Source organism: Dipodomys spectabilis, unplaced genomic scaffold (genome assembly GCF_019054845.1).
Source record: "Dipodomys spectabilis isolate Male_0828 unplaced genomic scaffold, ASM1905484v1 ptg000054l, whole genome shotgun sequence".
In the NCBI taxonomy this organism is placed as follows: Eukaryota; Metazoa; Chordata; class Mammalia; order Rodentia; family Heteromyidae; genus Dipodomys; species Dipodomys spectabilis.
In genome coordinates, this window is record NW_024870731.1 from 30101271 (window position 1) to 30389628 (window position 288358).

The window sequence follows — 288358 nt, forward strand, 5'->3', positions numbered from 1 at the left end:
CATTCTTTTTTTTTTTTTTTCAGGTAAGGGGTAGGTTTATTTAGTAGACCTGCTGGGACCAGGAAAGGTGGGCACTCCACGCGGCTGACAAAAGACCTAGAGGACAGTCTTTAGCTTACAAATGTGTTTTGAGTTGGTAAGTTCCTTAGGTGATTGGTTCTTGATGTCCCTTGATTATGTCCCCATTTGATGTGTTTGGGCTTATGTTTAACATCTTTGTTAGATTTGACTGTTCACTGGTTTTGGATTTATGTTGATTGTATTCGCATCTGAATAGCTTTCTACTTTGTTAAGTTTGATTCCATGCACCATGCACCATATAAGCTACGTGTTGGTTGTGTTCAGGGTGGTAGGGCTTTGTGACAGAAGTCCTGCTGCTGCCCACTAGTGCTCCAATAAAGACTCCAAATTTGGCCTTTTAAGTGGTGGCTTCTCTGTTCTTGTGACTGGATCTACCACACAACAATAAATACAGTGGAACCAAGGCTGTAGGCTCAGTGATACATCATTAGTCTATCACTCAGAAGACTTGGGGTCTAATCTCCAGGATCACTTCCCAAAACAAACAAAAACCTTACTTCATTTATAAGACTTCATAAAAAATAACAGCAACAAGGGTTAGGAATTTAGCTCACTGGAAGAGCACTTGCCTGGCAAGTATAAGGCTCCAACTTCAGCCCTCAGCTCTGCAAAAAAGAAAATAAAGCTAAAAATCTCAATTTGCTCTAAAATGATATTTTTGCAATTTGTTTGAATGAAGATCCAAACATACTCCATGTATTTAAGTGATATGTTTTGCTTTTCACATTTTAAAATTGTGATGTAGTTCACATATCTGGCATGTGTCTTTTTATTTTTTTATTTTTTTTGTCGGTCGTGGGGCTTGAACTCTGGGCCTGGGCGTTGTCCCTCAGCTCTTCAGCTCAAGGCGAGCGCTCTACCACTTGAGCTACAGCGCCACTTCCGGTTTTCTGGTGGTTTATTGGAGATCGGAGTCTCACGGTCTCTCCTGCCCAGGCTGGCTTTGAACCACGATCCTCAGATCTCAGCCTCCTGAGTAGCTAGGATTACAGGTGTGAGCCACCAGCGCCCGGCATGGCATGTGTCTTTTTAAAATAAGTTTTTATTGAGATTAAGTGAGTACATAAATTTAACAGTATTGTGAGATAGTGATAAAGTCACAAACACATGTTAACCTTCACAAGGCAAACTGTTATTATCATGGTATATAATGTTTGTGAATTCTTTGAGCTTTGACAATACAACTATTTCTTCCACACTAGCTGATATGTACATTTCTTTCCTTTTGCTTAGTGTAAGCGGTTCCCTGATGTATGTTTTGAATCTTTGAAAACCGATAACCATTCTTCTTTGGTCTTTCTCCTTTATTTATTATTTTTGGAAGAGTTTCTCAAAGTTGTGTAGAATTCCTTTATTTTGGTGTGATTTTATCCTTTTTGTTCCTCTTACTCATGTTGGTGGCTAGACTAAAAATCTTGGTTACTTTTCATATTCACTTTTCATATCTCTTAGGTTTTTTTTTCCTTTCCTTTCGTATTTGTTATTATTGAGATTTGAACTGAAGGCTTCATTTTTGTGATGTAGGCATTCTGCCACTGAGCCATGCCTCCAGCTCTTTTTTTTGTCGGTCATGGGGCCTGAACTGTGGGCCTGGGCGCTGTCCCTCATCTCTTCAGCTCAAGGCTAGCACTGTACCACTTGAGCCACAGCACTACTTCTGGCTTTTTCTGCTTATGTGGTGCTGAGGAATCGAACCCAGGGCCTCATGCATGTGAGGCAAGCACTCTACCACTGAGCCACTTTCCCAGCCCCCTCCAGCTCTTTTTTTATACTTGTTATTTTTGAGATAGGGTTTTGTTCCCTGTTCTGTTCAGGCATATGCCTGGCTGTAAGTCTATTTTATGCTTCTTACTGTAGCTGATATAATAAGAGGGCACCGCCACCTCTAGCACCTTCTTTTTTTCAAAGTTTTTCTTTGCCAGTTGTGGGGCTTGAACTCTTGGCCTGGGTATGTCCCTGAGCTCTTCTGCTCAAGACTAGTGCTCCACCACTTGAGACACAGCATCACTTCCAATGTCCAGCACCTTCCATTGGGATGGAGTCTTGTGAACGTTATTGCCAGAGCTGTCCTAAAACCACAATCCTCTTGAGCTCAGCCTCCAAAATAGCTAGGATTACAGTATGAGCAATGACACCCAACTTCTTTCCCCCTTTTTGTTTAGTTTTAAAGACTTATCTCCGGCACATTTCCTCTAAGTATTCTTCATTACCACTCCTATCTTTACCAGTTGCTCTTTAGTTAGACACTTGCTGTTTACCTGCTTATTGTCTATAACCATTACCTTATATACAATTCCTATTTCTAAAATGATAGGAAGCTTGTCTTGAGGGTAGGGACCATGGTGTTAATGCTGCTGTCTACTCCATACCTAGTACACACTGTTCCTGGCACACATTAGATGTGTCATAAATAGTTACTAAGCTGGGTGGGTATGAGAGTACAGATCATATACCAGCTATGTGCTGCTGCTCAGCATGCTCCTTTGTGTGAGGCTGTCAGTGGATCACATAGCTTTACTTAATTCTGAGATTGGAGCCTTCCATGGACATGGATTACAATAATGTCTTACAGCTAGTGTATATGTATACTCAATGTGTGGTATCTTGGGGCCTTTGCTTAGCCATTTCTGCAGGAGCTTAAAAATGATTATAAAATTGGTTTATTTCAAATGAAATCCAAGAATAAGCATTTAAATTCTTATCCCCATGCTACCCAATACAGGCAAGAGGAATTCGGGACATTACATTAGGCACATTTTTACATTCGGAACATCTTACATCAGGAACAAGGATACACAACAAGAAAGAGTGCATCCAAGATGTTATTCAGAAAGAGAAAGGACCCTCATGTCTCTTTAGAATGGGCACAAAAAAGGAGGATAAGAGCAGCACTGGGTCAGGTACCATAGTCCTTGCAGAAAGTTTTATGAGACCCAAGAAGAGGTTCATAAGACAAATGTATGTAAAGTATTACATGATGTAGGTGGTACAAATGATAGTAATGAAAATCTATAGTCTTTTGTTCATTAGTTTCACTGTACAGAGCTATTCATTTATCATCTATTTCTGAAGCAGTACCTGTTTTTAACTCATTAATGAAGAGAAATTCCAGGGCACATCTATCAAGTGGTCAACTTTTTGTTATGTGGATTAATGATGTAGCAAGCTGTAGGAAATTATCCATTTAAAGGAGGGAAAGATTTTTATGATAATGAAACAAAGCTCTTTTGGTGACAGAAAGCTTAAAGCAAAATAGTTTCAGCAAAAAAGAAATTTTAATCTTGTTGTTCTTATATTTGGATCGTCTAAGAATATCTCAAGGCATGGAGACACTGCTATTGTATTTTCGAATTCTCAGCTTTGCTTGTCTCTGCTCCTCTATGTTAATCTTATTTCATTGTCTCCCATCTTAGATCAGCTTTCCTGATGCCATAGATAAGTCCAGGTTTTCTTCCTTCTAGCATCATGCTCCCCAAATCAGACATTCTTCCACAAGTACCTTAGCAGAAAAATCCCCAGGAAGGCTGCTAGCCATGTTAGGACCCTCTGTTCATTCCTGGGACCCTCTGGAAGAAGCTCAGGAAGAAGCTATAGATCTACTTCATTGAGTGGAAAATGGCACTGTGAGGATAACACTTGGAAGTGTCTCTGAAGAAAGAGCAGAGAAGAATGAAAGCAACACATAGATGGAAAATGTGAAAGCTCTGTGTGTGCGCCTCAAGTGAACCTCAGCTCAAAGCTCTGTACCCCAGAAATCTCTGTGGAAAACATATTTAGTTGGAGACAAGTTCAGGAGTCTTGGCTTTCCTGACAAACTTGTCTAAGTTGATCCCTTTGGTCTGGTTGGTTGCTGTTCAATATAATGACTGACACTGGATTCCATTTCAAGAGAGATTGGTTTTTACCATGAAGTCTGTGTAGCCTTTAAAAGGCCACTGGAACAAAATCATGTATAGCATTTTCTTCTCATCTGTGTTTATTATGAAGACAAGGTCCATTGGCTTCTCCAGCTTACACAGGCAGATTCTGAAGAGTTAAACCACAAAGATGGCTGACTTCTTCTTTCTCAGTATGGGTGCCAATGACATTTTGGACAAAGAAGCTTTTTTTTGTGCATGGTAATTAGTGTCTATGGCTCATCCTCCTTAAATGTCTGGAATAGCTACAAAGTTTTATGATAATCAATGTTTCTTTAGGCATACAAAGTCCCAAAGGTGGAGAATCTGGATGAAATCAAGAGTCTGGATCACACGGTCGGTCCTTTTGTGTTTTAGTTTTTCTCTTCTTCTGACAGAGGGTCACACTTCTTCATTTTCATGCTTCCATTATCAATAAATATTCCCTGCTTTCTTCAGGGGCCTTTTCTGCTATATGTCAGTAGTTATAATGAAGGACTGAAGGAAGGACTCGATTTTATTATATGATTTTTGTAATCGCTATGCTGACACAGTATGCCTCTTGCACTTTCCCCAAATCCAGGCTCTAAACACAAAACCAACAACCTATCTTATGTTGAACATGGACTGATGTGAAATTTTTAAAAAAAGCTTCATTTCCAGGTGGTGACTTAGTTTATTACTTCTGAGAGGATCAGTGAGCAAGTGAGCTGCTAATCTGCAAGGAATATGTTCAATATGGAATTAAGAACAACAGCAAAAGACCATTGAGCAGCTTTAAAAGAATAGATTCCAAACCACTTTCTCTTACATTTGACCTTGCACCACCTTCTAAAACAAGTTTCCCAATTTTTTTTCATAAATGGGGAAATCGAAGCTTCTAGGAATCACAGGACATGCCTAAGATTGCACAGAACTTCTTAGAAGAACGAAGGATTTCAAGTCTGAATTTTATACTCCCTGCTGTCTTCTGAGGCTTCGAGACACTGGCGTTCATTATTATTATTTTTTAAACGAAAAGAAAAACTTCCAACCGGAACTAATCAGAGGGCAGGACTGGCCGCACAAATGAGCTACCAGCGAGTCTTGAATTCCTTCACCTTCAGTGAGTGCTGGGAAGCCCAGACGTGGGTGGACACACTCGGGACGAGTTAGGACAATCTCATTTGAACTCCCAGCCAGCTGAGAAATTGAAAGCAGCCCGCCACGACCCTGTTTTGTAACCTCGTGCCTTTTTCAATTAACCGAACCTTTCCAGTGCTGCTGTGGATGAGGGGTGGCTAATTGGAGAGGTGGGGGCCACCCTCCGCGGCTGAACGGCACTGTCCAAAGCCCAGAGACCGTTCGTTCCAGAAAGAGAACGCACAAGCACAACTCCCCCACTCATCATGTTCGTTAGGAAGCGAAGTGCATTCCCCCCCACTCCCACCCCCCCGGTTCCACTTGGAGGACAGGCGGGTGAAGGCTCGCAGCAGCCCGGGCAGCGCGAGGGCTGAATGGGAAGTCCTTTTATCGGAAGGCAGGCTCCAGGGCTGAAACTTTCCCGTGCCAATGCCCTTTAGTATTTTATTTTTAAAACCGGGAGCTCGGCGTGCCCAGGAAGGAGTGACGGTAGGCCGGCAAGCTGAGTCCCTTCTGATTAATATTAAATATCAGGGTCTGTACCCTTGAGGCGAGTGGGAGAGGCGAGGGAGAGGAGCTGCTGACATTGACAATGAATCCAAACAGGAGTTGCACTAGCGGTGTCCACCACGTTGCCTCAGCCCCGCGCACGGACTTCTGGGAGTGGTAGTTTTCGAAGGCCCGTGGCTTCCCTCAGGCTCCCGGGTGTCCTCGGGTAGGATGAACTACAAATCCCAGTCGACACTGGGCCTCCGGCCCCTCCCGCCGGGGTGCGAGTGTAAACTCGCCGCGCCGGGGCGGGCTGCAGCCGCGCGGGTGAGCGGGGCTGAGCCGGGCACTGCGCGGGGCGCACGTCTTTTTTGGGGGGACGTGGGGGAGGAGGACTCAGACACCCAGCACCTTCCCTGTCGTCCCCTGGGCTCTCTTTCTCACTTTCCGGCGGTGGGAGGCGGGCGAGAAGGGAGCCATGCAGTCGGAGTCGGGGATCGTGCCGGATTTCGAAGTCGGGGAGGAGTTTCACGAAGAGCCCAAAACCTATTACGAACTCAAAAGTCAGCCTCTGAAGAGCAGGTGAGCGGTGACAGCCGGAGGGGGCGCGGCGGGGGGCCCGGGGGGGCCCGCAGAGCCCCCCTCCCGAGTTCTGGGACAAGGACCCCGTGCCCTTGCCTCGGGGCGCAGGCGGCCGGCCCCCCGCCCGGTGGGGGCCCGCGGGACGGAGCGCGCTTCGGGGGCGCCGGGGTGCGGGGGAGACCGTGGCCATGCCAGCTGCTGCGGGCGGGTGGGGGCTGGGGAGCGACCCGGGTCCAGGTGCGCGGGGTGGGGTGGGGGGGAGGACGCGGAGAAAGAGGAGAATCCTGACCGAACGCCTGGCCAGGCGGGCCGAGGGAGGGCAAGGTTTCTACTGAACCCCTTTTCCTGGAGACCCTCTCCTCACCCCCCGCAGGCTGAGCGCTCGGAGAAGGGGACCTGGGGTGGGTGGGTGGGTGGGGGTGGGGGGGTTGAGGAGCCTCTGAGCTCTCCAGGAGTCTCCTGCTTTGCAGCCCCTTTGGGAAGGACTCCAGGTGAAGGAAGTTTCCCCGCGCCCCGCCTCTCACCTGCTGGACCACACGTGGGAGCGCGGGAGGGGCGGGGGACACGGGGGGCGTGTCTCCTTGCCCGGGTGAAGCGCCCTGGACAGGAGTCCGATGCCTTCAATGCGGGGGTTGGCGGGGGAGGGGGCCTGGGGGGGGGGAAGCTTTGGACCAGAGAGGATTGTTGGGCATGCTCACTACTTGGCAGTGCCACGTGTTTAATTCACGAACATTTCCCAAACTTTAGGAGCGGAGTGAAGGCACCCTCCAACGTGGCGCCCCCCCTCACCCTTCTCAGCGGTGCCCACTTCCTTTGGGCCACGCTTCTTGGCTACCTCTGTTCCGGCTTGTCTGGGAGAATGGGGTGCATGCTTTCCTTTCTGGCCATCCACTGGCCACTCCGGGACCCCCCTAGAACTTCTCATTTTCTGTGTTTACCAAGCGGGAGATGGTGCGTGGAGACTGAGATAAACGAGGGTTTATTTCCATCTCCTCAAGTTGTGAGATAAGATAAGGCTGTGACTAGAAGTTGATCAGTGGAGTAACCTTCCTGCCCTGGCCTAGCTGTGACTTAGGGTCTGGGTAGGAGGGGGCCCACTGGCAGAAGGGAAGCTGGTCCAGAAACCAGGGGAAATGAAGGCAGACACTGGGGTCAGGAATAAGGCTGTGGAATTTTTGCTTCTGGAGAGAAAGAAGGTCTGATGAAAAGTGGATCTAGGTTTGTTTCCCTCTGCACCGAGGTAGGACTTTGAGCCCAAGTTGGGGATGAAAGTCTGGGGAAGAGCAGACCTTCCCTGGCTGTCATACAGACAGATAGAGGGAAAACTCAGGCAATTAGATGCATGAAGCCAGCTTTAGTTGGTGGTTTCTCCTCATAATAGCTATTCTGTGAGGGAGCATGGATTGTGTGTTGGGGGCTGGGGATTTTGAGTAATATTGTGTAAGGGGGTATTGTTGGTTATGCTCATTGGGGCTTTATGTGTATTCGGCTGAAGGGACCAGTGTTTTACTGAGCAGTCTCTGCTTTTGCTTCTATAAGCAAATGCTTACATGGCCAGAATGTGTATGTGTGTGTGTGTGTGTGTGTGGTCCTGAAAGAAATGAATTAACTGGACTGTTTGGAACATTTTTGATGGTAGCTGATACATAACATTAAATGAGTTTGAGGGAGTGAGGAAAATGCCATCTGGAAAAAGCCAGCTGAGTGCCACCACACTCAGGGTGAAGGATTTGGGCTTGTTCTTTTTACAGAGTCAGCAAAATTGACTTACAAGGGCACACATCCTCAGCAGCTTGCTAGTGAGCACGTGTAAGGAAAAAAAAATGTGGGTATGTGGGAAGAGATGGCTTCACACGTTGGTTCTTGAAGCAGGTGCAGGGGTAAAACCAGCATGGAGAAGGCAGGCTAAATTAAAAAAAAGTTGTAAATTTTGTATGTGGAGCAGACACATGCTCTTTGAAATAAACCAGTTAAATAAAATCTGTGAATAATAGATGGAGCTGGCAACATTTCCCTATACTGTTTCCCACAGTTGTCTAAGGTATTGTCATTGACATCTGTTGTGTGACAATCTGTTGGGCTACACGTTGCTCAGGGCCTTCTTGTTGCTTTTTATCTGAAGTCTTTGCTACAGCACTTCATTCCTTCTATGTCCTAGTTTTTAAAAAAAAGTTTTGTAATTCAAAGGTTAACATTGCTGCTACAGCAGCTGATAACTATCCATTGTATTCTCCTTGGAGTGGGCCGTTTCTTGCCAACTCCTCTTTCTGCTCTGAGCCAAGCCACTATCGGCCCTTACCTGAGTTACTGCAGTTGGCTCTTAGCTGGACTGCCTACTGTCCTCATCCAGTTTTACTAGATTTTTAATTTGGAAGCTGAAATGTTGCTGTGATTTTTTTTTTCAACCAGAAAGTGACTTGATTCTGTTACCCAGGAATCACTTGGCAACCTCTGGAGACACTTAAGATTATCACAATGGACAGGGATTATTATTGACCTCCATTCGGTAGATGCCAAGGATGCTGCCGTCCCTTCTACAGCACACAGGACAGCTCCCACAATAATGCATCACTTGGTAGGCAGCCTAGGTAGTCATACTACCTGTCAGCACTGACCTTTATCGTTGCTGCTGTCTGCCTGGGAGTCCCAGTGCTTCAGCCAGTATTAGTTTCCTCATGCTCCTGAAATTCCCCAGCCTCCTTCACTTCATGGATCTTTGTATAAAGCACTTGCAGCTTCTTAGACTGTCTTGCCTAGACAGCCTGTACCCCTAGCTGCCAGTATTCCTATGAATGTTGTTCCCATGATTCCTACCACACTAGTAGTGTGACTCTTCTCTAATCCGTGTGGTCACAGTTGCTATCCCTCTGCATTCTTGGTCTTACCCAGCTGTGCCTTTTCTGGTAACACCCATATTATAACCTAGTACCTATTAGACTAATCCATTTTATTGGTTGTGTGTGTCTCCACACCAGACTGTAAGCAGAAAGGGAAGAAGGATTCTGCTGCATTTCTTGTGAACTCTGGGATCCCATACCTAAGAACAGGTACTCAGCCTCTGTACCTTTAACATTTTGGTCCAGGTGATTCTCTGTTGTATAGGTGACTGTCTAGTGTATTGTAGGACGTTTAGTAGTAACCTTAGTCTCTTCTTTCGAGGGGCCCGTATTGCCTTTGTCATCTGTGACAACCCAAAATGTCTCCAGATATTGTCACATGCCATGAACTGGGCAGAATCATCCCCACTGGCCTAAAATTGCATCTGCAACAAGTAATTTTTGTTGGATTTTCATTTTCTTTTTTGCATTCAACATTGGGTTCTTTTTATAATAGGTGTCCACCAAGCTTTTTCCAAAGAGGGATTTATATGTGCTTCAGTGGGGTTCAGCTATTGAAGCATTTCCTAAGAAGAGGCACAGTTAAATTCTTAATCCTCCTTGACTTTAGAAATGAGAAGTTGCTGGATGTATATTGTGTGAACCTCATTTCATTCATATTAACTGATGAAGTTGTGTGTGCTAGAAAAGATTCTAATGAAGAATTAGTTGTGAATTGGTTGTATTTTCGTCCTCTAACAAGGTTTTTGAAACCTCTGTGTGTTCTCCTGAGAATGAGTTTTGAAAAGTGGGTGGAGGAGAATATCAGAGTGAGCCCCAAATTCAAACACTAGCATAGTCATGTCAGAGAAACAAATGTAGGTTTGTTCAGTGAGCTCCTAGGAGCAAGAGAACTCTGTAGGTCTTTTTGGATGGAAAAACAACATCTTAGAACATGGTAGCTCATGGTTCCTTTGTTTGGTTTCCTCTTCAAAATTCTATGGCCTTGTAGTTATCTTTTCCTTAGCAGAGTTCAGGACTGGCTTATTTGAATTCCATTTTCTTTTTATATTTTTATTACCCTTGTAGACAGCTCTTATTAAACTTCCTGTAAATCCGAAATAAGAATGCAAAAGTAAGTATTAAGTTAATCATGGAGAGACTGGATGCAACGTTGGCCAAAAATATTGATTCATACTAGCATGTGGTGAAACGAGAAAGACATGTCATACCCATGCACACACATACATGTGGTTACAAGGTCACTATTATTTCTTGGATTTGTGCTGTGATTTTCCTTTCTCTTTTTTAAAATATACTTTTTTATTGTAAAGATACAGTACAGAGGGATTACAGTTACCTGAGTAAGGTAATGAGTACTGTGATTTTCCTTTCTGCCTTCATATTAAAAATACCCTTTTTTGGGTGAAATGCTAATCTATTATTGGCAAAACAAATTATCAAGCTCTCTCTTTGTTTTTCTTTCTCTCATTTCTGGAAGTCTTCTTGACTTTCCCCTCCTCTGTTCTGTTCAATCTACAAGGAGTTATTAGCATCAAGAGTAAAGTCTTGTTTTGGAATCAGCTGTATGACCTTGGGTAGACAGGCTGACCTCTACATTTAGTGTTCTCATCTGGTAAATGGAGGCTGTCTTCCTGGGTGTCTTAAGAACATAAAGTTTAACACTGACTTTGAGAAATGATTAGGGTGGTACCTGGCATGTAGTAAGTGCTCAGAAAATGTTAGTAGATGTGGTTCTTGTTATTTTCTTTATTACTTAGCAGTGAACTCTTACATTCTGGAATGTGTTTATACTTGGTTGACTATGTCTAGGTTCTCGAAGGCAAGTGTTATGCAATAAATTTCTCTCAATATTAATAAATTCCTTCTTTGCTTGTAATGAAGTGTTCACGGAATTATTGTTATTTTTTACATTTCATAATTTTGACCCAATTTATAACAGTTTCTTCATGTTGAGTGTAACAGCACAAGCATACAAATTCTCCTATTTAGCATGTAATTTCGTGTCCTCATTCATGGCAAATTAATGCCAATCATGATACTGATATTTATTTAATATGAACTAGGTGCCAGCCACCATTTCTAAGTTCTTTTAGTTACAGAAATCTTTGTGAATAGAGTGTTAATAGGATAAAAGCAGTAATGGTATTAATCATTCTTTTAAAAATAGGTAACACTTATCTAGTGCTTTCTCCATGCTAGGCTTTATTCTGCATATTTTATTTGTATTAACTCAGTAAATTCTCTTGTTGGCTGTGGACATCTGTATTTTTTTAAATTTTTATTTATTTTTTTGGGTCCGGTCCTGGGGCCTGAACTCTGGGCCTGGGCGCTGTCCCTCAGCTCTTCAGCTCAAGGCTAGTGCTCTACCGCTTGAGCCACAGCGCCACTTCCGGCTTTTTTTCTTTTTGCTTATGTGGTGCTGAGGAATCGAACCCAGGGTCTTGAGCATGCAAGGCAAGCGCTCTACCACTGAGCCACCTTCCCAGCCCGACATCTATATTTTTATCTTTATTTTACAAAAAAGGAAACTGAGGCATACTAAGTACTACATGGGACCTGTTTAAACTGAGGTGGTTCATGCTCTTGTCACCTAGTCCATATGCCACATGAAAGGCAATTTACATGACTGTGCAAAATTCACTCTGCTCCTTGTCCAGAACCTTTTAGTAGGGTCAAGGGAAGAGCACATGGGTTCAGCTAGTCCTACAAGGCGGTGTTTTTGGGTAGGTGTTTATCAGTAATGGGAACTTAGTGGAAGAAGGAGAACTGGGGACCATTTTGGGGATGAATAGTGATACTTGTGTTGGGCTTTCAGGGTGAAGCAATACTCAAGCCTGTGCTTTTGTTTTTGGTTTTGTGTCTGTCTTCGAGCTTGAACTGAGGGTCTGGGCACTGTCTCTGAACTTTTTTTCTCAAGGCCAGTGCACTACTGCTTCAGCCACAGCTCCACTTCTGGCTTTTTGGTAGTTAACTGGAGTTAAGAGTCTCATGGCATTTCCTTGCCCTGGCGGGCTTTGGAACTGCAATCCTCAGATCTCAGCCTTCTGAGTAGCTTGGATTATAGGTGTGAGCTACTGGTGCTCTGCTCAAGCCTGTTCTTTATAGAGTAAATGCATATGCCTTGGAGGGCATCTAACCACAGAAGTGGTAGCAGAGAGATGGCCTACAGTGGGCAGGGGTGGAGGGAGTCATATTGAAGCATTGTGGTCATGGCTTTGCATTAGCTGCTTCATCTGTATTCATGGTTGTTGAGTCTCAACTTCTTTACCTGTGAAACAGTATCAGTTGAATTCATCCTTGTGGGGTTGGCACCTGTTTTAAAACTGGGGCAAACATGTGTAAATCTGCTTTCTATGGCACCTAGTACTTTTGGTAAGTGATACAGTTCTTTCCTGGTAGAATTTTACTGTGATCACAGTTCTTTTCTACTCTCCAACAAGAATTAAAGCATGTATAGAGTCATATATTTAAGGCAAATGACACAAGACTGAGGTGCCTGAACCTGGCAGATGTTCAGATCTTATTATGCAGATTCGTTTTGTGGGATGATGAGATGGAACTCTTGATTAGAGTGGGATTCTAAGTGTTGGTTTTGGGTGTTATTGGAGATTTCCTTTGCCTGAGTACTGCTATTTATAGAATTTCTTTAAGTGTGTGGATGTTTAATTCCCTTTGAGTTCTGCAGTGCAGTTTGTACAGGCTGATGTTTATATCTGCTCCAGTTGTGCAAGAAGTGGAAAATATCCTTTTTTTAGAACAGGTCACATGTGCTTACTGTCAGGAATAGGACCTCAGTGTAAAAAAATGTATCTTGGGACAAATCAAAGTTACTAAATTTCTCTCTCCAACTGCTTTGTTTCAGAACTGGCAGTATTAGGATAAATAATAGGAAAAAAAATCCTTGTGTACTTTTTTTTTTTTGTCATTTTTCAAGGACAACAAGCGATTTCATTTGTGTGTATGTGTGTGTGTTTGTGTATGTGTGTGTTTGTGAGCGGATGTTAAGTATAAAATGTGCTTTATTGCTAGATTTGTTTAGCCAGAGTAAATTATAAAAATATGTTTGACTGCACTCCCAAGTGTTCATTATTTGGAGAAAATAAGGCAAGACAGAGATATTAAGTGCAGTAATTCAAGTCTTTGATATTATAAAGATACATTTTCAGTTTATGACTGTGTGGAGTGTAGTCAACATTGCGCAATGAGAAGAAAGGTCTATCTCAGGGCACGAAGTCTGTCTCTCTGTGGAGAGATGAGGGCAAAAAGACCTGTAAGGCAGTCTGGGATCTCTGTTGAAATTTCCCCACTCTCTTTTGTTGCCAGGCATTCCAGAAGGCTAGGAAAGCCCATTTCCCCAGGTTGGTTTTGAAATTTTTATTAAAAAAGTTTTTTTTTTTTTTTTCAGTTGTGGAGCTGGAACTCAGGGGCTGGGTTTCCCTCAAGGCTAGACTCTACCACTTTGAGTCACGGTGCCACTTCCAGTTTTCTGGTGGTTCAATAGAGATGAGTCTCATAGACTTTCCTGCCTGGGCTGGCTTTGAACTTCAGTCCTTCAGATCTCAGCTCCTTGAGTAGCTACGATAACAGGCTACAGGCACTAGCGCCTGGCTAATTTTTTTAAAGTAGTTGTACAAAGGAGTTCTAATTCACCATTTCAGCTTATAAATGCAGTATATCATGTCATCCCTTCGGTCATTCTCCATCTTGCCCAATCCTACCCATCCCCTCAATTTACCTAGTTCCATTTCATATATGTACATTGAATATTATGACTGTATTTACCTACCTTTTCTTTCTCCACTTTCTACCTTGAATTCAACCCTTCCTCCTGTGACAATACAGGTTGGTCTTTTCTTTCTTATTTTTCCTTTTTGTACAAGTGGGGCTTGTACTCAGAGCTTGGGCACTGTCCCTGAGGTTTTCTGCTCAAGGCCAGAGCTCTCTCACTTGATCAACAGCTCTACTTCCAGCTTTTTTGGTAGTTAGTTGGAGGTAAGAGTCTCACAGACTTTCCTGCCCAGGCTAGCTTTGAACCATGATCCTCAGATCTCACCTCCTAGTAGCTAGAATTACAGATATGAGCCACCAGCACCCCTGCAACAGATTGTTTCTTAAACATGTTTTTTTTTTTAAATTTCTTTGCATCAACTTTCTCTCCTTTGGGGTATTTTTATGAGATATCCATCCTTAGATTCAGGATAGTGAGTCTCTTTTCTTCTACCAGTGCTTCTGGGGGCTTCTCATGTGCTGGGACACTGCATTCTGGGTTTTGTAGGTGGCGGCTCCCTGGTTTCTGTCCATTGGGGCTGGAAGGTGAATCTGTGTTGGTGGCGAGGGATGGTGGTACTTGGGAGAAGCTGGGGGTAAAGGTGAGAAAGAGGGGCTTCTACCTCGTGAGGACCCCGCTTGTCCTTTCCAAATGGCTTTGAAATCCCCTCTCCTCTCTCATTAAGCAGAAGCAACGTAACTGGGACGTCAAAAGGACCTGTAAGTATTTGTTTTTCTTAGTCCTTCTCTTCTTCTTTCCCTCCCTCCTTCCACCAGTTATTTATTAAGTACCTTGAGCATGTGGAGTTCTGAGCTGTCTGTGGGAAGGCCAATGTAAACCAGATAGGCAGGGTTTCTGCTAGCCTGGTGCTTCCATCTTGGAGGGAGGGACTTGCCAAGTTAATAATGAACCAAAGAATGGAAACTAAGCAGGAATTATAAGTAGAGCAGGACTGAGAAAGGAGCAGACTCTTAGACTGGATGATCAAGAAGGACTTCATACAGGAGGTGTTTTTGAGACAAGACCTGAATGGCTGATATAAAGGCACACGTTACCTCTGTGACTATGGACAACTTAACCAACATCTCTGAGCTTCAGTTTCTTTTGCAGTGAAATGGGGCAAATAACTCCCTTGCAAGGCTTCTGTGAAGACCAAAGGCAATAAAGCGGCTAGCGTTAGGTTGATGCTTAGGTGTTCATGAAGATTGTTCATAACGTGCAATGTGAATGAATAATGGAGCACATAACATAGACGTTAATCTACAAGTGTAGATTGGTTTTAAGTGGTTTCCTCATGTCGAAGTCGGGCACCCATGGCTCAGACCTGTAATCCTCACTATTCAGGAAACTGAGATCTGAGGATCCGAGTTTGAAGCCAGCCCAGGCAGGAAAGTCCATGAGTCTCTCACCTGTAATTAACCATTAAAAAGCCAGAAATGGAGCTGTAGCTGTAGTGGTAGAACACCAGCCTTGAGCAAAAAAGCTTAGGAACAGTGCCCAGTCCCTGAGTTTAAGCCCTGGCACTGGCAAAAAACAAAACAAAACTCCAAAACAGCCTGCTATTGAACAGGTCAGATATTTCATTTGTGTCTTTTTAAAACCAACACTGAACTAAAGGTGGAGACACATCTTGTTATTTTGTCATCCTTTTCTTTCCTCTAGAATTTTCTTGTTGACTCTTGTTCCCTTACTTTCCTTCCTGGTTCCTGGGCTACCTGAGCTCATGTCTGGTCAAATTTACCCTAGGATTTGTGTGTGTGTGTGTGTGTGTGTGTACGTGTACGTGTGTGTGTGTACATATGTGTGTGGCTGAATTATTTTGGGGAGAGGGGTAAAGGAAAGATCCAAGTAATGGAGGCTTCACCAACAAAGCCTAAGATTGATTTCACAAAATGTTCACACCAGCCACAAACTCCTGACTACTCCTAGTTGTGTGTCTCAGCCCTGGCTTATGCTTCCTGTCTAACTCCTGCAAGATGTCAGTGTTGATGGAGAAATGAAAAGAAGAAGCTCTCCTCCCACACACGTTTCTTCTCCCTCCCTCAAATCTGCCTTAACTTCCAAGGCAACCTCTTTGAAAGGATTTTTTTTTTTGTTTTTTTTTTTGAGCATCTGAGTTTCAATTGTGTTCTTGGATCCTTGTACCCATGGACTAGGAGGTTGAAAGGGGAAGATCCTGAATCGTTCAAGAGCAAATGTTTTAGATCCAAATGTACTGACTGGGTCTAGAGTGCACTGATAGAGTCCTGCTTTTTTGGAAGACATTGTGGCTTGTTGAGCAATTTCAGGACAGCCTATGTGGTTGTGACCTTTTTCACCCCTACCCCTTCTCCCAAATGGGATAAATTGCTGAATCATTTACTCCGCCTTCCCATCTGATCAAGAGTGGCATCCCAAAGTGCTCCACACACCATTGAATTTGTAGAATGTTTTCCTTCGACAAAGCTTAACTTGTCTCAATGGGAAGAAGCTATGAGACAGAAGATTTATTTAGTATAATGGCTGGGTTTATATATGAGATGATAGAATGAGGTGCTGTATGGACTTCAGCACATTTGCACCTGGAAGTATTAGGGATGACTTTTTTGTGAAGCCTGATTGGGTGAGACATGGCTCCATTGCTTCTCTTCCATCATCGATGTATGTCTTCCTCTTCCAAACTGGCAGAGACAGCACTCCCAAAAGGGAGTCACTGAACAGACACAAGATATGTCAGTAGCCTAATAGTCACCGTCTCTTTTTCAGATACACCATGGGTATGTGTGTGTATGTGTATACACATATATTTAGCACTTGCAGGCAGCAGGTGAGCAGTTTTATTGTTTCTCTCGTATTCTCAGTGTTCAGAGCAGTCCCATCTAAATATGGAATGTTGGCACCTTGACCAGTATAACCCTTTGCACCTAGCTTTTGGCTAACTATGAATTAACGACAAAGTACAATTGGCCAATTGGGGTCCTTTGAAAGGATGAGGATGACACCAATCATATGTTTTCTGAAAGTTCTACCTATTTCTTTTTAAAGGAAGAGATCCTAGAAGCTTAAATGCAGCCACTTCTACACGTGTAAGCTGCTGGCGTGATTCCTTGTGGCATTCTAAATACAAGTTTGCCGTCTGCGGTAAGGAAGGACACGTGCAGAATAATGGAAGAGGTTGGCCGCTGGCTCATAGTGTACTAGACACAGTGTAGACTTTTTGGAACCATACCTTGCATCATTGTAGCATAGTAATTTCCCCCTGGTCATTCCACTAATAATATTTTCATCTAGGTAAATGCTAGGTGAGTAAATGTTGAATGATGGGATCTTGGAATGCAGTTCTAATGACACTGATTACAGATGGGAGTTTCAAATCTCTGTTGATTCAGAAATAAATGAGAGAAAATGGAAACGAAAGGGTGTTTCTTCATTGTTATTTTTGATTTCTTTTTGTCTTGTTTGTTCATTTATCTGCCTTTAGAGGAAGAAGGGGGCACAGAAATGGAGGGACAAAGCGTGAACAATGCAACAATGATACTCACTAGACACTGTTGAAATGAACTATATAACTTCTGGTGGGAACAGGAGGGAAAAACTGGGGGAGAGCAAGGGAAGTGGTGACACTGTCCTAAAAGAAATGTATTCTTTACCTGACTTAGTAACTGTGACCCCTCTGTACATCACCTTTATAATAATAAAAAGCTTTTAAAAAGTAAGAAAAAGAAATAAGTGCGTTTGTTACTTTCTTGGTTGTAGTTTCAAAGTCACTGTAGTGCATAATTTAACAGGAGCTGAATGGCAAGGACAATTAATTGGATTTTTATTGGGGTGTCAGTGATACTAGATGTCATTCTCTTGGCTTTGGGTATCTCTCTCTCTCTCTCTCTCTCTCTTTCTCGTGTCCTCTTTCTCATTCTTGGATACGTTTAACTGATATCTTTCTAACTGGTTACAGGCAGTCCCCTTTCTTTTCCTTACACATTTCTATCAAGTGTTCACTTTTGTTATTACTACACCCCCCCATCTGAAAATTTTTTTTAGTGCATGTTCATTGTACAAAATGTTGATTTCATTGTGGCATTTTCTCTTATGCATTTAATATACTTCAATCATGTATATCCCCGATTATTGAAATATATCCCCTCCTCTTCTTTTTGATCTATTTTCTTTTCCAAATAGTCTTCAATCTACTTTCATACTTTAAGATTTTCCCGTATTAGAGAAAACATGTGATATTTGTTTTTCTGAATTTAGCTTATTTCTAGTTCTATCCATTTTCCTACACATGATGTGATCTTGTTCTCTTAATGACTGAATATTTATTTACCCATTTGTAGGTACCTAGGCTGATTATATGTCTTGGCTGTTATGAATAATGTTATATTAAATATGGCTATGCAGGTGTCTTTATTGTATGCTGATTTGATTACATCTGATATATGTCCAGGAGTTGGATAGCTGTGTCATGTACTAGTTGGACTTTTGCTTTTTTGAGGAATTTCCTTACCAAGTTTCAGTAATGACTGAATTATTCCTACCTCCATCCTCATCAGCATTTTCTTAAAAAAAAATGATAGCCATTCTAACTTGGGTGGGGTGGAATCTCAGTGTAGTTTTGATATTTGTGTTTCCCTGATAACTAAAGATGTATTTATTGATATTTTGTATTCTTTTGAGAAGTGTTCAGCTCATTTCCCCATTTATTGGTTGGGTCACTTGTGTTGATACTTAATTTTTGAGTTCTTTAATGTTCTGGCCATGAATCTGTTAGATGAGTAATTGACAAAGATTTCCTCCTGTTCTGGTAGCTATCTTAATTGTTCCCTTTGCTGTGTAGAAGCTTTCGAATTTGATGTTATTCCATGCAATTTTTGGGGGGAAAGAATTTCTTTCGAATGCTCAGTTCTATGGTTTGGTTTCATGGCTTGAGCAGTGGAGAGTTAGACACAAGCCTGACTAGATGTCCTTGACACAGGGATTGGCTTCAAGGAGCTGCATATTGCCTAGGCCAAGTGAACCCTAGGAGTTACTTCATGGCAAATACATCACTAGTGTAGATCTGATAACATGTTACTTTTTGTGGTATTGGGGATTGAACTCAGGGCCTTGTGCTTGCCAGGCAGATGCTCTACCATTTGAGCCATACCTCCAGCCCCATTTTACACTGATTTAGGGTCTTCCTTTATACCCAGCTCAGCCAAGTCTTTCATCTTCCTACTTCTGTTTCCAAGAATGAAGAGATTGTGCCACCATGCCAAGTCGTTGTATTTCCCCTGTAGTTGGGAAGACAGGTGTGTGTCTTGGTACCCAGCCATTGAGTGAAATGAATCTCCTGAACTTATTTGCCTGGCCTATCCTGGAATCATGATCATCCGATTATAGGCTAGAGCCACTGTGTCTGTCTTGATAAATTACCTTTCCCCCTCTTCCCCCCCCCCCTTTTTTTAAAGGGAAAATTTTATTTTTCTTAAACTATTAGGTAATTATCAAGGATCCATGATTATCTCTGGCCTGATAGTACAAGCGATACTCCATTGTTTAGTAAAAATGCTGAATGTATGTTGATGTAGTCCAGGAATGTGTCATTCCTATGTAGCAGTACAAGAATAATTCAATATGGAGGCACAGGAGTAATAGTAAAGCATTGTAGTGATCTCAACCTCACGAGCATCAGCTCCCCCTAGAGGTCTTCCGTGATACATCACTGCAGTTTGTGACTCAGTAGGTCTCAGTAAGATCTGACACTGCCTTTTTAACAAGATGCTGTTGGGTTTGTGGGCAGCCTCACCACAGGGCTATTGACACTTTGAAAACCACTGCATGAGATAGTAGTAGTAGGTGATTTTTGCCCAAAGAACTATTACAGGGATGTGGGATATAATTCATGCATTGGCTTGGGCTGTGCCCTATCAGGTGTTAGGATACTCAAATTAACCACACTTAAGCCAAAAAGGAATCTTTTGGTTAAATAACTAAGAAATCCAAGTGCCTTGAAGTTAATTTCCCTTTATTACCTGGAGGAGCCTTAGCTCCATGTCAGGGGGGAGGGCAGTTTAATCCAGACTGTGAAAGTGCGAAGCGAGGCAGACTGCAAGTCACTTGACTGAAGGATTTGGTTGAGAAATCGGGTGATGGTGGTTTTGGGGCATGTCCACATGACCAGATTGTTTTTCACAAAACTTCTGCTGAATAAAATTTGAAATACAACTGTCAGCCTGTTTTCCCATCTTTAATAAATTCCAGACAGTTTGTAGAGTGTGGGAGCTTCCAAAACAGAGGGGCGGAGTGACTGGGACCAGCCAGCATCCATTTCTTCCCACTTACGGCTGTCCTGACTTTGCCGTCCTTCCCTTTGTTCTAAATCTCAGTGAGTTTCTGGTGGTGAGGGAGAGACAGGGAAGGGAAGAGCAGGACCAAGGCCAAGGGTGTGTCAGACAAATAAAACCTATAGAAAATTTCCAGACTCCCTTTTTTATCAGAAATGCAATCTGCCCCGTTTACTTCACTTAGACTCAAGTATTTTGATTTTTTTTTTTTTTTTTTTTTTTGGTGTCTGCTGACCTTCCCCAGACAAAAAGCCCTGGTCTGTTTCTGTTGTCCACTGGTTAAGAATTCTAGCCAGCCAAAGAAGTCTTAAGCCTTAGGACTAAGACAGATTTGAACTTAATTTCCAGTTTGATCATCTGTTAGCTGTCATGTCTTTAGTCAAGTTATTCTAGTGCTCTCTCTTTTAACCAAGGGCAATGGATAATAATATGATCTGAGTTATTAGGGTCTCTATGTGAGTTAAAATAAATGTGGGCAGAGTGCTCAATCCAGAGCCTGGCTCTTCGCCCCTTAATTCTGGTTACCTTCTTTAGTTAGCATGGATTTGGAGTGACTTGGACGAATGTAGATTTGGAATGGAGGTTTAATTCTTGTCACCTTCATAAGGAGGAAATGATTCAACTACAATCAGCTGAGAAGGAAGGGGGTACAAAGAAGAGGAGGAGGCTTCAGTGTCTCTCAGTTGGATAATCTGCATGCACACCTTTGAGAGTTGAAGGAGGGCATGTAGTGGGGAATGGTGGCCAGCCTCAGAGGGTGGTGTTTAAGGATGGCACGAGTTATTTACATGCAAGGCGTTAGCTTTTGTTGCCAGCACCATCTTTATCAACGTGTTTCCTTTCATCATAATGACAGGGCATTGCTGGGTGGGGGATGCATAATAAGCTGCACTAATTGGGGTTGTGCAATGCTCGGGTAGTGTGGCAGCTCAGCGCCATTGGTGTCCTGGCATAGGTACCTGCAATTCCTAACTGTCCTGCTCTGGCTTTGTTTGTGCTGACTTCCTGCTTTTTCTTCACCTGTTTAACACAGCAGCCTCTATAGGCAGTCATCCTTATCAATGTAGACATCATGACCTGGGTGCTGTCCCTTTGCTTCATTTCTCAAGGCTAGTGCACTACCACTTCAGCCACAGTTCCACTTTGTAGCTTTTTGGTGGTTGATTGGGAAGAAGAGTCCCATGTTCTTTCCTCCCTGGCCTGGCATCAACCTAGGATCCTCAGATCTCAGCCTCTTTTGTATCTAGGATTACAGGTGTGAGTCACTGGTGCCCAACAACATTATATATTACTAACCTCAAGATATCTTTTACTTTCCACTCTTTGGGATTTTTCCTTGGTGATTGAGTGGTATAGTTGTTTAAGGAATTAACATTTAAGATACAAGCATTTCTCTGATATAACAACCTTCCCAGAAGATTTTTCTTTTCTGGTGGTACTGGAATTTGAACTCAGGGCCTCACTCTGAGTGCAGGTAGGCAGGTATTCTGTCCTTGAGCCATACTTCTAGCTCCTCTTGTCCTTGTTATTGTTGAGATAGGGTTTCACTCTTTGTTTGAGCTGGTTTGGACTGCTATCTTCTTTAGACTTCCTGTCAGAGCTGGGATGACAGGTGAATTCTAAACATCCTACTTTTTTTCTGTTCAGATGGGGACTCATGAACTTCTTTGCCAGGGAAGACTTGGCACTAAAGTCCTCCCAATTTAATCCTTTTACATAGCTGGGATGACCGAAGAATACCACTCTACAAAGCTATTGGCTGAGGCTGGCCTTGAGCCTTAATCCTCCAAATTTTTACCTTCTGAATAACTAGGATGATAGGTGTGAGCCACTGGTACCTGGCTTTAGCCTTTCCTCTCATTAGCTGTAGACTTTGTAAACAAGTGAATCTCAGTTCTCTCACTTGTAAAATAAAACTATTCAATAATAGAAGTTTCTTCTTGGAACCGTTGTGAGGATTCCTGAAGCTAACGTGCGCAGTTCCCATGGAACTCATCCTCCATACAGTGACTTAGACAAAGAGATGTAGTGAACTACAGTGCTCATTAATTCCTGCAACAGTGTTCTATCAAGTCATTGGATTGGCAATACTGAGCCACGGGTACTAGAGAAATGCAAGATAAGTTCCTAAGAGCCTCTGGGGGCAACATTTTGGCCAACTAACTAATGCATATAGCAGTGTTCTCTGATCATGTCTGAAGGATGCTTGGCTTCTCACCTGCATTTTCTCCTTAGAGCACACTGCCTTAGCATTGTGCTTTGGGCTATTTTGTCCTGTATTTACTTACTGTTGTAATTGTTATTTATTTGTTAATTCTTTTTGTGTGTGTGTGCTGGTACTGGGGCTTGAACTCAGGGCCAGGGTGCTATCCTTGAGCTTTTTTTGCTTAAGGCTGGTGCTCCACCACTTGAACCCCAGGTCCACTTCTAGCTTTGGTGCTGGAGATAAGAGTCTCACACTTTCCTGTCCTGGCTGGCTTTGAACCACGATCCTCAGATCTCAGCCTCCTGAGTACTAGGAGCCACTGATGTCCATCTGGGCTATTTTAATAATGGAGTCACCAACACAGAATATGAAAGTGCAAGAAACTTGACACTATACAGACCCTGAAAGGACACTTGTTTGCAGTTCTCTTTGAGCTCTGCAGAGAGAGGGGACCCTCACCCTGTTTGACCTCACTTGGCAATATGCACATTGAGCTACAGATTTCTCTCATTATGTGTTTGTCTGCAATTGACTTTGCAAATATTGAAAGTGTTGATGGGGTGTGTTATGTGGCACATATAAGTATTACCGAATAGCTGATTTTGAAAATGGGCTATCCATGAATGATGAGTTGACTGTATTAAAAATTGTTCTTCTCTGGCCTAAAAAGCTGGGAAGATAGTTTCAAACATTATGATGTTGTAGATTACATAGGATAGTACACTGATAAAGCTATTCCAAACCAGGTATCAGTGCTTCACTTCTGTAACCCTCGCTATTCAGGAGGCTGAGATCTGAGGATCGCAATTCAAAGCCAGTTTGGGTAGGCAAGTCTGTGAGTCTTTTTGCCAGTTAACTGTGAAAAACCTGGAAATGATGTTGTGGCTAAAGTGATAAGAGTCAGTGAAAAATCTCAGGGATAGTGCTCAGGCTCTGAATTCAAGTCCTAGTACCGGCAAAAAAACAAAACAAAACAACAAAACAAAACCCTCCAAACCAAACCCAAAAGGCTATTCCCAGAACCTGAGTTTCTATTTTTGTTGATTTTTTTTTTTCTGATACAAACAGCCCCTCACTGGGGCTTTACTGTTAAGTTCTGGTACTTTTTAGTTTGCTATCTGTTCTGTTGTTCTTTATTTAGGAAGGTAAAGTTTGAGATGGGAATTTGGCTGAAGAAATCAGAAAGCTGATGGGTGGCTTAGAAACGCTGGTGTAGACAGTTCTGAGGCCCAACTGGCCCACTCAGGGTCTAGTTTCAAAGTGATGATTTTTGACTTCCTCTTGTATTAGAAATTAGCCGAGTGCAGTTCTCAACAGAGTCATCATTGTAAACCTTAACTGAATCCTTTTGAGGAGTGTTTGGAATTCTTTTAGAAAGAAAAATTATGTGTAGTGGTTCTTTCAAATTCTAGAGCAGATCAGGACACACTCTTTAACAACAGCAAAAATGCCACAACCATCTTAACAATAGCAGCAGCACCTGGTGTTTGCATAGCCCTCATTATAGGTGTCCTTGTGTTGTAATTTGGCTTACCTTTTGTGTTTTGATGCAGTTTCCTTAAGTACTGTACAATGAATAGCTTTTTATTGGTGTGTGTTTATGTGTGTGTGTGTGTGTGTGTGTGTGTGTGTGTGTGTGTGTATGTGTGTGTCTGCATCTGCATCTTGTGAGACAAGGAGGAGATAATTGTTCTCCCCCTCCAAAAAATTTCCCTGTGTTAGAAATGTCAAGAAACTGAAATGGCAGGGACAGATAATTCAGATCTCACTGAATTTTGGACATATTAAAACACCTATTAACCTCCAGGTATGGTTTGAAACATTTAAAGTACTTTGTGCCAGGCTGTAGGTATGGCTTAAGGAGTAACATGCTTGCCTAACGATGGCCAGGTTCTGAGATGAAAAACTCTGGTACCTTTCCACGGCCCAGGCAGTGTAACCCGTACCCCAGGACCACCAAAGGAAAAAAACAATGCTTTGTGTAATATAATCCTGATGTGAGGTGGGTAAAGACCCCATGTTCTAGATGAAAAAAGCTGAGGCTTGCTTATCTATGTCCCTTGGCTATGTTAAATTACTCAAATAAAGGTGGCAACAAAATTTAAACCAGAGACTACCCAACTTCAAAGCTCACCCCCTCTGTATCGTGCCACGGTGATGCCAGGTACACTGGAACTCAGAGGCAGAGGCCGGACGGGAAGTGACTAGGAGTGACAGTTTATGTTGATTTTGGAGTAGACATAGGATTAGGTTTCTGATGAAGTAGAGACAAAGGACTCAGGGTGTGGTTGAACATTTGAATCCAAGATAAATAGATATATCTATTAAAGGTGCTCACTGCATGCCTGGCTACGTACTCCTTTGTTTTCAAAAGCTGGTACTGAAGAAGGAAGGGTGGCAGGTAGGCTGTGAAGGCTCCATGAAAGGTAGCAGAAGGTGGGCTGGTGGCTACCTAATCATTCCCAAGGGTGTGGTCTGTAAGCTTTAAGTTTTCCCTATTCCTTATTAAAGACCTTTGAAGGCTACTACCTGATTATATCAGTTATTAGCTAGTTATGCCTGCCTGTCCTGTGTTCTACTACCGCTGAACATGTAGCTCTCAACACCTCGCTGTTCTTCACCCCTCTGGTCCTCCTACCCCTCCTAGCCTGACTTGTTAATTGCTTTTCTTATGTGTCTTCCTAAAGTTGTAGCTAGTCTGTTCCATTTTGGACTGTTTATCTTTGCCATGCCAGAATTCTTGAAACATCATAATGTTGTGTAATGAGCATAACTTCTGCCTTGACATGTGGGTATTAAGCGTATTAGTCATTGCCAAGTATTGAGTTAAATATTTTCAATAAAAAGGATATAATGATCTAACAGAGAGGAAGAAGTTATAAAAATCCTAGTTGAACGACTTTAATGGTGAGCCATCTACTTAGTGGGTTCCATGAGTGATGAGTTAGATGAGCAGAATAAATATAAAAAAGCATTCTTACTCTTAATTAGTAGGAGAAAGAACCAACAATTAATAAGGAGGGGGCTATATTCTTGTACATAACAAGGAAAGCATAAAGGCTTCAAGTTTCCATTGCTTCTGCGCCTTGAGTCTTTATCTTTGGTGTATCTTTAACTCCCACAGGAAATGTTAAGGGTTCCCATGAGACGTTATTGATAGGGACTCCTGGGCTGCAGCTGAATCAAATTAAAAGCCCTTCACTTTGTGAGGATCCCTGCCCGGGAACCCTTTACAACATACCAGAGAGCTCAGGCTTTCCCCGAGCAAATGAAGTAGGTCTTTACCTATGGAGTTGGTTTTATGAAGAGTTTTGGGCAGCATTACTCATTATGAAGTTATGAGCCTGCTGCCCTGGTTTATCTCCATTGACATCTCTTCATGGCGGAAGGCTGAATCCTCATTTGTCCGAGTCTCTGGGCATCTAAAGATGGTAAGGTGGTACATTAGTTTTGCTCCTTGATGAGGAGGGTGTTGTGGGAACTGTTGTTTTTTTGGGGGGGGGGGGATTTTCTGGTTTTCTGAGATCATTGGCTTAGATGAGTGTTTGGGCAATCCGTGTGTTAGACTGATGTGCTTCTGTTTTACTTTCTGGGCTTAGAGGTTTAACTGAAGACACTGAGTGCGACTCCTGTTTTTATTTCATGATCAGTCTTTGGTTGTTTTAGTGAACAACTTCTGAGCTACATGTCTTTTCTTTCCTAGAGAGCTTCTGAAGAAGGAAATTGTTTCATTGTCTGAAGAAGGGACAAAAAACAGTAGCTATGACTGCTGTTGAATTTTCTCAACAGCTGATGTTGTCAAAGGAGGTTTGGCAAAAACTATATCATGTATGGGATTTTTTTTTCCTAGAAGGATACTTGTATATATTGATCAGGATTTTTATGATCTAATTAGCAAGTGATGACATTTTCAGGAGGATTTGTGGAGGGGAGATCTACTTTTCATCAGATTTTTTTGTATTCTTTCCGTGCTCGGATTATCGATGGCTTGTATTCCTAAGTAAGATGTTGAATTTATTTGCTGTCTTTATTCACGGAATCTGTAGATAAGGACATGGTTTTGAATGGGAGCCCAGTAACCTGTTGATGTTAAAGTCTCTTTTACCTTTTATGATTACCATCATTAGCACCTCCCTCCTTCCTGGCTGAATTCCCTGTCATTTTAAGTAGGCAGCAATTACTGGTTTGTTAAAGAAGCTGGCTCCTGCTGCCAAGGCTCCTATTAATCATCACTCTATCTCTAATTCAGCCTTCCTAGTGTTGAGAGAGAAGGTGTGTGAAGCGTGTGGCAGAGCAGCTGTGATGGCATCTCCGTAATAATCTCCTTTCAGAGCTGGCTGAAAATGTTCATTGGACTCAATGTTCAGCCAAAGGGCCAGGGTGGCCCTGGTGAGTGTTTTCAGCTCTCTTTCATAGGTTGTTGGGTCAGTCAAGCTTGGTGTGGTTTTCTTCTGCCTTTGATTCTGACCTGACTACCCACTAATGGTTGGCTTTGGTGCTGGGAATTCAGACTTCTTTAAAATCTGCCTCTGAACGGAAATGGGACATCTTGAAAGCATGTAAGTAGTTTTCTCAGGATTTGTTTTCTCTGCTTGTCTTGAGGAGATTCTGTGCTTGTGTTCCAGGAGGTAACAGGAATGATAACCAGTGTAGCTCAGGGTACAGGATCCTACATAGCACATATACAGTTTTAAAGGTTGTTTGTTAATCGTGACTGGGTATCAAATCTCTGACTGGTTGTTCCTAAGTGTTTTCAGAAGCCTTGGGTTCACTTGTGTTTCGGTGAACATTTTTCAGAAGTTTCACTGGATCATTTGAGTAGGGCTGTTTTCCCCTGTTTAATGTTGATTTTGGTTCAGTCTGTGCTTGAAGCTGTAGAAGTGATTCACTGAAAAGGGAATAAACTTTCCATGTTGTCCCATGCATTTTTCCAGTCTCCCCCCTCAAGTTTCTTTTCCCCCTCTCAGATGACTCTGCACTTGCAGTTCTGTCATCTTTGCTGGCTCAGATAGAAGTGCTGATGTCACTGAATTTGTTAAATTACAGCTGGTAGAGGTGAACAGAAATCGTAAAAGAATACCACTTCCTCATTTTGCCATTTTCTTGACTAATTATTACCCTTTCAAGGCCTGTAGGAGGATGGGGATTTGGATAAATTCTTGGTCTTGAAGTTCAAACAGCAAATTTTGTTTCCTTTCTGTTATTTTTTGAAGATAATTTAGTGCCAAGGACGCTGCTCTCATGTGCCCTTTAACAGCCCCACACAGATTTCATTCTCATGATTTTTGGCTTTCAACTGTCTTTTCTATCCTGGGGAAAGGGTTTTGAATACTTTCCTTAAGTAGGTTTCCTTACAATAGAGTATATTTACTCAACAGACTTGACTAGCTCTAGGCTGTTACTGGGATTAGGTGAAGGGTTCTAATTAATTTTTATTTTAGTATTTTTTTTCTTTTAGTAACATTCTCATCTATCTCTGTCTCTGTGTCTCTCTGTCTGTCTGTCTGTCTCTGTATCTGTCTCTGTCTCTCTCTCTGTCTCTCTCTCTCTGTCTCTCTCTCTCTTTCTCTCTCTGTCTTCTGCTAGTTCAGGGGCTTGAACTCAGGGCCTGTTTATTTTTTTGCTCAAGGCTGGTGCTTCACCATTTGAACCATAGCTTCACTTCTTGCTTTTTTGCTGGCTAATTGGAGATAAGAGACTCGATGGATTTTCCTGCTCAATCTGGCTTGAAATCTTCATTCTCAGATCTCAGTTTCCTAAGTAGCTAGGATTACAGGTATGAGCCACTGGTGCCTGACGGTTTTGATTGCTGGATATCTTCAAACATTGCTTTTTCTTTCTTTCCCCATTCTAGCATTTGGAGGCTGGGACCTCAAGCTTTTCTTTGGAGTTTGAATGATGGCTCCTACAGCCTTTTCCTGGGAATTCTCTGGGCTTTCGATGGAGTGTTGGAAGCCACCTGTATGTGTGCATACAGAATGGCCAAGCATGGCTCGGTGCTGTTGATTGAACTGCAGTCCTGTGGACACAGAAATAGAAAGGCTTCAGCATTTGCACTTTCCTCTGGTGGTGTTTTTGCTTATTTTGTGTATTTGTATTTAGAAAAAGCAGCCATATGCAAACTGCTGACTTACTATTTTCCCTGGAATGGAAACCATTTGGATTATTTCAATGAGTTCTAGCTAAGATGTGTTTGTTCACAGTATTAGTTTTGTTTTCTGGTATCCTGTTTGGAATAAGATCAGAATGATTTTTTTTTTTTATTTTATGGAAATAAGTACTACTTGGTGCCTTGGAATTTTGTAACCAACTTGAATTTAAAAATCATCTGTTTACTTCACAGAGTCAAAACAGAAAACTGTTGAGTGAAAATTATAGATACATAAATATTTTCCTCTTGGGGCCATTATTTCCTTTGAATTTTTATAAACTAAATTAGTTGAAGATTTTAGAGCAGTGCCTTTTTCTGGTTAATTTTCTTGCTAATTAATTTATTTTTGAGAGAAAAGATTAAACGGAAAAATCTCATCAGAATCAGATGTACTAAAATATTGGATATGAGGTGGTAACTGTTCCTATGCTATTTGTTGTCTTTCAGGGTGGACTTAATTTAGTTTAACTTTGAATTGTAAGGTTTGAATTAGGAATAATAATAGGATTTCATTATTTTAAGAACTAATAAGCTTCAATTTAAGTTCTTGAGGATGAATTATGCTTGTATAACATCTGGAAAGTTTGCACTGTAAGAGTGATCTGGATACACTTAGCTAATATTGTGAAGATAAGTTGTTTGAAATAGTAAACTGTTAGGAATAGTATAGCTATCTGAAAAACACTTCAAATATCTGTGGAGTTTTTAATTTAAAAGTTTTGATAGAGTAAAGAGAAGGAATAGTTAGGAATTGGATGGATTAGTATGAGATTTTCCTTAAAAAAGATTTTTGAAAATAATATCTAGGAAGGTATCTAGAAGTATCTAGAAAGATGTTAGCAGAACTACGGATTAGGCATTAAATAAGCTATAAATTTTACTATGATATTTCATCATTTTATCCTACCAAATAGCACCTTGCTGACCTATCAGTTCCTCAGTAAATCAATGTTTAGTGAATGAATGAGTGAATATATTTGGAGGCCTAGATGCAGGCTCCTCTGCGCACTCAGTGTGTGAGCCTGCACTAATGATATAGGAGTACTGTATCTTTACATGCAGGGTAAGGACTCGCTCGGGTATGGCTATGCCGGCTCCCATTGATTCACTGTTCAGTGCACCAGGCTTTCTTTGACTTTCCGGCCTTGAGCTCCCTTACCTAGTTCTTTGATTTTGGGCCCTTTGGTTTTCAGTACCTCAAGCCTCATTACAAGTCAGCCACATTTTGGGAAGTTTTCTTGTCAGTAGTGTTCACTTAGCCAAAATAACAATAACATGCACCGTTGGCCCTCCATTTGGTACTCTTTTTCAGGTAGTTAGCACATGTAGGTAGAACTTAGTGAATGGGTTCCAGCAGTGTTCCTCCTGGAGTCAACAAATGATGAACTCCACAATTTTTCAATAAGACTTGAATTCAGGGCCTGGGCACTGTCCCTGGGCTCTTTTACCCTAGTGCTCTACCACTTTGAGCCATCATGCCACTTCTGATTTTCTGGTGGATAATTGGAGATGAGAGTCTCTGGACATTCCTGCCTGGGCTGGCTTTGAACTGTGATCCTCGGATCTCAGCCTCCTTGAATAGCTAGGGTTACAGGTATGAGCTACCGGTGCCTGGCCAAGCTCCACACATTTTTGTCTTATTCATTGAAACCCACTTAGACCTCTAGCATGATTATTGAACATCCAAGGATGCCAGATACTATAAGACATATTCTAGTGGTCCATAAGACATGAGCTCTGGGGACAAGGAACAAGCAAATCTCCTAGAAGTAAACTTTGAGTTAACCAAAAGATTAGTGCCCAACAAATGAGAGGAAGACATTCCAGGTGGATGTCCAGCATGGGGTAGCACCCTTGGGGTTGGATGGAGCCCCAGGCAGCATGGCTGGCTTTATTCAAAGTAACAGCCCTCTGGCTGTCAAATGAAGGCTAGGTTGGAGGGTGGTTAGATCTAGTGTCTCAGAGACTGGTTAGGATGGTTTCAGCGGAAGCATCTCTGTGAGAAATGATGATACATATACACTGTGTAGCCCTGATGACAAGTTATGATTGCAAGGGGTTAAGAATCTTAGTCCCAGATTTCAAGGGCAAATGGATCAGAAATAAGGCTGTGCACGCTGCATACTGGTGATAGTTAAGTGATTGACTGTTCATTCATTCACTCATTCATTTCAGAGGTACCTCTTCTGCCCTGAGAAACAAGAATAGATGTGGTCTTTGCTCTAAGGAAACCTCTGCTTTAAGTGAAGACACAATCAGGCAAACAGATTGTTACGCTATTAAATATTTTTTTCTTTTTTTCTTTTGTAGTGCTGGTACGGAGCTTAAACTCAGGGCCTCATACTCTTACTTGGCTTTTTTGTTCAAGTCTAGCACTATACCACTTTAACCACACATTCACTTCTGGCTTTTTGCTAATTAGTTGGTGATAAGAGTCTCTCATTGGTCTGTTTGAGCTGACTCCAAACTGGGATTCTCAGATTTCAGCTTCCATAGGAGCTAAGATTACAAGTGGGAGTCACTAGTGCCAGGATTGCTAAAGTAAATGAGTAGAATTCTAAGGGTTCATGCTATTCACAGTCCTTTGATATACCACAGCTAATTTATAGTCTGATAGCATGTTCTGCTTCCCATAGTAAGTTTTGGAGAATAAAGTTAAGCAGATAAGCTCAAGGTCTAGTGAGGTCTTATATTTAACACACACACACACACACACACACACACACACAAATTGAAGATCCTGTTCTTCATTCTAGAGATGGATTAAACACACACACACACACACGCGCGCGCACACACACACACACACACACACACACACACACACACAAATTGAAGATCCTGTTCTTCATTCTAGAGATGGATTAAATACCCAGCATAAGACATATGGGGAGTACCATAGATAAGTCTGTTCCAAGGAACGTCCTGATAGTCTCACATTGTTTCTAGATTCTGGTGTTTTATATAGAATAATCTTGATCCAACAAAGAAAGTCTTGGTCCTTCCATGCATATTTGGATCTTGAAACTGGCTTAGTTGGTTGCTACAAATTAAGTTTTTAAGTCTGTGTTACAGGTTATTGCCAGAGTTAGGGATTCATGTTCAGCAGCAAGACTTTGCCTTGAGGCAGTAAGACTGACAGACATGAGATGAGTGGCATATTGCAAAGAGATGTTTTGGTACAAAACTGGCAGTAATAACCAGTTCTTCCCCTAAGTAGAAATCTTCCCCACATTCCTCATCTGGTGGAGAACCACCTGTTACAATACACAGTCAAGTTCAGCTGAATGGATCTGATGAAATTCCTAGAATAGCAAGTCATTCAAGCGCTGTACTTTGTAGAAGAAACATTCTAGCCCACGATACCAGCTGTGGTGACTGGTGTTGCTGGAGAGCTCAACCAATCCCAGCTTGTGTCATGGGGACACACAGCTGACTGGTGGGACTAAATTCTGGAGTCTGGCTGTCCTAGGTTTGAATCTGATTAGTAACTGTGTGAGTCTGGGTGAATTACTAAACCTCTCTCTTTCTTTACCTGCAGTATGAGGTAGTGGTTAAGCATGTAAGCTTTTTGTTCAAGCTGCCTGGTTTGTGTGTCTGCCATTGGGCAACGTGTTCCCTTTAGCTGCCTTATCTGTTCAATAATAATGATGATGATGAAGATGATGGTGATAACAGTCTCTACCTCATAAAGATGTGTTAAGAATTAAGTGAGATTATGTGCACAAAGGGCTTGACACAGTACCTCACACGTAGTTAGCACTGAGTACACCTTACTCAGCCCTTTTTCCTATCATTGTTGTACTGAACTTTCTAAAATGTTCTGTAATACTATTTGATTACTACTTTGTTTTTTTTTCCCTGAAAGTTAAAGGTTCATAAAATACACTTTCTACTATGTGTTTTCATCTTTTTTTTTAAAACTGAAGATTAATAAAAGAATTTGGGGTTAGGGATATGTGCCAGAGAAAAGACAGTGTTTCCAGTAAAAATTTAAATTCATAAGGTAGTAAGTATTATGATATACTTAAACTAAAAAACTCTTCATTCACTGACATTTAAATTTCTTTATGCATCCTATATTTTTATTTGTTAAATCTGTCAACTCCAGTTTAGGAGTAAAACTTACTCATTTACTTTTTCATTTTTTTAATTTAAATTTTAATATTTTTGGGCCTGATATAAGGGTTTGAGCACATGGCTTTGTACTCTGGCTTTGTCTTTAAAATTTTTTTTAAATGGATTTTTTGTTATTGTAAAGGTGATATACAGAGGGGTTACAGTTATGTTAAAAAGTACATTTCTTTTTGAACAATATTACCTCTATCCTCACTCTCTCCCAGTTTTTTCCCCCTGTCTCCACTGACAAGTTGTATAGTTCATTTTCAACATAATGGCTAATGAGTATCTCTGCTGCATTTGTTCACCCTTTGTCCCACCATTTCTGTGCCCCCCCTCCCCCAAAAAAGAAAAGCTAACAAGACAAAAGGAAAAGAAAAAAAGCAACAAAGGTAAAACCTCCTGTTTATTTTTCCTGGAGTTCATTTTGATACATACTATTTTATGTGATCAGATGCATATAGATATTGTGCATTTGTGTTCCTTTCTAAGAATATTCTCATTTGGTCTCACTGTTTGTGAATGTCTAAAGTTCTGTATAATTTTTTTTTTTTTGGTTGGTCGTGGGGCTCAAACTTGGGCCTGAGCGCTGTCCCTCAGCTATTCAGCTCAAGGCGAGCACGCTACCACTTAACCTACAGCGCCACTTCCGGTTTTCTGGTGGTTTATTGGAGATAAGAGTTTCACGGACTTTGTGCCCGGGCTGGCATTGAACCGAGATCTTCATATCTCAGCCTCCTGAGTAGCTAGGATTACAGGCATGAGCCACTGGCGCCTGGCTTAGTTCTGTATAATTTATCATGTCCCATTGTATTTTTTAAAAAAAACAAAACTATCCAGTTGGATAGTTGGGAAGGTGGCTTAGTGGTAGAGTGCTTACCTTGCGTGCATGAGGCTCTGGGTTGATTCCTCAGTACCACATAAGCAGAAAAAAGCAAAAGTGGTGCAGTGGCCCAAGAGGTAGAGCATTAGCTTTGAGCTGAAGAGCTGCGGGACAGCTCCCAGGCCCAGAGTTCAAGCTCCATGACCGACAAAACAAAACTATCCAGTGTGTTTACTTGCAGACTTATGAGCACATTCTAGCTACCCCGAATGAAGGAAATCATGAAACCTGTGTTTATTTTGGTCTGGCATACTTCATTTAATACAATTTTTCCAAGTCTTTCCATTTCTTTATGAATGGTACAATAGCATTCTTTCTGATGGATGAGAATTCCATTATATATTCCATTCATCTACTTGAGGGGCACTGGGTTGATTCCAGTTCTTGGCTATGGTAAACAATGCTGTAATGAACATGGTTGTGCTGGTAGCTTTAGTGTGGCCTTGTAATCTTTTAAAATTGGTGATGCTCAGAGGGGTTTCAGTACATAAGTCAAGTAAAAAGTTCATTTCTTTTTGGACAGTGTTACTCCTTTCCTCACTCCCAGTTTTTCCTTCCCTTTCCCCCTCAAAAGTTGTGTAGTTCATTTTCAACATAGTATCTAGTGAGCACCAGTACTGCATTTGTTTACTCTTTGTCCCTCCATTTCTGTGCCCCTCCCCTTACCCTCCTAAAGACAGATAAATGACCAAACAAGACAACAAAAAAACCCAGCAACAAAGGAAAAAAAAAACAACAACTCTTGTTTTCATTTCCTGGGAATTCATTTTGATAAATATTATTTTATGTGATCAGATGCACATAAGCATTGTGCCTTTCTGTTTCTCTCCCAAGAGTGTCCTTCTTTGATCTTACTGTGTGTGGATGTCTAGAGTCCTGTATAATTTATCATGTCCCAGTGTATTTTCTAGCTTCTGCATATGAGAAAAAAATATAGTTTGTGGCTTATGGCTTGGTCTTCTTGCTCACAGATAGCACCCTACCCCTTGGGCGGCACTTGGAGTCCAGTGTTTTGCTGGTTAACTAGAGATGGAGTTTTGCAGACTGGCCACAAACTTCGGTCCCTGAGGTTTCAGCCTCCTGAATGCTAGGATGACAGGTGTTGAGTTACCAACACCTGGCTTTCTTACTAATTTTTTTTACACATACATACATAAGCTTATGCAAGCAATGAGTTGGTCTCATGGAATATAAAGTACAGAAATAGTTAAACAAATTTGGAGGAGTATATCCTAGAATCTCTTGTAATTCTTTCTTCAAATTCATTAAGCAGTAGAAACATCAACTTGAGATTACATGGACACCTGAATGTATAGTGTGACATCGCTTGAAATTCTGAAATGTGCTTGTGTTGTTTCTACCCAAAGGAAACTATAATAAGAACACATTAGTGGGTAGGTGTGCATTCCAGAGAGTCCTGAAAACCTCATCATCTTCAAAGGAAATTACCTCGGTACTTTTAGGAGTCACCTATCTGCAAAATGTTTTTCCTGATGGTTGGCTTGTTTTTCCAAATAGGAAAATAAACATGTTGTGTGTTTAGGCTAATAACTTGGAATGATTTCATTGTACTTAACACAATTTAAACTAATTTTGAGTAGGTTTGATCTTTATTCTATTAGACTAGTTGGCGACTTCAAGAAAGACACATCTAAGACACAGATCCTTTTAATCAGTATCAACTATTTGGTGTGCATAGGGGAGAGGTGAATTTACAGTGTAGTTCCTGCCTTCAAAAAAGCCTTGGGGGGGGGCTGGGAAGGTGGCTCAGTGGTAGAGTGCTTGCCTTGCATGTATGAGGCCCTAGGTTCGATTCCTTAGCACCACATAAGCAGAAAAAGCTGGAAGTGGCGCTGTGGCTCCAGTGGTAGAGTGCTAGCCTTGAGCTGAAGAGCTGAGGGACAGTGCTCAGGCCCAGAGTTCAGGCCCTACGACTGGCAAAAAAAAAAAAAAAAAAAAAAAAAGAAAAGCCATAGAGTTTAACAGCGCATTATAACAAAAAAACTTAATTGTGAAGATAGGAAGTGATTAAATCTGGTGGCCATGTGTATTAGGAATAGATTATATTACAAGTAGCTTCCTTGAGGATAATATTAGAGACCGCTTCTTAAAGATGAAAATGATTTCATTTGGGAAATGAAATAAATGCTCTCCATTTGTAGGCTGGTATTAACAAATAACTAGAAGAAACCACACTTTGAAATGAATGAATGACAAAAGGCACCATCACTTCCCACAATCCTTCTCTCTCAGGTGTTACTGTTTATAGTGTTGAATTTCCAGATCAGAAACTTGATGTGAGGTAGGTGGAGCTGGATCTATTCCACACTGGCTTCTTAAATATTTGTCCTGCACCTGCTGTTGCCACAGAGGAGAAGTCCAGAGACTCTTGGGCAATATTTAGGGACCATCTTACGTGGTCAGTTAATCCATTTGAAAGTTGTCACTTTAAACACGATATACTTGTTTTTTTCTTCCTAAAATGAATGGTTCTAGTGATCTTGGATTTGAATTGGGAAACCCAACAGTAGAATTTCATGAGAAGCCTCTTGTGAGGTACCCTTGAATTTGAATATTTGCTTAAATAATTGTGAAAGTCAGCTTAACTCATTTCCTGTTGAGATGACACTTGTTTATTAGACTTGGCCTGCAGCAGAGTTAATAGCCTTAATCGTTTTGAATGGTCCCAAATGATTCTCCAGCAGCATGCGTTTAGTAAGTGGGAGGATTTTCTAGATTGGGGGTGCAGAGAGGACCTTGACCCATCTTAGCTTCAGCTCTGGAAGTTTGGAACCCTGTAAAATAAGTTACCATTGCAGTATATGCTCAGGTATTTCCAACAAAATTTTTTTGGTACTTTTTCTTGTGATAATTCCGTGTGAAATTAATATTTGAACACCACCTTAAAGCCAACTGTAAGGCAACTTTAATCCTAGCTAGTCAGGAGGCTGAAATCTGAGGATCGTCCTTTGAAGCCAGCCTGTGCAGGAAAGTCGGTGGGACTCTTCAAATAGTGGCTCCAAAGCCAGAAGTGGAGCTGTGACTCAAGTGGTAGAAGTGTAGCCTCGAACCAAAAAACTCAAGGTCCATACCCTGCCCCTGAGTTCAAACCCCAGGACCAGTAGAAATGAAAAACAAAAACCAAAATGACCTTGCTCTTGACATTGAGAACTTGGTGAAACCATCTAACTTGAAATGAAAATGTGACAGAGTGTACCTGCTGGGGAAGTGAAGAGCTGGGTTGGGTGGCCTGCCCAATTCATGAGGGAGATGCTGAGACTGGGCATGGGGCTCTTTTCCCTTTTAAAACTCACATATGTGTTGGACTAGCAAGCTTTATATCTGACTGGAAATAAGCAAGATATTCAGCTCTCCCTGGCATTTTATTTTAGTCCAGAGTGGCGTGTGGCTCTCAAGTTCAGACAGGCTGTTTATTGTGGATGTTTTTGCTATTTCAGCTACTGGTGGGGTGAGATAGAGCTTGGCTGTAAATCTTTATTGGATTCCTAAACATGAAAGAGCATAAACTTCTTATGTAAGTTTGGGTCTGACTGACTATTACTAATCTTTTTCCCCCCTTGATGGCCAGAGCAAATATTAGGGGGTTTGAATATCTTCCCCTAGTTCCTACTGCCTTGTTTTGGCCACTCTGAACATCTTCCTTTATATATCTGTCATTAAGTTATAATTGAGGCTTCGTGTTTTATATTTAGAATGATGCATGGAGGTTCAGCTGTGCCAGCCATTCAGACTTAATGGCAAATGCTGGCCTGTGCCACAACACTTTTGAAATCTGGTTTCGTTTTGAGGATGTCCAGTGGAAGAAGCCATTCCCTCCTAAGCTGAGCTGGCACAGGGAAGCAACTCAGGAATGATTGCCACTTCTGTAAGAGTATTTTGTTTCTGATAAAAATGTGTTTATTTGCTGGTTTCCTCTTCCAATCCAGAGTCTCATAGCCTTAAAGGGTCACTTTCTTCCTTAGTTTACTGACTTTTGGACAGAGTACCAGTGAAGGTCAGCTCTAGAGCGGTGCATTGTGATGACAGATGACACTCCTGAAACACACTGTCCCAGGGGCTGCCACATGCGATCAGATATTTCATAGCTCTCCACTTCTCTGGATTTGGGCCACTTTTGAACTCTATCCATGCAGCCATGGCACTGGCCATTGAGCTAATATTTACTGACATTTTGCTCTGTGCCAAGCACTCCGTTAGCTTTGGGGAATACAGTGGGGGAAATCAAACTGCTGAAAATTCTGGTACTCATGGTGCTTCCTCTGTGTATGTGTGTGTGTGTGTGTGTGTGTGTGTGTGTGTGTGTGTGTGTAAATAAGTAAGGTACTTAGGTTGTGGGGGAAATCAAACTGCTGAAAATTCTGGTACTCATGGTGCTTCCTGTGTGTGTGTGTGTGTGTGTGTGTGTGTGTAAATAAGTAAGGTACTTAGGTTCTAAATGGTGAAATGTGCTAGAGAGAAAGATAAAACATGGGCAGGTTTCAAGAGCATTGTAATTTAAAATTGAAAGGACAAGGAAGCCTACAGAATAAATGACAACTGAGGAAAGGTCTGAAGAAGGCCGGAGAGGTGGGGGAAGGGAATCACAACAGTATTTTGGAGAAAATGCAACAGAGACAAGGATAAGCATGTGTTTTCTAGACAGGAATGGGCCTGATTCAAAAACAAAGTGGGAAGGAATGAGAATGGGGATCAGGGGAGAAATGGGATCAGAGCAGAGGCAGTCCCCTGGGGAGTTGTAGGGAATTTGCTTTGTCTTCCTAGTGAATGGGAAGTCATCACAGATTTCCAGCTAGAAGAGTAACATGATCTGATTAATTTAGTTAGCACTCCATTGTGTTGGGGGCGGGGGAGGTGGCTTAAGAATTTGGATATTATTTAATTCATTGCTTTGTCTAGTGGCAAATATGGTTCAGGTTTTTTCTTCCTTTAAAGCCATGATAAATTTTAATGACTTTCTAGGTTAAAAAAATTTTATTGTAAAGGTGATATACAGAAAGGTTATAGTTAGATAAGGTAATGAGTACATTTCTTTTTGAACAGTGTTACCCCCTTCTTCATTCCCTCCCAAGTTGTAAAGCTCATTTCCAACATAGCGTCTAGTGAGTATCACTGTTGCCTTGGTTCACCCTTTGTCCCACTGTTTGATACTACTAACTCTGGATTAGGCAGCCCTTTTCCCTCATTTTAATTTCTTTGAGTATTTCCTATGTGTGGCTGATTACATTTCCCTTTGAATATGGGAAGCTGGACTACAGGTGTGTAAATTATTTCAGTGCATTTTAATTTTTTTTTTTTTTGCCAATATTGGGGTTTGAACTCAGGGCCTGCGCGCTGTCCCTGAGCTTTTTTGTTCAAGGTTAGTGCTCTACCACTTGATCTATAGCTCTACTTCCGACTTTTTAATGGTTAATTTGAGCTAAAGTGTCTCACAGACTTTTCTGCTTGAGCTGGCTTTGAACTGTGATCCTCAGATCTCAGCTTCCTAAGTAGCTAGGATTACAAGGTGTGAGCCACCCGAGCCCAGCTGCACTTTAAGTTTTGGAAATCATTTTTCCATAAATAATCTCACACTGAAAACCTTGCAAACTGTGGAGTGATTTCATATATGATATTAAAGGTTGCTTATAGACTAAGTGGTGTGGATAATCACAGATTTGGAGCTTGATACTATAGCTTTTGTATCTCATAGTTACAGGAAACAGAATTTATTAATTGCCACAATGAGCTATCATGTGTGACTTAAGGATAAATAAGACACTATTTCTTCTCTCGAGTTGAGGAGATGGTCTGGGTTAAGGTAGTACCAGCAGACTTAATGGCAGAAAAGAAGGCAGGAAGCCAGGTCCAGCTTGAGGTCTGCAAGAGTCCTAGGTAGACTAATACTCAGGTGCATTTTCACCCTAGTATTCTTTAATTATGTTTCCAACATTCATTTAGACACAGGGTAGGAGGTGTCAGGGCCTGGCACCCTTTCTTCTATAGCCCTGAGTAATTTGGCTCTGCCCCAAACTTGCATCATGTTGTTAAGCATATCAGGGCCCTGCAATCACAGCTCTCTAGAAGACAGTAAAGACCATCTTTTATTATGCAAGCATGAACTTTGTGAATCTTAACCCTGCTTGCTTCCATGAGAATATTTCATTCATTTCCTGTGATGTTTTAGTACCTCTTACAGGTGGTGGCCCAGGTAGCATCATAGCTGGACAGTCTTTTATCTCCTGTGTGGACAAGTACTGCTTTAGCTTTGTCATCTTTTCTGGCCTCCAGGGTGAATTTTGTCAAGTAGACTTCCAATCATCTTATCCAGTGAAACAATCTAGTCCTCATGTTCTGTCAAACTGGCCACTTCTTAACTCAGCCTACAAGTATTACAAATTCCCAGGCCAAGCATTCTGGAAGCATCTACCCCTAAATATAGGAAGGCTGCTACCAGCCCAGAGTGGTCTCCGCTGAGTCTTAGCAGATATTGATGAATGGGGAGTTGCAGGCCTTATTGAAGGGAAGTGACCTGGCTCTCCAATGCCACGACTCTCAGGAGGACCAGGCTAGATCTCTGTCCCTGAGCTGTCTCTGTACTCATTCTTAGGAAGTGAATGACGATGTCTCTGAACACTATTAGCGCTGTAGGGAAAACTGAGAGAAAGGTGAAGGGCCTTTCCAGTGTTAGTGGTGGAGCTGGAAACATATACAAGAGTTTTTACCTTCCACATCACAGCGCCCCCTTTCAGTTCTTTCTACTTTAGCCCTTGACACAAACTCTTCCTGCATCTCAAGACACTTGCCTACCATTCTTCTTTTTGTTTTCTACTTACTCTTCAGCCTTAATTTAAAGATTGCTTCCTGACCCACCTCTTGGGTCCCCTCCTCCAGGTTTAGGTTGTTAGGCTCTTCTGTTGTTTCCAGATCCTTCTCTTCCTACCACTTCCATAATTATCATATTTATCTGTGTGTTTCCAACTCCACGAGGCCAGGATGCTTTGGCTATTTTGTACAACACTATATTCCTAGAAGTTAGACTAGGCTCTTAATACTGATGGGTTAAATATTTCCATAAATGAAAAAATAGAAGACTTCGGAAAGGAAGGTAGACTTTGGATTTTTTCTTACCTATTCCTATTAAATATCTATGTCTACCCTAGCTAAGGTTAACAGCTACTGACTTTGCATCTTATTGAGGATCCAGAAGATGTAATTTCTGTTTCTAGTATGACCAAGTCTGTGGCCTTGAAGTACTTTATTCAAGTTGTCTCTGCACAACCCAAAACTCAATGAAACATACAAATCAGCATTTTCTAATTAGTATAGGCTTGACATGTAGGCCTATGATTTTCTATTTATTTTGCTATTGCATTTTCATTTCTTCTGTTTCCATAAAAAAGGAGCTTTAATGCTATTTGTATTCCCTCATTCTGTTTATTAAAACTGAATAGGGAAAGTGTTGCTTGTTCTTAATATTATCCATAATGCTTTTTTGGAAGGATTTGTTTTGACTTGAGAGTGAATCATTTCAGAGGGCATGAATAAAAAAAAAAAACCTAAGGTTTTTCTTGAAGAATAAGCCAAGTTTTCTACTGTGTATCAAAAAGAAAAACAACAGCAGACTTTATTTGAAAACTAAGCTGCAGTAAGTGTTCGTATAAAGAATGGGCTTTCCTCAAGCTGGGTTGGCATGCTTAATTTATAGAGAAAGCCTGCATTGTTTTGCAGTGTGCACTGTGGTTATACAGGCTCCCAGAAAATTAGCTCAAAGCTATATATGAATAGTCACACCCTAAATTACACAAACTGAACACTTTTAAAGACTTGGAAAATCTGATGCACAGTATTTACTAGCCACTCAAGCCCCAGGAAGAAAAACAACTGAGGATATGGGAAGTGAAGGCTAGAAGTTGCTTCTTTATACCCTTGTGCAGCATTTGTTAGCTGTGTAACTCTTAGTGAATAAATTAACTTCTCAGAGCCAAAGAGCTCCCACCCAGTTGATAAAAATATCAGCTGCTTTCGTGAGGGTTTTAGGAAATAATATGTAGAAAATGTCACAATGCCTAAGCACTTTATAAATGCCCAATACATGCTATTATTACTCAGGGAAGAGTATAGGGAGTTAAAGACACAGACTCTGGTAGAGGCCCTGACCAGGATTTGTCTCCTGCAGCTCAGCCATCTTTGGTGAGTTTCTTGACGTGGCCATGTTCAAGTTTGCTCCCATATGAAGTGGAGCAGTACTAATATTGCTATAAGGGGTTATGATGCAGATTAACTGAATTAGTATTTGCCAAGTACTTATAACAACTCCTAGTCCTGTGGTAAGGGCTATGCAAATGGTGCAGACTGTAGTAGAGAAGGCTGAGCTCGCAAGCTGGGCTCTGTTACGTTATATGCAACTGTGAAGAGGTCACTTAACATTTCCCAGCCTCAGTTTCCTCTTTTATACTATGGAGATGGTTCTTGTTATAGTGTCAGGTTTTATGAGAAGCCAGTGAGATGATGCTTATGTTAAATAGGCATAAGACTTGGAGCATGGAAAATATTCATTAAATCATAGGTACAGAGAAGACTGTCTTATAATCGGCACTAGAATTACTATTATTTTTTCCATTGTTATTTTTGCTCATTTGTCATTGTCTAGAATTCACATTTGATGATGAATTCCACAAATATGATTAGTGTATGTGAAGTAATGCTGAGTTGTACTTACTACTGTAACTGTTGATATACTTACCTAAAGGAAGCGTTTCCAGCAAAGTGAAAAATATCTAGGAAAAGTCTGAAAATAATGCCAGGCACAATGGAAAGGTAACAAAAGTTCAAAGTCAGGGTGAGCCTTAGTTGTAGGGTTTTTTATTCATAGAAAATGAGTTAGGAAACAACGGGAACTAACTTTTCCAAAATAAGAAATAGAAAGTGAACACATCAACTGTTTAGGTCAAGTCTGTATCTATTTCTTATCTTGGCTGAGTTTGTTCTTAGAGGCTAAAGTTTTGACCTGGCTTAAATTTCCAACACTAAATCCCAGTGTGGTGGTAGCTGTGCATCTCCGGAAATGGCTAAGCCCAGATCCTAGCATTGGTAACATTTTCCACTTAAGTCATTGGGGTCACAATATCCATATTTAGATCTTTCTGTTGTTTTGCAATATGCCTTTAAGTTCAACTTCCTTTTTTAAAAAGAAAAAAAGAGGATAAAGAAGGAAAAGCAGTAATTATAGTACAGATATGTAAATGATTTTTGAGAGAAACACAGCTTTGACCCAAAGTCCCCTGTAGTTTAATGAAAGGCAGGAGTTTGTACTGAGCAATTGAGTGTACAAATAGTTGTCAAGGCTGGTTGGTTATCAGGTAATTTTTTTCTTTTTGTGCTGGTACTGGGACCTGAACTCAGGGCCTTGTGCTATATCTTGGTATTTTCATTTAATGCTAGTGCTCTACCACTTGAGCCATACCTCTACTTCCAGTGTTTTGCTGGTTAATTGAAGATAAGAGTTCATGAAGTTTTCTGGTTGGACTGGCTTTGAACTGTGATCCTTATATATCGGCCTTCTGAGTAGGTAACATTACAGGTCTGAGCCAATAGTTGCAGCCTGCCAGATACTTTCAAGTCAAATACGGAAGTGCTGATGAAAATCCTAAATCTAGAAATATGAGCAGTGTTATTTATTCGAAATGTATGGGAGAACTTCCCCTAGACTTGTGCAAATAGCTATTCATAATATGGCAGCATTTGAAACAGAATCCAGGGGGGGGAAAAAAAGGTAAATGCAAGTTTGTTGTTCTTGGGTTAAGAAAATTGGAAGCCATTTAAAGCCAAGATGAGTGGGATAGGCTTTATTCAAAGGCCAATATGGAGGCATTGCAAAGTGTTAAGAAGGAACGCTGAGGGGCTTGGAATGTGGCTTAGGGGTAGAGTGCTTGCCTAGAATGCATGGAGCCCCTAGGTTCGAGTCCTCAGTACCAAATAAACAGAAAAAGCTGGAAGTGGTGCTGTGGCTCAGGTGATTAAAGTGCTAGCCTTGAGCAAATGAATCTCAGGGACAGCTCAGGGACAGTGCTCAGGCCCTGAGTTCTAGCCCCAGGACTGGAGTGAGGGTGGGGGAATGGAGAGCTAGGATCCTGTTGGTGTCTCTGAGTAATCAATCACTGTGGGTGTACCAGGGAGAATGGTTTGTATTCTTCACAGTAGAGAAAATATTTTGTTAATCATTTGTCACCAATTTTGTCTCCATTTTGTCACCCTCAAAAGCAATAAGACATGGTACAGACAAGAGACAATGCCACCCCAAGCTGGCCTGGTGTTTGTGACAATGATGGAGATGACAGATGGGAATAGGAGAAACGAGTGGCTGGCTTGTGGCCTACGTGATTGGCTGGGACTGAAGGGATGAGAGAGATGAGGAGGGATGACGGAGCTCTACTTGGGCAGGTAGAAAAATGGTACTGTTAACAGGTTCTTCTGCATATATGGGGCATAGGGACTGGAAGATCCATCAGTTGAGACAGCTTTAGGACAGGAACTATTCCTGGTAGAGTATGTAATTCATCTGATTTTCAGTTTCATGCATGAAACCTAGCAGCCAATTAACAGCTGTTTACACAAATAAGGATCCATTTAACTCTACACAAGAAGTCCAAGTGTCTGTAACCACTGCTGTTACTTGGTGGCTCCATTTTTTCTTGACTTTTCACTAGTGTTTGTCACTTGTGGTATCAGTGTGGCTGCTGCTTCTACAAGCATCACATCTGCTTTGAGAAGAGGAAAAGAAACAGGAGTCTAACACTTGTAGCAGGAAAACACAAGCTTTCCCAGAAGTTCCCTTTAGACAGACTGCATTTTATTAGGCAGCACTGTGCCAGACTTTAACTTCTCCACAGACCTACTGCTGGTCTGAGTGACTGTGATTCCTGCAAGTGCAGATGGTACATGAAATTAGTAGTGTTTGCTTCAGTCAGGTTTTAGCTCAGGGAGGGAGGGAGATACAAAGGACATAGAGTTTAATCATATGGGTGAGGAATTTTAGTGGTTATATTTTCTCTCATCTCCCTAGTGAATCCTAGGCTAGTGTCTCATTAACATATAAATTATGAAACATGTTCAAAGTTTGGCTGTATTTTTCTTAGGTATCTTCAAACACACATATCTTTGCCTTGTTTTTTTTTTTTTTTATTGTAAAGCTACTATACAGAGGGTCAAAGTTACATGAGTGAGGTTATGAGTACACTTCCTCTTGAACATTGTTACCCCCTCCATTGTTTTCCCCCTACCATCCCCTCCCTCCCTCCCTTCCCCGAGGTTCTTTTTTTTTTTTTTTTTTTGATTGTGATTAAATGATTACATAATTTCAAAGTCACAAGTTCATTCTAACTTCCCTGGAGCAAATTGTCTACCACAGTCTGTAATATATAACAGTGTTCACATGTTATATACCATATTTGTGATCAGCAGCATGAGGATATTTAGTAGTGGTTCAACCAGATGAGCGGGAGTTCTTTGTTTCTTAAGTCCTGTTAGTTTTGTCGTATCACTAACCTTTTGGATTTAGCATCCACTTATGAGGGAGACCATGTACCGTTTGTCTCTTCGTTCTTGGCTTACCTCGCTCAACATGATTCCTTCTAGCTCCATCCATTTCCCTGCAAATGCCATTATTTTGTCATTTCTAATGGCTGCATAATATTCCATTGTGTATAGATACCACAATTTTTGGATCCATTCATCTGTGGTGGGGCACCTAGGTTGTTTCCATATCCTAGCTATTGCGAACAGTGCTGCAATAAACATGGAGGTGCACGTGTCCTTGTATATTGGTTCCTGTTGTTCAGGGTAGATGCCTAGAAGTGGTATGACTGGGTCGTAAGGGAGGTCAATCTTTAGCTTTCTAAGGACCCTCCAGACTGCTTTCCAAAGTGGTTGTATAAGTGTACATTCCCACCAGCAGTGTAATAGGGTTCCTCTTTCTCCACATCCCCTCCAGCATTTGTCGTTGGTTGATTTGTGGATGTGGGACATTCTGACTGGGGTAAGGTGGTATCTCAGGGTTGTCTTTATTTGCATTTCCTTCACCACCAGGGATGATGAACATTTCCTCATGTGTTTCTTTGCCATTTTTATTTCTTCATTTGAGAAGTCCCTCTTTAGTTCCCTTGCCCATTTAGTAATTGGTTTGTTAGGTTTGGGAGGGATTAGTTTCTTGAGTTCCCTGTATATACAGGATGTTAACCCCTTGTCTGATATATTGCTGGTAAATATTTTTTCCCAATTAGTTGGTTGTCTTTCTAGCTTAGTTGCGATAGATTTAGCTGTGCAGAAGCTTTTTATTTTAAGGTAGTCCCATTTGTCGAGTCTCTCTCCAACTTGTTGTGACCCTGGGACTCTGTTCAGGAAGTTCCTTCCTGTGCCTATTAGTTCAAGTGTCTCTCCTACTCTGTCCTGCAGTAGTTTCAGAGATTCAGGTTTAATGTTAAGGTCTTTAATCCATTTTGAGTTGATGTTGGTGCATGGTGATAGGCTGGGGTCCACTTTTAGTTTTCTGCATGTGGCTGCCCAGTTTTCCCAGCACCAGCGGTTGAAGAGGCTGTGTTTCTTCCATTGTATGTCTTTGGCTCCTTTGTCGAATATCAGCTGGCTGTAGGCCTGTGGATTTATATCTGGATCTTCTATTCTGTTCCATTGGTCTTCGGGTCTGTTTTTGTGCCAGTACCATGCTGTCTTTGTGATTATAGCTCTGTAGTAGAGTTTGAAGTTCGGCATGGATAGCCCTCCCATATTGTCTTTATCCCCTAGAATTGTTTTGGCTATTCTAGGTCTTTTGTTGTTCCATATAAATTTTTGGACTGTTTTCTGTATTTCAGTGATGTACGTCATTGGGATTTTAATAGGAATTGCATTGAATTTGTATATTAATTTTGGAAGTATCACCATCTTTACTATATTAAGTCGGCCTATCCAGGAGCATGGGAGGTCTTTCCATTTCCTAGTGTCTTCTGCAATTTCTTTCTTTAACTTTTTATAGTTCTCATTAAATAGTTCTTTTACATCTTTGGTTAGGTTAATTCCTAAATATTTTATTTTTTGGGAGGTTATTGTGAATGGGGTTGCTCCCTTTATTTCCCTCTCTTCCTGTGCGTTATCAGTGTATAGGAAGGCAACTGATTTTTGTGGGTTTATTTTGTATCCTGCTATTTTGCCGAAGTGACTTATGATTTCTAAAAGTTTGGGGATGGAGTTTTTGGGATCGTGGAGGTATAGTATCATGTCGTCTGCAAAAAGGGATAGTTTCACTTCTTCTTTCCCTATGCGGATCCCTTTAATGTCTTTTTCTTGCCTTATTGCCCTGGCTAAGGGTTCTAGGACTATGTTGAAGAGGAGTGGAGACAGTGGACATCCTTGCCTTGTTCCTGTTTTTAGGAGGATTGGTTGTAGCTTTTCCCCATTAAGTATAATATTGGCTATTGGTCTGTCATAAATGGCTTTTATTGTTTTTAGAAATGTTCCTTCTATTCCTATTTTCTCCAGAGCTTTTAGCATGAATGAATGTTGAATTTTATCAAAGGCCTTTTCTGCATCTGTGGCGATAATCATGTGATTCTTGACCTTGGCTCTGTTGATATGCTGGATTACATTTATTGACTTACGTATGTTAAACCATCCCTGTGTCTCTGGGATGAAGCCTACCTGATCATAGTGTATTATTTTTTTTATGTGTTTCTGGATTCTGTTAGCTAGAATCTTGTTAAGGATCTTTGCATCTGTGTTCATCAAGGAGATTGGCCTGTAATTCTCCTTTTTGGTTGGGTCTTTGCCTGGTTTGGTGATGAGTGTGATATTGGCTTCGTAGAATGAGTTTGGGATAGCTCCCTCCTTCTCTGTTTCTCTGAAGAGCTTGAGGAGTATGGGTATTAGTTCTTCTTTAAAGGTCTTATAGAATTCTGCTGTGAATCCATCTGGTCCTGGGCTTTTTTTTGTTGGAAGACTTTTGATAGCTTCCTGTATCTCATTATAGGATATTGGCTTATTTAATTGGTTAACTTCTTCTTTGCTCAGTTTGGGTAACTTGTATTTCTCTAAAAATGCATCCATTTCCGCCAGATTTTCTTCCTTTAGAGAGTATAGCTTTTGAAAGTAGTCTGTTAGAATTGTTTGGATCTCTTGGGTACGTGTTGTGATGTTTCCCGTGGCATCCCTAATCCTATTAATATGGGTTTCCTCTCTTCTTTTTTTAATTAATCTTGCCAACGGGCCATCAATTTTGTTTATTTTTTCAAAGAACCAGCTTTTTGTTTGGTTTATTTTGGTTATGGTTTTCTGATTTTCTAATTGGTTAATCTCTGCTCTCAATTTGGTTATCTGGCTTCGTCTAGTAGCTTTAGGTCCCATTTTTTCTTGTTTTTCTAGCTGTTTTAGTTGCAACATGAGATTATTTACTTGGTCTGTCTCCATTCTCTTGATGTGGGCACTGAGGGCAATAAATTTGCCCCTCAGGACTGCTTTTGCTGTGTCCCACAAGTTTCTTTGTGAGGTGTTTTCATTTTCATTGAGTTCTAGGAAATGCTTTATTTCTTCTCTGATCTCTTCTGTTACCCAGGCCTTGTTAAGGAGTGTGCTGTTCAATTTCCATGTATTAGAGAAATTTCTGCGGTATGCTTTGTTATTGAGAGCTAGCTTGATTCCACTGTGGTCAGATAGGATACAGGGGATTATGTCGATCCCTTTGTATTTGCTTAAGTTCCTTGAATGAACTATGATATGGTCTATTTTGGAGAAAGTTCCATGAGCTGCTGAGAAGAATGTGTACTGTGTTGTTTTAGGGTGAAATACTCGGTAGATGTCAGTTAATTCCGCTTGAAGTATGGCCTCACTTAATTCGGTAGCTTCTTTGCCAATCCTCTGGTTGGTAGACCTGTCCTTTGGTGAGAGTGGCGTGTTAAAGTCTCCTAGTATTATCGTATTGGGATCTATTTTATTCTGTAAGTTTGAGAGCATTTGTTTAACATATCTAGGTGCACCGATATTTGGGGCATATAAGTTGATGATGGTTATATCCTCCTCTTGGATTGTTCCCTTTATTAATATGTAATGTCCGTCCTTGTCTTTCTGTACTGATTTTAATGAAAAGTTTATTTTGTCAGATATCAGGATAGCTACACCTGCTTTCTTATTGGGGGAATTTGATTGGTAGATCCTTTTCCACCCCTTCACTCTGAGTTTGTTTGTATGTTTGGCTGAGAGGTGGGTCTCCTGAAGGCAACAGATGGATGGGTCTTGTTTTCTGATCCAGTCCTCAGTTCGTTTTCTTTTAATTGGCGAATTCAGCCCATTTATATTAAGAGAAAGTATAGAGAGATGCATTGTTGTCCCTGCCATTCCGTTTTCCTAAGTTTTTCTTCTTTCCTTTCCTCCTGTGCTTGCTCAGTTAGACTTTGAGTAATGCCTGTTTGGGGCAGGTCCCAGTTCCTGGTTGCTTTCTTCAGGTTGTGTCCCCCCTCTTAGAATTCTTTGTAATGCTGGCTTAATGTTTATGTATTCATTTAGTTTTTCTTTGCTATTAAAAGTTTTCAGTTCTCCATCGAATGTGAATGCTAGCTTTGCCGGGTATATCAGTCTGGGTTGGCAGTTATTGGCTCTCAGGGCTCGTATGGTGCTTTCCCAGGCTTTTCTTGCATTCATTGTTTGTGTGGAGAGATCTGCAGTGATTCTAATTTTTTTCCCGTTGTAGTATAGCTCCTTCTTCATTTTTGCTGCATGCAGGATTGTTTCCTTATTATTCAGATCCATCATTGTTACTATTATGTGCCTAGAAGTGTTTCTCCTGGGATCTTGCTTGTTGGGTGTTCGATAAGCTTTTGTGATGTAGTTAAGATGGTCGTTTTTGAGGTGGGGAAAATTTTCATTGACTATCTTGTTAAATAGGTGTTGCATTCCCTTGCTCTGGAATTCCTCACCTTCGTTCACTCCGATTATGCGGAGGTTAAATTTTTTAGCATTATCTGCTTGCTCTTGAATTTCCCTTTGGTTTAATTTGAGTGATTTTTCCATATCTGTCACTTTTTGGTCCAGTTGGTGTATTCTGTCTTCTGTATCTGACACTCTACCTTCCATTTCATTCACTCTGTTGACCGTGGCTTCTATTGTGGTTTGCATGATGGAAATGGATCCCTTTATGGATTCAATGTTGGTTCTCAGAGTACTGATCTCACCTCTCAATGAGGTGATATCAGTATGCATTACCTCTAATTTGGCGTTTATCTCACTTCTTACTGAGGTTTGTGCAGCTTCTATTTTTGCATCCAATTTTTGTTTGATATCCTGTATATCTTTTGATAGTTCATCCTTGTGCTCTTTCAATTTCTGATCCATTTCTCGCTTTATTTCTTGAGTCATTGCCTCCAGCAACCCTTGGATGTAGTTTTTGTCTTCCATTCCTGCTTTGCTCCCACTGGGGCTCTCCCCTGCGTGGCTGCTGGCTTTTGAGGTGAGCTTGCTGTCCTGGGTAGTGGTAAACCTTGTGATTTTTCTCTGTGATTTTCGCATGGGGGTTCAGGAGACTGCTCTTCAATCTTGTTTTGGTGTGTCTGTCTTTGCTTGGTTGCTGATTCTCTATTGGTAGAGAGAGTCTGTGTCTGATCTGGATTCTGTTGGGAGCCTATTTCCAGCTGCTATTCACTTAGGATTCTCAGCTCTCTGCTGTAGCAATTCCCGCCTTTGGAAGGGTTGAGCAGCCTAGACTGCTTGTGTTTGCTCCTGCGGGTGCTCTTGGGAAGATCAGATGCTCTGGATGCACTCTCCCAAATACTGGAGTCTGCTATGGGCTCCTGATGTGTTTTTGTTTGTTTTGGGCTGGTTGTGGGCTTGAACTCTAGGTTTGGGTGCTGTCCCTCAGCTCTTCAGCTCAGGGCTGGCACCCTACCATTTGAGCCACAGCCCCACTTCTGACCCTTTTTGCTTTGTTCAGGCGCCGGTCCCCTGGCCTGGTTCCGGCCCCAGCCTGGAGCGCGCTCGTTAGGCCTGTGCTAATGTGTATACCACCTTGGTTATGCAGCCTGGAGGACACAGTTCAAATTTCTTCTACTGTTGGTAGTCTTGACCCAGGGGCACTGTTCCTGGCTTGAGCATTTAAGCTCCCTTCCCGGGGCGCTCTTGCTCTGGCCTGGCCAGCAGAGTGTGCTCCACCGGCTGGTGGGGCTCTCGAACAGTTCCCAGTTTTAGTGGGTCCTGTGGTCCGGGTGTTGGGGTAGGGAGTCTAGGTCAGGGTCTGGGGATTCCCTCCAGCTCTGGTCTCCCTTGATGGATTCCCTGTCCCCTGATGGGTACTCACCCTGTAGGTCGTCAGTTGTTGTTGCAGTCCGTCAGTTGTTGTTGCAGTCCGAGTTCAGTTGGGGTGGTTGCGGGCTGGGTTGGGCGGCCCCCCGCCGGGTCGTTGCGATCGCGACAGGTCCCTTTGTGGCGCTGCTGGTGCCGGGCGGCTTTGGCGGGATGGAGCCTCTCCGCTCCGGTGGAGAGTGATGGGTGGGGTGGGATCCTCCTGGAGACTCCCGGCTGGTAGGTTTCTCTGTTCCTGGCGATCCACTGTTCTGCAATCCGGTACCTGGTGATCTGCAAGCAGCCCCCTGTGTCTCTGTGGCTCCGGCAGCCCCTGCCGGGCCGGCTGGCCGGCGGCTTGGCGCACTGCCGCGCGGCCAGGAAAGGTTGGGGGAGGGGTCTTCGCTCTTCTCTGTTCTGAAATTCTTCTTTTCCTCTCTTTCTTTTTTTGTTATTTTCCACCTCTGGTTTTTCTCTGAGTGTTCGTCTTTTTGTTGTTGTCGGTCTCTTGGGGAGATTAAAGGTTGGAACTCGAACTCTCTTTTTGGTTGGAGAGAGCTGTGGCGTTTCCCTACTGCCCCGTCGCCATCTTCCTCAAGTCCATCCTCTTTGCCTTGTTTTAAAAATATATTGAGTAGATCTTTTCCCAATTGGATTAAAATTCTAACCTGCAAAAGACACCCCCCCCAAAAAAAAAAAAAAACAACATTCAAATCTTCCTTCTTTTAAAAGTCTCAGTCTCAGGGGACCTCTCTAAGTTTGGAGCAAATGTGGAAAATTCCATTTAGCATTCACAAACTGATATGCAAGTCAAAGCAGGGAATGTATGATGGAAAATGTCATACCCTTTCCTGTGACTTTTGTCTCTGTGAAGGATACACTTATTCTGTGTTTTAAACTAGAGAAGGGAAATGTTTGTTCATTCTTTCTGAAGGTAGTATTGTTCAGGGAATTATAAGATACAAATATTTGTCCTTCACTAGAGCTTAATTTAAGTATCTCATCATCCAGTAAATGCAAAATTCTCACAGTGACTGTTTAACTACCAGTGGTTCTGAAGATAATGTCCAGTCCCTGAAGTTTAGTAGGAGCAGAGATTTTGGAAAGAGGCTACCATTTATGCTCTATGACCTATCTGAACTAGATTTGTTTATGATACTGGATTGAGAGTGGAGATATTTTTATAGTCCTAGATATGCAGGTACCAACACACAAACCAACCCTTGGAAATAGTGATGACAGTGACACATTGAAGGTACAAGTAAAACACAGAGGGATATAGACTAGAGAATAATTAATTTCTGCTGGGAGACATTGTGGAGGAGGGGCTTGAGCTCCCTGGTGGGTACTTCTAGGGATTTATAAGGTAATGGTGGATGACTGTAACATAGCAGGTGCTTGCACACAGTGGATGGTGATTCTAGGAATTTATTGTCTTAAGAAGAGGACTTAATGAGGAGAGACCTGGTAGTCTATCAGCATGCAATGCTCATGCCTCCTCCTGAAGATAATTCCCTTCTCACTGAACCTGTTTCTGAAGCATCCAGAATGGATTGCCTGTCTAGGGGAAGGATTCCTGAATTCCCATGGAATAGACACTTAGCATAGTTACTTACCCTGAGTTGGGAGTCAGCACCTCTAGAAAGAACTTGGAAGACTCCAGACAAGTTGCCATATTGCATACCTAGATCATGGTTTAGGGATGGCAGCCCTGCCATGTGCAGTATGTAGCCTCAGTGGCCATAGAGTGTGGACCAGTACTGTGAGATTCTCATTTGGTTGTAACCACTTACAAAGACGTTCATGGAGCTGAGTTTTTAAGAATGCATGAGCCACTCAAGTTACTTATTTGGGCTCCTGATCTGTAGCATCATATGCTCTTAACTTTTTATATCATGTCTATCTATCAGTGGATGCCAAAGCCTCATTACCCTCACACCCACATGCCTAACCCTTGTAATAGAATAATAGTAGCTAACATTTATTGAATGCTTATTATATGTTAAGAGCTCTGCATGCATTATCTAATTTTATCTTCACAACAACCCGATTAGTTACTGTTATTCTTCTCTTTAACAGATGAGAGCACTGACATTAACAGGGCTTGCATGACTGACTTACCCTAAGTCACACAGTTAATTAAGTGACAGGCTGTGACCCCAACCTAGCACTGTGTGATATCTAAGCCTGAGGGACATTACAGACTGTATGAAATGTATTTCTAGGTATATGTTTTCACATGATAATATTCACTATTCTTATTTTTTGTGGGCCTTCTATTGCCTAGAGATCATTTCCTGATTAAGTACCTCTGATAGTAACATTAAATATTTTTAATATTTTAAATTGAATATCTACTTTTATTTCTCAGGATCTCTAACAATGTCTAAGGTAACCACAGGACCCTTTCATGAAATTTGGGTTTCTTTTCTTGTTCTCTGCTGAAGTAAATCTAGGAATACTTACTCTGTATTAATTGAAATTACAAAATAGTAAGTGCTGAGAGGGGGATTGCTTCATAGCTGTGTGTTTTACAGATACCTTGTGAACATACAAGTGAACTCATATCCCTGGGACAGATGAGAGTAGAGCTCATTCTGCTAATGATAAAGGAAATTGCTCTCATCTCATTTACACTGCTTTTGGTACCAGCTGATACAGATGAGAAGAAGGAAATGGGCTGGTTTGACTTCGTTCCTTCTTTCTCAGACAGCACCTACACTTCTTTCTCCATCAGAGTGATGTCCAACTGTGTAAATTCATGTGAGTGAATAGATAGGTTCTTTTCTAGGTGTGAGAATAATGCTGGTTGGGAAGCAAGGACTTGAATGTCTTCTGATGAGTTGTGGGGGAATTCAGGTACCAGAAAGTGTGTGTACGTATATATATATATATATATATATATATATATATATATATATAGCTTGGATGTTCTCTATCTGTATTGCCTTTTTGTACACTTTACTATTACATCTCAAAGAGTGTGGCAGATCATCCTCATCATCCTAGTTATCATTGGCTAATAGTTTCTGCCATCTGAATAAAAAAGAAAGGTAAGGCCCTTTATTTGATTACTTCAGTATACTTAGTCAAATATATGTATTTCTAATGATATGCTTATGCAATGCATGTATCTATGCATACATAGACACTAACACACTGACACAGCTCCTTGACTAAGTGCCAACTCTAGTTATATTGCTTTTAGTGTCACAAGGAGTGACTGCGTCCTTACCTCCTCTACATGAAGTGTTTGTCTAGGGAATATGGGATGTAGTAATATGCTTCTTCCTGCAAGCTTATGCTCATGGATGGTTTAAATATTCAAGAATAGATATATTTTTGGTTTGTCTAAAAGCAGTGTTTCATGAAGTATACTTTGCGCCCACCTGTGTCAGATTCACCTGGAGGTGTTATAAAAATGCAGATTCCAGGGTTGTGACTGGAGGTCCCCAGGACTCTGCATTTTGCTCAGCTTTTCTGTGATTCTTTGCTACATCACTGTTTTTGAGAATCAGGATCTGAAATGTATCAACCTGAGGATAAAGACTGAATTTAACATTGTCCTCCTTTTGTCAGTTTCCTTTTGCCTGTCTCTCTTCCTCCTTCAAATATATTAAAACAGATTTACTGGTTATCATAGTACTTTTTAAAAAGCTTGTCTTAATTTTTACCAATATCATTCAATTTCATGGCCTGTACAATAGAACTTTTTTTTTCCTTCTTTTTCTCTTTTTTTTTTTTTATACTCAGTCTTCTCTGTAGCACATCGCCAGGAAAAGAACAACGTGCAATTTATTCCTTCCTCGGGATGCACCATGGCTTTCTTGGCTAGTGGGTGTTATAATCAGTGCCTGCCAGCAACTTTATTCCATAAATTACAGAGTTTAGTATAAACATTTCTAAAATTTATCCAGGCTATTTTTTGAGGGGAGGGTAAGAGAAAGGAAGGGAATCAGAATTCTTTGAGAAACTACTTTGCCTGTTCTCTGGGACCTCAGACAAGATCTCTTAGTGTAGAAAACGTTGACAGAGCTAAAGAATTTAAAGGGTGTGTTTAAAATTAAAAGTTCTTAATTGAAATTATTCTGTCTCTACTTCATCCTATTAAGGAAAGTCCTTGTGGGAGAAGAAGCTGGTTCTCATTTTAATCCATATTGTCCTAGAGCACCAATCAATTTGAGTAAATACTTCCTAAAAGATATATTAACCCGGGCTGAGAATGTGGCTCAGTGGTAGACTGCTTGCCTTGCATGTGTGAGGCCCTGGGTTCGATTCCTCAGCACCACATAAGCAGAAAAATCTGAAAGTGGCACTGTAGCTGAAGAGCTGAGGGACAGCGCCCAGGCCCAGAGTTCAGGGCCCACGACCGACCAAAAAAAAAAAAAAAAAAAAAAAGATTAACCCAGAAGACAATTTTGGAGACAAGTTCTATATTAGGAAGGACTTCCTAACCTACAAAGATGATAATTCAAGTGTTGTAAGGTTAAGAAACTATGATCTTTTGAATAGTGGGACCCAAAGACTATTGTGTACCACTGGAGGACCCCTCCCCCCCCAGTTCAGTCTCAAGGTCACATGTCCTCATCTGGGTAGAAGCCTAATAGTTTAGCTTTGCTTTGTCTGGCCAGTAGATAAAGGGAAGAGCCTGTTAGCTTAGGTACAGCCCTTGTTTGGAGTTCATTTTTAGTAGCACAACCCCATTGTCCTCCTACTGTGCCTCTTCCATGAAAGCTTCATGCTGGCAGAATATCTTTGGCTCCAAAGCTGGGCTGACCCCGAGGTGCTGAGTTAGAATTCAGGTTTCCCTGAGAGGGATTTGAACATTCCTCAGGAGGGCTGAGCAGGGCAGGCTGAGTGGAGCCATGAGTCATGGCGTGCTGGGGCAGTTATGACCTGAAATAACAAGACAGCCCCACCAGCAGCCACAGCAGTAATTTATTAGCAGTAGCTAGCATTTATTGATGCACCCAGCATGCCAGGCACTCTACTATGTGCTTTACGTGCATTATCTTATTTAAATCAGAGGAGCCCGGTGAGCTAAGACCATCCTTTATCTCAGTTTTGCAGATAATTATCTCAAGACAATGTGACTGTGAAGAAGTAGGAGTCAGGCTTGAACTCTGATCTCATAGATGCTTGAATTCATTCATTTAACAACAGTGTTATATTCTCTTTACCTAAAAGTACGTTTTGTTTTTCAGTTCTTGTTTTGTTTTTGTTTTTCTTCAATCACATCATAACCAGTTTCACTTTGTAATTTAGATTTATTGAAGATTTTCTTGTCTTTTTTTAAAATAAATTGAAGTATCGAATGAGAAGGGAATATAATATGCAAGGTCCTTCATTGATGAAACTGAACAAGGCCTTTCAGCCTGAGACCATGTCCTTTTTTTTGTTATTGTTTTTTGGTTTTGTTTTTTGGTCAAGGAATCTTGGGAAGTAAAATGTTGGGATGATCAAGGGAAAAAAAAGGGATAAAATAGACATATCCATAGTGATTTATTTCTTCTTTTTAAAAATTTATTTCTATTACTTATATTTTTGCCAATTCTGGGGCTTAATCTCAGGGCCTGGCACTGTTCCTGAACCAATTTGTGCTCAAAGCTAGTGATCTACCATTTGAGCCATAGCCCACTTCTGGCTTTTTCTGAGTAATTTATTGGAGATGAGAGTCTCATGGACTTCCTGCCTGGGCTGGTTTTGAACTGTGATCCTCAGATCTCAAACTTCTGAGTAGCTAGGATTATAGGTGTGAACCACTGGTACCCAACTAATTTATTCCTTCTTGGAAGAGAGGAAATGATATTAAATTTAATTTAAGAATTGTAGGTCAGAAGTCAATAATAGTCCCACAGGAGGTTTTTAAAAAACTTTGGTAATCCAGTAAGTTTGCGAACTTGTAATTCTAATATGCATTCTGAGAGCACTAACAAAAGTGCTGCAAAGTGCTTAACCCATCTTGAATGCCTCCTGTATGCACCGTAAACACTTTATAGGCATGGACAGGGTGATGTAAGTGCTGTTTTCATCCTCTTTTCCCAGATGAGGTCAGGTCATAGTGGTTAGTCTTGCTGAGCCTAGGATCTTCACCAGGGTAGTGAGTTCCAGACCCTGGATTCCTGTCTGCCAGTATCTGTTCTGATACCATATACTGAGCTCATTTGTAGGTAAAACATTTTTTACCTGTGTTTATATTTAATGCATTTAGCCTTTTCCACCATCCTAATATGCATCAAGACATTCACTTGGCCTGCATGGCATCTGTGGCCTGTGGTTGGTTTTACTTCATGTCAGGATGTCTACGGTATAGTCGTGGGCTAAGGTCTGAAGGGAGAGATATTTCTAGAAGCTCATTTAGAACATCTAGAGTATCAAACCGTTTTTAGTGGCAGACAGAAGTCCTATTCCCATTTATGGCTGAGGTTTCAGATAAAAGTGGGTTGAGGCGTATTAAAATAGACACGGGCACCATATTCTTTCCCTACATTCTCAAGTAAAGTGAGCATCGCCAAAGGAAATGGGGATCCTAGAAGAATCCAGGGTGTTTTCCAAAGTCAGGGAATATGATACAGATTTAAACAATTGAGACCTGTGACAATTTACCTGATAGTTTTCTATTAACTCACGCATGTTAACAGTTATATATGAAACTGGCCTTTAGTCAGTCAAAGGCTAGATCAAGAATTACTGCTAAAGGGTCTGGTTTCAAGTTCCTGTCCATCAGTATCATAGGCTAGGCTAAACCAATTTGGGGGATTTTCTTCCTTGAAGCTTGTGGTTTGTTGTTGAATTTGTAAAGTACTACAGTGAATTGGTATCTGGCCAGTGGTTTTTGACTCTACATGCCTTTTGAATGAGTGAACTTGAGGTTTCATGAAGGCAGGAAAAATTACCCTAACTTTCTCTTTTCTTATTGATCACAGTATGCTTGCTCACCGTTTCTGACATTGGGCTTTATGACGTTACATTTTGTTCCTCAAAAATTGCACTACTAATAAAAATAAAACCGTTACTACTGAAAGGCATAATAGCAAGAATGGTGAGTGTTGCCAAAAGTTCTTGAGAGCTGTGTGCCAAGTAAGCACCGGGCCCAGTGCTTTAGGTGCGCTGTGGTGTTATTCACTGCCTCGGTCTTGTGCAGGTGGTGTTCCACTGTCTCACCAGACAAGAAAGCTGAGGTTAACTAAGGTGTACAAGGCTGCATAGACAGGAAGTGGCAGAACCCAAACCTCTTTGACTCTGGGAATTCCTCTTCAACACAGTTCTTTCCACCAGTAAGGCCAAGATGCTTTGGGTCTGCTTTACCTCATGCTAAGTTTCAAGGTGTTGAGAAGTTGCCTTATTCCAAGAATCCTTGTAAAGTGATAGCTTCTCCATACTAGGGCTGTAGAGGACAGGGAGAGAGAACAGTTTATACCATGACTCAGCAATCTCCCAACAGAAAAGTTTTCTATTTTAGAAAGCACAGTGTTTAGGTTCTGTGTTTATTATTTAAGTAGTTGTACAAAGGAGTTACTATTCAGCACCTCAGTTTATGAATACAGTGTATCTTGATCTACGCCAGCCCTTTCATCTTTCTCCCTCGTCCCTCTGAACCCTGCTTTCTCCTCTCAGTGCTCCTAATTTCATAGGCTATGCATTGACTGTTACCACTGGCAGTTGTTTCTTTGAGGATTTGTTGTTGGGGAATTTAATTTTTGAGTCTCTCCTCTCTTCATTTGTCTTAACCCCTGCCTCCCCGTTTCGAATATCAGTTTCCTGGTATTCATTTTGTTGGACTGTGAGTTTTTTCTAGGTGATTACACCATTTGAATCCCTGCCTCCGCCCCGTTAATGCCATATTTCAGTTAATACATTTGTATACACCTGTATACAACTTTGTTGTGTTTACTTGTACATTTGTAAATTAGTCCTAGCTTCTACATATAAGAGAAATCATGCTTCCTTTGTCTTTCTACGCCTGATTTAATTCATTTGACATAAATTAATAATAAATGCAAGTGATGTGATATTTTTTTCCTAATGGATGAGTACTATTCCGTTGTGTGTATATACCACATTTTCTTGATCCGTCGTCCATCGAGGGGTATCTGGGCTGTGGCCATGCCATGGCTATGGTGAATAGTGGTGCGATGAACCGATTGTGCAGGCGACTTTATTGTATGCTGGTTTGTAATCTTTTGGATTTTGAAAAAAAAACAACCCACAACAAAGTTAGGGGACTCACATCTCATGATCTCAAAATACAATATGAATTCATAGTAATGCTAACAATGTAGTACGGACAAAAAGACCCAAATAGGTGAATAAAATGGAATAGAGCCCAGAAATCAACCTTTTGCACATATGTGAAAAGGTTGTCTAGGCAGTGTTACACCATATGCAAAAATTAACTAAAAGATAAATTAGAAGACCCAAAACTATAAAAATCTTAGAGAGAACATAAGGAAAAAACTTTATAATGTCAGGGTTGACAATAGTTTTCTGTATATGACACGAAATATTGAACTAAAAAACTTACATGTATCAGCCTGGTGCCATTTGCTCATGTCCATAGTCCTGGCTACTTGGAAGGATGAGTTTGAAAGAACTGTGGCTCAAGGCCAGACCAGGCATGCATGCTAGACCCCTTCTTAACTAATGTCCGGGTTTGGTGACCTCTGCCTGTTATCCCAGCAACATGAATGGCTGAGATTGGTAGACTCCTGGTTCTAGGCCAGCTTGGGCAGAAAAGTCAATGAGACTCCATCTCAGTGGAAGAAACTGGGTGTGTTGTTGATCACCTGGCATCCCTGCTGAGACAGGTGCACATCGAGGCAGGAAGTTAGATGCTATCTTGAAAATAACTGGCACAAAAAAGGGCTGGACATATGGCTCAATGTAGACTTCCTGTCTGTGAAGGGTGAGGACCTGAGTTCAAACTTCAATACCATACATACACAAACACAGACAAACTATGAAATACAGCTATCAAATGTCACAAATAATAGAGTACAAATGCAAGATACAGAATGATATAAAACATGTGAAAAATCATATAGTTGGTGTAAGTGGGTCATGTCTACAATTACTAAGGAATGCCTACAACTCAATGACAAAATAATAGTAATAAAATCCTATTAAAATGGACAAAGGATTTGTGTAGACATTTCTCCAGAGATAATATAGAGATGATCACAAGCATATGACAAAACATTCAAGATCGCAAATCACTAGAGAAATGTGAATCAAAGCTGCAGGTATATATCCTATCATATTCATTAGGATGGTTACCATCTTTGTTTTTTTTAAAACGAAAGTAAATGTTGGTAATGATATGGAGAAACTGGAATTTTTAGCACTGTTAGAGAGATCATAACATGGTACAACTACTATACAAAGGAGCATGAAGGTTCTTCAGAAATTAAAAATAACAGCGCTTGAACATGCAATAATCTCACTTTTGCATATACATGCAAAAGAATTGAAAGCAAGATCTCACAGAGATATTATGTACACTGGTGATATCCATGGTGACTGCGAGGTAGAAGCAACCCAAATGCTCACCAACAAATGAACAGGTAAATGGAATACATAGGTGAACAGTGCAAAAGTATTCCCTCTTTAGATGGTAGTTCTGCCGCAAGATGTAAGTGGATGAATTGTGGGATCTTGTACTGATATAATAAGCCGTATTATAAAAAGAAGAAAATACTATATACTTTCACTTACGCTGTTCTGCTTGCTGGTGCTAGTGTTTAGTGGGTGTAGAGTTTCAGTCTTGTAAGATGAAAAAATCTGTGATATTTATTGCACAGCAGTATGAATGTCTTTAACATCACCCAACTGTATACCTAAAAATCGTTAAAATGTAAAGTCTATGCTCCATGATGTTCTTGTACCACACAAAGAGTGCATTTGCCACCTGGTACTAATTGAACCACTGCATTGAGTATTTAAACATCGTACTTGAAATTAAAAACCCCAGGTCCACAGTGGAATATGATGTGTAGATAAACTTGCATGTCTCCATACTTGCTGTTGATAAAAAATAGTGGTCAGCATTTAAAGAATAACAGGAAATTTCATACAATCCCTATTTTAACTTCTTTGGGGAAATCTGGCTTATTTGGAAACTCTGGGGCCCAAGTCTGTCCAGTCACCAAGATGTTGGGGCTGAAAAATCTGATGGGGCAAGAAATTAGACTTTATTTCTTAATTCATTAATTACTTATACCTGCTGAGGTCATAAGCATATATGCATATATGCTTCATGCATATGCATGAAGACTAGCTTCTTGATTTTAGTATTTGTAACTTTTAAAATATTAAACACCTTATTTCCTAATGTCATGTATGTGGTGGTGCAGGCTTCACTGGCTACATACAACTTTAATAGAGTCACAAAGCTCTAAGTCTTCTGCTTTAGGTTTCATAGTTACGACCCCTGGCTTTCTATGGGAGCAAACAAGAGACCTTAATGCCCCTTTCTTTTGCTGTTTGGCAGGCAGCACATGTTATCATGTTCTAAATATAGATGTGTGAAGTTTCAAATGTGCAAGTTTTTGATGGATCTCAAGTCAGTTTTCTAATCAGGGAAAATGGTGTGATTGGCACTGGTCCTTTCAAGTCCCTGGGGGGACTGTGAAATCCAGCCTCTGCAACTGTGATTCATTTCTGGGATGAAAGCAAGCCTTGCAGCCACTGAACAGTTCTCCAAGTTGTTTTTCCTCTTATAAGGGTGGTGGTGGTTGGTGGTTCTCTGAGTGTCATAACTTAGGAAAGAGAAATACATGTTCCTTCGTTCCTTTTACTAATGCTGGCTTCATGTTATGGTCATAAATCATTGCTTTACTAGCCAAAAACATATCCGCCTTTGTGATTGTTTTATGTGCAAGTTGTAGAAATGCCTGTCTACAGAAAGGGTTCCAGAAACCCAAGGAGCTATCTCTTCATGGAGAATTAAGAATGGTTACTTAAGTATATAAATTTTGCCTGTTTGAAAGTTCAAACTGTCCCAAGTTTTAAAAGCTTTTACCACTTAAATCTTACTACTATGTTGTCTTTGGAGATATTGCCAGTGGCATCTGATGCATGTGGGGAAAGTATCAGAAACACAGCAGTCATGGAACTTTCAAAGCTCTGAACTGACATTGATGTATGTGTGTGTGTGTGTGTGTGTGTGTGTGTGTGTGCGTGTGCATGCGTGCATAGCAGTGTGTGTATGCATGCAGTATTAGGAATGCGTATACATTTCATACTGAGCCAATTTCATTTGTGCATTTGAATTCGGGAAAGACAGTTTTGCACTTTGAATAATAAAATAAGAGGACTTACTTTCCAGCAGTGGTAGGGAAGAGGTATTCAGGGAACATTCTGGAAACTGAGACATGCCTGATTAAGGTCTTGTGCCTTGAGAGTTGTTCTTCAAAGGGGAGGCTGATGTGCTGCATTCTTATCTCCTCTCAGCAGAAGTGAGGCTGTCAGCTAGCAGGGTTAGTGTCTGTTTTGAAAAGAGATATGACTCTAGTTGATCCCATCGCCTTCTGCTGAAGAACTTTTGAAGATGAGTAAAGGATCCCAGCCATAAGACAAAGCCAGCCTGTTGGACCCAGCTGTGCACTGCTAATCGCATGGGTCCCAGAGATGAAGGAAAGTACCAGATGTTTCAGTTGCTTTCCTGATTTTTATTTTACTGCTTTTTGTCCATTTACTTGGTCAACAGCAACACTCACTGGTAAGAACAGGAACAACAGACCAAGTGCTCATTGCTACAGTGATGCTCCGCTTTGCTCGTTCTCTCCTTTCTGTGCTCAGCTTTGATCTATAGGATTTTAAAAAATGAATTCCAAAGGGTGAACCAATGCAACAATGATACTCACAAGACTATATGTTGGGAATGAACTGTATAACTTGGGGGTGGGGGGAAGGGGAAGTGGGAGAAAAATGAGGGAGGGTTAACAAGTTCGACAAGAAACCCTACCTTATTTATGTAACTTAAATCCCTCTATATATCCCCTTGACAATAAAATTAAAAAAAATGAAATACAAAAGAAGAGGAATATATAAGTGAGAAACTATCCACTTCCACCACCATTCCTGATTATACTCTTCTAAAAATTACTATGAATAGTTTGTATCAGTAGTCCTCTCCCCTATCCATATGAAGAGATTATGTATCTTGAGACATTTAATTGAATTCTTATAAAAATAAGCCAAGTGTTGGTGGCACATGCCTGTAATTTAGCCACTCAGGAGGCCGAGATCTGAGAAGACTTAAAGCCAGCCTGGACAGGAAAGTATGTGAGACTCTTCTCTCCAATTAATCATCAAAAGATGGGAAGTCGAACTGTGGCTCAATTAATAGAGGGCTAGAGGTTAGAGAAAAACTCAGGAACAGCGCTCAGTCTCTGAGTTCAAACCCCAGTACTGGCACAAAAAAAAAAAAAAGAGAAAGTAGACTCATGCTGCGTATAGTGTCCTATAACTTTCTTTTAAGATCCCTTTAACAACTTCCAGTTCTAGGGATGAAACCCAGGGCCTTATGCATGCTAGATGAGTGTATTTCACTCAGCTACATTCTTTGCTCAGTATCTTCTAACTTTCTTTATTTCCCTAGCCATCTCTATTTCATGGGCATCTTTCCATGCTAATCTATGCTCTAAGTCCTTTTTAAAGGCTGCAAAATATTTCATAGTATGCTTTGATAATAATTTATTCATGCAATTTAATTCCAAATTGATCTATTCATTGTGTGCAGTTTTTCCTCCCACGACAACAAATAGCACTGCACATTTTTAATAAGTTTTTTATTGTAAAAATACTGTACAGAGGGATTACAGTTACATGAACAAGGTAATGAGTACATTTCCTATCAAGCATTGTTGCCTCCTCCTTTGTTTTTCCCCTACCATCCCTTCCCTCCCACCTCCATACTACAATCCCGCCCCGCCCCCCCCCCCCCCCCCCAATTGTAAAGTTCGTTTTTCAACATAGTGTCTTGTACATCTCATTGTTACAATGGGTCAACCTGTATCCCTATTTAAACATTTTGTTTTTTCTCTTCCCCTCCCCAAATTATACCGACATCAAATACGACATCAAATACGGTGAAAACAGGGGTTATACTGTGGGGGAGGAACACACAAAGCAACAAAAAAATCACATGGTACATTATAAATACATTAGAAACAATAGTAAGAAAGAATAAAACCACTCGTGTCCCTATCTTGGGGTTCATTTTGCTTAACATCATCTTATATGATCATATGTACATAGCTTTTGACCTTCTCTGCTTGTCCCAGACATATACTAGTTATTGCAAATAAGATAAACCATGGGACCTTTGGGCCTAGCACTACATATTTTAACTATACTTTTTTTTTTTTTTTTGTCATGGGGCCTGAACCTTGGCCTAGGTGCTGTCTCTCAGATCTTCAGCTCAAGGCTAGTGCCCTACCACTCGAGCCATAGCATCTCTTCCAACTTTTTCTGCTTATGTGGTGCTGAGGAATCAAACTCAGGGCCTCATACATGCAAGGCAAGCACTCTACCACTGAGCCACCTTCCCAGCCCCCTATACTTTTTTTTTTAAGAATCTTTTACCCTGTGTGATGTTTGAAGGAGGGTTAAAGGAGTTTATGTGTTTTCTTTTGTTTTAATATATTTAACATTTCATCTTGTTTTTCCAGTCTTTAGCTTTTCTAACTTGCCAATCCACTTCTTAGAATCTTTGTTTATTTTGTCTTTTGGTTGGTCGTGACGCTTGAACTTTGGGTCTGGGTGCTGTCCCACAGCGCTTCAGCTCCTTCAGCTCAAGGCAAGTGCTTTACCACTTGAGCCACAACACCACTTCTGGTTTTCTGATGGTTTATTGGAGATAAGAATCTCACAGACTTTTCTGGTTTTGAACCGCAGTCCTCAGAGGTCAGCCTCCTGAGCAGCTAGGATTACGGGCATGAGCCACTGGCGCCTAGCAGAATCTTTGCATTTTAGTTATGTGTGCTATTTGGAACTTCTCAATGTTGGCAATATTATTTGATTTAGATCATTCTTTGTTGTGGGTGGCTGTCTTGTTCGTTGAGGATATTACACAGCATCGCTCCTTGGAGCCAGGGATGCAACCCCTGGATGCCTCCACCAGCCCTCAAATTGTGAGGACCAAAAATGTCTACAAACACTACAGAATTTTCCCTAGGAGGCAAAATGATCCTGGCTGAGAACCAACACCGTGTGTATTTCAAAGCCTAGACATATGGCAGGTAATTAGGCTTAAAAGAATGTATTTATTTGGCATCACCAACCTAATGTCCCTCAGTACTTTCATGAGGTGTGTGATGACATTTTGGTCAGTGGTGGGCCACATATGAGAACAGTGGTCCCACATGATGACATTCTTAGTGACACAGGAGCCATTTTAGTTCAGGTAAGCACACCTGATGTTGTTCAGAGATCAGCAAAGTCACCTAATGACACATTTCTTAGACTGTATCCCTATTATTAAACAATGTGCGTTGTGTTAGAAATGCATGTCAATCTTGTGTTCCAGATAATGAGCCTCAGCCTCAGCTCCTTTATCCAAGTTGGCACTGGAACTGTCTTAAGTTTATGGCATTTTGTGCCCAAATAGGGTATCCTTGCTCACAAACTATCTGCGTCAGGGTGTGGAGATTTTCTGGCTTTGTCGAAGCAATGCGTGGTCAAATTAGTGATAGAAATGACACAGGAATTCCAGCATTTTATCTACCATCATTTACCCAAAGGAGACTCAGGTAGCTCACAAGGTACGTAGGATAGATAACACGTGGTGTCCCCGTAGCCACCAACTCTCTTGTCTCCTTGCCCCTTCCCACAGAGTCACCCTAACTCTGCTCTTGAGTGAAATAGTCCCAGTTAGGAGGAGGCTTGTGGAATTTGCTCTGTCCATATAGTCTGTAAATTTTTCTATGAAAAGATGTACTGTGTAGTTCTTTAAAGTATCTTCCTATTGTTTCTTTTTTTGTGCAGGTACTGGGGCTTGAACTCAGGGTCTGGATCCTGTCCTGTAGCATTTTTGCTTCAGGCTGACTCTCTACTACTTGAGCTGTAGCTCACTTCTAGCTTTTTGGTGGTTAGTGCAAGATAGTAGTTTCATGAACTTTCTTTCCTGCCTGAGCTGGTTTTGAACCTTGATCCTTAGATCTCAGCCTCCTGAGTAGCTGGAATTATAGACATGAGCCACTGATGCCAGACTTCATACTTTTTCAAATGGCCATTTAATTCATTTGTTTAATTAAAAGGGGTGGTGTGTTTTTATATCTGAACAAAGCTAGGCATCAGGCCTTTAATCAGAAGTCTGACTGCTTATTTAAGGCTTGTTTTTTGTTTACACAATAAGTCAGATGGCCTGGTGTTGTTTGATTTAAGGCCTTTTCAAAGGGGTGCTTATAGAGATTACCTGACAGTTCTGTGGCTTGGGGTGTGATCTCTGTGTGTGTGTGTGTGTGTGTGTCTTCTTTTGCCTAAATGGGCAAGCTAAGGTGATTGACTATTAGTAGTGTTATCTTTGGTTGGCATTTTACTTGTGACTGCTTGGTTGTCAAGGTAATACACGAACATGAAAAACACATGCATTTAAAAAATAGCAGTGCCATTCACACTGCTTTGCATTTGTAATTTATTAAATTATTTATACATTAATTGTAAAATGTTCTTTTCTGCCTTTAGTCATGAAGCAGCTCAAAAAAAAAAAAAAAAAAAGAAAAAGAAACCACTAGCCTAAAAACCTCTGTCACTGACTTTGTTTTGCTTAGTTTTGAACTTGGATATGAAATCAAACAGCGTTTGCAAATGTCTTTTGCAAATGATGTCTTTCCTTGAGAAGCGTTATCTGAAAGATTTATTTGTCTTGCAGCCGTCAGCAGGAGGTGGTGTGTTCTGCCAGTGTGTGTGGTAGGATATATAACCTTTCTGCTCATTATGGTGGCTATTTGGGTTCCTTTGCATTTGGAGTCAGGAGGACCAGAGCTGCTCTGAGCATCCTTGTACAAGCTTCCTGAGTAGTTACGATTACAGGCATAACCCCCCAGTGCCTGGCTTAAATGTCGTTTATAAACACTATAAATGTATACTCTGCATTTTAGAATGTTGTGGTTTTCTTACTTTTGTCTGTGTGCATGTGCATTGATAAGGAACAGGTATCTCTAACATAAAAAATAGAATCCACTGTTATAAAACTGTTCAAGTTTTTTTTTTTTGTTGTTGTTATATTTAAAGATTGAGGAGTGTGGCAATGTATTCTTTTGGGTTACATGGTATCTAAACTGTAGGAATTTTTTTCTTTTAGTGCCAATGAGGAATCTCTTGAAGTGATTTTGCAGGTAAACTTTCAATGCACTTAGATGCACTGTACTTTGAGAAGCTGATACCCATCTTTTTAAGATGATCATAAAACAAAACACGTGACAGGTCGGCTTTTCTGTCTGACAACTTCTGTTGTCTTGACAACAAATGAAACATTTCAACATCCCGGAGCAGACGCCATAAACAAGGGATGCCTGAGGGTGCATAGTTAAAGGAGAAAGACCACTGTGATATGATAAAGCTTGCAGAAACCACCCATTCTCTAGGAGATATTCCTTGTAGATTTTCTGCTTCCAGCATAAGCTAAATGTACTAGCAAAAATCTTCTGTTGTAAGTTGGTGAATTGTTTTAAATAACAATACATAAGAATTACATTATATTTTAGTCTAAACGATCCACTTCTAATTATATGGCTTTCTTCAAAATTTAATGTCACAGATAAATGGAAAAAACTGTATTATACATGTCCCAGTTGCTGAAGGTTGAGGTGATATGAGAAGATACCATATAATGATTTGGAGAGGTATTTTATTTGGTTTGGAAGGCAGTGTCTATAAAATAAATGGAAATGAAGCAGTGAGTCAAGTGGTATAGTGTCAGCCTTGAGTGAAAAAGCTAAGGGATAGCACGTTGGCCCTAAGTTCAAGCTCCTGTTTTGGCATGCACATGTGCATGCACATAAGAATATGCCCATAGAAGTGGTGAGTTATTATACATCAATTATATTAAAGATTATACTTTAAATATTTCTGGGGAATTCACAGGTTGCTGGAAAAGGAGGATTCTTTTGACAAAAGAGGAAGGGTTTTCTATCCTGATAGATTTGATGGGAGAAACAGAAATAAATAAAATCTTGTTTTTGCATTAACTTTTTGAGGGAGCTAGGTATGATGATGAGATAATCAGGAACTTGAGTCTGTTTTTTTGAATTTTGCTCCAGGTCTTCTGGTTGAAATTTATTTCCAGCCTTGATTTCAAAATGTGGATACTCTGATCATATAATTCATGAAAATAAGGTTTCCCTGTAGATGATTAGATCTTCAAATTTATTTCTCTTGCCCATTTCAGTAGAAATGCCAGTCACTTTTCATCTCTGACTGAGCTTATCTTTGTCTTCCTGAGCGCTCAGTGGTGTGGTTGACAGTGATAGAAATCTTGGGGACTCCCACTGCTGTAGGTCAGAGTACAGTGAAGATATGGATGTTGGTTGCAGAAGTAATGCACGTTGTAGGTTTTTACAGAGGGCCTTAAACCGATCACAGATAGAATGGATAGAGGGGTGACTCAGATTTAGTTTTTAATTAACGTTCATCCTACTTGAAGAGCAAAAACCAAACTTTCATTGGCTTCTGTGGGCCCAAATCCCGGTTCAGTGACTTTCCAGCCAGGGAAGCTTTATGTACTCCGTGTGTGCCTGAACCTGACTTAGTTCTGGCTCATTCTCCATATGAGTGAGAGGAGAAAATGTTCTTATATTGTAATAGTTATTGGGACGATTAAAAGTCCAGCTGAGCCAGGCACAGATAGCTCATGCCTGTAACACTAGCTATTCAGGAGGTTGAGATCTAAGACTCTCTGTTCGAAGTCAGCATGGGCAGAAAAGTCTGTGAGACTCTTATTACCGTTTAACCACCTAAAAGCCGGAAGTGGGCTGTGTCTCAAAGTGATCCAACGCTAGCTTTGAGCACAAATGCACTATAACGCCCTGAGTTCAAGACCTTGGATGAGCACACACAAACCCAAACATCCAGCTGATGTAAGTGTGCCCAGCACCATTCTTGGCACCATAGTACCTGACATTCTTATGATTTTTATATTGTATTGAGGGGAGCCAGGCAGAGAGACTTCCTTTAATTCCAGTTGTATTCACTTGCTACAGTGGTATAGCTGAATGATTTAAGCCATGTAATCTCAGAGACTTGATTTCCTCCCATGCAAAATTGGGATCATAGTATGCATCATTCGAGGTTATTGTGAGGAGTAATGATAATGTTTTTAAATACATGGTTCTTGGCAGATAATAAGTGTTTAGCAAATGATAGCTGCTGCTGTTACCATGATGGTAGTTACTGTTCCTATCATTGTGATTATGGTTTTATTGTGTAGCCACGTGTCAATATTTTTTGCTGTGTTTCCACAGGCCAGCCACTATCATCTCTCTCTGGAATTATTACAGTAGCCTTCTAACCCTTCTTCCTGTGTTGGTAGAAATACCTTACATGGACTGTCCTTTGCGAGCCTCCCCAGTCCCCCACATTACCTCCTCACAGTGCTTTCTGTGCGTCAGCAGCCTTGTACTTTATTTACTATTACGTTACATTCCTTTCCTTCCCTCAGGGACTGTGCATATCCTGGATTTCTTCCCTTCCAACAGCCCATGCTTCTTTCTGTCTCCTCTTCCACCCTTTCTTTTACTGATCGGTCTTTAATACTCTCATGTATTTCACCTTAATTGTGTCTCATACATCATTATAAGCCACTTGTTATTTTGCATTTATTTGTGCGATCAGTTGGTGGATTGTACGTTTTATCTTAGGCTGTAGGTTGTGAGAGAGGAGGGACAAGGTCAGTCTTGAATTGCCATTGTACCTTTACCTAGATCCCTGCCACACACATTTGTTGAAAAGATGAGGGAATCAGTCATCACTTGATGTGATGGTAATAATACAGCTGGGCAACATTGGAGGAAAGAGAGGAGGCTGTAGTTAGGAGGCTCATTCCTGGTAGGAGACAATTTGCTCTGGGTCTGGTTTTTCATGGAGAAAGACAATGCATTTGTGTAGCAGGAAGGAATGAAAACCCGCAGGGAGGAGGGAAAGAGGATTAGCAGGAAATCGTTATGGAGTGTTGAAAAGGAAATAACTGAGAAATGTCTGAATAGAATAGAACATTGTACATTTAATTCCTTCCCCGAATGCTGTTTTTATTTCTTGGGTTATGTAAATGACATCCATTCCCCAACCCTCCTCTCCATCCCCCATCCTGGAGCTTGAACTTGGGGCCTAGGCATTGTCCATGAGCTTCTTCTGCTTAAGGCTAGCATTCTACCTGTTGAGCCACAGCTCCACTTCCGGCATTTTTGGCAATTTATTGGAGGTAAGAGTCTCAGGAACTTTCCTGCCCGGACTAGTTCTGAACCATGTTCCTAAGATCTCAGCCTCCTGAGTAGCTAGGATTACAGGCATGAGCCACTAGCACCTGGCTAACGTCTTTTTTTAAAAAGTTGTTTTTGACTCTGCTTGATAATATTCTCTTTTATCCCAGATTGTTGTGTCCATTTATTTATACAAACAAAATTGTACACCAAAAGTAAGCAAAGAAACAATAGTAAGTTAGTCTTTATTTTGTCTGTCTTTCCCAGGGCAAACTTTTCCTTTCCTTCCTCAGTTTCTTTTACTGTCTTAATTTTTTTTTTTTTTTTGGTGGTTCTCTGCAAGCACAAAGTGTTTTCACAAGTGGCTGAAAGTGACTTAATCTCCTTAGCATGTTCCCTAGGGCATTGCCACTGGTTGTTTAAGGTTTCCAACATTGGCTTCTCAATTCCCATGTCCATGTTCGCTGAGTGACAGGAGGGTTTCACAGAAGCAGCCTCTGGCTGAGACCACTGGCAGGTGCGATTGTATGGGTAAGGAACCAGCTGCATGTCTGTGTGTTTAGTTTTTCTTTTGTAGCCATTCCTGTTTTTTTTGTATCATTTTAAATTGAGATATAATTTATCTATCATGAAATTTAATATTTTAAAGTATACATTTTAGTGATTTTTTTTGTGTCCACTGTATTGTATAGCAATCACAGTCAGCTAATTCTAAAATACGTCCATCACTGGACAAAAAGCCCTATACCTATTAGCAGTGAGCCCCAACTCCCACCGCCCTTTTTCCTTTTCCCTGGAAAGCATTAGTCTCATTTCTGTCTTTATAGATTTCCTACCCTAAATAGATGAGATTATACAATATCTGGTCTTTTATGTTTGACTTCTTTCACTTAGCATACTATTTTCAAGATGTGTACTACCCCTGAGTAATAGTATTTCATCATTTTGTGCTTGAGTGATAACCCAGTGTATAGGTAGGCCCCATCTTATTTATTGTTCAAATAATAGATATTTAAGTTGCTTTTGCTTTTTTGGGTATTATGAATAAAACAGTGATTCTTGCACAGGCCTTTTTAGTCATTTGAGTATGTCCCTAAGAGTAGTTACTGGGTCACATGATAACTATGTTCAACCCAAGAACCGCCAGAGTGCATGCCCACAGCAACTACATAGTGTTCCTGCCTACCAGTGATGTTCTAGAGTTCCAGGTCCCAGTTTTTCTACATTCTAGTAAACAGTTATTTTCAGGTTTTTTTTTTTTTTAAAATTATATAGTTACTCCAATCTGTGAGTGGTCAGTATGTCTCTGTCTCTGTCTCTCTCTTTTTTGTTTGGTTGATGGTAGAGCTTGAAATCAGGGCTTGAGTGCTGTTTTTCTGAGTATTTGCACTCAAGGCTAGTGCTGTACCACTTAGAGCCACAGCTTCACTTCCAGTTTTTTGGTAGTTAATTGAAGATAAGTGTCTCACAAACATGTCTGCTCAGGCTGGCTTTGAACTGCGATCTCAGGATCTTAGCCTCCTGAGTAATTAGGATTATAGGTGTGAACCACTGGTGCCCAGCTGTCTGTCTGTCTCTTTTTTTTAATGATGGCTTTAATTCATTCTTCCCTCATTTAGTTAAAACAACTACATATTGTTCTCCCATTTTTATTTGCTCTGTATTTTGAAATGGGCTTTTTCTACAACTGAAAGAATCTTAAATAGCATTTGAGCCAGGTATGGTGGCGCCTGGTTATAATCCCAGTGCTTAGAAGGTTGAAGGAAGATGAGAGTAAATTTGAGGCCAGCCCAGACTACATAGTGAAGCCCAGTCTCACAAATCAAAAAAACAAATCTGTGTTATTAGGTATCAATGTGTTTAGAGGAAGTAACCGAGTAAGCAAAAGGCCTAAAGATTAGGAGTGCCTTTTTTTCCTGCCAAACAAGGCCTCAAGTAAATATTCACATGTATAAATTAGACAAAGAAGAAAAGAATACCTGGGTAATAAAAGTTTACCTCTGTCTACGCCTTGGTCTTTTCCTTGTATAATTGGATTATTCTTTTCTTGCTTATGTTGAAATGCTTATTCCCCATATAAAGTAACCATAAGGATTGTTCATTTGTAAACCAAGAGTACAAAAGTTTGGTTGAGAAAAAGCTCAGCCACATCTTTGTTTTCAAATGGATAAAACATCATGGTTAGAATGCTGGCATTAAGAAGCTTACGTAAGTACAAATTCTCCCTCTGACCTTTGCCTCCCGCCCTCCATCCATTAGATGTAATTAAGTAGTGAAAACATCATCAACAACAACAAAAAACTTGAGTTGAAGTTCAACAGTCTTAAGCCTTCTAAAATTTCCTATATGATCTTTCATTATAAACTGTGGTAATGTTAGCACAGTAACAGTATACATATATGTATGTATGTATATATATATATATATATGTATATATATATAATCTAAGAATTGCTATCATGATGTGAAATACATAAGGACTTATAGTTGAATACCGAGAACATTGATGACAGTAGATACCATGGGATGTGAAGCTTTCATCCCATATACCAGGCATTAAGAAGTCATTAGTTACAAGATTGCAAGGGGCATATGTATATATACATATATGTATATATATATATTAACATGGAGATTGTAGATCTTTCTACTTTTCTTACTATAGGAAGACATCAAATTATTTATTCAGGGAAAAGAAAAATACAAAAACTGTCGGAGAATATTAGTTGGGAGCATGAAGTGTGTTTGGAGATTGATGTGGGGTGTACCTGGCAAGTGATTGTCAAGGGCCATGAAATCAGGTGTTTTCAGTTTGAAGCTTGACTGGCAGTTGCTGTTTGTATGCTTATGGTAAGAACAGGAGTTATGCTGTCTGTGAATTCATTGTAAGAATTGGAGGGATTCAGGTTAAGTTCCTTTCCTTGTCTGGTACATCAATTGGTACTTAGTAAATACCAACATTATGGTTATCATTGTACTTTAATTATTACAACCAGATGGTGTTTAGACCCATTTCATAAATGAGGAAAGTAAGGTTTAAGAGGGCAGGAGATCTGCCTAGAAAAGTGATCTTCCTGTGGAGATAATGGAAGTAATTGCGATTATCAGGAGAAATTAGGCAATGCCTAAGTAGATCTTGCATGTCACACCTGGGGTTATATGGTGTTACTGGCATGGAATGGGTGGAGACCAGGGGTGTTTCCAAGGATAGCTCCCCACAACAGAGAATTTCTGGTCCTAAAAGTTGGTGGAGCCAAGGTTGAGAATCATGAGCTATGAGAGAGAGGGGAGGGGGAGGAAGGGAGGAAGGGAGGGAAAGAAGAGATTTGAACCATTTTTTGATTCATATATGCAAACTTTCTCTGTGAAACCATTCTGTGTCTTCATTAGACCCCAAAGTAAGTTTTTGACAAATCTCCTTAACTTTAGGGTCTTATGGCTTGAGCATCTAGACTCAAATAGGTTATCATGGAGAGAGTGACGAGCCAAAGACAAGGGATGGGAGGTAAGGGTCATCCATCCATTTCTCATCAGTCTTCCATGTATCGAGTTATTATCTCTCTAAGCCCACACTTAGCAAGCACCCTCTCTTTGTCAGTGGCTATTCTACATCCGTCCCAAGTTCTCCCTCACCTTCCATGAGAAAGGTTTTGCCAACCAAAACTTTCCCGAAAAGAAAGAACAATTCCAATCTAAGTGTAACATAGGAGACAGAAAAAGTCAATGTACAGAAATGCAGTGTCTGGAGTTTTGTGTGTGCCGATCTCCACATATTCACTGCATCCGTGCACTAGCATCTTCTCACCAGATCTATGCTGGGTCTGAGAACCAGCTACTTCTCCAGGAACTCTGTCCTGCTTGTCTCTCTCAACCCTTCCATTTAATTGTAGTTTTATCATTCAGTATGATGGGTTTCTGAGAGGAGTTTTGGAATTGAGGTTAAAGCTTAGGAAGGAAGAATTCCTGTTGGACATTTGCTGAGCTTTCTAGTAATTATTTTGGTATGAAATGGTTTGTTGGGATTTGTAGGAAATACCATAAAGTATCTAATTTTCCTTAGAAATATGATTGACTTATAGAAAAGATTGGATTTAATACATATCTAATTTTTTTTTTAAGTATCTCATCTGATAGAAATTTCTTCAGTGACAGAAAACATGAGTATAATTACATATAGGCACCTCAACATGATAAATACAAGGCTGGGATTTTTCCATAATTTGCTCTTTTATCACATGAAAGAGCAAGAATTGCTGCTGCTGTTATTTTTACAAACTCCATTCACCTAACTACTCATACTTATTTCATTAACCAGAAAGTTTCCCACAGTGAGGAAGAGGTAAACTGTTTCCTGGATGTTGGAAAGTCCCTTTCTTAGAAGGATATATTCATCATGGATGAATGAGGTCCACTTAATTCTTTTTCTTTTTTTTGTCCTCTTATTGAAATAAAAGAGAATCCATATGCATCCACGAATGATAGGAAACAGTGCCTAGGTTCTGAGTTCAAGCCTCAGTCCTGGCCAAAAAAAAAGGAGGAAAGGAGATTTTTTTTTTTTTAAGGATTACAGGCAGAGCCACCATCGACCATCGACCGGCTCATTTTTATTTTTTTGTTTTTTCTGTATATATTTTTTATTGTAAAAATACTGTATAGAAAGGTTACAGTTATATGAATAAGGTAATGAGTATATTTCCTATCGAACATTATTACCTCCTCCTTTGTTTTTCCTCTACCATCCCTTCCCTCCCCACACCTCTCCAACTCCCCCACCCCACCAAACTTGTAAAGTTCATTTTCAGCATAATGTCTGGTACATCTCATTGTTACAATGGGTCAACCTGTATCCTTATTTAAGCATTTTGCTATTTCCCTCTCCTTCCCAAATTATAAAAATGTATATACAAGATGCAGTGCACTGGAATCAAATACAATGACAACAGGGGTTATACCATGGGGGAAGAACATACAAAAGAAGCAAAAAAACACATGGTACATTATACGTACATTAAAAAACAACAGCAAGAAAGATAAACCACTTGTGTCCCTCTCTGGGATTCATTTCCCTTAGCATCATCTTACATGGTCATGTGTAGATAGCAGGAAAGGAGCTTGAACTCTGGGCCTGAGTGATGTCCCTCAGCTCTTCAAGGCTAGCACTCTACCACTTGAGCTACAGCGCCACTTCCCATTTTCTGATGGTTTATTGGAGATAAGAGTTTCACGGAGTTTCCTGCCCAGGCTGGCTTTGAACCATGATCCTCAGATCTAAGCCTCCTGAGAAGCTAGGATTACAGGCGTGAGCCACTGGTGCCCAGCAGGAAAGGAGATTTTTAAAGAAATAACCATACAGGGCTGGGAAGGTGGCTCAGTGGTAGAGTGCTTGCCTTGCATGCATGAGGACCTGGATTCGATTCCTCAGCACCACATAAGCAGAAAAAGCTGGAAATGGTGCTATGTCTCAAGTGGTAGAGCACTAGCCTTGAGCTGGAGAGCTGAGGGACAGTGCCCAGGCCCAGAGTTCAGGCCCCAGGACCGACAAAAAAAGAAAAAAAAAAAAAGAAAGAACAATACAGATGAGGTAAATTTGATCAAAGTAGTACATTGTGTACATCTTGTAAATACCACAATGTACCATTTTGTATAATTAGTTTAGGCTAATGAGAGTTAAATTAAAAAAAAGAGAAAGATATATACTAGCACTTGACTTGACTCTTAACGTTTATTCTTCTTAACCCAAGCTTTGAAATGCTTATGTACAAAGCTGGGCACCAGTGGCTCACACCTGTAAATCTAGCGACTCAGGAGGCTGAGACCTGAGGATCATGGTTTGATATCAGCCCAGAAAGGAGAGTTTGTAAGACTTTTATCTCCAGTGACCTACTCAAAAAAAGCCGTAAGTGGTGCTGCGGCTCAGGTAGTAGAAGTGGTAGAGTGCTAGCTTGAGCAAAAGAAGCCCAGAGTTCAAACCCCAGGAAAAGTAAAAAAAAAGCCCCAAACAAAAACTTACGTACAAAAGTGCAGTTGTGTTACAAGTTTAATATGTGATTTGCTTTTGTGATAACAAGGGCTGCTTTCAACTAATTTTTGTTCAGCTTTTGAAGGACTTCTGCAGGCTGTGACCAAGAACCATTGAGGTCATCCTCAATGAAGGTGCTCTGAGCTTGAGGAGGAAGGACATGGATGTTAGCCAATCAGTGAGGCAGTCTTGGACTTTACCATGTTGCATCTTGTCCCTTGAATCTGCCAGGCTGTGAGAAGGCTTCTGTTCTGCTTACCAGAGTCATGAAACCATGTTGCAGTATAGATGGAAGTCATGCCTCTCTGTGGAACTCAGGCATAGGATTGATGGTTCTGAATCAGTTTTTGAATAAGGCTGGTTGTTTTGTTTTATTTACAGAGACAGATACTACAGGGATCATTTGCTGACTCTTCATATTTGTTCTGTTTAAACTGATGAGAAAAAAATGAGTCTATAATATGACATAATTTTGTTTTGTAACTTTTTATGAACTTATTTCCTTATGCTTTCTTAGTTAAGCAATTCAAATTGGAAAGATAATTTATATATTGTCATATTTCATAAGCTCCCTTCATTTCTTTCCCATGTGTCAGTTTTTGTTCTTGATTACATGGGAAATTAGGATTTTAGAGTAATTAATATGCATATTGGAAAGAATATAAAGTAAGTTCTAATTCGATGGAAGTTCGTGATTTTAATTAAAATCTTACTAGTAAGGTGATATTTTAAGTGTTTTCTATATATTCTCTTGCAATTCTTATTATTTAAAGAGTTAGTCTCCATTTCATAGACGGGGAAGAGTAAAATCTGTGGCTGTTTGTTATTACTCGGTCACAGCTACCTGCTGATTGCTTGTTTCTTTCACAATAATTAAGGACATTTATGATCAGGAATTTGAATCATTTATATATGTGTTTTTTTTTGTCCTCTTCTACCACATGCCTTCAGTGAAGGAAGAATAATAGTATTGCTAACAAGGCTGCACTTTTAAGGCTTGCCAGATGTATAATAGATTACAAATATTTTGTGAGTGAAAAAAGGCATGTTTAGAAGAATTGGTGTAGTAATTTAGTTTGTTTAATGTAGAATAGTAGTGGGAAAATCTACTTTGCAAACAAATTTGGGATGTAGAAATCTTAGCAGCACTAAGCTACTTTTAATTTAATGGTCTCTTTACTGTTCTTTTATCAGTGTTAGTTTTTTTTTTAAGTCAGGAATTTGGTAATAAAGGCTTTTTTAAACGTTGTAGGCCAAGAACGAATTTATAATTTGAAGACAGGAATTTTTCTCACCGCAAAATATACTTAGTCCACTAAAAATGTGTACATACCAGCACAAGATTTATGGATCATTATAAGTCAGGGTTTTCAAAGCTACATGCCAAGAAGAACCCATATGTAACATCTCTACTTAATTTTTTGGTCAGATTTGCAGGAATTTATGAAGTTGATGATTCTTGTGAAGATATAAGATGTGTCAGATACAGAGTGAGACCAGTAGTATCTGCTGAGAGATTTAATACTTGCTTTCATTCTGTATAATGCTTTTCTATAAATAACAGGATTTGATGGTTTAAAGATGGAGTTCTTTTACTTAAAACTCAACGAGCTTAGGAGCTCATAATCAAAACCGCAATTATTGTTAGTTTGGTTCCATGTGTAATTAAGACAGGAAAAAATACAAGCCAGTAAAATGAGTAATGCAAGGAAACTCTGATGTGCAGCTTCCTTTTGAAGATGGCTTTTCACATCCATTCCTGTCTGGGTCTCTGTTGAAGATTTTTATCTTGGCTGTAGAGATTGTTTACAATACTCAACACAAAGGAAAATACCTAAAGTGGTCTATCTTTGCTTGGGGAAGCCCCCTAGGGAGGTATTATCTGCCTACACCATATTGTCCCTTGATATAATTTTACTTGGCATGCTGGTAAGTGGTCTTATTCCTTGTCTTCTTCTTTTTTTTTTTTTTTTTAAATTTATATTGTATATTGTAGCTTTCTGGAGGCATATGAAGGATGACGTAGCACATCTCCAAGCCAAGGAATGCTTGGATGTTATTTTCCAGCCTTTGGTGATCTGAGGACTTTTTTTTTTTTTCAATCTGATTAATACGGAATTTAGCACTATGGCTAAAGAATAGTTCACCCAAGTATTATGGCTTTGATGGAATTAGTGATCAATTACTGGCGAATACCCAAAGCAGATTCATGAACTGTGCTTAATTTTACATTTCCCTTCCCTGCTCTTGCTGCTGAACAAAGGCCTTTTATGTTGATTAAAGCCTATTAGTAAATGGAAATGTAAGTTCCTGTCTTCTGCCCTGATGGTTGAGTTTGGTGAGTCTTGTTTGCCTTCACTGACGTATGTACAGGCAACACCTTCATTTCCTAAGTGTGGTAATTAAGGCAGAACACTCTCCTGAATGCCTGTGATGGATAAACTGCTTTGATTCCTTTATTTGGGTCAGTGTTCTTTCCACAGTCTTTGAGGCACTGACCTCACCAAAGCAGTTAATCTTCCAATGACCCATTTTGGAGTAATAGACACTATGGTGCTTCTCTAAACTTCAGCTAACGTGTCAATTTATATAGTAGCTAAGCTTAGTAGATTTTAATGCTGTATTTTGATGGTGCTTTCTGTTTAGTAATTTGGTGTGTTGGACAGCTACTTTGTGGATCTTTTTCTCTCTCTTTTACTGATAAGTATGTATTTAAAATTTAAGCGTACTGTCCTAAGATTTAATACTCAATAATTCAATCAATACTTCTTTAGATAGTTGTTATACTAATGGCCGTCAGTGGTGAACTAAGACTAAGATGACCATATAAGTTTTAGTTCAGTTGGATACCTTTAATAGTCCAAGGGAAGACTTGTAATGATCATTCTGGGACAGCAGCAGTAGATAGGAACTGTTCCAGGAAGAGTGAGAGGAACAGAAACCCTAGTAAAGACAGACATAGTCTCTGACTTGGTGGAGCTTGGAGTCCATACAAAATGCCTAGATGAATCTATTAAATGATAAGAGACACCAATTTACAGCTGTGAAGGAATTGCGTAGATCATATACTGAGAGGGTTGGGTGATGGGTTAGGGGAGAAGTGGAGAATCTAAGGTTTGTATTGAGAATTTGGAAAAGAGTCGGGAGAGAATATGTCAGAAGGACAAAGCCTGTGGGAAGCAAAACACAACAAAAAAACTTTGAGTAGGAAGATAGATGGTGTATTTAGTGAACCACAAGAAAGCCAGAGTGACGCAAGCAGGACCTATCAATGTGGGCCGTGGTGTGTAGCAGGTCACACCATACAGGACCCTTGACTGTCCTGATAAACCTTTAGATTTTTATGCTAATTGCACAGGGGCCCTTTTAGAATGTAAGGGGGATTATTAGGAGAGATGGGTCACATGACTGATAAGTGCAAAGTTCACCTGAGTAGAGCAAGTGGGATGAAGCAGAGCTGGGAACAAAAGTCTGGGGAGCCTGGGTTAAGTGGCTCTCTATTATCCATCTGGGAGACAGTAGTGACTTGGGGGTAGAAATAATAGAGCCAATGGACAGATTTGAGAAGTATTTAAAATAGGAGAATATCTCATCAGGACATATAATCAGACGGTTATGAGGAATGTAGGGTTAAAAAATTCTTTTGTACCTGCTTAAAATAATGAAATGTCAACCTGCTTTGTAAATATGATAGCATTGAGCACACAGAACTACCTTTGGTGACTTCTGAGATCGTCTCTAAATGAGTACATTTCTGGGAAGTACGAATCTCTGAAAAAAATCAGTTCTTGGATAGCACCGGGGTACCACATACTATGTGTGATGGGATTAACGTATGGGGTTTGTGTGGAGGAGAGGACAGGTTTTCAAATTCTTATGCAAGAGGTCGACGTGTCCTCAGCCAGTGCTACTGTGCTACCAGAGCTCTTACCTGAGTCTTCCTTCACTGATGCCTGCTGGGCATCATGACTAAGATGTCATTTGGGATTCCAGAGCCATCATTTTCTAAATAATACCCCGGTGTGTTGAAGGGGTTAAGTCTACAACTCACAGGTGCTTCTTCTATGATCAGGGCACATCTTAGACATTGAGTCCAAGTGGTTTATCACATGACTCTTTTACGAGGCTGTTGTTCAAACTAGAATGTGTGATATAATAAAGCTTATGAATTAAAAATAAAAACCCCACAGGGTCATGTGAGGAATAAGTAGATCTCTCTTTGTAGAAACTGAGGTTTTATGAGTACAAGAGTTGCTTTTGCATTCAGTATTGCAGTGACAGCACTTACTGCTGCTACAGAGTAAATTGAAGGAAATACTATAGCTTGCTCTTTTCGCGGGCCCTGCATTCTTTATTGACTCCTGCTTTTATTGCTTATAGGGCTTTTGATTGAATGGGCTTATCTTTGGCTTTTCTACATCTTAGTTTAGTTCAGTACTAAAAACATGAAAATTTATATTAAGCAAAATTCTGTTTATATTTTAGAAATTAAACCTCAATTTTATGACATTCTAAAATATGTAAGATTGTGTCTTGTCTTGAACATCCTTCCAAAATACTGTTTGAATTAAATACAGAACACAACTACTTTTGTGGGGTTTTCTTCAGTTTTTTGCTTAGCTCTGTAGTCTTGATGAGTGATAGAATGTCTACTCTATATGCAGAGATTATTTGTTAGCAGGGTTTTTTTTTTTTAAGATTGAATGAAGATACCAGAAATTTTCATTTTGAATTCACTTTGGTTTGGTTTTGTTCTCAGTATTCACTTCAAGAAGGCTCATTTGCTTGAGTTTGGCATTGAATAGTCAAGAAGTATTGGCTACTGTGTATAAAAGCTGAATCCAGATTTTGACATCTTGTTGGAGAATTACTGAAGCCAGTGTTTAGGAATCATTTAAGTAGAATTTGATTATTTCTTGCCAGTTCATTTTTTATTTTGTTTTACTATTTATTTATCTATCTATCTATCTATCTATCTATCTATCTATCTATCTATCTATCTATCTATCTATCTATCTATCTATCTATCTATCTATTTATTTATTTATTTTTTGAGTCTGGTTTTGGGCCTGAACTCTGGGCCTGGGCGCTGTCCCTCAGCTCTTCAGCTCAAGGCTAGTGCTCTACCACTTGAGCCACAGCGCCACTTCCGGCTTTTTTTCCCCTTGCTTATGTGGTACTGAGGAATCGAATCCAGGGCCTCATGCATGCAAGGCAAGGGCTGTACCACTGAGCCACCTTCCCAGCCCCATTTTTTTATACACTAAGCTTTGAGTTACACTTTACATTAAATGTGGCTCATGTTTTCCATTCAGTTCTTGAAACCTCTCACACTAAATTGGATATGTGGCTTGAGTTCAAACTGTATTCTTAGATTATTACTCATTGTAAGCTTGGCATCCCGGATATTTTTTATGCATAGCACTATGTTCAGCTTGTAGCATTAAATATAATAGAGCTGCTATTCACGATAATAACATTTTTGTGTTTGTTTTTGCTGGTGCTGGGGTCACGCTTCATATCTTGTTTGGCTTACTTGCTCACGACTGACACTCTATCATTTCATTCTTGCCCTAGCCCAGCTTTTTGCTGCTTAATTAGATACTGACTTTCAGAGATTTTTCTGCCCAGGCTGGCTTCAAACTTCAGCCTCAGCTTCCAAAGTAGGTAGGATTACAGGTGTCAGGCAGTAGTGCATATCTTTGACTAGAAGATTAAAAAAGTTTTAATTAATTTCCTAAAAAGATAAAAATTTATCATTATCTGTCTGTACATGGGACACACATGTTCTGATATGGCTGTTGGGCTCTTTCATGGTAAACAATTATGGTGAGACATGCCTGTAATCCCAGCACTGGGAGGCAGAGGCAGGAGGAATGAGTTTCAAACTAGCTTGAGCTATTTAGTATAGTCTTCTTAAGAAAAAACAACTCCTCACTGCCATTGATGACAAGGAAATAGTAATGCCTACCTGGAAAGACTCTGAGGACTAAATGAGCTATTTGATTTGCTTATTCAACAGACATAGATTAAGCATTGGCAGTGTCTGGTACAAAACCATACTGGACATTGAGAATAAGACACAGAACCAAAACTAAGTCTTCACCCTTCTGGAACTTATATTTCATATTTTATAGCACTTTATATGAAATCAGTAAAAGGTAGATTTACACAATATAAAGTTGGACAAAAGCATATAAGCAAAAATACTGTGCTAAGTGATAGGGGACTTTTCTCATTTTGAATTTGAAGTAAAATAGAATGTTGATATGCTCTGAATGTGGTTTTTTGTTTTTTGTTTTTTTACTTAGAAAAGCTTGAGACTCATTGACTCATTGCTTTAGAAGTCGGAATATAAAAACACATTGGGGTTAATGACAGATTTCCTATTTTTGTATCAAGGACTATGGCTTGATAAACAAGAACAGCTATGCTATTAGGTATAGATTGCGCATGTTTGATAATGTATTTCAAAACACAATCTATAACTTTAAAGATCAGAGTATGGATTGTTGACATGAGGTCTGCATTACATACATCTGTGTGACCATATGCAAGCTTCTTTACCAAATAGACTTCAGTGTTCTCACCTGTAAAATAAGGTTTTGGTTAAATGCAATAAGGGTGACTGCTCAGTGTTAGTATTCTGCTGTTTTACAGCATGTTGATTTAATGCCTCCATGGATGAATTATCTCTTACTAGAATGGTTCCTGCCTTGCTGCCTTGTTCTTTCTCTTCCCTGCAGCCAATCAAACTAGTGATGAACATTTGACCAAAGCTTACCAGATTATCAGTCTGAGCTAATTCACTCTTGAGAGAGTAAAGATACAAATGCCATTATCATCTATGAATGTAGAGGAGGGAATGGGATCTTGGTAATCAGCAAGGACCATGTGTGAGCGGAGGAAGACTGTGGAGATGCAGCATGATGGCTCATAAGACAGAATGATGATACCTTTATAATTCAGACCTGGTACCACTTCTAGTCCGCAAGGGCCCAACTGTGCTTATCTTGTCCTTGGGCTACTTTGAGATTTTGTGCTCTCTTATCATTTCTTCTTTCCTCAGACTCTCTTCAATGGGTTTCTGTTCTTTTACAACCCTACATGCTTTGGGTAGACCATTAGGTTAGTAGAAACTTTTCAATAACCAAAGGGGCAATACTAAAAATAGAAAAGGGGTTTAGAACAGTAAGAAAAATAATACAATATTGTGGAAAAAATGGGGATGGGAAATTACAGTCTTAGCTCTATCCCAGAATAGCTCAGTGACCTTATCCAAGGTGGGTGACACTACCAGCTTTGTCTAAAATGGGAATGGTGCAGTCCCATAGGGATGGCATCATGAAAAAAAACCAGTCTTAGTTGTAGAGCTACTTAAAAAGGTAAAAGGACATGTCAGCGAGGGGTTCCACCCCGATAGCGCATATTTGGAGATTGCAAGTTTTGCTGTTTGCTCTCAGAGTCAGAGGTAGTACACAATTGTGAAATATGCCTTGGGGGCCACATTTGTAAGTGTTTATTTCATTCCAAACTGTGAATATGTCTTCCTTTCGTCAACTTTTAATATTCATAGCCCGAATTTTCTCCTAATGATTGTTCTTTTCATTCTCGTGATTTCTAATTATTTGCTGGTCTAGATTTAGTCTCAGAACTTTAAAAAGTGTATGTTAGGGTGTAGTTCTGCGATTTTATGAAGTTCTGCTGAAAATATGGGTTATGAGTTAGTCTGTTATGAGTTAGTGGTGAAGGAATTGTTTTTCTTTATTTGTGTTCAGTGAAGAGCATGATTTACACATAAATAATTTGGTTGACTCGTCTTGTCTCCAGTGTGGCATCTGAAAATCATTGTTTTGTTATCTTCATGGTGGATTGGGATCACCAAATCTACTGCGGGCTTTCTTGGTAGTCAGGCATAGTGACTATTAAAACTTTCTAGACAGTGATCTGCTTAGTTCTATTTTTAATTTAATTTGATGGTCAAGGTCATGTACAGTTACATAGGTAAGGTAGTGAGCACATTTGCTGTGGAACTTGTTACCCCCTCTTTCATTTGTCTCCCACTTTTGCTCCTCCTCAATCCCTCCCCAAGTTGTACAGATCATTTCTAACATATTGTCTTGTGAGTATCACTGTTGCATTGGTTTGCTCTTTGTCCTTTGTCTCACCATTTTGTTGTTTCCCTTCCCTTCTCTAAATAAGTGTGTAACAGTAAATGTATATACAGTACATAGGGTACCATGGGGGAAAACAAAAGGAAAAAAGAAATCACATGGTACATTAAAAAACAACAACAAAGAAAAACCTTTTGTTTCCATATCTTTGAGTTCATTTCACTTAGCATCATATGGTCATATGATCATATGGTACATAGCTATTGAACTATTCTGCTCATAGACATATACTAATCATAGATCTATACTAATTATTACAAATGACGGAAACCATGGGATCTGTGTTTCTTTGGATCTGGCTTACTTCACCTAATATTTTTTTCCAAGTCTTTACATTTCCGTATGAATTGGGGCGATGTTATTTTTTCTGATGGAAGCATAGAATTCCATTGTGTATATATACCACATTTTCTTGATCCATTCATCTACTGAGGAACATCTAGGTTGGTTCCATATCTTAGCTATTAGTTTTTGGACACCTTGAAGCTCATTCTCCCAGATTATTATCCATTGACACAGGTGGTTAAAGAAAGATAAAGTAAAATGAAATGAAGATTGGATCTGTCAGTAGGTAGAATGTGGACACAATCCTTTCTATCTTTCATTCTTTTACTCATTTACAGCAAATGGAATACTATTTCTTCTTCCTGGAAGTGATGTTCTGATTCTCAGTATAATTGGAAAGTAAAAGTCACTCTCAAAGTTACTTCCAAATTCAGCTTATGTGAAAGACAAGACAAGAAAAAAAAAAACCCCAGGAATTTTGGATACTGGAAAGACCTAAGTCAGTTTAAGTCAGTTTTCTTTGCTTTCTAAATTACTTTCAATTGGCTCAGTAGAAAGAAAGATTCTCTAATGCTGTTTATGGATCTGAAATTGGACTACAAGTCTCTTAAATCCTTAGTAGTTTTTCTGGATTTACTTGCTCTCAAATGTTTGAATTTTCTTTATAAGGCTTAAAGTTAATTATTACTGTGAAGTATGAGTGAAGTTGACAATACTGATTTTATTTTTTAAAGAAAACAAAACAAAAATGTAGTAAGAAGTTGAATATATACCATTAAGAGTCAATTGTAAAAATCAGTAATTTTGTTTATAATTATCCTATTTTTTTAGATAGGCATTATAAACAAAAAGATAAAATTCTGAGCTACTGGTTACATCTTATGTTAATGAAGCACTGAAAGAGGATTTCTTCTTCTTCTTCTTCTTTTTTTTCGGTCGGTCCTGGGGCTTGAATCTGGGCCTAGGTGCTGTCCCTGTGCTCTTTAGCTCAAGGCGAGCGCTCTCCTGCCAGAGCCACAGCACCACTTCCGGTTTCCTAGTGGTTTATTGGAGATAAGAGTCTCACAGCGTTTCCTGCCTGGGCTGGCTTTGAACTGTGATCCTCAGATCTCAGCCCCCTGAGTAGCTAAGATTACAGGCGTGAGCCATCGGTGCCTGGCTTGAAAGAGGATTTCTTATTTATTATCTTTTAGGGAACCATTAGGAACTACAGAAGCTTGATGGAGGTCCGTTAGATGTTGATGTGGCCTTGGAAGATACTAGATGCTCATCAACAATATTTGTTGTTCATGTGTGTTTCATGGGGCTCTCAATCCACAGGTTGATTTGGCTCATGGAAAGCAGGAAAAGTAGATGCTGTCGATCAGATCACTGTTTAACTGGGGAACTTTTCGATTTCCCTTTTAAAGAATTTATTTTCCACAAAGTTTGACCGTTTTCTAATGCTGTGAGCTCATTCATAGTATCTGATGACACTAACTTGTGGCATGTTTTATAAGAATGTACAACTTAAGTATTAGTTGAGCGACTCACTTAGGCATTGAATAAGTATTAACTGATATTTTTGGTACTGTCTGAAATTTTGCTCTTTTTATCCTAAAGAGATGTACCAGTTAATAATCTATTAATGTGTGTTGAAATGGTGCATACTTTTCAGTGTCTCTATGGAATCACTTAAATTTCTTAGCAACAATGTATAATAAGACATGGAAAGTGTTACCAACCAGAGAAGCTCAGGACTTTGGTGTCCAGGGTTTTTATTGGAGGTTATATAACACCAGTTTGAGCTAAGTAGTATTACCTCTTCAGATTCCAACTCTTTCTCCACACCCCCCACCCCCCAGTCAAAAACAGATATTTATTCTAAAACATAACTCAGGACAAACTTTTCTGGAAGGCCTCAGAAATAAATACTTACTAGAAATACAGCATAACCCAAGACCTCAGATATGCAGAATCATTTATAAAGCAGAATATTCCCTGGGCTTAGCAGTTAGTTCTAGAGCCAGTCTTGAAGATAAGGGCTTTCCTTGGAATGTACAGGGATGGAACAACTCGTGCCTGGTAAATCCTTTTCCTGCTCACATGTCTAGTAATGTGTTGGAAGCTAGTCATTGTGGATGTTAGGTTGAGTGTCTAGATTTTGTTATCTTTAGGAGTGTTGACTTTTTGCTCTGACAATCAGTTCATTTACTTGAAGATCAATCTAATTCTTTTCCTTTTTTTCTGGTTGTGGGTCTAGAGGAAGCAAATTGCAGGGCTAGTTTAGCTTACTCTCAGGGTGTAAATGTCCTGGGGTTTTAATGAACTCTCTCCACCTTGGATAGACTTCAGATTGGAACTTAAATGTCTTCCAGCCTTCTGTGAGCTCTGAAATATGCTCAGTGTGTAGCTTCTGTGAAGCCCCCCACCCCCCTGCCATAGTCAGCCTTTATCTAGGAGTTGTTCTTTGCCCAGATTCATGAAGATTTACCCTTTACATGATGTGATTTAGCTGAATTTGCATGCATATTACTATTTAGCTGAAGACTTATAGGGACTCTTACAAAGAATTCTAGATCATATTTCTTTTACCTATTCTTCTTGAATTATAAACCTTTTCTTCTCAACTCACTGATGTACCTGGCTCTGCTCAGGTCCCCACTCTCAACTTTTCTCAATTTGGAAAGTGTTTCTGGGTTGAAGCCTAAGTGGTCATACTGCTCATCGCATTTGTCTGTCTTCAGGGATCACAGCCGTGAAATGCTTGTTGTTTAATGGCCAAATGGTAACGTTCTATGTATTTTGAGTGGGAGCAGGGCTTTGACAATCAGAAACTTGGGGTTCAGATTTTTTCTCTCCAGCACTTGCTATCTTTTGATCTTTGGCAGTTAGTTAACACCTCCTTGAGTTAGCTGCTTTATCTTTAAAATGGACATCATGATACCCAGTTTACAGGGTTTTCTAAGCATTATTTATGATAGTACAAGTTAACTGCTTAGTATCATTCCTGAAATAACTAAGGCTCAGACATTGATGCTGCTGCTGCTGCTGTGATGGTGGTGGTGATATATGGCTGTCTGCATTTATTTATACTACTACATAAAGATGGTACACAGAAAAATGGTTTTCTTTTTTGCCAGTCTTGGGGCTTGAACTCAGGGCCCTGAGCTTCATTTGCTCAAAGCTAGCGCTCTACCACTTGAGCCACGAGACCACTTCTTGCCTTCTGTTTATGTGGTACTGAAGAATACAACCAGGGCTTCATGAATGGTAGGCAAGCACTCTACCACTAAACCACATTCCCAGCCCAGAAAAGTGATTTTCTTACATTAAGAAACACACTGCTGCAAGTGTTGTGGCAATTAATTGTCACAAGTAAGGACACACGATCAAGCAGAACATAGACACTTAGTTTTGACTGCTGGCAGATCTGAGACATCACTCGAAGATTCATTGATGGCTTGTAGATGTGGCAGTTGAGATTGTTTATACTTGTTTTGAAGCTGCAGGGGTATGATAGTTGTAAACTATCAGAAGTACCTTGAAAAGTCATCCTAACTTGACTGTTTGACTTTATAAGTTACCTAGTACATATGTGTATGCTTTTAAATAAATTGAAGATATGATTATAAGCACATGCATAAAGAAAAAAAACTAGTCTTTTTCTGGATTAAGTGAAATTATGTGTCTTATTCTTCAATCCTATTTGATTAGTAGGTTAAAATATCAGATTCTTTTTTTTTTTTTCGGGGTCTGGTCATGGGGCCTGAACTCTGGGCCTGGGTGCTGTCCCTCAGTTCTTCAAGGCTAGTGTTCTACCACTTGAGCCAGAGCGCCACTTCTGGCTTTTTTTCTTTTTGCTTATGTGGTGCTGAGGAACCGAACCCAGGGCCTCATGCATGCAAGGCAAGCACTCTACCACGGAGCCACCTTCCCAGCCCCTATCAGATTCATTTTGAAGAAAGAACTATGTATTTGTGTATATTAATACTCTAGTGACTTAGGAAAAGTGTCTGAGTGGAGAGTAGGATAGGAATAAAGACTCATATTAAAGTGACTGTCAAGGTTGTGATTGGTTAAAAAAAAAAAAGCCCATATCATCTGAAGGACACAGTACCTCTTCTGGTGTTAGCTGTATTTCCTGTAACCTTCTCAAAGACCCATCCTAAAAAAAGGCTCAACCTTGCTTTCTTCCTTCTTTCCAAAGACAGTATATCAAAAGCAGGACTAATTTAAGCCCTGCTAAATGTCCAGATGCAGCACCTGGGAAAAATGAAGTTCAGAAGTTCAGAATTTGGAACTGCTTAAGCTAGGGGAATCTACTTGCTGTGTTTGCAAGAAGTGGGTCTGGTTCTAGAAGCTGGTAACTTCTTTTGGGCCAGCATTGTTCTGTTCTAACAGATGGGGCTGCAGTGGCCGGCCATGAGCTTGTCCAAGAAGTTGAAATACTTCTCAGAATATCTGCCCTGAAAATAGCCATGTCATTGCAACTAGAATTTGGAAGAGTGAATTCAAAGACACATAAGACAAATCTTCAGAGCTGTATTGTTCCATACAACAGACCTGGCCATGCAATATGCTTTGCCACAGGTGGCTGTTGAACCTTGAGATGCAATTAGCTCTAACTGATTTATGCTATAAGTGAAAAAAAATCCATATCAGATTACATACATTTCTTTTAAAAATGTAAAATATATTGTTGAAAAATTTAATCAGAGTTAGTGTTAAGGTAATATTTGATATACATTGGTTTAGGGTAATAAAGTTGATTTCATCTCTTTCATTTTGTCTTTTTTCCTAAAGCTTCTTGAAAAGTCAGGGTGTGTGTGTGTGTGTGTGTGTGTGTGTGTGTGTGTGTGTGTGTGTGTGTGTGTGTGTGTGTGTGTGTGTGTGTGTGTGTGTGTGTGTGTGTGTGTGTGTGTGTGTGTGTGTGTGTGTGTGTGTGTGTGTGTGTGTGGTGTGTGTGTGTGTGTGTGTATAGAACATTTATGTTTCTATTGGATAGTACTGCTTTTGGGAGCATCTTTACTGGGAATATAAATGATACTTTTCCCTAATAATAATAATAGATTACCTTTATTTTGAAATAGATCAAATGGGTTTTCCATCTTAGAATTTCTAAGTTAGTTTCTTAGTAACTTGTCGTTTAAAAAAATGCAGCAATAAACACAAGAGTAGAATTGTTTTTCTCGGTTCTAAGAGAAATTTCATGAAACTCAAAGCTGTGCAGAGCTAAAAATTCCTTCTTCATTGTTTTTATTATTTTTTTTCCAGCTCTATTTTAAGTTTCTGCCAGGATGAAAATATTCAGTCCCTTCTGGTTTCTGATGGCCTGGTAAAAAGTTCTTTGTAAGCCCAGGGGATGTGATAGAATTGGCACAGGAGAAAATTAATTTGGTTGGGATCCATGAATGGAGTGGTGGTTATGTGCAGGGCTTGCAGAGTCCCTAGTAATCAATCATTGCAGAAATTCTGCTGGAAGGTTGGGCTTCCCTATACTCTACTGGGTCTGTATCATGTCAGGATTCCTTCCTGTAAAACAGAAATAGGATGTAAGTAGACACCACTTCCACACACATTCAGGACTCTCTCTCTCTCTTTCTTTTTCTCTTCAGTCGCTGTCTTTGTCTCTGCCTCTCTGTCTCTGTGTTTTCTGGAAAAAAAATAGGGTTTTCTACAACTTTTTTCCTTACAACTTAGTATGATAGGATATTTTCCAACCCCACATTTTCCAGTAATTTGAACCCCAAACTCATACAATACGGCATTTTCTTGTCAAAGGTGAGTCAAAAACAGGAAGTTTTTCATTCTGTTTGTCACATGATACTGGATGTTGTAAAATAGTAATAGCAAGGAGTTCACTTTTTCCTTTTCTGTCGTCAGATTCTTTGGGCTACTTTGCTTCTGCACCATGTGCTGAAGCCCAGCATTCAGAATTGCCGTTCAGATGCTCTCTGTAGCAAATACATCAGGGAGCGTGCACACTTAACTGGGTTATAAATAGTATCTGCCCTGACAGTGTGGGACTTTTCTCAGCTTCTGGAGACATTGAAGCCTTTGTTTTGTGGGTCGCTGCCCCCCTCCCTCTTAAGCTTGAGTCATAAAGCCTGAAGAACGAATGAGGTTGCTGAAACTCAAAAATCTAGTTGGTAGGATATATAGGAAGCAATGAGAGATAGCAGAAGCCATGAGCTTCGAATCAGCGATCTTCTTCCTCTGCAACTTGCTCACTTTGCATTTCATTGTTCCAAGCCCTTGAAGTCATTTAGTTTTCCTTTAGTAGGATCAAGTTAGACCTAGATTGGGGAAAACTAAAATCTGCAAGTATATAGCTATCAAGATTAAAATTAGGATCCCAATTTTTCCACCTAGAATATTGAGAAAAAAAATACATGGAAGCAAAAGCACCAGTTGGATTTACTTAATAGTATCATATTCTCTCTCTCTAGAAAATATTTTGCTCTTGTATTCTGAGTTTATGATCACTTATTGAAGGGATCAGCCACAGCTATTACCTGTCACTTGTTCATTGATGACTTTGAACCAAGAATAGTTTTAAATTAATATTTTTTCCCTCAACTACTTACAGTTGGAAAAACCAAGAAACATGATGGCTCACCCCTATAATCCTAGCTACCCAGGAAGCTGAGATCTGAGGATTGTGATTCAGAGCTAGCCTGAGCAGGAAAGTCAGTAAAATTCTTTCTTTCCAGTTAACCACCAAAAAGCCAGAAGTGGAGGTGTGGCTCAAACAGTAGTGTGTCAGCATTGAGTGAGAAAGCTGAGCGACAAACACTAAGTCCTCAAGTTTAAGCCCTAATAATGGGCACAGAAACAAAACAAAACCAAGAAACAAAAAAACATGCAGTCAAGACCTTCTAACCTTCTCTCCCTCTCCCAAGCTGGTACAAAAGTACCTGGTACAAAAGTACCTGACTCTGAGCCCTGGTGTAGAAGGTAAGTTTCGGGGCAACACTTGTTGTTAAGATGCATAAACAAATGTGATAATTCCTTTCTTGGATTTTCTTGATTCACCCAACAAATATTTCTCGTTCTGTTCCTGGGAGTATCATAGGTCCTGGAGAAATAAAAGTCAAAGTGGTACTTCTATGCCTTTACAGAACATTCCTATGGAGGAGCAAGAACAGATGTAATCAAGCCAAATATAAATAAGGGAAGCGATGAAGCTGTAGGGAGCCAGGCAGCTGAGTGTGGAAGAGTGTAATGGGAGTTCTATGTGTCTCGTCTCTCTCTGCTCTTCCCTCCTTGCCTGTCCTGTGACTAAGTTATTTTCCAGGTTTTGAGTTTATCCACCCCCACACACAGACACTTGCTTTTCCCAGTTGCTTCCTCATTTTCTGTTTTCTTTTTCCCCCCAAGTCTTTCTTCATCCCAACTGAAATTTATGATTAAGTTTGAATACTGTAGGTTGGTGGCCACAAAGCATATTTGCTTCTGTCTTGAAAATTTTTTTTCAATCAGCCTTTCTGTGTTTCTATACTTGTTGCTCATAGGCAGCATACAGTTCTATTATGAGCCTTTGTTTTTTGTCTTGACAATATGTCATAGTCTGGGTTGCTTAAACAAGAGACATTTATTTCTCATGGTTTTGATGTGTAGAAGTTCAAGAACAAGGTGCTAGCTAATCTAATTCCCAATGTGGCTGTCTTCCTAGTTTGCAATTGATCCCTTTCATCCTGTGTCCACACATGCCCTCCAGTGTTAGCAGATCTCTCTTCTCTTCCAGTGAGGGTACTAACCCCATGCTAAGGGCCTCTCATTCATGACCTCGTGTGACCCTAACTCCTTCCAAAGGGTCCTCACCAAATACATTCAGCTAGGCAAAAGGGCTTTAACATAGCTATTGTAGGATAATCCACCCAGTCCTTTTATGTTTTTTCCCCCCTTCTTTTTATAACTACAATTTGAGTTATTTTATTTCTTTTAGAATTAGAATCTTTCTCCAGACCTCCTGTTCTCTATAAAGCCAGTATTTTTTTGTTATGGTTGACGTATTTTATAATCATGTGTGAAAGTAGAACAATTAAACTTTTTACAATTGTGAGAATGAGTATGAAGGGGGGAAGATGGAGGAGGTGAGTTTGATCTGGGCACATTGTATGTACAGAAAACCACATACAACCCCTCTTATACATCTAATGAGGCAATCCTAGTTTTAAAGATGGGGTTAAAGAAGGGAATAAACCTGGCCATTTTATGACACATTCTATATCCTCATCATCGTTTGGAAGCGGGTAAGGCATTTGTTTTTGTAGGAGACATTGATTATGTTAAAGTGTATCGATTACAACCTCCTCTTATGCTGAGTGGCCAGAAGGTCATCCTGTGGCCTTCATCTGAATGTCATGTTCAGATTGGACCCAGGAAGGGAGAATTGGTAGGAAATGGGGTGACCTTCTTTATATAACTTTCTCACATCTGTCACTGCTTCTGTGGCACCCACTTCTCTCTGAAAAAAAGACCTTGAATGTTGGTCAGAAGCCAGGATGGATGGTCATTCATTGAAAGACAGCACTTTGGATCTGTGCTGGTGAGTTACAGACAAATGTTAGGTGATTGCCTTTGTTTTTGGATCTTACCTGTAATTAGAATCCTTTATAACACTCCCAAATCATAAATCCTGCTTTCCTAATCAGTAATTGAATATGATTTCTTCTGTGGTTCAAAGTAATACCCTCTAGCTTATCTTTTGGTTAGCAGAATGACCATAGCCTAGACAAAAGGCCACAACACATTCTGAGCACACACAGGCTTGAGATGATCCTATTTCAAAACACTTACCAAATTCATGTAAATGGCTAAGCAGAGGTCAAATATGAGCAACATTATTTGTGGCCCAATTAGAGATCTGCTACTCAAAGTCTGTCATCATTTTATCAGGCGATGGATGCTACCATTGCTATGCCAGAGAAAGAACCATCCCTGAAGTGATTTAGTATGAACACAGAGTAAAATAGAAAGGCACCATTTGGATGGGTCTCAGGAAACAAAAGTCCTTAATTTGACTGAGAAGTAGTTCTATTATGTTCTGTTACATACCCATAAGAGGATTCTCTTTGTGTTAAGTCAGTTTCATGGCTAGGAACCAGGATAATTTTCAGAACAACATGATAATAATATCTGCAGCATGCAGGATGATTAATTTTTAGACTTAATGCAGTTCTTGATGTAGTCTCTGGTGGTTATCAATTTATTTCTTTTAAGGTTCAGATTCACCCTTTATTGTGTGCTCTATGAAAATGTTTAGATATCATAAGGCTAAGCTTTGTCAAGAGAGGGCATCAGAAAGACATCACAGGAGGAAGTTGTTTTCCTTCCCTGGTCCGCTTTGCTTGCTCACCTGGCCACCATAGGCCTCATGACTTCTCCATGGCTTGCTTTCTACAGCGTGGGCGATGTCTCCAGTGCTCTCCATCACCTGGACCACACATGGACTTGGGAGGTTAATTAGGATCCAAAGTACTACACACTGAAAGAACCAAATGGGTACAGGCAGGTGGAATAGGAATGCATGTGCTTTATAAATCTGAACAAGTAAACAAAACATGCGAAAACCTGGAGATTTTCAGCTATTTGTAGTAGAAGATGAGAATGATATTTTGGGATGATCCTGAGTCAAAATTGATGAAGATTTTGTCTGGCAAAACCTACAAATTTTGTGTGTGTGTGTGTGTGTGTGTGTGTGTGAGAGAGAGAGAGAGAGAGAGAGAGAGAGAGGATCTGAGAATGAAGCTGTTCAGGGGACCTAGTCAGTGAATGGTCTTTCCTCCTTCTGGAGACTATGTGCAGAGCTATATCTACATTGATGATCGTTACTTGATTAAATGGATATGTCGAGCAAGTGAGCTTTGTTTCCTTCTTCCCCTTGTATCTTGTGATAGGGCCACAGGCAGCCCTGTTTTTGTTCCTCTTTCTGTGTGGATCCTTCATCAGTGGGACATGGCAAGTGTCAGATCAAGGTGGGGAGAAGACCCACTTGAGTTTTATCTGTTCTCATCTCTTCATTTTGAGACTGGAGAGTTGAGCACAGGCAAGGTGCTGTTCTGTGCTCCGCTCTCAAGAGCGCATACCTCATAGAGAACAGGAAAATACAGCAAAGCTGCCCTCTCAGTCCCAGCTGGCTTCAGTCTCTTACCTATAATGGTTTGGCTTTTCACACTAGCACTAAAAGCTTACAGAGCTTGGGCAAATTTAATATATCCTTTATTAATCTTTGTGCCTAAATATATTTAAGAAAATAATTAGGGACATCATTGTTTTAGTGTGAAATATTTTAGAAGAATGTACTGTTCGTAGAGAAAATGCACATTTTGTGAGTAATTTTTTTAAGCTGGACTATATTTAAACAACTCTCAGATCAGATAATTGAGCATCATTGGTTTCTTTGATGCTTCTTCCTGGACCCATTAGTTGCTACCCTTCCCAAGGGCACCCACCACTCTGGCTTCTAACAGCACAGTCTAGAAGAGCAATCAGTCATATGGGCAAACAGTGGTACTCACTTGTGCTAGGCATCTTTTGATGTGAGAGATTTCTTAGGTTGCTGTGGGTTCATTCATTGTTATTATTTTATTATATGACACTTTTGGATGTATCTGTCTTACTGTTGATAGGCATTTGGGAGCTTTGGCAAGGTATTATGTGCTGCCCCCATACTCAGAGTTAGACAGAACACAGGAATTGTATAATATTGGTCTCCTTAATATGATGGACAAACTAACACCAGCCTTGCCAGGATTTGTACTTGGCAAATAATGAAATAATAGATGCTTTGTGCAGTGAGGAATACCTAAGTACTCACAGAATGGAAGTTACTGTTACTTTAAAATTTTATAAATCGGTACAACAACATGTTTCACTCCATTGCAGGTGCATCATGCTTTTTATCTTCTTGGCTTGTGCACAAACTTTTCCTGTGCAGTAATGTGTATATCTTCCTTATTTTCTCTCTCTTCCCCTTTTATTGTATTATTTACTGCCTGTAACATTCCAGTATTGGAGACAGAGATTGAATAGGAGATTTTTAAATGAGACCTCTTTTATACCTAACTTCTTTTTTCACCTTTGTCAACTAGGCTTACCATTGAAATCCTTTTTGCTTACTGTTTTTTTAACCTTGCCTTTAATTAGCATATCTTGTTTTACTTTGCTTAAAAATGGCAAATTCTTGACATGAGAGATGTGTGGCAATATTTTCAGTTTTCTATTCACCATTCCACATACCCGCAAGTGATAGGCATGTCACACTTTTAGAGGTGCTGAGCTGAGCATGGTCCTCATGATTGGAACTCAATGCTCTGTGCATCAAGGGACAGTTGGGCCAGGTTTGCTGGTGACTTTCCCTGCTACCATTGTCTCGCTCACATCCTTCTCATTTCATAACAGTCTTCAAATGCCAGCCCTGCTCCCTTTAGCCTCTCCCTAGTGTGACCCATCCTGCCTGCAGCTGCATCAAATCTCCAACATCTACCATGTGGGTGTCTAGGAGAATAGGGCCAGTGTATCAACCAGCTGAGGCTAGATTTAGCTGCTTTACTCAATGAGTCTAGAATTTTAGCAGCTTGAAAAAAATCTTATTCTAGCTATACAACAGGAAAGAGCCTCATATCTAAAATATACTTAGATCTCAAAAAATCAAATAGCCCCCAAACAAATACCCAAAGAAACAAACACCCCATTAATAAGTGGGCTAAAGGCCTAAAGAGAGACTTCTCTGAAGAGGAAATAAGAATGGCCCATGGACACATGAAGAAATGAACAACATCTCTGGCCATAAAAGAAATGCAAATCAGAACAACATTGAGAGTCCATCTTACCACAGTTAGAATGGCCATTATCAAGAAGTCTAATAACAATGGCTGCTGGCAAGGATATGGCCAAAAGGGAACACTACTATGCTGTTGGTGGGAGTATAAACTTGTTCAACCACTCTGGAAAGCAGTATGGAGGTTCCTCAAAAGACTAAGCACAGAACTCCTCTATGACCCAGCAATCCCACATCTTGGCATTTACCCAAATAACCACAAACAAGGCCATACTGAAGCTACCAGCACAATCATGTTCTTTGCGGTATTATTTACCATAGCTAAGATATGGAACCAACCCAGATGCTCCTCAGTACAAGGCTATACTGAAGCTACCAGCACAATCATGTTCTTTGCAGTATTATTTACCATAGCTAAGATATGGAACCAACCCAGATGCCCCTCAGTAGATCAATGGATTAAAAAAGTGTGGTGTATGAATTGATTGATCTATCTGTCTGTCTGTCTATCTGGAAGATATCACACACACACACACACACACACACACACACACACACACACACACACACACACACACACACACACTGGAATTCTATGGTCCCATCAGAAATGGAAAGACATGGAAAAAATCATATTAAGTGAAGTAAGCCAGGCCCAGAGAAACATAGGCTCCATAGTTTCCCTCATTTGTAATAATTAGTATATGTCTAGGATAGTCCTAGCAGAGGTTCACAATAGCTCAATAGCTATGTACATATGACCAGATAAGATGATGCTAAGCAAAATGAACTCTAGGATATGGCAGCAAGAGGTTTTTCTTTGTTGTTGTTTTTAACGTACTATGTGAAGTTATTTCTTTTTTCCTCCATTTTTTCTTGATGGTTTATCCCTTGTTGTCACTGTATTTGATTTTGGTACTCTGTGTATTTATCTGAAAAAGGGAAGGGAAGGGGAACAACAAAATGGTTGAGACAAATGGTGAACCAATGCAACAGTGATACTCACAAGACAATGTATTAGAAATGAACTTTACAACTTGCTGAAAGGGGCATTGACAGGGAGGAAAGTGGGAGAAAAATGAGGGAGAGGTTAACAGTGTTTGACAAGAAATGTGCTCACTATCTTATGTATGTAACTGTAACCCCTCTGTACATTACCTTGACAATAAAATAAAATTAAGAAAACATCTCATCGATAGCGGCTCTGCTCTTTGTTCTGCCCATCCATAACTAGGACTTGTGGATTAGTGTCTGGTTGAAATGTATTTGTCTTGGGTAGAAAGACAAGAGAAATAGTGGGGCTACAGAGTGGGTCTTCAAACTTCTATTGAGATGTGGTACAGGTCACTCGTACTAACAAACTGATCCTACTGGGGGGGAGAAATCCAGACCTCCTAGAAGGAGCAGGCAGTGGACAGGGACTAGGGTCAGTGGTTAGCAGTAGGTATGTTTTGCATATTCCATTCAATCAGTGGCTGGGATGTTTGTCCATAATTCCCAATGTGTTTCTCTTGTCTTTTTATTTAACAGTTTCATTTCATCATTTTTTGACTTTTATTTTTGACTGTCCTACCAGCAGACAAAGAGGTGTATACAGTTAAGAGTCTCACAGACTTTCTTGTCTAGGATGGCTTTGAAACCTGGTATTCAGATCTCAGCCTCCTGTGTAGGATTACAGGTGTGAGCCACCCATGTCCTGCTTAGTTTAGTAGTTTAAAAAAAAAAACACAAAACTTCTCCAGGGTAATTTACACAATAAATTTGTTTTTGAGAGCTGTGGTCACATAAACATAGGGGTTAGTATATACACAGACCATATTCTCTAAATAGGTTAATAGAAAACTACTATGGTTATTTAGATATATTAAATGAATCTGATTATAATTAACATGCTCAAAGTATGTTGTAAAATGAATAATTAGATTTTAATTCCTGTTTGAATCTCAAATAATTTGAATGAAGGCATAACCAGGTATTAAAATATCATTGGAGTTTGACATTATAAGACGCAAGAGCTTGCTAATTTTATTCTTTGTTGGTTTGCATCAACAGAACTTTATTTTTATTATCAGCTAGAGAACAACAACACTGGTAAAGTAATTAATAGAATGGTGTGTGTGTGTGTGTGTGTGTGTGTGTGTGTGTGTGTGTGTGTGTGTGTGTGTGTGTGTTGTGAAATCTAAGAGTCTTGATCCTCAAAATGTGGATTTGAATTGTTCTTGAAATACATTGATGGTCAGCAATAAGATCAGAACAAAAAAGTGGTCAGAAACACAGAAATCAAAAAAGAGTAATTTTGGGACTGTTTTTAACATAAATCTGAGCTTGCAAATTGTTGCATATAATTTGTCTCAAAATTCAGTTTTACAAAAGTATAAATGATGCTAATGCCTGGAATCCCAGCTACTTAGGAGGCTGAGAGCTAAGAATTGTGGTTCCAAGCCAGCCTGGTCAGGAAAGTCAATGAGATTCTTAACTCCAGTGAACCACCGGAAAACCAGAAGTGGGCCTGTGGCTCAAAGTGTTAGGGCACTAGCCTCAAGTGAAAAAGTTTGGGGAAAGAGTCCAGGCCCATGAATGACTAAAAAAGAAAAAGTCTAAGTGATGGATGTAGAATTTAACATAGAAACAAATATCCTCTCAAATGATCTTCATACATGATTTGTGAAGCAATATTATATAATAAGAATGTGGTAATGGGATATAATCTCTATCATTACATAGGCATAATTTATGAACAGGAGATTTGTAGTTGCTACACAAAGCATTTTGTTTTGTTTTGTCTTGTTTGTGTGCTTATACTGAGACTTGACTCAGGACCTTGTACACTTACTTGGCTTTTTCATTCAAGGTGGGACTTTCCTATTTGATCCATACCTCCATTTTTGGATAGTTGCTGGTTAATTAGAAATAAGAGTCTCATGGACTTTCCTGCCCTTGGCTGGCTTCGAACTTCCATGATCAGATCTCAGTATTCTGAATAGCTAAGATTATAGGTATAAGCTACTGGCACCAGGCTTGCATAAGTTACCTGGCTCCCTCCCCCCGAACCTCCCTAGGAACTTACTTTGTCTATTTAATTGTGACATTGTGATCTACTTATTTCCTAGACCAGTATAAAAAGAATTAAGTCTTAGGATTTATTCATCCCTTCAGCCATTTACTTTGTACCATGTACTCCTTTATGATGTAAAAATTCAGCAGTATCAAAGCAAATAAACAATCACTACTCTTATAACTGATATGAAAAGAATTTGAATAGAGAAATGCATTTGTATACATACACAAACTGCAAGGTGGTAGATCAACGACAAGGTGGTAGGTCACTTCCCAGTGTTACTCTATTTCCTGTGTACTGCTAATGCATGCCCTATGGATGCTAGGAACATCCCTGATGGTGGTTTTGTGCCTGAATACTAGTTCTTGTAGCAAGTCCCAGGTAACAAACGTGGGTAGCTTTTCTTACAGCCATCTGTGTTTGAGGGTGTCCTGCCTCACAGTTTGGGGATTAGAATGTGGAATGGTGAGAGCCTCAGACACTGCAGAAACCTTGGCATTCATAGCCCTCATTTCCTTCTCTGTGGATGCCATAAAGGAGAAAGCTAGCATTGATGTGTTTTTGGTTCTGCAGGACCAACTTCTAGCATTGTGTGTGTGTGTGTGTGTGTGTGTGTGTGTGTGTGTGTGTGTGTGTGACACAGAGAGAGAGAGAGAGAGAGAGAGTCCTTTGATTTCTTTAGATTCCACAAGTAATGAGCCATGATTTATTTTTCTGCTTCCCCTTTCCCCTTTCCCCTCCTCCCTCTCTCTCTCCCTTCCTTCCTTCCTTCCTTCCTTCCTTCCTTCCTTCCTTCCTTCCTTCCTTCCTTCCTTCCTTCCTTCCTTCCTTCCTTCCTTCCTTCCCCTCCCTCTCTCCCCATTCTCTTTCACTTTCTCTTCCTCTTTCTCTTTCCCTCCCTCCCTCCTTCCCTTTTCCCCTGCCTCCCTCCCTTCCTTCCATCACTGGCACCAGCCTCCTTTCTTTATTTTCCATACTGACAGTGAACATTTTCCCCCCTTGCCTTTCAATGCAAGGAAGACCTACTAGATTTCAAAGCCATTCCCTGTTGTGTACTCTGAAGTTGGCTATCACCATCATTATGACACTCATCTTTTTTTCCTTTTTTTTGCAACATTCTGTTTGAGTAGAGAGAATTAGGTAACTTGCCTGGATTCTCAAGATGTATTTCCACATATGTATTTCCCAACAATCTTGATTTCTGGCAAAGATTTCATTTTTGTGAAGGGCATTTCAAGGAGCGAAGCTGCCTTATAAATTTCTGAATGCCTGAGTTATTTGTTGCCTATCACCTCTCATTGCCAGGTTAGTAATGTTGCCTATCTTTGAATCTCACAATCAATCAGCAAGTGATTATTAAGTTTATATGGTGAGGAACAGGAAAATGACATGGTGAAAGGTGATTTTTAGAAAGGTATGTTCAGAGACTGGGTCTGGTGGCTCTTGCTACCAAGCTGATTTCGGGAAGATCATAATTCAAAGCCAGCTGAGGCAGTAAATTAGTGAGACTCTATCTCAACAAATAAATTGGGAGAGGTGGTGCATGTCTGTTATTCCAGCTATGTGGGAAACATAGGAGGATTACAGTCCCAGGAGGCTGGCCCCAAGCAAAAATAAGAGTCCCTATCTGAAAAATAAAAGCAAAAAAGCTAAAGGCATTGCCTCAAGTGATAGAGCATTTGCCTACCAAGTCCAAGGCCCTGTGTTCAAGCCCCAGTAACTACACCACCACCAAGAAAGGGAAGATTAATCTGTGGACAGCATTTTGTGTCTGTGAACGTGTGTGTGTGGGGGGGGGGGGAGGGGGGTGTATGTGCATGATTGGAGAGCCTGTCACAATGCCTGCAGAGAAAGGACACTTGTGGGAATTGGCAAGAACCAGATGTGGTACTCCAATCTAGCCTAGCTTCCTGGGCCCAGCCAGTCTCCCAAAGCAGATGTCATAGTTTACACTTCGATTAGCAGTGCCAGAACATTCTAGTTGCTCCTTGCTCTTACCAGTACTTAATTACTATTGTCTGGTAAATCATGCTTCAACTTAATGAGTGAATATACCTGTCATTTTATTCTTTCATGATTGCTGGGGATCAGGCAGTTCTGGCACAGGGTCTCTCACAAGATCAATGCATGATAGCTGCCAGACTTAAAGGAGATAATTGGCAGTCAATTTATAATTCCTGCTTATCCTCTTTCTTCATCTTGAGGAAGCAGGACTAGGCTAGAATAAAGCAAAAGACTTCCTATTCAGGGTCACCTAGGTTCTGGTCTGGCCAAGAATGAAAATGAGTTTTTATTGAGGATGTATAGTAGCGTAAGCTTGTCCAAGGAGATCTACATTATCTATAGACTGATTTCTTTAATATAATCTTTGATCAGATTGATGTCTTGGATAGGCATTTCCTTAGTCCACCTATCTTTAAATATACTTTTACTATTTACTTTCATCTTGTTTCTTTTTCCTATTTAGCCCTATGTTGTCTATGTTGTCTTTCTACTTGCCTTCCTACAAACTTCATGCACCTAGTAGGATTGCTGGATGAAATCTGAGTATCCACTGAAATTTGAATTTCAGGTGAAAAAAAAAACAACCCAGTGGTTTAGTATAAGAGTATTACAAATATGGGGGTCATAAAAATGTAAGTATAGCTGGGTGCCAGGTGCCTCAGTCTGTAATCCTAGCTACTCAGGAGTCTGATGGTTCAAAACCAACCCAGGCAGGAAACTGCATAAGATCCTTATCTCCAGTTAGCTAGCAAAATAATGGAAGTGGTGCTGTGACTCAAGTGGTAGAGTACCAGTGTAAAAGAAAAGGCTAAGGGGTCAGAACTCAGGCCTTGAGTTCAAGCCCCAGTACCAGCACCAAAAACAAACCAACAGGCAAACACACAACCCTTCATATGTCAAATATTGGGCAAGATTACACTGAAAAAATTACTTGTGGTTTTTCTGAAACTCAGATTTAACTAGTAGTTTCAGTTGCTGATTCTGGCACCCCTGTTTCTGGTTTGCAGTTCGTCATAGGAACTCAGTGTTTGAACGAATGTATGAATGAAAGAGTTCTCTTTTTTTTTTTTTTTCCTCTTGAGCAATTTTGCAAGATCAGTCAGTATTATTAATTTATGGCTCTGAAATACTCAAATAATCAAGTAAGCTTGTTCATGGGGGCCAGCTTGGGAATAAGAACCAGATTATGGAAGATGGTCTTTTTGGCTTTAATCACTTTTCTGTTCTTTGCAGTACAGCATCTTGTTTTTACCTTGTTCAAAGCAATTTCCTCCTTTTGCCAGTCTGATTTCTTAGTTGTGTCAGAAGATGGAACACACTTGGTTAAGCTAAACAGAGTTTGTGAAAGGGTCCTCAGGAGCCCAAAATCTTCTTGAGTCCAGAGAAATCGAGCAGAAGCTGAGCAGTGAGGAGCCAGGCACCAGCAACCTTGTGGAACTGATCCAGTGGAGATACTGATGTTGTGTCCCTGGGCAGAGAATGCTGCTTGCCCCATCCTAGTGTGCATCCTCCAGGCCCGTAGCCAAGCCTTAGCCTGAGGCCTTCCTGCTGTTACAGCCTCTTCTGCCAGTGAACACTCTCCCACTGATGGTTCAGGCTTATCTCAGTGGCAGAACTGAAGGTTCATGTCTTCAGCCTAACTTCCAGTGAGTGTGGGAATGTAAACATTCAGAAGGCAAAGCTGTCTTCATTTCCTTGTCAACTCACATAAAAGGGGAGCACGTCACACACCGAAGTACCTTGAAAAGCAAAGAGTACGCTAAAGGATGAATATCCTCACCTTGGTACCTCCTCTTAAGTTTGGTAGTAGTATACTTTTTATTATTTTGAAGAAAAGAAATCATGGTTTTCAGCCTTGTTAGAAAACTGAATTGTGTTTGCTTTGATTTTGTTTTTGATCTTTGCATCTTCTGTATTATTATTATTTTTAAATCCAAAGAGGTTGCAACGTAACATGTCAGTTTATGACTCTAATGCATCTTGAGCATTGTCACCCCTTCCATCATTCTCCTCCCCGTCTATCCCACTCTATCCATCCTCTCAGGTTACCTGGGTCCATTTTCTGCACAGTACTGAGCCTGTATTCCCAGGGAGCATGTAATACATGAATAAATAAAAGATACATTCTTTGGGGGCGAGAATAGGATTTGACACATGATACTCATGTATGTACATTTTCAAAATTTCTCATCATGATTATTGTTAATTAAAAAACTGTGAGAACTTGTTCTGAAATCCCTTATCTACAGTTTTGAAATACAAACTCTCTGAATAACAAAGAATATGTGTGTGTATATATATATATATATATATATATATATACGTATATATATATATATATAAATATATGTATTTCTGATACCTCATTTGGCAGAATTGGCTGACCTAAAATGACTCAAGCCTATTTATAGTCTTTATTATCCCACTTAATTGAATATTCATGTTTCTTGACAGAAATATTAATGTACTTGATTGCAAGCTAGTTCCCTGATATCACTGGAGAGTTTATATATTGTATATGATCGTCATGATCTTTATAAAATCTGGAGAATTCTGATGTTCAGGACTTACCAGTTCCCACAGTTTTGCTTGGTTATTTGTGGTGCTGGGGATTGAATCCTTGTAAATGCTAGGCAAGTACTTTTACCGCTGAGTGACATCCCCATTTTTGAAGCATTTATATATTACATGCACATATCCACACACACACACACATCCACCTATTTACATTTGAATAATACACACATAGCAAAAGTTCAAGATAGATTAGGTGAAAACTGTTGACAATGATTACATTTTTTTTGTTGGCATTCCTGGGGCTTGAGCTCATGGCCTGGGTGCTGTACCTGAGCTTCTTAGGCTGAAGGCTAGTGGTCTACAACTTAAGCAACAACTCAACTTCTGGCTTTTTCCCTTTTTTTCCTTCCTTTCTTTCCTTCTCTTTCAGTAGTTTATTGGAGATAAGAGTGTCGTGGACTTTCCTGCCTTGGCTGCCTTTGAACTACTATCCTGAAATCTCAGCCTCCTGAGTAGCTAGGGTTACAGATATGAGCCACTGGTGCCTGGCTTACTTTTTTTTTTTTTATTGTGAAAATACTGTACAGAGGAATTACAATTACATAGGCAAGATAATGAGCTGGCTTACTTTTTAAAGACAGATTAGGATAAGAAGACACTGAAAAATTAATATACGCTTTATATACTTTTATATTCTGAATACTTACTGTAATAAAACAATTATGTTTCAATGCCAAAAGGATTAGAGTAGGATGGATTAGAAATTTTATTGTACATAGAAAAATATGGTGATACTAATTTTATAAGATAGTAGCTCAATATTACTGGCTGCTGATAAGGGACCAGAAAAAGTTATACCTACAACAGACAGCTTCCTGTGTTTGGACAGTGACAGAATTTGTGTCCGCAAAAACACTAATTTTACTTAAAAAAAAAAAAGGTGTCCAAAAATGTGGTGAATAGTTGCAACTCCTCTTATTAGTGATGGCTTTGGCATGTTTCACAAAATCTGAGCGATTACTCATCCACTGTCCATTTGCAGAAGTTCTTTAACAAAAGCCAGATGCATACGTAGTCACAGGGGTTAGTAGGTGGATGGGAAGATTAAGCCCAGTGAGACGTGGGAGCGTTGGCTCGAAGCTAGCTGTGTTTTGGCTTGTCAACAGGCTTCTTTTCTGAGTCAGCCTATAGGATGGCTTCCCGGGGTAAGTTTGATTTTTGCTTTTCGGAGTTTAAAATTTATGTTGCAAAGAAGATCTTACTAGATTATCTTTTGCATTGGGTTGTGTGAATGTATAATATGTATGCTCCTGTGAGGAGAGCATTTATCAGATTCCAGTATATCCTGGTGTTGCAGTTACTGAGTTTTATAGAGTTACCTCCCTTATTCCTAAGTTTTAAAGTCTTATGCCCATGTGCTGAAAGAATTTGCCAGGGAAATTGCAAAGGTCACATGTAAGTTGTTTAGCTGGTGTGCCGAGAACAATATGGGAGGGCTTCCAATAAATTAGTGCAGCACACTTTATGTGCTTGTTTATGACCTTAAAAATGGGTTGGATTTTGCTCAGCGACTATTACTGATGCTTTATGACATATCATAATAGTGCAAGCTGCATTTCTTTTTTCCTTTTTTTTTTTTTGGTGCTGAAATAATGTCGTGCTTGTCAATGTGAAGTTCTTTATTTTCTTTCTTTTGAAGGGACTTAACAAAAACTTTTAACATTAGAATAAGACCCTCAGTTTTGGACTCCAGAGAATGTTGACTCTTGGGGTCAGAAAAGTGAGGACTGGCCAAATGCTTACAAATGAGCTTTGTAGTAATAATTGCTGCTGAACTGATGAAAACATGACTTTTCCCACTGGATGTTAAATACCCCTTTTCATTAACTATAGAACTAGTAATGGAATCATTAGATTCTCTCTCTCTCTCTTTCTCTTTCTCTCCTTCACTTACTCAACAATTTAATCATAACCGTTTTTTGGACGGTAGTTTTCATTTTATGGCTTCTGTTTTTCTTCCGGTGGCTAACATAGTCCAAGACCTTTATCTTCTTGTATCTTTTTAGGACACTCTACATGGTAATGGGTTCCAAGTTGCTTTTTAGATAGAAGAGCCTAATTGTACCCTTGTCAGCCACCGGCGAATGCTCTTGCTTTCCCCAGCTCCTGGAACTCACCACCGAGGTGACCGGCTGGGACATGTTTGGGCCCACGGCTTGTCCAAGTGGCCCTAACATCTCCATAGGGCTCTTGATTCTCATTCACTAATCTTTACTAGCTACAAATAGAGTCAAATCAATCTATCCTAATTGCAGTGTTATTTCAGGAAAGATGGATATATAAAGAAGTGTAAGGGAATTTCAGATGATTTTCTAAAAAAGGAATACATTTACAAAACCACCTTTAACATCAAAGCTCACTGTTCTGAAGGGCCATCTGAGATAGACACTTGCACCCTGTGGTGTCCTGAAGCCCTCAGTGGGTTGTGTAAAGTTGTGTTTCCCCCTGCTTTCTTGGCACCTACAGTTCTTGGATATGCAGGGTAGGGCTGCAAAGGTGGATAATTCAACCCATCAGCTGTGTAATAACTTTCATGCTGATATAAGCAGTAGTTTTATTGTGGAATATACTAGGAGGTAGAGCATGAGGCTTGCTGAAGGGGATTTCAGACTAGGCTCCTACGAGGGAGGAGGATCTGTCTTTTGCTGTGTGATGTGCTTTGGTACGTGTGGTGTGCACTTTCACCCCCTTCTCAAGCCTGGTCTTCCCACAGATGTTACTGTGGGTACAAGGTGATCCATTGTGAAGATGAAAAGAGGTGTTGCATTGCATGGGTTTGTACAGCATCCTTTTGTCATACACAGAGGGACTTTGAAAGGGGCAGGCTTTGAGAGACGGCTTAACTGCTTCCCAGAAATGGTTAGGCTAATACGATAATTGTCTTGCTCAGTAATAGAAAGGCAAGAGTACACCAGGGTAGAGATCAGTACTTGGATAGACTGGAGATGCAGCCCTCTGTTGTTTTTCGGTGTCCCTTCTCTCATTATCCTGAACTTCAAGAGTTCCAAGCAGCTGTTTTTTTAAACAGAAGGGAAAAAAAATCAGTGAATTTGAGGGCAGATGATTCTATATATGGATCACCCAGCCTCTTTTGATTTTTGTTACCTTTATTTTTATTAGTTTGTGTGTCCATGTTCCTCAGTATTGCATTAAAAGATGAGAGAGGAAAAAACTCCAAACAGCTTTTACCTCGGGGCAGTGTGTTGCCCTTAGGAAATTTGACTTACGTAGGTTGAATAACAGACATATTTCTGAATTTTGCAAGAGAAAATTCAAAATTAGGCTTAAATGTATACACACATATAAAAACAAACATATGCAAACAGGTGCTTGCCTACTTTAGTATATACACATATGTGTATATATACATATATTTTATGTGTGTATGTATCACATGTGATATATGTGCATATCTATATGTATTTATATGTATATATACATATATATGTGTATACATGTATGTATCGGCATGTGGTTTTTACACTATGTTCACCAAAGGAAAAGCAATCTTAAAATAACCGCTGAAGAAAAGAGGGGAGGGCAAATAGTAGACTGTCTCCACGATAGCTTCAATATGTGTATTTACTACTTAAAAACATTCAGATACAGCTTTGTTTTGTGTAGTTAATTTTGGTGGGAAAATATTTGAAAAAGTGACAGACCAAAGGGCAGGAGATAGTTCTTGATGTTGTAATTTGCAGGAAAGGAATAATACAACTCCACTCCCCCCCCCCCCCCAAATGTGCTATTTATATAATTTATATTTTTAACAACTCTTCCAACTGGAATGAAAATAGTAATTAATCTTCAGGGAAAGAAATGTTGCAATAATGCCAGATTTGGAAACTTTAAGAAACACTCTTGGTTAGTTTAGCACAGTCTGTTGAGTCTTTTTATTTGTATGTCACAGAACTCTGAGCTTAGCGGATAGCATTCTGTGATTGAGTCAACTAGGGAATACTTGCCTTGTGTCTCAGAAAAGCATACTGAGTTTGGGAATAGCAGGTAATTGTAAAGCCTACTTAAGATAAATAAAGGCCAGTGGAATAGTGCCCAGAGCTAGGTGCCAGGAAAGAGAATCTGAAAGGAAAAGCATCCAAATGTCTGTGTATTTAACTGATGAATGATGTTTATTTTTATTTACTTTCTTGTTTGCCTCTAGTTTTCTTCAGTGGACAAGTGCGTTGTTTGGAGCAGAGTAATTTTATGACACGTCCATCGTAAGCTTACATAATTCTTTGTTAAAGCTTGAGTTGATGAGTTCTTCACAAACATGATATACATCTTGATGTAGGTGGTATTCCTTTACAACCAGTAACTGAGTTGAACTTATATTTTAGCAATTAAAAAAATTTTTTTTGATAGTACAAGGGTTTGAAGTCAGGACCGGCAAACTTGCAAGGCCCGTAATCTACCACTTGAATCATACCTCTTTTTTTGCTTTTAGTTATTTTTTTTTGTTTTTGCATAGGTTCTTGCATTTTTGCCTGGGGCTAGCCTCCAAGTGTGACATTCCTACCTCTGCCTCCTGTGTAGCTGAGACCACAAGCACATGATAATAGCCTGGTTTGTTGGATGAGCTCTTGTTAGATGTGTTCTTGTTAACCATTTGCTTGCCCTGATCTTTTCAAATGGTGATTCCTCAGATTGCTGCCTTTTGAGTAGCTGGAACTATAGGCCAGTCCTAAAATTCATTATTTAAAATAATTTATGTAGATTCCCAGTATAGTCAGTTCTGCTATAACATATACTTCAAAAAAACTGTCAGGTAGTATAAAATCATGAGTTGATGCATAAGAGATTGGAATTAGGATCCTGATATTAAGAAAATTCTTTAAAAAGAAGACATTGGAACCTAATAAGAAGAAGCAACTCTTTTTTTTTTTTTTTTTTTTAAACTGGTTGAGCAATGGATTAACACAGTAAACTTGGCACTTAGCCTTGAATAAGACCTTGAGCTTGACCGTGGAAGTGGCCTTAGAAGTGTTGTGGCTAAGGAGTGATGAAGTAGTTCAAGGCAGTTTATCTGAAATTGATCCAATCATTGTAGGGCCAGATATGAATGAGTGTAATGCATACCATGTGTGGTAAACTGAGGTAGCTGTTTGGAGTGTATTTTGTGTTTTCCACCCTGTGTGCTGGGTGGAGTATTCTGGGTGTACCTACCCGTTTTTGTATACTTATATATACTTTTCATATGCTTATGCACAGGCAAACCAATGTTCATTGGAATCATGCTCAAGTTGTTTTGGAACACTTGGAATATTTTTTATGTTTTCAGAACAACACAATGGCAGGGTGCACTGCCCATGAGGAAGATGAAATGTAGCTATCCTTGGTCTAGGTCTGTCTAGCAGCTAATTTGGAGCCAGCCTCCCATTACCAACCTAGTGGTTCCTTGGAACATCAGAGTGTGTGCTGTAACTTGGTTGCCCTTTAGTTCCCGACCAGAAACAGAAACAGAATCTTTTTTTCTAGTAGAGATGTTTGGTTCTGCTTGTGTATTCTCTTTTGGCTGATGACTGGAGGCATGCCAAGTTCTTCAGCCCTTGTAACTTTCAGATCCAATGCCACATGAGCTGTCTAGTTCAGCCAATGGCCTTGAACTTAAACCACCATGGAAGAAAACACCCCAGGTCCTTGTCAGAGAGTCTAACCTTGAACATGGTGCTACTCAATGTTTTCCTAATTCTACTGTGGAAAAAAATTATGGATTCCAGGCCCAAGGACAGAGGTTCATTTGTTTCTCTGGAACACTCTAAAACAAGCAAGTATGGAAGTAATATGTTACTTGAAGAAGAATTTTCTGAGGAGGAAATGTTTAAGGAAGGTATGAGAGTTTTATGCCTTTCCAAAATTACTGGTTAAAACATTTCATGAAATCTACTGTAAGATCTAACCTACAGTGACCTAGACTTTATAGATATCTTGACTGAGATTTGCACATACCAGAGAATTTATATCCCTACTTCCCCACTCCCCAGCAATTACTTCTATGAAATTACCTTTAGAATTGTCCCTCAATTGCCACTGAAGATTCTGAGAGCCTTCTAAATCTTGATTGTAGGGGTTGCCTGTCTTGTGGCTTTAACAACGTCCTCTTTATGAAGACTGTTAAGAGAAGTGTCTCTGGTTTCAATACCACAAATGACTGTGCTTTTTACACAACTCTGGGTTTTTTTTTTTTAATTTTATGGATATAGTTAGTCATGTAACTGATCATATCTTCTTCCTCTTTACTGCCACAGACATGTTTGCTTTGGCCCCCACATTTTTTTTTTTCTTTCAAAAACCAAAAGAAAAACCATTTGCCAACATTGGAATGAGAAGATTTCACACAGTGTGTTTGAATTACCAGCGTCTATTGAAAGATGGGATCTGGCCACACTGGGCTTCCATGTTTCCATGGAAACTGTGGGAGTCATAATGTGTTCTTCCCTGAAAATAGAACAGGCTCTTTTCAGGGTATTTCACTGCCTCACTTGGCCTCCCTGGCCCCTGAAGTTGTTAGACTCCAAGCCCTTTGGCTTACAAAGAAATGTGTAAGAAATTTGGCTACCCCCTTCGAGAGATGGGGGTAGACAATGGTTTACATTTGTTTACTAACCTTCTTCTTCCTCTTCTTCTTTTTAAATAGTTTTCATTACGTTTTTTATTTTGTCCTGTATTTATTTATTTATTTTTTGACAAGGCCTTTCTATGTCTTCTCCTCCTCTCCCTTCCCTTGCCCTTCCTTCCCTCTCCCCTCCCCAATCCTCTCCCTGCTTCTCTCCCCCACTTTTTCCTCCTCTGCCAGTCCTGGGGCTTGAATTCAAGGCCTGGGCACTGTCCCTGAGCTTCTTTTCTCAAAGCTAACACTCCACCACTTGAACCACAGCACCACTTCCAGCTTTTTTGTTTATAGGGTACTGAGGAATTGAACTCAGGGCTTCATGCATGCTAGGCAAGCACTCTACCATTAAGCCACAGTCCCAGCCCCGAACCTTATTCTTGAGATCATTTTATTTTCATCTTGAATTTTCTTTCTTTCTTCCTTTCTTCCTTCCTTTCTTTCTTTCTTTCTCTTTCTCTCTCTCTCTCTTTCTTTCTTTCTCTTTCTCTCTCTCTCTCTTTCTTTCTTTCTCTTTCTTTCCCTTCCTTCCTTCCTTCCTTCCTTCCTTCCTTCCTTCCTTCCTTCCTTCCTTCCTTCCTTCCTTCCTTCCTTCCTTCCTTCCTTCCTTCCTTCCTTCCTTCCTTCCTTCCTTCCTTCCTTCCTTCCTTTCGTCGTGAGCCTTGAATTCAGAGCCTGAGTGCTGTCCCTCAGCTCTTCAGCTCAAGGTGAGTGTTCTACCACTTGAGCCACAGCACCACTTCAGTTTTCTGCTGGTTTATTGGAGATAAGAGTCTCATGGATGGGCTGGGAAGGTGGCTCAGTGGTAGAGCGCTTGCCTTGCATGCATGAGGCCCTGGGTTCGATTCCTCAGCACCACATAAGCAAAAAAGAAAAAAGCCAGAAGTGGTGCTGTGGCTAAAGTGGTAGAGCTCTAGCCTTGAGCTGAAGAGCTGAGGGACAGCGCCCAGGCCCAGAGTTCAGGCCCCATGACCAGACCTCCCCCTCCCCCCAAAAAAATAGTCTCATGGACTTTCCCTGCCTGGGCTGGCTTTCTGGCTTTGAACCGCGATCCTCAGATCTCAGCCTCCTGAGTAGCTAGGATTACAGGCGTGAGCCACCGGCGCCCGACTTGTGTTTTCTTTCTTTCACCCTTGTCTTTCGTCATTTACATCAGTTTTTTGTTGTTTTATTTTTGGATGTTGTGCCTTTTACTTTTCTTTTACTGTAAGTTGTTTTAAAGCCTCTTTGGAAAGAAATACGTACACATAAACATTTTCCCCCTGGTTGTATTATTTTTATTTTTTTAGTTTTTTGCCTGGCAACTTGATTTTGGCTTTTCTTTGGACCTCTCTTTGAATGTAGGGTTCTGAAATTCTTTATGGGTTTACACTTGAAATTTGTTTTGAAAATAAATTTGGTAATTATGGAAAATTTGAGAATACATGAATTTCTTAGTGCACAGAATTTTGTACCTAAGCCTTGTTGGTACTTTTTGTGATTTTGCATCAAGAACTTGAAAACTGAGCAAGTCAGAATAATTGTGTTCTTAGTTCTGAAGAGAAATTACTGGGATATTGTGCATTTCCATGAAAATAATTATTTACTGGGTACTGAGACCATGAGGAGATATTATTCAAGGCAATGCACAGAGACAGTGCCATGGGTGCTGGAAAGTTATCTGAGAAGATAATCATTTCCACTGGCCCCGAGACCTGCCTTTCAGAAACTGGCCATCACATATGTTTATTGGAGCCTGAGTAGTGTTGGAAACAACTCAAGAGTTGGTCAACATGTAAAGTCATTCATTTTCACATACAATTCAGGAATTTCTTATTTCGTTGAGAAATCCTCCCATAAAAATGGACCTAAAGTCATCCTTGGATGGATCTGGATCTAGCTCACCATACCCTCTGTTGCCTCCACGATGCTGAGGATGATTGCCACTTGTCCTGTGTGCCTTCATTTTCTTTATATGTGACACATTATTTCTGAGTACCATGTGTGACCACTGCACCCCGGCTGATGTTGCTGGTTAAACTTAACTCCATCTGTAGCAGGCAGTGAATAGGATTTTCATTAATGTCCTTCTTAGGGTTATCAGCTTCATCAGGAGGAGTATGCTATGTATGTACGTATGTATAAATGCATGTGTGCAATGTATATATGTATGTTAGTACAGGTAAAAAGATCACCGAAACTAACAGGTTATATGTGGCTTGTAAGCTTCTAAGTAGAGAACTAAACTAACTAAGGAGTAGCCCATGCAGCTCTCTGGGAGAAGGTAATTGTGGTAAGTGCACAGCAGCAAGAATAAAATCTCTGGAGAACCTGGTGCCAGTGGCTTATACCTATAATGCTAGCTACTGAGAGAAGGCTGAGGTCTGAGGATTGCAGTTCAAAGCTAGTCTGGAGGGGGGAGGGGGGAGGCTGGGAAGGGAGGTGAAGGGTAAACAAAGGAGGAGGCTGCAATGCTTGGTAAGAAATGTATGCATTATCCTGCCCATGTAATTGTAACCCCTTTGTACAGTATGTTCTCAAATAAAATAAAATAAAATTTAAAAAAAAAAAAAAAAGCTAGTCTGGACAGAAAAGTCTGTGAGACTCTTCAGTTAACCACCAAAAAGCCAGAAGTGGAGGTGTGGCCCAAATGGTAGCTTGCCAGCCTTGAGTGAAAAAGCTGAGGGACAGTTCCCAGACCCTGACTTAAAGCCTAGCACTGGCAGATGCATGTGTGTGCATGCATGCACAATTACACAAACACACACATACACACAAACACAATCTCTGGAGAGCGAATTGGCCATTGGACATATCCAATATTTCGTCTTAGTAGTGTGAACTACCTCTAGTTGCTTATGTCCTCAGATCATGTTGGTGAACTTACATCTAAAAATACCCAGATTCTATGATTATATGATTCAGTAAATATTTGCAATTAATGAGCAGATACAAATGGTTTTAAAAGAACAAAAAAAATCCCAAAGCACTGTCCAGTGAAGAAATATGTATTAGATATAGATACAGAGTCACTGTCATAGTCCCAAAGATTAAAGACAGTGAAGTTGGCTAGCTCTGAAGCATGTATACAAAGCAGTTTTCCTTTAGCAAGGAGTCTATATTTTATATACTTAGCAATACACAGCTACAAAGTCAGTTGGGGATTGAACAAACGGTCCTGATCATGCTCCAGGGGTTCAGTGGAGCTCAATGAGGGCTGATTGTGTCTTTGTTTTGTCGAATCTCTTGTTATTCATTTGTATGTTCCGACTTGTAGGTTCAGACTTGCAAGTATTAAAGGGCAAAGAAAACCAAAGCAAGAATATTATTTTCACAGTTTGTCATAATGCAAAGCTAGAGTCCCACTGGAAAGAATCTGCCTGTGTTTTTCTCATGAAGGGCACATTACAATTAGGGAAGATTAGAAGACTAAAATAGTATCAAGACCAGGCCTACTTGAATGCCTTGTCTGCCTGAACTCTTCAATTATTATCTTCCTTACAACTGGAAAACTGAGTTAAAGGTAGTAAGCCGCAGAGCCTGGTAATTTTTACACTATAGGTTGTAGTCATAATTCCTAGACTGTGCTACTTACAAACTAGTGGTTACAGAAACAGAAGTGTGAGAATTCTTTTTGATTGTTACTTGTTCAGTGGTTGCACAGAGGGGTTTCAATTCCACTAGTCAGATGATGAGTACAATGTATATCTTGATCAATGATGTGTGAGAATTCTGTGAGACAATGGTGGTGGTGTTTTGTGATGGGTGGACCTTTCTCTTGAAGGTGATTTTTTTTACATGTAACAGGTGTCAGGTAGAGAGAAAGATCTTTATAATACATACTACTCTTTTTTTTGCATCCCCCTCCAAGACTGCTTTGGATTCATGTCTTGAAATTTTGTTGAGTTTTCTGAAAACCATTGGGAACTCCTTCCTCACAGGGATCTGATTTTGGATTTTGTTGCTATCCACATGGTAACAATTGCCCTGCTCCCATCCCCACACCCTTCACGACCTCTCAGCTCATCAGCTCTTTCCCCACAGTCCCCATTAATAATGTGCCAGCAACCTTATCCTCCAGACAGCCTCCACTCCTGTCCCTGGGTCAGGAGCAAATGCTTCTCCTTATCCTAGAACAGTTAGATCTACTGCTTATTTTCATTGCAGATGGAGCTGACTCTTCTTACTGCTCTGCTTTTGCAGGAGACCCTCTTTAAACCCGAAAGGAAGCTTGGGTTCAGAGGGGATTGTTGCATTTTCCTTTCATGTATGTGCTTTCAGGGGCAGGAGACTGGCGGGGGAGGGGGGGGTCTATCCAGATCAGATGCTAGAGATAAACAAATATCCTGCCCAACTTTCTGGGTAGGGTGAGAAAAAAATTTTCCCCCCATGACTTCATTTTTCCAGAGCTGACTCTAGCAGGATTGCTTTGGCATGTAATGGCAGGCCATGGAACGTTTGAAAGAGCCAGGGTTGCATGAATATTCCATTACCATGGCTGAGGAATTGAAACAGAACCTTACATACATTTCCTAGAGTTCTCATAGATGGATTCCAGTATATGGCTTTATATTAGCTCCTAGATTGCATGAAGAATTTAAAATGATTTGAAAGCATAATGATTAAAATTAATGCTAAGTACAGGTAGCTCACAACTCTAGTCCTGGCTATTGAGGAGGCTGAGATCTGAAGATGGCTTTTTGAAGCCAGCCTGGGCAGAAAAGTTCTTGAGACTCTTATCTCCAATTAACCACCAAAAAGCCAGAAGTAGAGTGGTGGCTCAAGAGTAGAATGCTAACTTGGAGGGAAAAATGATTAGGGAGAATTTTCTGTTCCCAAGTTCAAAACCTAGTATTAGCACAAAACAAAGCAACAGCAATAATAAAACCAAAACAATAACAACAATAACAAAACAGAATTGAGTAGAATACTCATCATTTTTCTCTCTCTCCATAGTAATTTATGTTCATATGCTCATACAGTGACATGAGTGAGTGTAGAAGGTCCTCCCAGACCTTCATGTACTTGATGTTTTTGGATGAGCATGACAGTAATGATTTGTATTTTCTCTCCATCTCTTAATATCTTTATTCTCTCTCAAGAAAACAGAATATCCCTATGCTATAAAGAACCTATTTCAGATATCTTAATATCCTAAAGACAGTTATAATTTCCCTTTTCTCCTCTGTTGTATACTAATCCCATTTTTGTGTGGTGAATGAAAATAAATAATAAGGTATAAATTCCCAAGGAGAGTACGCGGACAGTCGATAATTTACACTGAGACTTTTATCTGAGTAATGATCATTTTATTTTGTGTATTTTGTGTGTCTACAAATGGAGCAGAGTATCCAGGACTTAAGCCAATGAGTTCAGTGGGTGCTGATTCAGAGGAGTCTCTTTGGTCAGGCCATGTTAGCATCAGGGTGTGGTGGTGGTAGTAGTGATAATGTTGTTAATAATAAGGGTTACGAGATATTGAATATTATACATGAGGTTCTGTGCTAAGTGCTTGCTAAGCACTACCCCTGCATCATCTCACAGTTTGTGAAGGTGGAACCATTTTTATTTCTCTTTCTCAGACGAGAAAACCAAAATTTAAGAGGGATTGAATAATTCCCGGCTGGGTATGCAGCTAATGAGAAATGGGAGGGTCTTGGATTTGAACGCAGTTCTTTCTGACCCTGGAGCTTGGGCCCTGTTTGCTCATTCACACCACTCCTTTCCAGAAGTAGGAGACTCATGGCTGAAATATTTCAGGGGCTTTTGTTACCTATCTCCCTGTTTCCTTCCTTTTTGCTCATCAGATCTTTTGCCAGCTTTCTGCATCATGGAATTCTTTGCAAAGGTCTTCTTTCCACTTTGTTGCATGTATATCTCTCAGTGTTCAGAATTTCTGCAACCTGGGCTTCCCTCTTTGAATTCTGGGCAGTTTATAGTTAGCCTCTTAAGCAATCCAGGGCCTTCTAACCTGTGGTCTAAGCATTCAGTTGAGAATACTTTCTATAGTCCACACATTCAGTAGGTGTGTCTTTGCTTGTGAGAATTTTCTCTGCAAAGAGAAAACTGGTTTTCATAAGCGTCTCAGGAAAGGAGTCTAAAATATTATTGTTTGTAAAATTTGCTGTCCTTCCACAAGTAATGAGCATATGTAGATAAAAAGAGAATGTCCTACTCAGATTTATGTCTCTGAATGGCTATATTAATAGTTTTGAATACCTGGATAAGTGAATGTGTTTATTTGTAGAACTATGGAGTGGCAGATAGCCAGTGGGCTAAGAGCATAGATCTGGGTTCAGACTGTTCTGGATTGAATTCCTGTGTTGTAAACCCTTCAGCAAGTATTACAGTTGCTGAGAACCTCATTGATGGAGGGACTCAGTAGTAGTAGTAGTAGTAGTAGTAGTAGTAGTAGTAGTGATGGAGGGACTCAGTAGTAGTAGTAGTAGTAGTAGTAGTAGTAGTAGTAGTAGTAGTGATGGAGGGACTCAGTAGTAGTAGTAGTAGTAGTAGTAGTGTGTGTGTGTGTGTGTGTGTGTGCATGTGTGTGTGTGTGTGTGTTCGTTCATGGGGCTCTAACTCAGGGCCTTCTTTTTGCTCAAAGCTAGCACTCAACTACTTTGAGCCACAGCTGAACTTCCAGCTTCCTGGTGGTTAATTGGAGACAATAGTCTTACAGACTTCCTTACCCAGGCTGACTTGAATTGCAATCCTCAGATTTTAGCCTTCTGAGTAGCTAGGATTACAGGTGTGAGCCATCAGCACCTGACAGTAGTAGTAATTCTAAAGGGTTGTTACTGAAGACTATTAAAGTTTGGGATGGAAATGATAGTCAAAGAAGCTATAGTGTATGCTGTGTAATTACTTAAGAACCTTTGACCAGTTTCAAGTGAAGAGCTTCTCAGGATTTTCCTTGTGACGATCATAGAACTACTAACATTTCCAGAACGTTATTAGCAGAGTTAGTATTATTGCTACTCTGGAGTCTTAAAGATTCTGAGCCATCATGTTGTCTTTAGCTGCAGTGGCAGGTGCAGGCTGCTACCTTTCTGAAATGTCACTAACGCTCCACCTTCCCCAGGGCCATGACCCTGGTCACACAGTGACTTGAGTTCCACATCGGACACCCAAAATGCCAGCTAGTGGAAATTTTGTGTGGGCACTTTGTCCCCGAAGGACTGAGACAGATGCTTTTTATGTTTAAATCAACAGAAAAAGACAAGTGCAGCTGTGTAATTGTTGTGGCAGTCCTTTTCCTAGCATGTTCTTAGAGACTCCAGGGATTAGGGCTGTCACTTGCCTCCGAGTTATTCCAGGTGAGTACAGCAGGTCACACAAAAGGCAAAGGCCACCAGCAGTCCTCCTCATTTACTGACATAGCAGTGATGCGTAGTTGTACCTAGATCAGGACAAATGAGCTACTTGTCATAGTCTAGCCACATGGATCACACTGGCAAGGAGCCTATAGAAGGCTCTCCTAGTGGCATGCGTCTGGACTCTGGTCTGTGATGTGTACTACATATAGAAAAGGTAGCTCACACTCTCTTGAAGAAAGAATTTATTGTGAACCAGCTGCTGTTGGCTCCCACTTGTAATCCTAGCCACTCAGGAGACTGAGATCTGAGGATTTCAGTTTGAAGTCAGCTCAGTTAGACAAATCTTGGAGACTGTCATTTCCAGTTAACCAGCAAAATGACAGAAATAGAGATGTGGCTCAAGCAGTAGTGTAAAAAAGCCAAGCAAGAGTCATTACTGGCACCCCAAAATAAAAACTAAATTAAAAAGGCATTGTGAGCTAGATTTTAGAAGCTTTCTGGTAGTTTCTTTTTTTAATGTCTACCATTTCTTTTTATCATTGATAACTGTGGGACGTTGGCTGAATCATTTGCAAATATTTTTTTAAAAACAAAAATAACAAAAATAAATAGCACCTTTATATATCATTGCCCCAAACAAGAAACAAGTTGGATGTGCTGTGACGAATACTCAGTAGTAATAGAAAGTTACAAACTGCTGTACCTGCAGCTACTACAGGAATCTCAAATCCCCTTCAGAATGAAATGAAAGCGCATGTGAGAGCATAGATGCTGTCTGACTCCATTAATTTCGTATTATGGAAAAGGCAAAACAGAAACCTGGGTTTGCAGATTGGGGGAGTGACTTCTAAGGGGCTGCACAAGGGAGTTTTGGGGGAAATTAGAATGATCCATATGTCTTGATGGTGTGAGCTGATTGTGTGCATTTCAGACCTTACGGTCCCATGTACCTAAAGTAAATTTAATTGCTTAAAAAGAATAAAAAGAGCCAGGCGTTGGTGGCTCATGCCTGTAATCCTAGCTACTCAGGAGGCTGAGATCTGAGGATCATGGTTCAAAGCCAGCCCAGGCAGGAAAGTCCATGAGACTCTTATCTCCAATTAACCGTCAGAAAACTGGAAGTGGCCCTCTGTCTCAAGTGGCAGATTGCTTGCCTTGAGCTGAAGAGCTGAAGGACAGCACCCAGGCTCAGAGTTTAAGCCCCAGATCTGACCAAAAAAAAAAAAAAAAAGAATAAAAAGACACTAATAAAATTTTGGATACTATCTGCCTAATATGATCACAGAATGATGTTGCTTTGAGAAGGGAAAAACATGTAATTTGAATTCTGAAAATTCAATTTGGATTTTGTCATCTATGGCTGACAATAGAGGAAACCTTATGGGAAATACTGAACCATGATCTCGATGAGGTGGCAAACATATGTAAGAAATGAGAAGGTAAGTTTTTAGTGTATTAGAGGAGGAAGAGTTGTCTAATGAGTATCAAGGAAGATTACTGTTAAGGAAGTTAGAAAAGTTAGTCAAGGAATAATCTTTTAATAGTGGACAGATTTTCAGTATTTTTTTTTTGGGGGGGGGGTCTGGTCGTGGGGCCTGAACTCTGGGCCTGGGCGCTGTCCCTCAGCTATTCAGCTCAAGGCTAGCGCTCTACCACTTGAGCCACAGTGCCACTTCTAGCTTTTTTCTTTTTGCTTATGTGGTGCTGAGGAATCGAACCCAGGGCCTCAGGCATGCAAGGCAAGCGCTCTACCACTGAGCCATCTTCCCAGCCCTTTCAGTGTATTTTTAATAGACTTTTAATCAGAGTATAACATTCCTACAGAAAAGTATGCAAATCCTGCCTGATGGATTTTTGCCAAATAACCAGCACCGAGAGAGAGAGAGAGAGAGAGAGAGAGAGAGAGAGAGAGAGAGAGAGAGAGAGAAAGAGAGAGAGAGAGAGAGAGAAAGAGAGAGAGAGAGAGAGAGAGTAAGTATATATGTGTATGTGCTGGTCCTGAGGCTTGAACTCAGTGCCTGAGTACTGTCCCTGAGATTTTTCTGCTTAAGGTTAACACTTTACCACTTGAGCCAAAGTTCCTCTTTCAGCTTTTTTGGTTGTTAATTGAAGGTAAGAGCCTCAGAACTCTCAGCCTGGGTTGGCTTCTAATCATGATCCTCATATTCCAGTTTCCTGAGTAGCTAGGATTACATACATGAGCCACTAGCACCTAGTATCACCACCACTCTTGTGCCTCTTTGTTATCTCCTCTTCTTAGCATGGTCACTTCTCTGACTTCTGCTACCATACACTATGATATTAGTGTTTAATTTACCTTATCCAAATTGAACATACTCTCACTGGTTTTTTTTTGCTCAGCAGTATAGATCTGAGACTCATCTCTTGTTTCATGTAGTAGTAGTACATTGTCATAGAATTTTCTATCACTATTTTGTTGATGAGGATTTGAGTTGCCAACAGTTTCGCACTGTAATGCACAATACCTCCATGAGTGTTTTGGTACACTCTTCAGTAAATATATATAGACCTTTCTGTTCAGTATATACCAAGAAGTGGACTTAGTCATTAGACATGTTCATATTGAGCTTTGGTCATGCAAACTATTTTTTGAAAAGTTATTGGATGAGATTATTCACTCAGCAACTGCTGAGTGTTAGGCACCAATCATTGGTTATGAATCCATCTTTTATTTTATTGAAGAATGTTGTTTTAGATAGGAAGAGATGGTAAGTCCATGAAGGGTACCACAGCTAAGATAACACCTCAAGCAAGTATTCAGAGTTAGAGAATAGATTGTTTATGTTTATTAAACTCATTTAGGGAAGTCTAGGAAAGTAAGTTAGCTCCAAATTCCAATCTAAATAAAACATGAAATTAGTTCATTGCTTATTGGTGAACCATTGATATTCTCTTTTTCTTTCTCTCCTTATCTCCTTCCCCCACCCCCATTTTTTCCTCCCTTCAACTCTGTCCTCATGTGCTTGACACTGGGGCTTGAACTCAGAGCCTAGTTACTGTCCATAAGATTCTTTTTCTCAAGGTGAGCACTCTAACACTTGAGCCACAGTGTTACTTCTGGCTGTTTTCCCAAGTAGGTTATTAGAAATAAGGTCTCATGAACTTTCTTGTCTATGATGGCTTCAAACAGAGATCCTCACATCTCAGCCTTCAGAGTAGCTTGGATTATAGGCATGAGCCACCAGTGCCCAACTTTTTCTTTTTCTTTTCTTTTTTTGCTGGTACTCAGAGGCCTCATACTCACTTGGCTTGCTTGGTTGACTGGCACTCTACCACTTGAGCTGTGCCTCTAACCCAGAGTTTTGCTGTTTTGGACATGGAGTCTTAAGGACTTACTCTGCCCGAGGCTAGCTTTAAACTTCAATTCTTCAGATCTCAGCTGCCCGAATAGCTAGGATTACAGACAACAGATACCAGCTCCTGGCAAAACCATTGATATTCTTACATAGCTTTATGAAAACAGTAAAATCCTGCTTTACGAAGACATTCTGTATTTGTAGGTATAGATGGTTTGTGGGAAGTAGACAGAATAGTTTTGCAGTTCAGTCTAGAGTTGAACCATTTCAAAACAAAATGCAATGCAGTTAGGTTGTTGACAGATAAGCTATGATGAATGACTACTGTGTATTGGGATTTGGGGAGGAAGACTAAGAGATACCCCTGACCCTGGGACTCCCTTAGCCAGGAACAGCAGAACTCGTGTCTGTCTTAATATCTTCCATCATTTATTCTGATGACTCCACTTTGTTTCTTGTACTCCTTTTTTGGTACTGCTTTTGATTCTTTCTTATTTTACATACATCTTATATACAGGAAAGTTTAGTGTTAGTGAAGAACAGTAAAACAAATAATTGTGTACTCATGTATCCATTTTAAATATAGAACATCCTGGAAGCTCATCACTGATTGCATCTTCCTCTTCATTCCCCTTTGAGATAAGTACCTGTCTGAATTATAATCATTTTTTTTCCAGTATAGTCTGTGCTTTAACTAATTGGGATCCTATGGAAATATTCTATGTGCCTTGTGATTTCTTCACGTTTGACTTTATCTCTACATAGAGATGACTAATTGTGGCTCACTCTTGGTCGGTGTATGTCATGATGTAGAAATAACCCTCATTTAATGCTGAGGATGAAAACCAGTTCACATGCTAGACAAGTACCTATTTCCTTTGAATCTTTAATCTATTGACACAAATGGCCCACCAAGTGTGGCAGCTATGATAATAGCAAGTACATCCTTGTACAGGATGCTGTACACCTAAAAGCATCTAATAAGCACATTGAAATTTGTGGTCAGAGATTGCTCACAAGGGCTTGGGACAAAGTTGTTTTCCTTGTGGAAGACGTGCTTGTCTTACAGTAGCTTTTCAGTGCAGGTTCTAATTGGTGTTTGGAGTAGGTATTCTTTTTAAAAAACCATCCTGGGCATTGTTGGGTGGCTAGCAGGACCCCTAGCTTCCATTCACCAGATGCCACCAGCATCCCACCTCCCCATTTATGCAAGTCAAAAGTGCCCCCAAGCATTGTCAAATACCTCCTGGGGGCAAAGTTGTCCCTGCTCTGAACCTTCCTTACCTGTGGCAGTAGCCTTTGTCTTATTTTCCTGCCTCTCCATCTCAGCCCCAGGTTGGTGACTGTGAATACAGTGCTCACCTCTGTCTAGAATGGGGACCTTTCCTCATCCTAGAGATCCAGTTGCAAATGCCTTAGTGGTTTTAAGCTGGCACTTGTGCCAGTCTTTGAATTCTCATGAATTCTCTGTTTCTGTCTCCTTGCAACTGTCTTGCCCTAATCCCTTTAAGCCTGAGCAGGCTGACTTTATTATATGTTTAAGGAGACCACCAGCTTATTACATTTATAAGTTGTTTTCTTTCCCCAAGCAATAGAAAAGAGTAAAAGATGGAAAGAAGGCAGGAAGGAAAGGAAGAAAGAAAGGAAAGAGGGAAGGAAGGAAGGAAAAAAGAAGAGAAGGAAGGAAATAATATTTTCAATGTCATTTTATAAAGCTCTAATAAATATATGTTAAAGCTTTAAGATACCAGTGAGTTACAAGATTAAATATCTGGGCATTAAAGGCATGGTCCAGGCACTCTGGAGGTAGAGATTGGGAAGTTCACGGTTCAAGGCCAACCTAACTGCAAGTTAGTCAGGCTTTATTTTATTTAGTAACCTATGCATGGTGGTGTACATTGGTCATCCCAGCCATCCAAGCAGTCCTAGGAAGTTTGAGGTTTGAGTTGGCCCTAGGTAAAAATATGAGACCTTATGTGCAAAATAACTAAAAAGGCAGAAAAGAGTTGGGGATTTGCTGAAATGGTAGAGTGCTTACATAGCAAGCACAAAGCCACGAGTTTAAACACCAGTACCACTAGCATTGTGCATATTTGAAGTACACATTTTATAGCATTATTATTACTTTGATATTAACTTGGATTTAAGAGTTACAGAAAATAAGAAAAAAATGGCAAAATAATGGCAACTTTGAATCTGAAAAATGTGACACACTTAGTTCAAATATACTTAGCACACAACTTTCCTGTTACTTTCTGTATAGGGATAGATTTTCAAGTATAACTTGAATCTGTATTTGGCTCAAGTATTGTAAAGTTGCTCCATCTAGTGTATGAAAGTTTTATGTAGCTACAGAAGAAAAAAAAATCCTTTCTAGAAATATCTTTCATTATTTCACTATGAAATTAGAGGAAAATCAGACCAAAATAAAATTGGACTGTTAGCTGAATTGTTGCCCAAGAAGGAAACACAGGCAGCAGTAGTCTTCTCAGCATCGAAGGGCGATCATCCCAGATTCATGCCTGATGGGTTTGTCCTAAACAGGCTCGCCTTCCTTTCTGTACTCAGGTTCTGTTTCCAGGCACTGTCAACAACCTTCTATACCACTTCCACTGTGATATGCTCAGTCCTTGGCCAGGTCCCACTTTTCCTGCATGGAATCATATCTGAGAGTCATATTCATTTTCCACAGCTAGAGAGATTAGGGCTGGGCTGGCTTCCTATGATTTCAGAGCACTTTGCAGTTTTGTTTTATCAGACTGAAATTCTTCATAGCTGTTAGTGTCTTACTGCTAGACACTATTTCTGGGCCATGTTTAATCTTCTTTCTACACCTTCTTTATTTCTCTCAATTAGTGTTTTCACACATTGTAGCCACTTTTGTGTTAACTTTATTACTAATACTCCTTCCCCCCGCCCCCGAAACGACCTAAGGATTGAGACATTAAACATGGATTCTAAGGGCAATATTATTATACACGGAAGCCATGAGAGAAAGTACATGTAAAATGCCTATAATAAAATGGAAAGAAAATGGCTAGATGCTTACAATAGCCCGGGGCAATTGTTGAGAGCTTGAAAATATATTAGCCTTAGAGTCTTTTCCCTAAGATGAAAGAAATCCGAAAAGCCCCTTTCACTGTGTGATTCTGTGGTTAACATGGAGTTTGTATGTTGTCATTTAAAACCATCTTGAACCCCACACTTGGGAAACATTGCCCAAGACTGACTCACCATCTTGGCCAGAGAAATGTATCATTTCTGGGCTGGGAAGGTGACTTAGAGAGCGCTTGCCTAGCATGAACGAAGCCCTGGGTTTGATTCCTAAGTACCACACACAGAGCAAAAGCCAGCAGTGGCGCAGTGGCTCAAGTGGTAGAGTGCTAGTCTTGAGCAAAAGAAGCCAAAGGACAATGTTTAGGCTCTCAGTTCGAGCCTCAGGACTGGCAAAAAAAAAAAAAAAGTATCCAACTTCCTAAAGTCCTTCTTTCCCCCTTAGAAAACCTTTTTGAATACTTCCTTTCTGAGAATGTCCTTACATTTTCTACCATTAACACTTTTAAAAATTGTGCTGATACATTACCCCCCCCCCCCCCCCCCCCATAATTTCACATTTGTGTAGTCCTTTCTCTAACCAGGATTGAGTTTAAGGACATTTTTTTTCCTTTTTTTTTGGTAGTGGGGCTTGAACTCTGGGCCTGAGCACTGGTCCCTCAGCTCTTGAGCTCAAGGCTAATGCTCTACCACTTGAGCTACAGCACCACTTCCGGTTTTCTGGTGGTTTATTGGAGATAAGAGTTTCACAGACTTTCTTGCCTGGGCTGGCTTTGAACCATGATCCTCAGATCTCAGCTTCCTGAGTAGCTAGGATTACAGGCGTGAGCCATCGGCGCCCAGCTTATTTTTTTCCTTTTTGTCTTTCATGCTAGTGAATGACATTCATTTAATTCATACTTAATGTTAATACTCAGGAATTGTGCTTCATTCTGTTTTGCTTTTTAAAGTCAGGTCATAGTTAAAGTGGTTAAAAAACAAATAAAAACTACCATGTCAAATTAATGAAACACATATCCCACTGACAAATACTTACCAAGTGTCTTCTCTGTGTCACATTGTACTTGGATAGAGTGAAGAAAACAGACATGGTCCATGCCTCGAAGAATCCAGAAGTTAGTCGAATGGGGCCACGTAGAGTACAGAGTCAAGAGGCCACTCCAGTGTGGGTTCTAATTCTAGAATGAGTTTGCTTTTGTGATCATCGAGTAGCTTACAAAAACTTGAAATAGAGGCAGATGGAGAGAACTGTGGGCCCTACAGTTAAGTGTAAAGCCCAGATCCATGACTTATTAATATCTTCAATTTGGGGATCCTCAGTTTCTTTGTTTAAATAAAGAAGACTAAATAAATGTGAATATGTATGTAAATATGAGGTACAAGGGTCAGTGTGGGCTTCTGAATGTCTCTTTTCATCCTCCTTTCCAAAGCTTTACTCTGTTCTGATTGTTTTTTTTTCATATTTTGACTCACCAAGGAGTGAAAATGCATTGATCCTTGATCATGTATTAAGAACTAAATAGCTTTATTAATAGGAATATCATTGTGCATGATGTTCAACCATCACGAATCCAATTTCCAAGTAGTCTGTTTAAAGGAACAAATGATTTTACTATTCAAAATTAATCTAAACCATGCCTTTTAAGAATCTGGTCCATGACGAGGTTCAGAGTTTGCCTGATTGGATGTGGAAGATAGCTCAGTCTGTCTTATTTGAATCTGCTTTGAAAAGTTGATCATCATGATTGAGACTCAGCTACTTGGCACAAGAATACACCAGAGTCCTTTTTCACCTTGAGTTAGGTTAGAGTTCACTATGGCCACAGAAGCCTTTCGGTCAAACGTATGCTATATATAAACAACTATTCAACCAAATTTAATCTACACATGTTAAAACAGAAGTATTATATTAATAATGGCACAAATTACATATATCTTGAGATTAGTTTCCCATCTGTTTTATTTCATTTTTGTAAACATTGATTATGGTCTACTAATGAGCTAAACCCACACCATTGAAAATAGTAGACTAAGTAAAATGATCATGTAAAAAAAATAAAAGGAATCTGGTCCATAATATAAACCAGATGTAGATCAAGCATGTTAAATACAGCTTAGGACATCATAGATGCTCAATATGTAATGGATAAAATGAATGAGTTTTAATAAGAATGCTTTTTATTTTCTATCTTAATTTATTCATGATCTTGTGCACACCTTTTAAAAATAAACATTTAAGCCAGGCGCCAGTGGCACCTAACAACTGTAATCATAGCTACTCAGGAGGCTGATATCTGAGGATTGTGGTTGGAAGCCAGTCCGGGCAACAAAGTCTGAGACTCTTATCTCCAATTAACCACTAGAAAAAGGGAAGTGGAGCTGTGGCTCAAACTGGTAGAGCGCTAGACATGACCAGAAAAGCTCAGGGACAGTACCTAGGCCCCAAATTCAAGCCCAACAAAAAAGAAAATGAAATAAATTTTAAAAAAACATTAGGAATCAGACTTGGAATGCTTATTATATCCCTTTCTATATCACAGCCTGGCCTGTTATGTCTGGCAGTTAAATAATAGTAAACGTTAAAGTAAGAATGAGGCACTATATTTTTTCAAGGAAAGATGTAATTTTTTTCTTTGTCACTTTGTAGCAGTATTACTTGAAATTTCACAGGATATTAATTTAAAATATTAGTTATTTTAACTTTTACTATCAACATAAATACACACTTTGATTATAGGCAAGACTCCCTAGAGTGTGAATTAGAATCAGAAAACTAATGCATATTGAGTTTATTATGATTGATTGGATTTAATCAACAGACAGGAAGGATTTTTGTGCAAATATTATGTTTCTCATTTTAAATCCTGTTTGCTCAGCATAACTGAACCGGATGTCATTAGTATAAGAGGCAGTACTTGAGATGCTTCAAACATTTGGGAAATCTAACTATTTAACATAAGCTTAACAGAAGCTAATCTGAGCCCAGAGAAGTTCCAGTTTTTTTCAGTGTCGCCCAGTTTTGCTTTCCGGTTTTGCTTATTTACATATGTGCTTCCCTCCCTGACTTATAGGTATGGTTTTAGTAAAAATAAAGACATAATTGACACATTAACTAGAGGAGGTTTTTGGTGCTAGCTTTGCTTATCTACTATCAGAGCTCCTAGATAATCATTGCTATCATGTTACTCTATGAAAAAGGTCATATCAATACTTTATAGAAGAAAATGCCGTGACTCAGTACTTAGATAAGGCCAGCCAGTACATGAACAGTTTATGCTTGTTATGTTTGAGTGGAATAATTGGTTCCATTGAGTATAACATTAAAGACAAGAGTCAAGCTGATAGCTTATATATCTGTCTCTTCTTTATGAAGCCGTCGACAGGATGTGAGGTGCCTCTTTGTGGATTGTATTGTTATTCTCAGGATAGATTTCTCAAAAGGGTTTTTAAAAAAGTATTTATTTTTGTCATCTTTAGTTGTACAAAGAGGTTTCTAAAGAGTTGTAACATTAATTTTTTCCCCCTTGCTGTTTGCACAAGCATCGAGATCCCTCAGGAAGTTGAGAAGGTCTAAGTCAAGTTTATGTGGGGTCATCTTCATCTCTCCTCTGTCTTCTTGACCATGTTGAAGGGTTTCTCTGGGTACCAGATTCATTGAGCTTGTTTTTCAATGAAACGACGCTACTGTATTGTTTCAGGGAGATCTGGTCTCTGGAGGAAGGAAAAAATAGAAACAGGATAAGAGAGATACATGTGTTGAGGGGTACTGAGCAGTTATTTCTGCAGATAGATAGTCATTAAAAAGTTTCCTTTAGTCATGTTGTGGTGGTTCAAATTAGAACACTGGACCAATTCCCTGTAACTTTGTACCCAAATACTTTATCCATGAAAGTCACTTGTGCTCAGCTGCTTAAAAGCTCCCAAATAAAGAGTACATATTTGTGCGACCTGTTTATGCCCCTGAACTTCCTTCCTGATTAATTAACTGCAACTCTTCAGTGATATTTTATAGATGATTTCTTACCGAATCTCTCTTCCTCATGTCACTCATTTGTCTCTCCATGAACCCATAATCCAGCCAGCAAAATACTTCTTGAGCACTTGCTATGTGCTATTCACTGAGAATAAATAAGCATAAAGGATCCTGTGCCCTTCAAAGACACAAAGCAAATAAGATGACTGAAAGTTGAATTAAGCGCCATAAAAGAAAGGGGCTAACCTTAGAGATCAAAAGGCAGCGTGGTGGGAAGGATGCTCAGGGAAGTCCAATCTGAGGAGGACAGAAGGTGAGATCACCATCCCTCATCCACAGGAGAGGAGGAACCCACAGTGGGAAGGAGTCCTCTGGAGAGAGTAAGAAGTAATTCCTAGTGAATACTTTGCAGAATTAAATTCTATATGTGACCTTTTTTATTCAACAGATACATGGGGATCTGGTTCTCGGGTATTTTCCTCCTACCTCTTAGAGATAATTTATACACAGCACATCATCTGTGACTCTTATCTGTTCTATGTTATATTGGCTAGTCATTGTTTCCACACTAGACTCTCATGAAGAGCTATAGCAAATACAGAACTCCTAACCTTATCCCACTCTAATTCATTATTTGTTTGGCGCAAGGTCCTTGGCATTTTGTACATTTAGCATCTCCTCCATATAAGAGGATGGGAAAGGAAAAGGCTCCCCAGGTGCATCTGATAAGAAGAGGGCCCATTTGTTGGGCTCATAATGAGACATTCCAAGACTAAGTGGATGCTTCTGGAGTCATATGTAGAAGGTAGTCTTGGGCTGCCAAAATACCTGGTCCTTAGTGAGCCATTATTGGCTAATTGTTGTCTCCTAGTAAGTGGAAGTAGGAACTCACGTAAAAGAACAGTGGCTATCAAAGAAAAAAAAAAGCAGATACAATGATGTGCTTGGGAGAATGGTAGGACCTTTAATCCCCAAATAAAACAAGAAACCCAAGGCATGATAAAAATGGTAGCTTTTCTTTAGCTACATTTTGGACAGGATGACAAGTAAAACTTCTTATCTGTTCCTTAACGCTGTTAGAGTAGTGATTGGATTTTTCCTTCCAAAAGATTCCAAAGCCTAATTTAGCTTCCAAAGAAAAAGTGGCTGTCACTTGGATGGTTGGTTGTTTTAACTCCCAGTTCAGCATTAAAAGGTCAGTAAGAATTTTTATGACTGGTTGATTTGTTGTATTTCAGGACTTGGAATAGAAATTCAGATTTGGAATGCATTGCAGAACAAGAAAAATTTTAAATTTCAAATTAAATGATTAATAATACAGTGGCAGGTATTATTATTTTGCTATATTTGGTATTTTAACATTATTTTTCCTTTACTAACTCTTAGTTTGTATTTTGTTTTAAGCCGTGTGTGTGTGTGTGTGTGTGTGTGTGTATGTGTGTGTGTGTGTGTGTGTACGCGCACGAGTATGCATGCACATATGTTGTGTTGTATGTATTCATATGTAGTTCACATGTTTACGAACTCAAGATATGCACAAGACTGTTGCCTGAAACTGTAGATTTGCTTGCTTTAATTATATTTATTGTTCATCAAACTGCAGACTGCTTATTATTCTAGAAAGGTAATGGTCACTCAGGTTTTTTGGTGCTCAAAGGCCACTCTGAATAGTTGGGTGATGATTTGAGGGGTAATGTTTTAGTATTGGGGACACAGGGAACACTTCCTATGCTTTGTAGCGAGGGGCAGATATGCACATTTAAGTCAAGCCTTAGTCCCTTTCATGGTAGATTGCCATTGCTCTGTCCACAAAGATCCCTCTGTAATACTTGCATCATTTAGACCCTTTTCAAGTACCATAAATACATCGAGCACCTATGTGTTAAAGTAATTTTACATGAACATTTATTTGTCAGAATAAAAAGTCAAGTGATGCTGCTGGCTGAACATAGTGAAGAGTATTTGACTCCACACACTGCCAAATATCTAGAATAATTTCCTGGTCCGTTTTAAAGGCCATGGAGGGCACCCATTTTCCCCTGGGGATCAGTGTGAAATGAATCCAGGTTTCAGTTCTAAAATAATACTTGGAGTAATACTTGGAGGATCTTGATACAATAAGCCCCTGCCCTCTCCTTTCCTTGGTCATTTGATTGCACTCTGTACTTGGTTCTCTCAATGGGCCACTGTAGATCTAGGTTAGGTAGCATCAACCCAAATGGGCATCACGTGAGCTATTTTCTTTTTGGTGCTGGTAATGGGGCTTGAATTCAGGGCCTGGGTATTGTCCTTGAGTTCCTCCCCTCCCCTCAGGGCTAATTGCCCTTCCCAGATTTTCACCCTGAATAAAACCTGTTGGACTTTTGATTTCATCCTTTCTGCTCTTTTTCTTCTCTTACATTTTTGGTGCAAACTGCTACCTAAACTATGTAGTAACTAATTCCATCTGTCTTGAAATTGGTTCTCAACTAGAGGCCATAAAACCCTTTCTAAAAACTCCGGTCTGAGCTCATGCTGCCCTGTTTACAGGCTCCTGGTGGTTTCTTATTCATCTTGGGACAAAAGCAATGACCTTTTCCTGGCCTTCCCGATCCTGTAAGTCTGGCCTAGACACTGCTTTGTCTGCTGGGTACCACGCTTTTCCCACCCTGTATTCTGTAGTCTCTGTGGATTGTAACTTCCAACCTCAGGGTTTTTACATGTGCTGCCAGTGCTGCTGGGAAATTCTCCTTCCACCTCACATCCCACTCAGAGCTCAGCCAGAATTCCCCCCCCCCCCCCCCTTAAGGATGGAATTTTCTGACCTTGAAATGTTTCGTGCTTCATCTTCCTGTAGTACTTACCACATGTATAATTATAGATTTATATGATTAATATGTGTTGCCCACTTTGAAGAGTTTCCATAGTGGCCAGGTCAGAGTCGGGGTTTTAAAAATACTCACTAAGGTATATATATATATATATATATATATATATATATACACAATGGAATTCTATGCTTTTATCAGAAAGAATGACACTGCATTCTTTGTAAGGAAATGGAAAGACTAGGTAAAAATTACATTAAGTGAAGTAAGCCAGCCCCAAAGAAACATAGCTTGCATGGTTTTCCCTCATTTGTTGTAACTAGAATGTGTCTATTAATCTACAAGTAAACACACAAGGTGATAAAAGACAAAAATTACACTTGGACATAAATGGGACTTTAAACATTCACACAATGAGACCTAAGAAGGCTATTCTTAGGGGATGATCACAAAGGTTCAGTAGCTATGGAAATATGATCATATAAAATGAAGTATATTGAAATGAACTCCAAAAAGTGGAAAAAAAAGTTTTTTGTTGTTTTTCTTTTCCTCCTGTGTTGCTGTTTTTGATTTCTGTACCTTCTGTCTTATATGTAAGTTTTATCTGTTTGGGTAAGGAGGCGCACAGGAATGGCCTGACAGAGGGAGAGCAGATGCAGCAATGATACTTACCAGACACTATGTTGAAAATGAACTATACGAACTGTAGGGGAGGAGGGTTCCAGGGAAAAACTGGGAGAAAAGGAGGGGAGAAGGGACACTGTTCAGAAAGAACCGTACTGCCAGGCAGTACATCACGCCTGTAATCCGAGCTACTCAGGAGGCTGAGATCTGAGGATTGTGGTTCAGAGCCAGCCTGGGAAAGAAAGTCCATGAGACTCTTATCTCCAGTGAACCACCAGAAAACCAGAAGTGGAGCTGTGGCTCAAGTGGTAGAGCGCTCACCTTGAGCTGAAGAGCTCAGGGACAGCGCCCAGGCCAAGTTTAAGCCCCATGACAGATGAAAAAAAGAGAAACATACTCTCTACCTGACTTATAACTAACTGTAACCCCTCTGTACATCACCTTCACAATAACAATAAGATAAAAAATATATGCTGGATTAAAAAATAAAATAAATGTAAAAAAATGCACTAGACTAGTGAATGAATGAATGAATGAATGAATGGTGAGCAAATAATCAGAATCTGAATGACTAAGATCCTGGGCTGGATATTTCCTATTACTGGAGAAGAATTTTCTTTAAAAAGTCAATCTAATTCAAATCTAATGACAGTGAGTACTGATTGCATGGTTTTATATCTGTTCAGTTTGAAGATAAACTCTTAAGCACAGAGAGGTGAAGTTCCTTGCCCTGGATGCACAGCTTGTCAATGCCATGTGTCATTGTTCTGACCTTCAAATTGTGTGTCATAAGGAGAGGCAGCCAGCCATATTTTCTAACTCTGTAAGGAAGCTTCGGTGTGCTGAGTCTGAAGGAGCTACATAAATATTTGATAATGTTGATGCTGTCATGTCTGCATTTTGTAGTGTGTGTGTGTGTGTGTGTGTGTGTGTGTGTGTGTGTGTGTGTGTGTGTGAACATGGTTTGCTGCTTTTCTTTCTTGTATACCAGTGCATTCAGAATAGGATTGGGTGACACAGCCTGAAGGTGTGTGTGTCCTACTTGATGGGGCTCAGTGTTAGAAGCAGTTTGTGTTTTACCTCCACCAGGATGAGACTAATGAGCAAGTCCTCCATGTGTTCTTGGGGTCTAGGGGTCTCGGGAGCTTTGCGCGCCTCTTAGCCTGTCAGCAGAAGGTCGTGCTCACTTCCCAAGGTCCAAAGATGCCCAGGCACGGATGCAAAGCAGCAAAAGCTGTACAGAGTCCATGCCAAAAGATCTCCCCAAATGAGGAGGGGCCGGAGCTATCCCCTGCAACGCTCCCACCCCGAATTCTGTGAGTCCATTAAATGTTAAAAAGCCACCCGTGTGTGAAATTGCCTCTCCTTTCAAGTTCTCTAGTAATGCACAGCCCCTGCAAGCCTGAACTGGTGCCCAAGTTGGGGTAAGGCTAAGTCAGCATCCCCAGTGTTGCCCAGCTGCTGGGTGGGTGGATCTCTGCCTGCTGGGCCTGGGTCCTGGGTCCTGCCTGTATGCAGAAGGAGGCAGCAGTTTGTCCTGCAGGTGCTGTAGGTACTGGATTATACAGGTCTGCTGTTGCAGACAGATACCAGGCACCGCTGTAGCGTGGAGCTGTGTTTGGATTGGAGTTTCCAGGGCCTTATCAGAGCCACCCCTAGTGACACAGCCTGTGCCAGAACTAACTTTGACTTTCACTCTTCGCCAAGGGCTCGCAGAACACCTTAAAGGAAAAAAGATGGAGGCGCTTAGATTTCAGATGTTCATGCCATGCTCCTTTGAAAGCTTGTATCTGTAAGTCAAGTTTTATTCTGGACATAATCTTGGGACCACTTAACAGGAACATTTTGTTTTGTTTTGTTTTGTTTTCTGAGGGGGAGGACAGAGGAGGAATTATAAATACTGACTTACTGAATACAGAGGGAATGATAAAGACTGGAGCTGTTACTTGGTGTCTGGCTTTAATCAGTCCCTGCATAACCTCTGATGGGTGGATGGGAGAAGGGTATCAACTACTTTGGGAAATGGCACCCTGAATGCCAGTCCTTTGTCTTTGCTCTCTCATTTAAAATTGAATATTGGTCTTAAATGAACAATGACAAGAAAATCTAGCTGCTTGAAAAATCTGTAAGAGCAGAGCCTGATTTATGATTACAAGCGAGACTGCAACCCAGTTCTGAATGAAAAACAGAAAAGAATTTTCTTTTGGGAAATAGTATGCTTGCTAGTAACATTTGTCAATACTATTCCATTGTAAACACTTTGGATTCTCTGTCTGTCTGTCTGTCTGTCTGTCTTTCCAGCAGTGATATCAGTTCCATTGATAAACGTCTCATTTGCAGTTTTTGCATATTGATATTTTTCTTTTTTAAGGGAAATCTGTCTGGCATAGAAATGTAGGACAGGTTTGAAATTGGCAGTTTGAAAGCAATACTAAAGTCGGGGCGTACTAAGTGAATAACAGCTTCCCCCTCTTCCGTTAGCATTTACTTGTGCTGGTAGTCGATAAGATTCCAAAACCAGTATGAAAAGCTAGGCTCCTAAGTGAATAAGCATTCAAGCAAATCAACTTATGCAAATCCACCTCTGGAGCTTAATAATTATTTACTGAGCATTCTTGGGTCATGAGAGAGGTTCTGATTAAGTGAGGGAGGCATTCTGCCCAGCAGCTTGTGAAGGTGTGCGAAAGCCGGCAGGAAGAATGGAAAAATACTAGATGTAGCATAACTATTTTTAGAATTGGATTCTTGAAAAAAAATTCCCCATCAATTGAAATATGGGTGAAAGTCCATTATTTTCAGCAGCTACATCCTTAAAAGGTCTTAGAAAAGGTAGTTTTAAAAATGCATTCTAATTCCTAGCACTTGTGTTGCTGCCGAGTTACATTTGTGGCTGCTTTAGATTTTTATTTTCATTCTGTGTATCATAAAAACAATTTGATTACTCACCTCTAAGATGATAGGCTACTTTATGAACAAAGTATATATAGTTATATAGTTAAGATATCATTATGCCAGGAACTGTATAAATTTCTGCCTTACAAATCATGTACTAGCTGGGGAGATGATGTCTGTTCTTCATGATTCATGCACTACAAGAGTATACATAACTGTGGGTGCGTGTGTGTGTGTGTGTGTGTGTGTGCGTGTATGTGTGTGTGCACGCACATGTGTACTGGGGTTTGAACTCATGGTCTAGGTGCTGTCGCTTAGCTTTTTTGCTCAAGGCTAGCACTCTACCACTTGAAGCACAGCTCTACTTCTGGCCTTTTGCTAGTTAAATGGAGATGAGAATCTCATGTAATTTCCTTCCTTGCCTGGCTTCAAGAGGAGAGATCCTTATATCTCAGCCTCCTGAGCAGCTCAGATTACAGTTGTAAACCATTGGTTCCCTGCCTCGTGCTTTTTTTGTTTTTGTTTTAAATTAAATAAAGCAAGTTAGTGGATGATACCACTGGATGAAATTTACCCATTCTGATATAGCAAATTTCCATAGTTAAATTTTTACCCAAATCAATTCTTAATTATGTTGCCTAGTTAATAAAATACCTGCATAGGAGCTTGCTTCCCTTATAAACTCTCCAAATTAAATTCCTAGCCAGCATCTTGGACAAAACTTGTACACTAAATGGTTGCCTGTGAACTTTTCTTAGGCATGTTCATTGAGGAAGGCACCAACTGTGAATTAGTTGTATAATAATTTCCTCTAGGAAACCAAAAAGACATTATAGCAGAAAGCAACATTTTATAATGTTGGATTTCGCGCCAGTTTTTAACTAGTTTTTCAATATTAAGACGTTCAGTGGATAATCTTTTAAAACTAAATCTGTATAGCTGACTTTATTGTTCAGTTTTGATTTATTGTCCACATTGTTTATGGCCTTCATTCTAAGCCTCTTGTATGAATACATTTAATTCTTACAATTGCCTTTTGACAAGCTGCATTTCCTATTCACATTATGCAGATGGGGACACTAAAGCATGAGTATGTGGAAATCCCACCCAAGTCATACAACTAAGAAATGATAGAGCGAGGATTTCAAGCCAGGCATTCTGATCTCTTATCTGTGTGACATACAATTATTTTCCCATGAAGTACTAAGTTTTGTATTGGAGAAGTTTCTCCCATCTTGTTTTCTGAATTACTAATTAATAACGTCGTTGAGGTTGAGGAATTATGATTAAGTCTGGTTGCTACAGTATTTTTTTCTGTCAAATAAATCTCCAAAGTTTAGCATAAAGATAATTGCTTGGGTTGGGAATGTGGCTTAGTGGCAGAATGCTTGCCTAGCATGCGTGAAACTCTGAGCTTGATTCCTCAGTACCACATAAATAGTAAAAGCCAGAAGTGGTGCTGTGGCTCAGGTGGTAGAGTGCTAACCTTGAGAAAAAGCCTTGAGAAAAAGCTCAGGGACAGTGCCCAGGCCCTCAGTTCAAGCCCCAGGACTGGCAAAAATAAAATAATTGCTTTACCTGGAAAGACATGTACTGTCAGTTTCTACAGCCAAAGGATGGATGTACCCATTAGCCAAGTATGGCTTGCGTTTCCAGTATAACTGGATAAGATGGGGGAGAGAGGAGCTGCTTCATTAAAGTGGAACCAGGGCATTTTCCCAAATAACTAGGATAGTCTGCTGGGCAGGCATGCATGCCATGTAATCATGTAAGCCATGGCTGCCGTTTGTAAGAGTGCCCCTTCAGTGCGGGCAGGTGCAAATGTAAACTGCTCCTTACTTCATGGTAGGTACTTTGGTGTGGATTTCAACACAGCATAACCAACTTGGCATTTGGTAGGTATTTCATGCAGCAACTGTAACATGGTGATACACTAAAACATTTTGACTCTTCTACAACCCGTTCACATCTTGTTTAGATAAGCAGAGGTGCTTGTCCTGCCCCAGAGGCAAGCACCAATCCTTAGACTTGAACTCAGGGCCTGGGCACTGTTCCTGAGCTTCTTTTGCTCAAGGTACACTTGAGCCACAGCATCACGTTTGGTCCTTTCTTGTTTATGTGGTACTGGGGAATTGAACTCAGGTCTTCGTGCATGCTAGGCAAGTGCTCTACCACTAAGCCACATTCCCAACCCCTTTAAAATGTTTTCTTCCAGTTGCTTTCTCACTCAAGTCTAAATTCTGAAGTCTAAATTAGTTTCCTCCCCACTTTCTCCCCGCCCCTCTCCCCCCAGTCTGGGAGTTTAAAATGTGTTATTTTGAAAACTACCTTAGTGCTCTATTACTTCTACCTTATAAGAGGTGATAATATTTAGGGCCTTTTTAAGAAACAGCAGCTGGATGTGAATGGGATTCCATTGCTGTGGACAGAATCAAAAAGAATCAAGAGTGTGGTTCAGTGGAAGGAAGTTTGATCTGAAAGACAGAAAATTGACTGTGGGGCACTTCAACTCTGTTTTCTACTCTTTCAGTGGTCTGGCTCTCAGAGGCAAGTTCCTTGAAAGAAGCAGAGTGTTTTAAGAGGGTGCTAACTCACTGTGGCATCTTGGAAAATGGAGATTGGTTGTGGTTTAAAAAAAAAATAGAGGAAATGGCAAAATCCACATTTTAGTCAAAAATACTTCCTAGGAACAGATTGACATCCCTCTTTGAAGTTGGCAGAAGTGGGAAATACTTGAGGAGTGGTAAAAATACCAGGTTAACATAATCTGGTGATGAAAATGGTTTGGGAGAAAATTGTTCCAATGTTACAGAAGTCTCTAAACATATTTGATCACCCTTTTTCATGAAGTATTTTTCAGTCTCTCCCATCAAAACCTTCTATTTGTTATCTGTGTTTGTGTATGTATATGTGTGTTTACAAATTTGTATAATAAATACCTATGTTTCTGTAGTGTTACACATATAAGCATGTACTAAAATAGACAATGAAAATGATTATATAAGATTTACAAAGACATGGTTAGATTCTTTTTCCTTTACCCCCAAGATATCGTATTTTGTATGTTCTTTCAGCAAATGTTAATATGCTGAGAGTCTTATTGAGGTTCTCTTTTATTTTAATCTAAGAAATGACTGAGATTACTCTTCTCTGGTACATGCTGAAGGTCCAGCTTACAGAACATGGTGTCCCAAGGAGATCAGGATTCTCCACATTTTATTAACTAGCTGGAGAGTTAAGGTTCAAAAGAAAAAATCTGAGCTTTTAATTTCTGTGTCACTGGTAGCTGCTCAGTTTTTAGAATGTTTTTCCCTTTTGTACAGTTAAGGATACAAATCTCCAGTGCTGTCTAGTTGGGAGACATGATGTCCCTAATGTCTAACCACATCTAGCCTTTGGGAAGCATATTGGTTATAGAAAAACAAGAACAAGGGGGTGAAAGTCATGCTGCCTTTTGCAAGCCTTTTTGTTTCCTTTGTACTGGAAGCCTAGAACATTTTTGAATGTAAAGTTTCAAAGAAAAAAAATCCAAACAAAAAAGCTGTAATCCTAAAGATTATCATTCCTTTTCTTGTCCACTAAGCCCCAAATTTAGTGAGGACACAAGTGCTAAAGATCTGTGTTTGACTCCAGTGTGAAACCTGTTCTCTCCCATGGGAGCATGGGTATTTCTCCCAGCTATTAAAAGCATTGTAACAAGGGACAACATAGCTTCTTCCTGGTATTTGTTTCCTCTGTTCATCTTAAAAAGTTCCCACCTGGAAGGAATGGAAAGATGGAGGAACTAATCACTCTAAAACTTGAGACACCAGGACTAGGGTGAAAAATAAACCCTCCTTGCCAGCTGGGCAATGGTGGCTGTTGCCTGTAACCCTAGCTATTTAGAAGGCAGAGATTTTAGGATCTCAATTCAAAGCCAGAACAAAACCAAGAGAGTCTTATCTCCTGTTCACCAGCAAAAAAACAGAGGTGGGAGAGTATGGCTCAGGTGGAAGAGCACCAGCCTCTAGTGAAAATGCCAAGTGAGAACATGTACTGAGTTCAAGCCTCAGTAACAACATTAAAGAATCAAAGCAAACAACAACAAAGTCACTAACTCTGACTTGGTATCTGGAGGCATTTTGAAAATACTATTAAGAGTTCCTTTTTGCTGGTAGAACAGACTGGGTAGGGCCAGTTTCTGTCCAGTCTACTTATTAATTCCTTTTGTTTATAACAAAATAGTTGTACTATAAACATCAAGGTTCATCGGCAGTTTCTGGATGGATGTCTGGTTTCATGGCCCATTTGACAACACGGGGTAGTATTTCCTCCCATCACATCCACCTGGGAATCTGCTATCAGGGACTGTCAGGATATGGCCAGGCTCCCTGGAAATGGACAATGGAATGTGAATTTCCATGGACTTAGAGGAATGTTTTTTGTTCTGAGAGTCATAGGTGTGGGTTCATGTTCCAGCACTCCTGAGGAACAGATCTGTACTCTTGAATGTTTTACTCTTAGCTTTCAAACATGGCCAAGTATCAGTATCAGCTGCAGAATCTTTGTAGACAAACTGGTTCCTGGGTTTTGTCTATAATAAAATTAGAATGTTCAGCAATGGAAATGGGGACATTTACTCTTGACAGTACCCTCAGCTGATGTTGTGACGATCAGCCTTTTGCATTTTGGAAACTCCCCCTCCTGCCTTCGTCTTGCAAGCGCTGTGGTTACAGGAACGTGCCACAGTGCCTTGCTGCTGTAACTTGCCTAGCTGTGGGATAATGTTCTTACCTGAATGTGAAGTGAATACTACTGGGTCTTCCTGTGTCTCTGCCCCATGTGAACTCCAGCCACAGGGTCACATGAGGATAAGTAAATGATTCCTGAATGCAAGTAAACAACCGAGTCTGAGCTCCACCAACCAAATGGTTATCATGAAGATTACATTTTTCCTAGAAAAATTTCATGGCTCATATGAGAGAAATGCGAATGGAATTATCTTTTCTGTCTGTCCCTGTAGAACTTGGTGAAGTTCTCACAATTAAGCAGGGATTGCTTAAACTCGATGAGACAAACCTTGTATGCTTCCACCATGAACTTAGGCTTATAAAAGATTGTGCTTTTTTTTTGTATAAAAATGGTATAACACTCTTATAGCTTAATATTACAATTTTTACCATGTTTTTCCCCCCAGTCATCATGTTAAGCTTCTTATGTCTACTACAAATTTCACTCCTGGGCAAGGTATTAAACATGCTCTGAGTAAGAAAAGCCATAGTGTAAGGAATGATATGAATTGATGAGGCCACAGTTACAGGTAAGTGTGTGGCAGAGCCCAAGAATTGAAGAGAGGAAACATCTTCTAGAGTCCCAAGTGACTGGATTCCTGACAACCAGCACTGATTCTTGGTCTTATAAAGAGGCATTGACAAAGGTCAGTGGTGGTCAGGCAGATGGTCGGTGGTGAGATGTTGGGATATGGGACCTAGAGGAATTTCTGATTCTTACAAGTGGTTGATAAAGTCAGTAGAGTAAACTATTTGGATTGAGGAATGCAACAGAATTCAGAGTCCCTGTCCAATGTACCTGTAACATTGTAGAGAAGGAAGATACTCCAAAGGTTCAAAATAATCAGCCATAGGGGTAGGAACTCCGATCGTATGTCATTTGGTGCATATGCTGCTTTTCAGTCATTTTACTGATCACCTTAGTTTAGGTAACATTTTGGCTCACTCCAAAGTGGAGGTGGGTTTTGGAGATGCCCAAAGATGTCAAGTGGCTGGTCATTCCTCAGCAGTGACTGAGCTAGAACTTGAGACCATTCAATGATGTCTTTCTTGAGTCAACATGGAACAATTCCCATTGTCAAGGAGAGGTATTTGGCTCTGGAAGTGGCACTAAAGGCATTTGCCTCTGTGATAGTTGTCTTTCCTTTCTGATGGAGGCAGATTTCCTTTCCCAAATGGAACTAGATCAGAGTCCAAACATTGGAGACAATTGACTTAATGTTAAGACATCTCCTAAGAAATAATGTGACCATGACTTTCAACTGTTAAATCCCAGGTATTCCCAGCACCTGGCAATGACTGTCTGTTGGATAAATGACCTTTACATAATCTGATTAAAAGATTCAGACTCATGGAATTAGGATTTTCTAGCCAGGGCTGAGATTCATGGGCTCAAGGATGAGCAGTTCACTTTTAAAATTAACTACATTTGGACATCTCTCCTTAGGAGTCACCAGATCCTCCTCGCTGCTAAAGTAACCATTATAGTCAACCTGGATAATTCTCACAGAAATCTCAATTCGCGTTTAAAACAGTGTGTTCGTTTGTTCTGCTAGTGTGGTGAAATGTAGATACCTTCATTTAGGTCTGTGATGTGATAATTGCAAATTCCATTATTTCTAAGAGAAAGGTATGTTAAAAATGATGGAGGGAAAGGCTGAAGGTGTATGACTCGACAACTTGGAAATATTCAGCAGGCTGTATTTGTGCAATGAAGCAACTCCAATGTTTTCTTTATTAAAACATTGTCAATACGCTGAGCCTTGTTATACTTACATGGATATAAAATATACTTGCTCTATTTTCTTTAGTAGGTCTTTTAGGTATTTGTGTTGGTTTATTTTATAAATGTATCTTTTTTCCCCCAGGAAAGATACAGAAAATGCTTTAAGTGCTTTTTTGATTGACTTTCAAGTATGAAGCCTTGGTGTAGTTGATAGTAGTTTAATTTGTTTCAGGAATGCTTTACTGTTAATTGAAAGGATTTTTCCTCCCCAGTATCACGGCCAGTGACTTGTCTTGTGCAGCTAATTAGTGCGATTATTCCGCAGCTGCATTTGCTATCGTACAAAGGTTTGCTTCTGTTTTTATCAAAAGGATCAGTCTCTCCAGGAATGTTTGGACCTGACAGGCTTTGAATAGTAAGACCACTTATTTATTTTAAAATAGCCATTCCTCCCCACCCCCTTCATCCTTGGCTTAAGAAAGTACCTGTGAGCTTTGAACACATACTCAAAAGTAAGAAAGTCCATTTTCTTCTGATGCTCTTTTAGTAGATGTTTAGCAAGTAAATAGATTATTTTCCTTGAGTAGATTAGTGGCTAGAGAGTGTTCTTATTGTGCGGATCAGTACGTGGCATTAAAGTAATAAATGAAGTATTACCTCTGGTCACTGCATGTGTAGGAGATGTAGGGGAGAAAAAAACTAAGGGAAAGATGGTTTAATCCTAAAGTTTTTGGAGATATGGAAGTTATAAGAAGTGATGTACCCAATGTAGTTACAGTGTACCTTCTTATTGTCAGAATATTGTCTGTGAATGATCCAGGCTTGTTGCTTCTGCCCAAGGCTTTGATTACCTGAGCCATTTCTTCATGTCCGGATAGTGTCTATTTGCATATATTCTGCCACTGAAAACAATAAGGCTTTATTATAAATTCACCTATAATTGCACTCCCCTATGGCTCTCACCATCTTTTATGCCTTTATTAGTCATTTTGTGTTTTTATACACATATACTGCCATGTACATTGTGAATCAACTTGAAAATGCGCCTTTTAGTCTTATTTTATAATTTATCCCAATTGCATGCATTTCCTATTATGCTGTAGAGTTGTGCAGTTTTTTTAAAATTGTTCTTTATGGAATTCATGTGTCAGAATTTACTTAACAATTCTTATAGTATGTGACAAATTGAAGTGATTCGGAATGTTTTGCTATTTGTAAAGAGCTTTGTAATATAAAACTTTCCACATTTTGAATTATTTACACAGGAAGATTGTCCATTCACAAAATGTCTAAATCAAATTGAAAAAAATTATATAGCTTTTTGATATTTTCTGTAAGGTATTTTAATATATACCAACAATGAATCAGAGTAACATTATCATGCTTTTTTTGTTGTTGTGAACTTTTAATAAAATCGAATCCTATGTTCAGTGCTGTTTTGCATCTAGCTTTTAGAACTTTTGTGTTGTTTTAGACTCATCAACAAATACGTTTATATACCTTTGCTATTATATAGAATACAGAGAATTATATAAATGTATTTTAATTTTCTGAACCAAGTAACTGTGGTGAAAAATAAGAGAACTTGGAGTATAATTGTTACTGTGTGATTTTGCTGGGACTGTGTGAGACTGAAATGTAAACTGTCTCCTGTTCTGTCACCTGCAGAGTCTGAAGGTAGCAGCCAAAGACAGTCAATGGCCACAACACTCCATTGGCATTTGTAGTTAGGGAGTGGCAGTGTTGGGTGTGTTCTCAAGGAAGTAAAATTAAGACTCACTTCCACTAAGGCATGAGTGATTCAAGGGTGAATATGGTTTCAAATATTCTTCTTTTCCCCGTTTCCAGATATGAAGGTTTTACGGTAGCCGTCTTGAGTATAAACTTGAAAAATGATATTGTGAGAAATCAAACAACTGTTCTAGAGTAGAAAATAACAGTAGATATTTATTGGGGCAACAATACATATTGCTCATTATATAGGGGATTTATGTACATTGTTTTATTTAATCTGCACCAAAATCCTAGGAAGTAGGACATTAAAATATCGGTGATGTAATAGAAATGTGAAAGAAAGGAAAAAAAAAAACCTCACATGCAATTTTATATGATTCCTAGTACGGTAACCGAGGCGCAGAGGTCAGTTACTTGATGCTGTCATATAGCTGGCAAGATAAGCAACCAAAAGCTCTATATGAGAAAAATTAGGATGCTTTGATTCTTTATTTGTGACTAATGCTTAAGCTAGTTAGACAGTTTTGGGTGTCTTAAGTCCCCACAAATGGCCTTCCCAAAATTTCACAACAGTCATATCCATGGTTATGCCAAGAGGAATTGGGAGCAGAGTGTTCAGAGAAAATCAGGAGGGGAGGGCTGGGCTGTCAGGCCAGCTTGTCTTCTTCCCTTGCCCAAAGACTCAGGTCAAATTCAGTGTTAGCATTCAGGTTCAAAGGCTTGAGTCAGCAATTCAACAAAGAATTATACTAGATTCTTAAGAATGTTTCCCCATGAAAACCCTGAACTTTTCTTTAAATAATTCCTACTTCGTAAACATGTTAGACCTCGCCAAGGAGTTCAGATGACCAGCAAAGAGGGACTATTGATTCCATTCAATTCTTTTTAAAAAAGCAAACCAAGTAATTTTAAATTTGGAAGCCTGGTGCCATGAAGATGCATGGCTTCCTGGTCCTGCATAGGCATTGCTATCATTGGTGGCAATGATTAGGTGATATGCTCTACAGAACGTCAAACAACAAGAGAACACACTTTGATAATGCGTGCCCAGATGCAGTCAGGCTGACTTATTTTAACTCAACTATGAATGACTAAAATCCTGACACCTCTTGATTTTCATTTACGTTGGAGTACTGTTCGGCACTCATCCTGATTTTTTCCTGCAATCTCATTTCCTAGCGTGGTGCCATTGAGGGTACCCCAATATGCAAACAGAAGGTCTCATTAGGACACTGAATGTTGTGTGCATTCTGGTTTTCCCACAGCAGTTCCGCGGAGCATCCTGGGGCCTCCAAGCCTCCGATAAGCTCCTCCAGCATGACATCACGCATCTTGCTACGCCAACAACTCATGCGTGAGCAGATGCAGGAGCAGGAGCGCAGAGAGCAGCAGCAGAAGCTGCAGGCCGCCCAGTTCATGCAACAGAGAGTGCCCGTGAGCCAGACACCAGCCATAAACGTCAGCGTGCCCACCACCCTTCCTTCTGCCCCGCAGGTGCCCATGGAAGTCCTTAAGGTAAGTGAGCATGGCTCTGTGGTTGGCTGGAGCCTGTTGTGTCTTTTTCTAGGTTTCTAAATTCATCTGAATGAAGATTTGGCTCATAAATCCCTGATCCACAAGTAACATGTTTATTGGGTCTAGATTTTAACATTTATCTGATTGTATATTGGGCCCATCAGTCTCTTATCTATTAGTGTCATCCCTAGTGCTTTGGACATGAATTTGTATTTCAAAAGTAGGATACAAACCAACTGTGTGTAGTAGTAACTCTCAATAAATGGTAGAAACAGGACAATTCTCAATGAAGAGCCTAAAGTAAAAACAGGTGTTTATTATAATGACAACTTTCCATGTTTTTCTTTTGGAAGAATTTCAAGATGTGAAGGTTATCAGAAATGGGCCTTTTCTGATAACATATGTATATATATTTAAAGATCACCCCATGACTGGACTTCAACTTTTTCTTCTTCTTTGTTTTCTTTTTAGTTAGTAAATCGTGTTAACTGTAAAAGCTGACTCTTGTAGTAAGTTTCTTCAGATACAAAAGTGTAGAAAAGTGTTGTGTGCCTTAATAACCAGACAGCATAATCCTTTTACTGACGTGAGTTGTCCGCTTTGAGTTTCTTTGATTTCTTGCTAGAGTAGAAACTGCAGGAGCTTGTTAGCATTATTCTTTTGGGGACATATAGCTTCCTAATTACTAGAGAAAGTTGTAACACATCTAAAAATAGAATATGTCACATATGTGTCTTCTTCACATCAGGGGATACTTCTTGTTTCAGAAAGAACCTTTCAGTTCTTAAATTTGACTTTGCTCAGGGAAAGTTAAAAGTAAAGGAACTTCCTTGCTTTTATTATTATTTTTTAAAAATTTGTACCCATTCATCTAATTGATTCATTATGAAGAAGTGCTACTGTTCATTACAATGTGAACTTTACATGCCAGTGATTCATGTTGATCTTTGCATTCATTTCTGTTCTCAAAAGAAAGAGTCTCTTCTACTTAAAATTTATGATTAAAGCAAATAGAAAGATGATGTGTTATAATCAGGAAGTAGTATGTAATCCTTAACAGGAAGTGGGAAAGGAAGCCTTCACAAACAACCTTAAAGTCAGAATTTATTTGCAAAGATTCTTTTAAAATGCAGTGACATGATAATGGAGCTCTTGGTAGAGAAACTAACTGAAATTGTTAGGACAATCGCTATCTTAATGGTTTATCAAAAAGCTTTTACTCAGACATGATTGTTTAAAATTTTGAATATTGCCACAATTAATAGATGTTTTCCTATTCTTTCAGTTGCTCCCAAGTAAAAGCAAAGTTTTCGCTTTTGAATAGATTAACATCAAACCTTTTTTGGGGGAGGTAAAAACTTATGATTACTAAGTTTTTATAAATCTAATATTTAAGTTGGTTCATAGTTTGTATGACTAATAATCGTTTTGTGTATATCATAAGTTAGTTAAACTTGTATGAGTTAAATGATGAAATGTGGAGAACTGTCTATTTTATTCTATCTAAATCTAAAGAAATTTGTTAGAAGTGATAATAGATTGGGCTAGTAGTGGTTTATATCCAATTTGAAGATGATAATTTGCTTTTGATGTTAGTGTATTAACTTGAAATAAATTCTCCTATGAGGCGGTTACATGTGATGGTAGAGAAATTACTCAGATACAGATGTGAAAAACACCAGTTCCGTATCATCTCATAAATCAACATGATTTTAAAATAGTTAAGATACATTATTTTAAAACAATTGTTAAAATACATTACATAATTGAGTGATCCATCCACTTTTCCTTATATGTTCTATGTGCTCTGGTAACACATTGGATTAAACTACAACATCCTATTTAAGAAAACCAAAAATTGCCCCAAGTTCAAGAATAAATTATTAAAACTAGAAGACAATCCAAACAAAAATGAGTTAGTAATTAATATTTCATGCTGAGTTGGTTTTATCTTTAACTTTTCCATTTTTTTTCTCAGTTGTATAAATTACAAACTATAGTTGATAGTTACAAAAGCATGTCAAGTAAATACAAGATGCCTTGGGATAATAGTCTAGATAGGTTTGGTAAACAAAGGGCCAAATAAAAACAGATGATTTTTTATTCATATAAGGTGACAATCTAAGAAATTCTAATAAAAATATTAAGGACAATAAAAGTGCTTGCCTCAGATATTTAAAGATAGTGCTTCATAAAATTAGTTTACATATTTTCAGTAGTTTTATGTGTGAAAATGTGAGATAATTATTGTAGAAATTGACATAAGAGAATTGTGGTCTTTTTGCTTCCTATTTTGTACTTTTACATTGAGAATGTAATTTTAGGAAGCAAATGGCTAATAACAAAACAATTAATTTGCTTAAACTTATTGTATTTTTCTATGCTCATCCATTTTCAAAGAATGGCTGATACCCGCGTAGTCCTTTGAGTACATGGTATTATCTATTGTATTGAATATTTTCTCATAGGATAAGCCCAAGCCAATTCTGCATTTAAGTTTTAAAAGTTCAAATTGCTGAGACAGAACATAAGTACTTTGCTTCTCATTGGAGGCAAATATGTACAATTAGGCATCCTCAAATGGGCTAAAGAATCCTGTTAAATTTTTTCTTTTCCCATGATTTGTAAAATTTGAGAGAAGAAAGACTCTAGTTAATTTTAACAATACACAAACTTCAAGGTACCAACATTCTACTATCAGTGGGTTGAGTTTCTAGTTTTGAAAAGCTAAATTAGTGTTTTCAGGTTAATCCCTTTCTTTGGCAGTGAGACAGGAAGCTCAGTGAAGCATGTTTAAAAATTGTTGACATCTGGTAAATTTAGGAGTAGGTGGAATCCACATCATTTATTCCTGTAAGTTCATGAAGCCTTACAGAGTTTGCTGGTGGATTCTGTATTGATTTAATTAGTTTGTGGATGTGTTCTTCTTAATGATTTTTATATTGTGTGACAGGAAATGATAAATCTTACTGCTAAATGTCTACATATTAAAGATGTTTGCTCACTAGGTTTCTTGAGAACCAAGGTACTCAAGTATGATAATTCAAGGATGCTTCTTTGCCACAAATCTGACAATTGAAGTACATAATGCATTCTGTTATAGTAGTAAATATATTGTGCATTTAAAATTGGGAATTAATGAAAGAGTCATTACAAAGCATTTACAGAAATGGTTTCTTTTACTACCAGGTTGTGCTGGCATTGAGTCATACAAACTTGGAGGTTTGTAATTTGAATTAGCTTCTTTGAAACAAAAGCAGAGTAACTAGGACTCGACCTCACAGCCACGTCAGACTTCAAAGCTGATGGCTTTTCACGGTACAGCCTAGGAGTTAGCACTCATCCAGCATTGAGTGTCACTGGCTCAACTCTTTTTCAGTTGATTAATTCTTGAAGCATCTGAGTATTCTGATCTGGTAGTGACAAATACATCAAGATTTCTTTCCCCATTACCTTTCCTAATAGTTTATAGTTAGAAAACATTATAATTAGAAAATATTGTGCTCTTCAGAAGATTGTAGTGAATTACCAAGGATTAGTAATTCCCTCCTTCCTGCTCTCCCTCCCTTCCTCCCGTCCTTCCCTCTTTCTCTCTTTCCCTCCCTCCTTTTTTGACACATTTGAACTTAATATTTGAAAAGACAAGTATTCTCCTTGTAACAGACCATTAAAAATTTCTGGTTTGTGTCAGCAAAAGTTCGTACGAATTTAAAAGAAAACAGTTTGGTATTTTTACTCTAATATACTTTATCCTAAGTGATGTGGAGAAGTTTGTAAGAATTCCCTTTTTTCCAATTCATATCAGAAACTGAGCACGTTGTTCTGCAACTAGAAGCAGTAGTTGCTCATCATCAAATACAGAAGCATTTGGGGCAGGCCCTTATGCTGCAAACTGAGTTTAGCTGAGGTGTGTGCTGGTTATCTCCATTTGGATAGAAATTTTGGAACATTGAAATGGGAGTACTGCTTATTTGTCACTTTGTTCTACAGATGACGTTCCTAGAATTTTCACCAGGGAGGGAATAGGTGAATGAGTGGGTTGTTGGTCTTTCTCTGTAAAAAAAAAAAGAATTTCTGCTTACCTGGAGTAGAGTTTTTCAGGAGTGGCTTACTTTTACAGAATTACAGGTGGATTGATGACAGGTTCCCACTTTTGTGAAAACATTGAAACATTAGCTCTAATTGTACTATTACTTGGTAATATTTGCCCAGAATGGAAATGATCTCTCCTTTGCCTACAAGACCATTGGGGGAAAAGAGAGAGAGAGCAACATTCAGTCTGTCCAAGGCACGCTAGTTTGGGGCCTTTTGGCAATGTTTATCAAAGAGCCATACTCTGTAGCTCAAACTTTGGTGGAATTACTTGTGTGACTGTGGAAAGAAGGCAAAAGGACCTCACTCACTACAGGCACATTAATTATGGGCACATTTGGTGGTAGGTTGAACCCTTGATATATTTTAGCTCAATTATACCTTTGGTAGCTAACCTTGTGAGGGAGGTACCCTCTAGATGGTAAAAGTGAAGCACAAGAAGAGGCTCTTTCTGGCTTCTGGTCATAACATTAAGCTTTATAACCTATCCTTTTGTCTTCTGTGTTTTTTTTTTTTTTTTTACAGAGCTTAAGGAGGTATTCTAAACAATTTCTAAACAGCCACCATCAACAATGTGTTACAGCAAAGTGGGAGGCCAGAGAAAAATTGCAGAAGAGTCTCACAGGCTTAGGAGAATATAGGATCTCAGGCATTTGTGATTATTACTCTTTACTGAATGATTAAACTATCTTCATGAGTCCATATGGTATGCTGAATGAAAGAACTGTATGTCTTTTTTTTTCCTAGATAAGAAGCCTGTCTAACCACACTGGCTGCATTGGTAATTTTTGGCTTAGTGATAGTCATCGTTATGAGCTAAAAAGGACTTACAAAAAAAGCTTCTCTGACAACAAGATCATTTAAGTCAACCTATCAGAAATCATATGCTTTATGGTTCTAGACCTTAATACATTTGTATTACTCTAAGTGGTTTTTGAAAACTCAATCCCATAGACTCAAACTTCTTTTACTATAAAATGTCACCTGATTAGGGTTATATTTTCAGTTTTTCTTCCTCTGTTCCCTGCTCATGATTGGAACTTCTGCTATATTCTCACTTGAAATTGCAATTTCAGTACTGCTGGTTTCTCTTTTTGCTTTTAAGTGAATGTTCGCTGTAATAAATATTGCATTGTATGAAAAGGTGAGAGTCACCCTCACAAATGTTACCTACTTAATCCCAACAGTTAAGGAAACATGAAAGATTGCTGATGAACTATCTTTCACGGCGAATAAGAGAGATTATGGAAATGTGTAAGCAAAACCTATATTTATCTTTGCCCTACTAAAATAAATGGGTGGGATCTGTGTTAAAAATATGTAAATCAGCATATTGGCTTTGCTCAAGATTATAGCTGCAGTCAGTACTAGAATATTGGCTCTTGTCCTGAATATGTCTCTTTTTATTGACTTGTTTGAGTACCACTCTGAACATTAAGAAAAATTTGCCATCCTGTAAAACAGCAGCCTTTTGTGTCTTGTTTATAGCATCTGGTATTTGGGAGGGTTAATGTGTAACTATACAAAAATTGAAATCAAAATTGGAGTACAGGAAACAGACCAAGTAGGAGACTGCTAGCACAGAGAATAGTCTTAGGAAGGAATTGCTTTAATCACTGTTTTTAAAAATAGGAAATGCCCTAGAAAAGGATCTAGATGAATCTAAACCACAGTGTTCTTACTGGTGGTCTCTGAAATATGTAGTGAGATTGGTGGTCAAAGACTCTTTAGTTGTTGGCAATGCATTTTTTTTTCTCTTTACATTCTTCATAAAATTAAAATAGCTATTTCCCATGCATTTAAAAAGTACTAGTAAAGTCCTGTTTACCCACAGCTTTTTTTTTTTTTGTACTAGTCCTGGGCTTGAACTCAGAACCCGGACCCTGTTCCTATGCTTTTTCACTCAGGGTTAGCACTCTAACACTTCCGGCTTTTTGGTGGTTAATTGGAGATAAGAGTCTTTTGGACTTTCCTGCCCAGGCTGGCTTTGAATCTCAGTCCTTAGATCTCATCCTCCTGAGTAGTACTTAATACCCAGAAATTTTGAGGAGCACATTCCTTCTTTTAGGTGAATTTACTAGACTTATGCATGTAATATAGCTCATTTCTAGAGGAAAAATAAAAATACCCAAGGATCTCGGGAATTAAAATGAATAAGAGGATCTTAATCACCTAGTTGTGAATAATTTTTAAAGGTAGTTAAGAGCCCAAACATGAAAAGCACAATTCATATTTCTCCTACGTTATGACTGGCATGACTTTGTTGTAATCTTCTCTGTTGGCCCTGGGTTTTGTATAATTAAAATTTAGGGGCTGGAAAGTTTTTTGAGACTTAATTAGAAGTGACAAACCAGAGACATTCCTGCCGGTTAGGAAGGGCTTAAGAAATTCTTATTGGCTAAATTACAAATAAGTAACATTTTTCTGAACACTGCATGGTAGTTCAGAGTGGCTAAAGGTGACAAGATTAGCTCTGTTTTCCTAGTGAAGTAGTAAAAATTAGATTAATAAGTACCAGGCAAAGAACCTTCTCTTTCTTTCTTTCTTTTTTTTTTTTTCCACAAGAACTCTTACCTTGAGTATTTCTGGCTGTGGAGATTGGCGCCTTAATTAGCCACATGTTCTTTTTTCCTCCTGGGAAATAAGTACAGGATAAAACTGGGGGTCAAGACGCAACCGTACATTGACTTAGCATACGCCGCTAAGTAATTCATGGAGGAATGTTGGTAATTAGTCCTGCCTCTTTCAACTCTTGGCTTATTTTATAAAACCGGTTGATTTAAAGTAATGCCTGCTGATTTATTGCCCACACGTTTCAAGAAGGGGACTTGGCTCTTAAACAAAAGCAAGATTGTGCAGTGATGGAAAACGTGCCCTTTGGTTTTGTGTTTTTACCAATTCTGAGGGGGTTATCCATGTCCCCTATTAACTTTGTTGCATTTTCTTTTACCCCATTCAGCATTTTTACGGGGCTTTCTTTTGTGTCTTCCTGAAGAGAAAGGGGGAACAACTTAAAAAAAAATCCAAGGTCTTCAAGGGTTTGGATATAAGGTGCTTGTCAAAGTGTATTGGCTCCATGTGGTTTGATGGAACTTAATTTGAGTCTGTCTGGTGAGACAGGCTGTAGTAATGGCTTTGGCCCTCTTGCATTGTTCAATGCTTGGTAATATTTCTGATGACCAGGTTAATCTTAAAAGACTGAATTTATGAAATGTACTAGACTTTATGACTGCAAACCTCATAGTCTTGGTAACTAAATGCTTAAGTTATCCTTTGGATGCCAAATTCTCATGCTAACCGATGTAGCTTATTATGCTGTAAGATGTGACCATAATTGACATCCACGTTGAAAACTCAGCATTAGCCTGGGTCTGGTATTTTGTTAGGTAATTTAGGCTTTTTTTTTTCTTGTTCTCTTTGGAGAACAGAAAAATGAGGGTAATAGTGCTGACTCTAAAGGAGGGAATTCAGGAAAGTAGCACTCTTTGATTAAAATGAAATGTAATATTGACTTGATAAAAATGAAATGTGAGTAATAATGAAATGCATTGTGTCTGTGTATGAAAATGTCTTAAGGAATCTAACTGAAAGCTGTTAACAACAGACCATACGGGGGTCAGTGAAAGAGAGAGCAATAGAGTGGATGCTCTGTTTAAAATGTAATATATGTACATGTTAAATACCATGGTAAAATACAATTAAAATTTCTAAAAAAAATGACAGAAGAGCGAAACAAACTGTTGAGGGACAGGTGCCAGCCGGGGAGAGGATAGGAACAGAAAGGATGAATAAGATGAATATATGAATATAGTCAGTGTTCCATATATGCATATGTGAAAACAGAACAGTGAAACCTGTTGAAATTGTCTCCAGATGTGGAAGAGGGATAAAGGAGTCTTAAAGAGGGGGTGAGGTTGATGGGGTACGTCTGGAAAAGTCACAATAAAACCCACCTGTACAACTATCGTGTGCTTATTAGGAATCTTTATGGCATATGAGCCACATACATGAATTCAAAATTTCTAGTACTCTCATTAAAAACAGCGAAAAGTGGGGCTGGGAAGGGGGCTCATAGTAGAGCACTTGCCTTGCATGCATGAGACCCTGGGTTCGATTCCTCAGCAGCACAACATAAGCAGAAAAAGCCAGAAGTGGCGCTGTGGCTCACGTGGTAGAGCGTTAGCCTTGAGCTGAAGAGCTGAGGGACAGCGCCCAGGCCCCGAGTTCAGGCCCCACGAGTGACAAAAAAAAAAAAGACAATAAAAAGAAAGAGGTGGAATTTTTAAATATATTTATTTAGTCCACTATATCTACAATACTTTCATCTTTACCTATTATCAATATAAAATAATTTATATGAGAATTTTGTATTTTTTTTTTACTAAGTATCTTTGTATTAAACCTTTTATACTGTCCTCAAAGCTGGGTATATTTTATATCTCTACCATATCTCAATTTGGACTCTATATTTTTTGGTCACACATCTTACATATATGCACTTGACCCAGGTTCTTTTCAATCCTACACAGGTTACACCTCCAACATACCTGTCTAGTATGCTAAAAATACCTACAAATCTTGGGAATGAAAAAGCATTTTATTCTTGTTCTTAATGAAAAAGAGACATCTTATTAGAAGAGTTGTTCATTCTAGTTTGTTTGAAAATATACTTTTTGGATAGTTGCTAATTCATGTGAAAAGTATTAACTTAATTTTTGTTGGAATTTTACATCCCATTTCTGTTCATGCAAGAGTTAAGGTAATTTCCTAATTGTAGCAGATTTTTGGGAAAAGACTGAATAGCTCATAATTCAGTGAAATCCTTCTTATATTATTAACTAAGCATGCATGTTTTATGGTTTGATAGTAAAACCAGAAATAGTATACATAAAATAGTAATGTGTGGTTTTTAGGTACCTTGTTATTCTTACTGTAAACAAAGAGTCAGTTATATTGGAATTAGTATTCAGTATTGGAGATATTTCATGCGTTCTTCATATAATTCCCAGAGACAACGAAGTCACATTCTTGTACAGGTTGCAAGCAAGAAAGCAAGCCAAAATTGAAACATGCTAGGATTTCAGAAAGAACAGTCATTATAGTGTCACATTTCTTGACTTCTTGTTTGGAGTCATGTATGTTCTATCAGTGTTTATTTTTAATATTTTCTTGGTACCTTCAAACAATAAAAGCTAATACATATCCAGGTCACTCCAAATTGATTTCTGTTTCCCAGTGGCTATTTAGGTTTGTATTAAAATCTCATTTCTAAATAATTCTTCTGACTTATGAGTTGGTACAATCGTAATAGACTTGATCATATAGTATTACAATATAGTAATAATATAGTATAATCATGGCATCCATTTATGTTGGTAATTGTCATAGAAAGGGAAGAGTAGCTGATTACTCTGGAAAGGCAGTGGGTTTCTGTATAAAAGTCTTCATTCAGCTTGACATGAAGCTAATGTATTTAGAATTTAACCACAATCATGTTCCTTGGAAAGTATTCCACAGTTCATTGGTTCCCAAAGTGTTGTTTGGGATCTGCTGTCCCCACATCACCTGGGGCCTTGTTAGAAAAGCAAATTCCTGCAGCTTATTCCATCCACGCCTCCTGAGCCAGGAACGTGTTTTAATCAGTCCTCCAAAAGTTTCTAAAGAGTGCTCATGTTTAAGAAGCACTGTTGTAGAAACCTGGATATTCATATGTAAGCAGCATTAAAAGAATAGGTAAATGCAGGTTCAAATTCAGTCAACCAAGTTTCTCTACCATACAGCTTCTTAGATAGACCCTGTAATGTATGGTCAAGGTCCCATACTCTGAGAAGAGGGCAGGAGGAAGACAGGCTTAGAATTGATTGGCCTGGGCTAAAAAATATGCAGTAGCTGACCAGGATATTTTGTGTGTGGAAATAGGTTAAAGGTAAAATAAATAGTTAGAAACTCCAGACTCACTTGTTCTAGAGAAGTGGTTCCCACTTTACAGTATGGAAACCACTGGGTCTTTCAAGGAGTTCTGAAGGGTCAGTGAATTCATTGGTCCACAAGTATTTGTAAATTATTAACATACCTCATAAACAAAGTGAAAAATGATTCCAAAGCTGCACATTTCTCATTTTATTTTTTTTCTGATGGTACTGAGGTTGTATTCAGGGCCTAGAGATCTTTCACCTTGCTTGCTTGGCTGATGCTCTACCACTTGAGCCAGGCCTCCAGGCTAGCCTACCTTTCTACTGGTTACTTTTGTAGATGGAGTCAGCAGACGTTATTGTCCACATTGACTTCTAATTATCCTTTCCAGATATTAGCCTCCTGAGTAGCTAGATTATGAGCATGAGCAACTGGTGCCTGACTTCAACACAATTCAAATAGAGCCTTGAAATATTAACTTTCAGAAATAGCTAAGAGCTGTTTTAAAGCATTTTTAGAGGAGATTTATTTTCATAGCAAATTAGAGTGGAAGCTCCAGAGATTTCCAGTGTACCCCATGAATGTGTAGTCTCCCCCATTATGACCTGACAGGAGGTTCACAACGATCAATGAACCTGTACTTTGGTATCATTACCAATAAAGAGCTTACCTGATGGTTCAGTCAGTGTGTGTTCTATGGTTTGAAACATATAATGATCTCCCCGCCACTTGTGCATCACATGGAGTGTTTTCACCGCCCTAAAAATCCTCTGTTTTGCCTGCTCTTCTGAAGTGCAAAGCTACATCTTTTTTTTGTTTTGTTTTGTTTTTGGGTCCGGTAGTGGGCCTGAACTCTGGGCCTGGGCGCTGTCCCTCAGCTCTTCAGCTCAAGGCTAGTGCTCTACCACCTGAGCCACAGCGCCACTTCCAGCTTTTTTTTTTCTGCTTATGTGGTGCTGAGGAATCGAACCCAGGGCCTCAGGCATGCAAGGCAAGCGCTCTACCACTGAGCCACCTTCCCAGCCCCTTAAAGCTACATCTTTTTTGGGAAATTGAAAAACAAATCTACCAGATGTTATTTAAACTCTACCATTTAGTTGAACATAGTAGTACACATCTTTAATCCTAGCAGGAACATAAGTTTGAGGTAAGTTTGGGCAAAGTTATTGAGATCCTTTCTCAAAAACAAAAACAAAAAAACCCGCTGGAGTTGTGTGCCAAGTGGTGGAGTGTTTGCAGTCTATATAGGCCCTGGGATTCATCCTCAGCTTGTTAAAAAAAATTGTTTTAACAATTTGCTTTAAAAAATCCATATAGTTAAATATAGCAGAAAATAGCTTTTTTTTGTAGGTTTTATAAACCCTCAGGATACATAATTTTATAAACAGCTGGTCCTCTATGGCCAAATTCTGACATCAGAGTTCTTCCATTTGACAGAGCCATCATTACATTGTCTTTCTTTGGTTCACTGGAGTATTGATATTAACAGAAAGCATTTTTTCTTTTCTCTTTTTCTGTTAGTTTTCTGCTTTTTAAGGCAATCTATCCAAAGCGTATGGCCAGCCCACTTTTCTGGCTAGTATGGACTAGGTCCTGAACCTTATTTTCTAGGCATAGGATTTTGTTAGGATTGCTGTGTTGTTTCAATTAAAATTTGTTCAAAGAGTTCAATCCAAAGGCTTTGGATTCTGGGCCACACTTGGCCTAGGCTCCAGAGTTAGATGGAGAGTGTCTAAATCCTTTCTGCTCCTTAATTCCCTTGTCTGCACACCAAGGATAATGGAAGTCCTGAGTTCACAAGACTGCTTGAGGAATACATGATACCCTACTTGAAAGCACTCTGCCGGCCCTTGCTACTATTGCTCACTCTCTTTACTACTCCAAATAGAAATGGAGTACATAGTGATTTTGCCACACAACAGGTTCTTGAGAAATGATTGAAAAGATGGGGAGAGTTGATTCTGTGTGAGATCACTTCCCGAGAGGTTCATGGAATATGTAAAGATTCTTTAAACAAGTTACTGTTGAATTATACTTTAGCAGCAAGGAATTTTTATTCTTAAAATTCACCGGGCTGGCTATTCAGGTTCTCCTAACAGCACCTGTTTGGAGAGGAAGGAAGGTAATGTTTTGTTTGGCCATTTTTTTGGTTTGGTTTTTAATACATCCTCAGAATACACTCATTACTCAAAAGACTTACAAGTTGTTTTGATAATTGACAGCCAAATAAAGTGATTGTTGATTCTTTACTCCTGGAAAAAGTGCTTTAAAAAACTGGCAATAAATTTTCAAGAACAGTTAATAAAATGGGATATCAAAATGCTCTCTAATTCTGAAAATAAACAATTGCCTTAAAGCTGAGATGCTACTATTTTGCGTCTGGAACTCGGGTTAAATAGGAGTAAACACACATGATACTAGTAATATTTAACTTTTTAGAACATTCCTGATTTTAGGCAAGGAGAGAATCTGAGTGCATGTAATCATAGTCTCAGTTTTAGCCCCTGGGCCTCCACTCTAGAACCAGACAGTGGAAACAAGTGATCCGTCCTCAAGTTGTTTTCATAATTATGTAGTTGAGCATTTCTTCTTGCTATTCAGATGTGAACATAGTAACCACATTGCTTAGTCCCTTCGATCTGGCTTGTTTAGTCTTTGACTCATTTGCTCTGGAGCTGAGCTCTTTTTAACCTCTGTCCATATGCGGTCTCACCCTGATCCTCATTTTTTGTAATTCATTTACAAGTTTCATCTTTTTATGTTGCATTTTCTTTCTTTTTGTTTTTTTTTTACCATGAGTATTCTTTTACTTTTTTGCCTTGAGTACTCTACTTTTAGATCTTGAGGACTTTCATGTTTGCTGTCAGACTGTTTATCTTACTTTCACCATGTAATTTCTACTTGAGATAAGACCCATGGCCAATCCCTTCAAGTCTGGCAAAGTTTACTAATTTACCATCACCACTGTAGCCATGAAATCAAAGATACCGACATGGTGCATACCATGACTGTGCATGGGCCTCTAGTATGACCTTGGGACACTGTCTCCCTGGGGCTCCATGTCCCCAGCTGCATAGCCTGAGACTTCCCTCCTCCCTCTGACATGCAAGCCACTGTCCCCTTTTCCTTAAAAGTACTCACCTTTTGTGAGTACTTTCTTTTGTGATAAGAAAGAGGCAAAGACTTTTAAAAGCCCTTGACAGAAGCATTAGGGTTCCTTCCTTCCTTCCTTCCTTCCTTCCTTCCTTCCTTCCTTCCTTCCTTCCTTCCTTCCTTCCTTCCTTCCTTCCTTCCTCCCTCCCTCCCTCCCTCCCTCCCTCCCTCCCTCCCTCCCTCCTCCTCCTCCTCCTTCTTCTTCCTCCTCCTTTTTCTTCTTCTTTCTCCTCCTCCCCTCCCCCTCCTCCCCCTCCTCCCTCCTCCTCCCTCCTCCCTCCTCCTCCCCTCTTCCCCCCTCCTCCATTCTCCTCCCCTCTTCCCCCCTCCTCCATCCTCCTCCCCCCTCCTCTTCCTCCTCTTCCTCCTCCTCCTCCTCCTCCTCCTCCTCCTCCTCCCTCCTCCCTCCCTCCTCACCTCCTCACCTCCTCCTCCCTCCTGCTCTCCTCTCTCCTGCCCCTCCTCCCTCTCCTCACCCTCCTCCCCCCTCCCCCTCCCCCTCCCTCCTCCTCCTCCTCCTCCTCCTCCTCCTCCTCCTCTTCTTCTTCTTCTTCTTCTTCTACTTCCTCCTCCTCCTCCTTCCTCCTCCCTCCCTCCTTCCTCCTCACCCCTCCCTCCTCCTCACCCCTCCCTCCTCCTCTTCTTCCTCTTACTCTTCCTCTTCTAATTCTCCTCCTTCTTCTCCTCCTCCTCCTTCCTCCTCCTTCCTCCTCCTCCTCCTCCTCCTCTTCTTCTTCTTCCTCCTCCTCCTCTTCCTCCCTCCTTCCTCCCCCTCCCTCCTCCCTCCTCCCTCACCCCTCCCTCCTCCTCTTCTTCCTCTCCTCTTCTCCTCCTCCTCCTCCTCCTCCTCTTCTTCTTCCTGCTCCTCCTGCCTTCTCCCCCCTCCTCCTCCCCTCCCCTCCTCCTCCTCCTCCTCCTCTTCTTCTTCTTCCTCCTCCTCCTCCTCCTCCCTCCCTCCTCCCTCCTTCCTCCCTCCTCCCTCCTTCCTCCCTCCTCCCTCCTTCCTCCCTCCTCCCTCCTCCTCACCCCTCCCTCCTCCTCTTCTTCCTCTTCTCCTTCTCCCCCTCCTCCTCCTCCTCTCCCCCTCCTCCTCCTCCTTCTCCTCCTCCTCCTCCTCTTCTTCTTCTTCTTCCTGCTCCTCCTGCCTCCTCCCCCCTCCCCTCCTCCCCTTCCTCCCCCTCCTCCCCCTCCTCCCCCTCCTCCCCCTCCTCCCCCTCCTCCCCCTCCCCCCCCTCCTCCCCCTTCCCCCCTCCCCCCTCCCCCTCCCCCTCTTCTTCTTCTTCTTCTTCTTCTTCTTCTTCTTCTTCTTCTTCTTCTTCTTCTCTTCTTCTTCTTCTTCTTCTTCTTCTTCTTCTTCTCCTCCTTCTCCCCCTCCTCCTCCCCCTCCCCCTCCTCCTCCTCCTCCCCCTCCTCCTCCTCCTCCCCCTCCTCCTCCTCCCCCCCCTCCTCCTCCTCTTCTTCTTCTTCTTCTCCTGTTAGATACATAGCCATGATATGATGATAAAGAATTGCAGTATGTAAGCCAGGTCCAGTGTGGTTTACATCTCCAGTTTCTCCTTGGGTTGAGTCGTGAAAACCTCTTACGTTATTATTTAGTCTATTTTTTATTTTTTGTTTGTTCTTTGTTAGCTATAGTAATATTAATACTGGCTATCAACTATTGAATTTCTGAGACTTCCTTATAGACTTGTTTGTTTATTTTTAGAATAATACTCCATCAGTCTTTAATACAGGTCCCTATAGACTTTTCAAACCGAGCCACAGCACAAATTTTCTAGGAAGAGATGACAGGGGAGTCAGCTATACTGCCACCATTTCATTGAAACTGCACTATTAAATATTTAATTGGAGGGTTTACTAAACTCCTAGAATTAACATTCTTCTGTGATACAATTTGTGACCACAGAATGTTCTATAGCTTTTATTTACTTTCCTTTCTTAAGCATAAAACAAACAGAAGCTAAGGGTGTTGATTTTTGTTACCTGCCATTCACTTGTGTGTGTATTTGCCTCTTTCCCCCTTCGGTTTACATATTAATACTAATTTTTATTCTGTCCTTAGGAGAGAATGTGTAGTGTGTGTGTGTGTTGACTGTTCTCTCAAGGAATTTTATTTTTAGTGATCTCTCAACTTCTCTATCTTGTTTTTACTCTCCCTTTTTCTGCTCTGTCTTTCCTTCTCTCTCCCTCCTTCTGATGCACAAATCTGGAACTATACAACCTGACCTGGAATCCTAGCTGTGTTCTTAGGTAACTTTGAGCACATACATGAGTCTTTATTTGGGAGCTTAGTTTCTTCATGTGTAGAGTGGCTCCTTCATCCTGTCACAGTGTGAGTACCTTAGATGTTATTGGTAAGTGGCTGAGAAAGTCATGTCAGTACACATGGAATTTTGGGGAGTCCATTTTCTGTAGCATGCTAAGCATTGCAAGTAGTGGTGGCATGCATTCTCCTATTTAAAGAGAAAGCACTAGCATAGATGAGGTCCTTAAGAAAACTCAGCTGAGTGTCTGCAGAGCATCTGCTGTCATGCAGGCTCAGTGGGGTCTAGGCTGTAAGAACTGCTGGGCTTCTCTATGGCAAGAACCCAGAAGCAGCTTCTGGCACTGCTGTCTTTGTTAACTCAGGACACTGCTCAAAGGGGCTGCATCTAGGATCAAACTCTTTAAAAACGATCTGCACGGGAAGCCCTTGTTATCCATGCTTTGCTTTTTGAGAGAAGAAGCAGTGGCTGCCCGGCCTTCAGCCCTCTGTGATGCTGGCTGCAGATGCCAGGAGACGTTTAATCAGCTGCTGTGTTGTTCAGGGTTACTGACTGTTCTTACTTGTGCTATGCTTAAAACGGTCCATATGTATAAAGGACCTACCACTAACACTCCTTCCCCCCTCCCTCCCCCCCTGCAACACAGACTTTTATTTCCTATGAGGCCTGCTAGTCACACTGTGTGACTTTTGCAGAACATGTTTTTCAGGACTGTATGGATAGAATCCTAGCAGAAGAAACACCTGAGCCGACTTCAGTGTTGTGGAAATGAAATGAATTAATGTATGTAAATAAAGTGGCCCCTTTCAGGAGTGATTGCCTTTGAACAGAGACTCACAGGACCAGGAGGAAAGAATTCATTGGGTAGCTGGTGCCTTCGAACACCTTACTACTCTATCCCAAAAGGCAATTGTTCACCTTTGCTGGGAGGTGCCCTAAACACACAGATGACCCACACAGCTCAGCCCCAGCAGGTGAGGGCTGTATTTCTGTGCCAGCTAACATTGAAGAACAAATAGTAAGAGAACACAGGGTGAGGAGGAGCCTGAGAAGAAGAGCAAAGGAATAGGATGTAGTCTGGGTTTTGGTGTGAAGGGTTACGAAGGAAGGTAGTAGGAGGTGAAACCAGCAAAGTGTTGGGAGGTGAAGCTGGGCAGGTGAGCCAGGTGAATGGTAAGATTCAGTTGGCATTGGGTTTGCTTTTGTTCCTCTGATGTCCTGTTGTCCTTCAGCAGGAGATAGTGAGAAGGTAGGCTTCTCTGGTCTCTGGCAGAGATGGGAGTGTTACTTTAAGAGGAGGAATAGAATTGGAGATAGGGAGATGACCAAAATGTTTTCGGAATAAACAAGGCATCAGTTCTAGAAGTCACAGAAGACAGAAGAAAGCAGTCATTAATTTAAAAGAAAAAAAAAAAAAAAGCATGGTACTGGTGGCTCACACTTGTAATCCACTCAGGAGGCTGAGAGCTAAGGAAGGCTGTTTGAAGCTAGCCTGGATAGGAAAGTCCATGAGATTTTTATCTCCAGTTAACCACCAAAAAGCACGTGCAAAAAGTTGTGCTGTCACTAAAGTGGTAGATTCCTAGCTGTGAGCAGGGCCCAGGCCCTGAGTTCAAGCCCCAGGTTTGTAGAAAAAAAAGAGGTAAAGGGAATGGAATCTTGTTAGATAACAATGAGAAAAACTAATACTATATAGAATGCACATAAAGGGAAACATAACAGAGATTAGAAAATTATCAGGAGTTTGCAAACAATGTCTGGAACACAAATTCTGCCTCCTGCCTATTTTTGTAGTTTTTAGAATAAGTCATATACATGGATAGGTTCATGGCCACTTTTGCATGGTAACGACAGGTTTTTCTAGTGCAACAATATCTCGTGGTTCACAAGACTGAAAACTGTTGCTCTCTGGACCTTTATAGAGTTTACTAATTACTCATAGGATGAGACTAGGCTAAGTCAGTCTTTGGGACTAGAACTTATATCTCTTTTGTTCACCTCTGTAGCCTGGGTATTTTTCATTGTATCTAAAGTATAGGAAGACCTTACAATGAAATATATTGAATTAATGAATAAATGAATTAGAATGAATGAGTGAATGGACTAATGAAGTCAAATCTACTTGATCCACAGCTTTTGCTATTTATGATTACTATTTATGATTAGTCTACGCTACTTATAATTATTCTGCACTAATTTTTGCAGTGGTGTTGAATGGGAGTTACTGAGTGGTAACAATGGATGAAGACATTGTTCGTCATTTGAGGATACAATGGCAGACATTTTTATGTGGTTGTTAGAACTCACTCCTAATAGAGAGACAAATGTTAATCAAATAATCTTAGACATGAATGCAATTAGAACTTTGACAAGTAGTAAGGAGGAGAGGACACATATAATGCCATGGAAACTGGTGATGGGGTAGGGAGAAGGTAGCAGGAGAAAGTTTTCATACAGTCACCTGTCCTGTGATTGATCCCTTGGCCGAGGGATGACTGAAAGTATTTCAATCAGAAGAAGCTACATGGTTAAGACCCTGTAGCAGGAGAAAGTAGGCAAAGAACAAAAGGAAGGGTGGTATTACTGGAGGTAACACCAAAATGGAAAGTGTAATGAATGAAGCTGGAAATATAGGGGAGGCATTTTGTAACCAGGATGGGTTCTGAAGCCAAGTCTGATCTTGAGCTGCAAGTTTGGAACTCAGGAGTGTAGTAAGTGTTGGGGAGAGTGAGAGGTTCCCAGAGGTAATTTTGTGAGAGAAGAGAAAGATGTTGATGCAACCTGCCTATAGAGCCCAGGAAGGGAAACAACAACAAAACAACCCATGAGGAGATGCAAAAGACTAAAAGTAAAGCTTAGAGAACCTGACATGGTAGGAGAATTTTGAGATCAAAGAAGCACTGATCGGTGTCCAGGAAGTCAAGGATTAAAAAGCGTCCCTGAATTGGTGCTTTGGGTGGTGCATTGAAAGAACATGTTTGAGAGAGATAGAGCAGAAAAATACATTGGATGATTAGGAGAGAGGAAATAGAAATGAACATGTATTTATTCACTTACTCCAAAATCATCATGGAGCATCTGTACCTTAGGAATCTTAAATTACGCAAAACATACCACGTCTTCATTCTCTCATGGAAGTTACTGTTAAGCAGAGAAACGAACATCCCCTAACAGATGGGTGTTATAATGATCTTCCCACCACTGCCAAAGGGTCAAATGGATCATAAAGGGTCTGGTAAGCATTATAAAGGTAAGGAAGAAGGTTCTGTGGAAATAAGCCACAAAGGCATGGGGGAAGTGTTTGGGCAGGAAGAGTTTGCCTCCTCCAGAATTGAACAGTAGCACAGAGGTTGACTATGCAAAGTGTGTGAAGAGAACAGTTCAGAGGGGAAGATGGTGGAATTGAAGAGTACAGGTGAGAATTGTACAAGACAAGGTTCAAAACGGGGCAGGGCCCAGAGAATCCAGGGCCTTGTAGACCATCTCAGCTCTCCTCTTTAATCTAAGAGTAAGCCGTGGTAAAGGCTGGGTTAGCCAAGATGAGTTGTAAATAGTCTGGTAGTTGTAGAAAGAGCATGGACCTTTCTGAACTGGCGTGAGCAGGTGGCCTTGAGAGGGCTCTTCATCGCAGACTATTTTTCTATTTGCTGAGTGGCTTGCAGTAGTGGGAATGTAGGGCCCATGGGCGAAAGAAGGCCTTTGAAATCATTTGGTATATGATGGGACAGACACATACTTCTCATCAACTTCCTGAGGATCATCTCAAAAATTTTGTATGACTTTTGAATGATCATATCCAAATGGCCCTTGGCAGAAAAAAAAATCCTTACTTCAGGGAGAACCTTCAAAAAACTACTGGCTCAGATATGACCTACATTTGCTTTGACAGAAGACATCCTCCTGGAAGAACATTCTCCTACAGAGTGTTGTGAACTCTGGACATGATATAAATTCTTCAGAAGAGATGGCTTTCTGGATTCTCCAGTTGCAGACAGAAAGGAGAAAAGAAGTACAAGCAGCTTCTAAGAGGAATGATTTTCAGAGCCATAAGCTTTAGGTGTAAGTTACTGCTTGGCAGTGGCTGATACCTGTCTGGGGTCACCACTGCAAACCATTTGAGTGTGGCAGAGACCACTTCCTGTGAAAGTCCTTTCTATACCTCTCTGCTTCTGCGCAGTCTTCAGATTGCGATGAGCTGAGCAAGCCTTGCTAAGAGCAAAAGAGTTACATGATTCTTCCCAGAAGTCTTTTCTTTCCCCTCCTTTTATTTTTGTTAGTCTTGGGGCTTGAACTCAGGGCCTGGGCATTGCTTTCTTGCTCAAGGTTAGAGCTCTCCCACTTTGAGCCACAGCTCCACTTTCTGGTGGTTAATTGGAGATAAGAGTCTCACAGATTTTTTGCCCAGGCTGGCTTTGAATCTTGATCCTCAGATCTCAGCCTCCGGAGTAGCTAGGATTACAAGTCTGAGCCATTGGCTTCCAGCTCCCAGAAGTCTTTCCATAGTGAGAAGCCTAGATTCTTGCCAACAGGAACAATGATGGGTTTTCAGAGAAGGTAATGGCAGGTACCAGTGGGGGCTGAAGACAGGAAGCAATGGCCTCTGTCACACTCCAGTCACAGTGGGTGGGTGGCCATCTCCTCTGCTCCCAGCTAACACTCACCTCACCCAGCCCTGTTGCAGACAGGTTATTTTTACTCGGTAATAAGTTTTCTCTGTGGAATGAACAAATTGTGATACTTCCCAGTTGCTCTTCTTGCTTATGTTGTCCTGTTTTCTAACAGCCCCCTTTGTTTCAAGAGTGCCTCATTAATTCCTTTTGCACAAATACGTGGTACAATTACTTGAATTTCCTTTCCTCCTTTCTGGCCCTGTTAACCAAACACCTCCTACATCACGTTCCCTGTGCTCATCCTGATTGACTCATGAGGTGACACTGGCTGACACTTGGCAAACCAGTGACCTTCTTTTGGAGCTAATAGAAGAGAGTAAAGAAGAATAGAGAGACCCCTTGTTCATTAAGGAGGAAGCATAGCAGGAGGAAGTTACACCTTGAACACTTGGGAATATTTAAGTGGATAATTTTTTTTTTCATGAACAGAAGTAACACATAAGGCAAATAAAGGATGAGGTGCAATGTTCATTCAGGGAAAATGAGACACAGGGATGGAGTGTAAAAGCTTGTATAATGTCTGCCTTATACAGCCTCCTTTATGAGCTCCCTGACTGTTACCAGCTGAAGTTAGATGGATTTAGCCAGAAAAATAATATACAGAGAGGAAGAAAGGATTTTAATTATATTAAAAACCAAAGCAACCCTTGGTAATCTCTCAGAAAAGTTACTTTGAAATTTAACAACAAAATTAAACAAAAAGAAAACCAGCCTATGATGATGGAATGAGAGATGTATGAAATCCTTTGAGCTCTTTAGATGAAAATTGTTACAGTACAACTTTTCCAATGCCCATGAATTTGGATTTTGATTGTTACTTTAAGCAGTGCAACATGTAATCCAGCTAGTTAAAGGAATAGCTGCTTAAACAATTTGGAGTGCTATGAACCAGTAAGATTTGAAACGTCTTCGTATTACAGCTGTGTACCAACTCAAAAATAAGATAATAAATTTAAAATCAGATATATCAATATTCAGATACATCTTTAGTAGGACAAACTGTTAAAAATTCTGGTTTTTAGCACTTCTTTTCAAAATAAGAACGGTATGTTAGTAATAATGCAAGTACTTGTGGTTTTGTTTAAAGTATAGCATTTTTACTGAATTTTATTAGTATGTATTTATTCAACACAATTATGTGTTTTGTTGCGACATTTTCATACACGCACACACAACCTATCGGGATCATATTCAGACACACCCACCATTAAGTCTTTACCGCATTTATTTTGCCAAGAATTAGTTAAGTTTCATAGGTTCAAGCACACTCTTCAACTTACAGACCTCGTTTTTAGTGCTTCCACACCCAGCTCTGCCTTTCTGCTTATTCTCTTTCCCTCCCCAGCCTCTACAATTTAATTTTCTTGAAAACTGTCTTCTTCAGAGCACGAGTAGAATGAATGGATCCTGAGCCCAGGGAAGTTTGCTGCTGTTTAATTTGTTTTCTCTTGATGGCCCATGATACAATTGTGTATTTGCAAGAGAACAGCTGGTCCTGCCTTCTGAACTTTCGCATTGGTTGTAGCTAGATAAAGAAATTAGTTAATATAGCAAATTCCAAAAGCAGGCATTTAACATACTTTTAGCTATCTAATGAGATCCCTGGGAAAACTCAGACGGCACTTTGAGCCACTAAGACATTATATGAAGCAAGCATAATGAGTCCATTTTTAAGAACTCTTGTGGTATAGGTGACTGGTTGATTTATCTCATCACGTGTCAGCTATGAATGTAGAAGTGTCACAGACTTAGAGTTGTCCTCAACTCTGTCTGTCTGGGACCCTAGAGGGAGATGGATCTCTGCCCAGTCAGACAGGGTGGCCAGCAAGAGCTGGTGATTGTGTGATTTGCTTTGTATCTGTTTGTTTTGCATTGGAAATAGGAAGCAAGTTGTGACTTGGGTCCTTATGGTTGCGGAAAGGAGACCTAACCTCTAGATGGCATCTAAAAATTGAGAATTATCTATATGAAATAGAAACTTTCATATAGGAATCGTAGTATCTATCAGCAAGAAAAACATTCATGTCATGTGAATGCTCCTTTCTTCATTTTTATGAGTTTAAGAAAAAATAACTATCCTCTCTATGCCTTCTTATTTTCATTCATTTACATAAATTCATTAGACAAGATAGCTAACCACATATTTCTAATATTTAAAGGTCAGTTTGAAGTTTGTAAGAACACAGACCTTATCTGGTTTACTGCCAGGCCTAGATCATACAGAGATATACTAAAGACTGAAAAGAAATCTATTGGATGAATTTGCAGTTTAACACCCCCTCAACACCCCCTCCCCCCCACACACTTGTTTTTCCCATGTGAGTGGCCCAGCTGTCCAGTGGCTTGTGCAGATGATTGATCTTTTCCTTCAGAGATAGCTCATAGGTTCTACTGGTATAAAATAGACCCCTTTGAAAACCAGCCTGAGGCTCCTTTTTTCTTTTTTTTTCTTCCTTTTAACTATATGATGCTGGTTTGATCTTCAGACACAAATACCACTTTTAATTACTGAGCAGTCTTTAGTTACACTCCAAATCTCTGGAGCCCTGGTGTGGTAACACATTCAATTCTTTGTTTTTGGCTTGGTTATTGACTTGCCTTTCACTTGGTTGTTAGAAACTTAGATGATTTGGTTGACGTTGTTCCTGAACCTTTAACATACACTTTTATCCTTTAGGTCAAATGCAAAAGGAAACGCAAATGGACTTAATTTTAATTAGAATAATTTTATTCATTTTCTTATGAAAACACTTTACTAAGTAGAAGAGGTCAGAAGTGGTATTTGCTATCCTATTTCCTTATTTCTAATTTTGTTTATAGATATTGTAAGCCATGGATATGGGTTTCCAAGTTTAGGAATTAGATTTCCCTGTAAATTGACCACCTTTTATGGAATTTAGTTCCAATTATTATGCAACCATAGGAATGACAAATTCAATGCATATCACAAGAACAGCTTTTCTTTCTTTTTTTTTTTCTGAGGGCCTGGCCTCTATCCCTAAGCTTTTTCACTCAAGACAGTGCTCTTTGAGCCATAGCCTCACTCTGATTTTCTGGTGGTTAATTGGAGATAGTTTCATGGACTTTCCTGCCCAGGTTGGCTTTGAACCATGATCCTCAGATCTCAGCCTCCTGAGTAGCTAGGATTACAGGCATGAATCACCAGTGCCCAGCTCAGTTTTTCTTTCTAATTTTGGCCTAGTTTGTGGTTGAGAATAGTGATTTCCAAATGAGCTAATATTTGGAATGCCCAGATGAGCTTTAAAAAATAAAGATAGTTAAGCTCGGGCCTGGAATGTGGGAGTAGCTTCACCATCTACACTCTCATAATATGAGTGAGAGGGAAAGGTCATGGATGTGACTGAAAAGGTTTTGAGCTTCTGCCATGGTAACAACCATTAAAACACACACACACACACACACGCACGCACGCACGCACGCACGCACGCACGCACGCACACACACACACACACACACACACCAACAACAGAAAAACACCATACCTTAGATGAGGAGGTCATTGTCCTGACAGCGAATTTCATTACCTCTGCCAGGCAGCAACCTTATCACCCCTTTGTCTTCATATCCACTGGAGCTGGAATTCAGAGGCTCATGCCTTGGTTATTGGAAGCATGTTAGCATGTAAGTATGAGACACTGAAAATCAGGAGATCTGGGCTCTGGTTCTGCTGCCCCTAGGTGCTGGATATGTGATCCTGGAAACAAAATTACGAATCTGATAAAATTCCCTGTTTTCTTATTCACAAAAAGGCAACTCTAATGGTATGAGGTCGGTAGAGGGATATGTAGCATAATGTGTATGCATATAAAAACTAAGTACTCAGATATTATGGATGCCATTGTTGCTGTTATTACTACTAAAGATTTTTGAATCAAATATCTGAATAATTTTCCATGTTTAGATCGAAGTAGTAACTGCCTGTGATCATTCATGAATTGCTGCCTCCTTTTGTATTGTCTGGAATTTATATTAAGTCATTTCTTAACAAATTAATATTGTGCGCCAAGCTAGGCACGAGGATACAATAATTAATGAAAGAGAGAAAATACCAATGAAAAAATATCAAATGACAGCTATATAAATGACAGGTATACAACTGACAAAATAGACTCTATACCAAAGACTGAGAGAACTGACACATGATCAGTTTTAGATTTTGTGTATTTGCCCATCCCAGCAAGGTACTGATTAGCAGAAATGCTGTGAGTTTGGTCCATATCTCTTTTGTGGGCTGTCCTTCTGTTTTTATCCTTACTTGGTCAAAGCCTGTTCCACTAAGACCCAGCTTAGTTACTGTGTTCTCTGACTTTTCTCCTCCTTGTCTGGACTGGCCTCCCCTCTAGAGTCCACCCATACCACCTCCCTTGTAGAATGTTTCCTGGACACTTCTTACTTTCACGTCCATATAATCTGTAACCGTTAGGAACTTGGAGGAGGACTGCCTGACGTCAAGCACATCTGCACATACTAGGGGTTTGCCTGACATCTGTATGCACCCGGGATAATAGGGTGAGGGCCAAGCCTTCAGTAACCTTTCCCAGTCCAGTTTTACAAGGTCTTCAGTGTTGTAGTTAGCATTTTGAAAATGCCTTTAGATTGTTTGATACAAGACAGATAAGACCCTAAAGTGGACAATGGTGGCCATCTAGGAAGACTGGCATTCTGTAGACGACATGTAAGACTTTCCTCTGTATAATCTCTTTTGAGCCACTAGATGAAAAAGGATATTTAGACATGGAACCCTGTGGGTCCAAACATACAAAACAGTTGAATATGTGAATGAATCATTTCTTTATTGAATAGGTGCTGAGCATAACTGTAGTAAAATGAAATAGAAGATCTTCCCCTTATGCAGGTATTTTTTGAGAGACACACACAAGGGATAACTTTGAAATAATGTGGACAAAATTAATCCATAAAGTGGATGCAGTATTCTTTTCAAATCACACTCTAACGGCTTGTATTACATTGCCAAAACGTGTATTCAAGGTCATCTTTGATTTTAAACAGCAGATCTGCCCAGCCTGTCCTTGGCAGTTTTGAGCAGTGTTAAGTGCAGACAGACCATCTGCTTTCCCTAGGAATCATTCATCGTTTCTCTGTTCTAAAAGGGGATATTTTTCCCTAGGCCACTGGATTCTCCGCCAACCCTTTACATGTCTGAGAAATAAAACCCCCAAACACACTCCTTGCTCTTGATAATAAGCAGATCTGGTATGAACACAAGGAAAAGCATGTTTCTGCCCAGCCCAAAGGGAGTTTCTCACAGCTGACTCAAGACAGGCTTAAAAACAGTAAACATTAAAAAATAAACAACTCTGAAAGGTGGAAGGACATGATTAATTTTTCTCTATTCAATGGTTTTATTTCAAGAGCTGGTGAAGTAAACCAAATCTCTGATTCTTTCCCTCTCCTTATGAAAAGGTCTTGTGGTATTTGCCACATTCTTTTTGCCTTTGGTCTTGCTGTAGAATGCAGGGTGGATGCAAAAGATGGCCAGATAACAAAAATGGTCTCACAATGGCTGGTTGGGTCATCCAGTAATTCTGGGATTATGACTAAATATTATACCACTTTAAACAGCAAGAAAACATTACCCAAGGGCCTGTGCTGTCTGTAGGCTGAAGAATGATTTCTCCCTGTCCTAGTGCAATTGAGAATGAAGAGTAGCTTCTGTTTCCTGCTCTGCCAGATGAAGTTGAAAATAAAAGTCAATTCTTTTGTGTTATATATCTCTGCCCCATTGATCAGGAGTTTTCCAACTCACATTTCTCTTTTTAATCATCTTTCCTCCTGTTTTTATTTTAAAGGTAGTTCCATTTTGATAAACACAATGAAATAATTATTCTTTTTTTTTGGTCGTGGGACTTGAACTCTGGCCTGATCGCTGTCCCTGTGCTCTTCAGCTCAAGGCTAACGCTCTACCACTTGAGCTATGAAATAATTATTGTTAAAAATCATATTAACAGTAAGATGTAACATCAAAATAAAGTGACAGGAGGGGATAATAGGAGGGGGGCACGAAGGAAGGGGTGACTGACCAAGAAGCATTATATTCATAACCTGACTTATGGAATTGTAACTCCTTTGTACAAGTCCTTGATAAGAACAATAAAAAACAAAGTGATTATGACAGTGATGTTTTTGTATTTGTGATTTGTTTTCTATACTGTGATTCAATCTCTTAAGTCTTGGGTAATGGATGCATATTGACTGCTAGTAATCATGTAAATTGGTACAGTTTTTCTGGAAAAAAATGTAGCAAAGTCCAGGAGACACTTCAGTGGTTTTAAAATCCTTTTTATCTGGTAATTCTACTTAGGATTTATTTTTCTCCACAGGAGCAAAGGTTATACATCAAGCTAAGACTCTGATCCTGAGTTAGCTAACATATTTTTTAAGATTATTATTAGTTAGTTTATCTAGTGAGTTCTGCTTGTAAATTGACTTTGTTTCTTTGATAAAATTTGTTAAGTAGGAATGAGTCCTTAGACATCAGATCTTTGATGCTTATAGTGTTAAGATTTGGTTATTTCCCCCATCAATTGCTTTTGAGAGATGGTATTAAACAGAAACACAAACTTAAAAGGTAACTGATTAATAGGAAAACATTATTGCTAACATAACCACCAGGCAGGAAATAATTACTTAGACTAAAGAGCTCCTGAATATCAATAAGAAAATATTTAAATGAGAGACAAAGCAAAGACTATACATAGACAAGTCACAGAGGCTCAACCCAGCTTCTTGCTAGAAAACTACAAATAAGGCAAAAACTCCATGCTATTGAGATAGATTGGCAAAATTAGAGAGCCTGTTAATAATAGTTTACTTGCAGAAGTGTGGATGGTAGATCAATCACTGTGGGGGATACAATTTGGCAGCTTTTAGTAAAGCTTTCCTTGTGTGTGTGGCTGACTTCTAATTCCATGTCAAAGTTTTAAGCACTAAAGAAGCTAAAGAGGACATAAAGACCCTTCCCAATTACTTGAGGCTGATTTTTTTTAAAAAATATATTGATAAATAGACATAAACTAGGCTTAAAGACTTATAGACTAGATTGCTGCTTTTTATAGAGATAGATCTGGGTATGTTTATATGGACTTAAAAAAAAAAACAAACCAGCAAGCTTCAGGAAAATATGCGTCACTTAAGGAAAATATGCATTTTCAGGAAAATATGGGTCACTAATTTTAAGTGTGCATGCTGAATAAATGTAATTATTTTTATTTAATTCAGTTTCAATTAGCCTGGAATTAAAACGTTGAAAATGCATGTAAACTCTAAAAATGATTGTTCCGTGAGGATATAATTGAGAGTGGAGACTTTTGGCTTTACATTGACATTTGCCTTGGTTTTCAGATTTTTTTAATAATCTGCTTTACAAAACATTGTTTGATGAACACCAGTAGGATCACTGATTTTTTTTTTTTAATGACAATTCAGTAAGGAAGTATGAAGGAAGCAGGGCATGTGCCATGCTTTCTGTTTTATACTACTGTTTCTTTAGGACCTTATTCCTTCCTTGAGAGATCTCATTTGCTTTATGTTTGTGATTGAAGGTTTTTCTAAGACTTCAAAGCAGCAGTCCAAGTAATGGAGCAGTGACGATGGTCCACAGTTGAGTTTGCATGAAGGTGACTCAGACAGACTTCAGCCCTTGAGATGCTCTATCATCTAGGGCAGTGATTGACTGCAGCTTGTGTGTGATAATGCAGTTTTCTCCTTTTACATATAAGTAATAGCACAGTCCATTGGACAGAGAGACAGCCAGGTGTTGTCTGTGTGTAAACTGAGCCAGTGATTTTACATCACCCTGACGAATGTGTTAATAGCATGATAAAACAAAGGTCCTTGGATTATTGGGGGGGGGGTGCTTTACTCAGCCTTTTCATATTCAGGACTGTGGCACTCTGTAACAGCTTTGGGAAATGCAGTATAGATTTGATACAGCACTCTTTATTAGCTGTGACATGATGCATTAGAGAACTTTAAATGTTAAATGAGTAGTGGAATTCTCTTCCTTTTGGAAATGTGAATTAGCAAAATAGTCCTCTCCATTGAAGTTGTTTTCATCACCTTTTCCTCTTTCTTTGGTGATCACTCTCCTCTTCTGGCTCATTATGAGACAGTCTCGCAGAGGGGAGGCTGGATGGGAGGGGAGATAGAGAGATTCATGCTTATAAAAATCTTGCTATTAGACTGGAAAACTTTTGTTTCAAAAATAGTTTTGTGAGTCTGAAGAGGGTATTTCTTTTTTAAAAAATATAATGTTTATTTTTCTTATTGAAGAAATTCCCCGGGACTACTTATTTTCTAAGTTGAGGTTTTCTGAGCAATGGGGAAAGAATTCTGGGTATTGTATCACCATTCATGTATTTTATCAATTTTTCTAGTTGGAAAGTCAAGTGTTCCTTTATGTTTTAACTTCTCATTTTAAAATGACTTCAACTCTCCAAAGTTACAAAGATAGAAATATCCTTCTCCCCATTCCCCCCGTGTTAATATCTCACAGTCACTGTGTTGTTATTAACATTGATAAAGATCACCGTTGATGTGTAGACTTTATATTTAACTTTTGCCAGTTATCTTACTGAAGTACTGTTTCTGGATCAGGAAGGTCAGGAAGACCAGGAAGATTCTCTTCCTGATCCAGAACAGGATATTTCAGTGCTACTGTGCAATGAAAACTCTAACAGATGAACTTGAGACGCTATTGTGTATGATTTCCTGCCTTTGCACAAGTTTTTACTTCCTGTGGCTTAGGGATATTTTTTTCTCTTATGAGTGGCAGTAGTGACACTGGGGCACTGGGCTGATGTCATCGTTGTGTAGTATAAGATGAGTAAGTACTGGAGAAAGATGATGGCTAGGGCTGGCTAGACCTGCCCTATGTCTGATGCCTGTTGTTAGAAAAAATTAAGAAGCAACACCCTGAGCCTGAGTTCCTCTTTGTAGCCAAAACCTTCTTTAGTTTGGGTTCTTCTTTAGGAGTGAGGGCCAGTTATTCACTAGGAATATTCCAGAGGAATGGGAGAGCCTTATCTTGTTAAAAAAATAATGACCAATGCATTTAAACAGATATGAATGGAGCATCTGCTCTGAGAAATGCACTGTACAAAGTACACATTAGATTCTAATGACATTTCAGCCCTACAGAATTATTCTCCTTTAGGTCACAAATAACACTTGTGTTCTGTAGGTTAGTCATTGTGCAGTACATAGATACCAACAGAGGAGAGGTGCTAAACAACAGCAGTCACACTTTTCTCCAGTTAAGTAGAGGTATTTTCTGATTCCACAGTGTACATTTAAGATGCAGGCTGGAGAGAAAGGCTAGAATGTCATTTCATTCACTTTCAGGGAAAAGAAATTTAAGAAACTTCATTCAAAATGTTTTTCCCTATTGAAAAATTATTTTCTAGAGTGTCTACTAGAATCCTTTTAAATTCTTTTTATCATAATTACTATGATAAAAGCATGTCCTATAGTTTATGACTCTATAAGAAATTTAATACATGAAAATTAAGGATAGTGTTCTTTTATATTTGTATAAACACATGTACTCAAATATTTAAATATATCCTAATATAATAAATACTACATTGCTCTATGTGTTTATAAAATTATTCAAGTTATAACCCTTCATCAAAGTTTTCAAGGTAGCAATAGTAAGGAACTCTGGTTCATTTTCACAGAAAATAAATTTAAGGCAGAATATTGAGTTCTTGCAGATTTACTAAACAGGTTAAGGGGATGAGGCTGGGGCTGAGTAACATCTGGATTCAGTGCTGGGGCCTATGAATGGTATATGTTACTTTGGACTTTTAAGAGGATGACAGACATCTTGCTTTGGGCACTTCCTTTTTTTGTTTTTGGCAGTTCACATTCCTTCTGATGTGAGATTTTTGTAGGTTTAGAATTGAAGTTAAATTTCGTTCTGCTTAAAAAAAAATGGTAGCCAAGCTGTGTGTGTTGCATCAATATTTAATCAATGCAGGTTTTCTTGTTTTTGTTTTTATTTTGTTTGTTTGGTGGCACTGGGCATTTGAACTCAGGACCTCATACTTACAACATTGGTGTAGTACTGCAGAGCCATGCCTTCAAGCCCTGGACTTGCTTCTTGCCCAGGGGCGCCCCTGAGCCAAGATCTGTCTGCTTAGACTTCCACTCCTTGCTGGGGTCACAGAGAGGTACCACCACGTTCAATTTCCCTTCCATGATGACAGAGTCTCATGGACCTTTCTGTCCAGGCTAACCTGGCATCCCAGTCCTCCCAATCTCGGCCTCAAGATAGGGATGACTATCACTGTGCCTATCACTGTGCCAAGCTATGGGGTTGAGAAAGGATCCTTGAAAATGTTTCTGCTCAGGCTGGCCTCAAACAGCAATCCTCCCCTTCTAATCTTGCAGTAACAACACTGCTTTTTTCTCTGATATTAGCAAAACAAATACAGGACCAAATGATAAATATCCTGCATGTAGACTAGGTAATTAGATGAGCATGTATTCTTTTAGAATTAAATGACATTGTCTTAATATGAAGATGCCATGCTTTATTAGCTAGCTCCTTGCCAGTCTACCATTTTAAATTTTAGGAGTCTTGCTCTTCCTTGTAGGATTCTGGTATCCTCATCTGTTCTTGGCCAGTGCATGTCAGGCACAGTACTAAATAATAGGGTACAAAAACAAGAAGAACTTGGCTTATTATTGAGGATTTCCATTGACCTTGTATTCTGGAGATTTATGTGTATGAACGTATTTGAAAAACTATAAGTGGACTGTTCCTGGGAATAATGGTCAGAAAATCTCATTTGTTGTGAATAAATAATGATTGGTATTTGGATTAGCAAGCCTGATTTGAGGATATTCCTTTAGTGTTATTTACCGTCCCTGGGTTTGAAGGATGGGGATATTTGACTTAATGCAGTTTGTTTCCTCCTTTGTTTTCTCAGTCCCTTGCAGTTAAGGTCAGCTCAGTTGCAAATCTGCTCTTTGGTGGTTGCTGTCATAACACTATGTAGAAGGGCATTAGTGCGATGGCACAGTTGGAAAGATGAAGGGAAGCACAGGACTTTGCAGCATTGTCTTTGTATATAACATTCCTTCTGTTCTTATCCCTGGTCCCATTTCCGTGCACTTGGTACCTACCAATAGGCTATTTATAGCTCCCAGTGTGCCCTAGAATGGGATCTTGCAACTTGTGGTTGCCATTTAAAAGAATCCAAAATCTGAGCTATTCTCTCCAAAATTGCAGCAGTACAATCTTGTAGGATCTCCACAGCCAGATTTTTTATGTTTAGGGATATGTGTAAAATCTCCTTTAGGAAAATGGAGCCTTGGTTTGTTTGAACAAGCCAACTTCTGCTCCTTTCATGCTAGCATTGCATAGAGACAACATTAAAATTCCACTTTGATCAATAGAAAGATTAAAACCAGAATGTTGTCAGAATTTAATTCCCACTATAGGAGGATTTATGTACTTTTATTTCCCTATTTTTTTTTACCCATCTTTATTTAAGCTTTTAAAATTTTCCCATCCTTATATTTTATATTTTTACAAAAAAATCTTTACATTTTTCTTTGTTACTATAGTTTGTCTTCTGGGAGACACTGTGGAGTGGTGACAATTTTGTGACAACAGACTTTGTGATGATAATTTTGAGGCTTTGTAGGTGAGTGTCTTCATATCTCAGCATTGATTGAATCTGCAGAGCAAAACTGATATAATATGTATTGTTTGGTTGCTTTGGAGCCCAACAAACCCATGTTGAGATCTCTAGCTGGTAAGGACATACAGGTGTCATCAGGATGCTTACTAAACTCTCTGCTCTGATTTCTTCATCTGCACACTGAAACCAGTGATCACACTTAATATTCATTATGAGCTTTGGGGTAAAATGAAGATATATAAAGGCCTGAGAGTTCTGCCTTACATGTAAGAGGTATGCAAAAGAAGGTAATTTTGTTAACCAACTTCGTTTTCTTTGAACTGAGTGTGAAAGTTGTTGTAGCTCATTTTCCTGCCATCCAGTCATCCATGTGAAGTAAATAATCATATTCTTTGTCAGGGAACATGATTACCTTTCTTACATTGCATCATTTAGCCTTTTATTGAGTGTTTTTCCTTAATTATTTGTGTTATTTCAAGAAAGCCTCCCTGTCCAAATACTTTACATGAAAGGTTAACTTTCTAAGCATATTTAGTGGCAAAAGCATAACTACATCATTTTACCTTTCAGAACCAAGAGAGGAGAAGAGCGTGCTTTTTCCATCTCCATCTTGCAGTACATGAAAGCTGTTTGACAGTTGAGTCGGTTTGCTGTTTTGCTACAACTATGAGTTTTTTTAGGGTGATGGTTGTACTTACCTGACTGAAATCATTTGAGACAGAACTTTGTAGAACTAGTATTGTTCAATTTAATGCTGTTTCTACCATTTTCGCTTTAAAAATTCTTTTGAGTGATTTGTATTTACAAAAACATTAAAGGAGGCTTGATGCAGATAGTTAATCATGCCTATAATCCATTCTACTCTGGAGACTGAGATGTGAGAATTGTGTTTTAAGCTAGAATGGAAAGGTTAAAGTCTGTGAGACTCATCTCCAATTAATCACCAAAAAGCTAAACGTGGAGCTGTGGCTCATGTGGTAGAGCACCAGCGTAGGGGGGCGGGGAACTTAAGGGACAGCACCAGTACCTCCAGTACAATTTTTTTTTTTTTAATATTCCAGGAGCAGGGCGGAAAATGGGTAGAATCTTTAAATCTGCAAAGGATCTCAGGATTATTGTGCATAAATAACCCCGTACCACATTAATATGTATGCATCTGTGGGGATATGTCCAAATAATGCTTTGCATTTTTTCCTCTTCAATAATTGTTATGGAAAGTTTTCTACAGGATACAAAATAAGGACAAGAAGTGTTTCCTCCCCCTTCATTCAGCTTTGTCATCAGCATTTACATTTTCTTTAGGCTTTTAATGGTAATTAGAAAAGTCTTGGTCTTAGCATCGAACTTATTTTTTTTTTATTGTGAAAATACTGTACAGAGGGGTTACACTTACATGAGCAAGGTAATGAGTACATTTCTTATCAAGCATTGTAGCCTCCTCCTTTGTTTCCCCTTCCCATCCATTCCCATCTTCCCCCCCCTCACCCCCCCACCCAATCCTTCCCCCCTCCCTTCCTCCCCCAGCATTGAACTTATTAACAAATGACTTTGGAAAGCCCTTAAAATATGCTGGGAATAAATCCTTTTTTGAAAATAGAAAATAAATAGATGAGAAAGCACTTTAATTATTGGTAGTTTGGGGGAATACAGGTGATTTCTGTGAAATACTGTAATCTAATTATGACAGATTAAGAATTAATTAGTGAACATAACAGGGTGTGGTTGGTCAGGCCTGTAATGCTGGCTACTCAGGAAGCTGAAATCTAAGTATAGAGGTTCAAAGCCAGCAGGTAGGAAAATCAACCACCAAAAAACTGAAAGTGGACCTGCGGCTCAAGGGTTAGAGTGCCATCCTTGAGCAGACATAAAGCAAAGAAACAGAGCTCAGGCCTTGAGTTCAAACCCTAGTACTGGCACAAAGCAAAAAGAAAGAATTAGTGAACTTTGGGTTTTGTTTACATGTACAGCAGTGTTTCCTTGCTGTCATCAGAAAGAAGGGACTTCCTGGCCACCTACTTAGATATGTGTGACATACTGATAAATGATGTTCAGGAAGACAGAGATTATTAGAATTGTTTGCATTTATTCTGTATAGTCTTAGGGCATAATTTTGCATTTCTCAGCCTACTATTTCCTATTCTGTTACTGCTCACAACTAGTGCTAGTAGGAAGTCTTTGAGTTTTGATTAGGCTTCTTCTAATGATGATATTTTTCTCTTTTGCCAATTAATAAAAAGCAATGTCTTTGGATGCCAAAGAAGACATGAAATAACTTTTGACTGTGAAGCTCAGATATGACAAGAAAGCACATAGATAGGTCAGGAGGTGCCTATCAGTCCTGTATTTCATTAGGTTTTGTGTCTTTTCTGAAATCTCCCAGTAAGAGAAGTAGAGGGTGGTCTTGGCCCAGTATCTGGTGGGTTGGATTTCTACACCATGACACTATTGTGAGCACAGAGAATTCCCTGTTGTCAAGGGCTATCTTCTATACTTCGAGGTGTTCAGCATCATCCCTGGTCTCTGTCTCATAGATGCCATTAACACCTCCAACATCTCATGTCCAGATGTGACCATCTGAAATATCCCCAACCATTGTAAATATTCCTTGGCAAGGCAGTCCTTGAGAGCCATTGGCTTAATGTTGGAGAACACCTCAAATAAACTGCGGCACCTGACTCTATGGCCAGCCCTCCATTGGTGAGTCCTTGAGGACAGAAATGAGATATATATTTCCTTTCATGTTGAGATTGCTCTGTCTCCAACACATAAGACATAAATTTGAGGAGCAGTTATTCAACTGTTCATTCGGAGTTTTTTTTTCCCCCTGGAGATTGAATCTATGGTGTCGCATACACTGGGCAAGCACTCTACAACTAGGCCACATAGTGTGGTAGAGGGTTGTTTTTGTTGTTGTTGTCTATGTGATTTGAAAACAGGGTAATGTATTCAATCTGGTAATCTGGACACTTGTTAAATTTTTTGACAGTGGTTTGTAGTAAAGTATTTGGAAACTGGCATTTTAGAGAGACAGTGGCCTATTTTCTTTCTTCTAAAAGACATTACTATATTCTATAATATTTTAACCTTTTCTTTACAAATCTCATGATGCTTAGATGGTTTTCATTAACAAAAAATCCCATTGAGTCTGAAAGATGCTTCTTGCCTTCTAGACCCTCTCCTCCATCTCCCCCACAAAGAAAGAAGAAAAGAAAGAAAATTCACCATCCCTTACATTGCTCAAAGTCCAGAGGCAGTTCCCTGGGAACAAATGATCATTTGAATTTCCCTGTCTTGGATGACACTCTGCTTCACTTAGGAATTGGATACAGCTTTGATTGAACAAACAGTGCCCACCCGGGTGACAATCTCATTGGAAAGAAAAGCTAATTTATAATGATGAATGAAGACAAAATACTCAAAGCAAATAACTGTGACAAAGGCTCCCTGTATTATTTCAAAACCAAAAACATTATGTTTCAAATGTGAATTCTGTAGAGAAGTTACAACACGACAGAGTTTGGTGAAGTAACTAACAAACCTCAGTTTTCTCACCCTGGAAATGGGGATAATAATCACCCCTACCTACCTTCTGGGATTGCAAAAGAAGTGAATTAATAAATCCACTGGAAGCTTAGAACAACCATCTGGCCCTTAGTAAGTCCCCAACACCTGTCTCACCTTCACTTTCAAGTTCTTCCTCTTAAATATGAGAAGCCTTGATGGAGTCTCATTTGCATACCATGTGCAAAATGTTGGCCTGTGTTCTCAAAAGAAGCACTGGGTCTTTTTCTTCTATATACCCTTTGTTTATATTTTGTTTACACACACACACACACACACACACACACACACACACACACACACACTCCTCCTCCCCCCCCCCACGTGAGACAATCCCAACCATGTACATTAGTCTTACAACTGTAGCCTTCCTTTTATATGTATACTTTAATCTTTCTAACATCTGTTTTTAAATGTGATGAATCTTTTTTTGTTACAGATGAAATTTTCTTATAATTAGGAAAAACTCCTCCTAGTAACCCAAATAAGTTTGAATTTCAGTTGTTATAGTTAATCTTATGACATAAATGTAGATAAGCAACCTCTTAGTCTGAAAGAGGTAGTCCTAACTTTGACCTCTAACCTGACCTGAAAGGGTCAGTATGGATTACTTGTATCCTTTGCATGTGTTTAAAAAATATTTCCTGTGGATCTGAGATGAACTTTTCCAACTGTTGAGTCTGGCACTCTGGGCAAATACAATTTACTTCCCTTGCTGTGACCGGTGCTCACGCTGACCACAGGCATCTTACCAAATCCACAATCAGTTGAAGGAACATGGACTCAGTTTCTTAGAGAACATTCCAGGCTAAGATTCACTACTGCAAGCATAATACAGATATTTTAGGCCTGTGATCATGTGATAGATTGACTATGTTTACTAAGTGTATATGCCACCATAGAATTTTCCTTTTATAGAAAAGAAGATAGAAAATGAATAAAAAGAGCCAAGCACCAAGAGCTTATGCCTATAATCCTAGCAAGTGAGGAGACTGAGATCTAAGGATCTCAGTTTGAAGCCAGTCCAGGCAAGAAAGTCCATGAGGCTCCCATTATGAAAAAGAAAACCACCTGCCAAGGAGCTGTGGTTCAAGTGGTACAGCACCACTTAAGCATGAAAGCTCAAACTTCTACGCCCTGAGTTCAAGCCCCAGGCTTGGTACATACACAAAAAAGAAAATGTAACTAGACAAGTGGGCCCTGTGTCAATGTGTATAGGTCATCTCGAACTTACACAGCAGCACAGAGAAAGATAGAATGGGCCTTATTTGTAGTCATCATAGTTTCGCCCATTATTCACTCCTGGCTCATTATTTACACATTCCTCCCTCTCACGTTCAAGGCCTACATATGACCTGCCCAATGTTCTGGCCTATTAGTCTTCCCCCCCAAAAAAAAAAAAATGCAGTCAAAAATTTTGTACTGTTTTCAGGGGTTTGCAGTTCCTTGGAGCTCAGCTCAAGCGTCAGTGACATAGCTACCTTCCAGGAGAGATTTCTTAGCCTTGTGTGTAATGTTCCTACTGGCAGATGTCTTCTCTAGGATTCTTGTTTCTCTTACCCTTACCCCTGATCTCTCTGTGATATTTGAGCTAGCTCAAAAGAGAAAAAGATGCCTACATGAGGCAGAATGCCACTTTTCTGTTTAAAAACCTCCCAGAAGTTCTGTGAAGGCCCTGTGCTGCACATCATCCCAGCCTGACCACCTGTCTTGGAACACACATTGCCTGGGTGCCTGCCTCAGCCATGCCAGCGTTGTGATTGTCTGTCTTGTTCCTTTTCTTCTGCAGTGCCAAGCTTTTCTCCCCCTCAGGCTCCAAGCTCTTCTGGGCTTCTCATCGCAGTGGCTGCAGTCTGAAAGTCACGTCCAGGGACATTCTTAGAAGCTTGCTTTGTTTCATTTTCTGCACTGCCCTTGACACAATATGAGATTCTTTTAGTTTTTTGCTTTTTGGTTGAATTGCTTTGTGCCTTTCTTTGCTCCCCTCAATGTAAATATGGTTTCCATGGGGTCAGGGGCTTTGCCTTACGAGCTCATTACAGAGAACAGTGCTCAGTAAGGATAGTTGAATGGATGAGTCATTAAAGTAGGTAGTTACAGTATACCTGTGTGTGACCATGCAGTATAGCACCAGCACAGCCCGGAAGTGCTCTTGAGATACTGCTGTTATTGATGGAGTCAGTTCCAACGTGGAATTTCATCACCATGTAATCTACAAAGCAGGTCTTAGGAACTACCCAAGACTGCAGTTCCTCAGAAGCAGGAAGAGCCCTCAGTCTCATGATACAGACCCTGAAGTCTTTGTGTTATTTATTATTATGAAGCAGCTGCTTTTGGCCAGTTTTTAGCTCATGTGGACTTGACCTTCAAACCAGCAGCATTCAGCTCTGTGTCTGATGGGGGGGCCTTGCTGAGTGACCTTTTGCTTAGGCCCAAGGCAATGTTTTCCTCTCTGACAAACTTAACCACTGCCAGTTTCTTGAGAGTGCCGGCTCCTTATGAAAAGGCGCTGTGCTATAATCAGCTCTAATACCCGATACGCTGGAAACAATGGGTGCATTTTGGGGGAAAAGGCTAGACAAGAAGAAGTCTGCCATTCTGAGACAGTGCTAAACTGGGGCACATGGAAAAGTTCTAACACGTGGGATGGCGCGCTGACAGCTCCCATGAGGAGGGGAATTTGGCTGGGCCTTACAATGGGCCATTATAATGGCACTGCTGGGCCACATAATCACAACCCTTTTCAAAATCAGAAAAATGTGTCCAATATTATGCAAACATGGACTGGGACTGGACGTTAGACTTGAAGTTTCAGAAATAACAGGTCATCTTAATCTTACCAGTATTTCAGGAAAAATTGAAGCAAGGCAAATGTTACCATTGAATACAAACTTCATGTGTTTATACTTTTGTAAACGTTTCAAAAGAGAGATTCTGCGAGAATATATTTTATTTATCCAGATATATGGGCTTTTTTTGCCAGAGGGGGGTAAGATTTTTGTATTTTTAAGAAAATATAGAAAAGAAATAAAATATTACTCATTTATCGTTTTATCTTTACAGTTTGGCCGAATGATTTATCATTTTTGGCCGAATGATTTATCATTAAGTTGGGGGTTTGGGCTGTGGTTTTTTTGGTTGCTTAGTCTTGTTGCCTTTGCGTATATTTTAACAAGTAATAGTTAAAATCAGTTCAGTATAATAGTATGTAGAGCGTTTTAATGTACTATGTGTTGTGTTCTCACTTAAGAACTTTCTCACTCTTCAAAGATTTATGAAGTAGGGATATTCAGTATTCTATTGTATCCATGTATACACAATGATTGTTTACTGGGACAGTTTTTATGGCAATGACTGGAGATATTTTTGCTTGTCTCGGCTGGAGTTCAGGGATGCAAGGGTACTAGGACCCAGAGATGTGACATCCATTCTATAATGCACATACCTGCTTCCACAATAGAGAATTATCTAGCTTCAATATAGTACCAAAGCTGAGATTCCCAAACTATATATATGACCCCCTCATAGTTAATTATCTGTTTTCTCTTGTTAGATACTTTTTCTAATGGTTTATTACTAGGAATTGTTAAAAATCTATTTTGTATAGGTTTTTTTTTTTGGCAAGGTGAGGGGAGGGTGCATAAGTCATATAGTAACTATGTTCTAAGACAACTGCATTGACAAAGTCAGGTATATGGACTGGGATGGTGGGATACCACATCCCTGACAGATAACGCTGTCATAGATATCCCATTCCTGAATTTTATCCCTGAATCTGATGAGGTCCTTATAAAACAAAAAAGTAGTAACTTCATGGACATGTATGTTCTATAAATTTACATAGTGTATGTTTTATAGTTATATCAATTTATTTTATCATGAGATTGACCATTATGACTGTGTAAGCACACTCAACCCTCTACCATCATATCAGATTTGGAATCATTATCAGGGATTTGGTGTGTCCAAAGATATGGAAAGACTTGCAAATTTATATTCCCAGCTGGATTTTCTGATTCCTGCAGGAATTCCTGAAATCCAAAATGTGAAATGTGATGTGAAACTCAATTTTTATTAGTTATTAGTGACAAATTAATAGGACACTAAATTATGCCAAGAAACCCTAACTGTGGTCAGTGAACTACCAGCCTGGGACCTCTTTTTTTTCTTTTTCTTTTTCTGATTAGTATTAGTATTAGTATTATTTTGGTCGTGGGGCTGGAACTCTGGGCTGGGCACTGTCCCAGTGCTCTTCAGCTCAAGGCTAGGGTTCTGCCACTTGAGCCACAGTGCCACTTCTGGTTTTCTAGTGGTTTATTGGAGATAAGAGTCTCACGGACTTTCCTGCCTGGGCTGGCTTTGAACCGAGATCCTCAGATCTCAGCCTCCTGAGTAGCTAGGATTACAGGTGTGAGCCACAAGTGCTCGGCCCTGATTATTATTTTTTTAACCTGGCTCACCAAGTCTACAGTGAATCTTACAATTCCTGGTATGTATGTGTTTTTCACTCTGAGGGTCCCAGTGGCCTCCTAGATGAGGGCTAAGGGATAAGAACTTGCTATATTTTGGTAACTCCCAATAGAAAAGGAAGCTTTCTCTTCTGCATCAGTGTAGCATTCTCTGAACCAGTCACTCATCCTATAGTCTTTCCTGAGCTTTCTGAGCTACTCAATGAGTAAGGGATTGTAGCAGTTCCATTTTCCCAGTGCATTTCCATGAGTTGCCAGACTCCTAGCCAAGAACCCTTTCAGGAACCCGAGCAATCTGGCCTTTTGTCCTTAGAGTGTGTTCTAATGGTCCTGCAAGGCACATTAGGCACAATGGCTCCGCTTTTTCTCTGACTCATCGAGATGCGTTGCGTGCCTGTTTTGTGCAGGCCAAGTTCTAGACGCACACAGAGGGATGAGCAGTACTGGCTGAGGGTATTTGGGATTTTGAATAGGCCTTTAGGGTAGTTATTGAAGCTAAGGTCAAAGAGTCTTGATCCTGGGATGGAGAAGAGAAGTAAGTATAATGAGCTGGGGTTCTCAAACTTTGGTGTGATTTGAATCTACCTGAGGAAATAACATCGGGATGTAGATGTGCAGGTCACACACCTGGAGATTCCGATTTATTACCTATTGTGTAGAGTCCTAAAATGTGTATTTGTAACAAGTTCCTGAATAAGGACTTTGTAAGTTCTTTATAAGTACTTTGTTGTTGTTTTTTCCTCAGAGATAAGTACAGAACCATTATAAATTAGGGTTTGTTTTGTTTTGTAGAGTACTGTGATGTTTGAGTCTCTGTACTGAATATAGACTACAGGTGAGCAAGCACTGAAGCAGGTAGAAGAGCTAGGAGACTTTCAGTCATCTAAATGAGCAATGATGATGGCGAAGATCAGGTGGTAAGAGTATGGGTGAAAATCAGTCAAGCTCTATGAATATTCTGAAGATAGACCCAATGCATGATAATAGACATGAGTGGTAAGTATTCTACCACTTGAACCTTGCTCTCAGCCCAGTTTTGTTATTTTAGAAATTGTATCTCACAGACTTTTCTGCTTCGGCTGGCTTCAAACTGCAATTCTTTAGATCTCAGCCTCCTAAGTAACTAGCATTACAAGCCTGAGCCACCAGCTCATGGCTGGAGGTTGTTTGGATCTACAAGAAATAGCAATTTCATGTTGTAACCGAACAGAAAACTGGAGTTTCCCATACTTAAGGTGGAGGAGTTGTCTTGGGGGAGCCAACTTGAAGGGGATGCTGAATAGCCTAGCATGAGATGTCTGCAGACTTCAGTTGCTATGGTTGCACAGACAAGTGGAAATTAGAGTGGAGTTCAGAGAAATCTCAGATCAGGGGCAAGGTGGGGGTGGGGAAGGAATGGTTAAATCCCTAAGACTGGCCTGGTGTTCCAGGCCAGTCAGTATAGAAAGATAAAAGAAAATTCAGAGCCTTGAGACATTCTAAGAGGACGAGAAGAGGGAACACTAGCAAAAGAAACAGAGAAGAAACCACCAAGGAGGCAAGAAGACGCCCCAGTGAGTGTGGCACACTGGGGGTGAAGTAGAGAACACAGACTAAGAGCCTGTTTGCTCTTCCTGTAATAACCGCTGAGAGTTTCTGCCCTTCCAGTGGTCTAGCTTCTCTTATCAACATCAGATCTGTGATTAAGTGTCACATTCCCTGCAAGGCCGGTCCCTGAACACACTGTGAAGACTTGCTCGGTTGCCTTGCAGTATTTGTTGAATGAATGATGAGTGTGTAGTCTTTTCATGGAAGCAGAAGTCCAGGTGAGGACAATTGAAAACGTTACTGGTCAGGGGTGGTGTGTTCCCTGGACTGGCTGGGTCAGCATCCAGGATGCTTGTTAGGAATGCAGAAGCCAGGACTCCACCCCAGACCTCTGGTACCATACTCTTGAGTTTACAAAGTTTCCAAGTGAGTTGCATACATGCTGAGATTTGCATCCAATCTTGTGTGTAATTCTCTGTTCATGGCAAGAGGATGTTTTGGGTATATAGCAACAACTTAAAATAAGAAGGTAAAACTGTCAAAACTCTTTGAATTGTTTCTGTGTTCAATCAGAAGTTGTCAGCACACAATTGAAAAAACAGAACTGTACAGAGATTTTTCCAGAATGTTTTATGTGGTTATCCCAGCAACTTCTCCATTTTATTTTTACTGTCCTAAGAGTGAATATAAAGTATAGGATCTGGTACTTGGCAGATAGTCTTGAATGAAGGGATGATGCTTCTGACTTTTAGATTTTAAAAATCTAGCTATCAATGTGACATATCCCTGTATAATGATTGATAGGACCTCAGAGTCTAGGTTGCCTAGAGTCAGGGTTAAGTTTATTGGATCTTGTTTCTCCTTTCCTCATAGGAATTGGATTTTGACAGTGGATTTTTTAAGGTTAAGATTATAAATACAGGGGCTGGGAAGGAGGCTCAGTGGTAGAGCCCTTGCCTTGCATGCCTGAGGACCTGGGTTCGATTCCTCAGCATCACATAAGCAAAAAGAAAAAAGCCGGAAGTGGCTCTGTGGCTCAAGTGGTAGAGCGCTAGCCTTGAGCTGAAGAGCTGAGGGACAGCGCCCAGGCCCAGAGTTCAGGCCCCACGACCGGATCCAAAAAAAAAAAAAAAAAGATTGTGAATACACTCAGGCCAGCAACTATCATTCCCAAATCTTTCCTACATCTATTTGACTCACACAAAATGTGATATTCTTTTTATTCTCATAATCTTTGATTCTGTTTGAGAGGCAAAAACCTAATATATGCTTTTTATGATAATACCGCCCCTCAAGGTCCCTAAATATCAGCTGTCCTAAAACCAAAGCATGCCTGTCTTAATCAAAAGCATGCTTGTCTTAGTTTATAATAAACACACTTTTTTTTAGTTCCATTCATTAGCTAAGGATAAAAGACATGCTAGGAATTTTCACAAGGTTGGTCTAGTTTTTTCCTATTATCACATCAAAATTTGGGAACAGGAAATACGTTCTTTCTTTTGTACCGATTTGCAGCGCATTTTTCTGATCTTAGAATCCTCCAAAGTGTTAAGATAGGAAGGAATAGAAAAGAATGCACACCTAATCAATAGGCTTGCAAATTCATACATGTTTATTTGTGCACGTGTGCTTGTGAGTTTACATCTGGATCTACCCCAAGTTATCATTCCCTCTTTCCTCACTTAAAATCTGAGGTCAAAATAGGTCATCAGTGAAGTGTGTCTCTGAAGTTGCCACTATAGCCAGAATAATAAAAATCTAGCTGGGGTTTCTAACCCTGGCCAATCTTCTTATTTTCTTCCCAGGGTTTCTGTTTCTTTATCTTTAAAATTGGGATAATTAGACATATCTGTATTCTTCATGGATGTCGGTCCATTGAACGCCAATATTAGAGACTTTCCTCTTTATAAAAACCATCCTGTTCTTTACTCCAAACTTTTTAAAAACTTTAATAAGAGACTTCAATTCTAGTTCATAAAACTCTCTTAGGGAGTAGGGGGTCAGCATTTTCTATAAAATGAGAGCAGATATTTTAGGCTTTGGGGGCCATGTGAACTCTCAGGATTTGTATCCTTTTCTTTTTTTTAACTGCTATTCAGTCTGCTGAGGCAGCAGACCAGCCACGAACAAGATGCAAGCTAATCAGCATGGATGTGTGCAATAAAACTTTATCAATATTGAAATTTAAGTTGCGCATCAGTTTCATGCTTCATGAAATAGCATTCTTTGTTTCCATTTTCCCCATTATGAAAAGGTAAAAATTATCCTTAGCTTGTAGGTCAGACACAAACAGGCAGGGAGCTGGGTTGGACTCAAGGACAGATACCTGTTACAGATGGAAGGCCCAGAAACTTTAATCATTTATATCTAATTTTCCTTTACTGAAGTACTCTTTATTATGTGTGATTTTTATTCTCCTCCCTAAGGTCATGACTCTTCTCTTTGTTACCCTTGGGTTTTTTTGTTTGTTTGTTTTTGTTTTTGTCTGAGATACCTTTGATCAGATTGTACAGAAAACCAGATTTGTTGTTTAGAATATATGTCCTGGGCTTGTGTTTTCTTCTGTGGTAATGTAATTATAAGATGGGAAAAAATTGATACTCATCAGTCATGATTCTATATAAGGCTTTACCCAAGTCATTTAAGAAAATGAGCTTTTTCTCTCTTAGCATTTGTTTAGAGATTTATGACTGCATACTAACCTTCTTTAGAAAATGCCACTTAAAAAGCAGCAAGACATGGGGCTGGGAAGGTGGCTCAATGGTAGAGTGCTTGCCTTGCATACATGAGGCCTTGAGTTTGATTCTTCAGCACCACATAAACAGAAAAAGCTGGAAGTGGCACTGTGGCTCAAGTGGTAGAGTGCTAGCCTTGAGCTGAAGATCTGAGAGACAGTGCCCAGGCCCAGAGTTCAGACCCCATGACTGACCAAAAAAAAAAGACAAGCAGCAAGACAAGAATGGCAAGGTTGTGGTGGTGCTGGTGCTGGTGCTGGTGGTGCTGGTGGTGCTGGTGCTGGTGCTGGTGCTGGTGCTGGTGATATGGTGGAGAAAACCAGCTGACTGGATCACAGTCCCTTTCATATTTCTTAATTTTGCTGGAAGAAAAGACCTCTTCCTAAATTTGAAATAAGAAATATCAATACTTCATTGCCTGGTTCAAGAAAATAAAATAAATGATCAACTAAAAAGTCTGTGGGACTCTGCACTCAATTTTAATTTGTTATCTGGTTTGAAGGTCAAAGACATAAACTATCAGGACATCATGCTCTATATATATTTGGTTGGCTATTCCCAAATTAATGAAAACAAAATAACTAAAGCCTATGAATTAGGATGATTGACTATAGAGAATTCTATTTCTATGACTTCCTAAATTTTCATAACAAGTACAGAGAGGGTAGAGGAGCAATGCCAACCAATGGGGACATTCCTTCTAGTGAGCTCTATGAGAGCCAAGATGAGGACATGGATGGTGACTGCCATACACTGACTAGTGCACGCAACAAGGTTTTTTCGGAAGAAAACTGATGGGAAATAAAATGTCATTGTTACCAAGGAAGTGAAGTGACAATCAGAAAGTGATCCATTCCCATTCTTCTGCTATCAATTCACAATCTCAATGAAGAAAAGAAAAGAGGGTAGAAAGATAGGAAAAGTAATGAAAAAAGATTTTAAAGCCTTTGCATTTTCTCCCCTTTACTAGCTAACATTATTTGTAGGATATGGAAATGGCTAGGTGCCAGTGGCTCACGCTTGTGATCCTAGCTACTTCGGAGGCTGAGAGATGAGGATTGCAGTTTGAAACCAGCTTGGGCAGGAAAATCCCTGAGCCTCTTAAATCCAGCTAATTGCCAAAAAGCTGGAAGTAGAGCTATGGCTCAAGCAATAGCATGCACAAAAGCCTTGAGCACAAAAGCTTAGGGACAGGGCCCTGAGTTCAAGTCCCAGGACCAGCACACGAAAGACAAGGAAAAAAAGAAAGAAAGGGAAAGAGAGAGGAAGAAAGGAAATAAGGAGAGAAGGAAGGAAAGAGGGAAGGAGAGGAGGGAGGGAGTGAAAAAGAAGAAAGAAAGAAAAAAGAAAACGAAAGAAAGAGAAAATGAAAGAAAGAAAGGGAACTGATGTCACTACTGTTTCGTGATAAGGGCATAAAATATTGTTGCTTTATTTTGTGGTGTGTGCTTCCAGTGCTCAGCATTTCTTAGCCTTGTTCTCTGGATTCTTTAATTGGTTTGAAGTTCAAAGATATAAGCAAACTATCAGGACATCATAAAGACGTTTTGGTTGTCTCTAATGCTCTGTATGTATTTTGTTGGCTATTCCCAAGTTAATGAAAGCAAAATAACTAAGAGCCTATGAATTAGGATGATTGACTATAGAGAATTGTATTTTTATGACTTCTAAATTGTCAAGGACTAGGGAGTCTCATAATGATGTAATGAGGGAAAAAGCACAGGATGAGGGTCTTTCTCCAGCATCCTCCAGATTAGAGAAACAGAATACAGAGGTTATGCTACGTGTTCACAGTGTTGTGTGCCACAGCCAGGGCAGTACTATTGCTACAGGGCTTTCTGTGTTCTGTACCGGGGATTCTTAGTGGGATCTGAAAGCAGTCATTCTGCCAGATCCAATCTAGTTTCAGAGTAATAGCAAGATGCTCTTTTTCTTTCTGTCGTCTTACAATCCATTAGGATGTGATAAACTTTACAACCTGGGAGCTAGATAATATATAGTATGTACATCCTATGTAGATACTATATAACCTTTTTTTCCCCCAGTCATGGCGATTGAACTCAAGGCCTGGGCACTGATCCTCAGCTTTTTTTGCTCAAGGCTAGCACTCATCACTTGAGCCATAGTGCCACTTCCAGCTTTTTCTGTGTATGTGGTACTGAGGAATTGAAACCAGGGCTTCATGCATGCTAGGCAAGCACTCTACTACTAAGCCACAGTCCCAGCCCTATATAACCTTTTTTTTTTTCAAATGTTTAACTTCCTAATGTGATAAATAATAATAGACACAATGTTTGAATACCATGTATTTGAAGAGCTTGAAAGAGTTGTAAGACAAAAAGTTTGAGGAATCCTGGTTTAGATATTTTCTGTTTCCTCACTGAGTACTGGAAATGCATTGTTAGGAAGCAGGCTTGTTCTCATCCTCACTGGACACTCCAAGAGACGGAGGCATGGAGAAAGTAATGACCTGCCAGGGGTTCCAAGACTAGAATTCGCAAGGCCAGAATTTGGGCCTCTGTCTCAAGCTCTTAGCTCCTTCTGACGAAGTCATTAGACTCACTGTGTCTTAATGAAGCACCAGAATATTCCTGGGTCTAGACCCTAGCTTCTCAAAAGAAAAGCTACTCAGAATCCAGGCCACCCATCAGGAAATATCAGAGATTTTGTTCATTTAGACAGTGTGAAACAGAGACCAAATGCTCATGTTTTTGTAGGCTGAGTCCAGACTCAACTGTTTATTTGATTCATTTTGATTTTGTACTATGTGAAAAATAAAACCATTGGGTTCCTTTGGCAGGGATACCACCCTATACCACCATTTGTCAAGATGTGGGGGTGGGGTCTCACTAACATTTTGCCTTGGCTGGCATTGAACTGCAGTTCTCTCAATCTCAGCCTCCTGATCTCCACCTTCCAAGTAGCTGGAAATACATACATACATACATGCATACATACATATATATATATGTATATATATATATATATAATCATGCCTGGTACATGTGTCTGTTTTTTTAAATTTAGAGGATTTCCCCTTTAAAAAGTTTATTTTTCCAAACACCCTTGAGAAATTGGAATGTGAACTTGAAAGAACCACATGGCCAATCAGTTTATAGTTTATAGTTGTCAGTTACAGGACTTGAACTCATGGCCTGAGTGCTGTCCCTGAATCTCTTTGTGCTCAAGGCTAGCACTCTAACACTTAAACCACAGTGCCACTTCCAGTTTTTGAGTGATTAATTGGAACTGAGTCTTTTTTTATTGTAAAGATACTGTACAGAGGGGTTACAATTACATGAGTAAAGTAATGAGTATATTTCCTCTCGAGCATTGTTACCTCCTCCTTTGTTTTTCCCAGAGTCTTATGGAGACTTTTCTGCCCAGGCTGACTTTGAACCCCAATCCTTGGATATCAGCCCTCTGAGTAGCTAGGATTACAAGCATGAGTCATCTGTGCTTATTAAGTGCGCTGTGGATCTTCTAGTTTGCCACAGACTCCACTGCCCTCTGTTATTCCCCAATAGCTCATATCCCTCATTTATTTTTACCTGTTTCAAGTGCTTATGTTTGGGGGAAAAAAATCTCGTAGATGTTTTATCTACTGCAGAGTACTTATAGGCTATATGCATTTAACTGATTAACAACAAAGACACAGTGGACAAAAACAAGGCCGAGTATGGTAAGGAAGGATGTCAATGGCAGAGCTAGGCAGGGAGCAAGTGGCTCCCTTTCTTACTAAAGCATAAAATTCTGATTCATTAAAATATAAGGATCTGCCAGCAGATTAACATTTATTTTTAAATGTGCAGGCCTTTCTTTTTTAAGCGTAATAGTGAAATAAGCACATCCCTCTTGTTGCCCTCATTTTCTGTTTATTTTAGTCATGTCTCTTGTCCTCATCATTATCGAGTCTGGACCCTTTGTGAAGTTTCAGGTGTCTGTGAACCTCTGGGAGCCTGTGAGGTCAAAACACTTGGAGATGGTCAGCCTAAAGTGTTTCGTTATCTGGAGTGCTTGCGCCAATTTGTGACTCTCAAATATGTATGATTGAAACACAGTCTTCTTATCCCAGTAGTAGTAAGCACGTGTCAACATTTTGCAGTGAGATTGGCATGCCGCCTCTTTTGCTTCATCCAGACTACCTTGCTTTATAAGCTGGGAGTCGTCTGGGCTTTCTGATTGTTCACAGTACATATTCCACGATTTGTACTGTTTAGTACATAATGGAATGAATAAATGAAGAGACAAAAATTCACTAATCATGTATCATGATGATTTTCATGTTCCCAAATTTGAGGACTGAGGAAGGTATGGGTAATGTCTTACGTTCTATAAAAATAAAAGTGTGCCTCCAGGTGTGTGTGTGTGTGTGTGTGTGTGTGTGTGTGTGTGTGTGTGTGTGTGTGTGTGTGTGTGTGTGTGTGTGTGTGTGTGTGTGTGTGTGTGTGTGTGTGTGTGTGTGTGTGTCTTGTCTATGTGTATGTGTGTAAATGTATGTGCATGTAACTGTGTATGTGTCTCTCATGCTGTTTAGGACAGACACCCCTCTCTCCCTAATGTGAGATCAGAAGGCAAGTTACAAGTGCACCCAGTTAAGAATATGGTGCCTGTTGAGAGCAGGATGCAGGGCACAGCTTGAAAGTTCAGCAGAATGTCTTCCCCACTGAGAGACCATCTTCTTGAAGTCGGAAGTGGCAGTTTCTCGGCCATTAGGAAGGTCTCGTGTAATATTAGCTTTTAGGCAATGTCTCCTCCGAAGGGGGCACCCGGCTCTTAACCTATTACTGAAAGAGAAATACCATTGTCTATTAATACAACTGGAACGAAAGATGAATAGTGAATTGGCCTTGATCTGACAGTGAGTTTGACTTTGATAGCTCATCCCTTAAAAAGGTTCTTTTATATTTAAGAAAAAAAGCATGACGTCAAGCCAGGGAAGGGGGTTGGTGGAATGGATATCGATATTTCAGCCCCAAATCTTAGGAAATTAAAAAAAAAGCCCCTTGTGAGAACTTTTTTTTAACATGCATAACTAATTAGCTTAGGTTATTATAAGCAGAGCTGCTGTGACAAAGTTTCCGGCGGTGTCTCAAGATACCTTGTTCATAGTGCCTTCCCTATGCTGCGGCTCTCGGAATTGGAATCGCAGAAAGTCAAGGGAGGACTAGTCTACAATTTCTTGTTGGATTGGGGCCACATAAAACATTGTTATGCTGGAAATGCTAGAATATAATCACTACCAGGTGAGCTGCGTTCTTATTTATCTTTGGTTTCTGAGATACAATGCTATGAATTGTCTCATGCTCCCTTTAACTGTCTCTGTAATAAGCGTTCTGGTTTCAGTAAATACAGATCTTGCTGTCTTAGTGCCGATTATTGTCTGATGCCCTCAGAGGTAATTCAGTGCTCTGTTGTAGTCTTGAACAAAGTAAAAATTACTAGGATTTATATTCCCCTCGTGTGTGGCCGTTCTTAGTTCATAAGATTACATTGTGTTTATCAAGGAAAAAGGGAGTCCAAAAATTTTTTTTCTAGAAAAGCATCTAAAAGTTCATAGGAAAAAGGGGAAAAAATCCTGATTGCTGATTAATAGTGATGCCTTTATAAATAAATTTATAGGAGTGTTGTGTGTTTGAAAGAAGCTGTTTCACATACAGCCAAATTTTCCCTTGAATTTGTTCAAAATTAAGATGCTGAATAATCATGTTCAAAGGGATTCATTCACAACTCGTTGATTTAACCACTGAAAAGTTTATTTTCCATAACCATTTTACAATTGGTACTTAGGAGGGATGTACTATAGGTACCTGGGTGAGGGTTAACCTGAAGTCATTTTGTTTGCAAAAAAGTATATGGTAAATTGAGTTTTGCATCTTCTGTCTTATGACATGTTTTCAGGTGTGTTGGGAAACTTTTTTTTTTTTTTTGCCCTACAGAGAAGTTGTAAATTTTCAATAATGAGAGATTAGAAGGGCACCAACTTTGAAAGAGATGCATAACAAATTAGCGGACAAAGTGTTACTCTCAATCCTAGACTCTGAACCTCAGTAATATCCAAGTCGTTAGCGTAGTGCCTCGTACGCAGCTGGGCTCAGTCATTGCTTCTGTTGTTGGACTTGTCAGTCGTGTGCCTTGTGGCTGAAGGAAGAGCTGTTCAAAAGTTAAAAAGAAAAAATAGTAATAATCATGCTCTTCTTTTCCCTCTATGACTATGTTCAGGTGCAGACTCACCTGGAAAACCCCACCAAGTACCACATACAGCAAGCCCAAAGGCAGCAGGTAAAGCAGTACCTTTCTACCACTTTAGCAAATAAACATGCCAACCAAGTCCTGAGCTTGCCATGTCCAAACCAGCCTGGCGATCATGTCATGCCACCAGTGCCCGGGAGCAGCGCACCCAACAGCCCCATGGCTATGCTCACACTTAACTCCAACTGTGAAAAAGAGGTAATTTATGTCTCCTCTCCTCTCCTCTTTCCTTACACTCAATAACTGTCTGTTGGGTATTCTTGCCCTTAACTATGGACTCTATTTTGTTCACCCCTCTTCCCCCCATCACTAGCCTCTGTCTTTGATTCACCAAGTGTGGCTGTGACTTGCCAGCCTTGTGTCCCTGCCACTGGGTTATTGGATTTATTGCACATGATCGAGACTTGAGCCCGTTCTCAGCGGAATGTGGAAGCAGAAAGCTTCCTCCAGTTATTTCTACTGCCATACCTGAGTGCCCTTCCCATGCTTCGTAGTTTAAGAAGCAGCAAAAATGCAGAGAGAGGAGAAGGGGAGGTGGAAAAGGAAACCGCAAAAAATAGAAAAGGTGTGGGACAGGCGGTTTTGAAGTTCCGCTTGTTGTGAAAGACTGGAATATTATTTTTATTTCTCCCAGAGTTGAAAAAAAAAAGTAAAAGCATGGAATGTGTGCGGATGGATTTAAATGATAGAACACAGTGAGAATTGAATAGAAAAGCCAAGGTTTGGTGCTAGCTACATTCCATTTCATAACGAAATCGCTTCTGCTGCCCGTCAAATCTGCTTTGGTGCAAGGCTGGCTTGGAGACAAGACGCACATAGACCTTCAGACTCGTTGTTGTAGCCAATTTAAGAGCATAAAAAATTCCTGAGAGGACAGTTGTGATTTCATGACCGCTGCTTTCAATTAAGACACGATGAGCCTCATGTTAGTAGAGTTTCACTGTACTTTGAAATGTGTATGTGAATTCCCTGGTGACTCTTCTAAAAACTTTTCTCAAAAGTTGCACTCCGTTTTTCTAAAAGTTACGTTTAAGCACTGGAGGGACTAAGTCTTTTCCCCTGAGCCCAAACCAAAAGCTGATTTTTCACTGTCATCTAGCAAGATGACTTGGTACCAGTCCATCCTTCATTTTCTGTGTGTTGGTCAGATGCTCTCTGTCTGAAAGCTCCGTCCATCGTGTTGCTCAACCATCAGCCTCATGTGAACATGTCGTTGGGAAAGCCATCTGCAAACTCAAGTCATGGGCTGTTTCTGTTTTGTGTTTTTACAGGGATTTTATAAGTTTGAAGAGCAAAACAGGGCAGAGAGCGAGTGCCCAAGTATGAACACACATTCCCGCGCGTCATGTATGCAGGTACTGAATGACTGGATGGCCCCAGGATGTCACACTTTATAATGAGAATCTCTATTTGTGGCTCATCACACCTTCCTGATGACTTAAGGGTTTTTTTTGTTGTTGTTTTATTTTTTCCTTCTTCCCATTGATTTTTTTTTTTTAAGTAGGCGAAACTATGTTCAGGACCATTTTTTTCACAGTAGCTCATGATTCAGTAATTACTGAGAAAATGCACTGTACTTTTCCCAAGATGGTCTTATGTCATACAAAAGGGGAACCAAACATATAGGTTTTAATTACAAAATAAAATATAATATATTCTGTTACACTGTACACATCATCATTAATGTGTTAGGAAGATTTGTAAGGTAGCAATTTCCATAAAAGAATATTAGTAAATGCAAAGGGTAACTGTGTGTGGCTTCTTTTTTCTTTTTTGGTCCAAAATGGACACTCGAACTCAGTACCTGATGCTTTTGTTCATAGGCTAGCAGTCTACCAACTGAGCCACATCTCCAACCCCAGACCTATATATTGTTTATAAATGAAACCTCATGGTACATAAATTCTGGAACTCTATTTAAAAATATATATTGGGTATTTTACCAAATAAAAGTTCTTATATTTTATTTAATGAAAACATTCTGCTGCATCAATTTACATATTTATGTGTATACACATATCTACAAAAGACAGTATAAACAAATTATTGTTCCTTCTTGAATTCTTACACATTCTATTTTACAATTTAGAAATTGACCATATTCTATAATCTTTATATTTTCCAGTATCAACTTGCACTGCCTTTGTCATAAGAGGGGAATTTTTTTTTTTAAATCTCATAAGTACACAAATTTTGTTTTCTTCAGAGTAAGGGTAAAAATTTACAAAGAAAGGTTTTTTATATTTCCCTGGCCTCTTTTCCTATTTGTCAATTCAGTTATAAAATCATAAAATCATCTATTACAAACAGCATGAATAAAACTGGTTTGCCTAGAATTGGAACCTAACAGTGTCCAAAAATTATTCAAAACCTATTGCCAGTTCATCTTCAGTCCTCCCTAGTTAGCACTTGTGTTAAAAATGTTTACTGTGTTCTTGACACAATTAGCAATTTATATGGTTCATCCTGGAATCAAAACAGAGTCTGGTAAGGTGACAGATATTGTTGGCTTCCATTTACAGACTGGCACACTGAAGTTCTTAAAAAGTGGGAGGCCTTGCCCTTAGTTTGGGAAATGGGGGAAACTAGGATGCCAGCCTGAGCCTGTGATGTTGGAGCCTCGCCTCCTTAACAGGAGGGCAGACAGACACAGAAGAATGCCCCGCTGCAGCCTGAGAGTTCATTGTGCACCTGTGGAGCACTTCCCAGGCCAGTACAGGCACACCAACCGACTCAGATATCCCAAGTGTTTATTACAGATAAATGTTTCCACAGGCTCCTCTGCAACTGCTGCAATGCACATGTAATCACTGTTGTTTATTACCAGAACTGGTGTTTTGGTACTTCAGCAATAACATTGATCTAGTGGGAATGGCAGCTCCAAGTCTGTAATGATAACTTAGTCCTGGTGTGCTCCGTGGGGAGCACCAGGCACACTGGCAGCGGTACAAGGAGACACTTGTTTTACCAGTTGCTGAACAATCAAGGCAGGGCCAGCCAGTGGCTTGAGAGATCCTGTACAACCAAAGCGCTGAATTAACCAACCATGTCTTCCTTCTCCTAGAAGGGTGTGGGGAAAAAAAGAAAGAAAATAGCAGTTGTCACTAAAATGAATCTTTACTGTTTAGGACAGGAAGTTCAGCATAGTGGTTGAAAATATAGGTTAAGTCACAGCTCTACCCTAAAGTCATGCATGCAGGACTTTAGACAAGCTGCTTCTTGTGATCTCATAGGGACAAAGGCTATAATAATAGCATCTACGGATGGGATTACTGTTGGAGTAATTAATGTATCCTATGGAAATCCCGAAGCTCAGTGCTTGGCACCTAGTAATCACTCCAAGCCTGGCTACAAGAATTATTCACATCACCTATTAGTGGTAATGGTTTTCAACAATATCTTCACTTCTGTGGAAAGAGGAGAATTTACTACTGCTTTAGGTAAAAAGAAGCACTATGGAGATTAAATTATAGCTTTTTTCTTATTTCTGTCTCCTCTCCCATGGCCCGTTCCCCTACAGATGGATGATGTGATTGATGATATCATTAGCCTGGAATCAAGTTATAATGAAGAAATCCTGGGCTTGATGGATCCCGCCTTGCAGATGGCAAATACGGTATTGATGACCTTCATCTTTTTTTTTTTTTAGAGAAAAGCTCGAGATATTGCCAGTGTTCTCTTCTTTTTCCTGAACTCTTTGTGTTTGCAACCGATGGATTTATTAATAATAAAATGGAAAATTACCATAGGTTCACAAATCAGGTGAATTTGGTACTAGAAACAAAATGTTTTTCAAACATTAGAAATAAATATTGCACGAGTATCTCTGGAACTCTGTGATAAAGTTCTACATTCTCTGAAATCTGGTGTGTTTTTGATAAAACGGGAGACCTGCTGATTCTCCCTCATACCTTATGCCCAACTTAGTACGCATCAGCCCAGAAAGCTACTTTGCACTGTTCTGTTCATACAGGTGTATAGTTAGCCTGGACAAGTTAATACAGTTTTGAATGGAGGTGTCTCACTATCCACCAGTGTAGCGGGACACTGAGAATAGTCTTTGAAAGAAGCAGAACTTACTGTATTTAAGTTCAGAAGCTACTGGTCCTCTGAACTTGAGTGCTACTATGGTGCTGTTGTATATCACTTATTTCCCTATGTCATTTAGAGCCTCACTTGTATATTTCTTTTTCTTCACCCCTTTTATTTGTGTGTCTTCAGCCGCTATTTAAGCAAAGTTGTATTAGAAATCTTCCTTAGTCTTTACAATCATTCTCTATAAGTGTAGTTGTGGTGATTCCAATAGATAGGTTAGCACAAGACTCCATAGCTAGAACCAGGTCTGTTCTGTAGATGATCCAATCTTTGCTATGAAACCATTGTATTCTTTAATAACTAGTGTTTCAAAGCCTCAAGTTTATTGAGTTGAAGGAAGAAAGTGTAAATTTTGTGGCTTTTATGAGTATGGAATTCCTGTTTTCCAAGAAAATGAATACTTAGGATTATTGAGCTACACATGTTTAAATACTGCAGATGATAAATTTCATATTGTGTAGTTTCTTTTTATTACATTAAATGTCTTAAAATAAAAATACTAACTTCTAATAGTAATTTCCTTAGGAACAAGATAGCCCTTATTTATTTACACTAAAATTCAGCCAAGTGAACTTCTGGGCTTACACTGTTCTTTTCTTTCCCATGTTGGTCCAGTTCTTTAAGTTATTTTCGTGAACACATGTGGGGATGGGTCTGCCCTTGAATCTCAGCACTTCTGCTAGGAGACTTAGAGTTTTGTCTACTTCCCCTCCATTTAAAATCACCATCTGATTTTGGAAGAGCCACATGATCTGCCTTTTTGGTAAATTTTCTTGTGCCAAACTCTCCTAACCTTCTTTAAACCTTTGGTTGGTCTCCATAGAACACTTCACTTCCAACTTGGAGCAGCCCACCAGATGCAAACTGCTCTTGTCAGCATCCAGAATCCTGGAGTGCACATGAGCAAAACATTTGAGGAGCTCACACTAGGGTATATTTATTAAAAATACCCTAACATAATATATATTTACAATGCTGCCCTAGCAGCATTAATTAGCAATGGCCTAGTCATCCGAAAAATCTTCATTAGAAGTGTGGCCTTTTTGCCCTTGATATCAAATGGGCTAAAGAGAGCTGTAGAAAGGGCATTTTATTACCAACATTGGTTGGTCAGTTGGATCCATCCTCCCTTCCTCTCTCCCTCTCTCCCTCTCTCATTCCCTTCTTTCTTTCCTTCGTTCCTTCCTTCCTTCGTTCCTTCCTTCTCTCCCTCCCTCCCTCCTTCCCTCTCTCCTCCCCTTTCTTCCTTCCTTCCTTCCTTCCTTCCCTCCCTCCCTCCCTCCCTCTCTCCTTCCCTTCCTTCCTTCCTTCCTTCCTTCCTTCCTTCCTTCCTTCCTTCCTTCCCTCCCTCCCTCCCTCCCTTCCCTCCCTCCCTCCCTCCCTCCCTCCCTCCCTCCCACCCTCCCTCCCTTTTTCCCTCCCTCTCCTCTTCCCCTTCTGCTTTCCCTTCTCACCCTCCCCTTCCCCTTTCCGCTTTTCTTTGTTTTTCTTCCTTTCTTTCTTAAAATGGTGAAAGCCTTTGAGGTTGTCTGGCTCAACCAGTACTCACCATTGTATTAACCATCTCTTCTATGTCCTTATATTCCACACAAGAGATAAGGTAGCCAACTTTTTTGAGAGCTCCAAGAAAGGATCTGCAGGAGAGGAGTGACAAAATGCAGGGGTCAGAAGTTGGAGAATAGTGAGACCTGAGTTCAGATCCAAAAACTGTCATTTATGGTGTGAACTTCCATGCTTCAAGTCCTGTTTCCCCCATGTGTAAATGGAGCTATTCATTATACCCACCTCACATGTCATTTTACTTAGTGTGTGTGTGTGTGTGTGTGTGTGTGTGTGTGTGTGTGTGTGTGTGTGTGTGTATAAAATATAGAACTTAACAATGGAAGTCTAATTTGTACTTAACAAAACTTTATGCTTTACAATTTATTAGTTGTAATATCAAATAGGATTTTTTTCCTTTTCTTTCTCTACTTGGGTTAAAACTTAGGGCCTTGAACTTGCTAGGCATATGCTTTGCCATGAGCCATGGCCCCAAGCCTTTTCTGCTTTGTTCACCTTTCTGGAAGGACCTTCCCTTTTTGTCCAGGGCCAGCTTTGGACCACACACTTCCTGCTTATGTCCTTTCAAGTGGCTAGGTCGAGAGCATGCACTATCACGTTCAGCTTATGTGTTGAGATGGAGTCTCACTGACTTGTCTGGGCTGGTCTCAAATCTTAGTACTCACCAACTCTTCCTCTGGAATAGCTGGGATTACAGGTGTGAGCCACTACAGTCTTGGAGCAGTCTTAATATTATTTGTTTATTCAGCTGACATTCACCAGGCATCTGTAATATTCCAGGCTCTATGTTAGACTACATAGCTTACTAGTCAGTGTCTCTTGCTTATCATATTCCACATGACAACCCTCCTGAAGAGTCATTATGACTCTGTGCTTTTGTCCTTTTGAATAGATATGCATGTCTCCTTAGCACTGAGGTGTTGTTCTTCATTATTTGATTGCCTTGAAATATTTCAATTGATTGAACATCTATTAAATGCCTCTTAGATGAAGTGCTAGAGATTCAAAGGAAAAGCACGCCTTCTGTTCTCATGAGGTCCTGCCACCGGGTCAGGGAGACCAAGTCAGCCCATGAGATCAGAAGGTTTAATTGAGGAGGAGAAGAGGGGCCACCTCGGGGAATTCCCAACTTGGGACTATCCCCTGAGAAGAGACCAGTGAGTGAATTCCCAGCACGTAAGGAGTCTCTGCAGCTAACCCTCAAAAGCCACTCACTCTGTCCTGCCTTCTGCTCATCTTTTGTGCCACTGTGCTGGCAAAGGCAAAATGTCACCTAACATCTACCTTGTCTTTTGACAAGACTATTACAGCATTTTTTGCTACTCTGAATCAGACACCTGAATGCGTACTCTTGTTATGTTTGTTGTGGAGCTGAGGAACCAATCCAGGGCCACATGCATGCTAGGCAAATGCTCTACCACTGTATTTCATCCCTTGCATGCTTATTCATTTGTGTATGTGTATATGTTTGTGTATGTGTGTATATGCGTGTATGTCAGTACTGAGGCATGAACTCAGGGCTTAGGCACTGTTCTGTAGCTTTTTTTCTGAAGGCTAGTACTTTGCCAGTTGAGTTATAGCTCTACTTTTGTCTTTTTGGTGCTTCGTTGGAGAAGTCTCATAGACTTTCCCAGCTGTGGTCTTCAGATCTCAGCCTCTTGAATAGCAAAGATTACAGTGTGAACCATAGGACACCCAATGAGTGCTTATTCTTTAGTTTGTTATTTAAGCTTTCTACCTCAGTTTCCTCATCTTTGAAGTTCAGGTAATGATCACAAATCTACCACAACAGAATCCATGTAAGAACTGTAACAGTTAATCCACAGCAAACACCCAGAACACTTCCAGCCCTGATAAACTCATTAAAAGTTATCAGGTCTTATTTTCGATAAGCTTGGGTTTTAGTTATCAAAAGCACATAATCAAGCTACTCTAATCTATTCACACTTTATTTTTTCCCACAGTTAAGATTTAAGTTGAATACGCTTTGACCTAGGCATTTTCCCCCCGTTTTGATTCTTTGAAATTCTTTATTTCCAGTTAACTACATTAAAAAATGTGGAAAGAACACTTAGCAAGGAAAGTATCCTCAGGGAATTGAGGTCTAGAAATAACTATTGGAAGAGCACAAGGACCCTCTTGTACCATCACAAACAAAGAATAAAAGTCCCAGTTTACTTGTGTTCACAGAGTGCAATTGATATTCAGAGAAGGGACCATCCAGGGAGAAAAATAATAACATTTTACAGTGATCATCTTCTTGGAAAAATATTCATTTTGGTGGAGTAGAACCCTCTAGAGCTCAATTTAGACCATGGGTAGGACAAAGACAAGGTACAGATACCTTCTTTTTATTATCATGGCTGTACAAGTGAAGCCCTGGTCAATGCTCTAGATAAGAACTCAGCAGGTTGCCCACCAGCCATGTTAAGTCATGATTCCTCTTGGTTCTCAGTTCCACAGGTGTTATTTTGATCTAATTGTGAGCCTGTGTTTATAGGGGAATTTTCTAACATATGAAGGGAACCACAGAATTGTTAAGTTTTTTTCAGTTTTTAATCCTCCTTTCTTTCCATTTTGGGATCCAATTCAGAATCAAGAGTTTGAATTCTGATCTTTTTTTTTTTTAGATAGGCCAGTGGTTCATGCCTATATCTAACTACTCTAGGGAGACTGAGATGGGAGGATCACAGTTCAAAGCCAGCCCAGACAGAAAAGCTTGAGACTCTTATCTCCAGCTAACTACCAAAAACAAAACAAAACAAAAGCAGAAGTAGAGCTTCAGGGACAATATCCAGGCCCTGAGTTATATATGTATGTATGAATATATATAATTTATATCATTTCACACATGTATTTTTCCTGTGTTAGAAACGTATATTCTTATTCTGGAGTTTAGAATTAGATTCAAAGTAGATTGGTAGAAGACTTAGAGGTTTATCTTTAAGCTAGCTATACATCTCACTTACCTAATAACTATCCCTAACAAATCACCATAACACAATTGCATGTTTGCCATCCAATTTGCATATGAAAACATGTCTATGGTTTATATTCTAGAGTTATGGGAACAACATCTTTTTAGCTTTTTGCTTTGAATTTTCGAGTTATATACTTGGCTTATTCAGAAGTTTCCTGTAAATCTGAAACTCTGCAAGGAATAAAGTTTTGGTTTGGGAGGCATCACTAAAATCATTTTCATGGCAACATTGTAAGATTTCTTTTTCTGGCCCTTTACAGCACCTGGCTATAACATGCATGTGCTTTCATTCTGTTAGAATAAAGTTGGATGAGGTTAAAACTGAATATACAGAGTAAGCCGGGTTGTCCTTGAGAAGGTGACCTATCTCAAATAGAGCCACTTAGTGAAATGACAGCTAATAATCAAAGTCACTTTTTATCAGTTTCTTAGCTGGAAGGTTCAAGGACATTTTAAATTAGCACCATGTGTCTTTACTGGCCTGTATAAAGGAGATATGTGTATTATGTTTCTGTAGATACTACAGGTTCTGCCTTCAATACAGAGCCAAAGAGGGGCTAAGGGCCCGCTGATCTACCCACCCCAGTCTCATTAGAGCCTATAAGAAAGTCCCCCGTGTGCACTTCCTTCCAGCCCTACCTCTAACTAAGAGTCTAGTTCATGGAGTATTTATTTATAGGAATAGATGGAAATGGCTACCTAGAAAGGGAAACCTACCTGATCCTATTTTTATCTCATGATAGATTTCCATCTGCATGCTAACGGCCTTTTAAGAAAATGAACAGCCCTACAGGCTAATCATCCCTAATTCAAAAATCCAAAAGGTTCCAACATCCAATACTTTCAAAGTGCCAACTTTATGCCCTAAGTGGAGACTTCCACACTGACCTCATATAACAGGTCAGTCAAAAGGCAGGTGCAGGGGCTGGGAAGGTGGCTCAGTGGTAGGGCGCTTGCCTTGCATGCCTGAGGCCCTGGGTTCGATTCCTCAGCACCACATAAGCAAAAAGAAAAAAGCCGGAAGTGGCGCTGTGGCTCAAGTGGTAGAGTGCTAGCCTTGAGCTGAAGAGCTGAGGGACAGCGCCCAGGCCCAGAGTTCAGGCCCCACAACCGGACCAAAAAAAAAAGGCGGGTGCACTTAAAATACTATAGAAAATTAACTTCAGGTTATGTGTAGAAGATGTATGAAACATGAATGAATTTCATATTTAGACTTTCATGTCATCTCCAAGATACCTCATTTTGTGTATACAAGTATTGCAAAAAAAAAAAAAATCTAAGCTGGGTGCAGGTGGCTCACAACTATAATCCTAGCTACTCAGGAGACTGAGGACTCAGGAGATTGAGGTTCAAAGCCAACCTCGGCAGGAAAGTCCTTGAGACTCTTATCTCCAATTAACCACCAGAAAACTGGAAGTGGTGCTGTGGCTCAAGTGGTAGAGCCCTGGCCTTGAGCTGAAGAGCACAGGGTCAGCACCCAGGCTCAGAGTTCAAGCCCCATGACCAACCAAAAAAAAAAAAAAAATTCTAGAAAAGTCCAAAATTCCCACAGCTTCCTGGATATATTCCTAGTAAGGGATACTCGGTCTGTATAGCAAGCACAGTCTTCATTAGAAATGCTTGGCCACTAAATGTTTTGGTCCTACCTCCCTCAGATACAAACTTTGCAGTGTGCCATCAAAGGAAGGGCTCAGTGACCCCAAATCTACTTACCCAATAATTATGGTTAGAGGGATTATTTGAAGTAATATGAAAATGTTGTTTGCAGTGGGAAAAAACAAGGTCACATAACTTCATATTTAATATTTAGAATTCTCATCAAGGCCTAAGAAGAGGAAAGGTCTTACTTAGTATGTAAACTACAGGAAATGCACGTCCAACCCAGGAAGTCAGTGTCAGAAGAAAAAAAAAAAAACAGAAATTTACCGCTTTAAAACATTTAGTTAGTTTGAGGAGGATCAATGGTTGTTTTAAGTGTAATTTTTTTGGTTCTTTTATTAAAGTCTATGGGCTCCCTCTTGTGGCTTTCTGAAAAATTTCAACTTCAAGGAAATGAGCAATAAGGAAATCAGTTCTTTTCCAAAAATTAAAAAATATTTTTCATTGCCTTATTAAAGAGAAGGGAGAAGTAAGTAAAAGGAAGAAAATTGACATTGATGGGAAAGTCAATTAGGTAGGAAAGTGACACATAAGATATTATTTTATAATAATCCCCAGCATTTACTACGATTGGCTTTGTTTTGCTGGTTGTAGGAGATAATGCCCTTGACACATTATCCATTGTCTCCAATATGCAAATAACCCCCCCCCCCAGGTAGTTATTGGAGCCAGCGTGTGAGTGTGTCCTTCCCTGTCTTTAGCTAAGCTGTACAGCTACTGTCTGAGTGAATGAAAAGCAAATATTTCATGTTTGTATACTTAAAAGAAGAAAAAGCGAGGTGCTGGTGGCTCATGCTTGTAATCCTGGCTAGCAGGAGGCTGACAGCTGAGGATTGAGGTATGAAGCCAGCCAGGGCAGGAAAGTCTATGAAACTCATCCTCAGTCAACTACCAAGAAGCCAGAAGTGGGGCTGTGTCTCAAGTGGTAGAGCACTAGCCTTGAGTAACAGAGCTCAGGGACAGCTCCCAGAACCAGCCCCTCACCCCCAAGGGTGGGGGGAAAATACCTAACACTTTTATACCACTTTCTTTCCTTCAAATGAAGCCTGGAGTAGGCTAAGTACAATGCATCTAATTACTACTTCACATAGGTAATCCAAACTAGTTGGGAGATGGAAGTAGGAAGATCTTGCTTCAAGCCATTCTGGGATGGGGTCGGGAGGGTTTAGTAAAACCCTATTAAGCTTGCCACCATGGTTCTAGTGGGAAGTATGAGACTGGTCCAACACTTGTCTGAAAAATATCTAAAGCAAAAAGGATTGTGTACATGCTCAAGTGGTAGGGTATTTGCCTAACAAACACAAAATACTGAGCTTAAAACTTCTGAAGTGTGGGGTGAGAGGGGGTGGCTGCCCGGAATCTGGGAGAGGATGTGGGTTTGATCTGAAAACCTTGGGAAATTTTCAGCAATTCACTGCTGTTCTTTTTTGTTGTTGTTAGTTACCGGTCTCCGGAAACTTGATGGACCTTTACAGCAACCAAGGCTTGCCACCGCCAGGCCTTACCATCAGCAACTCCTGTCCAGCCAACCTTCCCAACATTAAAAGGGAGCTCACAGGTCTGTAAGCAAACACGCTTCTTACTGTAATATTCTGTATATTATAATCCTTGTTAGGCAGAGTTAGTGTGATAGTAATGTATGTAGCCAACTCCTGGATCTCCTTTCTTCCATCTCTAGTTATAGAAACACTGTGTGATATTTTAAGATGGAGAATTTATATTTGAAAATCCTGGTTGCCAGTATTTCCTGAGATCCTGGCGATCATGACCATCATTTCCAGTTGGCATTGGTCACCATATCTGTGACTGCCGATCCCATTTGGGTGGCAGTGGAAGGCAGTACAACGTCTTTACATTTCTCCACCAACCTGGTGTTTATATTACTTTTGAATTTCCCTTAAGGGAAATTCACTTAAGGCCATCGTTGGGTAAGGTTGGGCTATATTTCTTACATCTGCATATGCCTCCTGTTGCTTTTACTAAATCACATATAAACAAGCAAAAAAATAAATTATGAAATGGAGCGAACACAGGTTTTTTCTTGACACATGTGCTGTCAGCTGTTTTGTCACCTTACTTAATGTTTTAGAAGAGGCATTTGACCATTGAAACATGACAAACAATAACAACAACTGTGTTAGAGCGAGCATTCTCCCCTGTTTAGGAATTCTCCCCTGGCAAGTTTTAGGGATCTTGCCCAACAGATCCTTGCCTCTTGTAGAGGTAGGGAAATGGGCTGAGAATGTGGCATATGGATTTGGTGCAAAACAACTGTTTCCAAGAGTTATTTCAGAAAATAGTGGTAGAAGAAAAACATATTTTTTTTTGTTTTACACATTAATTTATTTGGGTTAAAAGGGTAATTAGTTAAGAAGTGAAGCTATCCAAAATCAAAAGCAAGTAAGAACCTTACCAGAAAGTAAACACATGACAACAAAACAACCCCTAGGAGTCACTGAAGAGAAGTGTGCAGAAGTGAAAACCTGTCATGCTCCTTCTATGAGAAAAGAAAAAAAAAACAGAAATGATTTTGATTGGTCATCCCAATTTAGTGAATTCAGCTTCTGTACTATATTATCTGTATAGACCCACATATATGTAAATGTAGTCACAAATCACCTAGTGACCTGGATATGTTCTAACAGGTGCATTTTCAGATGATATGCAAGCATTATAGCATGTGCACTTACCTAAAGAAGGCTGTAATGTCACCAGTTGCTCACATCTGATAGGACCATTATCATGTGTTGCCTCTTGATTGACATGTCATAATGTAGAACATGAATATACATATCCGTACATAATAACTTCTATATAACATATATACACACACCTCAGCCACTGTAAGTCATGCTAAAATATTTATATTTTAAGAGAAAATTGTAAATTATTGTGTGTAATCTATCAGATATCATTCTTGAAAAGAAACTCTTAGAGGTTCCGAATTCAATAGAAATAGCATGTTTTGTTTATTCTCTGTAAGCAAAAATTAATCTCTCAGCACAGAGATCTCACCAGAGTTGGTTTGCAAAATACAACTTTCCAAATAGATTTACTACCAAGTGTCTCTGGCCTCTGGCCCTGTTTTTGTATACACATACTAGTAAAAAGTTGCTCCTGCAAGTTAAGTGAGGTTCTCCTAGCCCATTCTTTGGAACCTACCTACACATTCTGAGAAAATGAGTTCTGTTCCATGAACAATTGGAGGACGTGCTAACTCCAGCATGGGAGCATTTACTCAGTTTTTATGTCAAGGCGTTGTTACAATGGCATCAGAAATCACTGAAAAATTATTTGGCCTGAAAAGCAAATTTGATTTCTGGTAGTAGAATATCAACCACAAAAATCTGTACCTTTGTTATTTATTTTATTCTTTATAGCACTGGAATATATTAGAAGTGCCCTGTGAATCTTTGCCGTTGGTAGTTCACATTTGTGAAAGCTTGAGTTTTTACATGTATTTGTGGCTTTTGAAAAAGTATAAGTTTTTAAAGATGTCATTTAGAAAATTGTATTTCTTTTCAGTTAGGGTAATACTGTATGCTGACATATACAGAAATTCCACAATGAGCCTCCTCCCATCAACTAATACATGTTAATAAAAGTCTTAATGTGCCAGATGCTGGTGGCTAACCATCTGTAAATCCTAGCTACTCAGGAGGCTGAGATCTGAGGATCACAATTCAAGTCCAGCCTGGGCAGGAAAGTCTCTGAGACTCTTTCATCTCCAGTTAATCACACAAAAGAAACCCAAAGTAGTGCTGTGTCTCAAGTTATAGAGTGCTAGCCTTGAGCAAAAGGAACACAAAGGCCCAGGCCCAGAGTTCAAGCCCCAGAAGTAGCAAAAAAATAAATAAATAAAAAGACGAAAAATAAAGTGTCTAAAATGGTATTTTTTTCTGCCTGGTGGCTTGTGCCTGTAATCCTGGCTGCATAGGTGGCTGAGATCTTAGGATTACTGTTGGAAGTCAGCCTGGGCAGAGAAGTCTGTAAGACTCTTATCTTCAGTTAACCACAAAAAGCTAGAAGTAGGGCTGTGGCTCAAATGGTAGAATGCTAGCCTTGAGCACAAAGAACAGCACAGGCCCTGCGTTTCAAGCTCCAAAACAAACAAAAATTAAATTTTAAAAAAAAGCACAAAAAACTATGTTTTAGAATTCAGTCAGCTTAGCATCTGTATATGTAGCTGAGTTGTTTAGCTAACATTGTTGTGTCTGTCCAATAAACAGTTTCAATTTCTAATTCCTTCATTCACGTGCACAGCGTGTATTTTCCCTACAGAATCGGAAGCAAGAGCATTGGCTAAAGAGAGGCAAAAAAAGGACAATCACAACTTGAGTAAGTCGGTTTTGTTTATGTCCCCTGTGACATTTGATCTTCATAGACCAAAACATTTTCCAGAAATCGATCTTGGTAGTCATTAAAGGTACCTTCTAGGGAAGAAAAAAAATTTTTTTCCAGAGAAAATAAAAAAAACACATGGTATATATTTTATTTCTGATCAAAATGAATTTTGTGTATAGACTTATTTTCTCTGGAGAGTTCCTATTTCTTTCATTTGTTTATAGTAGGGGATTTTTGTTTTTGAGGAGATTTGATCCTCAGCTCCACAATTATAAATGCTTTTCACACTGCTTCTGATAAACAGGGATTACGGGATCTCCTCCTCCTGTGAGATTCAGAAGAGAAAAGCAGCAACTCAGAAGGGGACTGTCTTTATCTTGTCTGAAGAAAATCTGATAGCATCAAAGATACTTTATTGAATTTACTCAATGAAATCGTCAAGCTCTTCCTATAAGAACTTAAGTTCATGTTTAGTATCCTCAGGGAGGCGGGCACAGTGAAAATGACCGGGCGTGGAGGCAGGAGCTAGTTTGTACGTGAATCTCTCACCTTCCAGTCTCAAGTCATCGTTTTCTAAATTGTAAAATCTGAGTCCTATATAAACACTTTTCTCCTGACACGACAGGATAGAAAAAGGCAGATTTTTGAGCCCCAGGAATGATTGTGGTTTGTTTCAGTTTGATGTGTCTTTCCATAGCCTTTTTTCTGTGCACTTAATAGACATCCGTACAATACATGTGCACACAATGAAAAGCGCTGTTGTATGTGAGCACAAAACATCAGCTTTGTACCATCTATATATTGTTACCACCTGACTTTAAAAAAAATGAACATTGTGTTCTGAAGACCTTTTGCTGTCAGAAACCTAAATCAGTCTTCTTTTCAAATATTATTGCATTGGCCACTTGCTAGTGGCTCACACTTATAATCGCAGCTACTCAGAGGCTAAGATCTAAGGATCATGGTTCAAAGCCAGCTCAGGCAGAAAAGTCTATGAGGTTCTTATCTCCAAATAAGCACCAGGAGGCTGGAAATGGAGGTGTGGCTCAAGTGGTACAATGCCATTCTTGAGCAAAAAAAGCTAAGGGACAAGCCGCAGGCCCTAAGTTCAAGTCCCAGTATTGACAAAAGTTTTTTAATTAAAAAATTAAAAAAATCCTATTGCATGGTATTACACAGTGGACTACAAGCCACTTGATAAGTCTCCTACTGCTATGTGTTTGTGTTGTTTCTCCTTCTTGCTATTAAAAACATTTATGCATACCATTTTGTGTGCAGACTGGTGGGGTCCTGGAAGGTCTTAGTTTTTACTCTTACTTGTTGCAGCCTCCCCAGTTTCTATGTCAGGTATAGTAAGTTTTCTTCATCCTTTAATCAAAAGTTATAGACCACTGTCTCTAAGGTCTTTCCTAGTTTCCAAATCATTTTAAGATATTTTATAAGATATTTTCTCTTTTAACTTAGAAATAAGATAATGAGCCATTATCCAAAACTTCATGTAAGTGAGATATGGAAAAAGAAAGTTAGATCTTGTCAAGAATGATATTTACATATAAGTAGATGCCGAAACTCTCAGAGTTGTCAGTAAATTCAAACCCAATAAGCTGCAATTCATGGCTCTGAAACAATCATCATATCTCATCTAACCAGTGGAAATTAATACCCAGGGTTGGATTGCCCTTTGACCCACTTCTTTCTCTTCTAGGAATTTATCTTTTAAGAATATTTGCCCACATTTTTTTACTTGTTCAACCATTCATTCAACCATTACTGTTGACCCACGCCCAGTTGTGTATGGGAACTTTCCTACAGAACTGAACCAGTCAACGTGTTTTCCACATCACATTCAAGTCAGGAGTTTTCTACCAGATGCTACTCAGGGGAGGAGCCTGTGGTGGAGTTGTTTGTGTATATGCTGTGCTAGTGCAGGTGTGTTTATGTGGATGCATGGACAAAGATCTAGAATTCACCTTTAATGGTGATGGGCACAAGTTGTACCTATAAGTTGTATAGTTCACTTTCAACCTAGTGTCTAGTTAGTACCAATTTGATACTTTTAACAAAAAGTTTACAAGCTTCCTGTTGCCTTTATAATAAATATTTAGCAAGGAAGTCGTACACTAAAAATAGAGTATGCCACTTCTGAATGTTGACAGTGAAAGGTGACAACAATGTTGACAATGTTTCTCACTGCTAAGTGAGAAAAGACAGATGCACACTCATTTTTAGTGTAATTCCACTTCAAATGTGTTGTCCTTTTGTGCCAGGCACCTATGGTTGCTTACAATGCGATAAATATTGAAGAACACTGTAAGCAGTTTAATAAAATATGCAACTATTGGATGGTGCAACGTTCCATGAGGATATGAAGGACAGCCTGGGAACATGGGTGTGGGGCATGTTGAGTCAGTTTTAAATAGGATGACCTGGGAACTCTCACAAGTAAATTTGAGTCCCTGTCTGGAGGACTTGAGGACAGGTGAGGATACCTTGAGGAAGTATTCCAGGCAGGGAGAAGACCATATGCAGTCCTAAGATGAGGAATGTATCTGGCCCAGTTAGTGGAACAAAAGGGAAGGAACACCAGTGAGTCACCTTGGCAGAGGAGTGGAAAGTGAGATCAGAATAGTATGAGCAGTCCACTCCTTGTAGGCCATCTAGATACTTGACTTTTCTCTAGACTAAGGTAGAAGTGCTGGGAGGGTTTTGAGTATGGGTTGGCATGCTGTGACTTACATTTTATCAAGATCCCTCTGCCTGCTGTGTTATCACTAGTCCAGAGTAGGTAGGGAGTAGTGGGCATGGAGAAAGCAGAGATGCCAGCCAGAAGTGTTAGAGTAATAATTCAGGCAAGGAATGATGGCAGTATCTCTCAGGGACTGATGGAGGTTGGAAGAAAACAGAGTCCGGAAACATTTTCAAACCAGAACATCACATTTGATGGTAGGTGAGGGTTGTGAGAGAAAGAGAAATACAGAACGGATTCACATTCTGGCCTGAGCCACTGGAAGGATGTTGTTGCTATTAAATGAGGAAGGTTTCAATTTAGCCTCCAAACAGAATGTGATAGAAAAGATCAGAAGCTCATCTCTGGAGGATCTGGGCTGTCTGGTGGATCTCCACATAGAGATGTCCAGTGGTCAGGTGTATGAGAGTTCCAGAGGAATAGCTAGACTGGAGATAAATGTACAGAAGCCAAGCAAGCTATTCAAAACCAGGAGTTAGAGATTTCCAAAAATTAAAAGTAGATCAAAAAGACTTCATCCACTGTGTATGCCTACACTGAAATGTATTTTTATTTTTAAAGCATAAAAATAATCACAAGGGATATATAAGACAACAGTATCCTACATATATTCACTATATATATTTTATTATTGTTTGAATGATTATAGGCTGAGGAAAAGCAAGAAGAATGTCATGTTTTAGAGTTTTAGAGGATGTTAGCAAGTAGATTTGGAATTTAGAAATTTCTTTGTCAGCACATTTGACTGTCACTTGTTTTTGTATTTTATAGTAGTCTAATGATAAGACATTATCTATATAACCAGCTTAATGACTGGAATACTCGGCCACGACAAACTTTGAATTTATATAGTGAAAGTTTTGAATAATATTTATCTACAAGTTTAGAGTATCAGTGGGTCAAATATAGGTATATCTTAGGGTATTCAAGGTAAACCTAATTTACTGGGCCATTTGGAATTTTATTTGTTAGTTGAACTAAGTTAGACACATTTATTATCTTATAAGTCAAACTATGTTATCCTCCAAGGAGAAAGCGATAACTTAGTTTAACATAAGAGCTGGACTTGTGGGTTAGAAATTCTGCTAAGTTACATGGTATTGTTAGAAATGTTAGATTTAAGTTCTAGGGCTTTGCTACACAGTATGGTGGCCGCAGGCCCCTTACCCCTGTTGACCCTCTGAAATGTGAGTAGTCTTAAGTTGTGATGTGCTGACATATAAAACAGCTGGATTTCAAAATTTAGCATAGGATAAAGAAGGTTCCCCAACTAATGTATACGTTTTTGTATGCCTTCTATCAATTTACCTACTAAACTGATAATGGTTTAGAAATAATGGGTTTAATGGGGGGAGAAGGGGAGATGGGAGGTCAGGGATGGTAAGGGGAAACAAAGGGGGAGGCAACAATGCTTGATAAGAAATGTACAAAATACCTTGCTCATGTAATTGTAACCCCTCTGTATGATATTTTCACAATAAAACAATTTATTAATAATCATTTTAAAAAATTTCAGGAGATGGAGGACAATGCAAAAACCTCCCAATGACTGACAGTGGACTGGTTTTAAGGTTAGAGTTAGATGGAATAAAAAGATACCGAAAATTAATATAACCTAGAAGAAAATCAACACTTTGAAAACTCTGAAATGTTAACACTTGTCATTAAATGCACTTTAAGATATTAAAGAAAATAAAATAATATTAATATTACCTCTTTTACCATTTTTAATAGGGCCACTAGGGTATTTAAAAATTACATATGTAACTTGTCTTGTGTTTCTTTTAAGCAGTAGTGAACTACAACAAGGGTTTTTTGTGTTTTTTAATCTCATGAGCCAAGACACTTTTATATGTTTTTGAGCAGTTAAAAGGAAATCAAAAGAAGAATAATGTTTGCTGACATGTGAAAGTTGTGTAAAATTCACACTCAGCGTCATAAAGAACCCTTATGATTTTCATCAGTGCATTTGCATTATAGAAGATATACTCAGTTGATGTTATTTTGAATCTCGTCAGCAAAAATTGGTGGAAATTTGTTTTCTCTCTTGTTATTAGTACAGTATGCATAATCCTCAGTTTTGGAGCTTTGCCTCCAAGCAAAAAGAGCTCACTCTCTGAGCTTCTGCATCAAGTTTGCTAAGCTCTGCTATTCTCTAGTGTTAAGTTTGAGTTCTGCTAATTCTCTTATTGCTAATGATTGTTTTATCATTTATACTTGAGGTCCCTGGGTTGTTATAGCATCAGGTGAGAAATCATGTATCTAAGGGCTTTGTAAATGCTGCAGTCCTATACAAAGTTAGCTCTGGTTTTTTTGTTTTTGGGTTTTTTTTTTGTTTTGTTTCTTTGTGCATTAGCCACAATATAAAGGAAGAAAATGCTAAGGACAGGGGAAACTAGGTTGAAGTTTACATTGTCCTGACCTGGTGAAGTTAATGTGAACATACCTTTAATGAGATGTGCTAAATGCATACGTGGTACTGTTACTAATAGACCTTTCCTGTGCTCTTTTCCTGAAGTTGAACGAAGAAGAAGATTTAACATAAATGACCGCATTAAAGAACTAGGTACTTTGATTCCCAAGTCAAATGATCCGTGAGTACTATTGCATGTTAATCTGTCCCATATATTTTTCAGACCTTTGTTGAAAAATATAGTATTAACAAAAATTGAAAAAGTCCCTGCCCCCTTTTCCTTTGGTTTTTGAAATACTACTTACATCTTTCTTTGCATTAATTTCACCAAAGTAAATTTTAAGACTTTATACTGAGGCGACTGATTGGCTTTGAGTATAAGGAACTGGTCTTTCTGAAATTCAAGAATCTTTAGAAAATGAATTTCACTGGAAAAAATTCTCTTAAAAACTGTTGAATTCTCAATAACTGTTAAAACAATTTGTAGATAGTGTGCTCTTAGGCTTATTTCAGTATCTCTAAATAGGCACTGATGAGCAGAAACTGAAAACTTTTATTTTTATTTATTTATTTTTTTGGGTCCTGTTGTGGAGCCTGAACTCTGGACCTGGGCACTGTCCCTCAGCTCTTCAGCTCAAGGCTAGCACTCTACTACTTGAGCCACAGTGCCATTTCCGGCTTTTTTCTTTTTGCTTATGTGGTGCTGAGGAATCGAACCCAGGGCCTCAGGCATGCAATGCAAGCACTCTACCACTGAGCCACCTTCCCAGCCCCTGAAAACTTTTAAATTCAACAATATTCAAAAAGACAAAAGGTCAAATTTTAAAAAAAAATAAAATTTTGCATACTCTTTGTATGTTTTAACAATCTGGAAAAATAAAAGAGTAAAATTTAATTTATTAAGTACAAGTCAGCTCATTGGAGTTTCAGCCTTTTATTTCTCTCTACCTCCCCTCTCAGAGATAATGGCAATAAAGATAATTTTCCATACCACCTTAAAACTACTTGCATCGTCAGCAAATAGAACAACAAATATACAATTTTTATCCATTAGAATTTGGCCCATTTGAAGTAGGGGGCTAAGAGGATATATGTATTTTAATGGCCCCCACAGGCATTTTCTGAAATTAGCCTGTGAATATGACCTTTAAGCTCCTAATAAAAGGTAAAGATGAAATCAAGCATTATTCATGCTAGGCTTATAAAATTTGCTATTCCCATTATTGTCAGGGAATTTGTAACAAAATAAAATAAAACCATTACCTATTGTGAAGTGATTTGATGAATGTGCCAGCACAATTTTCATCTTCAACATTTGGTTTTCCTCGGTTTCAAGGAAAGGCATTTTCCAACTGAAAACACTGAAATTCTCAGTTGTGCAGCACAAATTTATCCTACTAAAGGGCCGTGACCTTCATTTCCTATGGCCAGTCTTGCATGATAGTTGAAATTGAATTCCCATTTTCCTGTTCTTTATCAGCTTCCACTTTTTAGCATATTCTTTTAAACGGTGGCCTGTGATTCTCTTTGGTAACATATTATAAAATTATGGGGCTGCAGAGAAAGCCAGTATTTGCATATCTTCTTTCCCCATTGTATGAGATTACTTAGGTGTTTATAATCTGAACTGATAATGATCTCCCTCTGGAGGCCTTGTTCTAAGATGAAACAGTATAATCTGGACGGTCTTTTCCCACACTGGGATTCCAGAATGTGCCTTTTGTGAGGGCCCATTCTGTCTGATTCATATCTCCGCCCTTATGCCTTTCCGTCCCACAGCAAGTATGCTTTAGTTAATTTCATATATGGGAGACCTCTATATACTTCTGTATGACAAAAATGGTTTCTCTTATTACCTAGAAAGCCCTTTCCTTAAGCCCAGAATTGTGACTGACTAGGTCTCTCACATAGAAGTTAAACCCTAAGATAACCAAACCTTAAAATCCAAATTGCTACTTGGCTTAGAAGTTCTAATTGTAGTTTTTCCAATTCTAGAGGCCCAGGCAAAGCATTGTTCATTATAAATATGTTTCTCTCTGGCTGCTGAAGTTTTCGTTACTTTGAATTTAGCCCTGAATGTTAGGTTTCTGTACATATGCTGGATAGCTCAGGACACCTCCCTAGCTTGCCATCTTGGTGCTCAGATCCCAGGGACTCACACTAGGAATTCTCTGGGGGATTGACTTGTCCTCCTGGGGGAACTTAGGTTTTGTTCTAGGATAACCCATGTGAGGATCTGTTACTAGGTGATTTATTTCAATGGTCCACGGTTCTATCATACCACTGATCTGCTTTTAGCAGTTGTAGGTGACAAGCTCAATAATACTCCATACATCAGATGGTTTTTGTCATTATGTTATCATCATCATCACAATGGGTATTGTCTGTAAAAGAGCTCAAATTAATTCCAAGCAGTATAGAAATATACATAAATATAATTCTTTTTGGGGGGGTGCTCTAAAATTTTTTAAAGAGCTTTCACTTACATTTTTATGGGGGGGGGGGTCTTAGCTTTCTTACATATAGCACATAGCACTTACTGATTAAGAACTGAGAAGCACAAAGCTCTGGCTAGCTAGATGACAACTCTCTTACAACATATCTGAAGGTACTTAGTTCCTAGTTAGTAAAAGATAATCGTATCAGTACCTACACAATGATGATGTTATTATTACCTGAGTTATAAAACACTTCAAAGTTTATGTGGCAACTTAGTAAGTGCTGTAGATAGTTATTTTAATTTTTAATTATTGTATGGAGCATTTAACACAGTGCCTGAATTATGGTGTAGATTTTTCACTGTATATTCATATAAGATGTCTCCTGGCTCCAATAACACATCTATGACATTGCTCATACAAGTGTGGCATCATTTTGTAGAGGCTGAAATGGATACAGAGAGAGATTAGAGGCTTGGCAGTACATGCTAAACATCTCACAGTCAAGCAGTGGGATCTCACAGGACTTTTTTCTTCCATAGCTTATTCTGTCTTAAGTGAGTAAACTTTTATTGTCCTAGCAACCTTTTCCTATTTAACATAGTGTTTAGGGATACTGGTTGGTAGTCAACAGGATGGAATGTAAGTCTTGATTTTTTCCATCTTACATAAGTTTTGTGATGTGGGACAAGAGACTGTCTTGAGATCCCTCTTTCCCACTGCGCCCTTCCCTGCTGTTCAGGTGCTTATGTGGATCAAGTATGGGAACTTACACCCAGTGGCAGGCAGGGTCTGTAAGCATTTATTGGTTAGAGCTGAAGGACTGGAATGTCTTGAATACTGACTTTTCACTATGTCTCAAATCCTCAAAAGGTCCTTCCATTTCTTTTTGTCTTTTTTTTTTTCTTTGTCCCAGGGACATGCGCTGGAACAAGGGAACCATTTTAAAGGCATCCGTGGACTATATCCGAAAGCTGCAACGAGAACAGCAACGTGCAAAAGAACTTGAGAACCGACAGAAGAAGCTGGAGCATGCCAACCGACACTTGTTGCTCAGAATACAGGTACCTGCCATGCTGTGTATTAATAATACAGTAGATTACTGACGGCAGGATGGGAGGAGGAAGAAGATAATGAGCCATAAGGGAGTTGGCGTATATAATCCTATGTAGGATACCCTTACTGTTTGGAGAGTCTGTGTTTGTGACATTGCTTGCTTGTAAAAAAATGTATTGGTCGCTCCCAAATCAGCACTGGTGTTACTTTCCGAAGTGGTTTGTACACAGGTGCAGAGTGACAAATTTGAGTAGCCTATTCTGCTCATTTACAGTAGAGGTCAGCAACTCTGCCTGAACATGGTGGCCTGCCCTCCTTGCAGCTGTCATTACTATAAACAAGTTGGCCTATTAAGTATTATGTTTCTCACATCAGTTATTTTTATGTTTAGTTTATTTTTTGGCAACGTTAGCCTCGCACTTCCTTGGCAGGTGTACCGTCACTTAAGCCATACTTAACCCTTTTGTCCTTTAGTTATTTTTCAGATAAGGTCTTGTGCTTTATTGGTCCAGGACCAACCTGGAACCAAACTCCTCCTACCTATGCTTCCTGTGTCACTAGGATGACAGTCGTGTACCAGCTTGAGATGATGTTGTTGAGATGGATTCTTACTTTTGGCTGGGGGTAGCCTCAGACCATAATCCTCTAGATCTCTACCTCTGAAGTAGCTGGGACATTTTTTGTGCTTAAAATGAGATGGTTTCAAGTGTTATCTATTGTTGCTAAGGGCAAGAGGACTATGTTGTGCCTTACAGAGAAAACACAGGTGTTAGATAAGCTTCAGTCAAGCAGAGGTTACAAGTCTATTGGTTTTGTGCTTAGTATTCATGATTCTACAGCATATGTCAAATAAAAGGTATCTTAGAACAGAAATATATATATATATATATATATATATATATATATATATATATATGTGTATAAACCAAAGCTATGTGTTGATCAGTTGATGAAAATATTGTGACTAGGTGATCCTATTCCCTACATCTCCCCTCTCTGACAGGGGCAATGATTCTATGTTCACTAATTCAGTGTTTGCATTGACTTTGTAGAACATACTATAATGAACATTGACAATACATGTTAGATAGAAGATGTTTAGTATTCGTAGGCAATAAGGAACAGTCAAACCCATGTTTTTAGGGAAAACAGGATATAGCTATTGGAGTTAGCCATAGGTAGTGCACTTATGCCGTATATACATTTCACTCAAACTGTCCACTTTTGGAGAGAGAAATATTAAATAGTGTTAATTTGCCTGTTATTCCACCTGCTACTCACTACCACATACTCACCAGTATACAGAGGAGCCCTTTAGAAAATTGGCTCTTAGTACTTGGCTTCTGCTGTGTTTCAGGATACAAGCACCTCTGAAGTTGTTGTCAAGGGCCGACTCTGCCATTGATCAGAGTGCCATACAAGCCTAGTTTTAGGTCACTTGCAGCCTTTGACCAACCCGTAAGAGTCAATGACCCTATCTTCTTGAATAGATGGACCTCCTTTTATAGATTTACTGTAGCACCGGGGTTGCCTCTCAAATTCTCAATGTCACTATTCACAGTTATTTAATGGAACAGCTGTACAAAGCTTGACACCTTAGACCCCATCATGTTTCTCCTAGTGGTGTTCATCCTGGATGCTCAACTTACTGAATAGAGCACTTCATTCACAATAATGGTTTCCAGGCCTCCCAGTGTTCCACAGAACTACATCTTCCGTTCACAGCTGAAGCACTTCCCAGCCATGGGGCTGGAAGGTGGAAGGTGGTTCAAATGTAGGGATGCTCTTAGAATCTCAGTGATGAAGTAATGAAGAGGAGAAATCATTTCCTCACCCCCTTTTATTTTTGGCTTTTCTTGTTTGTTACAAGTTTCAGCTCTTCCATAGGTAGCTGTAGGCATTTATTTAATCTCTGGTACCTGTTATATACCTATTTGTAAATACAGTTTATGCTAATGTGTTATTTTTCTTATGCAAGTATTGGAATGTAAGAAGTAGATTTAAAAGAGAAGTTTGATTTGCTTTTAGTTCAAGTTTGCAAACACGTATACTCCTGTGAAAGACGAATATTGTGAAATGTGCATACTGGAAATTCCACAGTGATGATGTCTTCGTTGTTTCTCATGACTGTGAGCTGTGAAGCTGCCTTAGGATGCCTGCATAGTGGAGAAAACACTGGTTAATTATTAGCAGGGCTCTTTGGGGCAGTAGAGGTAGAATGCTACAGATTTACCTCTCTTGGAAATATCTGCTTTACTCAGCTGACATTTTTCAGTAAACAGCAGAGGATTAGAGTAGGTTTGTTTGTTTTTCGAAAAGACAATCTGAGTGTGTAGAGGTACTGTTGCTATTAGCTTGTTGGGGGGTCATTACAAGAGGCCCTGTTGTCAGCTTGGGCCTAAGGGCTTTATTTCATTTTCAATCTAAGTGATGCATACAGAAATTGTCACAGAAGAGGGAGCATGAAGCCCTATTATCAGAGGAACTGTCGTTTTATTAAACAGCCCAGGGGTTTAAAATGATGTCTGGAGAGACTCTTTTTTCTGGAGCTTGTGTAAGGGAACATGCATGACTTTTAAGGCTCCCCTCATTTCTAGGTTTGTGGGCAAAGGCTAAGAGGCCATCATGAGGACAGTTCTCCTCTAGTAAGTCCAGAGGACTTGATACATATATATACCAGATTTTTGTATGTTATTGCATCACAAATTTGGATTGATTGACAATAAAGAGCCCCAGTGCTTCTTAGGGATCAGTTGCGTTCCCATGTTTCATCGTAGGGGTGTCTAGGGATACACAGAAAAGAAAAGGGGGAAGAACTTACTTTGAATGAGTGTTGAAATGAAGTCCTAAGAGTCGCCTAGATAATTAGAAAGTATACCCATCAGCCAGATCTGTTACTTCAAAGTGCCACTGACTGGGTAGTTGAGACAGCAGAAAGGGGTGAGCTCATCATTCTGGACGCTGGAAGCTCTAGTCAAGGTGTCAGCGGGTTTGTTGTTTCTGAGGCCTTTGCTCGGCTGGCAAAGAACCACCTTCTCCCCGGTCTTCAGGGCCTGCTCTGAGTGTGTGGCACACCTTTTCTTCTTATGACACCACTCTTGTTGGGTTAGATCAACCAGTGCAACCTTATAATTCACCTCTTTAAGGGTACAGTCTCTCAATAAAATTACATCGCCAAGTATTGGAGGCTAGCACTTCAACAACAAAATGTGGGAAGGACACCGTTTAGCCCCTGATAAGAAGGAATGTGAAGGAAGTGTAGGAGGGAACCAGTCTCTTTATGCATGAGAACTAATTTGTTGAATTTTTTTAGAAAACGATTGCCCTTGCCCAGGTTGAGATAGGATAAATGATGCTTCTGAAGCTTCAGTTGTTGTGTTACCATGTACAAGTTTTGCCATCACCCACCAAACTTTACTTCTGGATATCCCTAGAGTTTTAGTGCTTTTTTTTTTCATTGTACCCCTCATAGACCAAAAGAAACATTAGTTCTGAATAACTTACAGAACATTTAGGCCTTCACAGCTTAGTAGCTATTTGGGGGGTGAGGAGGAAGTAAAGCATAAAACCTGGAAGAAAAAAGAACGTTTCAAATTTTATTTTATCTTTTAAGTAAGTACAGTAGCTGTGAATGAGATTCGTGGGCCTGCGGGGCACCACACTGAGTCATGCAGATAGGCTGTATTCCAGATTACGTACAGTGAACCTTGTCTCCTACTGCATGCAGAGGCTCCTGTGGTCCTAGCCATAACACCTGCTCCCCCCCCCCCCGCGCCCCCCCCCCCCCCCCCCCGGCAAAGCAAGCAGTGGTATGATGTAGCTGAAAAGTATGCAGTACAGCCTCAGGAAATCTTTCATGTTTTAGCATTATCTTGAAGTAGTTGGACAAAAAGGTTTCAGTTCAACGTTTTCGTTTATGATTACAAAGCATTCTTGGTCAGTGTTAACCTTTGGTTATTCCTCACCATCTCTCCCAACCTCACCTGGCCCTCGAGTTACCTGGTACCATTTCCACATGTGCGCATTGAGTATTATGATACAGCCACCCATCCTCTCTCTGTCCGTTCATCTTCTCTTAAATCTTTGAGCATCTTCAGGTCAGTACCTCAGTACACAGCTTAGGGACCATGAAATTATGTTACTATTTACTAAATATTTGTCTATTACTAGCTTGCATTTAAATTTCTTTTATTGGGCTGGGATGTAGTTCAGTGGCAAAGTGCTTGCCTAGCAAGTACAATGTCCTGGGTTCAATTCCTAGTACAAAAAAAAAAAAAAGACAAGAAAATATACAGTTCAGTTTCTTTTCTTTTTCTTCCTATTGTTGGCTAATCCTCATTTAAAATTTTTATTACAAAGGGGCATCTTTGTAATATATTGCCTTATATTACATTTAATATATAAGATGTAATATATTACATTATATAATGTACTTTAATCAAATTCACCTATTTTCTTTCATTTTTAAAATTAATTTATTTTATTATAACGGTGATATATAGTGGGATTACAATTACATGAGTCAGTAATGAGTACATTTCCTTTCATACAGAGTCTCTGTTCCCTCGTTCTCTCCCAGGCCTTCCCTCATGCCTCTACCCACCAGTTGTATAATTCACTTCCATCAGTGTCCAGTGAGCTCCACGGCCGCACGTTTTCACCCTTTACCCTCCAGTTCTGCATCCTCCCCCCCCCCCCCCCGCCCTTCTGAAGATATACATGTGAAATAAAGAAGGCAGAATTACAAAAAAAAAAGGAAATGAATATTAGATCTATCCCTTTTCTTCTTTTAATAGTGTTTGGTGGGTTTCATTTAGCTATTTCCATATAAATTCTAGAGTATTCTAGAATATTGACCCTACATCCTGTCCCATTCCTCACATTTGATGTCTTTCTTGCCTCCTAAGAGCTGCTGTTTTACATTCATGAATGTATTATTATTATCATCATTATTTTTATTTTAGATCTAGATTTTACATATGAAAACATGTGACATATGTCATTCTGAGCATGTATTGTCTCACTCAGCATGATTATATCCAGTTCTATTCATTTTCCTGCAAAAAGCATCCTTCATGGCTAAATACTTCATTTGTGTGTGTGTGTGTGTGTGTGTGTGTGTGTGTGTAGCACATTGTGTCATATTGAAAAGAAGGTCAGCATCCAGAAAACATATAACAAATGTTAATGATGTTGCAGAGGAAAAGGTACCTTGCCTATGCTCTTGGTAGGGATGTAAATTACTCAGGCCACTATGGAAATCAGTATGGAAGTTCCTCAGGAAACTTAACAGTAGAACTACCAGATGATCCTGTGCCACACTCTCAGACATATAGCCAAAAAAGTGTAAATCAGTGTATTAGATACCTGCACACTCATGTTTATAGCAGCTTATCCTCATTTTGAACATGTGGCAGTCTCTATTTTTAATACACCTAAAAAGCCAACTCACATGCTACCAGTTGTGTTGATACTGTACTTGGGAAAGAATAGAGTTCATTAATGTTCAAAAGCGACACAAGCCTACTTTAAGAATTTATTGCTGTCCCTCTGTCTAATTTTAATAGTTTTTTTTAAGGAATTAGATTTAGGTTCCTAGTAGCTCTGAGTGAAAGCCCCACAGTTCCCACATTCACCCTTACCCCCTTCTACGCATGCCTGGCTCCCCCTTTACCAGCCTTCCCCCACCAGAGTGGCATATTTCTGAGAAGTGATGAGCCTGCCATGACATTCATTATCCTCTCCCATCCTTAATTTATATTCCTCTCGGCACTGTGCGTTCTGTGGGTTTGGGCAAACATCTACCAACATATGCCCACCCACCACGAATAGAACCACATAGAACAGTTTCAGTGCCCTAACACTCGTTTGCGCTTTACCTATTGCACTGTCTGACTTCGACTTCTCTTGCAGGAGCTGGAAATGCAGGCTCGAGCCCACGGACTTTCCCTAATTCCGTCCACCGGCCTCTGCTCTCCTGATTTGGTGAATCGGATCATCAAGCAAGAACCAGTTCTTGAGAACTGCAGCCAGGATCTCCTGCAGCACCAGGCGGAGCTGACTTGCACCACCACCCTTGATCTCACCGATGGCACCATCACCTTCAACAGCAGCCTGGGGACTGGGCCTGACAGCAACCCCGCCTACAGCGTCCCCACAAAGATGGGATCCAAACTGGAAGACATCCTGATGGACGACACCCTCTCCCCCGTGGGCGTGACCGACCCGCTCCTCTCCTCCGTGTCCCCGGGAGCTTCCAAAGCCAGCAGCCGGAGGAGCAGTATGAGCATGGAAGAAACGGAGCACGCGTGTTAGCGCCACACCCCCTCTGACAGCATCACCGACAGCTCCTTTTCTCTCCATTAGTAGACTTCATAACTTAACCCGAAAGGGTTTTCTTGATAATTTTCCTTTAATATGAATTTTTTTCATGCTTTATCAATAGCCCAGGATATATTTTATTTTTAGATTTTTGTGAAACAGACTTGTATATTCTATTTTACAGCTACAAATGCCTCCAAAGTATTGTACAGTAAAGTGCGCAGTATCTGTGAAACGAACTCTCCGGACAGGAGCTTTCTGAGCAAGAGGATTTTTGCATCAAAGAAGTATCTGTGTGCATTTTTTTATTATTATTATTCAGGGGAAAACTTGGCTTGAGATTTTTATGCTTGTGACTTCTTTGGCAATTACATGTAAAGTTTAATTGAAAGAATGTAAAGCAGCCCCCACTCCCACCCCTCCATAAAAACACAAAGAAGAAAAAGAGGAGAAGAAGAAAAAGAGGAAAAGACACCCATACTAACCTTTTTCCAGTTTATAAATGTATTGATTCATTGGTACTGCCTTAAAGACACAGTGCCATTCATTCTAGTATCATTTAGTCTTTATACTGCAAAGTATTTAACAAAATAGTATATATTGTATAAGACAAAAAAAATCACTCATTTTCATGAGGGTTGTCTGGTTAGAATATGTAACTGATACTAACCAAAATTGAAAGGAGCTAGTCCAAGGCTCTGAAGATTAGACCTGGGGTCCAGTCTTCCTTTTATGTGGTACAGGTACAGTTCTCTTCTTTAATGAGTGTGATCCGATTTTTTCATAAGATGTATTTTATTTTGAAGTGGAAGGGAATGTCCTCTCAAAGTAAAATACTGAGGAGCACTGAAAGTTCCCCTTTTTTTTCAATTTCATTTTTCTTGCTTTTTGATAAGACAACTGGGCATATTTCTAATTGGCTTTACTGTTTTTATTTTTAAATTCTGTTTCAGTCATCTGATTTGTACAGATTCTTTATTATCATCTTTCTTTTCAGTGTTTGTATTAATTTGTAAGAATTTGCATCTTAAAATAGCAAGTTTTCAATATTTTTTACAGCTCATTGGTGGTTTTCTGCATTCTTTGTACACCCAAGAAAGAAAACTTTTCTGCAAGGTCTTGCATTTAAAGCAAGCTTTGCAAATATTTTGTACATTACAATCTCACTCAAATACTGTTTTTCAGTACACTTAAGATGTAGTATTAATAGGTTTAAACCAGGCTTTCTAGAAAAAAATACACTTACATATTTATTTTTAGGATACGAAAATAGCAATATTCTTGGAAACTGATAACCACCATAGAGATGCTACATCCATTATGGCCATTTAAATTGGGATTTATTGCAACAAACTTGCTGGATCTTTTTTTTTTTCCTAAGAGAGAGAGAAAAAAATACTATATTGGCAAATCACTGTTACTTGTTAACAAGTTTCTTAACAAGCAGACATGTTGTAAAGTTAGTTTTGGTGCATTATCTACTTGTGTAGCCCTATGCAATAACAGTAGTGTTACAGATATCAAGCCTAGATGTTATACAGACAACTTATAGTGTTATAAGCCAGGCTGTTGGATGGATTTCACAGCAGCAGCCTACGATTGAATAGTGAGTGGCATAAAGCATATCCATTCAGAATGAAGTGCCTTAAACGTAGCAGTAGTCTCTTTTGGCCTAGCACTGACTGAACTATAAAGTCAGAGAAAGTCACATGATGGTATCCATAGTGAAAGGAACATGTAGCATGGTGCCTATGTAGACAATATAAGAGCTTCCAATTTTTCCTCCAGATATTTTTAATATGAAATATATTTTAGTGACAGAGTGCCAACTTCTTTCATCAGAAAACCTTATTCAGGAGGGTTTTTTTTAAGTGTTTAAATGTCAAATGTGAATTGGTGATGGATGATGAAAGGGCTTGAGAGAAGCGATTGTCAGATGTCTGAATGGATGGCCTAGGTGAAAATAATCAAGTGCATAGATCCCGTGCACGTCGGGCAATTGAGTATCCTTGGAAACATTGATGATGCTTTCAGTTTTATAGCTTTATTACTTAAGGGGGTAGGGAAAATAACTTCCCATTCTTTCAACCCCCTTAGTTGTATAGCTCTTTTCCTAGACTAGTAATGCAAATCTGCATGAACAGCTAATTGTACCATAGTGTTCATTGATACAATCATAGCATTGTCTATTTTTCTCTTCATATTTATATGGGGGAGAGGGGACTGGATACCCAAGTTGAAGATGGCAATACTATGGTGGTAGTTTTCCTTAGCTGATTTTGAAGGGTTTTTAAGAATAGAGCAAAGTTTCACAAAGTTGACTAACCCATGGCCCATGCTCCACCTATGGTGGAGCAATTGTATGTTCAGAAAGCTTTGTGGAGGAAGGTATGGCATTTTTTTACCACTGCCCTGAGTCTTGCAGCCTCTAAGCTTGCTATCACCTGCTTTCCTGTCTTTAGCCTCTTGAGAGACACCTGTTGGGCCAGGCAGATGAGCAAGGACAGGAAGGATGCAACCTTGGGGGTGGTTTTATTTATTTCTTTTTTGCCAAACAGTGTGTGGATTTGATTTAGGGACTAGTTGAGCCAAGAGGCAGTGACTTGAGCTTGTTTTTAACAAGGGAAGGATCCTGACCTCTCCCCTAATCCCTGGGTGCAGAATTGTAACTCAGGGTTGGGCCTCCCCTTTGGAGTGACCAAAATACCAAAATATTTCACCTGCCTCTAGGTAAGGCAATGGAACAAACCAAACTTTCTGACTTTGCCAAATACAAACTGTACAACCAACCTGGTCTTGTCTAGAGGATGACAAAGTTCTTTCTGGTTGTTTTTTAAACAATAAAGCAATAAGAACAATAAGATACATAGGATGTTAAAAGATACACAATAAAGCACAAAGGAATGCACTTATTAATACTTTGGAAAAATGCACTGGGGAAAAGTTGACGTTGCTAACAGTATAACAAACCCTGTTTCTTGATAAAAAATGACAAATGACTGTCTCTTATGGACGCTTGGTACTGTAATATTAACAATACTCACCGGCTGCTGGAAGCAGCAGTAATTTCTGTACGGTCCATAGCACTGTATATTATGGATTGATATTAATGTATCCAATGAAATAATGGAACTGTTGTTCTCCATAGCCTCATTAAAGAATTTGGTTTTTCACATGGTGGTGGCCAGTTGTATTTAGTTCACATGAATTTTGAATGATGTTTTGCCTTTATTTTTAAGAAGTAGAGCACATTTTTCCTTTGATATAATGAATAGCAAATTGCATGTTTGTTTATTCATCTATTTATTGTGGTGGCGGTAGTGGTGGTGGTGGTGGTGTGTTTTGTTTCATTTTGTTTCAGTCTTAGAGTCTGAGCAAAGTACCTGGGCACTGACCCTGAGCTTTTTTGTTCAAGGCTAGTGCTCTATCACTTGAGCCACAGCTTCCTGCTTTTTGCTGGTTAATTAGAGATAAGAGTCTCATAGACTTTACTGAACAGGATGGCTTTGAACTCCAGCCTTTTGGATTTCAACCTCCTGAGTAGCTAGGAGTACAGGCATGAGCCACTGGCACCCAGCTGCATGAATTTTTTTAAAAGGCCACCAGTAATATTTTTTTGTTTTAAATGCCCGTCTTAAGATGTTACTTTTTGCTGAGGAACATTTTTTCATTACTTTATGACGTGCACTGAAATGAACTATAATTATGCAGCTTTTCCCCTGCTCTGAATTTGGGGAGATTTTGAACTCCCAAATGTCAAGAATCCATTTTAGTTATAAGAGTTTTATTTAAAATGTTTCAGTGAGGGGTGGCTTTACAAAAAGAGAAATTGTCAGAGAAATCCTTGCATATTTACAGAAAAGATATTGGGTTTTTAAAATACAAATTTACAATAATGAAGGCTTAATATACCCAGCCTGCCAGCTCCTAGCTTTTTTTTTTAAATACAGTACTTAAGACTCATTTGATAAATGTTGGATTTGAATTGGGATGTGTCAGACAAAACATGCCTTTATTCCCTAGCTAGACCTTAAACTTCTGCCCTTTAAAAAAAAATATATTCTGGCTTAACCTCTGGAGAGAGCGAGCAAGAAACTTCCTGTAATGCTTCTAATCTGTCAACTTTTTCTGAAGTTTAATTTTTTTCTTAAATTATAATATACCATAATTGAGGCCTTTCTTTTTCAGAGTTATTTGAATTATTTATATTTCCCATAGAAATATGACTGTGTGAAGTCTTAAAATCATGTAAAGACTAGGAAGATTTCCTACCCGAACAAGAGAATTTTCTGGCAAAAGTAAAAGCAGGTAAGCTTTTCATCTTACAAGGGATATGCAGTTATACCTTAACATACATGTCTGCCTGTTGTTTGCTTGGTGAAAACCAACCTGATAGCACTCATAGAACAGGAGTGACTTTATTTCAAATCTATAGATACAAAATAAAGTTTTTATTAAAAGACAATACATTTTTCAAAAACTATATCCAATTGGGCTCAATAGTATGTAGCAGCTACTCAGGTGGCTAAGACAGGAGGATTATAAGTTCAAAGGTAGGCTGGGCATCATAGTAAGACCCTAGCATGTATCTTCATAGAGGGACAGACAGAGAGACAGACAGATAGACAGACAGATAAGTAGGTATAGACAGAGATCTAGAAAATTATTAAGAATGGACCTTTCCTGGGATTGAATCTTTGCCCGATTTATGTAACCTCCCTAAACCCTAATTTTCATTCTTTCATTGAAGATAAAAATAACTGCATCACACAGTAGTCTTTTAAAGACCAGTCAAGATAAAATAGTAGTATTTTCACTTGGCAGCTCATAGGAATTTCTCAGTAAGTGGTAGATATTTTTATATTATCATCACAATCACCTTAATGATTGAAATAGGAAACAAAATCCATTGAGTTTCCTAAAGTCATGCCATCAGCAGTGGCCTGTATATCACATTTGGAGAAACACCATATTATAGTTCTAAGATTTGTGTGAGAACTAGCGATGTAGCCGCAACTGGCATGCAGAGAGCCCTAGGTTCAGTACCCAGTACCACGAATAATAATGATAATATTTGTGTGAATTGGCAAAGGAATAGGATTCACTTTTCTACTCTGGAGAAGAGGCCTTTTCTTTCTTTTGAGATGCAGAGGGTTAGAATATTTTAGACAGTAATACATTTATCACACTCAAAAAACATATCCGCAGCACTAATGACAATCACAACCCATTGTACTCTACGGATGTTCTTTTTGCCATGAGAATCATTATCCTACATTATTATTTCAGAAAAAGTATTTTTTGTGACATCTCTATTCTTTGCCGAGTTAAGCTCTAGAATCCTTTGTGATATACCAGGACACTATGCAGCTACGTATGATATTTTAACTACGTTGTGTCTGTTCACTCTCTTGTTCACATGGAAATGTTTTCCATGTTTTCTCCATTTCCACTTTAAGTTCAATGCCTTCTTAGAAGCAGGAGCTTAAGAGTGAACCTTCCTAATGCAGTCAACAGGAATGTACCTTTAACATTACCTCGCTTTTATTGTTTTGTATACACCAAGAATTATGCATAGCCAAGTCATGTGAGGGAAGCCTCTTTAAGAAGAATGATGAAGTTGGGTATTCACTATATATATATATATATATATGCATATATATATATTTGGTTCTTTGTTTCCATATCTGAGGCATGATAGAAATGGCTTTGTGTCTTTGCCTATATTAAGAAGAATTCCTACTGTATATCTTGTACAAAGTACAAATGATGAAATTTTCATTGTCCCAAGGGCCATACACCAAAGAGGATAAAAAGTATGGAGATGCCTTTCATCAAAAAAGTATCAAAAGCTCTCTATATACATAAAATTTAGACATAATCATACTTATGTGTTCAATATTTATCAGTCTTTTGATCCTCTTACCTATACCAGATACACTAGAAAGTGATAGGACTATATACAAAATCAAATCTTAACAACATGTCTAAATGGTAAAGACAGTTTGCTTTTGAAAAAATTTGCATTTTAAATCTCTAATTATGGAGTCAGTTGAAGATATATTCAAATGGGTGCAATTGTCACTCAGAACTCCTTATATATTATTCAGACAGCAAAATCTGTGGAGATAGAAACCACTAAACTAAGAGTTCCCAAACTTTGCTTTATGGAGCTAGTTCCACAAGCTGTTCCAAAAGTTGCTTTGAGGAATGGGGGTTTGGAGTTGGGATGGTGGTGTGAAATGCTGTAGTTAATCTTGAGAAAAGTTAACTTTGGGAAATGCTGGGCTAAGCAAATTTGAGCAGTTATCTCTAACTGTAAGACTTCTCACATTCTAAAATATGCAAATGTGCCATGAGAGTGTTCAGGACTTGGAAGAGATGTTTTCTAATCTTATGTGTGTTGGGGGCACACCTGTTAATGTTATAAAAATAACACCTTCCATCTTAAGGTAAGTATGCTTATATTTGTATTCTAAGGTACAGAATTTTGATGTTGGGGGGAAAAACACTATTAAGAAATTTAGGTCTTCATGTACAATGAAATGATTAAATTCTAGCTCCACAAAGCATTTATCTTAAAACTTATTTGGACCAGGTGCCAGTGGCTCACATCCATAATCCTAGCTACTCAGAAAGCTGAGGGCTAATAACCAAAGTTCAAAGGCAGCCCAGGTAGACAAATTCCTGAGGCTCATATCCAATTAACTAGGTGTGGTTTAAGTGGTAGAGCACTAGCCATACAGAAAAAGGCAAGTGAGATACAAGGCCTGAGCTCAAGCCCCAGTACTGGCACAAGAAAGAAAAGAAAAAGAGAAAAGAAAGGAAAAGAATCAAAGAGGGAGGAGGAAATGGAAGAAGTAGGGAGGGACAAAGGCAAAGAAGGGAAGGAAACATCTGAATTTTAAAAGTAATGTCTTTCTGTGTCAATGAGAGTATTCGTTCCGGTTTTTCACAAGTTCAATGTATCTTTTCTGTAAATGCTAAGACTTGAAAGAGTATACTATGTGTTTCCTACACCTTTAGATATAGACAGCTTAATATTTAGGATATATTATAGAGATCTTGGCTTTAGGATAACTACTTTATCACTTTAGGCTCTCCTCATTCATTTTTCATGAGAGGACATTAGGAAGAATTTTATGTTATTGATAATATTTGTAAATAATTTTCTTTGTCAACATATTTTTACAACAGCAATCTATCCTAACAGATGGCCAGGTATAGACTTTCTAACTACATATAAGATCAGGAATTTTATTCAATATATTTTTAAGGTATATTTTTGGAACCCATATTCTTCGACTGGTAACAAGTGATGAAGAAAAGCAAGTCTCTCCAAGAGGAATGGGAGTGTGTATTGGTTCATAGTAACATAGTCCAGATGGTAATTGTTCATGTATTCCTTCAAGAGCTCAAAGAAGGCACTTGATCTGCCTATCTCTACTTGTACTGACTTTGTCCTCCTCTTTGCAGGTGGATCCTCTTTGGCAGTTCCCAAAATCCAGCATCTATTTCTCCTTTGATATGGCAAAGTCTCTGTATTCATACTAGTTCTTACCACACCTACTTGGATATTTGATCACTTTGGCTTAAAGATCAGCACACCATCTAGGCAGATCCTGAGTTACCTGTACCCTCAGCTAGATTCACCTAGCAGCATGTAGACCCTGTGGATCATAAGAAAAGGAAGAGGGATTCCCCCGTACTTAGAGGCCTTCACTGTTCCCAAGAGAGAAAAGGATGATGGATAAGTCAAGCAACAGATATTCCTTATTGTCAATTGCATGATGGGTCAAGTTCTGCGTATATCCTTTGCCAGTCTTTTGGCCCTCTCAGGTCAGTTTGGCAATCTTTCTCTTTTTCTTTCTTAGCCATGAAGTGATGGAAATGGAGGGAAAGAAGTTATTAGATCCTTATACATGTTTCTTTTCCTTCTTATTTATTGCTAGTTCTTCATATGTGTCAACTGACACCCCCTCACTCAATCCTCTTATCAAAGCTGAGACCTCCCAAGTCTCAGCTTTGCTGTGAAATGCTCAGAGGACTCACTAAGCACATGTTCCTCTAAATATACATAAGCATACTTCAGTCATTTCCAAAGCTCCCTGGCTTCTCAGAATAGCTTCACTTACACAGGCAGAAACCAAACCCTATTTGGCTTTTACCAATAAAGAAGTAGTTTGTTGCTTTACGTAGCAAAGCTGCAGGGGCAGAAATCAGAATGTGTGCTCAGATACTTACGTGGCCAACTCTAAATATATGGAACTTTATGCTGTCTCTTGTTCTAGTTCCCTTTTGCTGACTTCATTCTTAGGTAGACTCCTGATGAAGTAGCAGTATGTCTCATGGCCTCAAACAGATCTTCACAATTTATCAAATGGTCTGGAAAAAAAGTGTTCCTCTCCTCTCAGAGACTGGTACAAATTGGCCAGTGTGCTTAGCACTAGACCAGAAATTATTGGAAGGGTCTGGGTTACAGACAGGGTATGTCCAATCGCATTTCTCTTCGTTGAACCAGATTGGACAGTTAATCTTGATCTCTAACTTGATTGGATTAAGAGTCACCTAGGAGATTTGCAAAGCTAACCTGGGTTTGTTTGTGAGAGAATTTCTTATTGTTTGGAAGGGCTCTGACCTAAATAATGATTTGTTTACTGATGGATTCAAAATTTGAATAATTAAAAGTGATGGTGGCCTTTAGAAGGTGGAGCCTTACCTTGGAGGAAATAGGTCAAAGGAGTCCCTTAGGGTCTCAGTCTTGTTCTGACCTCTTCCTGTCACTGATCCACTCTGCTTCCTGTCCTCCATGTGGTAAGCTGTTTTGCAAATCCCTTCCCATGGTGATAGATTGGAAACGCTGAAACTGAGCAAAATGAATCCTTCCTCCCTTCAGCTCTCCCTCAGATCTCAGCAATTAAGAAGTCTGACTAACAACAATGGAAGGGAAAGGAGCAACCTCTAAACAGGGAAGTCCTCCATTCAGTTGTCCTTTCTGCCTGTGTGTGTTGGCTTTCTTTTAAACAGCTACCCTTTTTGTGGTTCAGATGATAGGCATGGAGGTTTTTCTCCCATGTTTAGAAGTTTTAGAGAACAGTACACACTTTCTCTCTTCTTGCTCCACCCCTCCCCTGCCACATGTCTTCTAGGAGCTTTGAAAAACTCTTAATCGTTAAGCCATTCCCAGTTATAAGAATCATGTCTTGGAAAAGGAAAATGTGCCTTGTAGAACAAGGACCTCCTGACTAGGCAATGCTTAAACTTTAATGCTTTGGTTTAAGGTAGGCGGAAACATTTTTTTCTCTGCTAGTTTCCTGTTTTTCTAGTGGCCTATGGCTAATAGAAACTGCTGGATGTGTGACCTGGTTAAAGAAGTTTTATTAGTCATGGTAGTTCAGCTCTGTAATCCCAATACTTGGGTGATTAAGGCATGACAATTTTGTTTTAGGCAAACTTGGGCTGTATAGTGAGTTTGAAGCCATCCAGGACAACACTCACAAAATCCTGTCTCGATTTTTATTATAATTAGAACCACAGGCCAGAACCCTTAGAGTGATGGCATTCTGTTTTGTTGATATCCTTATACTTTGTAGGAAATCTAGTGGGTTTGGGTTAGTACAATTCAGATTCTGACAGAGGTCAGTAAGCATTTCTCTAAAGGGCCAGATAGTAAATACTTCAGGTTGTATGAGCCAAAAGTTAAAGATAATGATTGTATTTATATGAAGAAGAAAACAAGATTTTTAATTATTGCAGTTCAAACTATAATTGAGTATATCTATAAGAAGAAGGATGGAGTTTTTTGGGTGGAGGTAATTACATTTTGTATAATTCGAGTCTGTGGCCTCAAATTGATTGTAAATGCATGTCTTAAAAGTCTGTGAAATTCTTATCTCCAATTACCATTAAACTGGAGTGGAGCTGTACCCCAAGTAATAAAATGGTGGCCTTGAGCCACAGCTCTACTTCCAGAGGGAACAGGTATGACATTTCTGACATTGAACAGAAAGCATTTATTTCTGGCCTCAAAAGGGCTGTTTCAGCTTTCATTCATTCATTCATTTTTTTTGTTTTTGTCAGTGGTGGGGCTTGAATTCAAGGCCTGGCTCTATCCCTGAGCTCATTTTATTCAAGGCTAGTGGTAGAGCACTTTTGGTTTTTGCGGGGTTAATTGGAGATAAGAGTATCACAGGGATTTTTCTGCCAGGGCTGGCTTTAAACTGTGATCCTCAGATCTCAGCCTCCTGAGAAGCTAGTATCACAGGTGTGAGCTACCAGTGCCTGGCTCAGCAGCTCTCATTTGTGTGTGTGTGTGTGTGTGTGTGTGTGTGTCCGCCCATGTCCATCCATGCCCGTGTCTGTGTCCATGTCCGTGTCCCAATCCTGAGGCTTGAATTCTGGGTCTGTGTGCTATCATACCTGTCCTCTCTGGACTTGGGTATGGTCAAGAAAGAAAGACTATCTTACTGAACACCTAGACTGTGAATCTTTTGTTCGGACAGCTTAACTATGTATGCATATAGGCTATTTTCTGTACAATTAAAAGCATTTTTATTCTCTTCCTTCTCCTTTTCTTCTTCTTTATCCTTTTAGTCAATGATAATAATTCATAATTTGTGTTATTTCTTACTGGCCTTATGACTTAGTACTCTAATGAGGTTTTTTCTGCTTAAGCAAAAAGTAAATTAAATTCTCCTTTGTGGCTTAGATAAGAATAGCTGAATCAGAATTTAAAAGCTATCTATTTGGTGTGTTTCCCAAACAAAGCATATAAATACAGTTGTTCTTTTAGAATAATGAGCAACAGAAACCCTAGGAAGTGTATCTTACTTTGATGATTGAAACCTGCTAGCAGATATTATCTATTTATGGGGATTATTATGAGAGAATACATAATATTTAATATTTGTTTTGTGGTGAGCCAAACTTTAATCATATCTTGTTTGAGATGAAGAACTGTTGTATGATACAAATACACATTGTACAAAATTGGAAATTCTACAAGCAAGAAAACTAGTCCAATTGCAGTTGTCTCTACTAAGATTCACTGTAGAAAAAGAGAACAGTGGTATTGTCATTCCTTTTATCAGCTATGAATATGTAATAACTTGATAAAACCATATTCTTTCTCTCCTGAAGTGTGAACATCTACCCAGAAATATATATAAGGAGGATCCACGCTACTAATGTTTAATGTCACCAGAGCTTTGCATTGTTTTCCTCTTGTACCCAACTTCTGCAATGCTTTCTGCGTACCAGCGGTCTTTTGCTGCTATTAGAACTGTAGTGGTCCCCACTTCACCATTTTTCACTGACATTACTAATTAGTTGCCACTGTATCTCTTGTCAGAATCAGGATAGGGCTTCACAATTCCCAATACCAAAAAGGTGTGCTTGTTTTTGAAATTTTCTATCTGCTTGGTGAAAATAGATGTACTTGGGAAGATAAAGCTGGCCCATAAATCTGTTACTGAATAAGATGCTGAGGAACATTGGGCCCAGCATCAGGAGTACACGTAAGTGGCTTCTCTGTCTCATCTCAGTGGGCACTACATTTTAGCACTGTGCTAATCCTAAATAGCATGTACCAATATAAAATCTATAAATATAGTATAAAATTACTTCCCAGTGTGGAGTTGTGGGCATTTTGTGTTGTGTCCCTCTTATTTAACCAAAAACCTTGTACATAATAGATATTCAATAACTATTTAAATGAAGGAGTAAATGAATATTCAAGTCATCTGTTTTGAATGCCTATTGTGTTCTTAATAGAATTTCAAACTTGGAGAGAGATTCAATACACCAGTACCAGCCATTTGCAAGATTCTTCATCCTCGTTGATACAGAATAGACCCCAAGAGGTGAACAGAGACAGCCAGGGTCATAGAAGAGCTCCCTGGCAGTGCTTAGATCCTATTTTTGCTTCTGGTTTTGTGTTGAGCCCAGCATGAGAGAATGAAACGGGTGTTTGAAAGTGTTCTCTTTTTCTACAGTGAATCTTAGTAGAGACAACTGCATTTGGACTAGTTTTCTTGCTTGTAGAATTTCCAATTTTGTACAATGTGTATTTGTATCATACAACAGTTCTTCATCTCAAACAAGATATCACGTATAGTTGTTAAAAATTACCCTTTTATAAGTAAGAATGGTATCTGAATGTTGTTCACTCAGCTTGCGCTCAAGGATTATTACCTTATGACATCAAAGTGGCTTATGCAACCCCTTAAACATATTTATAAACCTCTATGGAGTCTACAAGTTGTCCTCTGTAGTCTGAATAGAGAGCTTTTATAAGATGGACTTCGGGTCTCTAACACTGGAAGTTTGCTTACCTGTGTGGTTTAAGATACTACATATAAATAGCATGCTGGGTTGAGGATCAGAAGGGTCTGTCTGTAATTGCATAATCGAGCAAATGAGCTTTGTGAGTCATGGTTTCATCATCTAGAAATACAGAACAGTGGGTTAGTGTGACAATTAACAAATTGGATAATATGCTTCTTTCCACAACACAATAGTTAATAACTGTTGTATTTACAGCACAGCGCTTTCTTTTAAGTAGCAGTCATCTTTTTCAAAAATAATTATAATATTAGTCCATATATCTTGGTTGATAGTTATAGTCTAAACATTATTTTCATTATAAAGATAGAAAGCCAAAGTTCATCTTTATGTAATAGGAAAATAATGTTTCAGATGGATTTCCTTAGAAAAAAGAGCAATATGGTGATTCCCCCAATCCATGGATATGTGTTCCAGGATCCCACTTAGATGCCAAAATCTGTACATGCTAAAGTCCCATATGTGAAATGATGTATGTAGTATTTACATGGAACCTATTTACATCCTCCTACAATTTAACTTGTCTCTAAATTGTATATATAGATATGTGTGTGTGTGTGTGTGTGTGTGTGTATAATATATATGCAATGCCTATATGCATCTGATCATATAAAATAATACTTATCAAAAATTTACACATATATGACGTAATACGGTATAGGTTCTATATAAATAGTTGTACTTTATTGTCTAGAAGATAAGCATAAGGACAAGGAAAAATTAATGAACCTGTTTAATACAGAGACATAACTTTTCAAACATCTATGAACTTTAATTGCTGGAATCTATAGCCTATAGATACAGAAAATGAACTATAGTTGTTTTGTTTTTGTCAAAAATGCAAACAGAGCCAAGTGCTGGTGGCTCACACCTGTAATTCTAGCTACTAAGGAGGCTGAGATCTGACTATTGCAGTTCCAGGACAGCCCAGGTAAGAAAGTCTATGAGAGAGACTCTTATCTCCAATTAACCATCAGAAAACTGGAAGTGGCGTTATGGCTTAAAGTGGTAGAATGCCAACCTTGAGCGAAAAAGCTTAGGGATAGCTTCCAGGCCATGAGCTTAAGCCCCACAAAAAAAAAAAAAAAAATGCGAACAGAAATTTGACTATGAGACATAAGACAAATAATTGACTTTTTACCACAAAGCAACAATGTTCTGAACATAGTACTGGTATGTATTTGTTAACATAATTGCCTACTTATTAATGTAAATAATAATGTTGGCATGTTCTTTTCTGTTTCTCTATAATAGACCTGCTTCTTAGCAATATTAGAAATGTCTTATGAAAGCAACTCATGTTACGTTTCTTGTCTTTCAAGACCATGCACACAAATTATAGTACCATCCTTTTAAAATGTGTGTGTGTGTGTGTGTGTGTGTGTGTGTGTGTGTGTGTGTAAAACATGCTCTAAGTTTCCTGTTTTTTTTTCTCAGCACTTACTCAAGTTCAGGTCCGGCAGGTTCTTTGGTTCTATGGTCAGGAATACGGATGACAGAGGCAGCCTGGCTCTGAATTCTGAGCTCTCTAATCCACCCACTACCTTCTCAGCTTGAGCAAGATGTCCAACTTGCCTGTGTCTCCTGGCCCTTCTCTATAAAGTGGTACTAAGTAACAACCTTTACCTTTATAATAAATTTTCTGGTATTTTATTTTGTTTCAGTTTTCTATTTGTTTCTTTTGCAGTGCTAGGGATCAGACCCAGGGCTTCATCCATGCCAGGCTAGCTCTCTACCACGGAGCTAACCTCCCAGGTTTTCCACTGACAGCAGAGAGACACCAAATGATTGGAAAAATACCAAAGGCTTGTGCTTGTCACTTCCTTGTCACTTGCCAGTAGGGGTAATTTTTCTTGCTTTTGACCAATCTTCTGAGGAATGTGGAATGATCCAGCAGGCCCATTTCCCTGTGTTTTTCTTCTTTCAGATTCCTGACTGTTGCACTTACCTAATTGCTGCATAACAAAGCAGACTGACATGGTGACATAAAACAAAAGACCTTTTCTCTTGCTTGAGGATTCTGTGGGTCAGGAAGTAAAGAGTTCTCTGGGAGGTGGGTTTTTTATCTTATCCCAGCTCTGTGATTTCTGGGCCTGCAGCTAGAAAGATTCCAACAACAGGTAGTGTTGCGATAGTTAAGGGGTAGAATCATCCAGAGGCCCCTTGGCTCTCAAGTCTGGTGTGACTAGAATGGCTCAAAGACTTGGCTTCAGTGCCCCTCCTGAGTTTCTCTCAACGTGGTGGCTAGTGTCTAAGAGGGGGTAACTACAGAGCAAGTTGCCTTCCAGAGCAAGCAGAATTTGCATGGCCGTTTGTGGCCTACCGTCAGCAGTCCTAAAAATGTCTCACCATCTCCCCTGGTCTGAACAGTCACAACACCTCAGTGATTCCACCCAGTGATTCACTGGGTAGAAGCATCAGTGACTGGTATTTCTTCCTCCATGTAAACTTTATTCCTCTCTGTCTGCTTTTTATAGGTAGCGCTTGTTACCCCAGTTCTACTGATTGCTGGTCACAGTGGAACATGTTGACATCGACCCCTAATGTGTGGACACAGAGCATTCCTTGATTTACCTTTGGCCTCCTTTCTGCAGCTCCCAGCAAGCATCCTGTTACTGCCCTCTCCCCTCGCACTATCCCACATCTCCTTTCTTTGCTCTAGGCAACCTTCCCTTCATATTGCCAATTCCTTTTTGGCCTGTCTACACCTCTGTGAAGTTCAGTCACAAGGAAGAACTTTTTTTTTCCTGTAAAGTGGAAAATAGAAGTTCTTCCACAGAAAATAGAAAAGACTTGAAGCATACACCAAATATTGATTACAGATTACCTCAAACGCCAGAATTTTCCATTTAGGGGAGATAAGAAGTCCCAAGGGAAACATTACTAGATATTAGACAGCTCTAGTCATCACGTTATTTCTTAGGCCATAGCTTAGGGAGGTGGCACAATGCCAGCTAGTTTTGTGGGAGCTGAGAGCAGAGATGTCCTGAGGCAGTGATGTCTTAGGGAAAAAAAAAGTATATTTAAGGTAGCATGGGCCTTTAGATGGTCTAACTATCCACTTAGTAAGTCTTGGAATTAAAGTTGGTGGTACTGGTGGTGCATGCTTGTAATCCTAGCTTCAGGAGGCTGAGATCTGAGGATGGTGGCTCAAAGCCAACTAGGGCAAGAAAGTCTGAGAGACTCTTATCTCCAATTAACTACTAGAATACTAGGAAGTGGTACTATGGCTCAAAGTGGTAGAGTACTAGCTTTTGATCAAAAGAGCTCAGGGATAATGCCCAAATCCTGAGCTCAAACCCCTTGACTAACTAAAACAACCAATCAGGAGAGAGCCAACCTTCAACCTCCTACATGGACCACCACAGAGGATGAATGACATTAAGGATGAGAGACCTTGCTTTCCCCAGTGGTTCTTTTCTATAGGCTCCCTCAAAGTATACACAGAGGCCCACAGGAAAGAGAGGTGAATCCTCAATTATGAAGATGCCCCTCCATTTTCCATAACAAATGTTGGTAGGCTCTGATTAGAAATTATCCTGATTTAGAAAAAGGAATCAAGTAAAATTGTTTTACATACTCCAGTGTATATATTGCAATTCATAGTAAGCAAATGTATTTAAGGTTTCATATTGATTGAGGTTTCCAGAGATGAGTGGGTGTATCCAATAGGATGCTATATAGAATTTGTTGCTTTAAAAACGCATTCTCATTTCTGTTGCCTTGAAATTTTGTTATCTTATTTTTGTCATATGTATAGAAAGACTTAAGACAAATGGAAACTGTTACAATGAAATGGCATTTATTTATTTAAACATCACTGACACTGTATGTCAAACATTGCATTGCATTAGGTGTTAGTTAAAGACGTAAAAAAGACGTCTTTGATCTTACAAATAAAACTCACTGGTAGGGCACCAGTTACTTAACACCTGTAGCTATTCAGGGGGCAGAGATAGGTGGTTGCTGGTTCCATTCCAAAGCCAGCCTGAGCAGGAAAATCTGTGAGCTTCTTATCTCCAGTTAACCAACAAAATGCAGAATGTGGAATGGTGGCTCAGGTGCTATGAAATGAAAACAAGCTAATGGATAGCACCAAGGCCCTGAGTTCAAAAGTCCCAGTCCCAGTACAAAAATGAAACAAACAAACCAAGAAACCTAAACCACTCACATCCAATTGCTTCAGCAGAGTTGTGATTTCTTGGTTCCCACAACCTAGGTCTTCTACAAGTTGAAGGGGAAGGTAGTCAGTTAAGGGAAGACATATACTTGGAGATTCTTGCTGTAGACACACAATCCTGGTCTTTGTGGCAAGTCATTCCTGTGGTTTGGTCAACAGACTCAAGGGGAATCTGAAGCACAGTGTATCCTTGCTGCTACCTCTGTAGTAAGGTTGTTGTCATTGTGTGCAATGTTTAGACAAAACCCACTTATTTCCTCTCATCCTTGCTCACATGAAATTTGCAGAGATAAATGGCATCACTGATTCCTTCTTTTGTTTGATGTCAGTGTAAGATACTCATTAAGAAAATGCACCAGATATAATGTTACCTTAATTATGGTATAGGAAGGTTTGAATGAAAGGCAAATTCCTCTTTACAGTGTTAGGCTTAATTCTACTAGGCGCCTCTGTTTATTCCAATGAATTACATCCTGGCACTCATGGAAATCATGTAACAAATGCATAACTAATGTGACATTCACACAAAACATCACATTAGTTCCATACGATCGGCTCTATTCCAGTGAACACCAAACCAAATCAAGTCATTGTAATGTGAGTTGTGATTTAATACCCTAATTTGTAAGTAGTTTTGTCTGGATCTGGCATGTTATTTCTACCACTCATGGTGTTTTTGGAAGAGTTACTAGATGCACAGTTGATTTGGGTTGGCTATCTTTCTCTCTCTCTTTCTACATATCTCCTGTGTGTGTCTATACACCTAAATAAAATGTCAGATCATATCTGTCGACTGAATATATTCTCCATCTTTTCTTACCAGCCTCAAAATTGCTAGATAATAATAGTTGATTCCTTCAGCAACTCAAAAGTTACCATAATGTAACTTGCTTTGAGGTTTGAAGAATGAAGAATTAGAAAGAAACCAGATTATCAATTATCCCAGCCCAGGACCACTTAAAAGTTGTATTGTCTTGTTATAAAATGAGGCCGAAGTCTTTTGGTGAGCAGAAGTCAGCCTGTTTTGAAATAGGCACCCTTTCTGCCTGGAGTAATCTTCTCTGTTCATGTGGAAAGCTCACTTGTGCCCTGCAGGATCAGCACAATTGATTTGTCTAAGAAGGCCTTCTCTTGCCCTATTTTAAGCAGTCCTCTCTTACCAGCTCCTTTACCACATCATCCTAGCCCTGCCTTCTTCTTGTCTTTCAGTATCTGCTTGTCCTTTTCTCTTAGTAATAGAACTATAGTAAACCTAACCTTATTTGTGGATTTATTACATGCAATTTTGACCAAACATGACATGTATAAATGAAGATTTTTACAAACAAAAAAATGTTTTTCATCCTGCCCTTAAGGAATTCCAGGCTCTATTTTTGTGGTAAAAATACATTTTTTATTCATTTGGCAGTGAGTCACGAAAGGAGTTTTACTGTATGAAGCTTTCATACAAAACACATCAAAAAATTAATTCTCCTCCTTATGCAACTTCCTTATGCAACTTCCTTATACAACTTAGTTGAAGGGGAGCTTTCGATCAATCCTGAGAAAAGTGAACAGAAAATATGAATGCTTGGTAAAATCATCAACCTTCCTTATGTATTCTGAAGAGCTGATATCTGACCTTTAATATGAGAGAACAGCAGAAGTTCATTTCTTATGCCATGATCCATACTGAACATACATAGCAACTAGTTTGGCAAATGAACTTGACTCAACAAAGCAGGACAAGGCACTGATGGATCAGAATAGATGACAGTATTAAAAACATTGCTGCTAGTGGGGTGCTTACTGACACCCTCACAACTTCGGTTAAAGTCGAGTGATAGTGAATCTTCTGTCACTTGGATCTAGACTATTTCTCTGTAATACTCTCTATTTCTTTCCTAATCCTTGTTATAGTCTGGGATTCTTTTCATTGTTTCACTTGTGTATTATCTGTTCGCTTAAAAATCTAATCTCAGCCAGGTGCTGATAGATCCACCTGTAATCTTAATTGCTCGGGAGGCTGAGACTGGAGGATCGGAGTTTGAAATCAGCTTGGGCAGGAAAGTCTGTGAAACTCTTATCTCCAATTTACCACCACAATGCTGGAAGTGGTGCTGTGACTCAGGTGATTGTGCTCCAATCATGAGAGAAAAAGCTACAAGACTGTACTTAGGCCCAGAATTCGAGCCCCAGGACTGGCACACACACACATACAAAAAAAAAAATTCAAAAAGGGCAAAGATCTTTGGAATTTCCTGTTAGAGCATCCTTCTGTTGAATGTTAAAAGAATGAATGAACGAATTCCTTGATTGGAAGATATATTTTGAGAAATACAAATCTTGAGGAGTAAAAGGAGTGCTATTTGGAGGTGTAGAGTTGGTGGTGGATTGAGTAATTTTTTTTTCTTTTCCCCTCCAGACATTAAAAAAAAAAAACCTGATGAAATTAGTGGTAGATAAAAATTCGTTTCTAGCTTCTAACACGGAATCACAAACAATAGAGGACATATAAATAGAGTAGCAGCTTTATTAATAATACTTCCCTACCGTATTCGTGATCTTTTGATGACAACCCTACCAGAGGCCCTCTTTATCAGGCACCAAAGCAATTTAGATGCTGTCACATGCCTTTCTTGATATATACGTATTAGACATAAAGCAGTTTTCTGTTCTTTAGCTTATTTTAGTATATAATTAAAACTCGACTGTCTGCTACTAAGCAACGGAGCATGGCAGAGGTTGATCACATCCTATCACAAAGATAGAAAGAGGAAAAATAATAAAAATAATCATACACATTCCTGTAATCAGCCTTCTGATCTTAATTATGTTTTAACTCCTTTGTTATGCCAAAGGCAATGCCTAGTGGCATTTAAAGGACACTTTCACTTTTCTGAGTAAGTTCGATCTAGTTCTTTAATTTGCATCTTAGTCCATTTATGGAATTCTTTGGCGGGGGGGTGGGGGGGTGGGGGGGGTGGACATTTAAGGTCACAAAGGGTGAGAGAAAACTGGACCAGGAATCAGGACCTATACTCACACTTGTAAGGTGCAGACAGGAATGCCACCAGTTTCTACTTCTGGCAGCTGAGTCTGAGGTGGGGGTACATGCAAGGCCGGAAAAAGCATGAAGGATAAGGAAGCAGGATTTGCATGCCCCTGGGCTGCAAGTGTACAGAAAAGGTTACAAGGAGCAGCCTTTCAACCTGCACTCAGATGTGACCTCTAACATGTTGATTTAACTTTCCTGCCCAATGTACCTCTTTGCTAGAGCTGTCAGTCTCACGTTAATGGTGTTTCTTGGGAAATGTGCCTGTTTGGAAGAATATGCTTTGGAGGGATCCATCATTATTCTGTTCTGGCCCCTATTCCCTCTCCTCAAAAGCCTTCTAAATGTGAGTATCACTCATTCATTGATGCATTCATTCCCTCAATGAATAATCCCTGAGCCTCCCTTTTGTAACAAGGCTCTAATTTATTGTTCATTCCAAGAGTGCCATTGTGAACAATACTGGCGTAGCGTGAGGGCAGAGTTCAAAGTGACTGAGTCTGCTTAAAGAGAGCTCATTGAAATGATTGGGGGACATCTCCATTAATTTGGAAGGGCCTGAGTAAGCCTGCGTGAAGGAAGTCCCAGACCCTTTCTCCTTGCTAGCAAACATACCACCACCTGTGGATTTCAGACAATCAAATCCAGCCATATAACTTGGGAAAGGATTCATGCCAGGGAAGTTTTGTGACTCCATACTAAGAAACAACCTGGCTTCTCTAACTCCGTTAAAGGGATTCCATTTTGACTCAGATTTAAAATACATCCCCTCAAGTCCTCATGAGAGGACAGAATGAAGGGAGGTGTTTAATGTCCTTTTATTTTTTCAACTCTAGAGTCACTCATTCTCTGTCATCTACGGTGCCACGCTACCTGTAGTTTTCTGACCCTGTGACACTTTTTAGAAATGGTGTCAGAAATGAATAGACACATAAAAGATGAAGATTTCTTGTTATTACTCTCACCAGAGCTAGGCAAGCACACGGATGTCTGGCAGTTTGCTAGGTTTTTATCCCAATTCAATTGTCCCTCCTGCTTGCCGAGGAGTTAGGCTCACTAGATTCTAAGTACACTTGATTACCAAGGCCAGAAAGGGGGGCCATTCTTTAATCGCTATCAAAGATTTACTTTTCTTTTTGTTTTCCATTATGGCTGTCCGTGAATGGCCAGAGGAGGTTGATGAGGTTAGTGGAAAGCTCCCACTAACACTTGCTTTTAACTCCATTGGTAAAGATTTCTTTTGTTTTGTTGGTCTTGGATCTAGAACTCTGGGCCTGGGCGCTGTCCCTCAGCTCTTCCACTCAAGGTGAGTACTCTACCACTTGAGCCACAGCACTATTTCTGGTTTTCTGGTGGTTTATTGGAGATAAGAGTCTCATGGACTTTCCTGCCAGTCTGACTTTGAACCTTGATCCTTAGGTCTCAGCCTCCTGAGTCACTAGGATTATAGATGTGAGCCACCAGCACTTGGCAACATTTCACTTTTTAACAAGCAATACACTGAGTAATTACAACTTATCATTTTAACTCCTTCCACACAAGGTTTATGTCCCTAACATGGCTAGCTGGTCATAAGCAGCACAGATAATAGTCAAAAAGCAAATTATTTTAGGGAACACCAAAACCAAACACTGTCAATATACAAGACAGAAGCACTCTAGTTTGACAGAAAAGACAACTTCTCATAGACTCACATGACTTCCTTTATAATAAGAACAAGACAATAATGAAGACCTGTTAAGGTCAGACACTGACTCAGAAAAATGTGGAATCAGAGGGAGAATAGGAAGAACTAGCCTAAAATAGTAAGCTACATTAAGAAAAGCAAGGAAGTACATTCATACACACATGTCACTGCATATTCACTTCGATTCCTAGTGGGAAGGGAAACTGGTTTTTCCCCAAGTCTTCATAATCTACCTTCTATTAAACTCAAGCTGATATGGCCTCTTGTCTCTGTCTTTCTGTCAACATCTCAACTATAATTTGGTTTTTCTATGCAGGGTGACTGGGATCAGTGTCGATTGATCTATAATATATAAACTATTAACTGTCCCAAGAAAAAAGTACATATGCAAACTGGGCTGGGAGAGAGACCAAAGAAGGAAGTAGTAGAATGTTGCTGGTTGTCCACAGCCAATGGCTCAGAAGCATAAGAGAAGCCTGTCCTTGGGCCAGTCAGTTGTAATGTAGATAGTTACTCTGCTAGATTAAAATACATACCACAAGCTGGGCGCTAGATGCTTGTATCTGTAATCCTAGCTTCTCAGGAGGCTATGGCCTAGAGGACCATGGTTCAAAGCCAGCCCAGGCAGGAAAGGCTGAGAGACACTTATCTCCAGTTAACCACCTGAAAATCTGAAGTGGAACTGTGGCTCAAAGTAATAGAGTGCTAGCCTTGAGCACAAGAGCTCAAGGAACAACACCCAGGCCCCAAGTTCAAGTCCCAGGACTGACAAAATAATAAAAATAATGTACCACAATGAATTGGATACTATTTTCAACATTTCTTTATTTTTGGTACTTTTTAGAATTTTATTCTCCCTAAAATATATCCGAACTCCTATGAGCTTTGCTTTCACTCTACAAGTAGTTAACAATTAGTTATTACTAAGGTCTTTCCTCAGTGGAGCCATACACAGATTCCTTTTAAAAGTAGTTTCTAAGCTTGGAACAGGTGGTTCATGCCTGTGATCCAGCTACTCAGGAGACTGAGATCTGAGCATCACAGTTCAAAGCCAGCCCTGGCAGAAAAGTCTGTGAGACTCTTCTCTCCAATTAACTACCAAGAAGTCAGAAGAGAAGTTGGGGCTCAAGTGGTAGAGTACCAGCCTTGAGTGAAAAAGCTAAAAGACAGTACTCAGACCTTGAGCTCAAGACAGCAGTACCAGGGGATGGACACACACATGCACACACACACACACACACACACACACACACACACACACGCACGCACACACGCATGCACACACGCAAGCACACACACACACAGAGTTCTGAGGTTGGTAGCTCAGAATCTTACACACTAGAGGTTCTCCCGTGGTGGGGGTAAAGGGGTAGCCAGCCATGAGCACATGCGGTTGCATACCTGGGAAGAGAGATTTCATCTAAATCTGTGGTTTTATTATTGCAGTCAACTTAACCTTGTGGTCCAACTAGTGCTATCAGGATCAAACTTACCTGTGCCCTCAAGAAGTTTTAATCAAAAGTGGATCATGACAAATATAAGATCCTAACATTTTCCCCAAGCCTGGCTTCTGAAAAGATTAGCCACATTAGCTCCTTGGAGTCGGGGGGCAGGGGAAGACTTTCCACACAGCTTTCTGTTACCATAGCTTGTGAAAAGTTTTAACAGCTCTTCCTACCTTTCCTTCCCAGTGAGGTCCTGCTCAGCAGCTGGTGATCACTCACAAAAGCATTACAATCGTAGCACTGGCTTAGCCAAAAGGCCATGTTCTTGCTGTAGGGTAAACTTGTTAAAATTGGGAACCCAGCCAGGGTCATCCATCTAAAAGCACTGTGAAAGCTTCTTAGGGTTTCTCATCTAGCTACGGTCTAATTAATTTTCAAATGGACAAAATAGCTTCCTGGGCCATGGAACAAGCATTTTCATTCATTTGAGTGAAGCTGGATTTGGCTCTGAGCAGGGTCACGAGAAATTCTAATGGCTCCTTCCCTTCTTTGTATGTCTCCGGAGAGCTGCAGTTGATGTCAACAAAGCAAGATTTGTGCTCCAGGCAATTGGAGAAGATTCAGTTTCCAGACAGCCAAGTTTTTTGCCTTCCCCTACACAGCAAGGGTAAGCAGCAGAGCATATGGGAAGACTCTGTAGGCCCTTTTACATTATTGGATTTAGCTACGCTCACATAATGAAATTGTTGAGATTGTTTAAACCTTCTGCAGGGACTTCTGTTAGCAGAGAAGAAAACTTGTACTAAAGCCATAAGAAGATTGTATTATAGATATAATGGAATCTTTTTTTATCTTTTGCTTGGTTTTCTACACAAGGACTGACTTTATTTTTTTCTGGGCAGGAAGCCAAAGGTCTATTTAATTTCTACTTAAAATTTTTCCATGACCACTACTACTGTCCCTTTAGAGGGTTGTCTCCTAAGTTAATAAATCAAGAAAAGACCAGTAGTCTGGTTGTGGATCTTCGGGAAGTTTCTTTTTTACGGTGGTTATTTTTCACAGTAAACATGATACCATGCACAGCAAACATGTTCTCATGTTTTCAGGATGGTTATTTCATTTGAAATCACCCCAAGTTTCATGAAATATTAAGCACAGCTTTATCCTGTGTGTCCATCTGTGATTGAATAAGACCTGATTATACTTCTAGCAAGTGGATTTTCATGAACAGGTGAAGTTCTTTCTCTCTTGTATTTTATGCATTTAGTATGTTTGGGTGGCAGAGGAATTTTTTTTTAAGTCTAGGATGCTTTTCCCAATTAACAGACAATTACTTTGTAAGAAAAAGGAGTGAAGGGAGTGAGAGAGGGTAGAGGTGTTAGACACTGCCCATTATAGCCTTCTGCTTCTGAGAAGAAGCCATCAGGAGAGTTTAGAGACAAACGCAGCATGTTGAATGTGAGTTCCTGGAACATGGCTGGCACAGAAAACCCTCGCCCTGGCTTTTCTTTCAGGAAGTACTCAAAGTGCTCACTTACCTTTTGCAACCACCTATGAACAATCAACTGTACCCGATGACCAGTTAAAAATTCACAGTTGTGAGATCTGAACATCACCATTCAAAGCCAGCCCAAGCATGAAAGTCCTTAAGACTCTTATCTCCAATTAACTACCAAAAAGCCAAAAGTAGGGCTGTGTCTTAAGGGCTAGAGAGCCATCCTTGAACATAAAAGCTTAGGGACAGTGCATGGGCACTGAGTTCAAACCATAGAACACCCCCCCACACCCAAAAAACATTTTACCTTTAAGTTCTGAAATCCCACCTTAATTGGACTTTTGCCCATCCAAGGCTGGTTTTGACCATCCTTTATATATATGTATGTATATATACAATTCCTTCAGCTTCCTACTACCTGTGATTATGATAGCAGCAGTGTCCCTTTGTCAATGCAGTTATAAATACACAGCCTTCTTTCATTCTGTCTGGGACTTGTTTGGTCTTTGACAGGTGAATTCACCACTTAGAACCACATTTAGTAAGAAGCAGAACTGAACATTGGCATTTTCAGCACCGATATGCAGACACCTCTTACTGTATGCTGCACACTGCACACTCTTCTTGCTATTGAGGGACAGGATGTATCCTTCTCCCTTTGTCCAGGTTTGTAAGATAAATCCACTAATTCTATACATAGTAGTCATTTGTCACCAACCGTGTTTACTCAGATATAAACCTGTTTGTTTTTATTTACAGTTTAAAGAGAAGTGGTTCCTTTCTTATTAAGTGTCTAAAATGAAGGACCTTTACAGATTACCTGTTATAGAGAAAGGTATTATTATAGTTACTGTCACATGATAGTATTGTGATCATACTGACATTAGGCTTTCCAAGGCAAGAATCAATTAATTGACAAGTTTACAGAGGAGTTTTTTCTCACTGGTAACATATACTTTCTTGTTTTTTTAACTTCTAGAACGATAACATATTTGTATAGTGATATATATTGACAATACTCCTTTTTCACCCACATTTTATATCTGTGTTCAGAATTAAATGAAGAAAGTTATTCTTAACACGCTAGCAAAAACAAAGGCAAGACTCGATGCCAAATATAAACATATTTCTGTTTAGCAAATAGCAGGAGTATATAAAACATTCCCATTTCTCTTCTCACATAACAGAATGTTCTAGGCTTACTGTATTAGTTAACAAATTCAAGTCTGTTTATTTTGTTTAAAAATCCACTTCATCCATAAATTAGAGCATTACACAATAACACCAGAAGGACAATATCACCATTGTTTGCTTTGACAATCATCACAGCCCATAGAATCCTGTCCCACAGTTAGCTCGTTCTCATCAAGCCATTGTTGCGTTGCTCTGTCCTGGGCCTCTCTCCTAATAGCATTCAAATTATTTAGACACTCCACAATGTTTTTTTTTCCTAACAGTGTGGGCTTCCAGAGGGTTGGAGCCTCAGTATGATGACCAAATAACCCTGGACTATTTATCTTTCTACAAGTCATTGTTTCCCTGGGCTCTGCAGAAGCTGAGTTGCAGTGTGTGTGCTGTAGGGGGTGGGTAGCTTCTGCCCAAGCTGGTTTGTTCCATTAGACAATGAGGCCCTTTCTCTGTGGCTCTCCGTATGCCCCAGCATACAATGGAATGGTTCAGGCCGGGGGATATGAGGTGGAGCCTTTGTAACAGTGATGACTCAAATTCCTACAGTAAGGAATTTTGGGGCCAAACTTTTTTTTTTTCTGTCATTATTAAATTTCTTTACCCCTTTTGTGATTGAAAACTACAGGCCCTATCTCTCATTCCCTTTTCCCTGTAGAATTGCTTTTCTTTTTCTTTTCTTTTTGTAATGTACCAGTACTGGCGCTTGAACTCAGGTCCTGGGAGCTGTACATTAGCTTTTTCACTCAAGACTAGTGCTCTACTACTTGAACTGTAGCTCCACTTCCAGATTTTTGCTGCTTAATTGAAAATTGAAATCCAAAGCCAGCATGAATTTGCTTGTCCATGCTAGATCTGAACTGTGATCTTCAGATTTCAGCTTCATGAGTATATAAACTGAGCCTATCAGCACTCAGTGCTACATTAAAACAAATTCCCTTTGCTACTTTTTATCATGTTTCTTCTGGAATAACAGAAATTGAAGAAGGCAGACACAGCTGTGGCTCTTGTGGAATAGTCTTCCTAATGCAGTTTTTTAAAATCAATAACTATATATGCATTTTAAGATATATTCTCTCATTTTTAAAAAATGCAAATGTTGACTAGCTCTGCATGTACTTCGTGCATTATTCATGTAACAGTAAGCAGAGGATATATAACCTTCATTTTCTTTTCCAAATAGCAAACATTTTTTGGTCCATTATGGGGCTTGAACTTAGGGCCTGAACACTGTCTCTGAGTTTTTTTGCTCAAAGCTAGCATTCTGTCATTTTGAGCCACTTTCAGTTTTTCTGGTGCTTAACTGGAGATAAGAGTCTCATGGACTTTCCTGCCAGGGCTGGCTTCGAATGGCAACCCTCAGATCTCAGCCTCCTGACTAGCTAGGATTACAAGTGTGAGCCTAGCTCACACCTACAAGTGGTGCTTAGCTCCAAATAGCACACATTTTATTTGGAGAAATTACCACTGTCATAGTAGGTATCCTCCTCTTGGCATTCAAACTCAAGTCCCCTGTTCTTTGGTAGAAAAGGGATAGGTATGTAAGTAAGCTCTTTCCCCTTAGAAGAAATTTCTGCAGAGAAATTGAAAGGTAGGAACACATTTCAAGTGCATTGCCAACATGAGAATAGCATGAGAGAGTTCTTACCTGACTCAAGTGGTCCAGAGCTGTGAACTCCTGATTCTTTCTCCAGCCTCTTGTCCAGTCTGCAGGAGCATTTCATTCCACTTGTACTTGAGGAAGCTGGAACTATTTATGATACTTTTGCCATCATTAAGTGAAAAAAAATTTGTACTGAATTTAGAAATAGTAGCCCCAAATTTAAAAGACTTGGAGTGGACACTGGTGGTTCATGCCTGTAATCCTAGCTACTCAGGAGGCTGAGATCTGAGGATCACCGTTCAATTGCAGCCTGGGCAAGAATGTCCATGGGACTCTTTCTTCAATTAACCACCAGAAAACTGGAAGTGGAGCTGAGACTCAAAGTGGTTGAACATAGTCGTGAGCAAAAGAGCTCAGGCACAGAGTCCCAGGCCCTGAATTCAAGCCCCATGACCAGTAAAAAATAAAAAGACTTGGAAAATACTTAGAACTTGAAGCATTCAACCCAAAACATATCAGCAAAACTAGACTTTTTCCATTCTTCTTTGTAAAATTAATTAATTGGTGTTGATACTGGGGTTTGAACTCTAGACCTCAAATTCTCCCTTATCGTTCAAGGCTAGCACTCTGACCCACATCTCCACATCCTATTTCATTCTTCTTAATATATTCTTTTTAATGGACAGATGGCAGTTTATGTAACCAGTTCCTCATATGTAGACTTTTAAGTTGTTCTAGTGTCCTTTCAACCAATATTTGAGAATGTAAATAATAAATATAGTCTTAGAGACCTATCTCTAAGAATGGTGTATAGGTGTATCAGAGAGAGGACGAAACTTAGGAAAGGCAGTGGTAGATGAAAGGATTTATGCATCTTCATTAACTTCAAACAAGGTTTAAAACTCTTATATGATAATAGAAATTGAAAGCATAAACAAATAAATGTTAATGTAACTATTAATGACAGTTGTATTAACCTTTTAATCATTAAATGAAAGTATAATTCTTATTGAATTTAGAAAAGGTAAGTAATACTAAATCTATGAAAATTCATAGACACCAAGAACAGACAACCAACTAATCATATCTAATTCTCTCACTCATTTACAATGCAACTGTTGTATCCATCATTAGTATTTCTTTGTCCAGCTCTTATACTTGTATTAAAGAGGATTATTATCCATTATAGTTCTAAACAGAGGTTACTAAAATATTTTTTAAAAAATTAATTATAGAGGATTTTCTACTTACTTTAAAATGATGTAATTGCTAATAGAAGAATATATTCTCTACAGTTCCAATTTTTGAAATTTTCTGGAAATTTCTTCATGGAGCTATTACCAATTATGGATATAATGAATGTATGCATGAGAGAAGAAGGAATGTTTTGCAGTTTGGAGCAATGTTCTGCAGACTTTAAGTAGATTAGGTTTACCAGTTGTGTTTTCAAAATATGTTATATCTTTATTGCTTGTGTTCACTTCATCTGTTAGTAATGGAGAAAGATAGGTAAAATTTTTGACTGTTATAGATGTGTCCTTTTTTCTTAAAATCTGCCATTGATTTCCTCATCTATTTTGAGACTAAATTGTCAAGTGCATATAAATTTAGAATTGTTATATTGTCATGATGATGTTAAGTATTTATTATTTCAATTCCTGTCTTGAGTTCCAGTGTTGGTTTGGAGTTACAGTGTATTTTGTATCTTACTTTATAGCTACCAGGTTGTTCTTCCTTTTCCTCTTTCTTCCTCCACATCCTTCTTCTTCTTCTTCTTCTTCTTTTCTTTTTTGCTAGTGCTGGAACTTGAACACTGGGCCTGGGCTCTGTCCTTGAACTTCTTTTGCTCAAGGCTAGCACTTTACCACCTAAGTCACAGCATCACTTCTGGCTTTAGTTTGTTCCTCTTTATGGCATACTTTTTCCTCTTAAAATAACTTGTTTTGGGGGCTGGGAAGGTGGCTCAGTGGCAGAGCGCTTGCCTTGCATGCCTGAGGCCCTGGGTTCGATTCCTCAGCACCACATAAGCAAAAAAAAAATTGCACAAAATAACTTGTTTTCATTTCATTCTATTTATCCTTTTACAGAGCACATACTAGGTATTTGTTTTGCTTTGCTTGTAAATCCAGTCATGTGAGCTTTATCACTAAGATGGCGTACTCAGTGCATTTATAGCTAATGTAATTATCGATGTACTAAAATGTATCTTCTATCAGTCCAATTTGTTCTTACTTTTTCTTTACTTTTTATGTTATTGTAGTGTTTTAGGTGATTAAAAGAGTGATAGCCCATTTTTTTCTAGAAAGTGTTCACAGATGCTATACCTATCTTTGATTTATGAAAGTCTAATATTAGTATTTTGACCTCTTTATGAACTTTGATGTTAGCCGCTTTAATGCCATTTGTCATCTAGTGATTAATACAGTACTATGTATTTTAATTTCACATATACAAAAGCCATTTGTGTTGCTGTTTTGTACATTGAAGATCCATTTTGACACATCCTCATATTTACCATTTGGATTGTTCTCACCTTTCTTTCTTTGTTTTTTTTTTTTTTTTTTTTTTGTATTTCTGTTCTTTCATCTGAAGTCATCTTCCTTCTGCTTAAAGTACATTCTTTAATATATTCTTTAGTAAGGAGCTACTGGTGACAAATTCTTTTAGTCTTTTAGAATGGAAGTGTCTTTATTTTGCCTTCATTGGGAATTAATTTTTTTTTAATTTGCCAGTTTGACAGATGATAATGGTATTAGACTGCTTTAATTTGCATCTATTTTATATATTTACTACCATTTTTCCTTCTTCTCTTGGGCACTTTATTTCCTACAATGTTAAAAGCATCTTTTTTTTTGTACAGTGTGGAGGAAGGGCTACATTAGTCACATAACTGGTACAAGTAATATGCTACATATGCTTGAGTTAACTTTCTACATTTTGGCCATAAGTGCCCATGCATCCATGAACATGAGACACTTGTCTAAAAGCTGCCCGTGGAGCAAAAGTTAGCTTATCGTTTTTTGTAAACTTATTGCTAATCCTGACCAGATTCCCAAATCATTCTGGCCAATGGATGTTCTTCACTTATTTAAAAAGATAATTTATTTTGGGCACTTCCCTGAAAAAGCTGTGCTCATTTGCTTTTTCTTCCTTTCCCTATCAATTGTTAAGTAACAGTGTACTCTCAAGACATAAAGGCTTACAATGCTGATGATGTATGATTATTCACATTGCTCGCACCAGGAATGTCTCTCTACGGTTCTCTGTGGCCTTCTCTCTCCCATAGCTTCTCCTCATTTGGGATGCAGGCCTGAGCACTTTTCAAGCTAGACATCTGGCCTTCTGCTTGAAAGTAGAAGCTCTTAAAGGGCTCAAGAAGACCAGAGACTACAGGACCTCGTCTGTAACTGGCCACTTGTGCTGTATGACAATGACCATAACAGGCCCAGGTTTTTTTTTTTTGGGGGGGGGGGGGTGGAGGCAGGGAAGAGTGTCCCCTCTTGCTGGCTGAAGTGACATGCACATGGAGGATGAGCAAAGACTGATGAGAGGCATGTTTGGATACCATTCACCCCTCTTCTTAGCAAGTATTTGGTATTGCTTTTCTGCAGGCCAGAACACATTGCTTCTTTCAGTCTTGTGTTTATTTTCAAGCATAAATTAGAACATGAGATGCACATATGCTTACCCACTTGGTCCTTTTCCTTATTGACTAAAGATAGAGCAGACTTGTTCTAAACAGGCTTTGTCAAGTGCAGAGTGTGTAGGCCACCCTTGAAGAAACTTGCTTTGTAATCAAGAATTCCTGCAATGTTTTAGTTTTTCCTTTTGTTTCAGCCCTCCTGGTAATAGCCAATAAAGGAATTATAGTTTTAATAAGTAGTAGACGCAGCTGATTTCTATCGATTTTAATAAATAATCAAAGATGCCTAAAAGCAAACACATCAAACAAATGATTTAAATCCCTAAAACCTTGCCTGTGCTAATCACAAAACCCAGCTAGTTAAATGACTAAGATAAAAACGTATTAGTGTCATTAGGCAAAAAAAAGAACATGCACCAATTACAGTATTGAAATCTTATCAGTTTGCTTAATAGAAACCTGCAATGCTAAATGAGCATCTGTGCTCTTAGACACTTGTGAAATGCCGCAGCTCCTACTCATCTTGGGGAAATCCGGCACCGCAGCATATGGAGGAGCCAGACATTGGGCATCGAATGCCTACCTATGTCAGTCAGTTTTGCATCATGCTAACAAAATATATCAATCGGCATATAAAGAGAGAATGCGTGTGGTGGCTTGGAGGATTCAATCCATGAAGGATTGATCCCATTTCTTTGGGCCTGTCATAACAGGAAGGTGTGATGGAATAAAACCACTCACCTCAGGGTAGGGAGGTGACATTCTTCCATAGAGACATGCCCCAATGACCTAGAGACCTCTCCTTAAGGGCATGCCCAAAGACTTAACAGATTTCCCACTAGGCCTTACCTCTTAAAGTTTCCCTGGGATCTTTTTTTTTTTTCTTCTTCTTCTTCTTCTAAACACATAGGCCTTTGGAGGACATTTCAGATCCAAAATGTAGCTCTACCATTCCTTCATAGTGTTCTCTGATTTGTTGTTTTCTGGAGTCTCATAGTAAGGAAGATGGAAATGGAGACTCATAAAGGTGAACTGAGGAGTCCCGGGTAATGAGAGGTGAAAGTGGGATTGTTTCAGGCTCAAGGCTCAGTGCGGAACCGAGTCCATATGATCCCCACCATTCCCACATTTCCTCGCAGGGGGAAGAAAACCACTTGTCAAACTCACCTTAGCACAGGGAGGATGCTGTTCTAACATCCCAGGGTTCTTATGTTACTTCTGACAACAGTTCCATCATACGTGATCTGACAGTTCCATTGTATATGGTCTGTCAGAAATAACTGGCTCCGGAGAGGCAAACCTCATCTATTGGGTAGATCTCATACAGACCCCTAGATTCTACACATGGTGGGCCTTCACTTTCGTTATGCTTCTGATAGCTTTGGCATTGTGATAAAGACTATGCACTCCTGAGATGAATGTTTCTCAAGGCATAGAATAAATATAATCAGTTTTATTGAATGCATTTTAACTTATGTACCCCAACTTCAGTACCCACAATAAATTGTGGGTAGAGGTGATTTTGTTGGCTTAGATGAAGGGTAAGAGCCAAGTGTGGCTAATCACTTAATTTTGTAGTTTATTAGAGATTACATATGTATGTACATGTGTAGGTGTATGTGTGTGTGTATATACTAAGCTGGCCTTGAATTCATGATCTTCCTGCCTTAGTCTCTTAAACACTAGAATTACAAGTATAAACCATAATGCTCAGCTTATTTGTTTATATTTTGCTGTGGTCCTTTAAGGTGGTAACAAAGACAACAAGGCTCTGACTTTCACATGAAAAGCAATGCCATCTCTCTAACTTTGAATTTCTTTGAGTTCCCAGTATTTGGCCAGAATTTCAAAAAGTACCTGTTTTTATTTTATTTTATTTAATTAATTTATTTGTTTTGTCGGTCATGGGGCTTGAACTCTGGGCTTAGGTGCTGTCCCTCAGCTCTTCAGCTCAAGGCAAGCACTCTACCCCTTGAGCCACAGTGCCATAGGTTTTCCAGTGGTTTATTGGAGATAAGAGTCTCACAGACTTTCCTGCCTGGGCTAGTTTTGAACTGTGATCCTCAGATCTCAGCCTCCTGAGTAGCTAGGATTACAGGCGTGAGCCACCAGTGCCTGGCTATGTTTTATGTATTTATCTGTTTATTTTTTATTACTGGTTAATAAATTTAATTTCACAGTATTGTTACTAATCAGGGTTGTCCTCTCTAGGTTTTTTTTTGTTGGTCGTGGGTCTTGAACTTTGGGCCTGGGTACTGCCCCTCAGCTCTTCAGCTCAAGGCTAGCGCTCTACCACTTGAGCCACAGTGCCACTTCCACCTGTTTTTAATTTTAATTAATTATTTTTTATTCTTATTTTTGTCAGTCGTGGGGCTTGAACTCTGGGCTTGGGCGCTGTCCTTTGCGCTCTTCATCTCAAGGCAAGAGCTCTACTGCTTGAGCCACAGCACCACTTCTGTTTTCTCATAGTTTATTGGATATAAGAATCTCACGGATTTTCCTGCCCCAGCTGGCTTTGAGCCATGATCCTCAGATCTCAGCCTCCTGAGTAGCTAGTATTATAGGTGTGAGCCACTGGCACCCGGCTTACTTAAGTACCTTTTTTTTATGAGTCTGACCAAGGACATTTTTAAATTTAGGATTTTTTTTTCTCCAGTCCTAACACGTGGGCAGAGAATATGTTTTTACTAGGAGTCACTCATGTTATGTGTAATTTTTCTATAGCCTTAACAAAAGTTAATTTAGTGAAGACATCCTAAAACTTAAAGTAGTGAGGACAAACATCCTAAAATTGAATGAAACTGAAATGAACATAGACTTTAAGAACTTTTTTTTAAATTATGAAAGTGAATTCAATTGGTTAAGAAGTATCTGAAAAGAAAACCTTTGGTTACTCCAGTTCCATTTCTCTAATGGAAAAGAAAACAAAGATTAGGAAAATCTGATAATGCCCATTCCAACATAGCCTGGGAGGGAATCCAAGAACCTAGACTACAAAACAAATAAATCACTTGCTGTAATGAAGCATGGAAAGCAGTGATCTCAGTCCTAAAGAAAGAAATCATCACTGTTCATATGTGCGTTAAAACACAATTATTCAAGAAAGACCTGTGTAAACTTATTCAGGAAGTATCAGATGGAATAAATCGCCACAAGGTGAGTGCATCCTGGCAACCTAGAAATGGCAACATTTTGGGTTAGAAGCTAACAGAACCTTTGGGCCCAAACAGGCAGAGATCATTATGTTAACAGGATCCACCCCTTAGAGTAGACCCCTCTCAGATAGAGCAGGGGATTCTGCTGCTTCTATCCTGGCATCCTAAATTGGAAGAGAGAAAGCAACTCAAAACTGAAATCATGAAGCTGGAAACTGCATTCAAAAAGTCATTGTGTACTTTTCTCCTTGGTGGGATCCTAGCTCCTCCAAGATGTCTGTGCCATAACCCCTGGGCAGCTGCAGTATTGGTCTGGCCAAAGGGACTTTGTAGATGTGATGAAATGAAGGATCTTGTGTTAGAGCAATTTCCCTAGATGATGCAAGAGGGTCCAGAGAATCATAGGAAAGGATACAGGATAGTCAGACTCAATGAAGGCCTGGCATCACTGACTCCAAAGATGAAGAAGGGAACAATGATTCCCTAAGCTGGAAAAGGGAAGAAACAAATCCTCTCTCAGCCTTCCTTCAAAAGGAGGCCAACGGCACGGACTCCTTTCTGGTGTTTGACCTCTAGCTCCATAATGTAATGAAGTTACTGTTTGAAGCCATGCCATTAGTAAAGGATTTGTTATAGCAGTGATAAGGAACTAATACATCTACTTGTCCCTTTTCCCTTGACACTAAAAAATGGCTGTGATGTGCCACAGTCAAATCAGAAGACACAAACTGCACTATAGTTTGGAAAGTACAACCTTGAGTATGGTGTCAGGGAAGGAAGAGCATTTTCTGCTTCTTAATATGGTTTTCAGTGAAAAGTTTTCTGGTTTTGAGAATAAAGATAATAGTATCTGCCTGATAGGTTATTCAGATAAAGCACTAGAATATTGCTTGGCACATAGTGAATATGATGATGATGATGATGATGATGATGATGATGATGATGATGATGATGATGATAGAGGAGGAGAGGAGGGAGGGCAGAAAGGAGGAAGAGGAGGAAAAGTAGAAAGAGGAGGATTTCATCATCTTGTTGGGCACTGGTGGTTCACACCTGTAATCCTAGCTACTCAGGAGGCTGAGATCTAAGGACACAGTTCAAAGCTATCCCAGGCAGGAAAATCCATGCAACTCTTATCTCTTATTAACCACCAGAAGAAAAGCAAAAGTGGAGCTGTGGCTCAAAGCGGTAGAACAGCAGCCTTGAACACAAAGAGTCTCAGGGATAGCACCCAGGCCCTGAGTTCAAGCCCCATGACCATACTACCACCACCATCACTAACACCATCACCAAAAGATTATCTTGGCTTAGATTTGTGATCTTGTGCAATATCTTAAAACCTGAGTGATTTTCTGTTTTCAAATCAATAAACCAGAGTTAGTAATAGTAGTATCTCAAGTGTATTATGGAAACAAAGATCACACATGTAAATCATGTAGAATACAGTAAGGACTTCAGTAAAATTCAGCCATATTGTGACGATGAGTTATTTGTCAGTGGGGTGGTGGGTAGAATAGACCAGCTGAACACTGAACCTTCCTTGATGTAGCTCTTCTTTCTCATCATTTAATTTTTCATTCTTTTTATTTCAGACTGGATGGACCACAAAGGAACTATTCTTATCCTATAACATGCAACTGAAAACTGGGTTCCTCAGCCGTGAGCCCTCTGCAGTGAAAAAGGTAAGAAGACACTATATAAACACGACACATCTGCCTGGAGAGTCAACTTTGCTTAAAAGTAAATAATTTAAACATATTTTCTTTTAAAACAAACATGGATGTATTATGAAGGAGAATGCAAATTGTGCATAAATTTTTAAGGATAGGAGTGGATTATTCAACTACTTCTTTATCGTAGCTATAGAGACAGAGCTCCAGCTGGCTTCAGGGGCTAAGATCAGGCTGTTCCTCTGAGGGGAACGTTGGGAAGGAATGTCACAGAGACAGGGCTGGCTGCAAGCATCCTAACATGGTCGATTTTGCCTTTCCATCTCCCTAGTTTGTTTTCCTTCATATGGATGACATTCACAGGAAAACCATCTCATCCTCAATGATTATGATGGTTTTAGCTTGAGGTTTATAACAGGAAGATATCAACCACTTCCTGGCCTTCCACATTGACCCCTGACACTGTTTATCCCAGCTGCCCAGGGAATCGAATCTGATACCATTTTATGCTTTTCATTGGAGTTGAATGTCTGTATCCATACCTTTGTCTGTCCCTAACATCTGAAGGTGTCTAAAAGGGAAATAAGAAATCCTGAAGAAGAGTTTGCAGGTCAGGTCTACTCTTGCTCACTCTGAGACTTGAGGGAAGTTGCTTGCCTCTGGAGACTACGCTGTGGTTTTTGTAGGACAGAAATTCATTTTACCCTCCACTTGCAGCTGTATGGACAAAATGGTAAAGGCAAAACCATTGGTTTTCCACACTCAGTTGGGGACAGGACACAGAAAAGAGACAACCACCAGTGTCTCCCTTCTCTCTCTGTGGGATCTGAAAATATACTTGCTCTGAGGGATGTGTTCACAGATAGGACAAATCATCCCACATTTCTTCCAATCCTCACACTTCTGGTCTTAGTCTCAAGGTGTCTACACTGGAATCTGAGAAAAGTCTTTCCACGAGTTGCACGAGTTGTCTAGCTTCCTTTTTCTTTCAAACACTCATGGCTTTAAAGATCCACAGCTCTATGTTTTAGGAAAACATCCCAACATTACTAAGACTTTGGTTATGAAGTCAAAATAAGTTATGGTAAAAAGAACAACTCAAGATGTCACACTGGAATGAGACTTGGCCCAAGCATGTCACAAGTGTTTGAGAGATTGCTGGTCCCATCATATGCTCTTGGAAAACAGAATTTGATGGTCAGGAAGTGCCTCTCTCCTGATCAAATTCTATACTGGTACATTGGAGGGTCTGGAAAGTTTTGTATGATAAAATTGATCTCATGTTTATTGATGGCGATGTGGCAACTATTACAGATGTGATTCAGACTATTATAATCTGAGTTGCCTGAAGACTATGTGGAGAAATAAAATCTCAAATCCAGAACCAGAAGCTTAGTGAATTCTTGCTTGGTTCTTCCTATTGTTCTACACAGAGAGGTTAAAGTGTAGAGTTCAAAAGTTCACCATGCATGTCAAAGCCAGACAAAGGGTGGTGTGCAATTGTGAGCAAGTGTTTAGTCAAATCTCCAGGTGAATCCTTTGTCAGTGAACAGTAAGCATAATAACTTTGAGTCTAAAAGTCATTTTCATGCCTTCTCATCTTGTAGGCTTCTCTGTTTTAAAATCCCCTACTCTCAATCACAAGGAAAGGATGGACTGACATGGTGACTGATACCTGTAATCCCAGCTTCTCAGGAGGATTGTGGTTCAAAGATAGCCCAGACAAATGAGCGAGACCTCATCTCAATAAGCTGGGCAGGGGCATGTGCCTATTATCCCTCCTATACATAGTAAATGGCAAGATTGCAGTACTGGCAAAAAGATACATAGTATTAACAAAAGGGAAAGGGCTACTGGTGTGGCTCAAATGATAGAGTGCGGGCTTAACAAGCAGAAAGCTGGGTATTGGTGGCTCCTGCCTATAATCCTAGTTACTCAAGAGGCTGAGGTCTGAGCACCAAAGTTTGAGGTCAGCCTATGCTTGAAAGCCCATGAGACTTGTATCTCCAATGTACCAGCAAAAGGTCAGATTGAAAAGGGTGGCTCAAGTAGTAGAACACTAGCTAAAGTGAAAAAGCTCAGGGACAGTGTCAGACCCTGAGTTCAAAACCCAGTACCAACACACACACACACACACACACACACACACACACACACACACACACACACACACACACACACACACACACACACACACACACACACACACTCGCTAAAAGAATCAAAAAAGGAAAGCAAAAATTCAACAAGAGCAATGATTTTCAGGCACTCCAGATGAAAAAGTACAATTTTAACATCTCACTGGAAATCACCAAATATCACATGCCCCATGTTCACCAGTTTCTCCCACTAACCACCTGCTGACCTCCATCTTCTGGGGCAGCAACGTATGAGGCAACACGGAGCAAGCCCCAGGATAGGTAGGTGAGAGGCAGACACTTCCCCTTTCTGTGCCCCAGGACCAAGACCTTCCAAATTTCCCCTCCTCCATTGCTTTCTCTCCACCTTCTACCCAGCTGACTGAGCGGGCCTCGGTCTCTTTCCTTTCCCATTAGCTAATGAGAATAGTAATAATAATAATTCATAATAATCATGATCACTGCAGCAGCGAAGTGCCTTTGATTGAGCACCTCCCTGCTCACCAGGAATGGTGCAAAATTCTGTGCGAACATCGTTTCCTAGGGAAATGGGAGTCCTTATGTGAGCAAAGACCCTTACTCACCCTTTGAACTAAGGAACTGAGGCTTAGAACAGAAATCCAAGCAAGCTTCTCAGTGAGAAGAGTCCCTCACCGAGTGAGGAAATTCAGGACTGGGGTTTGAATGTGTTAGTAGCGGTAGTGAAATATGATAACATTTGTATTTTATCAGGAGCACTCTGGAGATTGACTATATTGCTTAAGCCAAAAGTGGGAATTTTATTTTCTGGGGGAAATGAACATAGAGTTCTTCCTGATATTGTCATATTGGCTGTTTTGTGTGTAAGTTTGTTTGTATATGTATGTGTATGCACATAGGTGCATGCGTGTATGTATGTTTATGTGTTTGCATGTTCGCAGGTATGTGTATGTGTATGTGTGTATGTATATGGGAGGCATGATGCAAATGGAAGGCAGCACATAAGGAAATTGTCTTCAATAAGAAGCAACCAAAACACATTTTCTATTATTATAATTAATGTTGTGAATTTTTAGTTTTCACTTAAAAATGTGTGCAATTTTTTTTATACTTGATTTTCTTTTATTTCTGATATGTTTACTTTCCAAGAAAGAACCCAGCATATGTCCTGTCTTTCAGCCTTGTTAACCTTTTGCTGTTTTTGCAAAAACGGGCTCTATTTTAAAATCATGCAGTCGAAGGAAATGGTAGAGTCCATCTTCTAATAAAAACGACGTACTTATGGCACAAGAGACAAGTAGCAAATGCTAAAAGAACAATTAAAGAATACTACATATGAATATTGCCAAGTGTGTGTCTGCTCAAACTCATTTCATTTTGTTTTTCAAAAACCCTTCTCTGCTCTTCTGTAATTAATTTTCATTAAGGATACAAATCATGTTTGGTTGAATGGCTCAAAGTGTTCTCAGATGTGGTGATATTAATCTGGAAAAAAAAACCCACCGTGATTATATATTTTATTATTTGGGAGTTGTTTTCAAAGCACTTAATTAATTAGACTATAGTCTGCTCTAATTAATAAGTGTTTAAAATGTATTCCTACAAATCTGTTTTTTTGGAAGTATCAATCTTGACTTAAAAAACTTGCTTGCAGCTGTCTTATTGCTATGCAGAGAGAAAGCCTGGAAGCCATTTCTTCTTTCTTTCTTTTGTAATAATTATTTTCAAAGAGACCTATGAAATCTTCATCAACACTTTTTACAGAAGCAGTCCTTATCAAGAGGAAGAAAGGCTTTGAGATCTAAATCTGTGCAGGAACCAGAAACCAGATGTAGAGGTGGGAGGTGACCAAGCATCACACCTCCTGCTGAGAAGCAGTGTCTGCTGGGAGACACCTTAGGAATGAGAAGGGTCTTTTGTTTTTCAACCAACTTAAAGATTTTGTTACTCCAATATTCTGTTGTCCTTGAGTTGAGGCTGGAAAAGTACAGAGAATTCTATGGCTTGTTTTCCTAGACAATGACAACGTGTTATCCCCTTCCCACCTGACCTCCCGTCCACCCCCCAATTCTACATAACTGGATTTCATCAAGAAATCATACTGAGATTGCCAGTGCAGAATAGAGACAACTGGTTATTTATAAGAGTCTTTGTGAGGCTTTTTTTTTTTTTTGGTTCCTTTGGTCTTTCAGTTGAGAACATTTATGGGACTAATTTCATTTCTTATTGCAAAATCTATGCAGCACTTTGGCTTGCATCGTAAATTCCAAAGGCAATTCTAATTGACTCAATGAAGTAAAATCCCTTTGGACTTTAGCATCTTATCATTTCACTCTATCTTCTTGGGTTGTTTCTCAAGAAAATCATTAAAGAATTCACTGATTCTGACCAAGTTCGGTGCACAGCTAGAGCGTGTATGAGATTCAAGTTTGATATGGTTTAACTTTATCCTCTTGGAAGAAAATGGTAGCCAATGTCATTTTCAAATGAGATGGCATCCGTTGTTTTAAAAAATAGGGCGTTATACTCACTAATGTGCTCTACTGTTGAACTGCACCACCAAGCATTTTTGATCCATTAATTTTAAGATAGGGTCTTACCTGCTGCCAGGGCTTGCTCCTGGACGGTGATTGGTCTATTTTAGTTTTACCATTGTAGCTAGGATGATAGGTACCTGCCACCACATCCAGCTTCTTCCACTGAAGTAGAATCAAGAGGACTTGTCTGGGTGGTTTGACCCGGAACTGTCATCTTCTCAATCTCAGCCTCCTGAGTAGTTAGCATTATAGGTGAGATCCCCCTGTGCCTGTCTAGAACAAGAGATTTCTAATTTCTCAAAGACATGTTTCAAATTTCATATGTGAAAGGGAAGCTTTATAGTTTTTCTGAATCCTGATTCTTCCATACTCTTTCCTCATACTTGTTCTTGACACTGCAGCTATCAATGGCTCTCGTTTGTCCAGTCACAAATTTAGTTGCATTTTCTTGTTGTTTTGAAGAAAGGTATGTTCTTCATTTCTGTCTCTCAGCGTGTCCATTTCTGTCTCTCTCCCCTGTTGTGTGGATGCCTCTTTCTAGAACTCTTACAGTTTCTCCTTCTTCTTGCCTCAGTGCCACAGTCTCATCCTGCCTGGAGTCAGTTCCTCTTTCCAATCCTTTCCCCAGCATTAGACACTAGCTCACCAAATACATTAAGTCTTCTCAGGCACACAGAGATCTGAACAGTACTGCCTGGGTTTGCTCTCTGATTCATCTATCTCTCTTAAATTCGTAGTTACATAGAAAGGGTTTCTTTTTTTTTTAACCTAGAAAAATAGTGTCTCATATCTCTTTTGTATTCCCACAGCCATGGATATAAGTCTAGACACAGAGTAGGTGCTTAATATTAATTATTGGAACCAGCACATCGTTGTCCTGGTTCTCACTCATAGTCATGATAAAAACACAATTGTTTGCTGTTATTTTTTAAAAAATAATTTATAACAAATAATACTTTTTAAGAAATCCTCTTCTTCTGTTCATCACAATTAGGAAAGAGGCAGATGGATTTTCTGATCAGAGTAGATAGTGCAGATGATAGCAGACTAGTTAATGCAGGAATAATAGGGGAGTTAGCTGATGTGTCTCAGCAACACGTCATAGGTACCAGGTGAAGTGGAGGGTTAAGGAAAGGAAGGTGGCTGCCCATATGCACAGTCCTAGTGTGTCAAAGCCTTGCTACCAGGAATCCTCTTCCATTGGCCATGCTCTGCTTTCTCCTGCCTGGAGTTTGCTTTGTCCTGATCTTGGTTGCTCTTCATGAAGTCCTCAAGAGATTTATTGGTGGAAGAGGCAAAGGGGGAGAGTCTCAGGATGTTTTGTTGTTGTTAGCTGGGGATTTGACTTCAAATAGCACTGTAGAACTCAGTCTATTGGGCCAGCTCCAGTGGAAGGTTTGCAGAGATGTGTCTCACTCAAATCACTTTTCCTCTACCCTGTGAGAATTTTGAATCTTAACCTTGATGACAGGAGAAATATAGTGAGTCTGGTGTGATGGTTCATGCTGATAATTCCAGTGTTTGTGAAGCTGAGGCAGGGGAATCACAAATAGCTCAATGTTTCTCTGGGCTATATAACAAGACTGTCAGAAAGCAAGCAGGAAAGGAGGAAGGAAGGAAGAAAGGAAGGAAGGAAGGAAGGAAGGAAGGAGGGAGGGAGGACAGGAGGGAAGGAGGGAGGGAAGGAAGGAAAGAAGTGAGGGAAGAAAAGAAAAAAGGAGGAGAAAGAGAAAGGGATAAGAAAGAAAAAGAAAAAAAGAAGAGAAAAGGGGACAGAGGGAGGTGGAAAAGAAGAAAAGGAGGAGGAAAGACTGAAGGAAGAAAAGAAAGACAAAAAGAAAAAGATACAGAGGAAAGTGGAGAAGTTGGAAGAGGTTGAAATTGGAGGATATCTGACTTTTCACTATGTTCCGTCAGTTGTGGGAGGAAATAAGAAAAGGATTACTTGTCCTGTTCTTGGGAAATGGGGAGAAGAAGGTGCACAGGTGGCCTTGAGCTTCTTGTAGACAACACTGTGGGCCAAGGTTGACCTAGGTCCACAGATAGCTTATTGTCCAGTGACTTTAGCTCAACTCCAGACTGGTTGAAGGTTGGTAAACATGGTAAGGTTTTGGTGGCACATAGTCTGAAGACCAAAAAGTGAAACCCACTGAGAGCTATTGAATAGTTGGGGTAGTAGGTATGGGCAAAGTGAGAGTAAATGAGGGGTACTGTATGTGCATGTATCAAATATCATCATCAAACCCTGAAAAGACATGAATGGCAGACATGTAAAACAGGTCTTGAGGAGTGTAGGGATGAGTGGGAGGAGGAAGAGAGAATAGAGAGGGCAAAGTGAGGGAGATTGCAGTCAAAATGCTTCATGCACTGTGTGGAAATGGGACAATGAAGCTTGTTGAGGTTTGGGAAAGGTGGGGAAAGGGATGAGGAAGAGAGGAAAGGTGAGTCTCATTGAGATACATTTATATATTTATATATAACATATTTATATATGGACATGTCAAATGTTATAACGAATGGCATAACGAATGGACAGGAATAAAAATGAGGGAAGAAAAGAATCTAGAGCATCTCATGGAATGAATGTAGACGTTTTGGGAGTGTCCAGTTGTTTTCTACTTAATTGTTAATCATCTTAAATCAGAAATCATATGCTTTCAAAAAGAAGTTCGAGAACAGAGTTGAATTGAGAGACATCCCTTAACATTGGCTCCTGGTGGCCCAGGGCTGAAAATGAAGGAGGGTCAGTTTCCAAACGGTCCTGGCAATTTGTGAAATGGGAATTTGTGTACTTGGAGCCCATTTTCACCCTGAAGTCTGTGACCCTGCAGATGAGTTCCACTGTGCATCCATCAGTCGATAGAGGCGTTTTTATTTGCTGTAATTTTCTTTGAGGTTGGATGTTCATAATGATTTATTTCTGTAGTTAGCTAAAATATTTGCGTCCTATTTAGACAAAGTAATAGAGAGAGTAGCATTGTGGACTTTGAAGAATGGAAATGGGCAAAGTGAGCTTGGGAAAAAATGTATCATCAGCCAGGTAGAAAGCTAGGATTTGGTAGTGACTAATTAATTGTGACTCAATTTTTGTCTTGAGACCTTGGAAGACACCACACGTTAATCTCCTTTCTCTTCTTTAAAGAATCTACTGAAAAATTTAAAGGCATGAGAGGTGGACTAAATTGGAGTTTTCTTGAAAGCCATGATTAAAATTTATCATCAAGCGTCTGCATCTGCCTTTATCCTTCAATGTACCAACCCACTCATTTGAAGAACCTGCCTTCTTCATCACCAAAAGTGGATTTACTGTCATCAAGCATTAGGATTTTTTTCTACATGAGGGAACTTAGGAAGGTTCTTATGAGTAGTGGAGAGTTGGTTGGCTAAACAAATTTCAGCTTTTCCCCTCCCAGAATAATACTACCAAAGTGGATGTGTACATTTATTCCTTCACCTCAAGTCTTTTCTTTATCCCTCTCGCCCCCAGATGTCACCATGTCTGGGGCCATACATCATGAGAGTGAGGTTTCCTATAATGCATTGCACTAATACACGGTGCGAAGGACAGTGCTGATGATAAATTTCTTAAATGATGGTGCTGTCGAAGGCTAATGACTCCAAGAGCAAATGCGAGGTAATGTGCTGATTTCTTTCCAGGTCTCAGCAAAGCACACAGAAGACATCCCAAAGCCATTTGCACTTAGGGCAATATTGAAACAGACTGTATTTGAGGCCTTTGTAGGCAGCTTGTAGGGCAAGTGTGAATGGCTCTGCCTTTGCAGTCAAAAATTATGTAATACTTTCCATCTTTGGAGTCTGCTCCCTATCTTCTATTTTCTCTGTGTTTCTCCCTTCTCTCCTTCCCTCTCTCCCTCCCTTTCCTTCTTTCCTTCCCTTTTTCCTTCCCTTTTCCTTCCTTCCTTCCTTCCTTCCTTCCTTCCTTCCTTCCTTCCTTCCTTCCTTCCTTCCTTCCTTCCTTCCTCTGTCCTTTTTTGGTTTACTCATCTAATAGACCCCTGAAATTACTCTACAGAAAGCAGAAAGGCAGGAAGGCCCTGGTCTCCCTGGTGGAGGTATGGACCAAGTGTTTTGTTTCTTTGATTATAGCTCCTTACTTTGATCAGGACCTATGTTCCTAAGACCACAGCAGTCACAGAGATGGACTAACTCACAGGATTTGTATCAGGAGACTCCTCTCCCAGTGAGAGTTTATGGTATATGGGTAGAAGGAAGACTCCTGTCTAGGTCACAATTCAGTCTACCCAGACCCAGGATACACATACTCTTCACTCACTGAGAAAAAAAAAAACGCAAATGCTATAGTAGAGGAATTTGGAAGTAGAATGAAATGTGGAATGGAATATTTTGGTACAAAATATGCCTTTGTGTGGTGTAGACATTTTGTGCCAAACTCAGCAAAAAAATGTGGAAAACTTGGATAGAATAATTTCATAACCGTTGGCAATTAACGTGTCATTTGCCTTCTGTCATCATATTCCAAATAAGATGTGGCCACTGTTCTTCTGGAGTAAGAGTTTAATTCCCAATAGGTTCCTCCATGAGGAAGTTGACAGTGGTCAAAGCTGGGGTTTCTAGAGTGTTCCTATCCAGTGCCCACAAGGCTGAGGCCCTTCTCTCATAGAGAGAAGCAGCCACTTCCAACAGGAGACATAGCAGGGCAAGCATGTGGCCCGTCAGATGCCTGAAGCTAACCTAGCAGACTCCACTGCAGGATCATGTGTCTTACAATTAGCCTTGTCTTGTGTTACCCAGCACGGCCTCAAACAGTGATCACATCCAGTCATAGACGAGATTTGAAAATAACTAGTGCCATTGCTTGGTCCATTGGCTTTTTCAGATGATGATGTCTGCGATTCATCCCTCTTTCTAGCCAAATGTATACTCAGAATAACTTCTTTCCTCTTTAACACATACCATACCAATATGGAGACTCAATAAAAACAACCCCTCACTTGTAGCTTTTGAACGATGAAAGCGAGCAGTGTAAAGACTTCCTTCACTCAAACATCAATTCCAAGTTATTTTCTTTCTCTCTGTTGAGAAGAGCTCAATAGTGGCTCTGAACTCTCACATACAAAAGTATTCCTTGATTTAATGATGAAAATAGCTATTTGTGGAATTAAGATGTGAGAGTGATTTTTAACTTCTAAAAAAGGAATATTTAGATGAAATCTTTGCTCTTTACTACTTAGGTTGGCTTTTACTATTTTTTAAACTACCATTAATTGATGGGTTGTTATTTTTAGAATTTTCTTCCTCCTTTCTCCCCTTCCTTCTCTCCCTTCCTCCCTCTCTCTCTCCTCTCTGCCATCCTCTCTCTATTCCTTCCCTCCCTCCCTCCCTCCCTCCTTCCCTCCTTTCCTTCCTTCCTTCCTTCCTTCCTTCCTTCCTTCCTTCCTTCCTTCCTTCCTTCCTTCCTTCCTTCCTTCCTTCCTTCCTTCCTTCCTTCCTTCCTTCCTTCCTACCTTCCTTCCTTCTGTCTCTCTTTCTCTGTCTCTGTCTCTGTCTTTCTCTTTGTACTGGGGTTTTAACTTAGTCCTCAAATTTGCCAAGCAGGGGCTCCTTCATGGAGCTGAGCTGCACTATTTTGAGATAAGATGTTGCTTTTTGCCCTAGCCCTGCCTGGACTGTGATCCACCTATTTTATACTTACTGTTATAGCTAGGATGGCAGACATGTACCACAACACTCAGCTTCTTCCATAGAGACAGAGTTTTCTGCTTAGACTGGCTTGGAATTATGTTCCTCCTAATTATAGTCCCCCACATGGTTGGGAAGGTCATACCAAGCACCACTAATATCCAGCTCTTCATTGAAAAGGGGTTTTGTGAACATTTTGCCCAGGCTAGCCATCAACCAAGATCTTTCTGATCTTGGCTTCCCAATTAGCTTGTATTGCAGCCACTGCAACTGGACTTAGATTTGTTTTGAACCCATATTTCTTCTAGCTCCAACTATAAGGGCAAATTTCAATTTCAGTGACCTTTTTGATTGAACTTAATTTTGGTTCTTCCTCGGCATATTGATTACCTGTAGTACCAGTAAGAGAGAAAATGAAGGGTAGTATAAAGTTTTATGTGCTATTTTTGCCAATAAATTTGTCCAGATGTGTGTGAGAAAATTAAATCACAGATGTAGCTACTACTTATGCGTGCTTAGTATTTGATAGCCAACCATGTGTTTTATACTTTTCCATTTATCATTTTTAACTTGTTGTCCTATTTAGGTTTTTCTCTTTTTTGTGTGTGCAAGTGATTGGGGGAGCAGGATCTGGTCTCTTGGCCTTCATTTTCTTTTCTCCAGGTTTCTTTTTTTATTTCTTTTGTTTAATGATGCAAACACAAATGCTGACTTGATACATATTCATATATAACTTCTCTCACACTCACAACTCAGTAGATGGGAATTCAGAAGGACTTCCATAGTCATGTGGAACAAACTATATTAGCATCTCCAGGTTTCTTTAAGTTGGAAGGATCCTGCCATTTGTAACATGTAGTCACAGAACTCCTAGAGCAAATTTTGTCATTTCCTCCTAGAGTTAGTTGTGGGCCATCATGGGGATGAGGAAACCTGACCCCACAAAAAGCTGGACTGGGGCATGGCTCAGGTCATAGAGCAATAGCTGAGCAAGCAAGCCAAGCAATCCCAAGGCCCTAGTTCAGACCATGATTACTGACTATAAACGAACACAAAACACACAATTAAAAAGAACTGTGGAGTGATGGAATTTGAAGTTGTAGAATTGCTCTTTGATTAAGAATAAGCACAGCCTTTAGCTCAGTCCCAGGCATGTGGTATGTGTACTGACCAACATCCAGTTGTTGACTGAAATGTCTATCACACATAGGTACATAGTACTTTTAAGTTAACTATAAAGAGACTTATGTATATGTTTTATGCATTTTTGTATGCCATGCACATTTTTCTCTACCATGAGTTTTTTTTTTTTTTATATAAGATGGAAAAATAATGCAGACTGGCACTATCAGCAAAGCACTGGGACTTTATTTTAAATTTATAGAAATTTGAGGGCATGATTCTTTTAGGGATGAGAGCTGCATAGAATTAGGGTGAGGCCATTATTTTGATCAATCAATTAACATTTCTAGGCTGCTCCTTTGAACAGCCACCCATATTTGTATTGAATTTATGTCAGAGTACATCAAGCAAACAATGGGAGAAGAGTAGAAGAAAAAAAAATCTTTCCTATTAACTTGAATAAGTCTGGAGTAGAAAAAAATGTAGTTACTTGCTTAAATTATTTTAAAGATAACTATCTATTGATTGAGTGTATAGCAACAAAAATTTAAAAATATAATAACAATATATTGAAGAGTGACTTTCAATATATATAATTATGTATGCTATAAATATATTTTACACACACACACACACATATATACACACATTTAAAATTTCTTCAACCTAGAGGATTTTTTTTCTGTCTCCTTTACTTATTACTTTAAAAAATTCCAGGAAGAAAACAAATTTACTGTAGCATTTTAAGTTCAATAAAAAAAATTCTTGGTTTGACAGAGCTTCAGATTTTAAACATTCGATTAACAATTTGATGACTTACCTTCTTATATATGTACAAAATTTATTGAATTAGACGTTTAGTCCTAAGAAATGGCCTAGGGAAAGCTTTATGGATTGATGCGTACAATGAATATTTGAGAAACTTTTTAGCCCTGACCATTGGGGACACCCCAGGGAATGCTAGCCTTGAGATAGCTTGGAGTCCAGTGCTAGACAAAAAGCAGTAAAGAGACAATTGGAGTGAACTCTGGTTCATTCTGCAATTGGGCTGAGCATATAGGACTTGGAGCAACGTTCTCACTTTGGGGGAGTTAGGAAAGCTTTTCAGAGAAGGGATAGCATGTTCTCTGGGGCCTTTTATTGTGTCCCCAAAGCTTGCCTCTGATTTTGTTGCCCAGGCAAGGCATAGTTCTACAACAGGAAGAGTTTGAGATGTGGCTCTTTTGCCAGGACATTCTCTGAAAGTGTTGGGACCTAACTAGAGTAGGTATGCCCAGAAAGTCAACAGTTGGAAGCCAATAGACTTTAAGTGGGCAATTCTGAGAAGCGTTTGTTCTTGTAACTTTTGCGGGTCCTGCCATTTGCTCTAGTGACCTGACAACACAACCCCACTCGTTTTCCTTCTTTCCTTTCTCAGTCACCCCACCTGCCAACTCCTGCTCCCAAGTGAGCTTTTCCCACATAAGCCAGCTGCCCCCAGAACCTGATACAGGCTCTGAGCAACCCAAGAAGGCCAGCATGTGGGACTAGGAGCTGGAGGACATTGGTGCAAGGAGAAGCAGTAGGGTTGTGTGTGTGGCAAGGTGACAAGATACTTTCCAGGAAAATGGAGCAGCTGCTGTCCAATTGGCACAGGCCAGGCAGCATTTGTTAAGGGCACAGAAGGGAATGGGACATATGGAGGAAGGGCATGGAGCACAGAAGGGCAGGGGAGTTAGGAGGAGAGAAGTGGAGAGGTGTGCTGGGACCAGTCAGGGAAAGTCTTAATGAAGTATGATAAACACTTGGGACTGACTTGTAAGTTACCAGTGGGTTGGATAATCAACCTGGGGGGGGGGGGGGTCACTGAGCTGGGAGGTAAAAGAGAGAAGATAGGAGAGCAGTTAGGAGAGCATTATAACAGTCCTTGGGAGGCAGATGACCTAGACAGGTTCTGATAGGAAAGAGGAAGAGGAGACTGGGTAAGGACACATGGAGTCCACAGACCTATGGACTTGGCTGTTACCTGAAGGGTTGAAGCAGAGGGTGAAGGTGAAATAATCACTTTATTGTGCAAGCTGGAAGATCAGGAAAACGATGAAAAGGCCACTTTAGAAATTGCTGATCACTGTGTATATGTATAAAAATGTAGACTGACCATAGATAGAAAAGGTGATTTCAAACTATATTCATCAAATAATGAGTATCAAAGGTGAATTGGTACACTCTGATTCATTTGACATGGTGTATGAATAATGCCATCTGTAAGAACTCAAACGACCATATGTAAGTCTGGAAATCTTTCAGTGGATACTTTTCATCTTAGGGTAACCCTGCAATTCAGAAAATTAAGCACCATTAAAACTTTTAGTCCTTAGTCTTTGGTTCTATATCCTTAAGAACTGTTAAGATAAATATTTTATATTTCTGTATAATAAATCTTCAAAAAATGTATAGCTCAAAGTACTACAAAGTACTACTGTTAGCGAGATAAGAAGTCTAGTCAGGTTTGACTGGGTTGTATGCCCAGGGTCTCAAAAAGCCAGTACACCAAATTTACCTGGTTGGAATTTTACCAGAGGTTTCTGGGAAATAATTCACAATGGGTTTATTCAAGTTGTTGACGGATTCCAGGGCATTTAGGGTAGGACTGGGGTCCCTGTTTTCCTGCTGGCTATTGGCTGAGGGTTGTTTTCAGGTGGTCAGGTTGCCCATATTTCTCCTTGTGGCCTCTTCCATCTTCAAGCCAGAAACAGCATACTGGGTCCTCTTCATGTTTCAAGTCTGACTTGACAAATTTGCTATCAACCAAAGAAAATGTACTGCATGATGCTGCTGGGAACAAACCCAGGGTCTGGTTTATGCTATGCAAGTTGTCAACCACTGAGCTACCTTTTCCAGCCATTTAAATCCTGTTCATTGTTGGCCATTTGAATGGGGAGGGCTAGGAGCAATTTATCATGGTCAATTTCATGTTTTTTTTTTTTGTTTTTTTTTGTGTGTGTGTCAACTTGGAGGGGAATTTTTAATGAGGTTCACATTTAAAACTGTGGGCTTTGACTAAAGCAAGTTGTCTTTTGTTATTAGTGGTAAGACTCATCCAATCAGTTGAATCTTTGACTAAATCAAATAAAGATGGAATGGGTTCCCAGATTTAAAAATAAGCAGTTTGCAATAGACTTCATCTACATTACCAGTTCTTCTCAGTATTTCAGCCTATTAATTCCAACTGAAGATTTGGACTCATAATTATAGCCATATCACCCAACTCCTTAAAATAAATTTTCAGCCTCTCTCTTTTCTCCCTCCCTTTCTTTCTCCCTCCCTCTCTTTCTCCTCCTCTATTTTCCTTCCTCCCTCCCTCCCCTTTCCTCTTCTCCTCTCCTGTATCTTTGAAGGCTCCTGGTTAATAACCCCCCAAGAAATCTCACTGAAAAGTATCTCCTATTTGCCAAGGACCTGCAAAGATCACAGGTATAAAGTCTAGAAAAAGTCCTCACAATGACTGTGTACCATTCAGGAAGGAAAACCTTGGTGGAGAACTGGTCTACCTCAGGAATATACATTTAAATATTCCTTTTATGGAGTACTTGCAGGATACTGCAGGAATAAATTGTCCAGCCTTGAATTTCTTTTAGTTGTAAGTTAAGTTTACGGTCCCACACAAATTCCTCTTCAGTACATTGTCAGTTTGTATAAAACTCCTTTTATCCACTATTTATTAGTATATAGCAGCAAGGTTGGATGACTTACGCGCCCTGGGTTTTTAAAGCCAAAGAGATACATGGATTCCAGCTCCTTACTTTCTCGCTAAGCAAGTTGTGCACTGGTAATTAATTTCTGGGGATTTGCATTAACATCTGTATGAAAAGTATTATGTAGTAAACACCTCGGAGATGTGTTGTAAAGATTAAAATGGATATCATACATGAAAAACAGATGATTGTCACTGAATCCTGAGCCCTTTCGTGTGTGTAGGCAGGAGGTTATATACATTAAAACTTAAATTCTCATGACAAACCCCTGAACTGCATATTATTCAAACTGTTTCCTAATGAGAAAACTAAGGTACAAGTAGGTTAAAACAAGGGCATCATGCTAGGAAGCAAAGGAGTGGATGTTAGGCTGTTTATATCATCACTCTGGCCTCTATATACAGCACCAGACTGAGATACTGCTCAGCTCCAGATAAGTAGAATGTCAGAAGCTCTGTTATTGCTTGTCAGTCTGGAACATGAGATACTTCTCTGGGATCTCAATGTAGGGCAGTTCTGTGGACTTTTGTGGCCCAGAAAGGCAGTGGCAAGAAAGTGAGAGGTAGCCGTGTAGAGAAGGTCGGGTGGAGGATGCTTAACTGTTGCATCCCGAGTCAATATGTCTGTCATGCCTTGTGTTATTCCCACTAGCTGCCAATCATCCCAAATTGCACAGGGTCTTGGGGAAGTGATAAATGGAATCCAGGGCAAAATGCAGCTTCTCAGCTTCATTTGGTATGTCATAATCAGGATGCAAATCAGCGACTCTGGAGTGGAAAAGGTCATAAATGGAAAACTGCTGCACCTCTTGAGTTTTCACAGATTTTTCAGTGATTTGGTCTACATCCAGAAACAGTCTCGAGACAATAAAAAAGCTGCTGAAGGGGAACCGGCACCACTGCACAACTCTCAGCGAGCTATTTAGCTGGTACCAGAGGCATTTAATTTTCACAGTCTTGCAGTAAATTTCAAGGCAAATTATAAAAAGTAAGCCTCAGTTTTGGTAAGGCTCAAATTTATGTGCAGTGGGCTTCTTCTAACTAGACTGTAGGGGCAGCTGGCTAAGAAAGTTTAAACTTAAAGACCTTTGCCAGCGTCCTGAGTGAAAATTTCCAACATTCGTGGAATTTCCAATGACGTCTCCTTGAATACTCTGAGGCCTTGTATGAGACACAGACTTGGAAAGTGGATGTAGCCGCTGCTGGGAAGTAGGTGAAGGCAAAAGTTAGGGACCATATCACTTTGTCTAATATCTTTGGGATAATCAGTGTCTTGTTTCTGCATTTGAATTTCATGATTGCCTAATTTCAGAATTTGCCTTTCAAGGAAAATGGAGGTCTGTGAGGTGGTTGGCATGGTAACCAGGATCGTTGCGTCTGGGCCTCTTCATCTGCAACATGTGGATACTAATGACCATCTCATGGTGATGTAAGAGGGACCCAATCCAATGATGGTTGTGAAGCCTGTTCTAATGTGACTGTATGTGGGCCTATGGTAAGAAACCAATAATGTAATTATTAACAGGAAAAAAGTATCTACTGTAAGATGACCAACGTGTTCGTTATTCATGTAATTGCAAAGCCTAGCAACCTGTGGGCTTTTGCTTGAGCAGTAGTTGGATGATGGTGATTGGACCCAATTGTTTCTTAATGCAGCTATATTTTAAAATGGGAAAATGGGTCTTTCTTGACAGGGCTTCTTCCCCCATTGAATAGGCTGAGGATCTTTCTTCCTGGTAAATTAGGGTCCCAATTTTCGGAGTGCTTGAACATGTTCTTCATTTGAGAGTTCACAATAGACAGTTTAGGGAGAGAAAATGAATGTCTATGTTCTTGAAAGCCAATCTGGGGGCACAAATTTGGGATCATAGATCTCATTGGAGAGTCTATGTTATTTAAATCGCTGCAATGAGCCTTCCTAATGTGACCTCAAACTGATGTCTGGGTCGGTTTGAATAAGAGCTTCCAGTAATTTCTTCCAACCATGCCTGTGAAGCAACCCAAGATAAAATCTTGTTTTTCTATAACGGTGGGATTATCTGGAAGGCGACAAATTATACCAGACTTTTGTTGGTGAAATATAATTCAAAGGTCTTTTTTCCTTTTAAACTTTAAAAAGGCGCCTTTGAGAGACTATGGAGAGATGATACTGCAAGCTTGCCAGAGATTGTACAAAACAGCTACGGTACTAGAAATCTCGCCTTATTTTTCTCTTTGTGTCGCTCCCTCCCACCGTCTCTCACCAGACAGGATAGGTGAAGAGGTTGAGTTGTGGATCTCATTTCTTCTGTTTTGCTGCTTGTGAAGTCTGCCAACAGATTCCACCTTGACAAAGTCAAGGACTGTGCGTTTAATGTTGAACTGAGTGAATAAATTATGCATGAAATTGTGCCGGAGTCTCTAGTGTGCAGAATTGCTCCTTTTGATATGAAAGGTTAATTCAGAAAGGAGTCCAAAATAGCTGGAAATTGTGGGGATAAGTGGAGAGTATTCACTGTTGTGAGCTGTTATTACTAGAAATTGCATTCCCTCTCTGGCTTCCCCAGAGATTTTGCTTTGCCAGTGAATATAAACTGCACTCAATAGAATAGCATTTAGGAGTAACAAGAGTGTATGTCCACACACAATAAAATATTCTAATGGCATTTTAAAAAGAAGTTGTACTTTTCCATGTATATCATACACCCTTAGGAAGAATTTCTATTGCATTTAGGTCAAGAACAAGGCATATCAAAAGTAATGAGTTTTGAGCATGTATATGTTCCAAGGGTCTTCTTGGGACTCCTGTTTCTGAATTTGGAGCTGGTCCTGCAGTGATTAGGTGTGCAAGCCTAGTTGTGGAGAAAAGCCCAAAGCATCCTTGCTTAAAGGAGGAGACACCCCAAATTGTTTTATCACTACCTCTTACATATCCATGCTCTAATTTAATGTTCGGTAAATTTATGGAGCTCTTCAACCTGCTTCACTTTAAAAGACTCTGTTACACAAACCCTTATATCATTTTTACGTTAGTTCATTATTTCTAGCAGGGGAAAAAAAAACTGCCTGGCTAGAAAGCTAAATTTTCCTTAAAATACACATCCACATATTTTTGGAGCTTGTTAGAGATTCTTTTTTGTGTTTCTATCACAGGGGAACAGAATTGTGCCACCAGACTGTTGAAGTTGTTTATTTTTGTCGCTCTTATGGACATTTTCAGAAACCATCTCCTTCATCTCCACTGGGTACCGGTAGTGGGTTTTTTTTCCCTTTCTCTAATTATAAAGTGATATCATTTCTGACCTGGAGGTAGTTTTTAATTTTAATTCCTGTCTTGTGTTTATAAACTGTATGACTATATTATCCTGTTGGGAACATTAAGAGATAGGCTTTCATCTTTTGTGTTGATTTTTACAATTAGATATTCATTCGATGTATTAAATTATGGTTGGTGCCAACCAAGATGCATTTTTTTGATGTAGATTCTTATCCTTCTGTTTCACTTATCTATATGTTTTAAGTGGAGATGAAACTTTTAAAACTCTGGATAAGTGGTGGTGAGTAGCTGATGGATTATTGAAAACTTAACAAGAACAGTGAAAAGAAAAATGATCTGATCATAGTTTGAAACCATCAGGGGCAGGAACGTCTGTGAGACTCTGATCTCCAATTAACTACCCTAAAAGCCAAAAGTAGAATTGTGTGTCAAGTGGTAGAATTGGTAGCATGGAGTAAAAATGCTCAGAGACAGTTCCGAGGGCCCAAGTTCAAGACCCAAGGCCAACACACACACACACACACACACACACACACACACACACACACACACACACACACACACACACATACACATACACACACATCTGAATATTTCAGATTTTTTCCTTTGCTTTCAAAATGTTTATAGCACTATATATGTGTGTAGATCCTGGCAAAGGAAAAATATTGCTGGAAATGTTGGCAGCTGAAGAAGTTGTTCAAACATCAAGAGTACCTGTAAGATGATTTTTAAGGAGCATTTAAAATGTGAAATCCTGAGCCTGATCCTTACCCCGAGCATAAGTTTCTTTATTCTGCTGTTTGTGGCTCATTAGTCTGAGTTCTGAGCAGCAAACTGGCCTCATGTCACCAGAAATTGTTCTCAGAGCACATAGAAAGTATATTGTGTTGTGGGGGAGGGGTGATTTTTTTTTCAGGTATAGCTGGCCATATGAGTCTGCTAACTCTCAAGAAGGCAGTCAGCAGGCCCTGTGGACTGGTGCCCAACATTTAAATGAGGACAATACAATATTATACTCAGTGTATTCAAAAATATTAAGGAAACATGTATCTTAGATGTAGGTTCGGATCCTACCAGCAGATCAAACTGAGAAACAATCGAATGGCGACAGGGAGGAAAGACAGGGAAGGTACTGATGACTTCTGCTTATAGTTCTCATACTGTATGACAGACTGGCAAGTTCGGTATCACTGTATCATGCATGTATACACACGCATGCAGAAAAGAAAGAAAACCTGCATGTTCTGTTAAGGGTTTTTCAATCTAGCATTTACATATCCACATGTTAAATAAATGTAACTGTGTATACAATCTAATATATATGTGTAATTTTACACACAATGGCAATTCAAACTATTTTATATAGGTTTCTATTTGTTTGATATGATTTCAATTACACTTGAATGTATCTTTTTGTAATTGGAAATAAAAATGTAAATATAACATCTCAATAGTATAAATGGTATATGTAAATATATACCATTATATTACAATGACAGAATGTTCATTTTTACCCAGGTCTTTTCTTTTTTTCCTTTTTGCAAGCAAAGAATCTTGCAAAGAAACAATTTAGGAGCAAATGGAGACTCTTTTCTGCAAGTAATTAATACCTTTAAAAGCATGTTGGAAATAATTAGTTAAGCAAGAGAATCAATCTCTTTTAAAAGCTTCCAATTCACTAGAGGCCAATTCAGCAGCATGCACCTGCTCACCAAGAGTCCAACACTCTGGTGCCATTAACATTTCTTTATAACCCCCCCCACCCCGCCTTTCCTTTTTCTTTAGGTAAAAAGAAAAATGTATTTTCTTAAAAAAATTTATACACTCTTCCTACCTCATAATGTCCAAAAGCATGATATACTAATTTCTTATTATAGAGTGAATCAACTGGTCTGGGTTTAAAATGCATATATTAAATGCATATAAGTTGAATATATTGTTTGTGAGATATTAAATGCATGGCCTTTTTCCAGTTGTTAAGCACAGATATGAGCCTTTAAAGCTCATGTGTTACCTTGGGAAAATCTGGGAGTCTTTATTAGCTCTTCTTTAAATCATATAGGTTATTCCTTTTAACTGTTAACGATCTTTTCTTTTGGTAAGTTTCCCTGACCAAAAGTAACTTTACAAAACATTGAAGTTAACCAAGAGGAAGTTGCTCTATTCAGCTATGAGTTATCTTTTTAAGCAATACTTGGGGGAATATATGAGAGATATTTTATTTTGTCTTTAAATAGTTGTACAAAGGGGTTTCAATTCAATGTATCAGTTTGTGAGTACAATGCATCTTGTGATTTTTTTTTTTTGGTTGGTCGTGGGGCTTGAACCCTGGGCCTGCGCACTGTCCCTCAGCTCTTCAGCACTCTACCACTTGAGCTACAGCGCCACTAGTACAATGCATCTTGATCAAAGTCAACTCTTTATCATTCTCCTCCTTCCCCTCATTTTACCTGGTTCCATTGTCACATTGAATATAATGACTGTATTTGTCTATCCTATTCTTTTGTGTGTATGTGCTGGTCCTGGGACATAAACTCAGGGCCTGGGCTCTGTCCCTGAGCTCTTTTGCTCATAGCTATCACTCTACTCCATGAGCCACACTCCATTTCCACCTTTTTTGGTAGCTAATTAGAGACAAGAGTCTCACAGACTTTCCTGATTGGGCTGACTTCAAACTGCAGTCTTCAGATCTCAGCCACCTGAGTAGCTTGGCTTATAGGCATGGGGCACCAGCATCTAGCTATCCACCCTATTTTTAAAAGGCAAGCAATTGTCAAGAAAAAAAAAACCACCACTGCGTAAGGTCTGTGTTAGTATTCTGTTACCACCCATTTCTTGGAGAAGATGTTTTATTTTAACAAAAATCATTATTTTCTTCGTTGGCACAGCATCAGCCTTTCATTCCCTACCCCCACTTCTTTCTACTCAGAATGAAACAATCTGAGCAGAAAATACATATTTTTGAAAAACCACATTTGTAGGTGAATATGACCAATGAAAATATTCGAAATTAAAAAATAATAAAAAATCAAGTGATTGATGCAGATCTTCCTGGCGAAGAGTTTGGAGTTCTGAGGACTGGGGTGTCTACCCTAACTGCTGGGGAACTCACTTTAATCCATTAATGCTGTGTATTGATTTTGGACGATTTGCCATGTGATAGGTGTAGTGGGTATTTTCACAGCTGGCACCAAGTGTTTCCAATACTAATATTTATTTTATTATTCATTACATTCTTCTACTTTCCAATTTTTAGGCATGAAAATTAATATTTACTCTTGAATACACACACACACACACACACACACACACACACACACACACACAAGCTTCTTTCTGTTTAGATGCCTAAGAATCCTGTTTCTTTTATTACTGCCCATACTCATTTTTTTTTCTATTGCCAATGTAACGAATCAACCACAGATGTTACAGGTTAAACAATACAAATTTATTATTGGACTCTTTTGGCCTCTGTAAGCAAAATCAAGGCGTGAGCAAGAAATGCTTATTTAAAAATACTTCAGGGTTGATTTTTTTTGTTTGCTTCTTCCACTGTTTAGAGGCTACCTTTAACCCTGGTTGCACAGCACCTTCTTCCATAGCCCAAGACAGCCAGATTGCATTCTTCCATTTCTCCCATTGTTATGTCTTCCTCTGATTCTGACCTGCAAAGAAAATGTCTCTGTTAAGACATAAAAAGCTATATGACTAGCGTAGGAATAGCCTGGTAATCTAGGCTACCTTGTCTAAGGTAGATGTAGCTGCAAGATTCTTTTGCCACAGAAGGCTATGTATTCTCAGGATTTGGAGATCTGGATGAAAATATCTTTGGCTATCATTATTTTGCTTACTATCTACAGAAAGATGGAGAAAGTAAAAACACAATAGCAATTTCTGTCACTATTACTAGTTACATAATGAAGCCTTGGCACCATTTTAATGCCCTTTTATGAAACCACCAAACTTAAACTTTGAGAAAGTAAAACTATATCCTATCCAGGCACTAGTGGCTCATGCCTGTAAACATGGCTACTCAGAAGGCTAAGATGTGAGGGTTGCCATTTAAAGCCAGTCAGGGAAGGTAAGTCCTTTAATTAACTACCAAAAAGCCAGAAGTGGAGCTGTGGCTCTAGTGGTAGAGTTTTAACCTTAAGCAAAAAAGGTAAGGGACAGTACCCAGGCACAAACCCAAACAAAACTATATCCTGGGATACAAAACTAAATCCATGGGTTTTTCTTTCTTTTAAAAAAAAAATTTTTTTGAGGTCCAGTTGTGGGGCTTGAACTCTGGGCCTGGGTGCTGTCCCTCAGCTCTTCAGCTCAAGGCTGTTGCTCTACCACTTGAGCCACAGCACCACTTCCGGCTTTTTTCTTTTTGCTTATGTGGTGCTGAGGAATCGAACCCAGAGCCTCAGACATGCAAGGCAAAGGCTCTACCACTGAGCCACCTTCCCAGCCCAATCCATGGGTTTTTCATGCTCAACTCTTCAGTATTTTTGATAATAGTGTTGCTAGTAAGTCTACAACCATGATCACTACAGTCTGTTAAAACACTTGCCTTTATCTGCTCATTAGGGTTATCATTATTATTTTAATAATCATGATGCACTATGTTACTTCAGTCCCATCACAGTCTTCTCCAACAAACTAAATGTTGTTAGGAGAACTCATTTCATAGGCAAGCATGCGTATTAAGCTCTATGTCCATGTCAGGGGAGTGAGGGCTAACATTCCAACACAGGCAGCGTGACTCCTGTGTCTATTACCCTTTGGAACCAAGCAGGATTTGGGATGATTTCTTTTTAGGAAGGCTAATTGCTTGGTACAGGATGATATGAAAAGAGAAGGGAAATCCAGCACTGTGAACTTCTAAAGTAACATCAACATAACTCCTTTGTACATAGGTTCAAGGCTTGCCTACCCAATGCTGGAGAATTGTAAGAGGTGAGGGTGTTGTTTGTGTCCTCACAGAGCTCTCTGTCCACTGTGGGGAACCACTTAGGAACAGGCTGTAAAAGCAGATAGAGAGGAGGGCTAGGAACCTGGCTTTGGCTGGCCAGGGATAGTTTCCCAAAGGAGAAGGATAGACGTGTATCACTGTGGCTAATATAATTAGCTACTTGCAAGCCCTGCCCTGCCACTTAGCGGCTCTTCAATGGTGTATCCTTTATACTTTGGGAGTCTACATCTGGAAGACGAAAACAGTAAGAGGACCCTGATTTGGAGCATGATGAAGATGGCAAGTGAAGCTGTTGAGATAGTGTCTGACATGCGGTAAGAGGTGGCAGCACGCTCCCATTTATTATTATCATTACTGTCATTGTTGTCACCATCATCAGCATCATTGGGATGTTTTAGGAATAAATCCCAAACCGCATGGCAGAGAATGAAAGGTTTAAATTTTTTTTCTTTTGTCATGGCGGCTAAATTATTAAGAAACAGTGCATTGGTTTTTCACTTGTAAAGCTGGAAACATTTCAGACACTTTATAAGTCCCCGTGATCTCATCGAAATATATATATTACTGGAATGGATGTGTGAAAAGAGCACAGTTTGTTTTTACCCCTGTTGAAAATGTGCAATGACATAATGTAGCCCTTTAAGATAACAGAAGCCAGCTGCCCCATTCATATTTAAATATGAGTCACCTTCCAGGGAGACTTGCAAGATTCAGTGTGCCAAGCTGGAAAAGTAAAAAAAAAAAACAAAAATAAAAAACTGCCAGCAAGGAGGGAAAGAATAAATTCACACTTGGAAAGGTGTATTACAGCCTAGAAGCTCCACGTAGATGCTGAGCAGAAAATGGTAGCCTAGTGGGCAGAAGGCAGAACTGCAGGGGTATGGCACCCAAGGTCTAAGCTACTGAATCTTTGAGTCCTCTTTTGTATTTGGAGAGTCCTTTCCATTTAGGAAACATGTAGGAACAGCAATGTGCCCATGCACAAATACAATAGATTGTAGTGATTAAAAACAACACAGTATAGTTATCTCAGAAGAGCTACCACTCCCCAAATCTTGGGATTCTACACTTTTATTGTAGAAAGGAGGAGGAGGACAAAGAGGAGGAGAAGAGGAAGAGGAGGCAGAGGCAATTCCTGAATCTTGTATATAGGGACAATAAAAGTCAGGCCTAAAGTTTCGGTCTTTGTGACTGCTTGCTGTGAAACCGTTAGAAAGAAGAAGGGTGTGTGATGCTTGGAAATACTATTTAAAGAAATCACATCCATTGATTGAATTCACAAGTAGGCAATTGGATGAAGGTTGAGTTTAAGGGAATGATAGATCACTAATTAGAGTGTTCCTCTCATGGATGAAGTGAATTTTCTCTGGGGGTCTGTCTTTTGATTTTTGACCTGGATGATAATTGATTAGTGATCAGTCAGTTGAATGGAATACCCAGAATTCACTCCCACTGAGGCAGTTCAGGACCAGCTTTGGCATGGGGTAATCCATGCCACTGAAAGGCAGCATGCTTACTTGGAATGACAGTGGGAGTTGCTTTCAGGAGGAGACTCAGCTTGCTATAAAACAAGTATGAAAGTGCGCTTGAATTTTGCCTTTACATAAAAGCTATCGCAAAAAATCTTGGTCATATGAGACCTATAATTAAACTTTTCCCAATTGAGCAATACATTTTAAGATGTATGAAAATATTTAGTAGATGCCGGTTGCTAGTGGCTCATGCCTGTAATCCTCGCTAATCAGGAGGCTGAGATCTGAGGATGGAGGTTCCAAACCAGCCCAGGCAGGAAAGTCTGTGAGACTCTTATTTCCAATTCACCTCTAGAAAACTGGAAGTAGCGCTGTGGCTCAAGTGGTAGAGCACTTGCCTTGAGTTGAAGAGCTCAGGGACAATACCCAGGCACAGAGTTCAAGCCCCATGACTGACAAAAAAAAAAGTAATAGAGAAGATATTCTGAATGGCATTGTTTACTGTAATGAAAGAATGCCAATAATGAAATACAACAGAGGATTCATAATAGCCATACAATGAAATATTCTGTGCTGGTGTAAGGGTTGCTTTGAGTTGTATTCATAAAATATAAAAATATAACTTATATATTTCGAAGTGACTACTGCAGTTGTATTTTAACTAGAATCCTTTGTACAATATTCATTAGGTTAAAATTTTTGTGGAGTATCTTTCTTACTGGAACTCCTACCATTGCAAGTGACTTAATTGTAAAATTTATTTTATCAATTTTATAAAAAGTAATACCTAACTTTATTAAGGAGATTTGAAAATAGGAAACTTTCTTTATTCTGTAAGCACTTATTCATAAGGAAGTAAAAATAGCCACTTACAAGAATATCGGCACTTTTACAATGTCGGAATCATAATTAGGGGTTCTTATACTCTCTAGATGGCCAGTTTAATATCAACATACTAATTGCAGTCAAGATACACACACACACACACACACACACACACACACACAGCACACACACACACACACACACACACACACACACAGACACAGCAGTGTTAGGGCTTAAGCTCAAGGCCTCATGCCCTTACTTGACTTTTTTGCTCATGGTTGACCTTTACCATTTGAACTATGCCTCCACTCTTGCATGTTACTAGTTAATTGGAGATCAAATCCCATAGACTTTTTTTATTGTGAAAATACCATACAGAGGGGTTACAATTACATGGGCAAGGTAATGAGTACATTTCTTGTCAAGCATTGTTGCCTCCTCCTTTGTTTCCTCTTCCCACCCCTTCCCATAGACTTTTACTTTGCCCTTGCTGGCTTTGAAATTCTGTCTGCCATGCCTCAGCCTCATGATTAGCTAGGTTTACACACATGAGTCACCAATACCTGGACATAAGGAATATATTTTGTAGGATCAAATGACAAGTACTGTGAAATCTGCTTGAGCAAAAACCTTCCTACCTCTTTCCTTTGTTACCTTAGCACATCCCAGCAGTTATCAAAGTTAATGGGAGAGGAACCTTTCTTTCACTAGATATACAGGAAAGAACATTTTATAATACCCGTACAAATCTCATTTGTACATTAGATTCATGTTATTATAACATCATCCACATTGGTTAATCATGAGATTTGAGGAGGACCATTTTATCTAACATAATTTGCTGGGAGTATATTCAAATGGCATTTTGGAATTAATGTATTACACATACACACATGCATATTTACAGCAGGGATTCTCAATCTTTGAACTCTAGACGTTGTGGTACACATACCTTTTGGTTGTTGTGAGATGGTGTCCTGTGCCCTGTGGGATAGCTAGCCGCATCTCCCTCTGAAATTGTGAGCAATGCACACTGTCTCTAGAAATTGCCAGATGTCACCCCAGGAGGGCACAGTGGCCCTCGTTTGAGCAGCTCTGTCTCAGGGAGACATGTTTGTTTCCCAATATGAATAAGTATTATTTCAGGGTGGTAACATGTGAATGGTACACTCTCTTCTTTCTGCTTATTTTGCTTTAATGTACATGCATTGGCACACATTAGTAAAGAAAAACCAAAATACTAGACAATTCATTGCAAGCTAAGGAGAGCTCTGGAAAGCAGAACACACACTACTAGGTCATTCGTGTGGTGCTTTGCAGTTGGAGTCACCTTCGCGCACAAGTACTACTTCCTGAAGCCCGCAAAGCTAGGGCAGTAGGTGGATGGGGATAAATTCCTTCTTCACAGATAGAAATGCTGAGAGTGAGTTCATCAATGCAGAGTGGAAGTCTAGAGCTCCCACTTCATGACTTCTGAATTACATTTTCCACTACTCTGTGGTTCCTGTCCCATTGCTATGAGCTTGGGTTGTTTCTTGTTTGTTTGTTTGTTTTGGGCATTGGTGTGGGTGCAATTGTAGTCAAGGTGAACTCTTCAATGGGGTTCTTAAATGAACACATAAAAAAAGGAGCAGTAAAGTGAGAAACTGAGGACTCAGGTAGATGACCAGTTTCAAGTACTTAGAGATTCAAACCATGTTGCTTTGTTTTTTTAGTGTCCAAGGGCTGGTGTGCCAATTTTGTAAGAAAATTTTCTACGAGGTCATTTTTGTATTCAGCTTTTCTGTGTCCTGCCTGAATAATTATTTTGTCCAATTTTAACAGAATTCATGCCTTTCCCAGGGAAGCAAACCCTTCTAAATTTCATATTATATTAGATTTCTGGGGGGGAGGGGTGTCTCTTACTTTCACTGGTGCATTTCCTCTGATACAATTAACACTAATGGGAACTATGCGTGTGCATCCATAGATACACATCCCCATATGTTGGGAGATTAACTTCTCAGTTTAGGTGTGTCTTGGATAAGGTACAGTAATTATTATTATCCATTAATACAAGAGTGCATAAAAGTATCCTGAGAGGTAAATATTTAATATTTCACACTCATTGCATTCTTTTAGTTTTTCATTTACTAGGTGCATAATAAGCAAAGTGTGTATTTTCTTTCTCTCCAGTCTGAAAATTCAGCTCTTTGAATAACATCTAGCTGTCCAATACACATCATTTTGTTCTCTTATACTGAATATTGAACATCCTCACATATCTGCACACAAAAATTCACCGTATAGAAAGAAGTGAGTATAAGAAGTCTTGTTTTTAATTTAGTTTTAATTTTGAGAACATGAATGCCTCACCACAGTGACTACAGTTCTCATTTAACCTACTGTGTTCACATTCTCACATTTCAACATTGGCAAGTGAGTGGGAGAGGAGGAAAGGCTTTCTGTGGTGTTGGATCTGGCATACCTCCTGCAAAAGCAACATTACCCATCACTGGACCCTGGACTGCAGCACAGCCACGAATCCAACACATCATTTGGTTCTCCAAATAATTCTTGAATTAATCAAATAAATCTGTATCTCCTCATGCCTCCGTTCTCTTCCCCTTGGCTCTTCTGTCTGTTGAGTTTGCATCTTCTCCCCTGCTGTCCTTGGTTTAACCTTCAAATTGGCCCTTGTTGTGACATATTCAAGTCTCCCAGACTATTTGCCCATGAGGATGTTTGTCATTCATGTTGCTAACCTAAAGATGGGCTGCTTCAGTCATTCGAAACCCAGCTTAGATTTAGGGTTGCAAACTCAATTGTGTCAAAGAGCCAGGCAAGTGATGGTAGCTTGGTGGGGTGGAGAGTAAGCAGAAACATATGAAGTGCTCACACCTAGATCAGCTACTTCGTTTCAGCTCAATCTTGGTA

At 39.6% G+C, this 288358-nt stretch overlaps 1 protein-coding gene across 7 annotated transcripts; it reads left to right on the plus strand.

The window, feature by feature from the left end:
• The first annotated feature begins 5991 nt into the window (after positions 1-5991).
• On the plus strand, positions 5992-227050 carry Mitf (melanocyte inducing transcription factor). 7 transcript variants are annotated; one of them, XM_042680047.1, is made up of 10 exons: positions 5992-6170; positions 144124-144373; positions 194673-194900; positions 195974-196057; positions 198223-198318; positions 206437-206554; positions 209260-209334; positions 214605-214680; positions 217854-218001; positions 223907-227050. In XM_042680047.1, the coding sequence occupies exons 1-10, from the start codon at positions 6067-6069 to the stop codon at positions 224306-224308; spliced, it is 1581 nt and encodes a 526-aa protein (XP_042535981.1). In that variant the 5' UTR covers positions 5992-6066; the 3' UTR covers positions 224309-227050. The 7 variants fall into 7 exon arrangements, with proteins under 7 accessions (XP_042535981.1, XP_042535983.1, XP_042535982.1 ...); XM_042680049.1 differs by having other exon boundaries at positions 209278-209334; XM_042680048.1 differs by having other exon boundaries at positions 144127-144373.
• The last annotated feature ends 61308 nt before the right edge of the window (positions 227051-288358 follow it).

What these genes read in the sequence shown, in the direction of transcription:
- Mitf (XM_042680047.1), top strand. Translation starts at nt 6,067, where the DNA reads ATGCAGTCGGAGTCGGGGATCGTGCCGGATTTCGAAGTCGGGGAGGAG. An exon ending in CCCGCGCGTCATGTATGCAG is followed by an intron (nt 196,058 to 198,222) that starts GTACTGAATGAC and finishes GTTCCCCTACAG; the next exon opens with ATGGATGATGTGATTGATGA. An exon ending in ATTCCCAAGTCAAATGATCC is followed by an intron (nt 214,681 to 217,853) that starts GTGAGTACTATT and finishes TCTTTGTCCCAG; the next exon opens with GGACATGCGCTGGAACAAGG.